The 234,337-nt window shown below is 45.4% G+C and overlaps 3 protein-coding genes and 2 long non-coding RNA genes across 22 annotated transcripts; 2 read left to right on the plus strand and 3 right to left on the minus strand.

Moving 5' to 3' along the window:
* Positions 1-16,691: 16,691 nt before the first annotated feature.
* Positions 16,692-36,394, plus strand: MKRN1 (makorin ring finger protein 1). 2 transcript variants are annotated; one of them, XM_058724087.1, is made up of 8 exons: positions 16,692-17,049; positions 24,785-24,913; positions 30,619-30,848; positions 31,541-31,767; positions 33,776-33,990; positions 34,788-34,898; positions 35,458-35,596; positions 35,963-36,394. In XM_058724087.1, the coding sequence occupies exons 1-8, from the start codon at positions 16,871-16,873 to the stop codon at positions 36,173-36,175; spliced, it is 1,443 nt and encodes a 480-aa protein (XP_058580070.1). In that variant the 5' UTR covers positions 16,692-16,870; the 3' UTR covers positions 36,176-36,394. The 2 variants fall into 2 exon arrangements, with proteins under 2 accessions (XP_058580070.1, XP_058580071.1); XM_058724088.1 differs by lacking the exon at positions 16,692-17,049 and adding an exon at positions 18,182-18,205.
* LOC131508895 (uncharacterized) lies at positions 26,121-30,644 on the minus strand. Its single transcript, XR_009260202.1, has 2 exons — positions 30,564-30,644; positions 26,121-26,380 (listed from the first exon to the last, which is right to left on the minus strand). It is a non-coding gene; the product is annotated as an uncharacterized LOC131508895 (long non-coding RNA).
* A 15,194-nt stretch (positions 36,395-51,588) lies between the features above and the next one.
* Positions 51,589-63,189, minus strand: RAB19 (RAB19, member RAS oncogene family). Of its 8 annotated transcripts, none has more exons than XM_058724094.1 (7): positions 62,941-63,189; positions 62,626-62,838; positions 62,202-62,273; positions 61,642-61,700; positions 60,802-61,025; positions 57,257-57,440; positions 51,589-52,657 (listed from the first exon to the last, which is right to left on the minus strand). In XM_058724094.1, the coding sequence occupies exons 5-7, from the start codon at positions 61,000-61,002 to the stop codon at positions 52,392-52,394; spliced, it is 651 nt and encodes a 216-aa protein (XP_058580077.1). In that variant the 5' UTR covers positions 61,003-61,025; positions 61,642-61,700; positions 62,202-62,273; positions 62,626-62,838; positions 62,941-63,189; the 3' UTR covers positions 51,589-52,391. The 8 variants fall into 8 exon arrangements, with proteins under 8 accessions (XP_058580077.1, XP_058580076.1, XP_058580078.1 ...); XM_058724093.1 differs by having other exon boundaries at positions 62,202-62,417; XM_058724095.1 differs by lacking the exon at positions 61,642-61,700.
* Positions 63,190-67,497: 4,308 nt separating this feature from the next.
* On the plus strand, positions 67,498-220,052 carry SLC37A3 (solute carrier family 37 member 3). Of its 8 annotated transcripts, none has more exons than XM_058724098.1 (16): positions 67,505-67,600; positions 70,180-70,329; positions 76,214-76,375; positions 77,787-77,895; positions 84,528-84,620; positions 87,549-87,632; positions 89,706-89,851; positions 93,191-93,287; positions 95,902-95,986; positions 96,726-96,904; positions 99,380-99,521; positions 101,374-101,475; positions 102,079-102,126; positions 103,866-104,017; positions 109,053-109,118; positions 109,835-110,493. In XM_058724098.1, the coding sequence occupies exons 3-16, from the start codon at positions 76,287-76,289 to the stop codon at positions 109,946-109,948; spliced, it is 1,506 nt and encodes a 501-aa protein (XP_058580081.1). In that variant the 5' UTR covers positions 67,505-67,600; positions 70,180-70,329; positions 76,214-76,286; the 3' UTR covers positions 109,949-110,493. The 8 variants fall into 8 exon arrangements, 7 of the variants coding, with proteins under 7 accessions (XP_058580085.1, XP_058580080.1, XP_058580086.1 ...); XM_058724099.1 differs by lacking the exon at positions 67,505-67,600 and adding an exon at positions 67,748-67,767; XR_009260203.1 differs by lacking the exons at positions 70,180-70,329; positions 109,053-109,118; positions 109,835-110,493 and adding exons at positions 120,829-120,943; positions 219,400-220,052 and having other exon boundaries at positions 67,498-67,600.
* Positions 177,323-185,791, minus strand: LOC131508900 (uncharacterized). Of its 3 annotated transcripts, none has more exons than XR_009260206.1 (4): positions 183,904-185,791; positions 182,281-182,393; positions 182,008-182,094; positions 177,323-181,600 (listed from the first exon to the last, which is right to left on the minus strand). It is a non-coding gene; the product is annotated as an uncharacterized LOC131508900 (long non-coding RNA). The 3 variants fall into 3 exon arrangements; XR_009260205.1 differs by having other exon boundaries at positions 177,324-181,650; XR_009260204.1 differs by having other exon boundaries at positions 177,326-182,094.
* Positions 220,053-234,337: the final 14,285 nt, after the last annotated feature.

Below are 234,337 nucleotides of genomic sequence, written 5' to 3' on the forward strand. Positions count from 1 at the left end.
GAAGGAAGGAAGGGGAAGGGAAGGGAAGGGAAGGGAAGGGAAGGGAAGGGAAGGGAAGGGAAGGGAAGGGAAGGGAAGGGAAGGGAAGGGGGAAGGGAAAGGAAGGGGAAGGCCACTGAGGATGAGGGTGTGGAAAGAGGTCAGCAGGGTCCCCATGGATTTTAAAGACAGCCAGTATTGGGGCACCTGTGTGGCTCAGTCAGTTGAGCATCTGGCTCTTGGTTTTGGCTCAGGTCATGATCTCGAGGTTCGTGGGTTCAAGCCTCACCTCAGGCTCTGCACTTTCAGCACAGAGCCTGCTTGGGATTCTCTCTCTCTCTCTCTCTCTCTCTCTCTCTCTCTCTCTCTCTCTCTCTCCCCCAAATAAATACATAAACTTAAAAAAAATATATATGGAAACAAAATCAAGACACCCAGTAGTATGGCCTGGCTCAGGGTGGTGAGTCTACAGGGCAGGTGCCAAAGTCCCAGGTGAATGGTCAGAAGCTGTTTACTTGACTCAGTTAACAAGGTTGATATGTTTTTCAGAACAACCTGTGTGTAGAAACCTTGCTTTCACTTGGACACATCCCGGTGAGGAGGGTTGATAACAATGGCAAGGCTGGCAGGACTCAGGACCCAGAGCTATCTTCCTTCCACTGCTAGAACGTGATCTGACCAAGCATGCCAGGCACCTGCCCCAAACCTTCCAGGGCTCCCCCTTACAGGCAGGACCAAGTCCAAGTCCTCCCGCCACCCCCACCCCCACTGCCCGCGCGTTGCAAGCTGCTCTTTCCTACCCAGGACTCGAGGCTCCAACAATGAACACAGAGCTGCTCCCGGCTTCCCTGTGGCACCGTCCTGTCCCCTCAGCTCGGTGCCCCGGCTTCCACAGTCTGCAGCGAGGCCACATGCGCTGGCTCAACTCACTCAAAACCCATTTCCTGTTGCACCTTCCCTGCTACTACTCTCTCTCCTAATCAGCCCAACTTAAAGGCTGCTTCTCTGAGTTCTGCCAGCTCCTTACAGACGGCTCTACATCTGTACATTCCCCAGCAAAGTGCTCTGCTTTGGGGCCTGCTTCGCCTCTTCCGTTCCAAGCTCCTCTAAGACAGGTGCTTTTTCTTTTCATCTTTGCCCCCCCCCCCCCCATCCATCCATTCGTTTACTCATTAGACGTGTATTTATGGAACTGCAGTGATGTGCCAAACACTACTCTAGTTTGGAATGAATGCATGCCTTTGACATTGGGCCTGCTTGACGTTAGTTCATTCATTCATTCATTCATTCATTCATTCATTCATTCTACACGTGTGGAGTGTGATAGACATTGGAGCCGCAACAGTAAACAAATATAGATAAGGTTCCTGATCTCCAGAGCTTATGGAGGGGGTAAGAAAGACAATCAATCGCGTACAAGCAAACATGAGAGGCGTTATGGAGGACGGGGGACTGGAGTGTGAGAGTAGATCACAGGGGTTGGACTTGGCTAGGAGTCCAGAGAACGCGTCCCCAAGAAAGTGGCACTCGTCTGAGATCTGAAGGTTGAGGAGAACAGGAAACAGCGTTTCAGAAAGAGGGAATGGCACGTGCAAAGCCTTGAATCATATATTGGTTAGAAGTGCTTCTGGCTCCAAGAAACACAAAATCGGACAGCTGGTGGCTTGAACCAATGGAGTTTATTTTTTCACACAAGAAGTATGGGGGTGGTGGCTGTGGGCAGTGGTCCAGTTACTCCACACCATCTGTATGCATGTATGTATGTATGCTTTACTTATTTTTGAGAGAGAGAGCACAAGCGGGAGAAAGGGGTAGAGAGACGGAGGGGGATGGAGTATCTGAAGCGGGCTCTGTGATGACAGCAGTGAGCCCTCTGCCGGGCTCGAACTCACAAAACGTGAGATCATGACCTGAGCCAAAGTCGACGCTCAGCTGACTGAGCCACCCAGGAACCCCACTCCACACTGTCTTTGAGGAGCCAGGCTCTTTCTGTCCTCCGTTTTGCTTCTTCATGCATTTAGGTCTTGTTTTCAGGCTTGCCCTTTTATCAGCCCAGCTCCCGAGGTCAAGATGGTTTTCAAAGGCAGGAAGCAGGAGGCCCGGGTGGGAACGAAATCCAGGAGACCTTTCCCAGAAGCCTCCGGCAGCCTGCTCTCACAGCGCATTGGTCAGAGGTGACCACACAGCTGTCCTTTGCTCCAAGCGATGCTGAGAAAGCCAGTATGTATTTGGCTTCTGTAGTAGGAATGGGCGAAGGAGAGAAGGTTGGAAATGGCTTGGAAAAGCCGCCTGGTGGGAGGGAGCAAAGCAAGTTCTAGAAACTGAGGAAAGGGAGATTTGTGGAGACCTGGATCTGGAGGGGTAAGTAGCAGCTGTGTGAGTTTGCTAGCACTGCCACTAGGTAACTTCGTAGAAACTTCTTGTCTCACAGCTCCGGAAGCAGAAGTCCCAGGGTTGGTTTCTTCCGAGGCCTCTCTCCTTGGCTCGGCTTGAAGATGGCTGTCTTCTCTCTGGATCTTTGCAAAGTCTTTCCCCTGTGCATGTCTGTGTCCTAAGCTCCTCTTCTGGTAAGGAGACCAGTCACACTGGATTAGGGGTCACCCCAATGACCTTGTTTAACCTTAATTACCTCTTTAAAGGCCTTTTCTCCAAATACAGTCACAGTCCTGAGGGTGAGGGCTTCAATATATGAATTGGGGAGGGGCTACAATTCAGTCCAAACAGGGCTCTGTAGATCATATTAATAAAAATTTTTATTCTAAAATTTTTAAATTTTATTTTTGAGAGAAAGAGAGAGAGAGACAGAGTGTGAGCGGGGGATGGGCAGAGACAGAAGGAGACAAAGGCTCTGAGCTGTCAGCAGAGCCCAATGCGGGGCTCGAACCCATGAACCACGAGATCACAACCTGAGCCAAAGCCGGATGCTCAACGGACTGAGCCACCCAGGTGCCCCCCAAATTTTTATTCTAAAAGTAATTTGAAACTATAAAGAGTTTTAAGCAAGAGAACGACATAAGCATCTTTATTTTCTTTTTCGAGATTTTAGTTTTGAACAATCTCTACACCCAACGTGGGCTCAAACTCACAACCTGGAGAAAGAGAGCTGGACGCTCCGACTGAGCCAGGCAGGCGCCGCGGACCTAAGCCTCTTTAGGTGTAGAAGATCACTGGCTTCAGGGGAGGGCACGGGATGGAAAGGGTGAGACTGGATGCCCACAGACCAATTCTGAGGCCGCTGAAATAGGCCAGCGAGAAGTAGCAGTGCCTCGGCTTAGGGTAGCGGCGGTGGCGGTGAAGGAAGTGGGCCAACGGGAGGTGGATTTTAGCAGTGAAAAGACCAGGACTTGGGCCCAGGGATGTTGTGCGGAGAGAGGGGGGGCGGGGAAGGCACGGGCAGCTTCTGGGCCTTGCTGGTGGAGACAGGGGGGCGGCTCCGATCCCGGCCCCATTAGGACATGTGAATGCAAGCATTCTCTGCCCAGCTTTCTTATCCGAGAGCTTGGGGTCATCCATCGATTACGTATGCATTTTTTAGTTTTGGGACCACAGGCACAAGATGCTATGAGATGCATGTTGATGATGTGGGGACCCACTCAGAACCTCAGAGTTGATAAGAAGATTATTTTAAGATTGAAGACATTTGAGATTCAACACATGAAGAAAAAAAGCCTTTCAGTGTCTCTTTTACTGACTAAAAGCAACAAAGTCTGGGAAATGAGGCTACCACAAATCCCCTTTATGGCCCGACAGAAAAACTATGCATAACTGTATAGACAAACATTATCACAAACTTTCTTATCTCTCATCTGTTCCTAAAACCCATTTGTCTTTCCTAAAGAAGCCTATTGGTTTTTCCCAAAGAAGCCTTCTCTCCCCCTTGCCTTTTCCCTACGAAGTTAAATATATAAGCCTTTAACTTTAACCATTTAAAGAGCCAGCTACTTCTTTTGTTGGTTCCCCTTATGCCTGTGAAATAAATCCTTTTCTCCTATTAAGGTTTTCTGTCAACTTAATTCACAAGCCCCAGCTACTGAATCTAACAGTGTCGAGGAAAAGTTTTTTTTCTTCCTTCATAATAGCTACCGAAACCAGAACGCATGGCTGCAATCCTTCAGATTAAAACTCCCTGATAAGTAGGAAGCCAGGAGCAGAAGCAGACAGGAAGCTGAATAGACACTCTGCATCTGTGATTATCCAACAGTGAAAAAGGGTCTGTGTTGCCCTGTAGAGAGCAAGATGGAGTTACTCATGTCAAGGGGTGACTCATGCCAAGCAGTGACCTAATGAATCTGGAAGGCAGCCAAGGGTGATGAGCTGAGAATAGATATCGTTAGAACCAGAACATACTGGCGGCATCCAGAACTGATAACCAGCAAAACCAAGAGAGCCTGGAAGAACTGAGAACTGATAACCACTGGAACCAGAAGGGGTCCGGAAGCCTAAAGACTCAGCAAACTCCTTTAAGAAGGGAGGATTTCTGCCGCAAACTCTCAGGCTCCCCAGACACCGACCCTTTCACGTCTTGCGAAGGTAGCTGCCACCTCGGGCTCTGTCCCATTGACCTCTAAGCAGAGTAGTGATCCTGATTCTCCACTGCTTGAACCCAATATGCAGTGAGCGCCAAGAGTTCACCTGAACCAGACAGAGCCCTCACCTCAGGGGCACACTCAAGGACTGACTTTGAGTTCGGTTCATTAACTTACCCATTGTTGTATCTTGTTCGTTGTGTGACTTTTTTTTTTTTTAAGTTTATTTATCCATTTTCAGAGAGAGCAGGGGAAGGACAGAGAGAGAGAGGGAGACAGAGAATCCCAAGCAGAGAATCCCGACCCACAAACCGTGAGATCATGATCTGAGCCGAAATCTAGAACCAACTGAGACACCCAGGTGCCCCTCAACCACCTCCGTTTTGACCTGTCTATACTTTCTTACTGATTAAGTTCTTTCCAGTTTATCTCTTAACTCAGGCAAAGGACCCTGCGGGCAAAGCATCCCCTGCTGAGAACCCAAACCACTCCCTCAAGCGGTAAGAACTGCCCTGAGCCAGCAACACCCCACCCACGATCGACCTCCCCCAAGACAGGGACAGACCGCACCTGTATGGCCCACCTTCAGGTACCCACCAGACTTTGTCCCGTTTTTTTTTTTTCCTTACACAAACCTGGAAGTATTTTCAGCGCTTTGGAGACATCTTTGAGACACTGCTGTCTTCCTGGTGTCGGCCTCCCTGAAATAAAATCCTTTCTTGTGTCATCATCACTGGTCTCCCTGCCTTTGGATTTTGTCAGCGGCCAGGGCCAAGTCTGGTCTGTTTGGGAACCCCCCGGAGCCAGGAGCTGGTGCACCTCTGCGCCCTGGCCACAGAAGTGTGTGACTTCTCTGTGACCTGAGGTGTTGGGAGGAACGTTGCTCCCAGGGCACTAAATGCCCACTATTTGCCCCCATTGCTTTCTAGGCAGCCTGCCCTGTCTCTTCACATGGTTTTGGGGTGGTGTGGGTCCAGGGCTAATGGCTCTGGAATTCTTGAGACATCTGTGGTGCAAAAAGGTGATTTTACTAAAGCAAGGGGACAGGACCTGTGGGCAGAAAGAGCAACACTCAGGTTCTGAGGAGCGGCTGGCTACATACTATGGAATTGGGGGAGGTAAAGGCAGAAGAAAGGCCTCCGGAAAGACTTTCATATGCTAAAGAGGACTCCTGAGATACTGGAGGCCAAGCTATTGTTAAGCTAAGGCCATTTTTTCTCTAGCAAAGCATTAACAGGAAGACAGTAGGGAGTTCCTGGAAGAATGTTTTACTGTGCCTGCCCCAAGCAATTGTCAATGGGCTGTAGGTGATAAGGAAATTTAATTTTACCTGCCACGTCCTTCTGCCTTTGTCTCCCACATCACTATGGAGGGGAGGGTAGTGTTGGAGCTCCAGGAAACGGAGTCTATAGGTTTTTGGAGATTAGGCTATTGATAAGATTGCCTTTTTCTTGTCTTTTACTAAGACCTTTGTAAACTGTAGGAGGCTCGGGTCCTGCCCGACTGTGATCGCTATCAGTTAACTATTTGTTTTCCTCTTTCCTTTGTTCTTGGGCAGCCAGGAGTGCCTGAGGAATGTCACACATATCCCATCCCAACGGGGGGTGCGGGGGCGGGGGTGGGGTGGTGTTTGCGGGGTATCAGCTTGCCTTATGCTCTCTCATCATCTCTGACCACACAGCATGGTTCACTGGGCTCCAGCCGCCGCCCTCAGCAGTTCCCGGATCACATCAGCCAAGGTCCCCCAACAAAGCTTCTGCACCCGGTGATCCCTGTGACCTATAGATTTTTACATAGCTTACCCTTTCTCATCCTTTAGGTCTCCGTTCAAATATCATCTTAGACCTCCCTGATGAGCCCATCTAAGTGAATGAATAAATGAATGCATTCACTGATGCCAACATCTCCTAAGACTGTGGTGCCTTTAGGCTGTGTCTGGAAGAGGCTTTTTCTTAAAAAGACAGAAGACAAAATCCGGCATTTTAGCCAAATAGGACTGGGGAACTCCTCAGCAACTACTGCTCAGTGGGGACTCAAGAAGTCTGAAATGGGTAATTTCCATGGCAATCAGGCAGCCCTCTGGGGTCTCACGCCTTAGGCATTGTTTCATTTGCAACTTCTAACCGCTTCCCCACCCCCACACCTCGCACACACAAAATCAAAAAAGCAAAGAAAGCAGACAAGATTTTTCTCACTATAATGTCTTGGTATTTTAAATAGTTACTAGGAGCCCTTTTCTAGAATCAAGCTTATCTTTTTACTACTCGCAGGGGCACCTGGCCGGTTCTGTTTTTTTTGGAGATTTATCCATTGTTTTCAGCTCGAACCAGTAGCAAAAGCAAGAAAGGAAGTTGGAAGCCTATTAGCACTTTTTGTCCCTCCCTAAGAGAATGCCCTCCGGCAACGAACTCTGGTTGGTCAGGCTTTTAGGAGTGAGAGGGCTGATGGCCCTTTAAAGAGGTGCTGAGTTACCTGTAGGTTTCCTTCTTTTCCTAAAACTTCGGTTTCTGTCCCGTCAAAGCTGGAAGGAAAACTTGGAGCCAAGGTAATGTCCTACAAATCTAAATTTGCCCCATGCCCACATCCTTCATTGGTTTATCTATCCATTTGTTTTCTTGGACAAATATTTTGAGCCCCTAATCTGAGCCAGGCATTGACCTAAATGCTGAGGAGAAAGACCTCCAAGCATTGGGTGCAGATGGAGGTCGGAGGGTCCCTCCAAAATGTTTGGTGCTGAAAATAAAAATACGGGGGTTTTAAAAATTGGACAACAGGGGGTTCAGGCTGGCTCAGTCAGTAGAGCATGTGACTCTTGATCTTGGGATTGTGAGTTTGACGCTCACGTTGGGTGTAGAAATGACTTAAAATGTTAAAAAAAAAGCGCGCTACATTGAAGTGTTAGTTTTCCCTATCAGACTGGCAAATTGCCAAAAATTGGGTGGCTTGTGGGATTGGTGAGGGTGTTTGCAAATAGTTCAGTATATGTTGGTGGTGGGACTGATGTGGTTTGAAGTGTTGGTTTGGGGCCGACAGCCAAGAAAGAATTCTTGACACAATTTTGGTGCAAAATGGTGTTTTTTTTTTTTTTAACTTTATTTCTTTGTTACAAAATGGTGGTTTTATTGAAGCATGGGGACAGGATGTGCGCGCAGAAAGAGCTCCACTGGGGGTGTGATGGGGGACTGATTAAATACATTCAGGCTGGTATTAAGTCTCTGAGGAATTTTGGAAACAAGGTTTCCAGGACCTTGAGGGGCTAGCTGTTAGGAAAAGGTCATTTATTACTGTTTAGTAAAAACCTCAGTCATGAGACCCTTCAGATGTATATCAGGGAGCCATAAGTTTGGAGTACGATTGCCAAACATCTATCATGGGCTAGAGGTAAAGGAAGTTTCCGAAGGAATTTTGATATGTTCAAGTAGACTTACGGGATCCTGGGGAGTCGGGCTCAGATTGTCTTTTCTCTCCAGAGGAAGATCACTCTGCTTTAAGGACTTGTCAAGGGGCTGTAGGCAGTAAGGAAATAACAACTTCTCACTTGCCTCAGTTCCCCCCATCTGGACTGTATATGGGAACAACCTGTATGGGGGACGTTTTCATAAAATCTGGCTAATGCCCATACTCTATGACGTGGCAATGCCAGCAGTTTATCCAACAGACCTAATCTCCCATTTACAAAATCTACATAAAACGTGATGAATTCAAGCACTGTTTATTATGCTAAGAGACTGAGAACACCAGTTATTCCTAATAAGGGAATGGGTCATAGAAACGGTGGGATACATTCACATAGCAGAGCTATGCAAGTATAAAAAAGAATGGTTTCCTTTAGGTTCTAATATGGAAAGAACTCCGAATATACTGCTGTTTAGGTGGGGGGAGGAGGGGAGGTGTATAGCCTGTCACTAGCTTTATTTACAAGAGGAGGAAAAACCTAGACATTTATTTGAATATGCGTAAGATAGCCCTGGAAGGATATACAAATTAATGAAAAGCAGTAGTTGGCTTGGGGGGGGGGGGGGAAGGAGCTGCAAGGCCCGGAGAATGGAATGGGAGTCCCATGAGTTCAGCTCACTCCTTGGTGACTCAGAAACGACACTGGGTTGAGTTATTGCGCAAAGAAAACTTGTATTGCAGCAAAGAAGGAGATCATGGGGAATGGCTTCCAAAGTTGGGGCTCCTGGAGAGGTGAATAGGTTCCTTTGGCTTGGGGTTAGGATGAATATTTAGATAGGAAGGCGTGTCCTACTAAGGAGGGGCAGCGACTAGGGTCGCGCATCGGACTTAAGGAAACACGCCTACACCTACGTTGTTATGCAAATGACCCCAGGCTCCTCCCTGGGTTCTGATTTTAGTATTAATAACGAGGTAGAGGTGATTGTAGGTCTTTCCAGAGGTCACTCCAAGGTCCGTCTGCGCAGGCGCGAGTCAGGTTTGGCTCAAACGGTCTGGGTGGGAGATTTTTGTCCGGGTCCTTGCCACCTCCTGCCGGGGGAGGTGGCGTTCGGGTTTCGTTTGCCTGTGTTAAGGGATAAGTCGGCATGAAGAGCTTAGGGAAAAACGTAACACGAAGGTTTGTGAGTACAAGCAGGTGGGCGGTAAAGGCCGGGTCTTGGGGTCTAGCTGGTGACATTTTTATACCCGTTGAAGAAAAAAATAACATTCCGTTAAGGAAGAACGGTGCAATGGCACTTGTGAAAGAAAAAGCATGGCAAGGTTGACTTCTGTGTACAGGGGAGCCATCCTGGTGGGCATAGGGACTGCCACGGTGGGGGCGAGATTGGGTTCCACTTCGAGTACGGCTGGAGCAGCTGGCAATTTGCCGCAAAGGAGCAAAATGCGAGCAGGTGGGGGGTAGGTGGGTGGAAACCACATCAGGTATAAGGGGCGCTTTGGCTAAACCGACCTACCCGGACTCTTGCTGAAGGCAAGCCGAGGTGACCGCCTTTGAGGCAGCACACGGTGCAGCTGGCTCTCAGGGCCCCAGACCGACCAGGTTCGCCCACCTCCCAGTGACAGAACCCAAAGGCAGAGAACGGTTTCCTACAGGGAAAAACCACCTTAGGTTGACAGCCAGGCCCCCGGGATCCTGTGAGTCTGATTCAGCATATGAAAATCCTTTTGGAAGTTTCCTTTGTCTTTACCTCCCCCAACTCCAAAGTATATAATTCATTGCTCCTCACTATCCCAGTGAGGCTTTTTCTACCCACCCCCTCCTGCCCGGGTCCTGTTCTCACCCCTCCCGGGTCCCGTCCCTCTGCTTTAACAGAAACACCTTTCTGCACTGAACACGTCTCAAGAATTTCTTGGCCAATGGGTCTGAGCCCTACTTTAAACCCTATCAGTGGTGAAACCAAGAAATTGGGGCACCTGGGTGGTTCAGTCGGTTAAGTGTCCGACTTCAGGTCAGGTTATGGTCTCGTGGTTCAGGAGTTTGAGCCCCACATCAGGTTCCCTGCTGTCAGCACAAAGCCCATTTCGGATCCTCTGTTGCCTTCTGCCCCTACCCGACTCACCTGCGCGCTCTCAATGAATAAACATTGAAGAAAAATAAGGGGGAGGGACACCTGGGTGGCTCAGTTGGCTAAGTGGCCAACTCTTGATTTCAGCTCAGGTCATGATCTCTAGGTTCATGAGTTCAAGCCCCGTGTCAGGCTCTGCACTCATTGCATGGAGCCTGCTTCAGATCTCCCTGTCTCCCTCTTTCTGGCCCTCTCCCGCTCTCACTTTCTGTCTCAAAAATAAACGTGAAAAATAAAATAAGGAATGTATTTCTGTAAGGCCAACACCACAAGACTGGACATCTCAAGTCTCCAAAGAAGTGCTGAAAATACTTCCAGGTTGTTCGTAGGCACTATGCCCAAGTGTGGGTGTTGAACCCACAAACCTGAGGTCAAGAGTTGCATGCTCTCTACCCACTGATCCAGCCAGGTGCCCTACTTCCAGGTTTATATAAGGGAAGTGGGACATAGGTCGGTGGGGTACTGGTCCGGTCCCTCCCTGTCTCAGGGGAGGTCAATCGTGGGTGGGGTCTTGCTGGCTCCTGGTAGTTCTCAATTGCTTGAGGAGGTAGTTTTAGTTCCCAGCAGGGGATGCTTTGCCCCGCAGGGTCCTTTGCTTCAGTTAAGAAATCAGCTGGAAAGGAGGATTTAGTCTGTAAGAAATTAGTAGGAAATTAGTCTTGAGGTCAAGATGGAGGTGGTTGAAGTCCTGAGCCTGATCAGAAAGGGAGGGTGGAGGGTTCTGGCTAAACCAATTTGGCAGGATTCTTGCTAAAATTAGGCCATCAAGGGGCTCCTGGGTGGCTCAGTCGATTAAGCGTCTGACTCCAGCTCAGGTCACGATCTCACGGTCCGAGAGTTCGAGCCCCGCGTCGGGCTCTGGGCTGATGGCTCAGATGCTTCCGATTCTGTGTCTCCTCTTTCTGCCCCTGCATGAACGGGGGTTCATGCTCAGTCTCTCTGTCTCAAAAATAAATAAATGTTAAAAAAAATTTTAAATTAGGCCATCAATGCAGAAATGAATGTGAGAGTCCAAAACTGAGACCTAGTTGAGAAGTTCAGGGGAGGCTGAGTAGAATTTGTAGAATTTGGCCAGGGGCGCCTGGGTGGCGCAGTCGGTTAAGCGTCCGACTTCAGCCAGGTCACGATCTCGCCGTCCGTGAGTTCGAGCCCCGCGTCAGGCTCTGGGCTGATGGCTCGGAGCCTGGAGCCTGTTTCCGATTCTGTGTCTCCCTCTCTCTCTGCCCCTCCCCCGTTCATGCTCTGTCTCTCTCTGTCCCAAAATAAATAAAAAAACGTTGAAAAAAAAAATTAAAAAAAAAAAAAAGAATTTGGCCAAAGATTCTCTTTGTCCTGTCTTTTTCTACTTTTACAAATATTTGAGTCATGTGGCTTCGTTGTTTACAATTTTTATGCAAACCAAAAATTGACACAGCATTAATTACAAAATAGTTTACAAATTGTGGGAGAGGGTATTTAAAAAGGCAGGAAACCGCTGACCTCTGAGAATATAAACTGTACAGTGACTAAATTATTACTGAAATCGTTACTTGAATTTTTTCGTTACTTAGTTTTATTTATTAAAAAATTTTTTTAATGTTTATTTTTGGGACAGAGACCATGTGAGCAAGGGAGGGGCAGAGGGAGACCCAGAATCCGCCTGAGCCACACAGGCACCCTTGTTAACTGTGATTACTGCCAGGTTAACATTTTCAAAGTTTGTGTCAGAGTACAACTAAACTTGTTCACAGCTCCCAGGCCAAGATGTCATGGCAGGATGACAGGCTTATCTTAACTCTTATTTTGTGGCCCTCAACACAGGGGGACAAGCACGATTGTGTCTGGACTGCAGGTCTGGTCTCCCTTTTGAATGAAAAGCTCCCTTAAGGCAGGACCTGACTTCCAGCACCTGCAGGGGAGGGAGCAAGAGACTACAAGCTCAAATTCCTAAACTCTGCTCACTGTAGCTCCAAGGGCTGTGTAATCCTGCATGGTGTCAACGCCTGTCTCTACCTTGTCAGATTCAACGGGACAAAGTAATCTGTGCTTGCCCCGTTGCAAAAGCCTGCTGTGAGGCTGGAAGTAGGTATGGTAGGTGAAAAAGGCCTTGAGACAGGGAAACTAAAGAGAACCCACGGGGAAAAAAACCCACGTGTTTTTCTTTTTTCCCCCCTTTGCTGCTTTTCCAGCTTCTATTCTTGCTAGGGCTTGTTCCCCCACCCCACTCTACAATACCCTGTACTGCAAATGGGAGATGCCCTCCTTGTAAGAGACAAAGAGATCATGAAATCTTTGGATAACATCGGAGGAGGCTGGGGACCTCAAACGTTCTCCAAGACCACCGACCCCACACATCTTGACCCCAAGACCCCTGGCTCCAGGGATTCAGTGACTAATAAAGGACCCTGTCCTTGTTCTGACCAGTTCCCGGTTAAGAGGACACGTGCATCAGACCACAATTGCCAGTAAAAACCCTGGACCCCAAGTAAAGCCGAGACTCCTGCTCCTTTCCTTTCCTAGTCTCCCGGGCATTCTGTCTGTATGTCTCTACATATCTTGTGTACAATAAACTTGTCTACAGTAAATCTTGTCCACAGTAAACTCTGCTTTCACTTCCTGCTAGCTCACATTTGATTTCCATCCTGTGAAGCCAAGGACACTCCTGGCTACTCCCATGCCCCCCCCCCCCCCCCCGGGTCCTCAGACCCCAACTGCCCACATCACTTTGAAAACCGTGTCAGGTAAAGTATAGGAGGACTAGTTACACTAGAAGTTTAGACAGTGAAACGTTTTTTTAATGTTTATTTGTGAGAGAGAGAGAGAGAGAGAGAGAGTGCAAGTGGGGGAGGGGCAGAGCAAGAGGGAGACCCAGAATCTGAAGCAGGCTCCAGCCTCTGAGCTGTCGGCACAGAGCCCAACGCGGGGCATGAGCCGAGCTGAAGTCCGCTGCTTAAGCGACTGAGCCACCCAGGTGCCCCGACAGTGAATCATTTAAGTATAAGCATATACCATGCAATATTTGGGATATACTTACATGAGAAACCAATTTATTTATCTGAAATTCAGATTTACCGGAGCACGACTGGCTCAGTCAGCAGGGCATGCAACTCTTGGTCTGGGTGTTGTGAGTTGAAGCTCCATTTGGGCATAGATCTTACTTAAGAATTTTTTAAGCTTTTTTTTTTTTTTTTTAATTTTTTAAATGTTTTTATTTATTTTTGAGGCAGAGACAGAGCATGAGCAGGAGAGGGACACACAGAATGTGAAGCAGGCTCCAGGCTCTGAGCTGTCAGCCCAGAGCCCGATGCGGGGCTCAAACTCACAGACTGCAAGATCATGACCCGAGCTGAAGTCTGACACTCAACTGACTGAGCCACCCAGGCACCCCAGCTCATTTTTTTTTTTAAAGTTCACTTGATTTTGAGAGAGTGTGCATAGGAGGGGCAGAGAGAATCCCAAGCAGAACTCTGCCTGCTAGTGCAGAGCCCAATGCAGGGCTCGAGCCCACGAACCTTGAGATCATGACCTGAACTGAAGTTAAGTGTCAGACACCCAGCTAACATAGCCACTGAGGCGCTCACCCCCGAGTTTTTAAAAATGAAATTCAGATATAACTGGGCATACTCTTTTAAATATGCTAAATTTGAAAAACCTATTTTAATATCCTAAAAACATCAATGGAAACGGTAGCAAATATTTAGCACTTATGAAGGCCAGCAAGTGTCCTGTGAACATATATTAACAGATTGGATACTTACAAGGAAAAGTATTTCAAACAGTGAGGAAACTGAGGCAGTAACTTGCCCGATGTCACACAACTACTATGTTCTCTCATGATTCCTTTGTCACCTGGGTTTTCTGCTCCGGCCTGACTTTAATCTTCCTGTTCTCCTGACCAGTTAACTGTGTACCCTCCTTGTCAAGCTGGGTAACATTTTTGTTTTAATAAATATGATCACTATACTCAAGAAATGACAATAGCTTTGTGCAAAATTGTAACAGAGATGCCCACCATGTCCTTTCTTGGGACTCTTACCTTCTCTCCTTCCCTGTGCCTGCCAAGTGTTTTCTTTCTTTCTTTCTTTCTTTCTTTCTTTCTTTCTTTCTTTCTTTCTTTCTTTCTTTCTTTCTTTCTTTCTTCTTTCTCTCTCTCCCTCCCTCCCTCCCTCCCTCCCTTCCATGTTTATTTTTGAGAGAGACAGAGACAGCAGGAGCAAAGAAGAGGCAGGGTTGGGAGGGGGGGGAGACAGAATCCAAAGCAGGCTCCAGGCGGTCAGCACAGGCTGATGCAGGACACGAACTCACAGTGAGATCATGATCTGAGCCCAAGTCACTTAACTGATTGGGCTACCCATGTATTCCTGCCAAGTGTTCTTAAACTGGCCTGATGCCCAGTCAGTGGAGGTGGGTAATAACGTGTATGCTCCCGTGAGCATCCTCCCCAGCCTGGGGTCATCACCCTCTGGACCTTGGTATCTGAGAAGGTTCTTGGTGCTCTCCCATCACACCACACTGGAGGCCCTTTCTCCTACAATAAGCTGGCTATTTGGTACGGGAGAGCCACTCACTAATCAGTATTTCTTGAGTGAAGAAATGCAAGGGTTGCTTGCCCTTGTGCTGAACTTTTCTCCCAGTAATCTAAAACAGAGAGGACTCTAGTTCATTTCCCCATAACACAAAACATCATTATTCCTATTGGTATGGATGGTGAGCCAAGGCATAGTAATTTTTATAACATGAGAGAATTCTTTCATTCATTGCCAAGGACTTACCCTGATTGAAACCCTACTTGGAGGACTTTGAGCAGAAACTGATGCTATCTATCATTCTGGCTGCAGGGTTGAGCAGGAAGATCAGAAATTCAGAACTCAGCTTGGATGGCACATGTGATCTTGGGGGCAGCCCTGGGTCCTATCCTCCCCCCATTTTAGGACTGAGTCTGGATTATTTCTGAAGTTATTGCCCATGGCCTTTCCAGGTATGGCATTGAGGCTCATATCTTTTATGATCGCCTAGGATTCCACTAAGGGCTCTGAGCTGGGTGCCAATGCTTTCCAGGTGATGGCAGCAATATGGAGACAAAGAATCCTTAAAACACAAGAGGATTTCCCTAAAATAGAATAAAGCTTTCACATTAACTTAAACCTTTTTATGCTAAGGGAGGTCACAGTCACAGTAACTTAAAGTGCTCATTTCTGCCCCTCCCCCCCTTTAAAGTAATCTTTACATCCTGATACTGGTCTCAAACATAGAACTTCTAGATCAGACACATGCTCTACTGAGCCAGCCTGGTGCCCCTCCCCCACTTCCCTTTTTAAAACACAATGATAAAACTCAAAAAGACTATCAGGAATACGCCTATAGTCCAACAAACTCAAATTTATGATCCTGGCCACAGCAGGGGAGACCATGCAGCCAAGAAATGGGCATCTTGGAAGGGTGGTAGGGAGGAGCCTCTTACTGGGTTGAAGCTGGATTGGGGAGAGACTAGCAAAAGAGGAACCAGTTCCGGATTGGGTACTGTCATAGGTGGGGCAGTTTAGGAACTGGGTGTCTCCAAGATCTTTGAAGAGTTTGGAGGGGAGGGAGCAATGAAGTGGGTGGGATGCAAAGACATTTGTTAAAAAAGCTGTTACAAAAAAAAAAAAAAAGGGATTGTCTTTGTAGCCATGCTGAGGCCTTGGGAGAAACATTGTTTTCTGTTGGCTCTGTCACTGTTCTTATTTGTGTCTGTTAGGTGCACTGTGGTCTGGTTGCCAGTGGGGTGCATTTTCACTTTCTTAAGGTAGACTGAAGAAAAGCAAATCGAGGGCTTGGAAACTCAGGATTTAATATGCAGCATCTGAGAGGAGAGTGGACATTGATGGGGAAATAGGATTATATGCATTTTAATTGTCATAGTTTCACAAATGGCTGTGAGAAGCTGGGAAATTCCAGACACCTTTTGTTATTTGTCATCTGTTAACTATAGTGTGAAAGAATAGTGCTAAGGATTTTCCATGGACTCTCATTTAATTTTTGCAACCACCTGTGTTAGGTGCCATTTTTATTCTTTGAAAGTCATTGTCTTATTTCATTAATTACAGATCGAGAAAGCAGGAACACTGAGGTAAATTAACTTGCTCAAAGGCACATATAGCTAGGAATGGGGAAGACCAGGAGATCAGGGAGACAAGCTGAGTCCACAATCTTTGCTTGTCTACTATGCTAGTATCTTGGGCTCAGATCACACCGATTGGAGGCATAGAGAAGATTAAGTGTTCACTATGTACAAGGCACTAAACTCAGTGCCTAATCCTCACAGCAACCCTGTGAGGGAGGGCCTACTAGCATCCCCATTTGAGAGATGAGGAAACTGAGGCTTAAGAGAGCATGGGTATCTAGCCCCAAGTTCGTTCAGCCAACAATTGGTAGAGCCAGCAAATGGGAAATTCTGGATTCCAATCCAAATCCCAATTCCCTCCCAACACAGCATCAGCTTCTACTAGGGAAGTACTCCTAGGTGTGCATGCTTGAAACCTGCACTTCAGTTCCCTAGATGTGGAGTCTCGAGGGTGGCGGGGTTGGGGGACAGTGAGGGCGGGCCCACCTGGTGGAGCCCGGCCCTCGCCCCACCCCCGCGGGCGGAGCTCTCCCGTCCGCCAATCAGAGGATGCTGGGGGCGGGCCGCGGGCGCTGCGGCTCCGGCCCGCAGTTCGAGCGGCTGGAGCGCTCAGGAGACGCGACGAGGGGCCGAGGGGAGCGTGCGGGCGCCCCAGTCTCCTTCCCTTCCCCTCCCCTTGCCTCGCTGCCTTCTCCGGCCGCCGGACCGGAACTATGTGATCCCGGAAGTTCCGGTGCCACTGCTGTGTGGGATAAACAGTAATGGCGGAGGCTGCAGCTCCCGGAACAACAGCCACAACATCAGGAGCAGGAGCGGCAGCGGCGGCGGTGGCAGCGGCCTCCCCCACCCCTATCCCCACAGTCACCTCCCCGTCCCCGGGGGCGGGGGGAGGCGGCAGCGACGGCTGCAGCGGCGGCTGGACTAAACAGGTCACCTGCAGGTGAGACGCTGCGCAGCCCGGCGCCGGGTGCCGGGAGGGGGGCCGAGGCGGCGGAGAGGGCACGGAGGAAGGGGCGGGCGGTCGGCCGGGGGCGGGCGGAGGAAGGAAAAGAGCGGCGTTTGGCCGCCGCGGCCTCCCCGCCCGCGCTGCGTCAACCCCCGCCGGCCGCCGCGGCCCGAGCGCGCGCAGCGCCGCCGCGGGGCCGCCGCACCGCCCGCCGCTCTCCCCGCCCCTCCCTGCGCCACCCGAGCGGCGCGCCGCGCCGCGCTGAGGGCAAGGTGGGCTGACTCCTCCCTCCTTCGCATTGTCGCGGGATGCCGCATCCCCTGCCTGCACCTCCGCAGGTTCGGGAAGGGGTGGGTGTTCTTGCCTGGAGCCCGCCTCCCCGCGGCTCTGTGGGGCCGGGGAGCGCAGCCGCGTTCCCCGGCGAGGTGGCCTGGCTGTCCGCTGGCTGCCGGGCCCCCGGCGCCTTGTCATCCGTTGGTAACGTCCGCTCGCGTCTCCGCCCCCGCCCTCCGCCGCACCCGAGAAGTAGCTTTTGTTATTTCCTTGTATGTTTATTGAGGTTGGCGGTTCTGAGCTTTGTGTTAGTACCGAGTGCCTGGCTCGGATCCTCTCCTCCGCCTGAAATTGTACGTGCTGCCATTCCCCTCCCGCGGCGAAATGTTTTCTCTTGAAATCCACCCTTCTTACTTTTGAAGGGGAATCAAAGAGCTTGTCGCTCCCGGAGCAGAGCAGTTTTGTTTTGGTTTGGTATATCAGATGCAAGGATGTGGAAAAAAAAAAAAAGAATTAGTGGATGGCGGTTACAGATATGTTGAGTGTACGCATGTAAATGATCGCGCTGTACATACGAGTGCATTTAAATGGGTGTTATGCTTGGGTTTTTTTAGAAGTGATCACTAGCGCCCAGAAGCTTTTCCTTTCTCTAAATCAACCTGGAACGCCAATTTGAACCCGCGTGGGATAATTTCCATACGATACTTAAGAATAGTCTTAACACAGAATTCACTGTCCTGGTGTTAACAGCGATATTGAAGCGTTCTTCAGTAATACACATGTAAGGCATGAAGAATAAGCTTAATAAATAAAGTTTGTTTTCCGCAACGGAATGGAAAAACAAAAGCTATTTTAGGAAGCTTCTCGTTTGTATATGGTAAGAAAGGAGTCAAGTGCAGTATCTTAAAGAATGAGAATTTTAAAGTTCCTATTCATGGAACCGGTTGTTTGTGTTTACCATTTTTTTTTTCTCCACAATGCTGCACTTGATTTAAACGTGGTAGTTGGAGCTTTTAAAAATAGCTAGTGTAACTTTTATATTCCTGAACTTTTAGCCCTTCCCTCTGCAGTCCCAGTCTACCTCTATATGCTGAAAACGTTTTGAATATGTGGGTTCTTTTAAGAAATTCTATACAGTGCTTTGATATTACTTATCTCCAGTCTCAATATAGTCTAGCTTTGAATACCCATCACCAACCAGAAATTACCATACTTCCCCTCATTTTTATCTTGCAGCTGTAACTTGAACCCACCTTTACAGCAGTGCACAGAATTCATGGTCACTTTTTCACTTCACTTTCCCTGCTGTTAGACATTTTCCCTGTTCTTTCTGGTTCCTCACTGGTATATAATCAATTCAGAATAGCTTACCAGACTAATCATTCCTCTTTGCTGTCTGCCTTTAGGATCTTTGAGTGAATGCAGTGTTCTAGATTGTCCCTGGACTGGTGGGAATTTTTTGCCCAGGAACCAGTATATGTTATTTAAAAAATTTGCATAGCTCAGTAATCTAGTATTTTGAAAAGGCATTGTGTGAAAGATACAAGCCTAGATGTACTCGTTTTTTTCTCTGTAAACCTGTATGTAACTTGGAGAAAGTGATCTAAAAGTATAGGCTAGTTGGTGCGTCTTAATTTTAATATTTGACATTGTTTTCAGTTGTTCCATGTACCAATATGATATCCTGTTTTTAAAAAAAACCTATTTCCTTGGGATAGGACTATGTCAAATATGTCATTTATTGTAGACTTGCAACTTTCTTAGAATAGGGACCCTGTTTCATTTGTCATTATCTGTACTTGGTAACAGCTTGTTGATGTTGGTAAATCCACACGTAAAATTACCCACTTCACGTGCTTGAGGATTCCTTTGCTTTCATTTAAAAAAAGAATGAACTTGGGGCGCCTGGGTGGCGCAGTCGGTTAAGCGTCCGACTTCAGCCAGGTCACGATCTCGCGGTCCGTGAGTTCGAGCCCCGCGTCAGGCTCTGGGCTGATGGCTCGGAGCCTGGAGCCTGTTTCCGATTCTGTGTCTCCCTCTCTCTCTGCCCCTCCCCCGTTCATGCTCTGTCTCTCTCTGTCCCAAAAATAAATAAAAAACGTTAAAAAAAAAAAAAAAGAATGAACTTGTAAGTTTGCAAAGACATTGTTTTGGGAGACTACTTTGTCAGTTATTCATTAAATAAGCATTAGTGCTTACAGTGAGGTAACGCTAGATGTTCAAGGGAATGTAGAGATGCACTGTATTATAAATACCTTTATTCTGTTTGAAAGCTAAGTCTCCCTTGAATTCAAGATAGTGCCGTATTTTTAGTGTTTTTGCTTATTTCCTTGTGTCTAGCAATTTGACTAAGACTATTTTCTTAGGGCATAATCCTCTTAACAGTTTGTTTCTCCCTTTCCAGTTGACAGACACTTGTTTTTAATTGTTCCAACTCATTTGTATATTCTTGTTGGTTACTATGTTCTTAATATATTTCTCAGAATCCTATCTCACTGTTTTATATCTGCAGCTTAAGAAAAACCGAACTACATATACCTTTTCTGAGGAACTGTATTATGCTGCCCCCACCTGGCCATTTTTCATATTTTTTATTGGAGGAATATTATGAAGTAGGCTATTGGTTTTAGCTTCTTTGAGTGTGGGATTAAAATAATACTTAAAAGAATAGATGGTAATTTGGCAAGCTGTAATTTTGAATTTGAGACACTGCTTGATTAGAGTGCTTCTGCAGTGGTAGATATAACTGTTTGTCAGTTGAAATAATGTAACAAAAAATACAAGTGTTTCTTCATTTCTATTTTTTAAAAGGTTTTTTGTTTTTTTGAGTGTAGGTATAGCTTAAATAAAGGAACTTACTCCAGAAAGTCTATGCAAGTGCTGCGATATCCATAGTGAAATTTATTACTTGCAACCTGTGTGGTTTTGCTTTGAAGGGGTGACATTGAAAAAGTCACACAGCTCATTAAGAAATTAATTTGTTACTGGCATTACGATTTGCATGACACCTAGGTGTCTTCTACAGTTTTTATTAAATATGTAAGTAAAAGAGAAATCCATGGTCCTCAACCACCAAGAATTTACAGTCCAGTTTGAGAAACAGCATACATGCACTCATCAAAAACTAAATATCCCAGTAAGGAATGTCAGCCAGTTAAGTGGTAAATGCCAAGTTCTCATTCAGTAATTTCTGTAAATCCACAGGTAGGTTGTTACAGTGCTAGACATGCTTTGAGGGTATTGTTTCTCTTGTACCCTCACAAGCTAATATTGTGGTTTTTGTAACAAATTTTGGCAAACGTGCTTAGATTTCCAAAAGATACACAGTGGGTAGAATCTAGTCGATTATGTTTGTTTTTATTCCTGGACAATGTCTGCCTGGAGTCCCAGAATCTTCAAGGTGGAAGGAACCTTAGAAACCAGGTGGCCCAGCCTTTTACCAAAGGAGGCTTAGTCTGGGCAATGACATCAAGGTGACTTTGGATGGTGGCTTTTTGGTGGTGGCACTTAAAAATAAAAAGCATTTATTTTGGTTTTGTTTTGGGGAGAAATTCTTGGGAGAGGCTTGCCCTTCTCCACTTTTCTGTTGTAACTTCTATTATGTCATGATCTCTTAGAAATTAGTTGGCAAGGAGGGATTTCACTGTGAGGGTGATATATAACTCTGGGTGTACCAATACCGTTCACACCACTGAGGGACAAAAGGCAAGAAAAAAAACCCCAAAAACCCAGACAGTATGTAGTAAACACCATGTAAATTAACGCTTAGTATTTGGCAGTAACTAATTAGGACTTGTGTTCTAGTGTTTCTGTTGATTCTGCAGTTTCCGGTGATTTTGTGTCTGCTTGAATTCCTTCGGTGTTGCTAGTTCTGGACCACAGGAACTTCTTGCTGGGTAGTTCTTTTTCTCAGTCCTCCTGTTGAACCACATATGGTATAGCTTTCTGCAGGAATAGTTCCTGAAAAGGTTGTTCCTTTGTTTTCTGGCTAGATTACTCCAGTTAACTTCAGATCTTCTTGTGGCATGACATCTAGCTGTCTTGCCTTCTCTCTGAACTGATCTGTTCACGTACACCTCCTATCAGGCATGGGAAGAAACCAGTACAGTCCCCAAATGTGGTATGAGTGTGGGCAGAGTGAAGCTGTGGAAGGCTCAGGTGTAAGGGAGCCAGAGTAGCAACAAAGGCCTAATGCAGTGACTTCACTCACACACATACTGCCCTTTTTTTCAAGTTCTAAAATATAAAAATTGGTGAGACTAAGATGACATCACTAGCAAGTGACAAAGCTGGAAGTGAGTCTCCCACTTCTGATGGGGAGTGCCTGGCTGGCTCCATCCTTTATGAGTTGAGTTTTCACAATCCTTGGGGATTTTCAAGAGTTTCTACCCTTCATGGATGTCAGCAAGTAAATGGTGTATGTTTTACAAAGGTGCTAATGAAGTGTCCTACTGAATGTTAAGTTGCAGGTTTTAGAAAGTTGATCTTGTTTTTTTTTAATTTTTTTTTAATGTTTTTATTTATTTCTGAGAGAGACACACACAGAGTATAAGCCTCAGAGAGGGAGGGAGACATAGAATCCGAATCAGGCTCCAGGCTCTGAGCTGCCAGCACAGAGCCCGATGCGGGGCTTGAACCCACGAACAGTGAGATCAGACCTGAGCCGAAGTCGACACTTAACCGACAGAGCCACCCAGGCGCCCCGGAAGTTGATCTCCTTAAATGAAGCAACTGGTTTAAGAACCCAAGTTATGGTCAGGCAGGGAGTGGTGGAAGATGAAATCTGACATAGTGAAGAGGGTCATAAACCCAAGTACAGCAGTTGAATGAAAACTTGGCAAATGGGATTTAAAAACAAACCTAAAATTTCAAGTATTGGGCCTGAGATTTAGATGCTTCCTTCCCAGCTGGAAATCTCTAGAGGGTTTATCAAGCCTTAAAACTGAATCAATAAATGGTCTGTGTATCTCTGACTTAAGATTGATCCCGAAGAAATATCAAAGGTATAGACACCTTTGCTTTAAAAAGCAAAAGTTCCCACCAGGGATGAGACAGTAAACAACTGTATTCAGACACCTTTGTCTTGTGTTTAAAAAGCAAAAGTTCCTACCAGGGATGAGACAGTAAACAACTGTATTCAGGCATGGACACTGTTTCAAATGGATAACCTATTAGCAACTGGATACTTGATATATAATACTTTGAGGCATAATTATACTGTAGTGGTGATTACAATGTAATTATCATTGGCTTGTTTAGGTGTTGGGTGTGTGTGTAATGTTGATGTCTTCATTTATGCAGTCAGAAATTATCTATTGATAGAGCTAGTTTAGTTGCCCTGTAGTTGGAGCATAAGTTCAGACCTGAGTTAGATTATGGCAAACCTAGTAACAGTTGAAGTTAGGTTATAGTTATAATTTGACTTCCAATTCTATTTTTTTTTTTTTTTAAATTACAACTTTTTCAACGTTTTATTTATTTTTGGGACAGAGAGAGACAGAGCATGAACGGGGGAAGGGCAGAGAGAGAGGGAGACACAGAATCGGAAACAGGCTCCAGGCTCCGAGCCATCAGCCCAGAGCCCGACGCGGGGCTCGAACTCACGGACCGCGAGATCGTGACCTGGCTGAAGTCGGACGCTTAACCGACTGCGCCACCCAGGCGCCCCTTTCCAATTCTATTTTTATGTTTTTTTAATGGACTGCAGTCATAGCACTTCAGGATCTTGATCTTTTTAACTGTTTGTTTCCACTAACATGTTACATTCTTGCCATCTTACCTGCTGTCACCTAGAAGGTTCACTTGCAGGTAATCCCTGAATAGAACTATTCACATTCGAATTTGGGGACAGTTCAATTGAAGGAACTTCTTCAGAGTTCCTTAGGTAAATCTGAATATTTTTTTACATACCATTCAGAGGGCAAGGAGCTTGTACTTTCTGTTACTGTACCTACCAGCTGTAGATAACTGTGACACTCTTGGATATAGTGATGTCATCTGCAAGACCAGCCATATTTACACCCAGGAAATAGGCACTTTTTTCTTATTCTGCCAGCTGTACATAGATGCATATTTGGGGGAGTTGTGGCCTGCCAAAATTAAATCTTCATTACTCTGCTCAAGAGAAAGAGACCACTAAAGGAAGGACCAAAGAATTTACATTTTTAAAGAATGTTTATTCATTTTTGAGAGATAGCGCAGGTGGGGGAGGAGCAGAGAGAGGGAGGGAGGGAGACACAGAATCCCAAGTAAGCTCTAGGCTCCAAGCTGTCAGCACAGAGCCTGATGCAGCGCTTGAACCCACAAACTGAGATAAGGACCCAAACCTAAGTACACTTAATCCACTGAGCCACCCCGGTGCCCCGGACCAAAGAATTAAAAACAAAAAACAAAAACCCTGACAGAAGTCAGTGGTGGGAAGATGGATGGTGGTGGTGGTGGTTCTACTCACTTGACATGATTAGGGTTATCTATAAAAATAAGACCCATATCACTTACCTAATCCACATAAGTTACACTTAGAGAAATACGGACACCCTCAGTTTCTGATTTAGTAGATAGGCAGTGAGGTCTCAATGTTTGCATTGCTAGCAAATTCCCAGGTGGTGCTGGTGCTGCCTAGTCCGGATTCCCTTAGGAAATAAGTCCTACTAATTCCGACTGTGATACTTGGTGTTTGGAAGCTGCTGGTTAGATACACATGTAACCCTTTAAGGCACAGGAACAACATACTAACCATAGGACATCATGATTGCCCTTTAACTCTGTGGCAAAATTGGTTTTTATTTTCACATGTGGATTTGAAAGAATTAAAATGGTTTCTTGAAGTACAGTAGACTGACCCGTTGTGGTCTGCATTGCTTCTTGATTATCTTTGACTTTTTTACAGATAGAGCTGCTATTATTGGCTAAAGTTAGTGGAAAACAAGAAGCTACCTCCTCAGGACTGTAAAATGAGAACAGGGGTCAGACTTAATCCTGCAAAGATAAGATTAATACCAACCTCAAAGTTTAAATCTGAATTGGTGCACATATGCATAGGCAGCCTTCCTGTGGTACCATAATGGATAATCTTGTCATACAGTCTAATTCTACGTGTTCTGTGTTCATTTCACATGTAATAGAATGTATTGCTGCCATGCAGTACTAGTATATTACTGATACATTGGCTAAGAATTCTTTTAGTGCTGGCTCTAGACTTTTCACTTATTTATTTTTAACGTTTATGTATTTTTGAGACTGGGCACCAGCAGGAGAGGGGCAGAGAGAGAGAGGGAGGGAGACACACACAATCCAAAGCAGGCTTCAGGTTCAGCGCAGAGCCGGACGCAGGCTCTAACCAATGAGCTGTGAGATCATGACCTGAGTTGAGGTCGGACACTTAACCAGCTGAGCCACCCAGGTGCCCCTGGCTTTAGACTTTTTAAATCCAATTTTGTGGTTCTTCTTCTCACAGGTATTTCATGCATGGGGTTTGTAAGGAAGGAGATAACTGTCGCTACTCGCATGACCTCTCTGACAGTCCGTATGGTATAGTGTGCAAGTATTTTCAGCGAGGATACTGTATTTACGGAGACCGCTGCAGGTAAGAATTCTACAGATCAGTTTTGTTCAGGGGTGGATTGGGAGAGATTGGGAGAAAAGATAAGAGTAAGACACATAATTCCAATAATCTGTCTTTGAATTGGTACCATAATCTGAAATTGCAATTGAGCAGAAAACACGTGTTTTAGGTACCTGTTTGTTACAAATTACTGGGAGATTCAGCAATTTAGAAATAATAGACATTGTCTCATAGTTTCTGGGGGTCAGAATCTGGGCATGGCTTAGCTGAGTGGTTCTAGCTCTGAGTCTCCCAAGATTGCAATCAAGATTTCTGGCAGAACTGGCATTATCTGAAGTCTTGGGGTTGGAGGATCGCTTCTAGGGTGGTTCGCTCACTCAACCATCGGTGATACCTCAGTTTGCACCACATGGACCTCTCCCTGGGGCTGCTCAGCGTCCACATACTTGGTAGCTATCTTTTCCCCAGAGCCAGTGATTCAAGAGAGCCAGCAAGGACAAAGCCACAATGCCTTTTATGACCTGGTCTCAGAAGTCCCACACTCCCTTCCACTATATTCTGTTTATTATAAACAAGTCAGCAAGTCCCAGCACACGTTCAAGGGAAGAGTGATTGGGCTCCACCTTTTGAAAGGAGTAGTGGCAAAGAATTCTGGACATATTTTATTTTATTTTATTTTATTTTTTATTTATTTTTGGGACAGAGAGAGAGACAGAGCATGAACGGGGGAGGGGCAGAGAGAGAGGGAGACACAAAATCAGAAGCAGTCTCCAGGCTCCGAGCCATCAGCCCAGAGCCCGACGCGGGGCTCGAACTCACGGACCGCGAGATCGTGACCTGGCTGAAGTCGGACGCTTAACCGACTGCGCCACCCAGGCGCCCCAAATTCTGGACATATTTTAAACCATCACAGTAGGTGAGACATTTTGGGAATGTCAGCCAATGTTAGCATTCTTTCAGAAAAGGATTATGTCAACGCTTGTGTTCAAATGCTAAAGAGTTCAAAAGACTGAATTACTGACGGGTAGGATATTAATGTTAGGTCATCCCACATGCATTTTACTAGGAAGTTACTAAGGACAAAGTTTTTTTTTCATATGACTAGAAGCTGAGAAGTGGAACCTCTGGTATCTGAGTTTAAGTCAATCATTTTACTTTTTGCTGATTTTTTTTTTTTTTTTCCTTTCAGTATTACTGGAGACGGGGACAAATGACAGTGACACTCTACTCCAAAAAATACCCCTCCCCCCCAGGTTTATTTATCCTTTTTAGTCACAGTATGAAAGGGGGGGGTGGGTCTAGAGCCCTATCATACTAAATATAAAAGCATTTCTTCATGGGCTGGTCTCTGCAGGTGTTCTAGGCCGATTAATTGTAGGGGAGCTGGGTTCTTTGCCTGGCCAGTCTGTTGAGGATCCTTGTAAACTCTGTCCAGGGAGAGAGGAAATGTCAAGAGGAGATGAGTCCAGAGATGTCCTGGAGAGTGTGCTGTGTGACAGGAGGAGGGGAAGTATGGCTAGTTAACTTACTCCTCTTATCCAGTAGAGGCACTCACCTGATTGGGTCATATAGGTGGAATGAATGAAAAAAAGGTTGAACTGAAGAAATCTAAGCTAAGGCCTGGGCTCTGTGTTAATCATCAGCTTATTTTTCAGGTAGCTTTGCCAGCCCCAGTGGCATTTCGTGTTCTCCTTTGGGACTAAGTAGAAAGAGTGTAGAAGTCCATCTTCAGCATATTCCTGTAATCCGTGAGTTTCCTTGTGGTAGACGGAGGTTGAAGGCCAGGGAGTGAGCCCTTGTTTTGGTGAGGCTCTGACATTTAGGCAGATGTGAGTCACCTAATAAGTTTGCTTTATAGGAAAGGCGCAGCTCCCTCTCTGGGGAATAGTCCTGATTTGAGCTCGATTTAGAGCCCTTTGGATAAAGTGAAAGGAGTTAGGGAAACCTGTGTATTAATAGCCTGCCTGAAAGGAAGCTTCGGTGGTAATTGTTTGGGACAGATAGACTGGTCTAGGCGATTTTTTTTTTTTTTTTTTGTTCGTTTAGAGAGTCCTGTCGGGGAGGGTTAGAGAGAGAGAGAGGGAAAGAGAGAATCCCAAACAGACTCCAGTGACAGGGCAGAGCCTGCCTCGAGGCTTAGCCTCACAAACCACAAACTGTGACCTGAGCCCGAATCAAGAGTCGCTTAACCAACTGAGCCACCCAGGCACCCCTAATAGGTGATCATTAAAAGACTGATTCTAGACTAGCTAACGAAGGAATTTTACAGAGGTGCTTGTTCCATGACTGCTTATTTTCTTGTTAAAATTATACTTGGATGATTTAAACTTTCACTCTTATGGTATAGGGATTTTTTAAATATAACTTGGCCAATACCCAGAGATTTCAATTAATTGAACTCCTCACAGAGGGAGTAGTTTATAATGAAAGATAAAAGTCCTAGTTCCAACAGTTCAGAAAATACTGCATCAGTGTTTGCTAGTGGTGACACTTATGAAGTGAGGCCATTCTTGCCCAGAGCTGGTGGTACACATGGCAGGAAGTCTAGTATCCTTTGCCCCCACCTGCTGAATGCTATTAGAACTCCCTCGTTTCCTTTGTCTTTTTTTTTTTAAGTTTTATTTAAGTTACCTCTGCCCAACGAGGGGCTCAAACTCACAACCCTGATGTGAGGAGTTGCATGTTCTTCCAACTGAGCCAGCCAGGCGACCTTCCCTCCTTGTTTCTGGACACGAGTGGAGAACCTTGGTTGATGGGTGACAACCTTTGCTATGGTAGGCTATTACCCTATAGACCCACTGAGTCCCATAAATTAAAATATTTAAAGATGGGTGCCTGGGTGGCTTAGTCGGTTAAGTGCTGGACATTGGCTCAGGTTATGATCTCAAGGCTCTGTTGATGAGTTTGAGCCCCACATCAGGCTCTGTGCTGATAGCTCAGAGCCTGGAGCCTGATTCAAATTCTGTCTCTCTCCGCCCCTTCCCCACTTGTACTCTGTCTCTGTCTCTCAAAAATAAACATTAAAAAATTTTTTAAATATTTATTAAAAAAAAATTTTTTTTTGTTTGTTTATTTTTGAGAGAGAGAGAGAGAGAGAGACCGAGCTTGAGAGGGGAAGGGCCATATAGAGAGAGGGAGACAAAGAATCTGAAGCAGGCTCCAGGCTCCGAGCTGTCAGCACACAGCCCGATGCGGGGCTCTCACAAACCACGAGATCGTGAGCCAAAGCCTGACGCTCAACCAACTGAGCCACCCGGGCGCCCCTAATTTTTAAAATATTTAAACACAGATACCAGACTTTGGAATGATTGGAGGTGGGAAGTAGCCAACTGGAGGGAAAAATGTTTATCTTCTCTTAGAGCTGGAAGGAAAATTGATTAAACTTCCTTAGATAGAAATTGATCCTATATCAAAGTATTCTTTGCAAGATGTGAAAGAAAAGCTCAATATTAGTTTCAGTGTTGTCTCAGCATTATTTCTTCACTTAACACTTTGACTGTAAGGTCACCGATTCTGTGATAACCCATTAAAGAATTAACTTAATTATAATGAAGACATTGTCCTGGGCTCTGAATCCAGTAGATCCGAGAGTCCTTTTAAGCAGGACTTGGCAGATTTTTTCTGTACGGGACCAGAAAATAAATTTTTGGCTACGCAGGCCACATGGTTTCTTGTCATACAAAAGCAGCCATAGATAATACATAAGCTGCTGGATGTGATTGTGTTCCCATGAAACTTTATTTGGGATGCTAAAATTTTAGTTCCGTATAATTTTCATGTGTCCTAAAGTGATCTTTTTTTCCAACCAATTTAAAATGGTGAAACCAGGAACACAAGTCAGGTTGCTGCCTGAATCTGTGTCTCCTGGATTGCAGTTCTAGTTGCTTCCCCAAAAAGAATGAAAAATAATAATCAGCAAATGTCAATGGGCGCCTGGCTGGTTCGGTTGGTGGAGCGCGTGATTCTTGATCTCAAGTTGTGAGTTGAGGTCCCACGTTGGGCATAGAGCTCACTTTTAAAAATAAATAGATAATTTAAATGTTGTAAATGTGTTTTAGAATCAAAGGAATATATACCATTTAAACATAAAATGTCAAAACTACTTTTAGCTCTGGTTGAATTTGGTCTGAGGGTCTGAGGGTCTGAGACCGATCCCTGTTCCTAAAGTCCATGCTTCACTGACCCATATTTTTTGCCTTTCAAAATGAGAGTCTTGCTGTTTATTTGTACTTGATCTCTCCTAGTGCTTACTCACAAATCTTTGCTTCAGAGTCACATTTTATATAGATCTATTCTGCACTAAGGGAATAGCTTTGCCTAAATAGGCAGATTTGATTTAAAAAGTTACTTTTCGAGGGGGTGCCTGGGTGGCTCAGTTGGTTGACTTTCCAACTCTTGATTTCAGCTCATTATGATCTCATTCATGCTTCTTGGAATCAAGCCCCATGTTGGGTCTCTGCTAACAGTGTGGAGCCTGCTAGGGATCCTGTCTGTGCCCCTCCCCTGCTTACATGCTCTCAAAATAAATAAGCTTAAAAAATGTATGAAAGAAAATACTGTCTCTCCGTTTAATAGTGTGAACATCTTAATGTGTGTGTTGGTAAAATGTTCCATGTTTCTGCTTGTTGAATTTGTCACCCTTGCATTTTTTCTTTAATAATTTTATTTATTGAGAGAGAGAGAGAGGGGGGTGTGTGTATAAAAATGGGAGGGGCAGAAGGAGAGAGAGGATCTCAAGCAGGCTCCATGCTCAGTGACAAGAGTGGAGCCCCATGTTGATCCTGTGACCCTGGGATCCTAACCTGAGCTAAAAGAGTGGGAGGCTCAACCCCTCCCTAAGTCACCCAGGCCACCCTAGAGTTGCTTTGGTCAGTTTTGGCTGCCTGGTGTCTTTAGCATAGTTGCCATGGAAACTGCAGGATTTCCCCCCCCCCCCCCCCCGCCCCCATTGGAGTAGAATCTAAGGGGTAGTGGGTGGTCTGTGACAGGGTGGGTAAACTCTGGTGTGTAGGCCAAACGTGGCCAAAAGCTCTTTCGATAAATGAAGTTTATGAAGTGTTACTGGAATACACATGTATAGTATGTACCCATGTACAGTCACTTAAGTAACACCTATGGTGGCCTTTGAAGTAAAATCAGAGTTTAATAGTAATAGTTATGGCAGTGACAGTATGACCTGCAAAGCATAAAGTATGTGTTTGACCCTTTATTTTTTTTTATTTAAAAACAATTTTTTTGTAATGTTTTTAGTTTTGAGACAGAGACACAGAGCATGAGCAGGGAAGGGGCAGAGAGAGAGAGAGGGAGACACAGAATGTGAAACAGGCTCCAGGCTCTGAGCTGTCAGCACAGAGCCCGACGCAGGGCTCGAACTCACGGACTGTGAGATCATGACCTGAGCCGAAGTCGGACGCTTAACCGACTGAGCCACCCAGGCACCCCGTGTTTGACCCTTTAGTGTTTGCTTGACCCCTGGTCTATGACCTTGCTCCTCACAGTGTAGTCCTTGGGCTAGCAGTATTCTCATCCTGTGGGGCCTTGGTAGACCTGGAGAATCCTCGGCTCTGCTCCAGACTAAGAAATTAGGTATCTGCCTTTTAACAATTTCCCAGCTGATTCATTGGTACCGTAGTTTGAAAAGAACCCAAAGATAGGATCAGGAAATACATACCCCATTTGGGGCTGCTGGTGAGACAGTGACTGCTGACTTTAAGTTTTTCTTTTAGATATGAACATAGCAAGCCACTGAAACAGGAAGAAGTGACTGTGGCAGATCTAACTGCAAAATCATCCCTTGCTGCTTCCTCAAGTCTCTCATCGGTAGTTGGACCAGTTGTTGAAATGAATACGGGCGAAGCCGACTCACGAAATTCAAACTTTGCAAGTGTAGGAGCAGGTTCAGAAGACTGGGTGAATGCCATTGAGTTTGTTCCTGGCCAGCCCTACTGTGGCCGTAGTGAGTATTTGGAAGACTAAAAACAACTTAGGGCACTAGACAGTAGTCCATCCTTTAGGTGGGTTTCACAGCCTTCTACTTCCGCTCTTCATGTTTAACCTAATCTGTAAAAAAAAAAATTTTAACGTTTATTTATTATTGAGAGACAGAGCATGAGCAGGGGAGGGGCAGAGAGAGGAGGAGACACAGAATCCGAAGCAGGCTCCAGGCTCCAAGCTATCAGCACAGAGCCCGACATGGGGCCCAAACCCACAAACTGTGAGGTCATGAGCCGAAGCCAGATGCTTAACGGATGCTTAACCAACTGAGACACCCAGGCGCCCCTTAACCTAATCTTAATACACTAAATTGGATTACCTAAGATTTACCTATGGAGTGAAAGAAACTTTGATCCCAATAATAGTGAATTTAGAATGTTTTGAAAAACTGAAGCTTCTTTTGCCTCTTTTCTTTAATCAGTGCCATTGTAGAAGAGTCGCCTAAAAAGTTTTGTTTTCTTTTAAATAAGCCCATTCATGGAAATATCAGCATTAGAAAGATTTGTTTCAGGAGTAAAGGGATTAAATAGACTGTTTGGCCTTTAATTGAAGTTCTCATTTTTTCTTTTCAGTTAGGTTCTCAGTTACTACCTTATAGTTCATATTTCCCCCTTACCCATTTTGGACCTTTACTGCCCTCTTAAACATTTTCAGCTGCCCCTTCCTGCCCTGAAGCACCCCCGCAGGGCTCAGTGACCAAGGAAGAATGTGAGAAGGAACAAACCGTGGCTGAAACAAAGAAGCAGCTTTGCCCGTATGCCGCCGTGGGAGAGTGCCGGTACGGGGAGAACTGCGTGTATCTCCACGGAGACTCCTGTGACATGTGTGGGCTGCAGGTTCTCCATCCCATGGACGCTGCCCAGAGATCACAACATATAAAAGTAAGTCAGCGGGGTCATGTGCTAATAGGTTTGAGATGGGATTTCCCCTTTCACAAGCTTTGTTAATTTCAGAGAAACGCTTGGTGAATTCAGTGGTTTTATCTCTTGGGCTCTGAATACCTTATCACGAAATCATCCTTTCAGAATTCAGACCATGGGCTCTTTCTTCTCTTTAAATGTTTTCATTTTCTTTAAAAGCGTTTATTTAAGTGCTGTCTGTACTCAATGTGGGGCTTGAACTCATGACCCTGAGATCAAGAGACACATGCTCTTCAACCAGCCAGGCACCCTCCTTTTTTTTTTTTTTTTTTTTTTTTAAATACCAACAGTTTTTCCAAGATTCACATTCCGTAGAATTTACTCTTCTAAGATTGTCTCATTGTTTTTAAGTCTATCAACATAGTTGTGCAACCATTACCATGATTGTGATTTTAGGACATTTTCATCATCCCCAAAAGACACTTCGTGCCCCTTAGCTCCATTACTCCATCCTGCCCTTCGTCCAGCTCCTGACAATAAATAACTGATCTACTTTCTGTCTCTCTGGATTTCTTCTGAATGAAATCCTGTATGTCTATCAGTACTTCATTCCTTCTGGCTGAATAACAATTCACTGCATAGCTGTACCACATTTTATCTTTCCAGTCATCATTTGAACGGACACTTGGATTGTTTCCCCCTTGGCAGTCTCTTGGAGACTAGCATTGCTGGGTCATAGGAAACCACTGCCAGGCATTCTCCACGGTGATGGCACCGCTTTACCTTTCAAACCCAAAGGGTGCAGACTGCAGGCTACGGTTTTAAGCCCATTACAGCATAAAGTTTTTGTTGAGAAAACATTGCATTATGAATCTTATTTATTGGAGCAGATTTTGCCTCCAATCGTTATCATTTCTGTTGAATAAAAATTAATTTGGTTGTTGGGTAAAGCATGATGTAGGATAGACATAGTTTGAATCCTACCTTCCCAGCATGTCAGTTGTGTGAATTAGGCAAGTTAAATAAATCGTTCAGGTATGTTTTGGGGATAGTTAAATGTTTTTTTTGTCTTGTCTCTTTTTGTAATGTCTGTTTCTGAAGATTGCTTAAAAAGAGGTTTCAGAAAGATAAAATATACTAAAATGTGGTTATGTGGACTTATGGGTGACTTTTTGGTTGCTTTTTTGTATTTCCTACAATTAACATGTTTCTTATAAAATGAAAAAGTATGTGTAGTGTAATACATGTTAGTTACACCTCCCTTAAAACAAAGGTTGGGACATCTACACAAATCTGTACATGAATGTTCAGAGTAGTGTAAATTTTTTTTTTTTTAAGTTTATTTAGGTAATCTCTACACGCAGATAGCCTTCCACAGTGTAGATAACTGACCAAGCCAGTCCCTAAAGGACACATTTATATGATATGCCCCGGGATAAGCATAGCCAAAGATTACTAGTTGCCTAGGACTGGGAGGCTGGTTTCAGGGGAGTTCAGTGACTGCTGTGGGAGTGGGGTTTTTCTTGGGGTAACGGACACATTCTCCTATTGATTGTGGGGATGGTTACATAACTAAACTGCACCCTTTGAAAGAATGAATTAAAATGGTATGTGAAGTATACCTCAATAAAGCTGGTTTTTCTTTTAATGTGAAAATTAGGTGCCTGGCACATAGTTGTCCCCTAGTAAATATTAGTTTCCTTCATCCTTAATGAGATCAATAAACAGTATGAAAAACAGTCTCCAACATGTATCATAACGCAGAGGGTGAAGAAAACTGGGTGACACCTCTCCTCCCCCCCCCCCCCCCCCCCCCCGTTCTTCAAGTTGCATTCTTCTAGTTTTACTTTCTAATGATGTAAAGATCCAAAAGGTTACTGTATTTGCTTGTGAACAAAGCTGCTTTCGATGTCCAATTGGGAACCTCTCTTTTGGGTGACTTGATTTCTCTGAACACCAGTCTTGAGCTATCAGTGGAAGTCTTCGTTGTTCAGTGACTTGATCACACTTCTCTCTCTACTGTCTCTAGTCCTGCATCGAGGCCCATGAGAAGGACATGGAGCTCTCGTTCGCTGTCCAGCGCAGCAAGGACATGGTCTGCGGGGTCTGCATGGAGGTGGTCTATGAGAAAGCCAGCCCCAGCGAGCGCCGCTTTGGGATTCTCTCCAACTGCAGCCACACTTACTGTCTCAAGTGTATTCGCAAGTGGAGGAGTGCTAAGCAATTTGAGAGCAAGATCATAAAGTGAGACTCCTCCCCAATCTCCGTTTGTGCTTTCTATTTTGGGGAAGAATTTAGTATCTTGTGCCAACTTTCAACAGATGGACCGCACTTAAATGCATGCATTTTATCTTGAAACTGGGGTATTCTAATTGGGACTTCTCCTTTGTATTTTCCGCTAGCTTCTAGGTTAGTTGGTATAGGTCTACTTTTCATTTGAACAAGGAAACCCTGTGTATCAGTTAGTAGATTCTTCGTGCTTTTTCTGAGGAGATTGTGTTTAATGGATTAGCCAGTTTAGGCTCAGCGAACAAACTTATCTAGCTCTGAATGTATGTTTCCTGACGTTTTACATTTTCCACTTTCCTATTCCATCCATTAAGCTAGCCAATAATCCACCATCCTTTAAAGATTGTTCTCATAACTGAACAAAGACTACATAATCTAAACAGAGCAAAGTTACAAGAAATAAATCTATTTAAACGAAAGAAAAAGGAGTCCGTGTGAAATGTCTTCTTTGGTTGTTTTTTTTGTTTTGTTTTGTTTTTTTATTTTTTTGTTTTTATTTTTTAACCGAAGTTGTTGTTGTTATTATTATTTTTTTGAGTGAATTGGCTAGCCATTGAATTGAATTTATGAAGGAGTTTGTCTTGCCTCAGAGGAAATGGTCAGTTGTGTGACAGTGTGTGGAACCCTTTCAGGAAATGCCCACTTGCCTTTCAGTTAAGTCTTTAAGTATGGAGGTGACACATCAGGGTGTGTCCTTGAAGAGTGGGCCTGTAAAGGGGGATATGCATTGCAGCCTGTTCATTGTTTCCCAGGTCCTGCCCAGAATGCCGGATCACATCTAACTTTGTCATTCCAAGTGAGTACTGGGTGGAGGAGAAAGAAGAGAAGCAGAAACTCATTCAGAAATACAAAGAGGCAATGAGGTATGAGCACTGCAGCCTTTTCTCAGGCTAAGATCCCAACATGGCTTGGGTTCACTTTGAAAAGAACAGTGCTGCATTATATACTCCTACCTCCTTCCTACCCTTTCTTTGACTTCCCAGTACAGTTTCTTGTGTCGCCCCTGATTACACTTCCCCGTTGTGTACCTGGCTATAACACAGTCCTTGGGGTGCACGCCAAGGGACTGTGTTATAACGAAGTCTATACTGCTGATTGCTGAAACCCCATGAGTGGGGTTCTGCCTTCTTCTGCGTCCATGTTCTAGTTGTCCTATGTGCTTGTGTGTGGGCTTCTAGAAGATTTTCTCTCTGCTGGATCTGCGGTACTGGAGCTGTTGCAAACAGCATAGACTTGAACAGAGTGTCTGTTTCTAGTTAGTGTTTCATGCCTTCGTGCACACATGTTTAAGAACACACCTTGGGGAGGGCTGTGAACGAACATGCTGGTTCTATCCCTACCTGTTTAACGAAATACCGGATGATAGTCAAATACAGACCTGAAATCCACTGTGAATAAGGGTTGCGATATTTTCCTTTCCAGCAACAAGGCGTGCAGGTATTTTGATGAAGGACGTGGGAGCTGCCCATTTGGAGGGAACTGTTTTTACAAGCATGCGTACCCTGATGGCCGTAGAGAGGAGCCACAGAGACAGAAAGTGGGAACATCAAGCAGATACCGGGTAACTCTCGCTGTTTTTTTCAAGGAGGGGAAATTCCACGCTATCCGTTGAGTCCTGCACAGATTGGGGTAGGGGAAGGAGATTACCGCACAGGTCTGGGAGTGAGACTGGAGGATGAGAGGTGGAGAGAGCCACCTCAGGAAATGGGGAGGGATAGGAGAGGAAAATGTGATACAGAGTGCCCAGAGCTCTAGCCTAAACGGTTTGCATCAAGTAACCAGAGGGTAGGAATTGGTAAAGTCGAAACCCTAAATGAGAAGTCTGTTCGTCATGCCCTCTGGTGTGCTGGACGGTTTGCCTTAGAAACACCAGGATAGAAGATGCTACTCGACAGTGCCCTCCCTATCATGGCCTTGTTTTTTACAGGCCCAACGAAGGAACCACTTCTGGGAGCTCATTGAGGAAAGAGAGAACAGCAACCCATTTGACAACGACGAAGAGGAGGTTGTCACCTTTGAGCTGGGCGAGATGTTGCTTATGCTTTTGGCCGCAGGTGGGGACGACGACCTGACAGACTCTGAAGACGAGTGGGACTTGTTTCATGATGAGCTGGAAGATTTTTATGACTTGGATCTATAGCAGCTTTGCGTGGCGCACTGGTCTGCCGAGCCTCAGCCAGGAGCCGTCCCCGTGGTGGTGTGGCAGTGCCCGTGTTTCTGTCCTAGGCAGGCCTATCCAATCCAGGTGCTGTCGTGGTCCTTTTTACCCAGGGCCTGTCTTCTCGTCCCCTCACCTTCCCCCAAGGAGTGTGTTGTCTCCTCTGTTTCCAGAAGTTACAAAAATAAATCTTAAAGCTAGTTTTTTTTCGTAACATGGATTTAACTGTCAGAGTAGGTTAGTTGCGCCATCTGTTTCCCGCCAGATTCACACGGTTCTAGGGTAGCGTTTACGGACTTTTCCACACTCTACTTTGAGGACCCCGGGTTCAAACGTTAACAGCGCGGGCCCCGCTTTCGGGTCCAAGAACAGGGGTGACAGGTGAAGGGTCTGGACTGTGGCAAGTAGCCTGCTGCAGACTCACAAGGTGGATGCTTGAGGCTTCTGGTGAAATCTGCACATCTGTGTTTTTACATCTATCTGTTCCCTACCCTGTACTCCCCACCTGTGCCCTTGTTCTGTGGTTTTGGTCTCTTGTTTAATTGCACACAAGTAATAATTACGGGGTAACCAGAACCAGGTGCGAATGTGTTGAGATTTTTACCGTGTAGCATGATAGGCAGATTGTGAGAGAACACATATAAAAAGATACAGCGGCATAAAAGAAATGCAGAGCCGGAAGTGGACTCCCAGGGGCTGCTGGACTTGGTGTGCACGAGTGTGAGCGTGCGATAAGCTTCTCCCTGCATAGACGCAGTGTTCTTAGCCTTAGTGGAAAGACTTGGTTTAGTGGTTTCAGCCTAGTGTGGCCAATAGATGGTAAAGGACAAAGCATGTCTGGGTAGCTGTAAACAGAGCAGTGCGCCTGGTTGTCCCACACATTCAACCCCGGACTCGGATACACAGTTGTATTTAATGTTTTACGGTCTCCTCGCCTTTCCAGGCCAGGCACTTTTTTTTGGACAAACCTTTGTCCTTGTTTCAGGTTTCATTGTTGGGTTTTTGTGTTTGTTTTTGGAAGTATTTGCCTCCTTCCATCCCTGAGCTTTGCAGGCAGACAGATGTGATTCAAAACTTAATATTCTGACACGTTTCTTGTAGTGGAGTAATTGGTTCGCAGGAGTAAGTCACGCTTTCCCACTAAATGGGGGCAGGGCTGGTAATCCACGAGACAGGCTAAAGTTCAGTTCTTACAAGAATTTCTTGATTGGAAATTTTAGCTTTGAGTTGTGTTGCTCTAGTTTCGGAGATAACTTGGAGATGCTCCTCATTGGTCCATCCACTGCTGTGATTCCTTGGGTCCCGCCCATTCTCTCACTTTAAGAGAAAACAAGTAACTGTTGCAGAGGTGTCTGTATTTTGCAGCTGCCCTTTTGTAAGAAGCACTTTTCCCAAATAAAACAATAAAAAAAAAAAAAACCAGTTGGCTTTCTGTTTCATGTACTGAGCAGTTTTGGTGCAGATGTCAAAGCATAACATTTGTTTCCTTCGTGGACTCTGATCCAGTTCTTCAATTAGTCACCTCTCTGGAGGAAAGTGACCACTTTCCCTAAAATCTAGCCTGCTGTGAATGCTTTGAGAGATACAGAGAGGACCTTACCAGCTGGGATCCTCCAATGATTCTGTATTTTAGAATTTGCAAGGCTAAGACTCAGGCCCTCTTTGGCGGCCACAGGCCCTGCCAGTTTTCTGCTGCTGCGCCCCTATAGCTGAACCTGCTTCGTGTACCCTCAAATAACAGGTAGGTCACAACATGCCATCTATTTTGAAAGGGTATTTTTGTCGATGATGCTATCCTACTTTTTATTAATAAAAACCATTCTGCAGTGACCTTTTTGCATTGCTTATTTGTACAAATACTGTTGCTTGGTTTAAATATCTATGTCAGGAATTTGTGCCACTGAGAATGTTTCCACCTGTAGGAATGGTGGATACTGTGACTTACTGTAGTCATAGTAACAGCTATAGGTCCGTGAGTAGTCTGTTTCTGTAAGCTCTCTGATCCATTGCTTCCTTCCAGAAGTGTTGACATTGTGCCTCCAGCTGCTGGGGATCACACTCACCTCCAGAGTGATGCTGGAGAGCCTCAGAGGCAAGGTAGAACCGTTGGGGGGGGGGGTCTCAGTGGGGAAGAGAGACTTTTTTTGAAAGCCTCTGCTTTCTGGTGTCTGGAAAGGAGGAAGAGGTTCATTGGTGGTTGTCCTGTTGGCATATCTGTGTCTGCACTGGGGAGATGGTCTTTGCAGGCAGTGACTGTGGCTTCTCGAGTTGAGGTACATTTATGTTTGGAGCAGCTCCCTTCAGGTCTTGGGAAAGGCAGTGGAAGCTTGTGTATCAGCCAATCCATAACATGTTCTTGTCCTGTTCTGTGCACTGAGCACGAGCTCTTTCAGTGTGCCCGCCTCTTGCAAAAAGAGTTGGGGAACCATAGAAACCCCTCAACTTTCTCATTTGCACAGAACTACTGTTTCAACCTCTTGTCATGCCATCACAACACAATGAGTGATGTTTACATCTCTGACGGACCCTTGGGGACATCCACAGATTCTTATTTAAAAAAAAGGGTTGGGAGAATAAGTGAAGTAAATACAACCCAAGAGTTGAGGGAGAGAGGGGAGGTGTAGGATATTGATGGTGTTTCTAAGTCTATGCCTTCTGGATGCTTAGGGCAGCTGCAAAGCCCGACTTTTCTTAGGCTGATGAAAAGTGAGCAAAGGGCCAGTCCACCATTGACCTCATTCTTCCCTTTTCTCTGGCAATCGATTGTGGCTGTTCATCAGCCTGGGTCACACAGAGCAGGACACTCAGCTGATCTCTGAGGGGCCTATAATGTGACCGCAAAATAAACCTTCAGGGTGAAAAGCCACTGAGATTTTGAATCTTTTTGTTATCCCAACGTAACAGCCTGTTTGAAACCATCTGTTTAAGGAACTGTCATACAGAAAACTGAGGGACTTTTTGATGTTTAAAATATTCAATTATTTTAGCAACTTTTTGGGGCACTTTTATTCAAGGCAATCCAAAAGTAAGATAAGGGGTTACTGGGTGGCTCTGTCGGTTAAGCTTTTGACTTTGATTTCATGAGTTTGGGCTTTGCACTGACCGTGGAGCCTGCTTGAGATTCTCTCTGCCCCTCCCCTGCTTATGCCCTTTCTTTCTTAAAAATAAACCAAAATGCCTAAAATACAGGAGCAAGTAATAAAGTGTATCAGTGAACCAACACAAACTTTATGATTTAAAATTGGTACTTGGTATACAAGTATTAGGAGAGAAAGCAAACTACTTTTTTGCCTACCCTTTGATAATACATGTTAATAATGAAAATAATGTACTTTTTTAAAGAAGGAGACTGGTAATCTATGTCAGAAGACTTTAAATCGTGGGGTGCCTTGGTGGCTCAGTTTGTATATTTTGTGACTCTTGATCTCGGGTCATATGTGTTTGAACCCCCACATTGGGTATAGAGCTCACTAAAAAAAAAATTTAACTAATTGCTATAAATAGGATAGCAGAAGGTGAGTTTTTAAATATCTTTCAAACACTAGAACCCGTTTCTGAGGGTTTCAGTGGGCTTGAGCAAAGGAAAAGAAATTTTTGCTGTATCTGAAGTGATTGACACAGTATCAGGTCTCCTCCAGTGGTCATGTTTTAAGATTTTTCAGTGTCTAGGACTTTGACAAACTCAACAGGCTTCCATTTTAGGTGGAAGAAGTGCTCTGTAGTCAATCACTTTAGCGAGGCAGCACTTCATTAAATGACAGAAGATCTGTGGCTGACAAGAAATAACAAAGATCCTCACCAAGACTAACCAGGTTTTATTTAACATCTCCCTTACCAGTGCATGGAAGAAATAAACCATGTAGTACCTAAACACAAGTATTTTTAGGTTCAAGTGATATGTTCAGTGTCATTTGAACCAAATGTTTATGCTTCTCAATAAATTCAATGAATTTGTAAAAAGTTTTTGCTTGAACGTACATTGATATTTAGGACATTTGGCAGGTAGTGGCTGTGGTTTCTTGGGTGTTTTTTGCCAGTGTAGCTGGCATGAAGTATCCTATTGTAATCCTTTTCTTCATGAAGTCATAGATATCTGTGATTTTATTTTAGCTTTAAAAATTTTTTTTTTTTTTAATTTATTTTTGGGACAGAGAGAGACAGAGCATGAACGGGGAGGGGCAGAGAGAGAGGGAGACACAGAATCGGAAACAGGCTCCAGGCTCCGAGCCATCAGCCTAGAGCCCGACGCGGGGCTCGAACTCACGGACCGCGAGATCGTGACCTGGCTGAAGTCGGACGCTTAACCGACTGCGCCACCCAGGCGCCCCTAGGTTTAAAAATTTTTTGAGTATAGTTGATAACTAGTTTTAGGTGTACTTCAGTGGTTCAACAGTGATTATTTTTGGTAATGACAAATTATTATACTATGAAGGTGTAGATTAAAAGAGCTTTTAACAGGCCAGGGAAACCTTTTTTTGTTGTTTTTTTTGGGGGGGGTGATGCTTATTTACTTTTTGAGAGAGAGAGTGCAAGCGGGGGAGGGGCAGAGAGAGAGAGGGAGACACAGAATCCAAAGCAGGTTCCAGGCGCTGCACAATCAGCACAGAGCCTGATGAGGGGCTCGAACCCAGGAACCGAGAGATCATGACCTCAGCTGAAGTCACTTAACAAACTGAGTCAGGTGCCCTGGGAAAGCTCCTTTGAGCTGAGAGCTAAAGGGGAGAAAGGACACCCTTCAGAAAGACCTGTGCCAAAGCCCTGAGGCAGGCAAGAAGAGAACAGCTTTTATTGGACACTCCCATTAATGGCATTTGATGGCCTCTAGGATATGCCCAGTTTAATGATCAACAATAACAAACTTTTCCCTTTAGAAAAGTATGTCACTGCAAGTGTCAGTAACAGGGATAAAGCTGGATTGCCTTCATACATAAGACATTCTTTGTAAGTTTGAGTATTTTAGTAAATTGTGACCTATCCTGACCTGCCCTGGAAACCACAGTGCTTCTCAAACTTCAGTGTGCTAATCAAGGGAAGGGGTGGGTTAGGGATCTGGATGAACTGCAGCCAGTTTTGGAGTGCGTGATGCCAGGCCAGCCTGTCCAGGTACCACCTGTGGGTGCATTAGAGCTTGACTGAAGTGTAAGTCAAATACAACAGGCAGGAGGTGGCTCTTGGCCCCGCCTACCACTGGGAAAGCAGCCTACCAGGCTTATTCTGTCTTCACTACTGGACTCTTTTGTGAATTTACTTTTTATACTGCCTCAGGCAAATCTGTAAGCAAACTTCTCACTGGCCAAAAAATGTAGTGGGATGTAACCTTTGGAATAATTTCCAGCTGACTACAAGCTTACGGAACTGTAGACCCTGCAGACTAAGGGAGTATATCAAGGAGACTATTTAAGGAGCCACAAAGAAAGCATTTTTACCGTATTCTAGTATTCAATAACCAGTAGCCAAGCAAGTTAGCGATTAGTAAACCAAGCCTGCAACTTGAAAGATCTGGTCTTCTCTCTCCTTAGTCGAATTTATATCTTTGAGTATTCTAATGGTAAAGCAGCTATTCTGGTACTGGACCCTGTAAGTGTTCAGTCAACACATTTCTGTTGCGTTAGGGGAATAGTTGCATTTGAGAGGACACGTGCAATTAGAACAGCTCTTAAAACGTGTGATCTGGCCAGATGCTCTTTGTTTTTGTAGGTCGAAAGCGTTTCATAATGTTATATGGCTCAATCTAATTGTGTGTGTGTGCAATTCTCACCTATTAGTTCCCTAGCCCCTTTTTTGTTCAGAAATTTCAAACTGCAAGGATAGTGTGTTGAACATTAAGAATAACCATTTGTTAATGTTTGCCACATGTGGTTTTTCACTCTCTATGTCTCTTGTGACCCTGCCAATCCATTTGAGAATAGTTATGGACATGACCCTAAGTAAGAACATTTTCTCCTAGGGTCACCTGCTTGGCTCAGTTAAGCCTCCAACCCTTGATCTCAGCTCAGGTCTTCTTGATCTCAGGATCAAGAGTGAGTTTAAGCCCCACTCTGAGCTCCACACAAGGCATGGGGCCTACTTAATTATTAGGGGTGCCTGGGTGGTTCAGCTAGCTAAATGTCTGACTGGCTCATGTGATCTCAGTTAGTTCAAGCCCTGCATCGGGCTCTGTGCCTACAGCTCAGAGCCTGGAGGCTACTTCAGATTCTGTGTCTCCCTCTCTCTCTCTCTGCCCCTCCTCTACTTGTGTGATCTCTCTGTCAAAAATATTAAAACTGAAAAAAAATTTCTCCTGTATAAACACAGTACAATTATTGGGGTATTTTATTTGTTATTACTGTTTTTTTAATGTTTTATTTATTTTTGAGACAGAGACAGCATGAGCCTGGGAGGGGCAGAGAGAGAAGGAAACAGAATCTGAAGCAGGCTCCAGGCTCTGAGCTGTCAGCACAGAGCCCGACACGGGGCTCGAACTCAAACCGCAAGATCATGACCTGAGCCGAAGTCGGACGCTTAACCGACTGAGCCACCCAGGCCAGGCGCCCCTGTTATTATTTTTAATGTTTATTCATTTTTGAGAGAGACAGTGGGAGACAGGGAGGGGCAGAGAGAGGGAGACAGAGAATCCCGAACAGGCTCCAGGCTACAGGCTCCAAGCTGTCAGCACAGAGCCTGATGCAGGGCTCGAACCCACCTGTGAGATCAAGACCTGAGCCCAAGTCAGTCGCTCAACCGACTTGAGCCACCCAGGCGCCCCTATCTGGGTATTTTACAGTGATGATTGAATAAATTTCTCCCACTGTTCCAATAATGTTAAATATATTGTACTTACAACCCCTAACCTTGATTCATCAAATTTTGAGTCCTAACTTTTCTTTAGGTACTTGGGATATGAGAAGGAACAAATTGGAGAGCCTTCCCTCCTGGCATTTACATTCTAAAGGGTCCTTAATGGACCTGTTTTTTCTCTGGTTCATCCTACTCCGTGAGTTACAGCATCTTGTACACTCACCAGGCAGACTCACTGCCTCCTTTTGCTCCCAATGCCAGCCCTTTATCATCTTCGCTACCAGTACATGCTGCTTGGGGCCATGCATATGCCACCGGCCCATTCCATTTCTCTCCCCCTCCCTGTCAGTGCTGACTGTTGATGGCCCCCTCCTATCACACCTGGAGGCCACCTATGAGAAAATCCTTAATCTTGACCCATTTCTTTTTTTGGTTTTTTTTTCTTTAGTGTTTATTTTTGGGAGAGAGACCGACAATGCAAGTGGGGAAGGGGCAGAGAGAGAGGGGGAGACAATAGAATCCAAAGCAGGCTCCAGGCTCTGAGCGGTCAGCACAGAACGCGACATAGGGCTCAAACCCCTGAACTGTGAGATCATGACCTGAACTGAAGTCTGATGTTTTACCTACTGAACCACCCAGGTGATCCAATAAATTGTTTGTTATAGAGTATATTCGTTTAAACCCTGCTGATTATAGGAGCGCCTGGGTGGCTCAGTCGAGTGTTCAAACACCCTGCGTTGCACTCCACACTGGATGTGAAGCCTACTTAACAATATCTAGATAAGATAGGGCTTGTAATAGGTTGATGGCTCATTTGATTAAGCATCCAACGCAGGTCATGATCTCACAGTTCAGGGGTTTGAGCCCTATGTAGGTAGGGCTTTTTGCTGACAGCACAGAGCCCACTTGGGATTCTGTCTCTCTCTCTCTCTGCCCCTCCCCTGCTTGCACTTTCTCTCTCAAAATAAATAAACTTTAAATAGGGACGCCCGGGTGTCTCAGTCGGTTAAGAATCCTACCTAGGTCACGATTCCATGGCTTTGTGGGTTTGAGCCTTACATCAGTTTCCTGCACTGGCATCACATAGCCTGTTTGGCATTCTCTCTCACCTTCTCTGTCCCTCCCCGACTTGTGCTGTCTCTGTCTCTCTCAATACAAGTCAACTTTAAAATTCATACATTTACCGGGTGCCTGGGTGGCTCAGACTCTTGATCTCGACTCAGGTCTTGGTCTCAGGGTCACGAATTTCCAGCCCCACGCTTGGTGTAGTTTACTTAAAAAGTAAAGTAAAATGAAGAAAAGTTGTGTAGAATTTATTTAACAACCCCCTTTGAAGAGTATTTTTTAGGTTTTCATTATTACTAACAGTACCGTCTCACCCAATCCCTGACACTCTGGAGTCTAAATACTTACAAGTAGTGTTGCTGGTATAGAGGAAGCCTTTTTTGCTTGTTTCTAAACACCAATTATTTTTCTCCTTTTCCACAAAGAAAGTTCTTGTACAAGTGATCTCTACTTACGTGGTTTTTTAAAAAAATATGCTTTTAGTGATGAACACAGTGTGTCAGGACCTGTACTTAGCCCTTCAATTAGGCATCATTATTTTTTTTTTATTTTTTTTTTATTTTTTTAATGTTTATTTATTTTTGAGACAGAGAGAGACAGAGCATGAATGGGGGAGGGTCAGAGAGAGGGAGACACAGAATCCGAAACAGGCTCCGGGCTCTGAGCTGTCAGCACAGGGGCCCGATGCGGGGCTCGAACTCACGGACCGCGAGATCGTGACCTGAGCCGAAGTCGGCGCTCAACCGACTGAGCCACCCAGGCGCCCCTAGGCATCATTATTAATCCTTGTAGCAATCAGAGGTAAGTGGGTCGCTGGTTTATGAGCGAGGAAAGGAAAAGTCATTTGCCTGTGGTTTCGCAGTGGATGAGCTGAGAAGTAGGCTTCAAACTTAGTCCTTTTTTTTTTTTTTTTAATCATTTTTGAGACCGAGTGCAAGTGGGGGAGGGGCAGAGAGAGAGGGAGACACAGAATCGGAAGCAGGCTCCAGGCTTTGAGCTGGGGCTCAAACTCATGAACTGTGAGATCATGACCTGGGCCGAAGTCAGATGCTTAATCAACTGAGCCACCCAAGCGCCCCCAAACTTAGTCCTTCTGATTTGAGGCCAGACTCAGACTGTCTCTCCTGCGCTGGACGTCGTCGTAGTCATCATCGCGTAGCGGGATTCTCGCACAGAGTCGCGACACTGAGGCTTTTCTTTCCAGGAAGCAACTTTATCCTGCCGGCACATGCTCAGTTGGGTTTGTACCCAGGGAACTGAGCCCTGAATACCACGTGGCTTGTTGTTTTATGTATTTTTTACTTCTTTGTCCCATACGTGGTAACACAAACATGTAGTCTGATTAAGTGGTTTCATGTCATAAGGTCGTGAGGGATGTTGTCTCTTACTCCTGTAAGCAGGAGTTGCCTTGAGGTTGTTTTCTTAGGGATGGGACTGTACCACAGTCACCCCCCCCAAAAGTGCATTGCCAAAGGTCACTGATGGTGGTTCTGCCAAATTCAGGAATCGCGGGAAACTTTTCTCCATTTCTTTGGCTTCTTCCCCAATCTTACCTTTTATTTTTAAGTAATCTCTATGCCCAACCTGGGGCTTGAACTCAAAACCCTAAAATCAAGAGTCACAGGCTCTATCAACTGAGCTAGGCAGGTGCCCTTATTTTCCCCAATCTTTAAGTTACATCAATGCTTCTCAAAGTATTACTGGTAAAGGACTAGTTGTCTTTTTATTTTTCCATGTTTCCGGTCCATTGTGGGCTAATACCTTTGTGATATAATAATAAAAATGAGATGTTACAAAATGAAATGAAAAACGCCCTTCAAAGTACAATCCCAAAGTTGTCATTGAACTCAACAAACATAAAGTTGGATGTTGTGGCAATCCCAGAATGATAGGAAAGTTTCTAAATGGTCAATTTCTACACTCACTTGGCCACGGACCAGGAAGACCATGCAGACAGCTCCTTGAGCAGCCATAGTTCATCATCCTGGTTCTGACTTTTATGTCCCGGCTCCTCCTCTTTCCTCCTCCGAGTCATGGGCATTCCTTAAGGCCCACTCCTGGCCTTTCTCCATCCTCCTTCACCCCTACTCAGAATTCAGCCTGCTAACAAACATGGGAAGCAACTTTCATAGGTTAGTCCAGTGCTAGGGAGACAAAAGTTAACCACGACAGTATTTGGCACTAAAGGAAGTTGGGCTACTGAAGCTCAGGGGTGAGAAGGCCAATAGCTGTGGGCACTGGTGTCATCACCAAAGCAGTAGTAATGATCCGGTCTTCAGACTTCATCTTTTTCGCTCTGTCCTGCCTTTCATCAGGTACTAGCTCGTATCTAGCTGTTTGCCTGAACCTTCTCTGGGATGCCCCTCTCCCCTTTATTTACCTCGGTTCCTAAAACACCACCAGCCTTTCCACAAATTTGACTCGACCCCTTATTACCCTGGATTTATCAACACAATCATAAAATTCCCCTTTTCAAAATCCTTAGGAACTTTTTGCTGTCTCTGGAGGCAGGATCAACTCCATCAACTTTTTCATTCTGGGCTCTTAAAAATGCCTCACATGTGCCCATGACATTCCAACAAACTCTGTTCTGCACCCCTAAACACTGGGCCTGCTCCTGCCTTCTGCCTCCTCACTCTAGGCCCCCTTGTGTCCCTCTGCTATCTTTTCTGTGACAGGGCCTGTTGAGGTCCTGAAGCCTCCAGGACCTTTCCCCACATCACTTCAGCCAGCCTGGTATTGTTTCCCCCTATCCTGAGCTGATATGTTCCTCTCCATCAGTTTTTCAAGCCACTAACCATGCAACATTCTCTAACCTTGAATAAGTAAGCTTTGTTCCAAGCTAAATATTGAATTCTTTTAGATTTGGAAATTCTTTTTGAACTTTATAAACTCCCACGTTCCCTAGAATAAAGTATATCAACTAACCCTTAAATTGAGCTCATGGTAAACATCCCCTGAGTAGTAGTAAAGCTTCAAGAGGACAGTGGGTTTGGCACTTGGGTATCTGCTTTAAATCTTGTCACTGACCACTAAGGCTTTGGGTGCTTGGGGAGCTGTAGGAACAACCAATTGTTTCTAGACTTTGATGCCCGGTTTATGAATGGGCTTGTGAGAATCCTCTAGTGCCTTGAGAGTTTTAGAAAGTACAAAGTACAGGCTAGTCCAGGTCTACTGAAATACAGTTCAGGAGGGGCCTGGTAATCTGCATGTTTAGCAGGTAATGTGGCCCATCTGAAGCACAGCCAGGATGCAGACACATTCTGTGGCCCAGCCTCTTCTTCCAGTTGACAATATTAACCGCCCCCCCCCCCCAAGTGGAAGCGAGTGCCAGGTTAATATTTGTAAATGGCCAGGCCAGAATACACTCCTTGAGGGGTTACTTGAGTAACAGCTACATCCTGTGCATGTTGAAATGTTACAGAGTAAACGTATAGAAAAGAAAATATGTACAAGATCGTGTTGAGAAAGTCATTCTGCATGGGATCCCAGGTACTTTTGATATTCTTAAGATTTTCTGTAATTTAAAATTTTCTTCAATATGCAGCCTACAGAAAAAACATTAAAAATGCTACATTGGAGGGACACTTGAGTGGCTCAGTCCGTTAGGCGTCTGATGTCGTGATTTCATGTTTTATGGGTTGGAGCCGTGCGTCGGGCTCTGCTGACAGCTCAGAGCCTGCAGCATGCTTTAAATTCTGTCTCCCTCTCTCTTCCCCTCCTCTCTCTGTCTCTGTCTCTCTCTCTCTCTCTCTCTCTCTCTCTCTCTCTCTCACACACACACACACACACACACACACACACACACACACATTAAAAGATAAAAATACTGCATTAGAGCGGTCCCTGGGTGGTTCAGTTGGTTAAGCATCCAACTTTGGCTCAGGTCATGATCTTAACGGTTCATGAGTTTGAGTCCCGTGTCAAGCCCTCTGCCGTCAACAGAGCCTACTTCAGATCCTCTCCTCTCTGCCCCTCACCCCCTCTCAAAATACATAATTTTTAAAATATGAAAAATTGAAGCAAGCACTAATCTTGTCTTTGATGATATGAGTCCCCAGAGCCTCTTCTCCATCAGACAACAGGCAGGGAGCATTGATGTGTGCTTGCTTCTTCATGCCCGCAATCTAACCCTTGTGCTGAGGTAGGACTCAGCCTAGTTGGCCTTGGGTCGCCCAAATGACCTTGCATATAAGCAAAGTGGAGTTTCCACATCATCCCTGTTCAAGAGGAGGTGGACTCAGGCTGGAGCTGGCATAACTCAGGCCCTGCTCCTACATAATTCCCCTGTGGTTAGATAGGCCGAGCCTAACCCACCCAACCAGCCACCTTTCTCCACCCCTGCTCCCTCCCCCACTGCCTCCTTCCAGCCTCCAGCTTCTTGTACAGAGAAAGCTACATGACTTGACTTGGAAGGATATTGAAGTGTACCTTAAAAAAAGTTGTTCTTAATGTTTATTTTTGAGAGAGCATGAGTGGAGGAGGGACAGAGAGACAGGGAGACACAAACTGAAGCAGCTCCAGGCTCTGAGCTGTCAGCACAGAGCTTGACACGGGGCTCAAACCCACAAACTGCAAGATCATGACCTGAGCCATCCAGGTGCCCCTGAAATATACATTTGAGAGTATATCTTGGGATGAGCGTATTTGTGTGTGTGTGTGTGTGTGTGTGTGTGTGTGTGTGTGTGTGTGTGATTAAAATGTGACAGGTTAATATGACAGAGCCAAATCTGATACTGGTCATTATCTGGGAGGGAGTAGAGCCTAATGCTAAGAGTGGGCTCTGGAACCAGATTGTGTTTGAGTCATGGCTCTGGCACTTATTTTTTTTTTTTTTAATTTTTTTTTTTTCAACGTTTTTTATTTATTTTTGGGACAGAGAGAGACAGAGCATGAACGGGGGAGGGGCAGAGAGAGAGGGAGGCACAGAAGTGGAAACAGGCTCCAGGCTCCGAGCCATCAGCCCAGAGCCTGACGCGGGGCTCGAACTCACGGACCGCGAGATCGTGACCTGGCTGAAGTCGGACGCTTTAACCGACTGCGCCACCCAGGCGCCCCTTGGCTCTGGCACTTATAAGCTGTGTGAACTTAATCTCTCTCTGTTTCATACCCTCATTTTATTTTTTTTTTTTAATTTTTTTTCAATGTTTTTTATTTATTTTTGGGACAGAGAGAGACAGAGCATGAACGGGGGAGGGGCAGAGAGAGAGGGAGGCACAGAATCGGAAACAGGCTCCAGGCTCCGAGCCATCAGCCCAGAGCCTGACGCGGGGCTCGAACTCACAGACCGCGAGATCGTGACCTGGCTGAAGTCGGACGCTTAACCGACTGCGCCACCCAGGCGCCCCCATACCCTCATTTTAAAATAAGAATTAGGGGCGCCTATTGGCTCAGTCAGGCGACCAACTTCGGCTCAGGTTGTGATCTCTTGTGAGTTTGGGCTCTGCGTCAGGCTTTCTACTGACAGCTCAGAGCCTGGAGCCTGCTTCCAATTCTGTGTCTCCCTCTCTCTGTGCTCCTCCCTTGCTTGGGCTGTGTCTCAAAAATAAAAACTTGAAAAAAAAAAAGAATAAATAATAGCACCCACTTCAAAAGAGAGTAGACAGGATTCACTGAGTCAGTACGGTACAGCGCTGCGCACATAGTAATTGCTATATGTGTTTGCTATTATTAATGCTATTATAGTAATATTCCTCTTATAACTAATGGACCTTTTCAGTAACAGAATGGGGAAGAGAGTCAGGAGCCATCTATGAACAATGAAATATTAACTGAAAGATTTCTTCACATATGGAAATGTACTTAACATTGGCAGACAACATATGGAGACATTTGTAATCTTTTCATTCTTCCGAAATGTCCCTTTTAGAACCTGATTTCATATAACTCACTTATTACCAACTGTACGGTTAGGGAGACGTGAGAAAAATACCAGGATTCAGTGCCACACAGCCCTCTGTGACCACGGCTGTGCAGGGGAACCTGCCTGCACTGGCCTCACCGTGCCAGTTAGGACGCTGGGCTGTGCTCCAGAAAAGCCTGTGCGTCTCTTCAGAGCGGACCTTCGCACACCCACGTTCAGTGACGCTGCTCCACTCCCGTCACCCTTCCAAGTCCCTTTCAAGTGGACTGGGGGGTTTCTGTTTGAAGCACTATAATTTCGATCGAAGCCTGGGCTGGCTAATTACAGGTCGCTGGTGTTCAGGTGGCTTTGTTCTCACATGTGCACCCTGTCGGTAGGAATATTTTCATTCCCTATAATCCCCAGAGCGCATAGCCCGAGAAGCAGATGAGGTCGTGAGAGTAGTGAGATTGACAGGCAATGAAATGGGAAATTTGTGTGAGACTTCATGCTCAGCCTCTTTCGTCTTTGCTCACTCCCTCCCCTGATCTACTCAGTTTTCTTCACCTTTCTTAACAACCGTTTCTTGCCTCCTCGCAAAACCATGCAGTGGCTTGGTACAGATCTAGTCCTGAGATTCTGCTGTGCCTACCCCTTCACTTAGAACAATAAAACACAGATGAAACAGGTTAATCTGCGTGGATGCATTTATTCTCTCTGGCATTTAACTAGGTTTCCTTCATGTTTCCTAAAGGTGGGTGGTTTTTTTCAGCAACAAATATATATTGAAATGAATTAAAATGTGATTAATTCTCTATGATCTTCCTCCTAACCCTCCCCCCCCCCCCCCCCACCAACCTCTGTAAAGTAGCAGTTCAAAAGTTTCAGCATGGGAATCAGCCAGCAAGCTTGGGTGAATGTGGATTCCTGAACAGATTCTGATTCCACAAGTCAGTCATGTGCCTCAGGAATCTGTAACAGGCATCCCCTGGCTCCTCTCCTATGTCTGGTTGGTGAACTACACTTTGAGAAGCATTGCTTTATTGTACCGTCCAATCGATGTATGGTGTGAGCCACTTACGTAATTTAAATTTTTCTAGTAGCCACATTTATTTTTTTCTTAATGTTTGTTTATTTTTGAGAGAGAGAGAAAGAGAGAATGTGAGCAGGGGAGGGGTAGAGAGAGGGGTGGGCAGAGGATCTGAAGCGGGCTCTGCGCTGACAGCATAGGGCTCTACGCGGGGCTCAAACTCATGAACTGCAAGATCATGACCTGAGCTGAAGTCGGACACTTAACTGACTGAGCCACCCAGGCGCTCCTCTAGTAGCCATATTTAAAAAGTAAAAAAAAAAAAAAAAAGTGAAACATTAATAATATACTTATTTAACCTAGTATATCTAAAATACCATTTCAAGATATAATCATATAAAATTGTTATAAGATACTTTATACTCTCTTAGTACTAAGTCTTCAAAATCTGGTGTGTATTTCATACGTAGAGATCATCTCAAATTCAGATTAGCCACATCTCCAGTACCCAGTACCCGGATAGTGGCTATCTGTTCTTTGTTGGTCTCGGCCTGTGATTAGTGCCAAGGTGAGCCACCACAGACCTTTCCTTGTTCAGAGCCACGTGGTAGCTGGACCAGCCCTGTGGTTCTTAGGATTACAAGACCATTATGATTGCCTCAGCAACAACCATCAGGGGACTTCGAAAAAAGGATGTTTATTTCTCACAGGTGTTGGAGGGTCCGGGGCATGCACAGGGGCCACACAGTGAGGTGACTTTTGTCTTGAAATTCATCTATGAACCCATTTAATTGCAATTCAGAAGTGAGTTTTTATCCAGTATTTTAGAAAGGAAACTGTAGGCATCTCCCGCATTCTAGGAGGGTGGTCAAAGCAATCTAACTAGGATAAAGTGAGATCCAATTCTGTCTCCGTCACATGGCACTTGACCATTCGGCAAAACAGTGTTTGTTGATGGTCTTTATGTCAAAGGCTTTGCCCCCCAAGCTAAAGACCTGAGATGTGAATGTCAGCAGCATTCTGGTTTATCACTGCAGGGTTTTTTCCATCCTCCCTTGCCAGAGCTGCTGTAAACTGCCCTGGAATGTTCTAAACATCCTCTCCCTCTCTTGATATGCCTCCTTTCTTCTTTCCTTCACTACCCTCTTCTTTGAGTGAGAAGCAGAATTCAGTAGAAAGCCGTTGAAGGGTTGGGGAGACAGAAAATGGAAGGCTGCAAAAGAGCAGACTGTGTCCTCCTACCCCTGTGCCTTAAGCCCTAGGCGGAATCCAAAGAAACAGTGGTGTCCTCTTCCTCAGAGTCCGCAGTTCTGGCCTCAGGTGTGAATCAAGGCAACGGTGCTCCCCATCCAGGGGGCGGGGTTAGGGCCAGAGGCAAGTCTGTGCTTTGGTCTGAGATGCTCTGGGCCGACAACAGGATATCCGGCCAACTTTGGTTTCTGACATCAGGCGACCGGTGGGTGCAGCTGGCCTCGAGGGCATATTCAGCACATGCAGGTCTTCTCCTTTGGCCCCTGGGCCATAAGAACCGGCCTGGAACCCATGGCCAGGTTGTTCAGGGGGCTCTCACCAAGCAAGTGCAGGCTGTTGCGGGCAATCAGCTCCCTGGCCATCAGCACGAAGACCTCGTCTATGTTCTTAGACTCCTTAGCAGATGTTTCCAGAACAGCAAGGAGGCCGTGTTTCTCAGCCAGCGTGCAGGCATCTTCAAACAGGACATGCCGTTTTTCCCACATGTCACACTTGTTCCCTGGGGATGAGAGAGATAAACAAATATTCCACTGAGGAACTGAATCTGTTTGTGTGTGTGCGGGCGCGCGCGCGTCTTAATGAACCTTAAGAGAAACATTTAGGGGCGCCTGGGTGGCGCAGTCGGTTAAGCGTCCGACTTCAGCCAGGTCACGATCTCGCGGTCCGTGAGTTCGAGCCCCGCGTCGGGCTCTGGGCTGATGGCTCGGAGCCTGGAGCCTGTTTCCAATTCTGTGTCTCCCTCTCTCTCTGCCCCTCCCCCGTTCATGCTCTGTCTCTCTCTGTCCCAAAAATAAATAAAAAACGTTGAAAAAAAAAATTTAAAAAAAAAAAAAGAGAAACATTTAGTTCGGCAATATGCACGCGTGCATACATTCATAGACAGCAATTGTGGGCAGATTTACTGAAAATGAAACCATCAATGTATGGAAAGAGCCACTGTCTTCATTCGCTGTCAAGATCTTCAGGAGCTGTGAGAAAGGGGCTGGAGGGTTGTGTTTATTGGCAGGGACAGATGAAGGCTGTGTGCTCTAGGGAGGGACTGTCTTTCCTTCAAAGTCTAAACAAGGTAAAGACTGTGCCAGAGGGAGTCCTCAGCCTTCTCTCTTCTTCCTCCAAATCTTTTTTCCTTTTTTTTTTTTTTAATATTTATTTATTTTTGAGACAAGGAGAGACAGCATGAACAGGGGAGGGTCAGAGAGACAGGGAGACACAGAATCTGAAACAGGCTTCAGGCTCTGAGCTGTCAACACAGAGCCTGACGCGGGGCTCAAACTCACGGACCACGAGATCGTGACCTGAGCCGAAGTCGGATGCTTAACTGAGCCACCCAGGCGCCCTCCTTTTTTTTTTTTTTTTTTTTTTTAATGTTTATTTATTTTTGAGAGAGAGAGAGAGTTGGGGGGGGGGGGCGGAAGGGGGAACAGAGGACCTGAAGCTCACTCTGCACTGACAGCAGCAATCCCAATGCAGGGCTCAAACTCACAAACCATAAGATCGTGAGCCGAGCCGAAGTCAGACACTTAACCCACTGAGTCACCCAGGTGCCCCAAATCTTGGTTCTCTTTCCGCTCTCTTTTCCAGACCACAAAGTGTCGGGTGCTGTTGGATGGCCCTGGTTTAGCTGAGGAGACTGTGAATTAGGATTTGCTGGATTGAAGGTGTGGAATGAACAATGCGGGATTTAGCTATAACTTACATACAACAAGATGCGGACTTGAACTGTGCAGTTCATGAGTTTTGACAAACGTATATGCTCTGTAAGCACCCTTCCTCTCAGGATGTGGAACATTCCCTATTACCCCAGAGAGTTCAGCAAGGGGTTTTGCAAGCATGGCCCGGGACTGCTCATAGAAGGAAGAGTGACCCATCTCTTTGGCTTCTCTACTTCAGCCCCTATATCCATCCAGTCATTGGACTTTGATTTCTCTGAGGCAGGAATCACAAGGTAAAATTGTCTTCCTAAAGGATTTGTTCTAACAGACACAAGGATTTCTTACAAAGCTGCCGTAATTAAGACAGGCTAGATTAATGTTTTTCAACCTGTTTTTTTCCCATAAAGGAGCCCTTTTAGACCCTTTCTTCTCGTAATTACCCCTCCCCACCATGAAAGCCTTTACACCTTTAATTGTTTTTTTTAATGTTTATTCATTTTTGAGAGAGAGAGACAGAGAGAGAGAGAGAGACTGAGAGCACAAGCGGGGAAGGGCAGAGAGAGAGGGAGACACAGAATCCGAAGCAGGCACCAGGCTCTGAGCTGTCAGCACAGAGCCGGACGCGGGACTGGAACTCACGAACCATGAGATCATGACCTGGGCCAAAGTCAGGCACTTAAGCTACCCGGGAGCCCCTAAAACTTTTAATTTTGAAACAATTATAGGCTCACAGATTGGTTTGTTTTTAATTTTTTTAATGTTTATTTATTTTTGAGAGAGAGCCAGGATGTGAGCAAGGGAGGGTCAGAGAAAGAGGGAGACACAGTATCTGAAGCAGGCTCCAGGCTCTGAGCTGTCAGCACAGAGAGTGATGGGGGGCCTGAACTCATGAACTGCTAGATCATGACCTGAGCCAAAGTCTGAGGCTTAAGTGACTGAGCCACTCAGGTGCCCCTGGTTTGTTTGTTTCTTTCTTTCTTTCTTTCTTTTTTAATGTTTACTTATTTTGAGAGAGAGAATGCAGGGGAGGGGCAGAGAGAGAGGGAGACAGAGAATCCCAAGCAGGCTCCATGCTGTGAGCCCGGGGCCCAAGTTGGGGCTCAGTCTCACAAACGGTGAGATCGCAATGTAAGTGTAGAGCTCCAGAGTCTGATGTTAACTGACTGAGCCACCCACGTGCACTTAGACTTGCAGGCTGTTGAAGGAGGTCCTTCAGGGAGGTCCAGCGTACCTCTCACCCAGTTTCCCCATGGGTAACCTCTTGCGTAACTGTAGCACAACCTCAAAATCAGGAAGTTAACATTGGTGCAACCCACAGAGCTTACTCAGATTTCACCAGTTATATGGTACCCTCCTTTGTGCACGTGCATGTATAATTACAGGCAATTTCACCACATATATCCACCACCGCAGCCAAGATAACAGAGTGGTTCCATCACACAAAGTGCTCCTTCATGCCACCACTTTATAACCTCCCATCACAGCTAACCCCCAACCCCTGGTAACCACTGATCTGTTTTTCATCTCCACAATTTTGTTATTTCAGGACTATTATATAGACGACATCATACAGGATATCACCTTTATTTTTAAAACAAAATATTTTTTTGATGTTTTTATTTATTTTTGAGACAGAGAGAAGCATGAGCAGGGGAGGGGCAGAGAGAGAGGGAGACACAGAATCTGAAACAGGCTCCAGGCTCTGAGTTGTTGGCACAGAGCCTGATGCGGGGCTCGAACTCACGAGCTGTGAGATCATGACCTGAGCTGAAGTCGGACGCCCAACCGACTGAGCCACCCAGGTGCCCCAGGATATCACCTTTAGAGATTGCCTTTTTTTCACTCAGCATAATTCCCTTGAGTTCCATCCCAGGATGTATTGGTAATTTATCCCTTTTACTGCAGAGTGACAGTTCACGGTATAAATGGACCAGAGTTTAACCATCCACCCATTTGAAGAAATGGAGTAGATTCTAGTTTTTGGTTAATTATGAATAGAGCTGTTACGAACATTTGTATATAGATCCCATGAAAATTTAGTACCACAGATACATGGTACATCTAGCCCTTTGGAGGGCCACAAGCCACTGTAATGTCTAAGGCACTTTGCCCCACAAGAGCATGCATGAAATAGATCAATAGAGTGGAATAAAAAGCTCAAAAACAAGGGTGCACTGATATATGCACCCTTTACAGAAAGATGGTATCAGAGCAGTGGGAAAGGCTGCCTTTTTTAGTAAATAGCACTGGGGCAATTGGATCTGTACATGAAAAATTACAAATTTGTGGTCCATACCAACAAATAGATCAACATCAGTTCTGATGTTGGTTAGATCTAATGATGTTACATTAGATCTAAATGTAAAAGCCACAATAAGTTGAAAGAGAAAGAGAAGAAGGAAGAAAGGAAGGAAGGCAGACAGACAACTTATTTCAAAAGACAGAATATCTTGATGACTTTGATTACGGGATTTCCTAAATAGGATAAAAGGAAACAATCATTAAGGAAAAGATTGATGGATTGAAATATATTGAAATTAAGAATGTCTAGGGGCACCTGGGTGGCCTAGTCAGTTAAGGGTCTGACTCTTGATCTCAGCTCACCTCTTTTTTTTTTTTTTTTTTAACATTTACTCATTTTTGAGAGAGAGAGAGACAGACATAGAACATGATTGGAGGAGGGGCAGAGAGAGAGGGAGATAGAGAATCCGAAGCAGGCTTCAGGTTCTGAGCTTTCGGCACAGCAGGGCTTGAACCCATGAACCGTAAGATCATGACCCGAGCCGAAGTTGGACACTTAACCAACTGAGCCACCCAAGCACCTGCTAGTGAGGTTTAAGGTCAGGGCACAGCTCTGCTTCTAGAAGAAAGATACGAGAGCCCCTTGGTGGCTCTCACCAAGGGATGTTGTAGGAGTGGCCATTCCTAAGCTGGGAGTCTGGTCTGCCCCTTGTATCCCTGTTAATTCTGATGGAGGTTTGTTGCTAGGATTTGTTAGGATCTTAGCAGCTGTTAGGAGTTATTCCTGGGTGCAGTCAGTCACGTGCATCTGAGTGGCTTCCTTGGGGATCTGGAGCCATCTGCTATTATGAACCTCAGACTATAGAGTATTTTCTGTGTGGTCTACACACGTTCGCATCAAATCGGTATGAAGGGTATGGCTTCTCTAGAAGCCGGGGCCCCATCCCAGGTCTCCAGAATGAGACACTCTAGGGTGGGGGCCTTGGAATCTGTATTATTAGCAAATTCACATCCCATCCCGCCAACCTCATTCACCCCATTCTCGGGTGAATCTGATGGGAATTTCCAGGCCAAACACTCTGAGGTCCTTCCACCGCCGGCAGTCTTATGATTTCATGTGCCATTCCCATCAGAAACACCCAAAAAGCTGAGCATCAGGAGAGGGGGCCAGGAACGAAAAGCTAAATGCTTTGAAAACAGCATACCAATCAGCATAATGACCAAGTTCGCCGCGCCATATTTTTCTATCTCGTGGATCCAGTGAGGAACAGACTCAAAGGTGGAGCGTCGGGTGAGGTCGTAGGCGATGATGGCCGCGTGGGCGCTGCGGTAGTAGCTTTGCGTGATGGTCCGGAAGCGCTCCTGGCCTGCTGTGTCCCACACTTGCATCTGGAGGAGGGCAGAGAAGGGGGTCCACGTCAGGAGTTCTCATGCTTTATGGGAACTTGTTCACCTGAGCTGTCTGAACAAGGGAGTTTTCTGGGTCTCACTTCGAGATATTCAAATTCGGTAGGTCTGGGGCCTAGGAATCCGTGTTTCCGTTCACTCCCAGAGCATTTTGGATGGGCTTTCGGGTTTGGGAGTCACCATCTACGGGACGCTCAGTCGGAGAGGTGGATCCAATATTTTGGGTTTCGTGTCCTTGACCTTTTTACCTCCGTTCTCCCTTCCTCTAGATTTTGGAGTTTATCTTTTGAAACTGCTCGGTGATATCATTCAAGGTGATGGCACTGGCTGAACTGGTCTGATTTTATTTATTTTTTAAAAAGTTTATTTTAAGAGAGAGTGAGCAGGGGAGAGGCAGAGAGAGAAGAAGAGAGAGAATCCCAAGGAGGCTCTGTGCTCTCAAACTCATGAACCTGAGCCGAAATCAAGAGCTGGACACTTAACTGAGCCATCCAGGCACACCAGACTGTTCTGATTTTAAAGGACCACTCAGCTGTTGACATTTAAGACTATCCTTATAATAATACCTTTGCAATTATCATCCCAAGCAGGGGCACCCATTGGGTACACCCTCCCAGTGTCTGGGTGTACCTGTTTGTTCACTCACACTATTTAGAAAATATATTATTTAATTAATTTTTTTTTTCATTAAGTAAGCTCTACACCCAATGTGGGGCTTGAACTCATGACCCTGAGATCAAGCGTCACGTGCTTTACTGACTGAGCCAGCCAGGCACCCCTATAAAATGTTTTTTTTTTGTTTTTTTTTTTAACGTTTATTTATCCTTGAGACAGAGAGAGACAGAGCATGAACAGGGGAGGGGCAGAGAGAGAGGGAGACACAGAATCGGAAACAGGCTCCAGGCTCTGAGCAGTCAGCACAGAGCCTGACGCGGGGCTCGAACTCACGGACCACGAGATGGTGACCTGAGCCGAAGTCGGAAGCTTAACCGACCGAGCCACCCAGGCGCCCCTAAAATGTTTTTTTTTAAAGAAAGTTTGCAAACATACCCCAAACTAGAGAGAATAAAACAAAGAACCTTCATATAGCCATCATCCACACTCAGTAATTAGCAAGATCTCACCATTCTTGCTCCATCTAGCTCCTTCTGTTGATTTCTTTGTGGTATTCTTTTAATGTGAATCCCAGACTTCATGTCATTTCATTTGTGTCAAAAGTGGACATTTTCGGGGTGCCTGGGTGGTTCAGTTGGTTAAGCGTCTGACTCTTGATTTCAGCTCAGGTCATGATGTCACGTTTCATGAGCTTGGGCCCTGCGTAGGGCTCTGTGCTAACAGCATGGAACCTGCTTGGGATTCTCTGTCTCCCTCTCCCTCCACCCCTCCCTCCCCCCTCATTTGCTCTCCCTTTCTTTCTCTCTCTCTCTCTCTCTGTCACACACTCACACTCACACACACACACACACACACACACACACACACACACACAAATAATTAAACATTTTAAAAAGTGGACATTTTCTTATGCGAGCATAATGCCACAATCGCTGCAGGTCAACTTTTCAATAACCCTTTGGTATTATCTGATACCTGACCACATTACAATTTTCCCGATTGTCTCCAAAATGTCTTTTTACTGTTTTTGTTTAATCAAGATCCCAAACAAGATCATGCTTTACATTGTCACCAACACTCTCTGATCTTTTCTAATCAAATGGGCAAAAGGTAGTATCTCACTGTTATTCTAATTTTCACTTTTTAAATTATGAGTAAGGAATTTCCAAGCTGGTTATTATTATTTTTATTTTATTTTATTTTTTTTAATTTATTATTCTTTTTTTTAACGTTTATTTATTTTTGAGACAGAGAGAGACACAGCATGAACGGGGGAGGGGCAGAGAGAGAGGGAGACACAGAATCGGAAGCAAGCTCCAGGCTCCGAGCCATCAGCCCAGGGCCCGACGCGGGGCTCGAACTCGCGGACTGCGAGATCGTGACCTGAGCCGAAGTTGGATGCTTAACCGACTGAGCCACCCAGGCGCCCCCAAGCTAGTTATTATTGAATTTATGAAATGGCATTTGTGTCCAGTCTGTGGATTGCCTACTTTTTATATTTAGTTGTCGGTCTTTTTCTTAGATATTTATTGGGACTCTGTTTTCACATGAAGGAAATTAGCCCTTTGTCAGTCCCATATTTGTAAATATTTCTTTCCAGTTTGTTATGCATCTCTTGTTTACGGTATTTTTGTGGATGTAGAAATTTGGCCTTTATTTTTACTATTTAAAAAAAAATGTTTTAGGGGCGCCTGGGTGGCTCAGTCGGTTAAGCGGCCGACTTCGGCTCTGGTCATGATCTCGCCCTCCGGGAGTTCGAGCCCCACGTCGGGCTCTGTGCTGACAGCTCAGAGCCTGGAGCCTGTTTCAGATTCTGTGTCTCCCTCTCTCTGACCCTCCCCCGTTCATGCTTTGTCTCTCTCTGTCTCAAAAATAAATAAACGTTAAAAAAAAAATTAAAAAAAAAAAAGAGTCTGTTTCTAAAAAAAAAAAAATGTTTTATTTTAGAGAGAGAGTGTGGGGAGGGGCAAAAGGAGAGAGAGAGAGAATCTTTTTTTTTTTTAATTAAAAAAAATTTTTTTTTTTTAACGTTTATTTATTTTTGAGACAGAGAGAGACAGAGCATGAATGGGGAGGGTCAGAGAGAGGGAGACACAGAATTGAAACAGGCTCCGGGCTCTGAGCTGTCAGCACAGGGGCCCGATGCAGGGCTCAAACTCACGGACCGCAAGATCGTGACCTGAGACGAAGTCGGCGCTCAACCGACTGAGCCACCCAGGCGCCCCGAGAGAGAGAATCTTAAACTGACTCCACACTCAGCAATTTGACCTTTATATCATTACATAGAGATGTATAAATTTGTCCTTTGGATATTTCTGATTAAGCAGTCTTTTCCTTCATGAGTTCTGGGTTCTTGTCTTAAAGGGTTGATTTCCAGGGCGCTTGGGTGGCTCAGTCGTTTGAGGGTCAGAGTCTTGGTTTCGGCTCACGTCATGATCCCAGGGGCATGGGATCGAGCCCTGCATTGGGCTCTATGCTCAGTGTGGAGCCTGCTTATGATGATCTCTCTTTCCTTCTGCCCCTCTCCCCTGCTCATACGTGCTCTCTCTCTCTAAGGAAAAAAAAGGTTGATTTCCCCATTCCACAATAATAAATATTCCGATGTGGTTTTTTTCTGGTACTCTTACGATTTCATGTTTTATATTTAAGTCTTTCATTCCTCAGGCATGTGTTTCAGTGTTAGGAACTCTAGCCAAAAGAGGTGGCGGCAACCCCATGCCCTTCTGACCTTCACTTTCTTGCCATCGATCTCAAGGGAGCGCACAGTGAAATCCACCCCAATCGTGTTCTGCTGCGTCTCCGTGTAGACCCCAGATTTGAAATGCTGCACCACGCACGTCTTCCCCACATTGGAATCCCCAATGAGGATAATCTTGAACAAATAGTCAAAATTCTCATCTGCTGCCCTGGACGAGCTGGAGAATTGCATGGCTGTTGCCACCTAGAACGGACCTAGGAAGAAAAGTAGGGATTCAGTCTCTCTTTAGTGAGCTAGGCACTGTTCTGTCAGGAGCCGGGGACTGGGGATGCAGGATGGCACAAGAGAAAGGGAGGTTCTTGCTTTCGTGGCACTAGCATTCTTGTGGGAGAAGGACATTAGTTGCTGGTCAGGTACAAGGGAGCTATCCCCACAAGCCCACACCTGCCCTCGGTGGGTTGACATTACTTTAGAATGTAGAGATTTGACTGCCATTGTCTGTTGGGCCCAGCACATAAGCAACACTCTCAGCTGACAGGATTGACTGAAACCTTAGTCACTGAGGCGAAGTGCCTCACACTCCGTCAAGTGCCCAGGGCAGGACGATGGCAGAGGAGCTGCCTACGGGAGTGCTCTACCTGCCACTCGTCAGCTGGAGGACATGCCTGGACGTCATCCTATCTCCACTTTGCATGGGGAGCAAAACTCCCAGCTATGGGAGACTCAACGTCCAGGCAACCAGCAACAAGGGCAGACAAGATCTGACAGGAAGTCAGTTTGGGGAAGAGTGACATGGCCTTTTCTTCTGGTTTCCTTGACCAGGAAATTAAGACTTTGGGACTGTCTCAAAATGAGAAGTATGCAGGGCACCTGGCTGGCGCAGTTGGTAGAGCCTGCAACTCTTGATCTCAGGGTCGTGAGTTCAAGCCCTGTGTTGGAGTAAGAGATTATTTAATAAATAAACTTAAAAAAAAAAACAAAACCCAAATGAAAACTATGGTTTTCAAGTGTTTAGAGCAGATTTTACCATAGACTGGAAAAAATAAAGTTTCTAATGACAGTGGCTCCCTAAGTAATTGATTATGGCAGAACTATCTGGAGGAGATAATTAAAAATATATATTCCTGGAGCCCATCCCAGATCTGCTAAATATAGTTGAACACCTGCACACATGTGTGCGCACACGCGCGCGCACACACGCACACACACACACACACACACACACACACACACACACAGGCAAACACTCCCCAGGTGATTCTGATGACCGTCTGGTTTGGGAAGTGCTGATCAACACAATCCCTCCCCTGAAACTTGATTCCCACTTCAGCATTTCTGCTTCAGTATCCACCTCTGCTTTCATATCTTTGATCCCCAGGAACGCACTGCTTCCTGAAAAAGCCCATTTGGCATGCCCAGCTCTAACTTACATGGGGTTGAATTCTATCTCTCTGGAGTTTCCATCTGTTGACCCTCGTGCCGTGCCCGGACTTGGCAGATTCCTATTCCACATGACAGCCCGTCAGATATTTGAAGCAGCAAGCACATCCCCTCAAGGCAAATATCCCTGGGCCTTTCAACTGTGCTTCACATGGTGCTGTGTTGGGTCTCCTCCTCCTCCAACGTGTCGTAAAAATACACGAAACCTGATATCATTTGGCGATTAGATTTGACTGGCTTCAGACTGTTCCTGCCTTATAGCACCCTTCTCCATTTCTTCCCGTTTTAGTTTCGGGTTTTCTCTAAAGTCCGAAAAGGACAAGTCTGTATCATCACAGAAACTGAAAAGCACACAGATTCATCACCTGCCTGTGAAAACCCTGAGCTTTAAATGGATGAAGAAGGATCCCATACCTCTCTTGGACACCTCTGAAGTCGCCTATGGCTAAATGATCCAGCAGACAAAAGCCACGATGAAACCACTTTCTTTGTTCCTTCTGGCTTTTCAAATGAGGCCGTTCTACTTCCGGTGTCCTATCCCTGTCACTTGAGCTGGAATCTTGCTTCCACGGCCCCCTTGCCCAAGTGAGTCCTCAGGGTTTCCACAGAAGCCCTCTTCACCTAAGCCTGCGGCGCGGCAAGGAGGAATGAGCGGCGCCCCCCGCCCCCGCGGGTGCCCTTCATCCCGCATCCTGTAACCCTCGCCTTCCTGGTCCACCTGTTGCTTACCTGGCTCGCTCTCTCACCTCTGCTAGCGGGTAACGTTCACTTCTTCTCCGAGCTTTCCTTTTCGGTCCTCCTGCCTCGCTGGCCTGGTGGGAGCTGTGGTTCCGTCCCCAGGTGTCCGCTTTGGCGACCGGAGAAAGTGAAAGGAGAGCGCAGACCCTCCCACCGCACCTGAGCGCGGCCGCTCGCGCGCGCCGTTGGGTACAAAGCGCAAAGGCAAAGGCGAGGCGCCGGCCAGCACACCCCGCGCCAAGTCAGCCTTCCCGGCCAACCCCCGTCACCCAGTCACCTAGCCAAGCCAAACGGGAAGGACGAGCCGGTTCACTCAGCCACTACCTGTTCAGCCGCCCGTCCCTTCTTTCCACTCCCCTTCTCTTTTGCAGCCCTCGTCCCCCACTTTCCCTTGGGTCCCTTGTTTTGCCGGGGGCGGGGGGGGCGGGGGGGGCGGGGGGCGGCCGGGGGAGAGAACGGCAATGTCAAGGAGAATACAGACCTGGATCTTGAGTCATCTGATTGTTTTGTGGACTTGAATAACTTTCTGAGGAGCAATGGAGAGAAAGAAGGTGGTCCATGGGGCGCCTGGGTGGCGCAGTCGGTTAAGCGTCCGACTTCAGCCAGGTCACAATCTCGCGGTCCGTGAGTTCGAGCCCCGCGTCAGGCTCTGGGCTGATGGCTCGGAGCCTGGAGCCTGTTTCCGATTCTGTGTCTCCCTCTCTCTCTGCCCCTCCCCCGTTCATGCTCTGTCTCTCTCTGTCCCAAAAATAAATAAAAAACGTTGAAAAAAAATTAAAAAAAAAAAAAAAGAAAGAAGGTGGTCCAAAAAGATTCAAAAACCGAAACAACTTTGAATTTGCACGGGAAGAAAGGGCTGAAACAAACAAACATTTGTTTCCTCTCTCTCAAAAAATCCACCACAGAACAAAGGTTAATTTCTAGGTCTGAGAAAAGCTAGAGTTTATCAGTCTCCTGCTGGCAGTAGAAGCAGAAAGCTGAGGTGAGCTTTCCTCACTTTTTCCCCCTCACAGTGTCTGGAAACGTCACTGTCTCTCAGATCTTAGGCGCTAGATTTTCTCCACGATGCAGAATGCAAGGCGTCGGCAGTGAAGCTACACTGTGCAAAACGGAAACATCCAGATTGATAAAATATTTAAACTGGTGTAGTGTTTTCAAACTGGGGGCTGAGACCTATCAATGAGTCATGAAATCAATTTTTGTGGATTGCACCCAGCATTTTCACAGAGGAACCTAGGACAAAATTTCAGAATATATCTCGTGCAGTCATGCAGTCAGGCTAAGTACTGTTTTGTGCAATGTATGGACCAGTTGAATACATGCATGTGTGTGCTGGGCTGACGTAAAATGTATTTCTTTTTTTTTAAACATATTTTCTTTTTTTAAAAAAATTTTTAAATGCTTTTATTTATTTTTGAGAGGGAGAGAGAGAGGGAGAGAGAGAGAGAGAGAGAGAGAGAGAGAGATAGGGGCAGAGGGAGAAAGAGAGAGAATGACACAGAATCTGAAACCGGCTCCAGGCTCTGAGCTGTCAGCATGGAGCCTGACATGGCGCTTAAACCCACAAACTGTGAGATCATGACCTGAGCCGAAGTCAGACGCTTAACCGACTAAGCCACCCAGGCACCCCCATAAAATGTATTTCTTACTGTGGGTTGAGGCCTAAAAAGATTGAGAAGCACTGGAATAGAGGACAATTTATTCACTCTCCAAGAACATTTCTTTCTATGATTCCTTCAGGAAACCTTTAAATTATAATTTATCTTACCCCGTATTCCATTTACACATCACTTTTCAGGAACCTCTCTTTTTGAGTAAGATACACCCAATGCTGGCAGACAGAGCAAGAAAACAAAGGATACTGCCAGCTGCTGCGGCACATTGTCACTTTGAGAGCCACTGTCATATGTCTGTGAATTGAAAATGAAATATCCGTCAAGATTCACCACCGTGTACAGGCAGAAGGCAGGAAATAAAACCTGTTTGATGTTCATGTCAATGAGGTTAGATGTCAAAATGGTTTCTTCTTATTCAAATTGTGCAACCCTGACTACTATCCATCTCCAGAACTTTTGCATCATCCCCAGCTGAAACTGCCCCTTAAACATTAACTCCCATTTCTCTTCCCCCTTGGTCTCTGGTAACCACTATTCTGCTTTCTCTCCCTATCATGTTGATTACTCTAGGCACTTCATGTAAACAGAATCATACACTGTCCTTTTGTGACTGGCTTATTTCAATGTGTCTCTATCCCACGGACACAATCTATGTTGTAGCGTGTGTCAGAATTTCATTCCTTTTAAAGGCTGAATAATGTTCCCCTGTGTGTGTGTGTGTGTGTGTGTGTGTTTCTTTTTTTAAAGATTAACAACAATTTTTTATTTATCTCTACACCCAACACGGGGCTCAAACTCATGCCCCCAAGATCAAGAGTCACATGCTCTTCCAACTGAGCCAGCCAGGTGCCCCTTAAGATTTTATTTTATTTAAACTTTTTTCAATGTTTATTTATTTTTGAGAGGGAGAGACCGACAGGCAGAGGTGAGTGGGGGAGGGACAGAGAGAGAGAGGGAGGCACAGAATGTGAAACAGGCTCCAAGCTCTGAGCTGTCAGCACAGAATGTGATGCGGGGCTCGAACCCACAAACTGTGAGATCATGACCTGAGCCAAAGTCAGTTACTTAACCGACTGAGTCACCCAGGCACTCCAAGATTTTATTTTATTTTTTTCAACATTTTTTAAAATTTATTTTTGGGACAGAGAGAGACAGAGCATGAACGGGGGAGGGGCAGAGAGAGAGGGAGACACAGAATCGGAAACAGGCTCCAGGTTCCGAGCCATCAGCCCAGAGCCTGACGCGGGGCTCGAACCCACGGACCGCGAGATCGTGACCTGGCTGAAGTCGGACGCTTAATCGACTGCGCCACCCAGGCGCCCCCAAGATTTTATTTTTAAGTGATCTCTACACCCAACGTAGGGCTCAAACTCACAACCCCGGGATCAAGAGTTGAACACTCCACCAACTGAGCCAGCCAGGAGCCCCTCCACAAAATATTTTTAAAAATAAAAGTGAAATGTTGGGGCAATTTGTTTTTGCTCACCCTGATATCACATTTTCCCAGCCACACTCTCAGATGACTGGGAACAGAACTACAACTGCCTTGTTGTAAAGGCAAATACAAGTTAAAAATAAGAGGTTTAAGTCTCCCTTGGAAATAAGAACTCCCACCTCCACCCTGCCCTTTGTCCTTTTCAAATAGATGTATAGCCGTTCATAATGGCTAAATAACCTCTTGCCAGCCTCATATCAGGAAACTTTCCAGGACCCGGGAGCCATCTTGAAATACAAACATCCAGGGCGATAGTCCTCCAGTTTCCTAGTTTCTGGGAGGCTAAAAGCCTAACTTCTGTGGGTGTCTTCCTCCAATTTGCAACACTATCTCTTGTCCTAGAGGTATGAGAAGTCTGTTTCTCCTTTGGATAAGCCAATTCAGGCAGTCTCCCCAGTTGCCATGATAAAGTTTGGACCAACTGTACGTGACAAAAGCTCCTGTCCCGGTCTTCTCAGTTGAGGGCTAGTGATTGCTTATTTGAGAACATGCATGTAAGGGGTTGTATCTGCTTGGCTGTATATGCGGGAGATTCCTTTCTGTCTTTGCAATCTGTTAGATCATGATGAGCCTCACATTCTGGTTTAATGTTTATCCAATAGTAAAACTTTTCTTTCTCTATCTTTGTAGAGAAATTTTCTTGGTTGGGAGATTAAAAAAAAAAAATTATATTTCCCCAACAGGTGAAAGAGCCCAGGAGACTAGAAGGTTCCACTTCCAAGTCCTGCCTCCTTTTAAGGCCTTTAATTTTGGCTTGAGGCTGTCAGGATCTTAACACTCATTTACTTGTTTGGGTGGGTGGGGTGGAGTGCAGAAGGTGAATGGCAGAGGCAGATTAATGGCCCTGCCTGCATGGGTCACTGCGTTTAATTAATTTAAATAAAAGTCTAAAGGGGCGCCTGGGTGGCTCAGTCAGTTGAGCATCCGACTTCGGCTCAGGTCATGATCTCACAGTTTGTGGGTTCAAGCCCCGCGTCAGGCTCTGTGCCGACTGCTTGCTCAGAGCCTGGAGCCTGCTTCAGATTCTGTCTCCTTCTCTCTCTGCCCCTCCCCCGCTCACGCGTTGTCTCACTCTGTTTCTCAAAAATAAATAAAATGTAAAAAAAAAAAAAAAATTAAAAAAAAAAAAAAGTCTAAAGCTTACGCCCTGATGCCTGGTCAGTAGCAAACTTAGCAGCATGTTACTTTCTATAAAAACAAAGAACAGAATAAAGCTTTTCTGGAAAAAAAAGATGCCCTATATAGCAATTCTGCCCAGATCATTATATATTATCTCTCACTGTCTTTTTCCAGCTGACACTCCTGGCCGTCATCCGTCCCCCAGCCCAACAGCCAGGTTCACCGAGGCCCCAGCCTTCCCTCTCCCTGCCGCTGTCACCTAGGAGTCCGGCAGGTGAAGCGGCGCGCGGTCGGACTACAACTCCCAGCATGCCCCCCGGGAGGGGCGGGTCACGTGAGCGTCCGGAAACCCTGGCTGCCGGGGCGCGGATGAGGTGGCGGCGGGGACGACGGGCTGCGGGCAGCGGAGCGGAGCGAGCGGGTCAGTGGGCCGCAGCGCGGCGACTACGGCGCGGTCTCGGATGCGCGAGCCGCGGCGCGTGGGGCGCGACCGAGGAGGGGCCGGCGCCCGGCTCCGGGCGAGGTGTGCGGGCGCCGCCCGCGAGGGTGGTCCGAGGGGCTTCCAGGGGACGGGAGCGCGATGCGGAGGTGCGGGTGCGGGTGCGGGTGCGGGTGGGGGCGGCCGGTGGGTGTGGCGCCGAGGGCCGGGCGGGCCGCCGCTCCCCTCCGGCCCGGGCCCGGCTCCTCGGTCTCGGGAGTGCGGGGCCGGGCGGGGCCGGCGAGGACCCCAGCGGCAGGAGAGCGGGAGGATCCGGGAGGGCCCCCGCGGGGAGTAGGGCCCGGCCGCGCGCCACGAGGGCTCTTGTCCCGGAAAAGGGCTGCAGTTTAGACCGGGTGAAGGGATGCTTTTCAGGTGGGGTGCGAAGGAAGGCAGGCTTTTGGAAAAGATGCGCCGAGGCCAAAGAGGGAGGGTCTTAGTGGAATAGCTGGGTTTTGTATTCTGCTAACTGCTGTGGCCTCAGTCGAGGAATTTGGTCACATTACGTATTCGTCATTCTCTCAGGATTCTTATTTGCAGAATGTGGTCTGTTTATTCTCACTTTTGACAGGGGATAATGGGAACGTGGCTACAGGGCTTTTGGCGTTTCCTGAAGTATGAGATTGTAGATGATCTCATGGTAACTTGTGACTGAATGCTTGTAGGGAGAAGAGTATTTTCCTGGGGTGAGGGAAATCTGAATCCCAGTTGCTGCCTTTCTTCAGTGTCTTGGTGCTGAATTATTTCTTTGCCATTTGTTGGATGTTCCTATATTAGGAGCTCTCTAAAATTGTCTCATTTAATTCTTTTCTTTTTTTAAGTTTATTTTGAGAGAGAGAGAGAGAGAGAGAGAGAGAGAGAACACAAGTGGAGGAGGGGCAGAGAGAGAGGAGAGAGAGAATCCCAAGCAGGCTCCACACTGTCCACTCAGAGCCGGATGCGGGGCTTGAACTCATGAATCATGAGGTCATGATCTGAGCTGAAACCAAAAGCCGGTTGCTTAACTCACTGAGCCACCCAGGCGCCCCCTAATTTAATTCTTAAATGAGGAAAATCGAGGCTCAGAGAAGTTAATTAAGTGGAGGGTCTATGGTTCCAGCTCCAACTTTAATGCCTTTTTGTGGGTCACATGTGGTTTCAAAGAACATAATTCTTCTGTTGACCTTTCGTTTCCTTTTTTTTTTTTTTTTTTAATGTTTTTGTTTTTGAGAGAGAGAGAGCGCAGAGGAGGGTCAGAGAGAGCAAGATGGAGGATCCGAAGCTTGCTCCTTGCAGACAGTGGAGAGCCCGACGCGGGGCTCAAACTCACGAACCGTGAGATCATGACCTGAGCTGAAGTCGGACACTTAGTGGACTGAGCCACCCAGGCACCTCGGCCTTTCATTTTCATTAGAAAATGACCCTGAAACAGTAGTTTTATAAAATTGAAGTCAGTGCAACGTGTTGTTTCTTTCTAGATGTCAGAATCAAGTGTATTATCGAAGGTTCCGTTTTGCCCACTGATAAAATGAAATGTCGCAGCAGTAACCGTTAACTGGCATATGAGTCTTTTGTTTAGGAGAAGGAAAGTTGTTTTTGTTGTTGGTTTTTTTTTTTTTTTGTTTTTGTTTTTGTTTTGTTTTAAGTACAATCTACCCCTCAATGTGGAACTCGACCCCAGACCCCAAGATCAAGAGTCACATGCCAGCCAGGCACACCGAGAGGGAAAGGTTTTTATCTTGAAAACTAGTTGTCTTTGGAATATGTTTACAATGGGTAGGAAGAATGTAGTTTTAGGAACCCTGGAATAAGACAAGAGAATTTTACAGGGAAGTGCTAGGTACTTTACATCTGTGGCAATGAAACAATTTAAGAAGAGACAAAAATTACAGAAGGCTTGAGTTTTGAGTGAAAGGATTTGTGTGGTACAGATAAGTGGCTTCAAATGGGATGATGTGGGATGAAAAAGTTACTTGTGTCAAACATTGAGGTGCTAAATTACAACACACACAATACTGTCAAAATAATTGAACTCAGCTATGCATTCATTACTCTTCCACCTACCTTTTTCTGTTTTAGTACACACCATCTTTTTACTTTGCAAATGTAAAAACTGAAGTCTGAAGAGTGAAGTAATTGCCCATCTCATTGTCCTTCTCATTTGAGAATAGTAATAGTGTAACCACTATTACTAATAGGTGGGGTTTTTTTTTCCCCATTCAGGACTTCTGCTTCCAAGCTTAAGGTGAGATATTTCTAATCGTTGTGTTTTACCCAACTTCAGATATTTTAGCCTTTTTTTCTTACATAGTATAGCATAGAGACTAGGGTCAGGTCTGGGTTTGAATGCTCGCTTCCTCTGTTAAGAGATACTACTTTATAAAATCTGTTTTCTTATTTATAAGATGTGAGAACTAAATACAGTAACGCAAGGCAAGTACCTAGCACGGTGCCTGGTGCTTCGAGAGTATTCGGTGTTGGTTATGGTCAAAGAATTCATTCGTGCACAAAATCTTTATGGATCATTCTAAATGCTCTACTAGGTGCCAGAGATATAGCCGTGGACTGAAGACAGATGAGGCCGTTCTTTTGTGGAGCTTACAGCTGAACAACACACACGAAAACCGTTAAACCAGATAATTTGATTGGAAACAATGCTATGAAAGGAAGAAGCAGAGACAGAGGGGAGACAGGTAACTGAGTAACGGCCGCGGCCATTGTAGACGGGGCGATCAGGGCACACCACTGACGGAGATGATTTGAGGATGAGCCAAGAAAAGGAAAGGGCAAACCATTCGCAAAGAACCAGCAGAAAAGCATTTCAGGCAGCGGAACAGCAAATGCAAAGACCCCAAGCAAGGAAGGGCTCAGGGACAAGAAAAGAATTCGGTGTGGGGACGTTGTAGCGAGTGTGGAGGTGTGGTACTGGCGAGGGTGGGGAGGAGGGAAATGGGCTAGCTCCTTGCTGTGTCGAAGTGTGGCTAGCTTCGTGGTGGCAAAGGATGGCGAACCACCCAGATGTCCGGTGGGAGATTGGAATGTGGTGACCCTGTAGGTGCAGATAGGGGCAGATCTCCCACCTCTGACAAGTGAAGAAAAGAAAACGGTGCAGAATAGTGTGTCGTATGCTCCTTTGTGTACGTGTGAGTGAGGAGCTATGCCTGGAGTGGATGCACAGGCATGGATTCTGCAGGGATGCAAAGAAACCTGTAAGGGCACGGGGTGATGAGATCAGAGAGGGAGACGTCACTCTCTGGTACCCCTTCGATGTCTTTTGAATTTTCTGCCTTATGCATGCATGACCTATTGACAATCAGTAAAACAATTAAAAAAGAAACACCCACTCTCTCAAAAGGCATTGCTCAGGCAGTCACCTCCTTTATCCTTAGCCTCCTTTTGCAAACCACAGCTGTCCAGTTCACTGCTCTCCTCCCCTTAACCTTCCAATTTTACTGCAGAGGACTGGGGTAGTCAGGCTTTGAAGGGCGTGGCAAATTGTTTTGTATTTTCATCTGAGTCTTGGGAAGCTATCAGTGTGTTTTAAGCAGAGGGTGGGAGCTGGTTTATGTCTTAAGATATATTTCTGGCCGATGTGTGTAGAATGAGTTGGGGGCAGGGTAGACCGAAGTGGTGAAACCCTGCAGAAGGCTTTAGGGGTAGGCTTGGTGGGGGATGGGTGGCTAATCTTGGTGGTGGCAGTGGGGATGGAGAGAGGAGGAATACTTTGGGATGTATTTTGGAGGTAATTAGTGATGGGTTGGTTGTGGAAGCTGAGAGAGAGAAAAGGAAAGATGAAGGATAAGTCCTGGTTGCCTTGGGCAACTTGGGGGAATGGTAGTATCATTTATGAGGTGGGGGGTACTGGGGGGAGGAATCAGTTTTGAGGGAGGAAGTGAAGCATCTTGCTTCAGGTGCACGAGGCATATCAATTGGACAGTTGGCTGGACTGTCGGGAACTCTGGAGGGTCCGAGTTAGAGCCATTGTTCTGGGCGTCGACAGAAAGCCGTCGCGCTGGTTGAGAGAGAGGGGTGCTGGAGCTTTAACGAGAGCAGTGTGGAATTGTCTTAGAGGTTGAGAGAGCAGAATCATTAGGGAAGTGTAGTCATGCTGGGCAGTGTTGCATGCCCTTTGAGGTTTGTGGTTTTGAATCTAAAAAGTGAAATCAGCCTGCCTGTGTGATTTTTCTCCGGCAAACTGCAGCCGCTTGGGTACAGGGTGGGTGGACAGAGGCAAGAAAAAAAGGCCCATAAGGGAGTTGGATAGATTCTAAGTTAGTGAAGAAGGAACTGAGGACAAGAGGAGGGTAACGGATGATGGGAAAATGGTGAGGTGACTGAATTGGGAGCTTTGCTGAGGTAAAATGGTGAGTGGGAAGTAGGAGAGCAAGGAGTTTTCTGGAAGGGAAGAAAGTTGGGTGTTTGAAATCTGCCTGGGGGAGGTGATGTAGTTACTGGATGGGGTTTTTATTGTGGAAAACCTCTATAAAATTGTGGGTTATTATAGACGAAAAGATGGGTGGTGAAGAGGACCGGGGAGTGATAGATGAGCCACCAGGATATTGCACGGAGACCGAAGCAGTGGCAGAAGACAAGCGGGGCAAGCGCTGTCTGTAGTGACAGCGGAGTGCCGGGAGGTCAGTAGGTGACAGGGCTGAGGGGCAGCGGGCAGTAGAGCCCCCGGCATGAGCTCAGAGAAGCTGATTGGGGCAGGGTGAGGACTGGGTCAGAGGACGTGGCCGTGGGGGCCGAGATGCTTTCCGCGGGCCATCTGTCCTACCAGCCTTCCCCCTTCCGCTTTGTAGTCTGTGTCTCCCACAGCATTCCTGGTACAGGACAGCCTGAACTCTTACTGCTGTGGGGTGGAAATGGGCTCTGAACATCTATAGAAAGTAACCGTTTTGGAACGCTTTATATTCCAAGGCATTGTTTTATAAGGGGGAGATTACCTTCCATCTGGACACGTTGCATGTCTTTTATTCAGCGTTGATCGCACAATGCAGAGTGTCTCATTCTGGAAAATACCTTGTATGCGTGATCTTCTAGGGCTCAAAAAAGCTTCATCACAAATCAGATGAGTTCATGATTATGAACTGGTTTTGAAAAGGAGTGAGCACGGCTCAGTGATTCTGGACCCTTTTTGATGGCAGGGATCTTATTTTTAGTAAGTTTTGTTTTTAAAAGCTAATTCTTGTTCTCATATGATAGTTGTATATTCAGTATCCATTGAGAAAATGCTAAGTGAATTTAGCTAAATGCTACTTTGAATTTAGAAGTACTTAAATGAATTTTGGTTTTATTAATTATGACAGCATTTACCTACACTTGGAAAATGTTAGACTAGAGGAGTAAAGAAAATGGTCTTCAGAAAGTAGAATGTGCTTGATGGAATCAGACTTGGCAAAAACTCTCAGCACTTTCCCAGGGTCACAGAGCTCACAGATGATTAGAAATCGCTTCTGTGGGGCGCCTGGGTGGCGCAGTCGGTTAAGCGTCCGACTTCAGCCAGGTCACGATCTCGCGGTCTGTGAGTTCGAGCCCCGCGTCAGGCTCTGGGCTGATGGCTCGGAGCCTGGAGCCTGTTTCCGATTCTGTGTCTCCCTCTCTCTCTGCCCCTCCCCTGTTCATGCTCTGTCTCTCTCTGTCCCAAAAATAAATAAAAAATGTTGAAAAAAAAAAAATTAAAAAAAAAGAAATCGCTTCTGTGATGTAGAGAATATAAGTGCAAGGTATTATTATTATTAATTATTGTAATTACTTAGGACCAGATGTTATAATAGTATTCATTTTAAATGGCATCCTGCCAGCAGCAGGTGATTACCTAAAACTATTTTCCTGGTGTACTTATTAAGCTTTTTTTCTCATGTCACGGAACTAAGGAAAAGGTGGTTGATTAGAAATGAAATCCAGATGGTCTCAAACAGCTCGGTAGTCATTTAAAGTTATTAATGTAACTGCAGAGCCTTGAAATACACAACCATTATTGCCAAAGCAATGTAATCCCAATCTGTTGGAGCATACATTTTTGGAATTATTTTACCTGATAAATTACTGAATTTCATAACTCTTATCAGCATACTGTTTTGAGGTGTGAATGTATGTGTTCAGTTCAAGGAGCTACAATTTACACAAAGCTTTGAGTTCCACTGGGTTTCATGTTTAATTCAGGGGATGGAGGTAAATTTAGCAGTAACACTAATAGCTCTCGGGTTCGTAACTTTCTGGAATTACAGACAGAAAGTTTATTACGTTTTGTAAGTGGAATTTTAAAATCCTACTCGGCTCATTATTTTGTGAACATTTTTCAGGGAGAAAGATTAAATGAAATTAGCTACATTCTGCTGTGGGCTTGATTAATCCTGGGCAGATCAGTGGCTAAAATAATTATCTTAATAATACCTTACTTACATTCATTGTTTATTTTAGTCTCATGACTCTCAAAAGAGACAGGACATTTTATAGACTACCACATGCAATTCATAGAGATTGGCGTGTCCAGAGGCTTATAGCCAGTAAGTCAAACAGCTATAATGTCTAACCACCTCACCTTTGTACCTTTTATCCAAAAGTTTCAGGAATGGCCAACTGGTGGGTCTGTCAGCATTTACGGTTTGGCTACCTCTCCTAAACTGTGGCTGGTGAAAACATGAGTCTAATAGAAGTTACAAGGCACACAGCCTTGAAAGCAAAGCCCTGTGACTTGCTAATTTCAGTATTGGGAGCTCTTGAGTTTGTCTCCTACCTCAACTATTGCAGTACATGTAGCATACAGGTCATTTTGTTAATTTAACTTTATTTTTTCTTAATAAGCAAGTGAATTACAAGACTTTACCAATGCTGTGGATGTTTTTCCCTTCTGATTATAAAAGTAATATATACTTTTATTGTAGATTTTTTAGGAAAGCATTTAGAAAATTAAAATTACCCATAATCCCACTACGCAGAGAGAGCTAGTGTATTCCCTATTTATTTGTAAATATTATGTAAACATAGAGTTGAGTTGATGATATTTATAAGTCATATCTTACTTTTTTTTTTTTTTTTGTAAGTCATCTACGCCTAACGTGGGACTTGAACTCACCACCCCAAGATCAAGAGTCATACGCTTTACTGACTGAGCCAGCCAGGCACCCCATTTCTTCCTTTTTTCACTTGCCATTTTCTCATGTCACTAAAAAGCCTTAATTCTTCATGTCAAATGATTATAAAATATTCAGCTATATGGATATACCATAGTTTATTTAATCATTCCTCTTTTAATTGCATATTCAGTTTGTCTCTGCAGACTTATAAGTGGAGACATTAAATTTTAGATGCTTACTCTGTGCTTAATTCTTGGGTATTAGAGCATGGATGCGGCTTTCAGAGAGAACCAAGGAGAAGTGAGAGAAAGCAGTGGAGACAGAGGGCATGGGAGTGGCCCTGCCTCTTTACCCATTTCCTTACGACTGACACAAAGTTCGTTTCTTTAACATAAAAAAGCTTCTTTGAAATACTGTGAAAGCTACCTTTGTTTATAGAGCTGAATGCATCTTGTATTTCTTTAGGGATAGGTCCCTGGAAATAGAATTTTTTTTTTAATCTTTATTTTTGAGAGAGAGACAGCATGTGAGCAGGGGAGGAGCAGAGAGAGAGGGAGACACAGAATGCAAAGCAGGCTCCAGGCTCCGAGCTGTCAGCACAGAGCCTGACGCGGGGCTCTAACTTACGAACTGTGGGATCATGACCCGAGCCGAAGTTGGCTGCTCAACCGACTGAGCCACCCAGGTGCCCCGGAAATAGAATTTTTGTGTCAAAGCTCTTAATGACTATGGCCAGATTGTCTTCTGTAATACTACATTTTACCTCCATCAGCAGTATATGAGAGTTTAGGAGTCATTAGACCTTGAACTACGTTGAGCACAATCTTTTTTAACTATATAAGCGTTTTCTTGCCTTAATTAATATTTCTTGTATTGCTGACCAATTGGAGCTTTTATATGATAAATTAATTAGACATTTCATTTCTTCTGAGTTGTCTATTCATTTCCTTTCCTCATTTTTCTGTCAGAATTAGTGATTTTCTTTTCTTTAAGATTTTGTTTTATTTTAAAGTTTATTTTTTTAAGAGAGAGAGAGAGGGGGAGAGAATATCCCAAGTAAGCACCAGGCTCCATGCTGAGCCTGACTTGGGGCTTGATCTCATGACTGTGAGGTCAAGACCTGAGCCAGAATCGAGTCGGACACTTAACCTTCTGAGCCACCCAGGCAGCCCTGCGATTTTATTTAAGTACTCACAACCCTGAGATCAGGAGTCACACCTTCTTCCAACTGAGCCAGCCAGCTGGCCTTGAATTAGTGATTTTCTTACCAGTTTGTATGAGAGTTCTTTCTGTTAGTATGCAGTCTTTTGTCAAGGATTTTTCTTTTTAAGGACTTGTTATAAAACATAGTTATCAATCTAGTTTTCTGGTGTCAGCTAGCCCATGTGATTTTTTTCAAGGCCTGATAATATGCTGACTGGTTATAAGTCTAAATAATTCAGTTTTTAGATTAACTGCCTATTTTAAGTAATGTTGATAATGCGTTTTGTCTTTCCAGAAAGAAGAAGTGATGTAAATAATTCACTGTCCAAACTTTGAGGTCAGAGGTGAGAAGGAAGGTCAGGAAGACTATGGCCTGGCCAAATATTTTTCAAAGAGGAACCCTGTTCTCCCGATTCAGCCATCATCACGTTGTTGTGTTCTTGCTCACCTTCTTCAGGTATGTGGATGGATTGCTAAAACTGTTCTCTTGTGTGTTTTGGTTTGTTTGTTTGTTTGTTTGGGAGAGGTACTTACTGCGTGGCAAGTGTTGAATGCACGAGTTGGCATGGGCTTATGAACTGGCTAGTTATTCTTTCTGTTGTACTTTTTGGTAGCCCCGTGGGCAATGTTTGCCCATATTTGGCCAAAATGTTTGGCAGCTTTGGTTGTCCCACTGGGGGAAGGGGTGCCACTTGGAGTGGATAGAGACCAGCGATGCTGCTACGGACCCTACGGTGCACAGGCTGGCCTCCCACAACGGAGAATTTTCAGGGCCCAAAATGTCAGTAGTGCCACGGTTGAGAAACTGTGGTTTAACATGAAATTCTTTCTTTACTAAAACCAGGAGCTTCAGAACACAGGATGCACGTGTTCAGGATATGCCCTGTGCATCCTTGAGAAGTAAAGTAAAAATTGTATGAGACAATTGTAAGGAGCGTGACCAAGGAATCATCAGTATTTGTGATTCTGTGGCCCTCAGTGGCTCTCTTTAGTGGTCCATAGATGACATAAACCAGGCTGTTTGGTTTTAGGAGCCATGTTACTTATAACCCTGTGGCTCAGCTGTTTTGATGATTTCTTCTGGGTAGATTTTCTTTTGTTGATCTTTATTGAAGGCACCACAAATGATGTGATAGGTTTGTTTGGTTGTTTTAAGGCAGAACTAGGAAATGGTTCTCTAATTGTGTAACAGTTGATAGGTAGTTTTGGATGCTTTCTTTAGGGATAGCTGTTTGTTGGGGATGAGAGGAGGCATCAATATGAGGAAAAGACAGGACTCAAGAGAAAGCTACTGAATGGCTAGTACAACAACAAGGGGCCAATGGTTGCTAAAGACTTAAAATTCTTTACAGAACTGCCTCCATGATTTAAAGTCGGTCGGGATCAATCACGTATCTGTCTTCTAGGTGGAGGGATAAGTTAGGAGTGAACACAGGGGCTTATATAAGAAGACTAGTTAAGTTTTTCTTTTTTTAAAAAAAAAAAATTTTTTTTTAACATTTATTCATTTTTTGAGAAACAGAGTGTGAGTGGGGGAGGGGCAGAGAGAGAGAGGCAGACAGAGAGTCCGAAGCAGGCTCCAGGCTCTGGACGGAGAGCACAGAGCCCAATGCAGGACTCAAACTCACTGTGAGAACTGTGAGATCATGACCTGAGCTGAAGTCAGATGCTCAACCGACTGAGCCACCCAGGGACCCCCGGTTAAGTTTTTCTTTTGCTTGGCAGACTGTTTCAGTTGATAAAGCAAAACTTTTTTTTTTTTTTTTTTTTTAAGAGAAGAATTCTAAAATTGAATGAAACAAATGGGATTTTATTGAATGCCGTTTTCTTTGCTATTCATTCAGCTGTATTTCTTTTCTCTTTTGCAGTTATTCGTTGCTCCACGCATCAAGAAAAACTTTTAGCAATGTCAAAGTCAGTATCTCTAAGCAGTGGACCCCAAGTGCTTTTAACAAGTCCATTAGATTGCCTGTAGAGGTAAGTGGAACAAAGTGCTAGGACGGGTTCAGGAAGCGAGCCATGCCCACCCCGAAATTCCTCTGAAATTCTTCTAGTTTGTTTCATTCATCTGCTTAGGACTCTGAAAAATGGCTGTTTCCTCTGGCATAAAATCCAAACTATTCTGCCTGATTTCTTAGCTTGCCCTGACTCAGACCTGTTTTACTTACCGTTCTATCCAGCTGCTTTCTCACCGTTTTGAAGTGACACAGTTCTGGTGAGACTGTTTTTTAATTGAGTTTCACAAGCACCTGTACTCATTTCTGCCTTTGAGATTTTGCTCATGTTCTTTTTTAGGCTCTTTCTCTTTTTTCCTTCCCATCTAAATCTGGCTTTTCCCTCTGTGGCAAGATAAAATGCCACTTTTTCTTCTTTTTTAGGTAATCTCTGCACCCAACCGGACTTGAACTTGCAACCCAGAGTCCAAAAGTCGAATGCTCCACCAACTGAGCCAGCCAGGCGCCCCTAAAATGCCACTTTTTCTATCAAATTTTTTCCTAGCTTCCACTAATTCCTCCCCCCCTCCCATCTGAACTGTGTACGGTGTGTTACATAGTTTAATGTCTCAGTATTTAGGTACCTTGTGATTGTTTCATTTGTTTGTATCTTGCTTAAGAGTCTAGAAGTCAGGGAGTATGTATCCACTTCTTTGAATTCATTATGGATCAAGTGAATCCTTTGATGACCAGTTGGAATGGAGATGCTATTCTTTACGATACCCTATTTCAATATACAAATCCACTCCATGCATTATTTTAATGTTTTCATGTTTATTTTTCAGAGGGAGAGAGAGGAGAGAGAGAGACAGAGACACAGAGAGACAGAGAGACAGAGCATGAACGGGGGAGGGGCAGAGAGAGAGGGAGACACGGAATCTGAAACAGGCTCCAGGCTCTGAGCTGTCGGCACAGAGCCTGATGCGGGGCTCAAACTCATGCACCACAAGATCATGACCTGAGCTGAAACCAAGAGACAGACACTCAACTGACTGAGCCACCCAGGTGCCCCACTCCATGCATTCTTTACCACATTCCTTGAGTTCTACTTATGTGGAATTGTAGATACATATTAATATTCTTGGCATGTCTTCTTTTTTTTTTTAATTTTTTAAAATGTTTTTATTTATTTTTGAGACAGAGAGAGACAGAGCATGAGCAGGGGAGGGGCAGAGAGAGAGGGAGACACAGAATCTGAAGCAGGCTGCAGGCTCTGAGCTGTCAGCACAGATTGGATGTGGAGCTTGAACTCATGAGCTGTGAGATCATGACCTGAGCTGAAGTGGGACGCTCAACCGACTGACCACCCAGGTGCCCCATAACAGGAACTTTTGAAAGGAAAGATGTTAGGAATAGAGGGTTAGATTTCACATCGAGTCTTGACAGTGCTGTGTGCTCCCTGAGTACATCTAAATGATCAAATGACTTATCACAAACCTTGGAGTGCCCTTGAAGGGGTCATGTGCTCTAACCTCTCAACCAGTATAGATGCTTTCTTTGTCATTTTGAAAGATGATCACTCACCTTCTGCTTTAATACTTCTAGAAAGTTCTTTCCTATGTTAGGGAAAAGTATTCCGCTGTTTAATTTTGATCGTGGGTTTTCTTCTGAGCCATTCGTAGTAGTCGATTCCTGCTGCGTGACAGCCTGTTGAATATTCAGAGAAGACCTTTCTTCCTAAGTTTCTCTCATTTAGGCCAACGTGCGTGGTTCCTTGAACTGTGGCGTAGTGGTGCTGTGTGCTGAATGTGATTTTGCAGGTGCAGTCTGATTAATATACAGAGCGACAGGATTTTTTTTTTTTTAATTTTTTTTTTCAACGTTTTTTATTTATTTTGGGGACAGAGAGAGACAGAGCATGAACGGGGGAGGGGCAGAGAGAGAGGGAGACACAGAATCGGAAACAGGCTCCAGGCTCCGAGCCGTCAGCCCAGAGCCCGACGCGGGGCTCGAACTCACGGACCGCGAGATCGTGACCTGGCTGAAGTCGGACGCTTAACCGACTGCGCCACCCAGGCGCCCCAGAGCAACAGGATTTGATTTTGGCACTAAGTTTCTGGTTATGCTGCCTAAGGCTGCCTTTGTTTTTTAGGTAACTGAGTTTGGCCGCCCCCAAGACCACCCCCAGGTTTGATGATTCACCAAGAGGACTCACAGGACTCAGCTTATAGTCATATTCATAGCTGTGGATTATTACACTGAAAGGATACAGAGCAAAATCAGCAAAGGGAAAAGCATAGGCTGAGTTCTGGAGGAAGCCAGGTGCGAGCTTCCAAGAGGACTTTTTCAGTGGGGTCGTACAGGATGTATGTGATTCTTCCAGCAACAGGTTGTGACAACTTGTCTACCAGGGAAGGTTATTAGAGACTCAGTGCCCAGGGTTTTTAAATTTTTTTTTTTTTTTTTTTTCCCAACGGTTTTTATTTATTTTTGGGACAGAGAGAGACAGACAGAACATGAACGGGGGAGGGGCAGAGAGAGGGAGACACAGAATCGGAAAGAGGCTCCAGGCTCCGAGCCGTCAGCCCAGAGCCCGACGCGGGGCTCAAACTCACGGACCGCGAGATCGTGACCTGGCTGAAGTCGGACGCTTAACCGACTGCGCCACCCAGGCGCCCCACAGTGCCCAGGGTTTTTATTGGGACTGGTCACATAGGCACCTTGTGCCTGACATGGACAAAAATTCCAGATGCCTAGGAGGAAAGGTTCAGCGTAAACCACATTGTTTGTACAAACAGTTTAGGTACAGTGAACCACTCTTAGTAGGAAAGGATGGGAACACTCCCAAAATCCAAGTTCTCAGGTGCCAGCCAGGGGCCAAACTCACAAGTAGGTGTTTTTGAGGAGAACAGTCTCAGGCCTACTCTGTTAACTCTTTATTGCCAGTAACCATGTTAACATTATTAGCTCTTGTGGGACTTGTATTAACTTTTCTGCTTAGGTGTTTATTTATTTACTTACTCTAATTGCTGCTAAAATAGATTTCACCATTCTGGTTTTTCAGAACTGTGGGTTAAGTACTTTGGATGGGTTGGTTATATAGAAGTCACGTTCAGACTTATCCTGGAGATCTTTGTATTTCCATCTCTGCTGTCGTGGAGAGCAGTGCTGACCTTCCATTCCTTTCTTTACACTTTAAGGTCTGGGTTTTTTTCTTTCCTTTTCTTTCCTAAGCCTACTGCTGGGAGTGGAATAGCTGGGGTGATATGTACTTTTCACTCTTCCTGTGCTGCTGTGTCTGTAACTGTCAGCGCTAGCCTGCATTTGAGACTTGCTTTCTTGTCTGAAGTGGGAAGAGTTCTTAGAGCCAGAAGTTGATGGGGCGCCGGAGTGGCTTAGTGGGTTAAGTGTCTGACTCTTGATTTTAGCTCAGGTCATGATCTCATGGTTCATAAGATCGTGTCCCACGTCGGGCTTTGCACTGACAGCATGGAGCCTGCTTGGGATTCTCTCTCTCTCTCTCTCTCTCTCTCTCTCTGCACCTCCTCTGCTCATTCATGCTGTCTCTCTCTCTCTCTCAAAATAAATAAACTAAAAAAAAAAAAAAAAAAGAACCAGGGGTTTATATAAAATTATTCTGAAAAATAGTTTGCTAACATAGCGTTAAACATTTAAGTGTCCTGAACAGCATCATCAAAAATTACTTATTATAGTTTTCATTTTAATGCATAGCTATCTTAGATGCTTTACAAAAAGAATTAAGCACACACAGTCTCTTCACCTGAGAATTTATCATGGATCCCACTGATATGGATGAACACTGAAAATAGGGAACAGAACATAAAATCTATGTTTAGAGATAGCAAGGAGGTAATGGTTAAATTTAATATTTGAGGACAACTTGACTGAAAATTGTAAGCAAGATTTTGTTCTATTAAATTAAAAAACCTTACCTCCCCAGACAGTACAGTCCTTCCATGAGAGCAGTGTGATTGAGTCTAAGCTGTCCAGGAGAGGGTAGCGGGACTCAGGGTGTCCTCAACACTCTGTCTCAAGCTCATCCACAGCTGCTCTTCCCCAGCAGAATCTCACGGAAAGCGATACCACTCACTGTGGTCAGAGAGCACACCCCAGAACGGAAGTCAGCTTTAACTCATTCTCTGTGCACCACTTCAGGAAGCTCTTGTCAGTAGTTCCCCACCCCATGCCTCACCCTCACTCTGTGCTAAACATTCTTACTTAGGAAACCCCCACGCACACAATTTCATGCTTCCAGGAAGTGCCTCGGTGCTTAGTACAGCCCCTCCCCCCCACAACACGCGAAAACCCGACATGCATACAGGCCGGGGGAGGGGGGCAGGGGTTCCCATGTTAACTGTATGTGCATGCAGGCCAGCTCAGCTACACCACTGCAGTGCATGGGATTTCACCGTGTGCAAGTCATTTCATTAAACACTGGGTGATTTGCTCTGTGTGCATGGACCATTTCTCACTAGTATGCATCCTTCTGACAAGTCTGTCTGACTTCTGTTGTTGAAGGGAACTTTCTTTACTAGGCTTGTTCTCTTACCCTATTTTCTGTATCTTTCTGTTAGTCCTATTTTGTTTTTTGTTTTTGTTTTTGTTTTCTTTTTGTTTTCCACTTGTTAAGTAGACCATCAAAAGTATATTTCAGCTGAATTCTGGTAGTAAAGCAAAAGAAAGCTATTTGAAATCTGTCCGTTCTTGTGAAAGCCACACCTGCAGGGAGTTTTGGTGACCTCTTGAGAGAGTAAAGAAGGACTCCTGAAACTTGGGGCAGCTGTTTGAGGCCACTGTCTCTAGCTCACATTGATGTGTGCCCAACAGGGCTTGGTCCTGGGTCCTAATGAGCATCAGGGCGGAAGATTGTGGCCTGAGGCAAAATGACTCGAATTGGGGAACTTTAGGGCCCCACTTAAGTGCATGGAAATACCGATCGATCATTGTGTGGGCTGCTCTTTTCTCTACGGTGACAGCGTGTGAGGTGTTGTTAAAGGAGCAAGAGTGACGCCTGAAGCCACACAGAAATAAGTCCCAATCCTTTAGAATCACACTTTACGCATTCTTTTATAATTTGGGGATTTTACTTTCTGTTAAACATTTTTTTTCTTTATCGCTGATTGTGATTTTTCTCTTTAATATTCTAAAGTCAGAATTTCTTTCCTGTAACATCCCATCTCAGAAATCATTTATTCTAGGAGTTCTCTCAGTTTTTGGGTTGAAGACCCCAAAGAGTTTTTGGTTTTGTGGGTGTACATTTATAGATATTTTAGAAATTAAAACTGTTTTAGAAATTAAAACTGAGAAATTGAGGGGCGCCTGGGTGGCTCAGTCAGTTAAGTACCCCACTGCAGCTCAGGTCATGACCTCGCAGTCTGTGAGTTCGAGCCCCGTGTCGGGCTCTGTGCTGACAGCTCGGAGCCTGGAGCCTGCTTCAGATTCTGTGTCTCCCTCTCTTTCTTTCTCTATCTCACAAAAATAAATAAACATTGAAAAAATTTTTTTAAAAACCTGAGAAATTGGAAAAAACCCACCTCATCTCTTTTTTAGTTATTTTTTAAATGAATTAAGTAAACCCATAATGTGTTAACATAAATGACATTTTCTAAAAAATGAGTTTTCAAGACAAAAAAAAATCACTTCATGAGGAGAATGACATTGATTTACATTTTTGCAAATCTCACATGTGGCTTAATAGAAGATAGTAGATTTTCAGTCTGCTTCTGAATTCAGTCTCTTGCCATCTGATCCTTTGAACTGTTCGAAGAGAATTTGGCCTTTCACAGATACACAGTGGAAAGGGGAGAAGTACTTTAAGAGCTTTTTCAGCTGATTGTGGGCATGTATCTTTGATAGTACACCAGAATTTGACAAGTGGCAATTTCTTAAAGGTTAGTTGCCGTGTGGAATCTGAAACTGTATCGATTAACTTTTTGTACACTTATATTAAGATCCATTTGTGTGTCTTGTACTTTGAATGGATTTTGAAGTGACAGGATCATTTCGTTCTTTTTTGAGGACATATCTGCCAAATACCCAAATCTGAATAACTGTGGCTCCTCTGTCAGTCATTCTTCCAAGTAAAAAACCATATTGTGGCTCGTACTTCACACACTGCACGTGTGCTCTTCCTCGGGACAGCCATGGTGCCTGGATGCCTAGCACTGGCACACAGAATATTAGAGATAAGCGGACTTGAGGGCCAGATTTAATAAATTTAATACTTTTTGCTTCTCGCCAAATATTTGAGCATCTAGCACGTACCAAGGACATTCTTAAGTGAAATTGGCCTGTTTTTGTTTTTGTTTTTCTTTTAACTGTGAGCATGGCCATAAAGAATATAGCGATTAATAGTAGGGTCTGGCGTAACGGCCTTGACTCACGCTGAGCCATGAGGAGTTTTACCCACCGCTGCATACGCGCCGTCAGTGCAAAAGAAGAAAAAAAGCAGCTCACATTTTCGTATTGTGCAAATAGCTTTGACCTTGCAAACCCTCTCATGTGTGTTTCCTTATCTACAGAGTGCTGATTTCCTCTGTGCAACCTCCCCAGGGCTCTGTGAGGGCGGGCAGAGGCTGTAGGTGCAGGTGCTTTGAGAGAGAGAAGGACTGACAGGTACCAGTGGGGACTGACCTGGCTCTTGTGTTGTTGTAGATCTGGAGCAGCAACCATTTGTTCCCCAGCGCAGAGGAGGCCACTCTTTTCCTTGGAACGCTGGACACCATTTTCCTCTTCTCTTATGCTGTGGTAAGTTTTAGAATTTGAGGGTTTTAGGTTGAGGAAAGATGTATATGGAAATGACTGCACACTTATGAAGTGTTTAAGGGATTCTAGAATTTCCTGACCCAGGAGAGTTCAGTTTTGCTCAAGTTTATATTTTGTGTCCTTCCCATCCATCTACCCAGCCATTCATTTATTTTTCATCCATCTGACAAATATTTACTGAGAGCCTATCATGTGCCAGATACTTTTCTAGTCTGTGGGAGTTCATCAGTGAGCAACACAGGAAAAATCCCTAGCTTTATAAAGCTTACATTCTTGGGTGGGAGCTGAGGAGGACCAACAGTAACACGGCGCTGTACATAAGCAAATAAAGAGGATGGGTGGAGGTGATAGGTGCTGTGGAGGAGAATAAAGCAGGGAAAGGGGAATACATAGCCCCGGGTGGGAGTTGTAATTTAGGTAGGATGGCTGGGGAAGACCTCGGGTAGGAGGCTGTATTTGAGCCAAGACCTGATGTGAATGAGGTCTGGGTGATTAGAACAGAGAGACAGGAAGTGAGGCCAGAGAAGGTAATGGGGCTCAGACCTTTAGGGCTTTGGTCCCTTTGTTGGGGCTTTGACTTTAACGTTGAGTGAGATGGGAGCCATGGAAGGTTTTGTGCAGACGAGTGCTGGGATCTGCCCCATGTTTGTACAGGTGCACTTGCTGCCCTGGGTGACTGAACCAAGGCTCTTCCAGTTTTGAGGTGAAGGATGATGATGTCTCGGATCCAGGGTGGGGTAACAGAGGTGGGAAGAGGTAGATTTTACCTGTGTTCTGAAGGTAGAACCAATAATTCTTTTTCCTGTTGCGTGTGGAATATAAGAGAAAGAGAGGTGTCGAGAACAACTCTAGGGTAGAAGTATCATAGCAGAGTGGAGGACGGTGGGAGGGGTAGGCCTTGGGGGCAGTCTCTTTCAGACAGGTTACATGTGACATACCTATTACTGCCCAAAGGATGAAGAGCAGACATTTGATTATGTGAGTCTCGAGTTCAAGGTAGAGGCTCAGCCTAGCGGTACAGATTTCAGAGTCTTTGGCATCTAGATAATTTTCAGTTAGGAGACGATGGAATCATCCAAGGAGCAGGTGAGGATAAAGAAGAGGTGCGACAGCTGAGCCATGGGCTTCTGTTATCTCGAGGCGGGGGACGTGAAGAATGGGCACATGGGCAGAGGTGCAGCAGTAAAGGGGGAGAACCGAGAGATGGTGGTGTCCTGGGAGCCATACCAGCATGGCAGGCGCTGATTCTCTGTCCAAGGTAGTCGTCTTGGATCGGGCAGCTGGGATCTCTGGTTGCGGGAGCTGTGTGGTGGCGGCTGAGCTCAGGCCGCGGGGAGCATACTGTGAGCCGTCCGCGCTTTTCTCCCAGGGTCTGATTTCCTCTCTTGCAAATGTGTCCAGTTATAAAAAAGCCTTTGATTACGAATATCCAGGTGATGTCAAACACCAAGTGAAAGTCCCAGAGTAATCTCTGAGTGTTTATTTGGGCAATTATTGGAATATCTTTTCTTCAAAGAGGAAGCCTGTAGTAGTAGAAACAGTTGGAGCAGATCGTGGATCAATTAGCCTAACTCTTCACCCTGGGCATCTTGAGTAGGAAATCCCAATAACGTGGTCATTCAGCTTTAGGTGGAGCACCCCCTGTGGGTGGAGCACCCCTGTGGGTGGAGCACTCCCTGGAGTGCTTGTCACTGAGCCTTTATGGTGTTTGTTAAGAAGCAGCATCGTCCAGTGCAAAGACCACCTCTACCACAGTCAACTGGCTGTGTCATATTTGGTTTCCAAATGGAATTTAACCCTTTTTTTGATCTTTAGTTTCCTCTTATCTAGAGTTGCGATCATACCTATCACTAGGATTCAGTAGGTTTAGGAGATAAAGGGGCCACGAGCAGTCAGTGATCATGCTTCTTTATATCGAGCCGCATGTCCTTCTGGCACTTCAGGCATCATGTAGGCATTTGGAATAACACAGAATAAATTGGTTCCCTCATCTGAAACATTGAGAGATTTTCTTCACCCCCTTTACTGTCTGTAGCATAAGACGTGTGAGTGGCAGCTATAGAACATAGAATCTGAAGCTTACGGGTGTTTCTTTTGAAGTAGTGACAGGTCGATGATGAGACATACCGTCTGTTTTCTCTAGTATAGATATAGTCGGTGTGTCAGAAACACCTATACCTGGATTTAGGTTTTCAGTCAAGACATTTATTCCTTTTACATATTCATGGAAGAAACCCAGTGTATTGCCCTTGGCTCCTTAGTCTGCCTTGCAGCCGTGACCACCGGATTTTGATTCTTGCCGCTCAGTGGGAGGAGAGCAGGAGGCAGAACGTTTGTACTTATCGTCAACTAATTATTGGCTCTGTGCCCCTACACTCCCTGCCTCGTGAAGTCATGAAGCCCAAGGGTCAGATTAAACAGGCAGTGCTTGTGCCCCAGAAGCTTCTGTTGTGCAGGACGCGTTGTGACACATCTTGATTTCAGAATGCAAATGGCTAAGTGTAACCCCTGTGGGAATGCACATCGCTGATCCTTAGGAGTTAATCTGTTCTAGAAAATGAAATATATTTGTATGCTTGTTTCATTAGTATTTTTGCTTTGTTTTGTTTTTGGTTTTCCAGTCTCCTTTTTAGGCAGTGATGGGGATCCACTTTTGGTAGAACCAGAGTTTACACTGGATTGTAGTATTTGGGTATGTGAGTTTGTTTACAGTGTAATGTGCAGAAACCCACTGTTATTTGACGAAACGTGTGTGAAACTGATGGAGACAGCTAGGCTGGGCTTATGAACGAAGTTTAATTTTGAGTCATGTCGGTGTTTTGTTTCCCTCACCTGCATCGCATTGTATCTTCCTGTTTTTCATGTTGTGTCATTACTCAGAGCTGTAAAATAAACATGCTTTATTTTTAGGGCCTTTTCATCAGTGGAATTGTTGGAGATCGGCTTAATTTACGATGGGTTCTGTCATTTGGCATGTGTTCTTCTGCACTAGTGGTAAGTTGAAAAGGTATTAGTGTTATTATCGTCGTCATCATCAATATTATCATCTTGGTCAGGTATTTTGGAATCCAAGTACTCTCTATTTCTATATGTAGAACAGGAGAATAGAATTAATCTTCCATTTTTTTAGTAACTTGTGTGCCTTTTCAACTTGAGGGAATCTTTTTATTTTTTATTTTTATTTTTTTTTAACATTTATTTATTGTTGAGAGACAGACAGAGCATGAGGATGGGAGGGGCAGAGAGAGGGCGAGACACAGAATCCAAAGCAGGCTCCAGGCTCCGAGCTGTCAGCACAGAGCCCGATGTGGGGCTCGAACTCACGGACCGCGAGATCATGACCTGAGCCGAAGTCAGACGCTTAACCGACTGAGCCACCCAGGCGCCCCATCACTTAGGGGAATCTTTTTAAAGTGAGATTTGGATCATGCCCCTTCCCTGATTCGTTCACCACCAAAGCCAAGCATAAATAGCACGGCATTCAGTGCTCTCAAGAACCTGGTCCTGAGCCGCCTTGGTAGTTGTGTTGACCACTACACTTCACCACTTGGATCTGGCCATACTTTTTCCCGTGGTCCTAACACAGCCTGTGTCTTTCTGCCTCACTCTCTTTGCTCTCGCACTTCTTCCTGCCTCCAGTGGCTCCCTGTTCAGTTAGCTCTCCGTAGTCTAACTCAGGGTCTCCTGCAAGTGACTGGCTAAATGGCAGTTCTTTCATAATGCCTTACTCTCCTGACCTTCGTTCCTGAAAGGGATCGCTTCCTCTTCCGGGCTCCCCCGCCGCAGCACTTACGTTGTCTGCTGCTTAGGCTGCTGATTTCTGTATCAGTCTTGCTTTCCCTGGGGGTCTGCAGCATGATGGTTGAGGTCACAGATTTCCCGAGACCTGGACCACCTGGCGGTCACTTCCTCTTCCGCCATCTCCCAACTGCCAGTGCTCTTGCTTCAGCCTCATTGAAGACCTTCCTACAGGGCTGGTAGGGAGGCTCTTGCGAGTTTCTATGTGCGAGGCCTGGGGGACAACGCCTAGCTAATTTAGTGCTCTAGAGGTCAAGATCCACATTTGATGCATCTTTTTTGTTTGCTTGTTTCCTAGCTCCTAGTGAGGAATTTTTATTGGTTGAATGAAAGCATCGATTTCAATTAGACCCTATTTTATGATTATTTTCCAATATCTGCCACTTGAGAGATTGAAACACTTCATTCATTCATAGCCTGCTCGCCTACCCACGTATGCATCTTATTTTAAAACCTGTGTACATTTTGTTTTGTTTTTTTACATTATTTGAAAAATTGAAGTATGTGCATGGACTTACCCTTCTTGGTGTGTGGTTCCAAGTTTCAACAAACGAGTCCAGTTGTGTCACTACCATTCTTCCCTCCTCCCCCAGCCTCTGGTCAGCAACCACTGACCGTTTCTCTCTCCTTATACTTTTGCTTATTCCCCAATGGAAACATAATATGGTGCATTCCATTTTTTAACCCATGCAGAATACTCCCCAGAGAAATTTCAACTGCAGGTAAAATGTTCACTTGAGCAAAATGCCCACAAAAAGCAGTTGCTTGGTGAACGCTGCTGAATTACCGAGCCGATCACAGCTTCCACCGGTTCTCTCGACAGCTGCAGTAATAATGATAGCTTGTGTGTCCTGGGCCCCACGGTGTGCGTGGCCCTGCGCTGACTGACCTTATATCCACAAACTCGGTCCTTACGGTTGTCCTCCACACACATGGGCCCGAGGACGAGAAAACGAGAGCTGTATGATGGGGTCGAACAATGAGGATTGAACTTTTTAGAGCAGAAGATCCACGTTGAGCCGGGGGCTGGTCGTCAGGGAGCTTTGTGTTGTTTGACGTCTTTCGTCAGTGGGGGCAGTTTAATGTGTTTGTCTTACTCGCTCGGTGCTGCTCTGAGCAGGAGCCTCTGGAGAGTCAGCCTCGTGTCTCTTAGGCCCGGGACCCTTGAATGTGTCTCTTCACGCAGAAACATAAGCATGGTAGGCAGTTAGGTGTCCTCTAGGTGTCTGCGTGGATGTCACGTGTCCCTTTTTCTTCCCTTCCTCGTAGGTGTTCGTCTTTGGCCCTGTCACAGAATGGCTGCATTTCTACAACAAGGGCCTCTACTGCTGTCTGTGGATTGGGAATGGCCTGCTGCAGTCTACCGGTTGGCCCTGTGTGGTTGCGGTTATGGGCAACTGGTTTGGGAAAGCGGGGTATGCCACTCCCTTTGTCTTTAATTTCTCTTTTTAAGTGGTTTTAATATCAGATTATCCACACCTGTCATCAGTCAGCTTGATCTTTTTGATCCTTCCCGTGCCTTCCCTCTATTTTAGAAAGAATAGTTGAGAGGTTTCACATTGGAGCGTGTTGGAAATGGTGTGGACTTGAGGGGTGGCTTAGCCCGTGAGACACGTTCTGTTTTATTCTTAAATAAATAATGTTTATTTATTTTTGAGAGAGTGGAGGTGGGGAGATTTCTACGTGGGGCTCAATCCCACGACCCTGGGATCATGACCTGAGCTGAAATTGAGAGTCAGATGCTCAACCAACTGAGCCATCAGTCTCCCCCCCCATCCCCCAGCACATTTTTTTTTTTTTAATATTTATTTATTTTTGAGAGAGACCGACAGAGTGCAAGCAGGGGAGGGGCAGAGAGAGAGAGGGAGACACAGAATCCAAAGCAGGCTCCAGGCTCTGAGCTGTCAGCACAGAGCCTGACGCGGGGCTCGAACCCACGAACCGTGAGATCGTGACCTGAGCTGAAGTCGGATGCTCAACCGACTGAGCCACTCAGGTGCCCCAAGATAATCTTTTTTTTTTTAGTTTTTTTATTTTGAAAGAGAGAGGAGGGTAGAGGGGCTGATAGAGGGAGAGAATCCTAAGCAGGCTCTGTGCTGCCAGCAGCTGATGTGGAGACTCGATCTCACGAATTACGAGATCAAGACCCGAGCCAAAATCAAGAGTCAGATGCTTAACTGAGCCACCCGGGTGCCCCAAAGATAATCACTTTGACACATATCATTTTGAGATCCTTCTTACTTGAGCTTTTATTTTTTTTAATTTTTATTCATTTTTTTAAAAAATGTTTTGTTTTGTTTTTTTTTAAATTTATTTATTTTGAGAGAGACAGACAAGTGGGAGAGGGGCAGAGACAAAGGGAGAGAGAGAATCCCAAGCAGGCTCTGCTTTGCCTGCACAGAGCCTGATGTGGGGCTTGAACCCATGAAGCCATGAAATCATGACATGAGCTGAAACCAAGAGTCAGACGCTTAACTGACTGAGCCATCCAGGCGCCCTCCAAAATGTTTATTTATTTATTTTGAGAGAGAGAGAGAGAGAGAGAGAGAGAGAGAGAGAGAGAGAGAGAAAGTGTGTGGGAGGGGCAGAGAGAGAATCCCAAGTAGGCTCTATGCTCTTAGCACAGAGCCTGATGTGGACTTCATCTCATGAACCTTGAGATCATGACCTGAGCCAAAATCAAGAGTCTGAACACTTAACTGACTGAGCTACCCAGGCACTCCTTACCTGAGCTTTTATAAATTGGATGACCCTGGGTGTTTGAAAGCAGTGCCTGGACAGGTTGACCATTCCATTATTTCTATGGATCAATCACAAAGAAAAAAACTTGAGCCATTATTGTTCATTTTTGAGCATTGGACAATTTGTTTTTAAACAAGTAATACTAGTAAGTGAAATTGATGATGTGCTACTTAAGGCCCAGTGAGGTTTCCTCTAAAACACAGCAATAGGGGCGCCTGGGTGGCTCAGTTGGTTGAGCGGCCGACTTCGGCTCAGGTCACGATCTCGCGGTCCGTGAGTTCGAGCCCCGCGTCAGGCTCTGTGCCGACTGCTCAGAGCCTGGAGCCTGTTTCAGATTCTGTGTCTCCCTCTCTCTCTGACCCTCCCCCGTTCATGCTCTGTCTCTCTCTGTCTCAAAAATAAATAAACGTTAAAAAAATTTTTTTAAAATAAAAAAATAAAACACAGCAATAAACCACAAAGTACCATTAAAACTATGACAATTTAAAGCAGTTCTTTTTCAACTGGTTTCTTCTAAAATCATGTCTTTGGTTAGCCAGTGTTGTTCAGACTGAACAACTCCTGACTCTCCTCCAGGACCCTCTTGCTAGATTTTGTATGTTTTATGATTTTCATAAACTTCCACTTTCATAAACCTTCCACTAGATTCTTGGTTTACCTTTTTTTTTTTTTTTAATGGCTTTATTAAGGTATATAATAAGCTGCACAGATTTAAGATGTACCATTTGATGAGTGTTGGCATGCATACGTCCTTAAAACCACCACCACAGTTAAGAACATGGACATATCCATCACCCCCAAGAGTTTCCTCTTGCCGTTTTGTTAAGTCCTCTCCTCCACCACTCCTGCTACCTTCTCCCTCCCTCCCATTGCTGTCTCCAGGCAACTGTTGGTCTGCTTTCTGTCACCTTAGATTACTTCGCATTTTCTAAAATTTTATATAAATAGAATCATACAGTATATAGTTTCTTGTTTGCTTTCATTCAATGTAATTATTCTGAGGTTCATTCATATCGTGTGTATCGATAGTTCATTCCTTTTTTTAGCCAAGTAGTAACCTATTGTATCACCATTTGTTTATCTTTTCGGCTGTTGTTGAACGTTTGGGTTGTTTTCAGTTTTTGGTTATTACAGACAAAGCCCCTGTGAATATTTGTGTATAAATCCTTATAAGAACATACGCTTTCATTTTCCTTGGATAAATACCTCAAAGTAGAATGTCTGTGTCATGTGGTAGGTGTGTGTTTATCTTTTTAAGAAACTGGCAGTCTCTTCCAAAGTGGTTTTGCCATTTTACATTGCTGCCAGCAGAGTGGAAGGGTTCTAGTTGCTGTGTGTTCTTGCCAGCACTTGGTATATGTGGTCTTTTTTGTCTTCAGCTATTCTAGCAGGTATGCAGTGCTACATCACTGTGGTTTTCATTTGCATTTCCCTAATACCTGATGGTGTCCAATATCTTTTTAGGTGCTTACTTGCATCATATTTTTGTGTGCATGAAGCTTCTTTTTTAAAACTTTTTATTTGAGATAATTGTAGATTCATACTCTTTAATGTTGTATTAGATTTTTTTCCCCTTAGGATTTAAAATTTTTTTTAAAGTAATTTCTACACCCAACTCAACTTACAACCTTGAGATCAAGAGTTGCATGCTCCACTGACTGAGCCAGCCCGACGCCCCTGGATTGTTTTGTATTATCGAGTTTTGAGAGTTCTTTGTATTTCAAATGCAAGTCTTTTATTAAATCAGTGATAGGCAAATATTTCCTCCCAATCTGTGGCGTACTTTCAAAAATCTCTTCACAGTATCTTGGGATGCACCCCGAAATGAGCTTTAGTTTAATAATATCCTTAAGGAACATGATGTTTTGTCATTTGGGTGTACTTTAAAAACATCTTAAGATAGAATGTTGATCTTTGTAATGTGGACTTCCACCGTTTTGGCCATTTTGTATGGGAACTGCATCAGAATTCCTTCCGATTGTATTGTTTTCTGTTTTCTACTGTTCTCGTAGACGAGGAGTTGTTTTTGGTCTCTGGAGTGCCTGTGCATCAGTGGGCAATATTTTGGGAGCATGCCTAGCTTCTTCTGTTCTGCAATATGGTTATGAGGTAGGTATTTCTTTCTAGCTTTTTCTTGAGTATATAAATATATTTTGTTTTTTAGGAAATAGTACCATGGCTATTTAAAACTATGTAGAGCTATGTTTGGGTGGGGCAAGGCTTGTATTAAAAGTAGACAAACTTTTGATAAATCCAAACATAGAGATTATTCATGGGAAAAATGCCCAAGTCTAAAGACAGTATAATCAATTGGGAGAAAAGTCTTTGCAACTCATGTTACAGATAAAGAACTAATCTCCCCCCTATGTAAAGAGTATCTGCAAATTGATAATAAAAAGATCAACAACAAATAGAAAGGAGGGTAAAGGATTTGAATGTGTAGTTCATGAAAAAGAAATAGAAATGGTTTTGAAATATATGACAAAATATGCCACTTTATTTGCAACTTATTCATTCAATAAATATGTATTGCAGTCTAAGTGCTCCTAGGCAGTAGGGAGTAGAGCACTGGCCAGAAAAGAGAAAAATCTCTGCCTTTATGGAGCGTAGGTGTTAGTTGGTAGAGAAATGCAAATTAAAACTACACTAAAAAAGAAAGGAACTATGCTGTTTACTTGTTATATTGGTAAGAATCCATAAGTTTGATAGCATCTTGTGTTTATGAGAATGTAAACAAGCATTGACCCCCGCCCCCCCCCCCCCCCCCCCCCCCGGAGTCACTATGAGACTGTCCATCAAAATTACAGCTGCTCTAACTGAGCTGTTCCACCTCCAGTAAGTAATCCCAGGGGTGAATATACTTCCACATATACAAGGTAATATTTCTATATGGTTATTTCAACATTGTTTGTAATAACAAAAATTGATAACAAATGTGAACCAGTAGGGAAATAAACTGTGACATCCTCTTCAACGGAAGGCTGAAGGCCATAAATTAGAATTTGGAAGCTTTCTCCATCCTGATAGGGAAAGTTCTCAATGGTATGTTAAGTGAAGAAAGCGAGGGTGCAGAACAGCGTGTATTGAGTGAAGCCATTTTTGTAGAATGGCGGAAAAGTTAGAGTATATATTTATATTCGCTTGTGTTTCTAAAACAGCCTCTGGGAAGTAGAAATCAAATAACAATGGTCATATGTTGGGAAAATGAGGATTAAGTGGATGGGAGAAGAGGTGGGAAGGAGAGTTTTTACTATACAATCTACTTTTTGTTGCTTGGATCATGTGAAAGTATATGTATTTTAAAGCCTAAATAACGTAAGTAAGTTAATCTTTTAAAAAGTAGATAAATCTCGCGGGGCGCCTGGGTGGCGCAGTCGGTTAAGCGTCCGACTTCAGCCAGGTCACGATCTCGCAGTCCGTGAGTTCGAGCCCCGCGTCGGGCTCTGGGCTGATGGCTCGGAGCCTGGAGCCTGTTTCCGATTCTGTGTCTCCCTCTCTCTGCACCTCCCCCGTTCATGCTCTGTCTGTCTCTCTCTGTCCCAAAAATAAATAAAAAACGTTGGAAAAAGTAGATAAATCTTTAAGTTTTAAAAAATGTTTATTTATTTTGGAGAGAGACAGAGTGTGAGCGGGGGAGGGGCAGAGAGAGAGGGAGACACAGAATCTGAAGCAGGCTCCAGGCTCTGAGCTGTCAGCACAGAGCCCGACACGGGGCTCGAACTCACAGACCGCGAGATCATGACCTGAGCTGAAGTCGGATGCTTAACCGACTGAGCCACTCAGGTGCCCCTGAAAAATAAATAAATCTTTAAATAGTTCACCAAAGGTTTGGTCTCAGAAGAATTTTTGTCTAGTTAGGGTCAATGGGAGGTCCTTTGTGCACTCCCAGTCACCTTTATTCTAGGCTTCTTAGATTTGCATCTGGATTATACTCATTGCTTCAGATGGGAATTTTGGTTCACCCTGTGTGCTGCTCCCAGGTTTGACTTCTGGAAACGCTAACGTGTCACCGTCTTTTCCAGAAATTTAGGCTGTCTCTCCACATCAGGTTCCATTCTCTATTAAACAGAATTCAGCTCTGCAGCCTGGCTTTTGAGCTTCTTTCATCTTGATCTTACCTTTTCCTGTCAGTTTTATTCCCTACTGTCCCTCAGCACAAGCCATCTGCTTTGACCATGTAGGAGACTTTCTATCCAGTTCCCAGCCCTCTTTGCTTCAGTCGTGCTGGGAAAGACCGTCCGCTGCCTGTTTTAGCTCTTCCTTAAGACATTGTCTTGCTATATCGGCATCATTAGCTGTTTCCTTCTCTTTGTGTTTCTTATTAGGACTGGGCCTTCTCATCTATTCGGCTGCTTGATGCCTTGTGTTATTGTTTGGTGTATTGTTTAATCCCCTCAACTGGATAGAATGTTTGTGGGGGCAGATACTGTCTCCTGTGGGAGGCTGTGTGGTGCGAAGAATGAGGATTTGGGAGCCAGTCCTGATTTCACAATCGTAGTACCACTCAGTGTCCCTGGGACTTTAATTGTGCTCTTTGAGCCTCGTGGGGAAGATGCCTGGGAAAACACGCGAAACAGCTCTGTGCCTGGCACGGGCCATTTCCTTGCCAGTCTCCCTGTTCTTCCTGCCCAGCTCCCCACCTGCCCCATGGGTGCTTCTAATGAATGTGCTTGAACGAATCCCCCAGATGGGTAAGGAAGCACCTCTCTCCTCTCTTCTCCAGTATGCCTTTCTGGTGACCGCGGCGGTGCAGTTTGCTGGTGGGATCATCATCTTCTTTGGACTCCTGGTGTCACCAGAAGAAATTGGTGAGGAGAAGCGGCCTTTCTGTTCAGAACATCTTACGGTTATGGGTGAGGCCTGCACGGCCAGGTTCTTGTTCCCTAGGAGAACTGTGACCCCCTTTCAGTGACTTAGAGGAGTGGCGTTGCTCTGTGTGTCCAGTAGACCCCGTGGGTGGCTCTCCCAGCACAGCTGCGGACGTTGGGGGGGAGCGAGGCTCACCTTCCTGGATTCAGGGAAAACTCTTCATTGGCAAATGAGCTTTGTAATCGAGGATACTGACTGGAAACTAGCATGGAATGTTTCTCATTTCACTTCTTCAGACATTTCTTGTCCTTCGTAAAAGTGATTTAGTGTGATACTCATCTGTGGTTACATACAGAATATGTACGAGCAAAACCACAGAAGCAAATAAATGTACAAGTCCGTCTTTTGAGTGTTCTTGAAGAGACATGTCAGTTTACTCGTGTGTAGTGAACACTTTATTTTATTTTTTTTTTAATGTAAGAGACAGAGTGTGAAGTAGTTGAAAAAGCATTGCTCTGAAGCCAGGTAAAGTAGAATCAGAGTCCTGGCTTTGTGGCTTATTAGCTGTGTGATCTTAGCCGACCTCAGCTGACCTTGGCCTCTGAACCTTAGTTGCTTCTTCTGTAATGTGGAAATGAAAATAACACCAACCGCACGAGCAACGATACATGCAGAGCCCTCGGCCCAGTGCCGGGCGTCTAGAAGGCATTCTGTAAATGGTGGCTGTCACTGTTGCAGGTATCCCAGGTATTGAGGCAGAAGAAAATTTTGAAGAAGACTCACACAGGCCATTAATTAATGGTGCCGAAAACGAAGATGAATACGAACCTAATTATTCCATTCAAGAAGGCAGCACTACTACCCAAGTCAAGGCAATCAGCTTTTATCAGGCCTGTTGTCTTCCTGGAGTTATACCGGTAAGGGCCCCTCAGATCTCCTTACCACCAGTGAGATATTGTGGCCTGAATGTGAACCCTCCCTAGGATAAAGCATCTTTAAGTGTTTAGCTTCTTTTTGATACTTTATTGTAGGAGTATATGTTCAGAGGAATATTGGATAGTGACCCTCAGCTTGTTTCTAGACTTGAAATTTTATCCGCAGTCTAATGCAGGGGTTAGTGTACATTTTCTGTAAAGAGCCAGATAGTAAATGTTTTTAACTTTGGAGGGGGGATTGTACAGGCTGTACCACAACTACTCACGTCCAGGAAGCAAGAAACCCTGGATGGTATGGAACAAATGGGTGTGGACAGGTTTGGCCCGTGAGCTCCAGTGTGCTGACCCTGACCTAGCATTCAAGTAAGAAGGCAGAATTAATGTTTTTTTTGGTTTTTGTTTATTAATGTTTATTTGTTTTGAATGAGAGCAGGAGAGAGGGGGAGCACATGCACGCATACACAGGGGAGGAGCAGAGAGAGAGAGGGAGAGAGAGAAACCCAAGCAGGCAGAGCCTGACATGGGGCTCAGTCTCACAAACGGTGAGGTCATGACCTAAGCCGAAGTCAAGAGTCGGAAGCTTCACCGACTGAGCCACTCAGGTGCCCAAAATTGGTGTTTTTAAATACATTCTTTTTGATTTGTTGAAGTATTATAGAATTATATGTAGACCAAGAGGGGGTTTTGAATGGTCCATTTCAGTCTGCCTTCTTTGCCTATATTCTTATCATTCCGGGAACAAAATTGTTTGCCCTTTTATTAAAAGGTCCAGAGCACATTACTCCACAGTATTTCTTGGTAATGCATTCCAGTGTTTCCAAAACCTTTACAGTCAGGAGAACCGTCTAACGTCTAAACTAAATCCCTTCTGCTGCAGTTTTTCTGTCTTGACGTTTCGGGCCCTCTAGCACGGGAGTGGAAGTTAAGAGGCCTAGGTTATGTGTCTGGCTTACCCACTAACTCTGTGTGAGGCCTGGGATAAGTCCCTCAGCCCATCCTGTGTCTCTGTTCCCCTTCCCTCTGGAGTGGAAAGTAAACCAGCCTTCCCCGGGGCCTAGAACATTGGGTTATTGTATTGTGAACAAGCACCCGGTTTTGTTTATCTTATTGTCTAATGGTGCTTTACAATGTAACCCCTCAGCTAGATTCAGAGCCCGCAGGTTGTCCTTTCTCATACATACTTGTTCCCTCTGACCTCTGCCTCCAAGCCGAGAGGACCGATATTAGCAAACAGATAGTGAACTATAAGTTAAAATGTAAGTGTGAGTTTCCACAATTCTGTCACCAAAAGATGATATATTATACCAGAGAAATGCAAGTTCCTTTAGGCCTGTTCTCATGCTAGTGATTAGTAATTTTTAACTAGTTATTAAAATACTTTGCTGGTAATAGTTTAATTTCTGGGACAGGACTTAAAAATCTGTTGTTGCAAGTGTTTTTTTTTTTTTTTCTATTCCTTTGTATTTCACAAGCGATTGTTCCCTGACACAGGCAGGGATGCAGAGGAAATCTAGTTAACTTAATTCCTTTGTCTCTGCAGCAGGCTGTCTGGACAAAACGCCCTCATGATTGGGATTTAGCTCTCTAGGGGGTGGCTGTTGCCCTGCCAGGGAAGCTGTTTTAAAACAAGTGATACCTAGGGAATAACTGGCAGCTCCAGGGAAAAGAATATACTAGCCAGACACCCTTTGAAGTCCGGTCTCTCTGCTCCTCCCCCTTTTTCCTTTGATGCTAAATGTCAGGATTTCCTGGTAATAATGTGTTGAATATAGGAGTCTTAGCCCCGCTGCCATCTTTTATTCCTCCAAGTAGAGTCCCGAGGCCCATGGCCATCGTGTTCCTTCACTGCTGACTCACCAAAGATACTTTTTCTTTTCCACTGGAATATAAAGCCTTTGGACACCATAATATGAAAATAGTTTTAACGTTGATGCTTTTTTTGGACCTTGAAACTGGAGTGTAGTCCTATTGCCCTCCACTGTTCATAATGTTAACTTTGCAGGAAGTAGACGAACCAGAAAGGTTTGGCTGCTTGGAAGAAAACCCGAGATGCTTACTGGATTTCTTTGCTTTTGGTTAATGATATGGATTTGGATTTCTTTTGCTTTTATCTTTGTCTAAATAAAGAAACACGAGTAAATGCCCTGCCTTTTAGGTTCAAAACACTGGTTTGCTTCTACCAGAGAACTGGAAGGAGAAGAAATTGGGGACAGTCAAGAAATAGTCCTATGTGTTCTTATTCTAAAGGCCTGCTGCATGTGCTTTTCTGGAAGCTAATGGGGATAAAGAGAAGAGGGAGACTAGGCAAAGTCAGGGAATCTATAGAAATGTTTAATTCTAGAATCAGGTGGGTTCATCCCAAACTCCTGTGTCTGGTTTTGCTTTTTTAATTATGTTAAAAATTGTGGTCCTGCTGTGCTATTTGTTCTCCCTGATAGTCGAATGTTTTTCTTGTAGTATTCACTGGCCTATGCCTGCTTGAAGTTGGTAAATTACTCCTTCTTCTTCTGGTTGCCCTTTTATCTGAGTAACAACTTTGGATGGAAGGAGGCTGAAGCTGACAAGCTGTCCATTTGGTACGATGTTGGAGGAATTATAGGTAAGGCCAGATGCATCTTTTTCTGTAAGGGGAGTTAGTCACTAGTAATATTTTACTGGGTTATGAAATCTGACATCCTTTAAAGTTTTATTACTTAGTCCACAGCCATTTTTCCTAAAGTGTCCAATCAGTAAACACACAAACTCTTAAAAAAAAAAAAAAAAAAGAATCCATAGAAAAGAAGAGCCAGCCCCCGGCAGCCCTGTGATTTATAGGGCTCTTGTTTCTCCGTTCTTTGTTTATGGATCAGTTCTTTTGTGTTGGGAAGCACAGCGATGTTTCCCTCCGTGATCTCTTGAAATGTAACCCTTTCGTACACTTGCAAGTGATATCTGAGCTCTAAAGCTAATCACACGCCAGGGATCCGAGTTAGAATGTGAATGTGTTCATTTGATCTATTTCCCACCACCTTTCCCACCACCCACACCAAAGAAGGGGAGATACTAGCTTAGTGTGTAGATTTTGTCAGACCGTAGAGGTAGGAATAATAGCGGGATTAATTCCTAGGCGCATTTTGCAGCTGTTTCATTGTACACAGCAGATTTTAATGGTAACTTTTTGCTATAGCTGGAAGTATAAACAGGTACGGGAGAAACTTGAAAACAAGACAGCAGTACAGACTGCGGTAGTGGGTGTTACTGCTGTTGCTGTGGCAGAACCTTAGCATCTTTTCTGTGCTGTTTGGATTTAGAATTGTGGTAAGGCTAAACTGTCCTGAGCACGTGAGAGCAGTGCATCCTCAGGCAATACCCTGTTATTGTACTTGAACTTGTCTGCCCTTAGCCTTAGATACAGAGCCAAAGGTGAGGCTGTCACCTTTAGACCTGCTCATACCTCTGGATCCTGCTGTCTGATGAGGATGTACCAGATGTCCCATAGTCCCTAGAACTCGAAATACGGCTGTATCTAAAGGTGACCTTGTTGTTTGAAGGATTCACATCACCTCTTTTTAAAGATCCTGGCCTGTGCATTATCACCAGACCATAATCACTGCATTTAATTTTAGTGAACATTTATTGGCTGCTACTAATAGCCTGTGAGGCATGGTCTTCAATGAATCATCTTTTTTGTTTGTTTGTTTGTTTAATGCTTATTTATTTTGGGAGAGAGAGAGAGAGAGAGAGAGCACGCACACGTGCGTGAGTCAGGGGGAGGGGCAGAGGGCGGGCCTATGCACAAAAGAAAGAGGGAGAGACAGAGAGAGAGAATCCCGAGCAGGTTCTGTCTGAGCCATCCAGGAGCCCCTAATGAATCATCTTGAAACAATTTTTTTTAATGTTTATTTATTCTTGAGAGAGAGAGAGAGAGAGACAGAACGCAAGTGGGGGAGGGGCAGACACACACACACACACACACACACACACACACACACACACACACAGAATCCGAAGCAGGCTCCAGGCTCCCAGGTGTTAGCACAGAGCCCGACGTGGGGCTCAAAGTTACAAACTGAGAGATCATGACCTGAGCCGAAGTCGGACACTTAACTGACTGAGCCACCCAGGCACCCCCGTATCTTTTAAAATAAAAAGCAGAAAAATTAGGAAAAGCCTTCACATCTGGTTTGAAAAGGGAGAACAGCAAGAGACAGTGGGTGGTTTTGATGATTTTTCCTTATTTTGCTGTCTGATTCATGGTGTCCTGTCCCTGTCATCCATCATGGCAATTAACAGTCAGGCATTCTTCCTAAAAGGAAGCTCTGGTGGAAGCTTTTTAGGAGAGTCAGCCCTCTTTTTGGGTGGACCAGTCTCAGGATCCTATAGCAGGTAGGGGGTACATGGTGAATGAGTTTCAGGTGACTGAGCTAAATGATAAACGACTTTGACTGTGATGGGCTCCTTGTGCTTTACAGGTGGAACTTTGCAAGGTTTCGTCTCTGACGTATTACAGAAGAGAGCCCCGGTTTTAGCTCTGAGTCTGCTTCTGGCAGTTGGGTCCCTCGTTGGATATAGCCGTGAGTATTCCCTTGCAATTCAGTTATTTTTCTGATCTCTTAGGACTAAGGCCTTTGCCATGAGTCAGCGATCAACGCCAGGGAGATCCTTGAGACCGGCTACAAAGGCTGATCCGAGACCTTTGTATGGTCCTGTAAATGCCTGGTAAAAGTATCATCACGTAGTTTTATTTGTGTCGGGGAGGAAACTGGCATCTCTTCTGCTTTGTTGGTTTGTTTAAAAGCTTGCTGGGGAGTGTATATGCTTTGTTTGAGGGTAGGCTCCAGAGGGCCAGCATTAGAGGCAATAAAACAATAAAAGGGAAAGGGTTTCAAAAGAGGAGAGATGGTAATTAGTAGGTTTGGTATATGTCCCTTAAGATGCTGCTGAGAAGGGCGTAGAGTTTTTCCTTAGCTTTTCGAAGTCTCATTAGCTCGAGCACCAGCAAGTGGCAGACATTACAAATAAAAGTTGGGGCAGGCGGTGAAAAACTTGTAGCCCTTTGTTGTCTCTGGGAGTGATCTGTGAGGTCACCGAGATCCAGATCCTTGTGTGCTGTTCGGTGCGGGCCCGTGTAATCCGTTCTTGAAGTCAGCACGCTGTTTCTGTGTCCCTCCTCATAGGTTCTCCAAACGATAAGTCCATTAACGCACTTCTGATGGCGGTTACGGGTATGTTGTGTGGCTCCGCTTCGTTGTACTATTACTACTCCTCTGTAAATAAAAAGAAGAGAGGGAAACTGTGCGCTCTTTCAGTTTGAGTAATACTAACCCTTCGTTACGGAGGACTCACATGGTAAAAGGAAAACTGTCTACTTCAGATTCCGTTTCTCTGCTCTTATGTGACCTCTTCAGTCCTGTTGTTAGAGAAGCAGTCCCTTTTGACAGAGGTTTTCTGGTACTTTTTTTTACTTTATTTTTTTTTAAGATTTATTTATTTATTTATTTATTTTATTATTATTTTTTAATTTTAATGTTTATTTTGATTTTTGAGACAGAAAGAGACAGAGCCTGAGTAGGGGTAGGGAAGAGAGAGAGAGGGAGACACAGAATCCGAAGCAGGCTCCAGGCTCCGAGCTGTCCGCACAGAGCCCGACGTGGGGCTTGAACCCGCAGACCGTGAGATCATGACCTGAGCCAAAGCCGGACGCCCGACCGACTGAGCCACCCAGGCGCCCCTAAGTTCATTTATTTTTGACAGAGAGAGAGATTGAGAGAGAGAGAGAGAGAGAGAGACAGAGCACGAGTGGGGGAGGGGCAGAGAGAGGGAGACAGAATCCGAAGCAGGCTCCAGGCTCTGAGCTGTCAGCACAGAGCCCGACGCGGGGCTCGAACTTGAGGACCGCGAGATCATGATCTGAGCCCAAGTTGGACGCTGGACCGACGGAGCCACCCAGGCGCCCCTCTGGTATTTTTTGATTGGCCTCAGCTTCCCCTGTTACTTCTAGAAGCGACTTGGGAAGATGGCACGCTAGAAACCAGTTCACCAGCTTTCAGTGTTGGAATGGGCCAGTGTTTCTCCACTGGAGCAGCAGATGAACAGTTGAGTGTAATCAGGGCCGTGGCACAGAAAAGTGACTCCTAAACTGTAGATCATACTCAGGAGAGTGAGAGCTGCTCATGAAACGTGAGGCACGTGGAGCTCATTCCAGCCGTGCGGACAGATTCACACGGGCCAGCCTCTGCTCAGTCCTCAGACGGCCTTGCCGGGGGGCGGTGGCTGAGAACAACCATCTGCGCCGCTCGTGGAGCTGCTTCTCTTCACTCTTATTTTCAGTACGTGTGGTTGAATTTGGATAGTCAGATGCTCAGTTGACACAACTCTACCGTAGTAGAAGTCGACAAGCGAGTGTAATCGGTTACTAATGAACGCAGCCTTTGCAGCATTAGAAAGGCCGTATGTTTACTCTATTTTCTGTATCTTTGGCTTTTATAAAAATACACTGCCGTATCACGTAATTCAAGTAGGACTTTCAGAAAAGCAGATGCCAGCTAGTTTGAAGATGTCACTATCTCAGAGAGTGTTCATTTTTACTGGTTTCTTCATCCCCCCCTTCACTGTTTCTCTTCAGCATATTGATTAAAATGTTGAGGAGTGCCTGGGTGGCTCAGTGGGTTAAGCATCCGACTTTGGCTCATAATCTCCATATGACCGTGAGGTCATAATCTCACGGCTCGTGAGTTCGAGCCCCACGTCAGGCTCTGTGCTCACAGCTCAGAGCCTGGAGCCTGCTTCTGTGTCTCCCTCTCTTTCTGCCCCTTCCCTGCTTACACTCTGTCTCTCTCTCTCTCTCTCAAAAATAAATAAACATTAAAAAAAATGTTTGGATAAGAGCTTATCTTGTCCAGTAGATTTCTAGTGGTGTTAAGAATAGTGTGTTAATGAGAACCTGTTTTGTTTATGACTTCAGGATTTTTTATTGGTGGACCTTCTAATATGATTAGCTCTGCTATTTCTGCGGACCTGGGTCACCAAGAGCTGATCCAAGGGAGCAGTGAGGCTTTGGCGACCGTCACAGGAATTGTTGATGGAACCGGAAGCATTGGAGCAGCGGTAGGCCAGGTGAGAGAACAGGAGAGGGGGTGAAACTGAGTGGTGAGTAGTCTGTCAATGGTCCAAGAATTTACATCTGCCCACCGGGCCACAGTAGGTGGCACTCTAGTGCTATACAGGACACTTTCCCGTAAAGCCTTACGTTGCTAATCTCCTCTGAGGTCAGCTAATGTGACCTGATATGGAAGGTCTTTCTACGTTTTTTAGTTTCTTCTTCCCACTTTAATATCCAGATTCTTCCTGTCTGGAAATTAGCTGACACCTCATAAGACAGCTCTCAGTCCCAGTTTGCTACTCCTTTCTTCCTAGCCTGAACTTGGCAGTCTGCGGGGCCCTGAGACACATGCTTCTCGTTATCCCCCACCTGGCATGCACACCCTACCTCCTCTCTCCTACCAGACACACACGTTCTTCACGTGGATCCCTACCAGAAATCGCCACGGACTCTGGCAGCTGCTCTGAGTCTTTTTCTCTGCTTCCAATGGCTGTGTCTCAAAGGGCGGTTCATTAAAGTCTTGCGTCAGGATCATCTAGGTGATTTATTAAAGTACAGAACGCTAAGCTTACCACAGGCTTGCTGATTTAGAACATAGAGATCTGCGTTTCAAAAAGCCTTCCTGGTGATTGTGATGCACTCTAAACTTGAGATCGCCTAGGCTAAGATTGGCCTACAATAAGTAGTCAGAACAACTCAAATCGATCTTGTTTTGCTTAAATTCAACCTTTTCTTTGGGACAGTTGTGAGTCATGCCTCTCTTAGGTTATACCTTTCCAGCACATTGAGTGCTGCTTTTGCAAAAATAAGGATCAGAGAATCATCTGCATAGATAAAATAGTTGAAACTTTGGAAGTGAATGAGATGTTTAATGGGGAAGGAAAATATAGACAAAATCTCAGAGGCTGCCCAGTGGTCGAAGAAACAGGAAGTCAGCAGGGTGACGTGTAGGAAAGGGGAGGTGTTAGTCAGTCAGGTCATAGGTATAGAGAGGCCAGAGAAGGAGAATGGAATCGAAAACGCTCTTAGTTTTGACAGGTCATCATCGGACCTGAATATTGCTGTTTGGCTTGCTCTATGGGGCTAGATCACCAATGCCGGATTGCTGGTGGTTAATGAGAGAGCAAGAAATGAGGAAGATAAGCCATCTTGATGCATATCACTACTCAGCCGTATCTTGTATATTTATTTGTGAATGTCTGACTCCCCCACCATGTTGTAAGCATCACGAGGGCAGCATTTTGCATTGTGTTCTGCTGTAGCCCCAGTACACAGAACAGTGCCTGGCACACAGTAGACCTTCCAGCATCTGTTGAGTTGTAGTAGAACGACTGATCGATGTGATTGATGTGCTTATTAGCATATTTGATGATGAGACTGAAGAGGAAGAAAAATCCAACAAAAAGTAGGAGAAATTTGCTTACTTGAGTGTGCTCTGGAATAGAAACCAAAGAATGCTGTTGGCTACCAGTTCAGAGGTCTTCGTGTTCATGTAAGCGATCAGGGGTGGTTGTATTGGACATCCTTTTCTGACACTACTGTATTTCAGGTTCTCGTTTCTCACTGATGTTTCCTGCATTAACCAAGTAGGCATGTTACAATGAGCATTTCAAGGAGCTTGTTTTTGTGTAGGGTGCTTCACCTGCCAGTATTTGGATCCCTAACTGTGTATGTGGGTTAGCGCTGGGTTTACTTTGGTGGTCAGGGAAGTGGGTCAGGAGTGAATCATTGTTAGCTTTATTCATTCCTCTTCCATGTTGATTTTTGAGTAATTTCCCATTGCTCGGGGCATGAAATCCCAAACTCTGTGACTTAATATCAGAAACTTGATGAGCTTTGTCCCAGCTCTCTTAACTCACCCTGAACGGCTTTCTTTCCCCACCTTTCCTTGACTTCACAAGAAAATTGCCCTCTCAGTTTCCATAGCACTTGGTGAGCACCAAGTGGGCTCCCGCTTGTCATGGGGCATCCCGCTTCCTGGTTTATCTGTCTGTGCCAGACTGCATTCCTTGCAAACAGGAACTGTTTCTTTCCTCCAATGCTTAGTGTGTTTATGACACACAGTCGGGGATCAGTAAGGTTAAATCGTGGTGTCTACCCAAGAAAAATGAGCACACGTGTCCATATGAACCCGTGTGCACGTATGTTCATAGCTGGATTTTTCATAACAGCTAAAAATTAGAAAAAACTCAAATGTCCACCGACTGAAGAATGGATGAACAAAATGTGGTGTATTCATTATGATGGAGTAGTATTTTTAAGAGGGTATCTGGCACTTAAAAGAGGATAGATGTTACATAGGTGGACCTAAAAAATATTATGCTAAGTGAAAGAAGCCAGTTACAAAAGACCTCATACTGTAAATGATTTCATTCATGTGAGATATCCAAAATGGGCGAATCTATCCAAAATGGGCGAAAGAGAGTAGTGGTTGCCTGGGAGCAGGTGGGCCTGAGGAGTGACTACTGATAGGTACGAGGTCTCTTTGTGGGGGGGAGGGCGGGGTGGTGGTGGTGATAGAAATGGCTTATAATTAGATTGTGGTAATGGTTGCACAATTCTGTAAGTATACTCAAAACCATTGAGCTGCATGGGTGAACTTTATGTTATATAAATTATACGTCAATAAAACTACTTAAAAGAAAGATAAAGTAACAGAAAGACACGGGAGCACTGCTCTGAGCTCTTTAATGAGCGACCAGATCTCATAGTTTCATAATCTAGGGTAAATCACTCACTTGTTTTGCTTTTTAATGTTTGTTTATTTTTGAGAGTGAGAGAGAGAGACACACACAGAGTGCAAGTCAGGGAGGGGCAGGGAGAGAGGGAGACATAGAATCTGAAGCACGCTTCAGGCTCTGAGCTGTCAGCACAGAGGCCGATGCAGGGCTTGAACTCACAGGCAGTGAGATCGTGACCTGAGCTGAAGTCGGATGCTTAACTGAGCCACCCAGGCGCCCCTCACTTGTTTGGCTTTTAAATTTGTTTGCTTACGAATTTCACTGGTAGTGTGTGATGGAGGAACATGTGTGAAACTCACACCTGTGGTCGGTTGATTTTTGACAAGGGCACCAAGACCATTCAATGGGGAAAGAATGGTTTCTTCACCAAATGGTGCTGGGAAAACTGGATATTCACACACACACAGAAGGATGAAGTTAGACCCTTGCCTTATAGCATAGACAAAAAATTAATGCAAAATGGATTAAATACCTAACTTTAAGAGCTAAAACCATGAAAACTCTTAGAAGAGGGGTGCCTGGGTGACTCAGTTGATTGAGGTCTGACTCTTGATTTCAGCTCAGGTTATGATCTCATGGTTTTTGAGATCAAGCCCTGCTGTGGGTTCTGCGCTGACAGCACGGAGCCTGTTTGGTATTCTCTCTCTCTCCCTCTCCCTCTCTCTGCCCCTCCCTTGCTCACGTGTGCATGTGCGTGCACGAGCTCTCTCTCCCAAACATTAAAATAAATAAAAAACTCTTCAAGAAGAAACCATAGGGCGCCTGGGTGGCTCAGTCGGTTGAGCGTCCGACTTCGGCTCAGGTCATGATCTCACGGTCTGTGAGTTCGAGCCCCGCGTCAGACTCTGTGCCGATAGCTCAGAGCCTGGAGCCTGCTTCGGATTCTGTGTCTCCCTCTCTCTGACCCTCCCCCATTCATGCTCTCTCTCTCTCTGTCTCAAAAAAAATAAAGGTTAAAAAAATTAAAAAAAGAAATCATAGTGACAAATCTTTATGACAAATGTGTACAAATGGCCAATAAACACTTGTGAAGATTCTCAAGATCCTTCATTATTAGGGAAATGCAAATAAAAAACACAGTGAGATGCCACTTCACACCTTTTAGGATGGCTGTAATTTAAAACAAGGACAACAACAACAGAAAATAACAAGTACTTATGAGGATGTGGAGAAGCTGGGACTCTTTGACATCGCTGGTGGGAATGTAGAATGGTGCAGCCACTCTGGAAGATGCTTTAGTGGTTCCTCAAATAGTGAAACATGGAATTACCGTGTGACCCAGCAGTTCCGCTCCTAGGAATATACTTTAAAGAACTGAAAACAGGACTCACATGTCTGTATACCAGTGTTCATTGGAGCATTATTCATAATAGCCAAAAGGTGGAAACAATCCAAATGTTGGTCAGCTGATGACTAGATAAATAAAATGTGGTGTGTCCACACCAGAGAATATTATTCAGCCATAAAAGGGGATGGTGTTCTGACACATGCTGCAACCTTGAAGACAGTATGCTCAGTGGAATAAGCCAGACACAAAAGGGCAAATAGTGTGTGATTCCACCTACCATGAAATATCTAGGACAGGCAAATTCTTAGAGATAGAAAGTAGATTAGAGGTTACCAGGGACTCGGGAGAGGGGGTGGTGGGGAGTTACTGCTTAATGGGTGCAGACTTTCTGTTTTGGGCGATGAAAATTTTTGGGAATAGATAGTGGTGATGGTTGTCCAACATTGTGAATGTACTCAATGCCTTTGAATCATACACTTAATGATGAATAAAATGGCTAACTTTATGTTACATATATTTTATTAGAATTGAAAAAGAAAGTGGGTTAAACGCTAATGGATCCTTTTCAGCAATTGAAACAAAGTCAAAGAACATGCTGTAGAATGTTAAAACTGTACAGAAATCCTCTGCTTAAATAACACAATCGAAAATGAACAGTGCTCTTGGAAGACCAACTGTTTTTGAAAGCTTCAGTTACAGTACCTCTCACTGGAAGAAAGAATGATTAAACGGAAATGGCTTGAGGATGTTAATTTTCCTCTCTTAGTAGCAAAGTGAATAAAAATAAACCTGAAGTCCTGTCATCTGCTCTGCAGTTTTTGTATTTGGACTCTGCCAGCTTACAAGATGAAGGCCAGGTATCTTTAAGTAGGAACACACACGTGAAAGCTTTGGACACTGAAAACCATTCTACAAATCCTAACTCACTTTCTGGAAGAGCTGTGTTTAATCCACCTTTCAGCTACTTCGTGTGATTAATTTATAAAGGATTATGTCGTAATTTCTTTTTCTCCCTTGTAGTATTTAGTGTCTTTGATCCAGGACAACCTGGGATGGATGTGGGTGTTCTACTTTTTCATTCTCATGGTAAGTGAGCGTGTGCCTTTTTTTTTTTTTTTTAAACTTGTAGTTTTTCTTACTAATTTAGTTCAAAGCATTTACTTAAATCTCTTCTTAAACTGGCAAAATTGCTGATGGGTTTTAATGACCCTGTGGTGAAAAGTAACATTTTATGAGTCTATGAGATACATTCTTTCAAGGTGGGAATGGGTCTTTAGTTTGCCCTTGATCTAAGCCTCATGAGTATTGTCATGTATAATTCTAAAAAAAAAAAAAAAAAAATGGTGAGAGACTTACTGAAAGTATCCCCAACTGTTAACCGGTGTATTCTTCCCGGGTACTCTCTATCTGCTAAATATAATTTGGAATTCTGAAGGAAATTACAGTGTACCCCAAGCAACATCAGGCTCAAAAAGAAGCATTGCTATAATTAATACCGTGGTGTGTCGGTTCTAAAACGATGAGAATCTCTTGAGAAAATATTTGTCGTGCCTTGAACATTCTTGGCTGGAATTGTGTACTTTCTGGGAAATAGCCAATTCAGAATAAGGCCTTACCGTTTTAAAATGTTGCTGTCTGTTGAATAAGCATGTGACCTGACCTCTTACATTATTGGTGAGATGGTGCTCGAGACAGGTCTCCCTGAGAGAGTCCGGTGACAGCTTCATCCAGGAGGGGATGCATTTAATATCCCACTCCTAAATCTAGTGCATCCTAATTGGAGACAACCTCAATCGCCCCAGGTCCAGACACGCCCCTCCAGCCTCGTCCAAGGAGCCTGGAGTTCTCTGGAGCTGCCTCAAGGCTGCGTACTCTGCTGTCACAAAGGACGCTTCTCCTGCCTAACTGCCTTCTAGCTTCTGAAGACTGGACTGTGTGTCCCTGTGTTCCACTTCTGACATCTGTGCTAAATAGAGGGAAATAGCTCCTTATGAACCTGTCGTGTGATCACACAAGAAATTGTACTAGAAAGAAAACTGGATCCATTATAAGAAACACGTTTTAAAGTGAGCTCCAGGGGCGCCTGGCTGGCTCTGTCAGTAGATCATGCGACTCTTGATCTTGGGGTCATGAGTTCAAGCCCCACATTGGGTTCAGAGATTACTTACTTACTTAAAAAAAATTAAAAAAATAAAAAGAAAGTGAGCTCTAGTATCAATTTTTTGCTCTGCCTATGGCAAATCATTTAATTTGTGTACACTAGTTCTTTTTCTGGAGACTGTGTAACATTAAATTAAAAAAAAATATATTAACTGTGATTTTTCGAATCGTTTTTTTAATTCATTAAAGATCAAGTCATCTTTGCACGAAGTCATAATGAATGTAATTGTCCAAATTCATTATTCCGTTCAAAACATGGTGCTCTAACAGAATTCGTTAAATTGTCACTGCATATTTAATGCTTTTTTCTCTTCACAGACAAGTTGTACGATTCTATTTATCTCACCATTAATAGTGAGGGAAATACGCCATCTTATGCAAAGACGACAGGCTCACTCACTGAGTGAGTGAGTGGTGCCTGCAGGAGAAAAGAACACTGGGAGACGCATCAGGACTCTTATCTCTTTTAATTCACCCTATTTGGGCGTTGTCTTAAGAGCTCCAACGAAACCTCAGATCGGCAAGCCTCTTTCACCTTGTGACGCTGACGATTGGTGAAGGCTGGGCTGTTTTTCTGCACTACACAAATTATCGTGGATGATTTTATTGCTGTCGTTCCATAAACGGACTGAGTGGCCTATGAATCTGCCAGTGTCTGTACTTGGCCTGTTGAGATTTATCCTTTTCACCTCAAGTACTGTATTGGACCTGGACTGGATTCTCCAGCCTGGAAAGTTGAGTGACCATGAGACAGTTGCACATGGTTCGTATCAGTGACGGCCTCCATGAATAGGAAAGGATCATTGGATTTTGCTTTGATAATGAGTTTGCAGAGAGCGGCTCATCTTTGAAGCATCAAATCCTGGTCGAGGGCTCAAGCTGGATCAAGCGTAAGCCTGCCTTGGACAAAGAATCCCTTTGTTAAACTGTGGTGGGAAAATCACACTACATGGTGACTGGCTCAGTCACTCGGTATCTGATCTAAAGTTATTCAGCTCTGGATGCAGAAATATCTTCAAATTATTGTCAGCTCATTCTCTTCTGTCTTCATTCAAAATTTACTTCGATTCCTGGAAGTATTCAGTCTTCCTTTCAAGGACCATAAGGTACATCATCAGTTGTTGTGAACATTCCAAGGTGTAGCTCACAACTGAAGTACTCAACCCCAGATTTGCTGTCTGGGAACGTTAGGATCCACTAGGAAGCTAATCTCCTTAGCCCTGTTTTCAGAGAATTGATCTCTCTCACGACCGGGTTCCTTGAGTTACCTCAGCAGAAGACTAGAATTAGAGGAAAAACCTTTTGTCCTAGTAAGTGTTAGGTATGTGACCTTGAATCATATTAATGGGTTACTAGGGCCTGAAGACTAGGCATCTATTCTTTAGAAGTTTGTAGTGTGTATGTCTTCAAGGCTGTGAATTCTATACTAATTACCGATATGTTAAAGTCATTCTGTATATATATATATATATTTTAAATTATGGACACAAACTAGGGGGAAAATGTGCAATTTTGAGGGCTGCCTAATTCACATTGGGATAGGGAATATTTTTCAGCTTCTTACTTTATACTGTAAAGTGTGATGTGTTTATGGACTTGTTAATGTTATTTAATCAAGCAGATTTCCAATCAGTTAATGGCTCATTACTGACAAAAAAGGGAAAATATGAAACACAGGAAGGGAAAATAAACTGACTTTTGTAGTAAATATCTGTCCATCTGGTTATTTAAATATGTACTCTGAGTTTCTTGTTCTAGAAGGTGATTCATGCCTTATGATTTCCTGCTGTTGACCATTTACTGACCCTACGGTGTTGCCAGAGTGTTCAGCTAGCCCCAGAAATGGCCTCATTTCTGTTACGTTCTGTGGACACTTTCCCTTCCCCTTTGTGTGAGATTATACTAAGTTTGGATCAGTTGCCTGATTGTAATTTAAGAGTTGTCTGTAGACGGATGCCATTTTTATGATTTAACCTCCTTCTGACATTCGGCTGTGAGTTTCCTCTCTGTCCGCATTATCAGTATGGTAGCATCTTTGTATCCTGACACCAACATTATTTTCTTACCCTGTTGAAACTCAGCTGGGTGAGTGTTCCCCTGACCTCTCTGTAGCTGTAGCCCCCAAGCTGTACGTATAATGAAATTATAAATAGATAAATGCTCAGCTCTGAACGAAAGGATATATTGCATGATAGATTTCCGTATTCTAGTTCTGGCCACCTACAAAGGAATCAGCTTTAAAGAACTGCTAACTTCACTTTCTTATTAATTTCCTTTCCCTTGACCATAGGGAAAGCTCCTTTGGAAATGACAGCTTCTCTGGCAGCTACGTCTCGGATGCTCACGAGGTTGAGGAAGGTTATTCTGGCCTGCCCTTCCTAGTCATGCTGTGTTTTCTTCTCTCCTGTGTAGTTTCAAAGGAAGAAAGTCTCCTCCCCGCTCCTGCTCATTCTGTTCCTTCCTGCTTCCTGGAAGACCAGAGTTGCTCAATAAATGTTCATGCAGGAAATGCCTGAGCGCCCTCAGTGTGCATCATGAACTCTGGGATGGAGGCTGCACAGTGTGCTCTCATCTGCTTCCTCCTTCCTTTCTCCTTAAAAACCTCCAGAAGCCCCAGGGATGCCTGTGGCTCAGTCAGTTGAACATCCGGCTCTTGGTTTTGGCTCAGGTCATGATCCCAGGGTTGTGGGATAGAGCCGCACGTGGGGCTCCCCGCTGAACATGGAGCCTGTTGAAGATTCTGTCTCCCGCTACCCCTGTCCCCTGCTCCCTCTCTGTCTCTCACTGTAAAGAAAACAAAACAAAAACCTCCAGAAGTCCTCTCTGCCTCCTAGATAAATAACTGATAAAGCCTTTTCTTATCCCAACTAGTTCTACTGATTACTATCCTATTTTTCTTTTCACAGTCAAACCCTTTGAGTTAATGGATGGTTATCTGCTGCCTTTCTGGCTGTTGTTGTTATTGTTCTGATTCTTGTTGTTCTGATATAATTATCAACAGTACCTCCCTTCTCTACAAGTGCCCCAGTTTAATTTTTTTTTTTTAACATTTATTTATTTTTGACAGAGACAGACAGAGCAAGCGGGGAAGGGACAGAGAGAGGGAGACACAGAATCCCAAGCAGGCTCCAGGCTCTGAGCTGTTGGCACAGAGCCCGATGAGGGGCTCAAGCTCATGAACCGTGAGATCATGACCTGAGCCAAAGTTGGACGCTTAACCGACTGAGCCACCCAGCTGTCCCCAAATGCCCCAGTTTAGACACCATATCCTTACCCTCCAGCCTCTTATTTCATCACCTACAGACACCGTACATCTGAAGATCATTAAATATGGAGATCTCTTTTCTTTCCTCATTTCTTATCTTTCTTATTTCCTCTCTTGTACTTGACATTGGTAATCACTTCATCTTCCCCTGGCCATTTTTTCTCTGGCTTCTGGAGCATTTTAATGTATTGAATCATCTGACCTCCTATCCCCTTTACTGGGTTCTCTTCTCTGTTTAGTCTCTGTTAGTTTCTTTTCTATAAGCGTCAGCAACTTTCCCTGATGAGCTGTTCTTACCTACCAATAGCTCTGTTAAGCACTTAGTGAATAAGAAACCACTAAAGACGGGTGTGGCATCGGTTTGTTACATACTATCTGGCGTATAGTTAAGAGCAAGTCTCCAGGGAGATGCACTCAACTTCTGTAACTTCAACTCCCTGTCCCGTCCCAACCACACCGCTCTGCCAATTGCCTGTGTGAGTGGTTTTCAAGGTTTCCTTTTTTTTCTTTTTTCTTTTTAAAGGTTTCTTTATTTACTGTGAGAGAGAGAGAACTTAAGCAGGGGAGGGCAGGGAGAGTGGGAGAGAGAATCCCAAGCTGCTTCCGTGCTGTCAGTGCAGAGCCCAACGCGGGGCTTGAACTCACAAACTCTGAGATCCTGACCTGAGCCGAAATCGAGTCGGATGCTTAACTGATGGACTCACCCAGGCACCCCAAGGTTTCTAAGTCATAAACCCTTTTGAGAATCTGAAAGCCATTACCCTCTGTCTAGATCAAAACGCACATATGAATGAACATTGAAGATTTGTTACAGGGTGTTCATGGGCCAAAACTTGAAGCCCATCCTTGGACCACAAAGTTAGAAACCTTGGTGTAGAGAATCAAGTGCCATCTGGCATGAAGTTTTCCACAGTCCAGTTTCTAGCTGTTTCTTTACCGAATCTCCCTTTGCCACTCTATGTGAATCTTCTACAGAGTCAGATGGTTGGCTTTATCCCTTGCTACAAATGGCAGTGCATTTTCATACCTTATTGTCTTTTTTTTTTTTAGGAATCACCTGTTTTTAATTTTTTTAAGTTTTTAAAAAACTGTGATTAAAATATGCATAACCTGGGGCGCCTGGGTGGCTCAGTCGGTTGAGCGTCTGATTTCGGCTCAGGTCATGATCTCACAGTTTGTGGGTTCGAGCCCTGCATCAGGCTCTGTGCTGACCGCTTGCTCAGAGCCTGGAGCCTGCTTCAGATTCTGTTGTCTCCTACTCTCTCTGCCCCTCCCCCGTTCACGCTTTGTCTCACTCTGTTTCTCAAAAATAAATTAAAAAAAACCCAAATACACATAACCTAACATTTACTATCTTAACCATTTTAAGCGTATAGTTCAGCCATGTTATGAGTGTTTCTGTTGTTCATACCCTCTTGTCTGCAATACCCCTTTTTAACTCCCCGCCTTGTGAACCTGAACTTTCCTTCAAGGCTTGGCCAGCAGCAGCTAGTCCCAGCAGCCTTTCTCAGCCAGCCTCCCTAGCATCCACCGTCGCCCTTTCCCTGTCTAGGAATAGCAGAAGTACTTACCTGGTGCTTAGCTGTTTCTGTCTTAGCTATTTTGACATCTAACTCCCCAATGAGATTGTTGCTCTTTTTCTCCAACGCCTAACGGTTGGTGCTAAGTAAAAGGTGATCATGTTGGAAAAGGTGGAAGGAAGATGAGAGAGTGGAGGGTGGGCAGAGCAGAGTGTGGTCCCTGACCCTGCAAGTGGCCCTTCCCTTTGCCTTAGAAACAGTCCACCTCTTGCAGGAGGCGGCCAGGTGCTGAGGCCGGCTGGCGTACGGCACATTATCCTCTCCTCAGGCTCTTTGGGAGATCTGTCAGGGCCGAGGCAACAGGAACAGTGAACTTCTTGCTGCAGCGCAGATCTCATGCTGTTCGAGCTGCTGTCTCTGTTCCTGCTGTGTGCTTTGGCCTGGACTGTCCCGCTCCTTACACTGCTGTTCCGGTGCTGTTCCTCCCGCTCAGCCCCTGGTGCCCTGCCTCCGAGGAGCCTTTCCTGACAACCCCACTCCGAGTGCTCTTTTTCTTCTTCAAACTCCCAGAGCTGCTATTCGTAGGCCACACAGTCTGCCCCAGGCTGATTGATTTTACTGCTCAATTTTGTTCTCTGGTTGTTTCTGGTTGTCATTTCCTCAATTAAATCGTGAGCATCAAAGAGTCAGTTCCACGTCCAAGGATGCAGCAGCCATTTAATCAAGGAAGCCCGTTTACCTTCCCATGTGGCCTCTTGCACTTTTAGATTCCGGGTCACCTTCCTTTTGCTTTTCCTTAAGTGCCCTGATCATTTCTGGTGACCAAGTCTGTTTCAGCATGTATCTGAATAAATCAGACTATGAGATAATGATGTTTACATACGTGAACATAGGTGCGTGGTTATATATGTGTGTGTCTTAGGTTATTATAGGGAACAACATGTATGTTATATATAAGTATACATGTTGCATATAACCATACACACATGTACATATGTACATATATCTTTTTTTTAATGTTTATTTTTTTTGAGAGAGAGAGAGAGACAGAGCATGGGTGGGGGCAGGGCAGAGAGAGAGGGAGACACAGAATCTGAAGCAGGCTCCAGGCTCCGAGCTGTCAGCACAGAGCCCGATGTGGAGCTTGAACCCACAAAGTGCGAGATCATGACCTGAGCTGAGGTCTGATGCTTAACCAAAGCCACCCAGGCACCCCTATATATCTTAAGTCTAATAATTAAAAAATTCCGTACCTGAGCATCCAGGGGTGTGGCCTTTCCATCATCCTGACATAATAGTTCCTATGCCTGTACATCTTTAAAAAGTGCCTGCCCATTATTCACTACGCCCTTTTATGCCCACTGCATTGTTGTGAGGCAGGCAGGACGTGTGGTTCTGTTCCTTAGATCGAGAGCTGAGGCTCGGAGACATTCAGGGGTTTGCCCAGGGTCACGTAGTCAGTAAATGACAGAAACAGAACTAAATAAAAACCCAGGCCTTTTGACTTAACTCTGGGGCCTTTCCCATTATGCCATGCAGCCCCCTCCCAGTGAATCTTATCCTAGGCTACAAGGTGTTTACATCGTGTAACTGCTCCCATCCCTTCCGAGGGCCGGGGTCCTGGGGCGTGAGCAACCCTTGGCATCACGGCTGCCTCCGGCCCTACACCTGCTGCGTGGCACTGCGCCCAGACCCCTCCGGCTGCCATCCATGCTCCAGCCCACGGCTTCCCTCTGCAGGTGCCTTCTGCCCCACATTTCCCTTCCTAAAGAACACCTCTTCCCTCTTTTCCTCAGCCCTTTTCTCTGAGGCTCAGGGGGATTCTGCACCCTGACAGACTCTTGCATCGTAATTTCTTCCCTCTTCCCGGGCCGCTGGGTGCACGGGTTGCACACACTCAACCTTAGCCAGCTCTGCCTCTTGCCTCTTGACCAAGATCCCTGCTTCTTACCTTTCTTTCTAATGAATGCTTAATTAACCTAGAACAAGGTGCTGGCCCCTAACATGCCAGTAGTCCGCTTTCTAGTGCCTGCTATTGCCCTCCTATTAAAGAAGTAACTTTTTTTCTTTTGTCTTTTTTGCCCCTCCAGAAATTCAAGAGGTAGCAAAATCATTTGAAACTGTTTTGAATCCCCTCTATCACAGTGAGGTGCTGACAAACAGGCTGCCCCGTTTGACCAGAATGTTGTGGCTTTTAATGGGATAATCGTATTTACGTGAAACCTTTCATCTAAGGACTTCAAAGGCCTTCACCTTGTTTAATAGTTATCATCACGCTCTAAAGAGGGACATCAGGCGACCGTAGTCCGAGTTTCTGTGTGTGTGTGTGTGTGTGTGTGTGTGTGTGTGTGTGTAGGTGCAGTCTCTTATTTATTTAGTGTTTCGTTCATTGTCCTAGCCTCACCATAGAAAAGTTTCAGAAACCCAACAGTAATGCAGTTGGTTTCCATTAAAATTACCACCTAATGAATAGCATACATGAGTTGCCTTTGTTTCAGGGGACCAATATGTTAATGGGGTTATAAAATAACAGGGGCCAGGAGGGTGGGGCTGGGGTGGGCGTGAAACAGCCGTCACTAAAGAAGAGTCTGGAGAGACCCTGCCCCAGAGGCCCCTGTAGTCATGAAATAGGTTTCATCATTGCACCACCAGTTGTGTTCATGAAAAAGATGATTTTTTTTTTTTTTTGGAGAGAGAGAGAGGAAGGGCATCTCCAGCAGGCTCCGCGCTGTCAGTGTAGAGCCCGGTGCGGGGCTCAAACCCACGACCCTGAGATCATGACCTGAGCTGAAATCAAGGGTCGGGCTGAGCCACCCAGGCGCCCCCATGTAAAAGGTGATTCTATAAACAAGTTCTTGGAGGGAACGTAAGTGTGGCATTGTCACCCAGATTTGTCGTTTAGCAGAACTTTTGAGAAATAAGCCCGTGTCAAGACGGAAAGAAAGGTTCCTAATTAAGTTAAAACAAGGCCCAAGCTACCCCACCCCACCCTTACACCTCTCACCCCTGCAATCATTAGGCTACTGAAACAGCCTCTGGATAAAGGGACAGGTTAGTTAAGAATCTTTAAAAAAAATTTTTTTTAATGTTTATTTTTTTAACGTTTATTTTATTTTATTCTATTTAAAAAAATTTTTTTTAACGTTTATTTATTTTGAGACAGAGAGAGACAGAGCATGAACGGGGGAGGGGCAGAGAGAGAGGGAGACACAGAACCGGAAGCAGGCTCCAGGCTCTGAGCCATCAGCCCAGAGCCCGACGCGGGACTCGAACTCACGGAATGTGAGATCGTGACCTGAGCTGAAGTCGGACGCTTAACCGACTGAGCCACCCAGGCGCCCCAATGTTGTTTATTTTTGAGAGAGAGCGAGAGCGAGCATGAGCAGGGGAGGGGCAGATAGAGGAGGAGACACAGAATCTGAAGCAGGCTCCAGGCAGCTGTCAGCACAGAGCCCAACACAGGGCTCGAACTCACAGACCACAAGATCATGAGCTGAGCTGAAGTCACACGCTCAACCGGCTGAGACACCCAGGCGCCCCAAGAATCTTGTAGAGAAAAGACTCACGAGGGTGGCACGTAGGAATGACCCAGAGCGGTCCCCCTTCCCACATCCGTCTCCCATTTGGCTCTCGCACAGCCATGTCACGTCTTACCAGCTCATTTAGTGCTACGGGACTGTGGTGGTTCTGATCTACAAGGAGATTTTCATATCAACATTTATGTTTTCCTCCCTCTGCCCACACCAAAAGAAGCCAGCCTTTCACGGTCACGTTCTTTTCCCCATCTCAGGCCGCTCGTTCCTCTTGACTCAGCAGGGGGAGACAAAGTCCCAGAGACCCTGCCGACTAGAATTTTCAGCCCCAGAAGGTGCCATATGATTTTTATTTCATTATTACTTTTTATGTGTTTCGAAACCCTCCCGGCTAGTTATTTTGAGTTCCCGTTCTACGACCTACCCCTGCCCACAGCCTCCTACCCCCGCTGATGGCCACCCAGCCTGTTTGACAGAAAGATGGAGATTCTCTGGAGTTTCTCTCCTTGGACTGTTCTGTCTCCCAGAGGAAGTGATGCCTTAGCTTCACTGTAAATCCCTGTGCCTTTGAATAGCTTCCCTCCACCTCTTGTTTCCAGTCTTTAAACTCTGCAGGCCTGTCAGGTGAGATTCTCAACCATGCACTCCACACCCTGCCACAACCATCCCTTCTATCATGAGTAGTGAGTCCAAATCCAAATCCAAATGGACGGACTCCCCATGCAAACTTCTCTCTCCCTCTTCTTCCCAACAACTGTTCCCTCTCTGACCTGGGCAGCTTTGAATTATTGAGGTAAGACCTAAAGCACATTCTGTCTCCTCCCCAGTGTGACAGCTTCGAGTTGTTATCTCCAAACAGCTGTTAGGGACCTGCACTCGGGAATGTTCTCTTCCAGCAGCAGAGTGCGCCCTCCCTGGTGAGGCCGTTCCATTGTTGGATAGCTGGAATTGTTAGGAAACTCGTCCTCCTTTCTTGATTATTTCTTCCCCCCAAAGCAACATTTCTTCCTTCCGAAGTCTTTTATTCTCTTGGTATATTTGAGGACAACTTCCATCTGTCTCTTTTAGCTTTTTGGGCTTCCAATCTTAAATTTGTATCGGAACTATTCCCCCAGCTATTGGTTTCTGATTGAATCTGGCAGTGCGGTCCTTTCCTTTTGAAGCCATTGGCTGTCTCCTTTTCTTTGAGCTCTGCGTCTCTCTCCGATTGGATTTCACCTCTTTCTCCTAATCCCCGGTCTCAAGGAAGCTCTCTGGACAAAACTGTTTCATCTTCTGTGGTCCGGAGGCTCTCGTTCATATTCTGTTTTTCAGCCTTGTCTTTATCAGTCTACAGAACTCTGGAAAGTCAGAATTACCTTCTAATCATTTAGAAAAATCCCCTAATGCAGTGCCTGGCGAGTGGAAGGTAGAACCTAGCAAATGTTCCATTTTCACTTCCTCTAGGAAGCCTACTTCTTCATATTTCTCTAAAACCTACAGTTGACTACCAAGTATTTATGTCTAGCCCCATTTTGTTACTCAGTTTTTAATCTTAAATTGCCCGGAGCTCCCTGGGATGTCCTGTGCACAGCCCAATTTAATACAGCTTGTTTTCCCCACCCAGTCGGTAAAAACCTACTACCATATAGCCTTCCCCAAGGTCTTTGTATGATAGGCTGCTTGGAACATTTTTGAGCAACCATGATTCTTCATCATTAAGTAGCCCTTTTCCTAAACCATGAGTCCCTGACTGTGCCATAATCTTCACACATTGTCAGTGCCAACAGCACCCTGCAAGCCCCCCAGCCAGGATCACAGCCTTAAGGATTTTTTTTTTTTAGGAGAGAGAGAGAGAGAGAGAGAGAGAGAGAGAGAGAGAGAGAGAGACTGACTCTCAAGCAGGCTCCACACACAGCGTCAAGTTCAATATGGGGCTCAATCCTACAAACCGTGGGATCATGACCTGACCCCAAATCAAGAATTGGACACTTAACCAACTGAGCCACCCAAGCACCCTTTATTTTCTGTCTTCTTGATGCTCTGATGTTTGTGGTCTCTATGACTGGGCAGAGACTGCCTCTCCCAGAGAGAGCAAAGGGCTCACCCGGGAGCACACTTTTCATATGCAAATGAACCAGTCCAGAACCCACAGCCTGAACCAACCATCTACTTTATCAACCACTTACACACCAAGCCATTATTTCCTTTGCCCTAAATCACCCCGGAGCCAGGTACCAGATAGCTAGGGACAGCCCCTATTTCCCAAAGCCTAGCAGAATTATTCAGACAAGCCAGTCCTAAATGATTTACCCTGTCCTGCTTTGCCTTTCCTGCAGAAAACGCAATAAAAGCTCTGGCTCCTGTTTTCTCCTACTCCTCCTGTCCCCAGACCCAAACTGGAGCTTCCCTATGTGGTCTTGCGTGATATGGGGCGCCCTCCGCTCAAGAATGGTAAGTAATAAACATCTTCTTTCAATGGCATTAACGTTTCTGTGCCATCACTCTGTAACCTCCATAAATTAAAATCCTGCAGGTAAAATTGAGACAAAGACTCATTTTTGTTGTTTCACGTGTCAGTTCTTCACTGCATTTTTTAAACTGGATTGTGCGCATCCACTGCATTTTGTTTATTCTTCAGCTGATGGACATTGGGCTCTACCCGTGTTGGCTCTTGTGAAAAATGAGGCTATGAGATTTGCATACAAGTTTTGTGTGGATGTATGTTTTCAGGTCTCTCAGGTGTATTCCTAGGTGTGGAATTGTCGGGTCACATAGTGACTATATTTAACATTTAGAACTGCCGAACTATTTTCCGAAGTGGCTATGCCGTTTTATAATCCCACCGGCAGTCTGTGAAAGTTCCGGTTTCTCTACGTCTTCCCTGACACTTGTTATTGTCTGACTTTGGATTTTTAAAATTTTTATGTACTTATTTTTATAAATTGCAACTTTATTTTTTTTAATTTTTATTATTTAAAAAAGCGTATTATTTTGAGATAGGGAGAGAGAGCACAAGTAGGGGAGGTGCAGAGAGAGGGAGAGAGAGAATCCCAAGCAGTCTCCATCTATCAGTGTGGAGTCTGACATGGGGCTGGAACTCATGAACCGTGAGACCATGACCTGAGCCGAGATCAAGAGTCTGATGGTTAACCAACTGAACCACCCAGGCGCCTCTGTCAAACTTTTTAAACTTTTAGTAATCTTCATAGATTTGAAGTAGTGTCGTCTTGTGGTTTTGATGGGCAGTTCTCTAATAACTAACACTGTTGAGTAAGTTTTCATGTGTTTATTGGCCATTTGTATATCTTCCTGGAAAAATGTTTCCTTTGCCCATTTAAAAATTAGGTTATTTGTCTTTTTATTGTTGAGTTGTAGGAATTCTTTATATATTCTGCATACGAGTCCCTTACCAGATATATGATCTGAAAATCTTTTTCTTGTAATCTGTGAATTATCTTTTCACTTGCTGGTGTCCTTTGAAACACAAATTGTTTTTATTTTGATGAAGTCACCTTAGTTTTTCTTTTGTTGCTTTTGATTTTGGTGTCATATGTATGATATCTTTGCCTAAGCCAAGGTCATGAAGATTTAGTCCTAAGTTTTCTTTTCAGAGTTTTATTGTTTTAGCTCTTACTTTTAGGTGTATAATCCATTTGAAGTCAATTTTTGTATATGGTATGAGCTAGGAGTCCAAGTTACTTCTTTTGCATGTGGACATCCAGTTGTCCCAGCTTCGTTTACTGAAAAGACTATTCTTTCCCCATTGAATTGTCTTGACACCCTTGTCAAAGACCCACTGATGATGGGGCGCCTGGGTGGCTCAGTCGGTTAAGTGGCCGACTTCGGCTCAGGTCATGATCTCGCGGTCCGTGAGGTCGAGCCCCGCGTCAGGCTCTGTGCTGACAGCTCAGAGCGTGGAGCCTGTTTCAGATTCTGTGTCTCCCTCTCTCTCTGCCCCTCCCCTGTTCATGCTCTGTCTCTCTCTGTCTCAAAAATAAATAAACGTTAAAAAAAAAAATTAAAAAAAAAAAAAGACCCACTGATGATTAATGTCAGGTTTTTTCCTGGACTCTCAATTCTGTTCCATTGACCTAAAACATCTGAATGATCTGTATGTCTGTCCTTATGTCAATACCAAACAGTCTTGATTATTGAAGCTTTGTAATAAGTTTTGGAAACAGGGAATGTGGGTCTTCTGACTTTGTTCTCCTTTGTCAAAATTGGTTTGGTGATTCTGGGTCCCTTGTATTTCCACATGAATTTTATAGTTTGTCAATTTCTGCAAAAAAAAAAAAAAAAACCACACAAAACAAACAAAACACAAAAAAACAAAAAACCCAAAACCACAAAACAAAACAGGCAGCTGGATTTGGAAGGGGATTATGTTGACGCTGTATATCAATTTGGGGGATATTGCCATCTTAACAGTATTAAATCTTCTAGTCTTTGATATGGCTATCTTTCCAATTTTTAGGCCTTCTTTAATTTCATTCAATGATGTTCCATAGATTTCAGCGTACAAGTCTTGTACTTCTTTTGTTACATTTATTCCTAAGTGTTGTTTCTTGTTGATGCTATTGCAAATGGGATTATTTGCTTAATTGTACTTCATATTGTTCATTGCTAGTATATAGAGATATAGCTGGTTTTTATATATTGGTCTTGTGTCCTATAACCTAGCTGAACTTGTTTTATGTTCTAATAATTATTTTCTGAATTCCTTAGGATATTTTTTGTATGTAAGATCACGTCATCTGGGAATAGACATAGTTTTATTTCTTCCTTTCCAATATGGATGACTGGTATTTCTTTTCCTTACCTAATTTCCCTGGTTAGAGCATGGAGCCCCACACAGGGCTCAATCTCACAAACTGAGATCATGACTTGAGCTGAAATCAAGAGTTGGATACTTAACCAACTGAGACCCAAGAACCCCTGTGGGTTTTTCATAGATGACCTCTTGCCTTTTTGTGATCCTACACTATCTTTTTTTTTTTTTTTTTTTTTTTTAATTTTAGTGGTTATTTATTTTTGAGAGAGAGAGAGACAGAGACAGAGCATGAGTTGGGGAGAGGCAGAGAGAGAGGGAGACACAGAATGTGAAGCAGGCTCCAGGCTCTGAGCTGTCAGCACAGAGCCAGATGTGGGGCTCAAACTCATAAGCCATGAGATCATGACCTGAGCCAAAGTTGGATGCTTAACCGACTGAGCCACCCAGGTGCCTCATTTCATCCAACGCTATCTTATTTCTCTGTCTCCTCTCTGAAATTGTGGTCTGGTGAAAGGAATGTGGACCTCAAAATCAGATTTGGGTTTGAATTGATTGTCTTATTAATTCTACCAAGAAATGTTGAGTGTTAGACACCAGTGTATAGAAGAAAATCTCTGCTCTCAAACTGCTGTTAATATATTAATAAAACAGTGAGACAGATAGATAAAATATTGTTGTATGATAAGTGCTATGATGGGGGTATGGCCAGGGCAATGAGAAGTACAGAAAACAGGCCCTTGGAAAGATCAACTTGAGGATATGTTGCCTAAATTACTCTTGAACAATTGGAGATAGTCTTGGGAGAGAGGGAATGTGTGCAGATATGGAATGGTAGCTGGATTCTGTGAGCCACAGGTAGGTCTGTGAGGCTTGAGTGTGGGGTGCTTGCAAAGGGGCTCTAGGTGATCCTAGAGAGGGATGAGCGGGGCCATCTTTCCAAGGGCCTTGTAAGCTTCTGAAGGCTTGGTGAGAAGTGGATGGTGGTAGGAGAGGAGATGGATCGGTGGTGAGTGAGATCATGAGTGGGAAGATCTGGAGATAGGAGGTTACTGCCTAAGCAGGGAAGAATTGAAGGCCCAAAGTAAAATTTGAAGAAGGGAATAGAGTCAAGGAAGATTCAAAGGTGGAATTAACAAGATATGTTGCACTAGACTGTGAGAGGTGAAGGAAATGGACTTGAAGGGAATGACTCTCATGTTTTTGATCTGGGCATCTGGGTTGTTTGGTGGATTAACCTGAGACTCTGTTTTCTCATCCATAAAATGGGAAAAATACTTCACAGATAACAGTATGTGCATCTCAGCACAAGCATCTGGTTAGGACTCAGTAAATACTTACTCTTTTTACTTTCCCCCATTGTTTCTGTTTCTTCTGTTCTTTTTTTAAGAATTTTTTAAAGTTGATTTTGAGAGAGACAGAGACAGCATCCGAGAGAGGGGCAGAGAGAGGGAGAGGGAGAATCCCAAGCAGGCTCTGCACTGTCAGCACAGAGCCTGATGTGGGGCTCAAACTCACGAAATCATGAGATCATGACCTGAGCCAAAACCGAGTCAGATACTTAACCGACTGAGCTACCCACGTGCCCCTGTTTCTTCTGTTCTTTAAATGTAGGTCTTCATTAGGTTAGTTCTCCCTACAGAATGCTTTGCTGTGTCCCACAGTCCCCACTGGTACCCCTGTGGGGGTGACTCCCGTATCTCTCTCTCCATCCTTATCTCTCTCCTAAGTATTTTTGACTGTGTTCTGGGCATCTCCATGACCTGTTCACCTTCACAAAGGAGAAGCATCCCCCAGCTCTCTTCTTCCTCCTCGTGTCCATACGCCTATGAATGCCCCTGTCATCTTCTGTCATTCCACCTTAAAATCATTTTTGCTAGTTGAAAAACACATTTCTGTCTTTCGGTTTCTAGTTTTCCAAAGTCATTTTGATGTCCTTCTCTCCGCCCATCTCCTCCCATTCAGGGAAATTTGGGCTCTGTTTGATCCCCTCCATAAGCCTGTACACACCTGTTTCCTTTTCTGTCCCCATAGTGCTGCCTTCCATCAGGCCTTCATTACTCCCATTGGAACTAAAGCTCTAGTTCTCTACCCCTGGTTTCTGTCCCTTTTGGTCCCCCCCATCAGGCAACTGCCAGGCTGAGTGTCTAGAGACTAACTTGATCAGGACTCTCACCCTGGTGAGGGTCTTCAGGGAGTTTTCCACACCCAGTGGATAGTTGCTCAAGGCACCGCGTGTCCGAACCTGCGTGCTTTCCGTTTCTATCTCCCCACATCCTTGTAGACAAATGAGATTGTTTTCTGCACCGTGAGTATCATCTCTGCATCTTCCCTTGTGGGAAGTGTGCTTGTTCTCCAAGTCACAGCTCATGGATCCTGCCTGACTTTGATCAAACCAGATAACTCTCCTTCCTCATATCCTGTAGCACTTCGTGCTTATTTAAAATGATTTGTGTACATATCTTATCTCTCCTACTGGATTTAATCTCCTCAAGGGTGCTGCCTTTATCTCTATAACCCCCAAAATGCCTGTCTCATATTCAATAAATATGTGTTAATGGAAGGTACTACATTCTCATCTTCCTGAAGCATGAGCTTTGCTCTTCCAAACGCCTGTCCCTGAGGGTCTATGACGCAGACAGTAAGAGGATGAAGGGCAGCTGACTTTCCCCTGTGGATCCTCTTGTAATTTCATACAGAGTAGTATGAGGATATTACAAAGACACGTTCTTATTTAAATTCTCGGTAACTAAGTCCAGCAGCATTTGGTGGGTTTTATATAGTCCATATAGCTTTTAACTCTTTATGTGGCTTGCATGGGCATAAGTCATCATACACTGTAGGGGAGCTTGAGAGACTGGGCAATTAACCCAAGTGCTAGGCAGTTATGCAGAACTATAGGTACCGGTCTGGCTTTTCCTGGTAGAATCTAGAACTTAAGTTTATATACTTCTTAGGTACTTTTAGCCAGGTGATTCGTTTGGGAAATTGCATGCGGTACGCCTTGCCCTCCCTTACCCTTCCCTGCAGTAGCTTCTCACAAGGCTGCCTCAGCTGGGTTTTCAAGGAGGTGGCTCTCAGTCCCGGTTTCCAATTAGTGATTTCCAGGAACTGAGAAGGGAAACAGGAATAGAAAGAGTTAGAGAGTTTCTGTCTTAGGCTAAAAAAACTCAAACGCTCAGTTCCTATAGCACTTGTCTCCTGGCAGCGAGACAAGGAAGGAAAGAAACTGTGAAGGGTGCCAGGGTGCCAGTAGAGCATCCGTGTCCTTGGCAGAGCTCTGAATCGCATTCACAGCTCTCGGTGATTCATCGTGTGCAGGCCTGCCCACCCATGATCCGAGTGGCCGAGGACAGGGTGAGTCAGGCCTCCCGCAGCTTCCTTTCCTGACTTCAGTTCCGTGCCCTTCCCGGGCTCGCCGGGCTGCGGGGCCGAGGGGAGGCCAGTGATGCAGGGTGGTGCCGGCTAGGAGACGCAGGGCACTGGTCCATTCCTTTTTGAAGGGCTTCCTGCTCCCGTCTGCTCTAAGCCCTAGGGAAATATGGAGAAGAAAGGGAATCCTGATATTTGGAAGGAAGGCAGCGGTCATTTTAAAGACCTATCTAAATTTGGGGCCTACTTAGCCCCATTAGCTGGATATGCTTCTGGGTCAGTCTCTACAGTATCTCTCATTGTTATATGATGCCCCTCTTAAATGTGGTCTGCAGCCTGTTTGCTGTGTCCCATTCTTTTCTCTTAATTCTTTTCTCTCTCTCCCCTTGCTCGGCAGGAGTTCTATTTATTTATGAAATCACAGCTGTTGGACTTTTCCTTTCCAGGATAGTTTTCCAACCCAGGTATGTCCCATCTCTTGGTTGGCCCTCCCCTATCACTGGCCCTAACTCAGAAGATATTACCAACAGCAAATTATGTCAATGCCGAATCCTAGGGTTCTCAGCACCAAACCCCCTAGTGTGGGTCCAGGCCCAGAGTTCACCACATTTGTCCCCATTTGACCTGCAGCAGAATCCGTGGTTTAAAAATCCTCCTAATGCTGGGGCACCTGAGTGGCTCGGTCAGTTAAACATCTGACTCTTGATTTCGGCTCAGGTCATGATCTCACGGTTCGTGGGATCGAGCCCTGCATCGGGTTCTGTGCTGATGGCACGGAGCCTGCTTGGGATTCTCCCTCTCTCTCTCTGCCCCTCCCCTGCTCACGCTGTCTCTGTCTTTCACCCTCATGGTAAATTTAAAAACTTAAAACAAAAATCCTCCTAATGCCATATTATGCTTAAAAATGGAGCATTCTTCATCTGGCCAACCCGAGACAGGCCGCAGATCTCCTGGTCTTCGCTTCCTGTTGTCTTGCCACTGCACAGCTCTTGCCGTGTGTCCTATTTTATGTTTGTAGCAAGGCATTTTTTCTCTTTCGCCCCTTCCCCAGCACTGATATTCTTGGATCCACTCAAGTTCAAATGATGATGTGTCCGTGTTCCTCCCTCACAGCGGGGGAGTGCCTTCTAGCTCTGCATGTGTCTATCACCAGAATTGTTCCAGGACGCTTTAGAGAAATCCAGGCACAGCTAGGTTGGGTGACTTGGCTAGAGTGGCATAGCACTGTCTGAGCGAGAGTGATAATTTACTGTTTTAGAGGTTTTCTGTTCTCCCTTCCTTGTGGCTGCACAGCACACATGCTCTGAGGAGAATGCAGCTTTATTAACAAAACCTCCAAGTGCATTTGCTTCCCAAAAGAACTAGACAAGACGAGGCACTGGGGCTGTGTCAACTATCCCGCGAGCGAGGGTAGAAAGCAGAGGAGGTTGGTTGTGAATAATACCTCACTTCTGTACGGGGTCAACACTTGTCGTAAATATGACCAGGTCTCTGGATCGAAGCTAATTCTAAGCCCTACCGGATGACCCATTTATTTCAAACACATTGCACGGTATTTTGAAGCGTGAGGGATGGTTACCTAAAATTCACTGCAATGGGATAACTTGGAGGCACTTCAGTGTGAATTGTTTTGAAGTCACTTTCATTTTTATTGTCAGAACAAATCCACGAAATAGGTAGGACAGAGATTTAGGCCCATTGTAAAGTGAGGACCCTGAGGCACAGTGAATGAATGAATGAATGAGTGAGTGAGTGAGTGAGTGAGTGAATGGGGCCAACCGCATTTATTCCAGAAAGCACAGACTTGGTTCGCACAGTTGAGATTAGACCCCTGATCCGTGTTTGATTTCTGTCACATTGCTCTTTTCTCAGGAAACTTCCTTCACTTAAGAGATGAGACTGGGCCATCCCCAGGAGGACCTGTGCTCTGAGTGGTTTTATTAAAGCCATAAGGAGTTTCTCTGAGCTATCCACACACTCTTGCCTACAGTGGTGTGTATGTCATCTGGAACTTATAGTGAGCCCTGGGAGCAGCCCCCTTCTGCAGTCCGTCAGGACTCAACTCCTCTGACTCTGTCCACACTCTCCCAGACACGTTCCCGCTGGCATCCACCTGACTTTGTCCTGACCGTGCCACTTCCACCTCATCGACTCCTGACCTTGTCAGCTCCCGGACTCGTGGGGCAGGAGAAGGGAATGCTGCCTCCCTGCCCCCCCAGAGATGCTTCCCTTCGTTCCATAAGTAATTCTTGAGCACCTGCCATTTGTTGGGTTCTCTAATTATATTGCTTGTCATCATTGTGTCCACCTACTGCCTTCAAGGTCATTGTGCCCACCTACTGACTTCAAGGTCATTGTGTCCACCTACTGACTTCAAGGAAGCCCTCCCTCTTTCTGTAATGAGTTTAGTGCTGGACCGATAGCGTCCCAACACTTTTAATTGCCATCGCTACCAAGGAATTGAACATCTATGTTACTGACCGTCCAAACATCCCACCCTTCTAGTTCTCTAGACCTTAAATGCAGTATCTCCATTTACAGGACACTGCAGGCACCCACGAGGATGGTTAAGCTTTTGGACTTGCTAATCAGGTGCGAATGTTCCTCCTCTAACCTTCTCGGCTCAAAATCTCTCTGACCACATTTCTTGGGATCATGACCCTTCCCTCCTTTCCCTTGCCCTTGACAGACATCACTAATCAATGGCCAGGGCACTTAGTCAAACTGAGTCTGGACACGGATTTGAAAGTCCTCAACATGAAACACGAACACCGCTGCATCTTATCACATTTGGCCTGAAGAGTTACAGCTATTTTCAAAACCTTTTGAGACCACCACCTTTTTCTCTCCTTCCCACCTGAAGTGGGAGCCCTAGACTCCTCGTTCTGCCCGTCGCCCCAGGCTACCTTCTCTTCTTTCTTTGCACAGCTCAGAAAACCCCACGGTTGACCATTTCAAAGATGTGCCTTCAAGTGTCCAAGATGCCTCACTCTTGGATTTGTATTACATTCATCTTAAGCATGGTTAGAAGCCACCCCCGCCATAAGCTTTTTCCATACCCCCCACCTTAGCGCGCCAAGCACTGATGGCTGGGCCATAGTGAGGGTTGCTGTATGTGTGTGCTCTCCAGCCTCACCTGGGCCCCAGTGACACTCACCAGTCATCTGATTCTTCCTCTGTTGGCTGCCTGAGTCACCTTCTGCAGCAGATGCACCATTGGGGAGCCATCAGAGTCTCATTTCCTATCTCGTTGAGGAGTGAGAAGCCACCTTCCTTCCTCTCCACTAAAGTGTTCTCTTGACTTTCTCCTTCCCTTCCAGCTACATTATCCTAGCCCTTTGTCAGGTCTCTTCACTCTGCTCCCCTTACATCTTCTGCTCCATCAGTTCCCTCCCTTCTCTCTTTCTCTCTAGTTTCTAGTCTCTTCCATGCTACTACTTCAGTCTCTCCTAACCCAGAAAACAGATAAAATGAATCCAAGCGATGCCCAAAAGCCTCTCCCCATCTTCATTGTTAAATGAATTGAAAATCATCTGTCCCTAAATGATATAGCTACCACCCTCTGCCCCATTTCGACACTCCCTCTCCACCCTGTGGCCGTCAGCTTCTGCGGCTCCTCCAAAGAGCCCCCTCCTGGTCCCCACCTTCCCTTCCATTCCCATCCCATGGCCTTGTTCAGGGCCAGACCTTCCCTCCCTTTCACCTAGCTGTGCAGAAGCCTCTGCACCTCTTTCAATCTATCTTATACATTGATTCCCAGCTAATCAATCTCAGAGACAACTTTGAGAACTTCATCCTGCTCAGAATTAAGTGGAAAATCCCCAGTCTGGCAATCATGGCACCCTGGTCCTGATCTCTTTGCAGCCACCTCTCCACTTGGATTCTTCTTTATCCAAACTGAACCCCATACTGAGGTATACCCTCTGTTGTTCTTCCTATAGACCTTGACTCATGCTTCTTCTGGAACAGACTTGCCTTCTTCTCTGTCCTTAGATGCTCAGCTCAAGTTCTCTCACCTCCACAAGTGTTTTGGTGATCCCCACAAGTGGGTGTATTCTCTTCTCTGGATCTCTTGAGGCACATTTTTGGAACATCTTGAAAGCACTGTCATATTACTATGATTCGGTCTATTTCTGGCCATTGATCTCCTTGAGGATAAGGAATATGTATCTTTAACATTGTCTACCTTCCCAGCCCAGTGTCCAGTGTAGAGCTTCGCGTTATTGCTAAGTCCTTGCTCAGCGCACATGAGGTATCCAGTGTTAATCATTCTGAGCCCGAGGCCCAAACTGGTGGCCCACGCAGCTCACATGGTAATCCCTGACATGTTTTGTCTAGCTCCTCTAGAGTTGGCTTGATTTTGTTTTTTTGGTGGTGATGAATTATGTTAAATATAAAAGTCGCCATTTTAACCATTTAGAAAATTGTTTAAGTTTATCTATTTATTTTTGAGAGAGAGAGAAAGAGAGACAGAGACAGAGAGAAAGCACAAGCGGGGGAGGGGGCAGAGAGAGAGAGAGAGAGAGAGAGAGAGAGAGAGGGAGACACAGAATCTGAAGCAGGCTCCAGGCTTTGAGCTATCAGCACAGAGCCCAACACAGGGCTTGAACTCATGAACTGTGAGATCCCGACTTCAGCTGAAGTCCGTCGCTTAACCGACCGAGCCAGCGAGGCGCCCCCATTTTAGCCATTTTTAAGTGTGCAATTCAGTGGCGTGAATTACATTCACAATGTTGTGTAATCATCACCACCATCTATTTCTACAGTGGTTTTTTTCATCACCTCAAACAGAAACTCTATAACCATTAAGCAATAACTCCCCAGCCTCTGGTAACCTCTTATCTACTCTCTATGAATTTGCCTCTTCTAGATATTTCGTAGAGTGGAATCATACAATATTTGCACTTTTGTGTCTTGTTTATTTCACTTAGCATAATGTTTTTGAGGTTCACCCGTTTTGTGGCAGGTGGCAATACTTCATTCCTTTTTATGGCTGAATGTGTTCTGTCTGTGGTGTGCATAGACCACATTTTGTTTATCCATTCATCTGTTGATGGACACTTGGATTGCTTCCACCTTTTGGCTCTTGTGAATAATGCCACAACAAACACTATCATAATCTGTTTGAGTCCCATATTTTAATTCTTTTGGGTATCTATCTGGGAGTGAAATTGCTAGGTCATATGGTAAGTGTATGTTAAACTTTTTGAGGAACCTGCTGTAGAGTTGTTAAAATTCAAAGCACTTAACAACTTTAAAAAATGAGAGATTACTCATAAAGATTAGACTTTTTTCAACTTCTCTTGAAAAAAAAAAAAAAGAAAAAAGAAGAAGTCATCTGGCACTCATGGGTCTACCAGGCCCATTTCTGTAGGCATATAATCTGCTGGGGATGAGTGGGAACCACTCCCTGTAGATGAGGTATCTCGTCTCCAGCTCAACAAGGTCCTCACTGGGTGACATCGGATCTGGACATTCTCTGCCTAGGCCCAGTGTAAGCCTTTGTTCTAGTTCCTTTCCTTCACTGTACCTTTCTAGCCTTCCCACACAACCACTCTTTCCTTCCTGTGTTCATACTCACCCCGCATTATTATTTGAGTGCATACTGTTCCTTTCCCTTTCTAGCCTGTAATTATCTGAGGGCAGAGAGCCTTTTTATCTCAGATTTATCAGGACCGGTGGACATGTTGTTGGTACACAAAGTCTTAGTTATATTAGTTTTTTTTTTGAGCTTATTTATTTGGAGAGAGACAGAGACAGTGCAAGTAGAGGAGGGGCAGAGAGAGAGAGAGAGAGAGAGAGAGAGAGAGAGAATCCCAAGTGGGCTGTGCACCAGCACAGATGTGGGGCTTGATCTCATGAACTGTGAGATCATGACCTGAGCCGAAACCAAGAGTTGGACACTTAACCAACTGAGCTACCCAGGTGCCCCTATACTACATTTTTAAATTGAATATCTGGCTTTTAGGGCAGACCTTATTTGTACGATTATGACTAACAGAGTCAACCAACTGCTACACTGCATTGTGGAATGTTATAAGAAAAGGGCAAAAAGTCTAAAATCGGGGAAATGAATTACAGATGACAGGCAATGAGGGAAGGGCTAACTACTTCCTCATTTAACATATTTCTTTGTAAGGTTTTCTTTTCTTTTCTTTTTTTTTTGGTCACTGTAGGCTGTAGTCTGATGAAAATCATCTAAAAGAGGATTTATGGAAAACTCAAGTACAGTGTCATAGAATTAGAATTAGAGTAGATGTCATGAAATAGAATTATAGAATTAAGATGTCACGCCTATATACACATGCAAGAGAAATTGAATCACTACCTCACATCACATACAAAAAAATAACTCAGATTGGGTCACCACTTAAATGCAGGAGCCCAAACTATAAAACTGTTAAAAAGAAACAGAGGAGTAAATCTTGGTGATGCTGATTCAGGCAGTGGTTTCTTAGAGATGCACCAAAAGCACAAGCAACAAAAGATAATTTGGATTTCATGAAATTGACAACTTTTGTGTTTCAAAGGACACCATCCAGAAAGTAGAAAATCACAGAATGGGAAAAATATTTGCAAATCATATGTCTTATGAGGAAATCGTAGCCAGAATATATAAGGGGCTCTTACCAGTCAACAAAAAAAGATAAGGAACCCAATTTAAAAATAGGCAAAGAATCTGAAGAGCTTTTCCTCCAAAGAACTTATCTCAATAGCCAGTAAGTACGTGAAAAAGCTCAACGTCCTTAGTCACTAGGGAAACACAAATCAAAATCACAATGAGATACCGCTTCATATCCATTAGGATGTGTTTTTTTTTCAACGTTTTTGTTTTTTTTTTTTTTTTTTTTTTTTTTTTGGGACAGAGAGAGACAGAGCATGAACGGGGGAGGGGCAGAGAGAGAGGGAGACACAGAATCGGAAACAGGCTCCAGGCTCCGAGCCATCAGCCCGGAGCCTGACGCGGGGCTCGAACTCACGGACCGCGAGATCGTGACCTGGCTGAAGTCGGACGCTTAACCGACTGCACCACCCAGGCGCCCCTCCATTAGGATGTTTATAATAAAAACATTACAGTAAAAAGTGGTAGAAAATTTATGGAGAAGTTGGAATCCTCATACATTGTCAGTAGGATTATAGGTGGCATAACCATTTTGGAAAGTGGTTTGGTGTTTCCTCAAAATATTAAACGTAGAGTTACCATATGATCCAGCAAGTCCACTCTTAGGTGTAGACACAAGAGGAGAAAAACATATGTTCACACAAGTGTCTCTCACAGCATTATTCAGAATAGCCAAAAGATTGGGGGTGACTGAGTGGCTCAGTTAGTTAAGTGCCCAACTCTTGATTTGGGCTCAGGTCACGAATCCACAGTTCTTGGAATCAAGCCCTGCTTTGGGCTCTGTGCTGCCAGTGCAGAACCTGCTTAGGATTTTGTTTGCCCCCCACCCCTTCTCTCTTTCTCTCTCTCTCTTTCTCAAAATAAATAAACTTAAAAAAAAAAAAAAAAGAATAGCTAAAAGATTGGAAGCAACACAAATTTCCATCAACTAATAAATGGATGAACAGAAATGATGTATGCATGCAGTGGAATATTATTCAGCCATAAAAAGGAATGATGTATTGCTACACCCCCTAATGTAGACGCATCTTGTAGACATTATGTACACATCATGCCAGGTGAAAGAAGTCAGACACAAGAGGCTATAGAATGTAGGATTCCATTTATATGAAATGTTCACAGTGGGCAAATCTATAGACATAGAAAGTAGATGAGGGTTGTCTGGGGCTGGAAAGGGCAGGGAATGGGAAGTAACTGCTGATGGGTACAGGGTTTCTTTTTAGAGGTGATGAAAATGTTCTAAAATTAGATTGAGTGATAGTTGCACAACTCTGAATATATTAAAAACCACTGAGCTGTTAAAAAAAAAAGTGGGGGGGGGGGGAAGAAACAGAAGACTCTGACATAAAATGTTCTTCATTCCTCTTACATAACTACTAAAATACACAGTGCTCAAAGATGACAAAAGAAAATATGTCTGAGGTAGTTGAGACTAAAGCACTTACAGATGACCTGGAATGTGTATTGAGTTTGCTTTAAAACTCAAGGCTTGGGGCACCTGGGTGGCTGAGTAGGCTGAGCATCTGACTTCGGCTCAAGTCCTGATCTCACAGTCCATAAGTTCGAGCCCCATATCGGGCTGTGTGCTGACAGTTCAGAGCCTGGAGCCTGCTTTGGATTCTGTGTCTCCCTTTCTTTCTGCCCCCTCCCCCACTCATGTTCTGTCTGTCTGTCTCTCCCAAAAAATGGGTAAACATTAAAAAACAAAACAAAACTCAAGGCTTGCTCCAGGCACCCCTCCACGCAGCGTCAACTTGGGTGGAGGACAGATGAAGTAAAATGAGCAGAAGATTGACAATTGTTGAAGCTGCAGGGTGGGCACCCGGGAGTTCATTACACAGCTCTATTTTTGTGAATGTTAAAAAAAATTTGTCCATAATAAATGTTAAAAAAAAAAAAAAAGACAGCTTGAGCATCTACCATTCAGTAGATACCCCCAAGATATGTCTATGTTTTGGGGGAGCTCTGTGTAGAAGGCCATCACCATGGACTCCGTGTGGTTATTCTTACACATGTGCATCTGTGTGAACAAGGAGGAATGGGGTTACCTGAAGGAGAGGCCAAAGCACTTTGGGAGATGTTTTTCATTTTGTAGGGCTGTTGTACAAAAGACTACAAACTGGGTGGAGGGAGGGGGTAAAACAACAGAAATTTATTCTCTCACAGTTTGGGAGGCTTGGGTGTCTGTTGGGCCAGACTCTCTCTGAGGCCTTAGGGGATGAGCCTTCCTTACCTTACCTTACCGAGCCTTACCTTACCGAGCCTTACCAAGCCTTACCGAGCCTTACCGAGCCTTCCTTACCTCTGAGGTGGTGGCAGTCTTTGGAGTGCCTGGCTTATAGAGGCACCTCTCCAGTCTGCCCCTGTTGTCACCTGGGGTTCTGCTTGTCTCTCCACATTGTCTCCTCTCTGCGTGAGTCTATCTCTGACTTTTTCTTCTTGACTAAAAAGGACACCACTCACATGGTGTGAGGACCCATCCTAACTGAGTATGACCTCATCTTAACTTGATCACATCTGCCAAGACCCTGTTTCCAGATAAGGTCACGTTCACAGGTAGTGAGGGTGAGGACTTCAACATATCTTTGGGGAGAGGGACGCAGTTCACCTCACGAAAGGACAGGTGGAGTAAGCAGCAGGTTAGACAGGTTCTCAGCAGTGCACATTTCTACTGTGAATCTTCAGCTCTCCAGGCAGGCTATGGTGGACACAGCGTTCGCCATGACTAGGACTACCCCGAATGTGTCACTCCCTGGCCAACTTTATCTTTTCCAAATGGAGACAAGCCTTTTCTGGTACTCATCTCCCGTTTGGCAGCCTTGACTGATGAGTGATCCACCTAGACTCTTCCAGTCTGTCACCTCCTTTCCCTATAATGTTCTTGGGGATAATTCTAACCAGTATTCGCTTAAGATATGTTTCAGGAAAGGTCAGTTTCTTACTCTTTGACACAGACACGTATATCACTTTTAGAGTTTATCTTTTGAGCTGGCTGCTGAAGTTATTTTAGACTTTCCAGTTAAATTGACCCAGAAATCATTCCTCTTTTGAAACTTCCTCTGAAACGTTACTCACTCTGACTCTTTAACTCAGGATTACACTGTGCTGTTTCTTGCCCTGTAATCTTACTCTGGCCTTTGACCAAAAGCAATAGAATCGGACCTCAATGCTAAATGGTACTTATATATAATTTTATTCTAGTAAATGTAATATTTGATAATTGCCATGTACTCTCAGTCCTCTGAAGAGTCTCACGGAGGAAGCGCAAGCTTCTCCGTACTTTGTGAAGCGTGTGGGCCACGGACTTTTGGTCACTTTCTGGAAGATGTTGCAGGAGGAGGGGCTTCCGCCCTCCCTCCACAGCTACCTTCAACCTATTTTTCGGCTCCAGTCAGTGGGAGTGATGATCAACCCATTAGTTTTCATCTCATCACTTTTAGGAAGAGCGGGAAGGGCCTGAGCAGGAAGGAGCTGCTGCTGTTTTATGGAGGAGGGAGGAGGCTGGCCCGGCACAGTGCAGGGAGACGAGGGCTGGAACGAACCTGGGTACTGCTCTCGGGAGCTTGGAATTGGACGACCGTGGATCCCAGGGCAGAGATAAAGAGACTGGTGGGCCCAAGATGCAATATCAATCCTTGGTCATCCCCCCACCCCCACCGGGCCCCGTGTACAAGTGGAGGGTAAGCAAATAGCAGTATCCAAACAGCGCTGATAGTGATATTTTAAGAGCTTCCTTCCGCGTATTGCCTGCGTCCTGAGGGCGAGGCACTGTGCTAACAGCTTTATGTGCGTTGGGTACCTGCCAGCTCCCCTCAATCTCTGTCCTGTGTTTGAGAGTAACTCATTCCTTACCTTGGGTGGGTTCTTCCATGGTGCTTTTCAAAATCCAGATTGACAAAAGGCTCTCAGTTTTACAGTAAAGCTCGTTTCTCCCTCCTCCTATGGTGCAATTAATATACTGTGTACAATTTGTAGAAAGTCTGTCTACAAAGGGCTCTGTTAGAAGATCCCTTTTCTTGACAGGACAGAAACATGAATAACAGAAAGGCTTGGAGTGCATTGATGGTTCACTCATCAGAAGCAATATTTAATGCAATAGAATTAATTGTACTACTAGAAAGGACTGGGGCTGAGGTCCTAGGAGCTTTTTATAACTGGATTGAAAGGATCCATAGACTCACCCCTGACATCCAGTCAGAACCGTACCTGACCCACAATAGAGCCAGGGTGAATTTTTTTTTTTTAAGCTATCCATTAAAAAAGATCTTCTGAGGCGAGCCTATTATTTCCTTTGTTAGTTTGGATCAGAGTCTAAAAGCCCTGACAAGTCAGAGTTCCTTTGTGCTCTTGCTACGATTTGAGCCTGTTCCTTTTATGTCATGTTCTCTGTGGAGACGGAAAAGACACTGTCCCCTTCCAATGTATATACACCTGTTAAATTCCTGAGAACTGCCGCTAACTGGCACATTTACATAATTGCTGCCTTCTCTTCCTGAGGCTGTGTTTCTGACCTCCCGTTCATTTTCTGTTTCCTATTAGATTTCCTCTTTGGTTTCTTTGAAAAAGTAGCACCTCGGTGTGTTCACATTCTAATGTCTTTTCCTTGCTTTGCGTCTCCCTTTTCTCAAAAGACACAGGGAAGTGGGGGTTCTGTAAACTGTTGAAGACTCTGTGGAGCCGGCGAGGGGAAGTCGCAGTGTTAACTCGCCAGGGATCAGAAAGCCCCAGCCTTCGTCAGGCCGAGTGGCCTCCAGAGGAGGGCTTCTGGCTTATTTCGGGTTCGTGCCCTGAGCCCGCCTTGCGCGGGGTTAGTAAATGTAACATGCCTGAGTTACCTGGAATGCTCAGTGAACACTTGCTTGTTAGTTACTCTGCGCAGTTACTTACTCATCGCAGGTTCTGGGAGTACCCTTAAAAATTTAGCGGATTCTAGGGGTGCCTGTGTGGCTCAGTCGGTTGAGCGTCTGACTTCGGCTCAGGTCATGATCTCACCTCTCCTGGGTTCGAGCCCAGTGTCGGGCTCTGTGCTGACAGCTCGGAGCCTGGACCCTGCTTTGGATTCTGTGTCTCCCTCTCTCCCTGCCCCTCCCCTGCTCATGCTCTGTCTTTCATTCTCTCAAAAATAAATAAACATTAAAAAAAATTGTTTTTCAAAACAAATTAAGTGGATTCTAGATGAGTGACCCTGCAAGAGTATGACCCATAGTCATCTGCTGCTGTAGCCTGAATAACACCTGTTAGAGCACACCTTGCATCCTGCCAGGCAGTTTAGACACATGAGAAAATAGAACGAGCCTTGTGCATTTTATGCCAGCCATAAGGGACCTGCTGCACTACCACTTGGACGATCATTCCTCCTGGGGCAGGTGTCCCAGGTGTGGCCCGAACCACCTGGGTGCGGTTATGAACAACAGTTAACAAAGTGTTAACAGCAGCCATGATTCTATTTTAACATGTTTTTTTAAAAAAAGATAGCAAGCACGAATGACTCAAGGTAAATATGGGAGGCAGCACACGGCGTGGAGGGAACCGTGAACGTGGGAGCCCCTGCTGGAGAGGGTGTGGAGACCCTGGGCCCTCACTCTGCTGGCCATCCCTGTCTCCTCACCCCTCAGCCTCCCCTCCCCGCTCTGCTGGTCCTCTTTCTCCTTCATTACTCCCTCTCTCCTGTCTCCAAGGTTCCCCTCTTCTGGGCTTGTTCCTCCTCCTCTCCCTTCCTCAAGGCCTCTCTGGTGGTCCTCTGGGTTTTAGGAGGGAGAAGGAAGGAAGCTCACATTTACCGATCATGAATTATTTGCTGGACGGTCGCAGGCTTAAGTGAGGCATTGGCTGCTGGTGAGGCTTTGGGGCAATTCCTTGGGGGTGCTTCTCAAATTTTAATGTGCCTGTGATGAGCCATCACCTGGAGATCTGGTTAAAGTGCAGATCTGGTCAGTAGGGCTGCGGTGGGACGGAGAGTTTTGCCTTTCTAACCAGCTTCCAGATGCTGCTGCTGCTGGTCTGTGGCCCACACTCAGAGTAGCAAGGGTTGAAGGTGTGGCTGTACTTCTTTAGATAACTAAGAACAGAAAAGGATATTTACAGGAAGAGGAGGGGTTCTGAAACCGCTGCTTTCATCTGCAGTGAAACCAATCTAATTATTAAGAACCCTGTTTACAAGCCCAGCATGTCTTGCTCTGTGTAAGGAATACAAGAGAGTTCCTTCTACCCACCGAGGCGGTTTGTAATGAAAACTTTTGGCTCATATTGTTGCTAGGGCACTGCCAGGGGAGCCAGCCACACACAGGGAACACGTAACCTAATATTATTGTGTGTGGCGTAATGAGCCTCCACCTAAGAGAGGTAGGAGGGGTCCTGTTTCACTCCTTTGCTCAGGTGACAGGACAGGACGCTGGTCTGGGGAGGCAAACCTAGGTACAGTTCTGCCTCGGAGCCCTTTCTCCGGGGAGAGAAAATCCGATTGACTTATTCAGATATATTGGTATGTTCACGTCTGTTTGGCTATGAGGCCCAGAACTGCCAGCTTGTCCTGAAGGTTACACTGGATACGGCTTTAGAAAACAACCCAGCCAAATAAAATAGGACCCGGATTGAGATCATATAAAACTAAGGGACTTGCCCCAGGGCCATGCTATTTTGAATGGAATTATCTGACTTGCAGAGATCAGAGAGATGCTCTCATGCCACACTGCAGTTTTGTGGTATCCTTTCTGTTAGGGCAGGAATATCTACAGAAGGAAAAAGGCAAGGCCACCTTTTCGTTTAGAGGTGCAACTGCAGCCAGACTCTAAGCAAAAATCAAGCCTCCCATTGACTCGAAAGGAGCCAGGGGATTGCCGAATACTAAGTGCTAGAAAGGTTCTTGGGGGTCACCTAACACGATCGTGTTTAATTTTGGGGGGATCGCTGCACTCTGAACTCTCTTTCACCAAAGGACACCCATTCACAATCTTCCATGTAATTTCCAGGGATTAATGGATTCCTTAAGGAATCCGCGGACTCCAGGTTAAAAACCTTGACGTAGGGGCGCCTGGGTGGCGCAGTCGGTTAAGCGTCCGACTTCAACCAGGTCACGATCTCGCGGTCCGTGAGTTCGAGCCCCGCGTCAGGCTCTGGGCTGATGGCTCAGAGCCTGGAGCCTGTTTCCGATTCTGTGTCTCCCTCTCTCTCTGCCCCTCCCCCGTTCATGCTCTGTCTCTCTCTGTCCCAAAAATAAATAAAAAAACGTTGAAAAAAAAATTTAAAAAAAAAAAATAAAAAAATAAAAACCTTGACGTAGTCCACGTCTATCATTTTATAGATGAGAAAATCGAGGTCCAGAAAGAAGCTGACTGACCACTGGTTTCACAGCGATGAGGATTTAAGTACTACAGACGTCCGCGGAGAGGCCAGTGGTGAGGATCCAGGCATGATTTATTTCTCAAGGCCCTGAGAAGCACAAGTGTGGAGGGCTTTTGGAGAGAGTTAGAACTTTTAGCTGGGACAATCTCAAGATCCAAACAAATCACATTTGAAGAAAAGCTAGAAATAATTGAGTCAGAAGCTTCTTGGGCTTGGATTTTATGATGTGTTCAAAAGATATAAGTGAGCAGCCCCTGCTGCTACTGGGTAGCTGTGATCTAAACTGCAGTTTGGATGTTTTTTAGGGCAGGTAATAAATTCCTTTCCAAGTTTGACTTCACATGCCGACGTGACTCTCCCACATCACTGAAAACTGCTTGGGCAAGATGCCCCATTGAGAGGGAAGTCTCAGTTTGGCAAAACACTTTGGGGTTCAGCCCCTGATGCAATCCGTGGCGGTTTAGATGCTCATTAAATGGCTCTTTATTTGAGTACCTGTGCTTTATTGAACATGATAGTCATTTTCTGGAGAAGGGAGATCCAGGAGACTGGAGGAAGGCCAGTATACAATGTGTAGGTAAACGGTGGGCAGTTGGGGTTCCTAGTGAGAAATGTTGTCTTGCAAACATGTGACCCAAAGAAGCTGGACACAGAAGAATACATACAGTATGGTTCCACTCATATTCTACAAATATGGACCAAATTAGCCTATGCTGTTAGAAGCTGGAGTTTTGGTTACCTTCAGTGAGCAGGGGGTTTAGTAATGGAGGGTATGTGGGAGAGGGGGCTCCTAGGGTGCCAGCAGGGTTCTGGTTTGTTTTTGTTTTTTTAACGATTCAACGCTTTTTTATTTATTTGTTTGATTTTAAAGAGTGAGAGAGCACGTGTGCAAGCTGGGGGAAAGGGCAGAGGGAGAGAGAGAATCTTAAGAAGGTTCCATGCTCAGCATAGAGCGTGACGCGGGGCTTGATCCCACAACGACAAGATCATGACGTGAGCCAAAATAAGGAGTCAGTTATTTGACTGACTGAGCCCCCCAATGTTCTATTTCTTAATCTGGGTACCAAGTACACCTGTAGATTCACTTTGTGATAATTCATCAAATGATGCTCTTAGGATTTAGTGCTTTTCTTAATGCGTGTTACACTATATTCATTTAAAAAGCACACACACAGGGGTACCTGGGTGGCTCGGTAAGTTAAGCATCTGATTCTTGATTTAGGCTCAGGTAGTGATCTCATGGTTTGTGGGGTTGAACCCCCTATTGGGCTCCATGCTGACAGCAAGGAGCCTGCTTGGGGTTCTCCCTCTTCCTCTCTCTCTGCCCCTCCCCTGCTTATGCAAAAAATATATGCAAAAAATATATATAATTTATATTTATATTATATAAATTAGCAAGCACACACACAAATGAAGGCTCTAGGCCAGTGTTCCTCAAACTTGAATGTGCATACAAGTCACCTGGGAATCTTATTAAAGTGCAAAATTTGGATTTGTTTGGTCTTAGTAGGGCATGAGATTCTGTGTTACCAGAGACTGGTATTACCACAGTCTTTTTCAAGAGAGCTCCAGGATCCAGTGAGAGTTTCCTGAGCTTTCTCTTACATGTGGTGAAGGAGACAATATGCAGGAATGAGAACCCAGTAGGTGATTTTTTTTTTTTTAAGATTTTATTTTTAAGTAGTCTCCACGCCCAACATGGGGCTCAGACTCACAACCCTGAGATCAAGAGTTGCTCCCTCTACTGACTGAGCCAGCCAGGCGCCCTGAACCTCCTAGGTTACTGACCAACAACGCGGAGTTCCGAATTCCAGTCCATACTTCCAGTGGGTCTGGGAAATCTGCCTGCTCACAGCACCTTCACAAATAGGTGGGTGGTAGTTAGAGCTGAGGGTGGTGTCACTCCAGTGAAGTGACCAGCCAGTGACCAGCCCCTACAGCCCACACTGGGGCATCTGGCATGTCTCCCCCGTAGAAACCATGGGAGGCTCAGAGGCTGTTAATACAAAAAGCATGATCCGGGCATCCTGAGCCTCCCCCCCACCTTCCATCCGCATGCATGGGTTAAACTGGATTTTAAGCCGTGACTGCTGTATAAACGAAGTAGACATCCCAGTTTCTCTTTGCAATGAAACCCAGTAGGATATAGATTCTTACACACCAAACTTGTATCAAGAAACACCATTATTTTGACTGACAAAAGGGAAGTCACATGTAATATGGTTCCTTTCACGGAAGTAGTAAAACCAGGCAAAACTAATCAATGCCTTGTTCAGAGGCAGAGACGCAGGTAGTGAAATGTAAAGATAAGACAGGAAACAGATACTACCTATTAAAGGAGATGGTCTCTGGGAGCGGGAGAAGGAGGTGGAGGAGGGGCACAGGGAAGGTATCAGGAATGCTCTGTGTTTTATGCCAGGTGTTGGGTGGTCACAGGGCTGTGTATTTTGTTATTCTTAAACTGTATACATACACATTGTATGTGCTCTTACTTTTACGTAGTACTCACAATCTAAAAATGAAATTGCAATATAGTATGTTAAGGTAACATTCTGTGTTGGGATTTTTTTTGTGCTTGATTTTTAAAAGTATATTTTGCTATTTAAAAAAATTTTTAACATAGCAGAGTAAGCTGGCAACTATGGTTTTTTAGAAGGACACGTTATTTTGAGATTCTGCCCGCTCTTACTTTTTTGGTGCTAAACTGCCCTTTCCTTTGATGGCATTTTAATGAAATGTTGGTGAGAGTAACATTATATTTGGGATTTAAAAACAAAAAGATCCTTTACAGGTTAAGTAACAAATCCCCACCCCCGTCTTTTTTTTTTTTCTTCTTTAATTTATTTCTTAAAAGTTTATTTATTTATTTTGGGAGAGACAGAGAGAGCGCAAGAGTGAGCAGGGAAGGGGCCGAGAGAGAGAATCCCAAGCAGGCTCCGCGCCATCAGGGCAGAGCCCGTTGTGGGGCTTGAACTCACCAACTGTGAGATCGTGACCTGAGCGGAAATCTAGAGACGCTTACCTGACTGAGCCACCCAGTATGTCACGCCCCCCTCCCCCCCGCCTCCCACTTTTTTTTAAGTTAACCAGTCTGTGACACACAAAACACTAGGAACTCGCAGATGTAGATAACTTTTCTGTGGGAAATGAAGACCTTGCCTTAGTATCCAGCTCTACAGAGTTTGCAAGAAAAAAAAAAGACACAAGAAAAAGGGGGTGCTGTGTGGCAAAGTAATGCCTAGCAATGATGAAAAGGATGGGTAGAATCTGCTAAAGTTTTTTTTTTTTTTTTTTTTTTTTCCCAAGAACTTTTCACATTCTCAGATACATTGTGTGTTAGTTTGGTAATCTTTCTTGTGGTCTTAAAAGAAGGAAATGGGGTGGAGAGGGGTTAGTCATTCCGAATTACATTTAGTAGAATACCAGCAAATGCAACTATGTTGCAACTACATTTTCCCCAAAACTGAAGCTGTAAGTACTCTGCCACCAAGTAGCGGTGTTCACAGAATCTGAGAAGTAGAAGAGGATTTAGAGATAACATAACAGTTATTATAAGAGCCTGCAATTATCGACCTTTTAGCTTTGTGCCCTGTGTGGGTGCTTCACTGACACTAGTATGTGCTCAGGGAAGGGGGCTCTGCTTTGGTGAAGGTCTGACTTACTCTAGAAAGGAGTTTTGCAACAGTGCATTTTTTGCCCCAGATGTTCTTGGAATGTGCCCCTTATTGTATAAGCCACTTGTAGTTGGATATTTTGTTCCTTACAGGCAAACACACCTGGCTGATAATCCTACCCACATATCGTGGATAGCTGCAGTACTGTCCTTCCTCTGTGGGGAGAACATCAAGGCCAGTAGGTGGAGGAAAATCCTCCCAGTCGGCAGAACTTAGGCAGATTATCTGGCTGTGTGTTTTGCGTGGAAGGAGAGGCAGCTAGAGGTGTGGGTTTACGTCAGTTTGTGGGTTGTGGCTAATGGTTTGGCCGCATGGTGAGGGACGTGGAGGGACCACGATTGGAAAACTGATGACAAGGAGGTCTGGAAAACAGGTGGATGGGTAGATTTCTCTGAATGGAAGTGAAAGGGTGATCTCAGCAGAGGAGGATTTTAATAAGCAAGTGGATAGAATGATAGAATAGGTGTCAGCCAGCCTCCTTCCCTAGCCATTGCCCAATGTCATGGGTAAAGGTTGTGCATGGGCTCAGAAACACAGACCTCCACTCACCAAGGCCAATCTGGCTGTAGCCACTGCTGAGTGTCCACTGTGCCAGCACCAGGGGCCAACCCCGGGGCCCTGATGTAGCATTGTTTTCCAGAGTGATCAGCCAGCCACCTGGTGACAGACTGATTACACTGAGAACTTCCGCCAAGTGACAATATTTTATTCTTACCAGGACAGACACTCGCTCTGGTTGTGGATTTGCCTTCTCTGCCCACAGAGCTTCTGCCAAAACTGCTATCTGTAGACCTACTGGGTGCTTTGTCTACCATCAAGATGTTCCACAAAGGGGCGTCTGGGTAGCCCAGTCGGTTAAGTGGCTGACTCTTGATTTCGGCTCAGGTCATGATCCCAGGGTCGTGATCCAGCCCCTCATCAGGCTCTGTGCTCCTCGCTCTGAGCCAGCTTTGGATCCTGTCTCCAGCTCTCCGCCCCTCCCCCCCTCACTCAAGTTCTCCCTGTCTCTCTCTCAAAAAGAAATAAAATGTTAAAAAAAAAAAAAGATATTCCACAAAGCATCACTTCTGACTAGAAACTCGTTTCACTGTAGATGAATTGAGACAATTGGTTTGTGCTCATGGAATTGTTGGTCTTAGCATATCCTCCATTATCCAGAGGAGCTGGTTAGATAGAGGCCTTTCAGTGACTGACTTTCAAAAGCTAGGGGGCAACCCGTCTTTGGTTTGAGGCAGTGTCCTCCAGGATGCACTATATGCTCTAAGTCAGCATCTAATATGTAGTGTTGTTTCCCCCATAGCCAGGATTTTCCACTCCGGGCGTGAAGGTGTGGGAGAGGGAGCAGTCCCTTTCACCATCCCTCCCAGTGATGGACTAGGCTGTGCTAGGTTAGAGGTGTCCCTTCCCAAGGAAGAAAGGCTTCCACCCGGGACACAACAGTGATTCCATTGAGCTGAAAATGGATCCAATCATCTGGCTACCTCCTGCCGGTGTATCAACAGGCACAGAAGGGAGTTAGGTAACTGAGGTAATCAGTCCTGACGATCAGAGGAAATTGGGTTGCAAGGACACCATGTGGGTAAGAAGTGTGTATGACGGTCCTTCGAGAACTGAGTACTCCATGTCCTATGATTACAGTCAACGGAAAACTGCAACATCCCAATTCAGGCAAGACTGCTAATGTCCCAGACCCTTCAAGTCTGGCCTCACTCTGCCAGACAAAGAATCACAACCTGCTGAGGTGCTTGCTGGGGGGAGAGGGGATATGGACCAAGTAGTGGAAGGTAATTAGAGATGTCAGCTGCGAGCACATGACCAATGGTCATGAGCACTGGAATAGTTACAGCTACATCTAAATTAACCAAATATTTTTGTTTTCTTCCCCTCTCCTATCCTCTTAACATGTAACATAAGACATGTTAAAAGTAATTAACATTATTTTTAAAAATGTTTTATTTATTTATTTTAAGGGAGAGAGAGAGAGAGAACACGCACGAGCTGGGTAGGGGCAGAGAGAGAGAGAGAGGGAGAGAGAGAATCCCAAACAGGCTCCCAATGCGGGGCTTGATCTCACAGACCATGAAATCGTGACCTGAGCTGAAATCAAGGGTCAAACACTTAACCAACTGAGCCACCCAGGCACCACAATAGTAATTAAGGTTTAATTACCTTAAGTAATTACATGATCGCAAAGGGGGAGTGTGAATCAGTTACAAGAGGGAACACCACCAAAAGACATAAAAAGGGGACAGTATCTCTTCTGGGGAAGGGCTCCATGTTTTTTGGTGCTATGTGGGATAGTAGATGGAGTCTTTATCTTATTATTGTCCTTATCTGGGGGTGAAGTATGGTTTAAAGAGGTGCCAACTTAAGAAGAGGGGTATGGTGACTTTATAATGTGTCAGTCTGGTGGGCTGAACTGTATTTCCCAGAATCCCTTCCCTGCGTGTTTCCAGCTAGGGTGGGCCACGAGAGGGAGCCAGAAGGTAGGAGTGACTAGCCCTTTCTTGGCTTACCTGGTTTCACTTACCTGCTGGCTCTGCTCATTAGCCTGGGGCAGCAGCCAGGCCTGCAAGTACCCCCCCCACCCCCACCCCCCCCACCTCCAACTCCTGGGCCCCCTGTGCAATTAACTCCAGGACAAAGGACACTGGGTTCTTCTGCAGGACACCGAGACCCTCAAGGTTGGGGCACTGAGAACTGACACAGGTTTCAGTCAGTTCTAGTGGGTTTCAGCTTGTACTTGTAGGTTACAGCTTGTGCTTCCTCTCTTGTTTTACATTTATTTCCTTCCTAATTGCCTGCCCCTCAGACATCAAGCTGTAGCATCTGATCTCATGTATATGAAGACAATACAAACACATGATTGTTAACCAGCTCCCATGACTACTGAGGTCAAATCTCTGCAAATGTACACACACACACACACACACACACACACACACACACACACATCTGAATGGATCTGCATCAATAATTAAACCTCTACCATCTAAATACCATCTAAATTAGATGTGCTAATAAGTTAACTTTATATTTCAGTATTTAAGTGATAGAATATCAAAGAGGGAAGGAGTTAGAAGAAGGATGAACAGTACCCAAAGATGGGTAAAGAAACCATGTGGCTTTGTATTCTTTTTTGGAAAGAGGGTTAGTGTGTTTTGGTTGTATAAAGAATAATTGTATCATGTTAGGTGAATGCATGATTTTGCTGTTTTTGTGCACGTAAATTAAATGTGTGTAAGTTAAGTGTGATTCAGAGAAGTATGTATGATGTATGGCTGATAAGGGGTGGACTGTGGTGGTTTGTATTGTGTCAGATAGGCTAAGCTGGAACTACACTCCCCAGAATCCTCTTCTCTGCAGAGCTCATGCAAAGAGGAATTCATATGAGATTTGAAAGGCAGAACATAACAGTGGCCAACCCAACACGGGGAGGTGGGGGGGAGTATTCTGTCACTAGTGAGATTTCTGGAGTTCCAAGATGCAGGGCATAGGTGTGGGGAAAGTTGAAGAACTAGGGAAATGAATGTTCTCTCCCACATGAGCTAATTTAAATCTAAAGCCTATTTAATTTTATTTGAATTTAACAGAAGAAATTACTGAACTTAAGAAAAACGTTTCTTCACATAAGAGATGTTAGCTCCCAAAATACTCCAAGTCTAAAATAAAAGGATTATGATTTATGAAAAGCACAGGAGACTGAATCCATTACAGGTTTTGAAAGCACACTCCAGTTGCAGATGGAACTGATTTGCTCCCAACTGCAGGAGGCACAGTGGCTGAAGCTGCCGAGTGGCCTTCCTCCACCCCTGTCCCCACTCCCAAGGCTACTTCTGTGATTTCCCCTGGAGCCCTGGCTCTCTCTTCACCTGGATTCAAAGCCTACCATCTATTCCTCTGTGCAGCGCCTCCCTTCTAGAGTTCTTTATTTTGATTTGTCACTTGGCTGGATTTTCATCGTCAATTTTTTTTTTTTTTTTTTTTTGAAAGGAAGGGCCCATGGCAACTCCAGTTTCTGGATTATTTCATATGTGAGAGTGTCTGCCTGTTACTTCCATGTTGGTTTGACTGGATGTGACATTCTCAGGTCAGAGGTTTTCCCCTCAGACCTTTCTCAAAGAACTCTGGGCCTTCTGGCACTGAATGTTGCTGATTTTTATTTTTTCCTCTATGTGTGAACAATTCTTTTTTTTTTTTTCTTTTAAACCTTTGAAGCTCAGACTCTTACACAGGAGTGTAACCTGTGTATAACATAATGTTGGTTATAGTAAAGCAATTTTCTTGGCATATGCACTATCTTTTCAGTCTCTGGATTGAATTTTTCCTTCAAGCCAGAGAAATTTTCCTATATTATATCTCTGAGTAATTTTAAGTTCCTTTTGTTGAGCTCTGTACACAAGGGACATCAATTATCCTCAATTGATAGAACGTCTTTGACTTTTTTTTTCTTTTTAAAATAAGTGGGATTTTCTTTGGTCTTTTTTTTTTCTTTTCTTTCTTTCTTTTTTTTTTAAGTTTGAGAGAGAGAGAGCGAGAGAGCGTGCACACACAAATGGGGGAAAGGGACAGAGGGAAGAGAGAGAGAGAGAGAGAGAGAGAGAGAGAGAGAGAGAGAATCTTAAGCAGGCCCCACACTCAGCATGGAGCCCAACTCGGGGCTTGACTCCATGATCCTGGGATCAGGACCTGAGCCAAAATCAAGAATTGGATGCTCACCTGACAGAGCCACCCTGGTGCCTAGAACATCTTGGACCTATCACATTCTAACTGCTTCGATCTCTGTCTTTTCCCTGTACACCCGTCATGATCTTGTCTCTCCTCCATGCTGATGTTAATTTGATTATTTTTTTATTTTCTAACTTATTGATTATATCTGAAATCATGGAATCTTGGTCTTCAATTTATTCCTTAGCTCTGCAGCCCTCCTTTTCATCAATTCTGTTGCTTTATTTTCTCACTTTTGAGTTTTTGTTTTATTAAATCAAATCTATATCACATTGTTCTAAAATGCAGAACACTTGCAAAGAGTCTGCCTCTCTTATTTGGGATCCAGCCTCCAGACCCATGAGACAACAGCGTAGTCTGAGCTGCCTGCTCTGTGGTACTTTGTTATGGCAGCCGGAGCAAGCCCCTACCGCCAGACACCTTATTTTACATTCCAGCCAGCCCCCGGCACTCTCTCCCTCTTCTTTGCTTTGTTTTCTTCTTTGCAACTTATCCCCCTCTAATATGTCGTATAATTTTAAATGTTTATTTATTTATTTTTGAGAGAGAGAAAGAGAAAGAGAGTGTGTGTGCATGCGGGAGCAGGAAAGGGGCAGAGAGAGGAGACAGAGAATCCCAAGTAGATTCTGCGTTGTCAGCCCCATGCGGGGCTTGATCTCATGAACCATGAGCTCATGATGTGAGCAGAAATCAAGAGGGACACTTAACCGACTGAGCCACCCAGGCGCCCCTGTATCCTATAATTTTAAAATGTATATTGTGTATTGCCTGTCTCTCCCCACCAAAACGAGGGCAGGGATTTTCGCGTTTGTTCCGTGATTTATCTCCAGGGCCTAGCACATAGCAGGAACTCCGTGAAATAGTTGTGGAATAAATAAATGCAACCAAACCTGATCCCTCCCATATGCTCAGGAATAGCCAGTGTTAGGCATGTTGAGAACTAATGAAATCCCATGATTATTATTTCTGATTATTTGGGAAAACATTTCTGGGTTCATTCATCCTTTCCGAGAGTATCTATTGAGAGCCTACCACACGCCAGGTACTGCTCTCGGTGGTAAGCGTATATGGCAGTAAACAAAACCAAGACGGAGAAAGAGACAATAAATGGCTCATGGTATAACGTCAGGTTATAGGCAGTGTGGAAATTAGTTAAGCAGAATGAGTGTTCCAGGTACCTTGCTGTGAAGCGAACCACCCTGACACTTTAGTGGCCTACACCAACAATTTCGTGTCATTGCACATGGTTCTTTGATGGACTGGGCCCGTCGGGGCGGTTCTTGTTGGGGTCTCTCGTGCGGTACAGCCCATCTGAAGGATCTGCTGGGTTGGACACTGAGGTGGCTCACTCACTCGGCCGCCATTGATGTTGACTGCCAGCTGGGGGCTCAGCTGGGCTGAGGACCAGTGTGCCTCCTTGTAGCCTCCCCAAGTGGCCTGGGCTTCTCAGCCTAGCGGCTTGGTTCTGGAAGGAGCTCTCCAAAAGCAAGTATTCCACGCAGTAGGAAGCAGAGGCTGGGGGCGCGGGGGGCAGTTAAGTTCAGTGTCACTTCTACCGTATTCTGTTGGTTAAGTCAGCCCCAGGTGCCCTGCCCCATTTTCAAGGGGCTGGAGAAAGAACGTGTGGGACAGGACAGATTGCTGCACACCTTTGGAAAACACAGCCCGTGCAGTAAGGGACTGTGGTCGACAAGCAGGAGACAGGAGAGACGGGTGTTCTTTGTGGGGAAGTTCTCTCAGCTAAGGTGAGCTTTGAGCACAGGCCTGAGGGGAGTGGGTATGTGAGGAAGAGTGTTCCAGGCCCCGGATGGTAAGTACGGAGGCCCTGAGGCAGGAGCATGGTTGGCACGGGGAGGAGCGGCTGAGGCGAGGTGGGAAAGGAGCCGTGGAATCCGCACTTGTAAGACCCTGTGGCGTATGTAAGTGCGCTGTCTTGTCCTCGGGACGGAACTGTGCACAGATGCATGAAGGCTTTTCCGTGGGCAGGGAGCCCTTGATGATGACTCTACCCAACCTGCCCCACGTCGCTTGCCTTTTTCTTCTCCACCCAGAAACCACTGGTGCTTTCACCCTCTGCTTCTTGGTCTCCACCAGCCCATGAGGCCTTGTCATTAAGTCACTCTCCTTACCCAGAGGCCTGGTGCCAGTCAGGTCGTCTCTCATGTTGCTGTGTTTGCTGCTGTGTGACTTAGGATCGGGTGTCCCAGAGCAAGCCCTGGCTCCTTGTGTCATAGCCCTGGTGTCACAGCACTGCTTTTAGATCAGCACATCAGGGAAATAAGGCAGTGGTTCAGAGTCAGTGGAGTCTAGGTGCCCCTTCGCTGGGACTACAGTGATCCCCGACCTTTGCCCAGCTCTGGACAGGCCCCTTCTGTGCGTCTGAACTCTTAGCCAACCACCCAACCCACTGGCTGGCCAAGCCCTGCCTCACACCATTAATTATCTGGAACCATGACAACCCCAGCCTGCCTCTAGACTCTTCTGGCTTTCCTACTGTGAGGCCATCTGTTTGGTTTTCCACCTAAAGACCGGGAGCAGGGAGAGTGGTCACATGGTGAGGGGTGCCAGTTCAGGAACCAACTGCCTGGCTGTGCATCTGGCTCTGCCAGACACTCATGGTTTTACCTTGGACAAGTAGTTTAATTTCCGTGTTCATTTTTTTCTTTAATAGAGGGCTCTTACAGCATCTTTAAAGTATTACAAATAGGTCTTAAGGATGAGCTGTCATTTTGTTATTTCCATAGCCGGACAACCTCAGCCTGCTAAACCGTTCCTTTTTCAGAGACTTGGATACCATCCGAAAGTGTCTTGGTATCTTTGTTTATAACTTTTGTGGCTCGTAGAATTGATGTAGCAACCTGAATTTGATACAAGTTCAGTGTGTTTTCTTTTAAGAATTAACTCATCTTCCTGGGCTTGAAACTGTGAACAAGCGATGTCTGACCTCATTCAAACACTGCTGATGTACTTCTCACCCAAGAAATTTCAGATTTCAACAAGAGGCCCATCTTCCTAAATGACAGTAGTCACGAAGAAGTGAGCGTACAGACCTCGTCTTACGACAGAAGCCAGGATAACACCCTCCATCGTGTTCTCTGTATGACAGCAGACGGTGCAAACTGTAGTCAGTTCCTTACTCCTTCCCCACCATTTGTCCACCCAGAGCCTCTTCTTTTTCTTTCCGAGGAGACAGTTCCAATTGAGGTGAGCGAAGTCCTTCTGGGGGCCTTCACAGCACCTGTGCGTCCCCTCCCAGTGATGTCTACATTTTCTGGAATGTCAACAGTCTGTTTGCTGAGCGTGGTCTTCATTCTCACCATAGATGTGGCAAAGAGAGACCCCCCTCCTTGTGCTTTTCTTTCTGCATCTCTGAAGTGGGGTGCATGGCATACTGCTATCACAGGGTTGCTGTGAGTGTTCCCTGAGTTCCTGCATGTGACGGGCTTAGAAAGATGCCTGCCCCGCAAAGGTACTAAACACTGGCTCTAGGTGTTTTACTGTGTTAGCGTCTGTGATTCCTTGGATGAAGCTCCAGACCGTTCCATGCTGCTCTCCAGAGCCGGGCCCTGTAGCTGGACCTCAGCTCAAGGTCCCACATCCACTGGGCCTTTCAGGTTATGTTTTCCTCCCAGTTGGCCCCCCTATCCTGATAACCCATCATGCGCCTACCTGGGCCAGTTACTCAGCCTAGAAGGGTGTAAAATTCATTCTGTGATAAAATTTTGCAGGAGTCCATCGGAACTTCCAGACCCTGGACCACAGGATCCAAAGTAGGCATTGGCACCGGCGACAAAGCAGAAGTCTTAGCAATTGGCAGGGTTCAGCAGTGGCGTGCCAGCGGGAGCACTGGCTGACTAGCTGGGGAGGGCGGCAGAATTTCTTTCTTTTTTTTATAATTATTTTTTTAAGTTTACTTATTTTGAGAAAGAGACTGTGTGAGTGGGGGAGGGGCAGAGAGAGAGAGAGAGAGAGAGAGAGAGAGAGAGAGAGAGAGGGAGACAGAGAATCCCAAGCAGGATCTCTGCTGCCAGCGTGGAGCCTGATGCGGGACTTGAACTCACAAAACCATGAGCTCGTAATCTGAGCTGAAGCCAAGAGTCGGATGCTTAACCGACTGAGCCACCCAGGCGCCCTGGCAGAATTTCTTTATTAGAGGTTCTGAGCAGGAAGGGAGGCATTGTGGTTGCAGGTTGCTAAGAGACCTGGCTTGGGCTTTTACTTAGATTCCTGTCTGCCAGCATGAGGTATTTGGGGGTGCTTAAGTACTGGGGGAGGCAAAGTCTCTGTTCCTCCAGGGGTGATGAACAGACATTATAGCTTTATCCCTATTTGGGGAATGCTGGTCCGCTGAGTCATGCTAATCACAAAAGGGTAAAGAATCGAGGAACATTTGAACGTTAGAAACAGACTCTGGTTTCTGTGTTACTTTTTTTTTTTTTTCATTATTTTTTATTGTGGGGGAAAATGCATAACATGAAATTTGCCATCTTACCTCTTTCTAAGCATTCAGTAGTGTTAAGTATATTCCCATTGTTGTGCAACACATCTCTAGAACTTTTTCATCTTGCAAAACTGAAACTCTGTAGTCATTAAACAGCTCCTGTTTTTCCCCCTTTCAGCCCCTGGTAGACACCGTTCTACTTTCTGTTTCTGTGAATCTGACCACTCTAACTCCTCATATAAATGGGATCATAGAGGATTGGTTTTCATGCTGTTTTTGAAAGCCTGGACCCCTTGAAACCTTCCTGATGGCCACCAGGGCATCACCACCCTTCTCCCTCTGTGGCTGCTTCTCAGTCTCCCTCTTGGGGGGCTGCTGCCTGTGCTCAGCCCATCGGTACTGCCTTCCTCCCTACCCGGCGTGTCCCCCATACACTTTTCCTGGGTGGGTTCCCTCAGCCATGGCTCCAACCACAGCTGATGGCTTCTAACATCCCCTTCAGGATTTGTCCCCCCCTGAGCCTCTGCCTTGAAGCCTCTGCTCCGTGTACTCTCTTCCCCTGGTTCACTCCTACACACACTGTGATTTCTGACGTCGAGCCCCTAGAACCAGAAGAGAATAACTTTCTGTTGTCTGAAGTCACCCTGTTTGTGATAATTTGTTACAGCAGATTCAGGAAATCAGTACAAGCCCCGAAGCTTTACTAATGTTGTATTACCTGACCTGGGTTATAAGTACACGGGGGTTACTTTCTTATTGTTGTTTTCTTAAGCTTATTTTTACTTACTTAGAGAAGGAGAGAGAGAGAGAGAGGGAGAGAGAGAATGAGTGGGGTAGGGGCAGAGAGAGAGGGAGAGAGAGAGAGAGTCCGAAGCAGGCTCTCGCAAACTGTGAGATCATGACCTGAGCTGAAATCAAGAGTCAGATGCTTAACTGAGCCACCTAGGTGCCCCACTTTATTACTGTTTTTAAACTGTACATACATGTTATATATACATATATGATTTCGGTGACAAAATAAAAACCAGCAAAAAGAACAGCTAACGAGTATCTGGGCTTTGAACAGCTAACGAGTATCAATATGTGTTCAGGTTGGGCACATTTGGCCGTGTGTTTGCTGGGTGTGCCATGATAGAGGCAGGCCTGTGGGGCATGTGTGACAGGGGACGTTCTTAGTTGAACTTGAACATCACAGATGATGGGATGCAGCAAACAGCTGAGAGGCCGTGAAAGCTTCCTGTATCATAAGCAGGAACTTCGTGTGATCATGGACCAGACGCCATCCCAGCAGGTGCTTTGTCAACAGGAGGATGAGATGCCCTCCTTCCCGGGTGCAGCAAGCTGTGTCCCCTCACAGGGTAGGTCCTAGACTGAGGAGTTTAAGTGGAAAGGCCGTCTGTGGGGCTGGGTGTGCATGCGTCCCTCACACAGCTCTGTCGGGACAGCTGACCTGCAGCACCCGTGTGGTGTGCGGCCAGAGGGTTTCCTTCTTTGATCTGATGGGGGATGTTTTGGGAATAGCTAAGCACGAGCCCTGTCTGCCTCGAAGTGGCCAAAGTCTGAGTAGCCCAGTCGTCTCCAAGATGCTCGTTACGGCACTGGGCACACCTGGCTCTCTGTTGCCGCCCCTGTGAAGCTTCCAGGAGGAGGGCCTCACCAAGGGCCAGAAGGAGCTCCCCCTGATATCGAGCACAGCCGCCACCCACATGGTGTCATGGGACTTCCTCTCCACCTGCCTCCTTCAAAACCCCATTGGCTTCGTGAACCTGACCTCCAGGACAGCCCTCCTCTTCCATTTTCTTGACCAGGGCTATGAGGACGGTGTGGTTTTTCTCGCTGCTTGGTGCCCCACCTTGCAGTTAGAGGAGATAATAGCCATCCCAGGAAGTCTCTATAAATGTATATTTTAGCAGAATTTTTTTTTTTTTAAAGGATTGGAAAGTGAATATCGAACACTTTATGTGACTATCCTAAACAAATGGACACGGGCTCTGAGTGTAAGACAAAAGTGCACTCTGAAAAGTGGGTAGAGATGGGAGAAAATCACTTTATACCCCTCTTAAACCTCTGTTAAGTTCTGTTTAATGGATATTCTGGGAAAAGCTGGGCTGCCCCGCAGCTGCAGCCAAGTTGTAAAACTGTTTGGGATGTAGAAAGGTTAGTAAAGAGACCGACTGCGCGGTCATTTCTAACGATCTGATGGGAAGGGTATTTGGAATGGTTTAAATGCTGGCTGCCGAGGAAGCCAATGATCGGAAAAATAACATCATGGGGCTTTTTATAAGGCCCGCTGGTATCATGATGCAATGTGATTATTTTTCTGACTTTCTGTTTTTGCCACAGGAAGACGGGAGGGAATCCGAGGGGTGCTCAGATGCTTAATTACCAGTGCTTCTCTCAGATAAATTATAAACAGGCAGTTAAAGAATTCTCTTGCTACAGCGGAGAAACAAAGCAGCCTTTAAACACTTTGGATGTCAACATGCCCTCATTTCAAAAGCACTAGAGCTATGTATAACCCTGAAGATAATCTTTTTCTCCAAGGAATTATTAAGCAGAGTTAAAAAAAAAAAAAAAAAAGTAACCCCAACTGTTCCCTCCTGAGCCCATAGCAGACATCATTAATCAATCAAGGCAGATTTCCATCCCCCCTGCCCTACATGGACCTGAGATGCTGCCCCAGAATTCTTCTCAACAATATGTGCCTGATAGCTACTATAAATAGATCAGAATTGGCACATGAGCTGAGCCAACTACAGAGACACCTAGTCCGGTGGTTAAAAGTGTTGTCTTTGGAGCCAAACCTCAGTTCACCCACTTAAGCTTTCAGATAAGTTTCCTGACCTGCGAAGTGCAGATAAGAATAGTCCCTATCTCGTTGGATTGTTGTAAGGATGAAATTAATTGCCACACCTAAAGAGCTTAGGCCAGGACAAAGGGTAAGTAGTCAGTAAATACTATTTTTATTTTTCCAGAGTAAAAAGCTAAAGACGATCGTCTATTTAACCCTGGAGAAAGAACTAGATTAAGATTTAGTAGTAATCTGTAAGTTAAAGATTTATTCAACAGACGTATGTTTAGCAACTATTATATGCCAGAACACGTATAGAATGTTGGGGATTCTGTGGCTAGGGAGACCAGCAAGGCACCCTTTTTACCGAGGTGATATAAATAAATCTTGCTCTGTCTGAGTTGGCATCCTTTGAAATGTAATGAAATATCGACAAGTTACTGGTTTACGTTCAGTTGTTTTACATCAAAATTCTGTTCAATAGAACAAGAATAATTGAGAAGCTGAGTGGCCAATTAAATATGGAAAGCTGCTTAACCTCATTAATAAACAGGGGAATAAATTAATACAACAGTGAGAATGGAGGTGGGGAACATGAGAGAAACAGAAGATTAAATCTTGGCATTTGACAGCCAAATATAAGGGATTCCAGCAAGAGAGAGGAGAGGCAATTAAGAGGAGCAAATCACCAAGGAAATAATATAAAAATATGTCCAGGCCTGAGGGACGGGTGTCTCTTGATGCAAAGGTCCGCTGAAGTGCATGGCAAAATGAATGAAAGAGACCCTCACTGCCAGGATATTTCTGAATCTCATAGATTGAAACAAACAAACAAAAAGGGTTGGGAGAGTGTTGGAAACTAGTTGTATGCAAAGAAACAGGAGTCAAAATGGCGTTGGATTTTAACCTACGGTTTTATACCCAATCAACCAAGTATGAAGGTGAAACAAAGGTGTTTGTAGACTTCAGTGACTTGAAAAAATAACTTCTGTTACAGGGTAATTTTTTTAAAGGTAAGATCATGACTCACAAATATAAAGTGAGCATGTGTTAAATATCATACTTAACTCATTATTAGTGAGGGAACCAGGAAGATGTTACAACCAGTTTAAAAGAAGCCAAAGCAGCGCTAATTTATATGGAATAAAGGAATTTTGTAGTGAATTCACAAACAGGTACGAAACTGCCTCTTTATATGGAGTGGAGAGAGGGACCCGGTTTATTTATTTGCATATCTAAGGATAAGAATTATTTTTGCATTGCTATCAGTTATCTACAATTTCCAGAGTTGTAAAATAGCTCAAAGGCAATGAAAGGCACAGAGCCCCCCCAGAATCAAAATCACATGACTCCAAAGGAGGTGCTCTAAACAATGCATGGTTTTTCACTGAAGCACGTTTTTCAAGTGCACTCCCAAGAGATTTTTATTAGGCTGCTACTAGAGAATATGAGTCGTCAAAAGGAGGGAGAAATTTAGAAAGACGGGGGTGGAGGGGTGCCTGGCTGACTCAGTTGGTAGAGCACCATGACTCTTGATCTTAGGGTTGTGAGTTCGAGCCCCATGTTGGTGTAAAGACCACTTAAAAATTTAAATTAAAAAAAAAAGAGGGGCGCAGAGAGAGAGAAGGAAATGGGATCCTCAAAACAAGGACTAGGTATCCAACACTGGAAGGTGTGAAGAGAAGTCCCCAGATAGAGCCGAGCATGAGGTCAGAGCCCAGCCAGCCACAAAGGCGGGAGGAAGGACTCCTGAGGGCTCCAGGAAGAAGAAATGGAACTGATGTCCTTGAGCATATGGAGAATATCACGGAAAGGCCCTTGGCAGAGATGTGAACGCTTTTAGAGAACACTAATGATAAGTAATAGAAGGTGGAGTGAATAAAAAGAATCCATCGCTGACTCGGGATCCTGGAGGGTCGCACAGGACTGGACCTAATAATGCTTACTTGGCTCAGCATAGTTGTAACATAAATACTGACTATTTAAAAAAAATTTTTTTTCCCATTTATTTATTTTTTGAGAGACATAGAGAGACAGAGCACAAGTTGGGGAGGGACAGAGAGAGAAGGAGACACAGAATCCGAAGCAGGCTCCAGGCTCTGAGCTGTCAGCACAGAACCCGATGCGGGGCTCGAACTCACCAACTGTGAGATCGTGACCTGAGCCGAAGTCAGACGCTTAACTGACTGGGCCACCCAGGCACCCCAATACTGACTATTCATCCAAAAAGTGGCCTAGAGCTGTGTTGGGGTGATGCGGGAGGGAAGTGATGGGTGTCCCTGTGGGACAGTTAGGTACTCATGCACCAAAGTCGGTGAATAATGTCTAAAAATGATACATTAAGGGCGTCTGGGTGGCTCAGTCAGTTAAGCATCTGACTTCAGCTCGAAGACATGATCTCAGGGTTTGTGAATTCGAGCCCTGCATCGAGCTCTGTGCTGACAGCTCGGAGGCTGGAGCCTGCTTCGGATTCTGTGTCTCCCTTTCTGCCACTCCCCTGCTCGTGCTCTGTCTCTCTCTCTCTCAAAATAAATAAACATTAAAAAAAATTAAAAATGATAAATTAAGAAATAACATTAAAGGGCGCCTGTGTGGCTCTTGGTTTCTGCTCAGAGCGTAATCTCAGGGTTGGTTAGATGGAACTCTGTGTCAGGCTCTGCTCTGGCAGTGTGGAGCCTGCTTGGGATCCTCTCTCTCCCTCCCTCTCTCTCCCTTCCTCTCTCTCTGCTCCTCCCCTGCTCTCTCTCTCTCTCTCTCTCTCAAAATAAATAAACTTTTTAAAAAGTTACATACATTAAGAAAAATAGCAATAGGAGCATACTGTTCGTAAATACGAAGATGAAATACCAGAGACACTAGCTAGAAGTGTTGCCCATGGCTGCCTCTGGGAAGTGGTTCCTGGTGGTAAAAAATCTTAGGGCAGGGAACTGCTGCTTTTCATTAAAAACTTACATACACGCATATACACACACACGCATATATATGTATAACTATACATACATTTATTAAAAATAAATTGAGGGGCGCCTGGGTGGCGCAGTCGGTTAAGTGTCCGACCTCAGCCAGGTCACGATCTCGCGGTCCGCGAGTTCGAGCCCCGCGTCGGGCTCTGGGCTGACGGCTCAGAGCCTGGAGCCCGTTTCCGGTTCTGTGTCTCCCTCTCTCTCTGCCCCTCCCCCGTTCATGCTCTGTCTCTCTCTGTCCCAAAAATAAATTTAAAAAAATAAAAAAATAAAAAAAAAATAAAGTTAAAAATGACGATGCTATAAACGTCCAGCAAAGGGAGAATAGCAGTACCACAAAAGAAAACACAAGTCTGACTTTATACTCTGCTGCTGACACGCACTATATGTACCATGTGCTAATTAGGCAATATCTCTCTGACACTTAGCTGAGCGAAAAACACAGGGTCCAGAATAACAACGTTAATGGTAAAATTGCAGTCCCCCCCACACAGAACGAAGCCCCGCCCTCCCCCCCCCCCCCATGCAGGTCTGTATGAGTTTTTCTTATTTTGATACCAGCTAGTTAAGGCACAGCGTTATATAAACTTCAGGTGTACAACAGCATGTTTCAACACTTCCACGCATCACCTGGTGCTCATCGTGACAAGTGCCCTCCTCAGTCCCCATCACCTATTTTACCCATGAAGCAGTATATTTTTTTTTTTTTTATATGTTCACATAAGCATGTCCATGCGTAGGAAAAGTTCTGGAAGCATACATACCCAGCTAGTAACGGAATCAAGTGGGTACTGCCTCTGTACTGTCTTTCGAAGGGGAGGGACAACATTTTTAATTTTTAAAAAATGTTCTTTTGAAAGAGAGAGCGTGAGCAGGGGAGGGGCAGAGAGAGAGGGAGACACAGACCCCGAAGCAGGCTCCAGGCTCCGAGCTGCCAGCACAGAGCCTGACGCGGGGCTCGGACTTATGGACCGTGAGATCGTGGCCTGAGCCGAAGTCAGATGCTTAACCAATTGAGCCAGCCAGGCACCCCAATCTATTTTTAAATTAAAACATTTTGTTAAATCATGGTGAAATACAGGTAACGTGAATTTGCTATCTTGATCATTTTGTTTAAGTGTACATACAGTTCAATACATCCACTTTGTTGTACGACCATCTCTAGAACTCTTTTCATCTTAAAATCCGAAACTCTGATACCCTTTAAACGGCAACTCCCCATCCCCTCCCTGCAGCCCCTGGCAACCACCACTGTATTTTGTCTCTGTGAATCTGACCACTCCAAGCACCTCATATAGGTACATTGTCCAGTATATGTCTTTTCGTGACTGGCTTATTTCATTTTGCTTAATGTCCTCCAGGTTCATCCATGTTGTAGCACATGTCAGATTTCTTCCTCTTTTAAGGCTGGTTTGTGCTGACTTTTTTTTGGTGAGAATGTATACCTGTATTTCAGTGAAACTAAAAAGAAACACAGTTTTCAAAAGGGAAAGCAAATACACACTTAGAAAAATAAACTGGCAGGAAAGACATAAAAATGTTACCATACATTTCTGGGTCAAGCGATTACAGTCATTCATGTTTTCTTTCATATTCTTTTTTGTCTGGATCACGTGTTACTTAAGCGCTGGAAGAAGTATTAAAACTAGAATGCAAGAAAGTGTGCTCTTCTCATGTCGTGGGGTCGCCCCCGGGGCAGCCCTGCCATTTGGAAAGAAGCGTCTGAGTTGGTGCCTTGAGTGAGCTGCAGCTCTGTTGACCTGGGAGGTAGGGGAGGGCTGATTGCACCCAAGGCCTGGCCCGAGGGCATGGCTTACTCCCAGACTGGGGTCACGGATCCCAAACAAGTAAAAAAGATGTTCAGTTTAATTCATAACACGCGAATGACAAGTTGGAGTACAATGGAGTTCTACTTTTTTTTTGCCTATCAGTTTGGCAGAATTTGATACTATTTTGTTGGTGTGTGGGTGAAGCTATAGCAAAACAGAGCAGATTGGTTCAATCCCTATGGAGAGCAGTGTCCATCAGAATTACAAATGCACCTGCCCTTTGCCTCAGAAATCCCACTTCTCATAATCCGTCTGACAGATAAACATGTGGACGAAATTATACATACACGATGATATTTGTTGCAGTGTTGTTTTCAATAGCAAAAGTTCAGAAATAGCCAGTGGGGGACCAGTTAAATACATTTCTGTCATTAAGCCACCCAGTCTGTGCGTGGAGCTATGGTGTCAGTGGCTGTGGTGAGTGGGGGAGGAACCACGCGGAAGGAGGATTTGCATGTATGTCACCGTATGGCCTTCTGTCGTATGTTCTTTTTCAGGACAAAAGGCCACGTGGTGAAATAAATGAGCTCTGTGCCTCAGTTTCCTGGTCTCTAAAAAAGGAAATGATGATTCTCACCTCCTAGGGTTACTGTGAGGATGACAGGAGCCAATTCATGTCAAATGCTTCTTTCAAAGCCTGGCACAGAGTGAGCACCATATAAGCTTATTACCCAGGCTGCCGCATGGAACAGGAGGTGGGCTTGTACCAGCCCCCCACGGACGGGCTCCTCAGCCGTGGGAGGGGGAGCCCTAGCAGTCAAAGTTCAGGCTGCTCGGAGACAGACACCAGGTCATGTCAGAAAAGTCAAGTGAGATAGGAATACATCAGGGGCACCTGGGTGGCTCAGTCTGTTGCCTGGCTGACTCTTGATTTTGGCTTGGGTCGTGATCCCTGGGTCATAGGATCCAGCCCTAGGTTGGGGGCTCCACGCTGAGTGTGGAGCCTGCTTGGAATTCTCTCTCTCTCTCCCTCTGCCCCTCTCCCCTGCTCAAGCACGGTGTCTCTCTTTGTCTCAAATTTAAAAAAAAAAAAAAAGGGAATGCATCAGAGATTGTTCTGTAGCTGACACGACCCAGGATCGTGGGCCTGGGCCACACGTGCTGGGCTTCACACCCTGGTGTGGATCTGGGCTAGGCCTGTGACTTGATTCCTTCGGGAGCCAGTGGGAGTAGAGGCGGGAACTCCCCCTTGAGAAGACCTATCCTGCCTGTTCCGAGGGCAGCGAGCCCCCAACTTCAGCTGAAGTACAGCTGATGGCTATAGGAGAGCAACAGGAGGGGACAGGGAGGCCCGTTCCCAGGGCCTCTTCTACTTACGCTCACAGTTCGCCCCCCAAACCTAGTCACAGTGCGCAACTAGCTGCCCAGTGGAGAAATGGTCTTCCAACTGGTAGACTGCCACCCTGAATAAATTAAGCCCCCTGGGTGATGGAAAGTGTCTGGAACTAGGGAGGGGTGATGGTCGTGCAACCTTGCCAGTGACTAAATACAGAATTGCACACTTCAGAAGGGTGACGTTTGTTATGTGAGTTTTATCACAATTTTTTACAATTGGACTTGTGTCAGTAAGGAGTAAGCTGCAAATGAGTGCTGGGCAGGCCACCAGCAGGCTTTCGGTACCCACTTTTTAATGGTGGCCACTTAGTTGCATTAGGTCTCTCGTGGCTTCTGGGCACCAGAGGCGGGGGGTGGGGCACCACGATTGACAGCCTGGGTCAGGTGCACACTCTATAGCTGGGGCTCAGGGTCTGGATCTAGCAGAAGCTGGGTAGGAGTGTGAGGTAGACACACAGTTGTCCTGACTTCTGCGGGTAGGATTTAGCGAGGAAGCTTCCTTAAAGTGAGGCATGCCTGCGTTGGCACCAGAGGCGCACGGGATTCCTTCCCATTATCTGAAGGAGCTGGTCACCAGTGGGCTTTGGGACAAACAAGTATCCACAGGTGGCGGGGATACAATCCTGACGTAATGAAGAGAAGAATGAGCTCATAACACCCTCATCAGTTTTCCAGGGGCAGTCTTAGAGCTCTATTATCTACCTTCCCCATTTTGTGACCATGTTTTCTCCATGGTTTTCTCAACAGTCCAGGCCAAGCCAGGTGTTTGCTTTTGAACTGGATCCGTTGGCTCTTTGTAAGCCATACCCCACACTGAGGCTTGCTCTCTCTGAGATCACCAGGAACGTTTTGTCTAGGTGGGCCTGCATTTCACGAAATACAGCCCCGACTTTCACGAACTATTACCTGGGAAAGAAAGGAGCGAGCATACCGCAGTGACCACAGGGAGTGTGGCTAGAAAGTGGCTTTCTTAGCTGCCTCGCCTGCCTTGGGGGTCCCCAGAGGCCTGAGTCCTGCCCAGGTGCCTGAAGCTCAGAATAAGCAGGGCAGGGAATGGGAGAGGAGGAGGGGAAAGAAAGGGTTAAGTCCGTCCAGGTTTTTCAATGTGATGAAACCAGGGTGGAGGGTCTGCCAAGAACAGGTCAGGTTCAAAACAGGAAACCCCAGGGTAGTGATAAATGGACACTTCTCTGTAGATTTTACATGGATCCCTAGGGAAAGTGCTGGAACTGATCTCATTCAACAGTTTTTTTTTTTTTTTTTTTTTTTTAAACAAATCACATTGAGGAGGAAGTGGACAATGAGCTCTCCAGGTTTGCCAATGACACTAATCTCTTCCAGGTGCTGAAATGCTAAGGTAGCGGAGGATCCCTGCAGGAAGCTCCCGCAGCATTTACTGGGAGGGGCAGGAAAATGGCCCTAATGACGGGCAGGAGTAAAGCAGCATTCTGGGAGAGCCTGGGTTCTCTCAAGCCCCACACGAGCACTTCCTGGGGTGCCTGCAGCAACCACTGTTGGTGGAGGCAGTGGGGGAGGTGGGACAGGAGTGCTAGCACCCCTGGCCCACCTGGAGGCCCCTGTCACCACCTACCCCCCCCCCCCCCCCCCCCCCCCCAGGCCTGTACACAGAAGCCATGCTCGTCTGGCTCCCTAGCCTCCATAGGATTCCTCCAGGAACTGCTGTTTTCCCCTCCGGCTGCAGTGCCTGGCTCTGTGGGCACCTGCACTGGTTCTCTCCCATTCCTGCCAGTGCCTCCTGCCTGCCTCGTGAATTGTTGATCTTCCCTGGCTTCGGACGGTAACCCTCCCCTGCCCGGATGAAGTGTGGGGTGAGCTCAACCTGTCCCCAACCTGGGTGCTGCGTCCTCTGCCGTCATTTGGTCTTCCCACCCCTTTCAACAGACTTGGCCCACCATACGTGTCCTTCTCCCTGCCCCGCCGGACCCCACTCTCCTCTGACCAGCATTTGCTAGAACAGAGAAGTCCCGCCTCAGAATATGTTTCCCTAGAATCACAGCTGATACTCACCACTCCGCTGGGGCTCTGATGGGGCTTCTCTGAGTCCCTCATTTCTGCTGGAATCGTCACCTCAGCATCAGGTACTATCTTCAGCTTATCTTGCTCTTGATTCAGACACGCCGGCTTTGTTTTATTTCACCTTAGTGCTTCCCCTCCCTTCCACCTACCCCCACAAATGGCTCTGATTCTTGCTTTCAGGCACTATAACCAAGATACAAAATGTTCTCTTAGTGTTTACTTTCCAGGCCCCAGAGGTTCAACCAGCCAAGCCTGGTCTGCACAGACTAGGCAGTTATCAGAGGATCCACAGCAAAGAGAAAGCCCCCTAAGGGTGAGAGACTTGGCCCCATCCTACTACATACGTTAATCACAGATGAATCTGTAACATTTTGAGAAGCAAACTTTCTTAAGTTTGAGTTGTTGCAAGGGTGCCTGGGTGGCTCAGCTGGCTGAGCATCCAACTTTGGCTCAGGTCAGGATCTCATAGTTTATGAGTTCGAGCCCCACATTGTGCTCTCTGCTGTCAGTGTGGAGCCTACTTCAGATCCTCTGTCCCCTCTCTTTCTCTGTCCCTCCCCTGCTTGTGTTCTCTCCCAGTCTCTCTGTCAGAAATAAATGAACATTAAAAATTTTTTTAATTGTTGGAAGGGGAACAAATGAAATAATTGATTCAGACAGGGATCCTCAATGAGTAGTACTAAAATCATTTGGTAAAAACGAATTGAGAAACAGGATAATTACCTCGTGCCTAACCCCACAGAGTGACTTGCTAATCACAAGGGGAAAAAATAACTTCATAAAATAAAACTCTGTGGTCAACTGACCAAATTTAGCATCATTAATAGAAGGGCATATTATGGAGTTTCTGATATCATGTGATGTGAAATATTCTTGCCCCCAGTGGTTAATCTTAGTCTATTCACCTTAATTTTGCAACCAGAGTTCTGGGAAAGAGGTAAGTCCTAATGACCTAAGGCATCTATGTTAGAGTTCTTCAGAGAAACAGAACCAATAGGGTGTGTGTGTGTGTGTGTGTGTGTGTATCAGATTTGTTACAAAGAACTGACTCCTGCAATTATGGAGGCTGAGAAGTCCCAAGAGTTGCAGTTGGTAAGCTTGAGACCCAAGAAGAGCCAATGTCTCCTTTCAAGTCTGAAGGCAGGAAAATAATCATGTCCCACCTGCAAGGCAGTCAGGTAGGACCTACTCACTCGAGGCCTTTGTTCTCTTCAGGCCTTCAACTGATGGGGCTCACCTACATTAGGGAGGGCAATCTGCTGTACTCTACGAATTCACATGTTAATCTCATCCAGAAAACACCGTCACAGCCACACCTAGAATAACGTTTGACCAAAATTCTGGGCACCCTGTGGTCCAGCCAAGTTGACATATACAGTTAATCATCACAGCTTCCTTTGTATGTAATGAATTAATTTCTCCCTAGAATCACTTTAGTACAGATGAACCCCAGTTGAAAAAGCCCAGTTTGGAGGTGCCTGGCTGGCTGAGTAGGTAGAGTGTGCAACTCTAGTCTCAGGGTCATGAGTTCAAGCCCTATGCTGGGCATGGAGCCTACTTTAAAAAAAAAAAAAAGAAAGAAAGAAAAGAAAAAAGGTCCAGTTTAGAGGAAATAAGGGGATAGAGGGACAAGTTAAATGGCATACAGGAAACAATCAGAAAGATCTGGAATGTGGGTTATTCTACAAAACAACTAAACCTGGTTTCTTTAAAAAGTCAATGTCGGGGCGCCTGGGTGGCACAGTCGGTTAAGCGTCCGACTTCAGCCAGGTCACGATCTCGCGGTCCGTGAGTTCGAGCCCCGCGTCAGGCTCTGGGCTGATGGCTCGGAGCCTGGAGCCTGCTTCCGATTCTGTGTCTCCCTCTCTCTCTGACCCTCCCCCGTTCATGCTCTGTCTCTGTCCCAAAAGTAAAATAAACGTTAAAAAAAAAATTAAAAACAAAAAGAAATTACAGTAGGGGCACCTGGGTGTCTCACTTGGTTAAGTGTCTGACTCTTGATTTCGGCTCAGGTCATGATCTCACAGCTCAAGAGTTCATGCCCCACGTCAAACTCTGCACTGATAGTGCAGAGCCTGCTTGGGATTCTGACTCACCCACTCTGCCCCCCTCTCTCCTGCTCGCTCTCTGTCTCTGTCTCTCTCTCTCTCAAAAAGAAAAAAAATTACTGTAAACTTCCTTAGGTGTGAAAATGGCACTGTGGTTATTTTTAGGAGGTGCATACTGAAGCATTTAGGGGTGAAATAGTTCTAAAACTTATTTTCAAGCATTTTAGCAACCCCCCCCCACATGTTTATAGATAAAAGCAAAAGTGGCAAAATGTCACCAGTGATGAAATCTAGGTGGTGGGCTTATGGTGAGTCTCGTGGTATTCTTTCAACTTCTCTGGATGTATGAACATTCTTATAATACTATGCTGCTGGGAGTGAATCTGAATATATCACAGACATGGGAGGGGTCAGTAATGCTTGGAAAAATCTCTTCATTCTGTGAGGCTCAGAGTAGTATTTTGGGCTGAATTGTGCCCCCCCCCCCCCCAATTCATATGTCAAAATCCTAACTCCCACTATCTCAGCATGTGACTATCTTTAGAGATAGGGCCTTTACAGAGGTAATTAAGGTCAAATGAGGTCAAGGGGGGGTGGGTGGGTAGTGTCCATAAAAGGAGAAGAAATTTGCACACAGACTGGAAGAGAGAAAAGACAATGTGCTAGGAACTAAATGTTTGTGTCCCCCGCCCCCGACCCAATTCTATGTTGAAGCCCTAACCCCCTCCGTGTGATGGAGGCCTTGGGAGACCATGAGGTTTAGATGAGGCCGTGAGGGTGGGGTCCTGTTCTGGTCAGGATGTTTGTGTCGACCAAAATCGGACCCCTCCACGTGACGGTATTGGGAGGCGGGGCTTTTGCGAGGTAATTAGCATCAGATGAGGTTGTGAGGGGAGAGCCTGCACGAGTGGGAATAGTGTTCTGGTAAGAGTCTTGAGACAGCTTGCTTCCTCTGCCCCCACTTTCTGCCCCACGAGGGGGTAACGTATTAGCGGCACTCTGCACCCTGGAAGAAAGCCCTCATCAGAACGTGACCAATGCGGGCACCTTGGACTTCCAGCGTCCACAACTGTCGTTTGTGGACAACAGTTTGGGGTGTTTTGTTACAGTAGCCTGAGCTAAGACAGGCCCTCGTGCTGGGATTAGTGCTCTGATAAGAGGAGGAGACACCGAAGCTCTGTCTACCACTGGAGCCCACGGGGAGAAGCCGCCTCTGAGCCAGGAAGGGGGCTGTCACCAGAAGCTGACCAGGCTGGCACCCTGAGCTTGCACTTCAGTCTCCGGGGCTGTGGGAAAACACGCTTCTTTCTTTCTCTTTTTCTTGAAAAAAATCTTTTTTGAGCGGCGGGCAAAAGTTCATTAGAGTATAAGGCCAGAAAAGAAGAATAGTATGAAAGCTCTCTTTACAGAGAGGGAGCATTCGAAAGTGAATGCCCCTTTATTTAAAAAAAAATTTTTTTTTAACGTTTTATTTATTTTTGAGACAGAGACAGAGCATGAATGGGGGAGGGGCAGAGAGAGAGGGAGACACAGAATCGGAAGCAGGCACCAGGCTCCGAGCCATCAGCCCAGAGCCCGACGCGGGGCTCGAACTCATGGACCGCGAGATCGTGACCCAAGCTGAAGTCGGACGTTTAACCGACTGAGCCACCCAGGCGCCCCAGTGAATGCCCCTTTAAACAATTTTTTTTTTTATTAATTTTTTTTTTAAGTTTATTTATTTTTAAAAAAAAATTTTTTTTTCAACGTTTTTTATTTATTTTTGGGACAGAGAGAGACAGAGCATGAACGGGGGAGGGGCAGAGAGAGAGAGAGGGAGACACAGAATCGGAAACAGGCTCCAGGCTCCGAGCCATCAGCCCAGAGCCTGACGCGGGGCTCGAACTCACGGACCGCGAGATCGTGACCTGGCTGAAGTCGGACGCGTAACCGACTGCGCCACCCAGGCGCCCCTAAGTTTATTTATTTTTGAGACAGAGAGAGACAGAGCATGAATGGGGGAGGGTCAGAGAGAGGGAGACACAGAATCGGAAGCAGGCTCCAGGCTCTGAGCCATCAGCCCAGAGCCTGATGCGGGGCTCGAACTCACGGACTGCGAGATCGTGACCTGAGCCGAAGTCGGACGCTCAACCGACTGAGCCACCCAGGCGCCCCTAAACAATTTTTTTTTAATGTTTATTTATTTTTGAGAGAAAGCGCGAGTGGGGGAGGGGCAGAGAGAGGGAGACCCCGAGTCTCAAGAGGGCTCCAGGCTCTGAGCCGTCAGCCCAGAGCCTGAAGCAGGACTCGAACTGTCAAACCACGAGATCATGACCAGAGCCGAAGTCGGACGCTCAGCCCCAGGCGCCCAGAGAAAACCAATTTCCGCCGTTTAAGCCACCCAGCCTGTGGTATTTTGTTAACAGCAGCCCAAGCAGACCGGTGCATGATATAAAGACACGAGGAGAAGACAACTGTGAACAAGCCAAGGACAGAGGCCTCAGAAGACACTCGCCCTGCCAACACCTTCACCTCGAACATGTAGTCTCCAGGATTGTGAGACATTTCTGTCATTCGAGCCCGCCTCATCAGGTCGGCCCTAGCAAACTCATACAAGTATCATTCACCATTGTTTACACTTCCTTTAGATGAGACACGGCCCTCACACAGGAAACGGAGTTCAAATGAGGCAAAGTTCACACTCTTCTGTGCTTTCCTGTGGTTAGGACAAGACAAGTTGGCAGCGAGAGGCCACCCACCTGAGGGAGGGCAGAGAGCGGGGTGGGGACACGCCCGTGGGACTGCCGACTTGGTTCTACCGTAGCCTTCAACTTTGGAATCTTGACCGTGGGCATAGCCTTCGCTTTTTAATACTCATTTCCTCTTATTCTGCCATGGTCTTAATAGACTTGCATTCTGTAACCGGGCTTCAAGGTGCAAAAGGTATATGCAGCATTTGAAAGGAAGTTTCTCCCGTGGGAGTAGAGCCAGGAATAGTCCACATTTGAGAGACGAGATCAGAGGTCTGTAGAAGCTGTTCACTCCGAGGGCCCACACGCAGGTCTTCTAAAATAGCATTGTGGAAAGAGCCCTGGCTTTCGGTTGGACAGACATGAACACAAGTCCTCCCTCTTCCAATTAAGAGCGCGAGTGAGACTCTTAATCAGCGCAATTTGTACACCTCGCTGGGGCCACGCTTCCCTCACGCTGTCAAATGCACCAGGCTGGCCGGGATGCTGGAAGATTAGGGCCGTTGGACGCGGAGCCTGGGAACGATGCCTGGACACAAATGGAAGCCTTTACCACTGCTGCTGTTTATTGGGAGCACCCAATAAAGGCGGCGGAAATGCAGTGTGAGGGAAGGACAAGTAAATCTAAAAGAAAGCTGCCTTGACACTAAGAGTAGTTCAACTTATAGAAACAGAAAGTACAATGGCCACCAGAGGCAGAGGGAGGGAGAAATGGGGACATATCGTTGAATAGGTGTCGAGTTTCAGTTTTGCAAAATGGGAAGAGTTCTGGAGATGGATGGTGGTGACAGTGGCACCGCGGTGCGAACGTACTTAAGGCCACTGAACTGTACGCTTAACAAATGGGTAAGATAGGAAATTTTGTTATGTGTGTTCTTCTACAGTAAGAAAAAAAATGAAATAAAGCTACGTTATTAGATAGTATGGCCCATTAGATAAAAATGAGAAATTAAAAAAAAATTTTTTTAAATGTTTTTATTGAGAGAGAGAGAGCGTGAGCGGGGGAGCGGCAGAGAGAGAGGGAGACAGAATCTAAAGCAGGCTCCAGGCCCTGAGAGGTCAGCACAGAGCCCGACGCGGGAGCCCAGCGCAGGACTCGAACTCACGAACCGTGAGATCACGACCTGAGCTGAAGGTGGATGCTTAACCGACTGAGCCACCTGGGTGACCCCCGCAAAGGGATTAAAAGCCAACTCTAAGCCTTAAAAAAAAAAAAGGATAGATTTGAAAATGTAAAAAAAATGGAAATTCTGCAGGGCAACTGTTACTATAAACGAAGTAAAAAGACAAAAGACAAACTGGGAGAAATGTATTCAATTTATATCTAACAGAGCTCATTTCTCTGTTGAAGAAAAAGAAGTCCACGTGTTAGGAGAGGGGCTTGCAAGAAGGCTAGAGAAGGGGAGCCCCGGAGAACATGAATTCTGCAGATTCCCCTGGGCCTTCCGGAGGTGCCCATGGAGGGGGCAGGTTGGTGGGCCACACAGTCCTTCAGGACTCATAATGTCCCAGCTCAGGTATCTCTCTGCATTCTCTGGATTTTATTCTGAGATCTGTTCAGACTCATATTAGGGCCCAATAAATATTTATTGAGTGATTTCATGTATTAGAGGGTATTGGTTTGCTAGGGCTGCGGTAATAAAGTGCCACAAACTGGGTGGCTTAAAACTGGAAATTTCACAGCTCTAGAGGCCAGATGTTTGAAATCAAGGTGTCAGCAAGGCCACATTCCCTTTACGTGCTCTCGGGAGAGGATCCTTCCTCGCCTTCCTCCTCACTGCTGGTAGCTCCAGGCGCTCCTTGGCCTTTGGCAACATAAATGCCTCCAACCTCCGCCTCTCCTCATCTTTAAGAAGACCAGTCGTTAGATTTGGGGCACACTGTGGGTGGCTCAGTTGGTTAAGCGTTCGACTCTTGGTTTCGGCTCAGGTCATGATCTCACGGTTTTTGTGGAATCGAGCCCCACATCGGGCTCTGTGCTGACAGTGTGGAACCTGCCTGGGATTCTCTCTCTCTCTCTCTCTCTCTCTCTCTCTCTCCCCCCCCTCCCCACTTGTGCTGTCTCTGTCTCTCTCCAAATAAGTAATTAAACTTAAAAAAATATTTGGGCACACTGTATATTAAAGATGATGTCTTTGGGGGCGCCTGGGTGGCGCAGTCGGTTAAGCGGCCGACTTCAGCCAGGTCACGATCTCGCGTCTGTGAGTTCGAGCCCCGCGTCGGGCTCTGTGCTGACAGCTCGGAGCCTGGAGCCTGTTTCCAATTCTGTGTCTCCCTCTCTCTCTGCCCCTCCCCCGTTCATGCTCTGTGTCTCTCTGTCCCAAAAATAAATAAAAAACATTGAAAAAAAAAAATTAAAAAAAAAAAAAAAAAAAAAAGATGATGTCTTTGTAACATCTTTAACTGGTTACGTCTTCTAAGACCCTGTTTTCAAATAAGATCACATCCCGAAGTTCTGGGTGGATGTGAACTTTTGGTGGACACTATTCAACCTATGACACAGAACTGTTTCAGTTGCCAATTACAGAGAATGCCATCTGAGTAGGTTAAACAAATAAAAATGATAATTGGGACAATTAACAGGAAAGTGTAGGAATATATGGAACTTCAAGAATGGCTTGACCAAGGAGCTCGGTTTCCCTCATTCAGGTCTGTCTTCTGCTATGTTGGCCTCATTCTTAGATTTCATCTTGTGGCTTCTGGCAACTCTATTCTCATATCATCCTTCTTGGTAGCAACCCTGGTAAAAAGTATCTAGTACCTCTTCCTGAATACTAAGTTCAGCAAACATTTCATGTATATCTTCAACCAATCACTATGGCCAGGCCTGACTTTGTATCTCAGCTCTAGAGCCAGGGGCAGATCTAGTTCCAATGAAAGGACACAGAGAATGAAGGAGGGGTTTTCCCCAGAGTGAACTTGGGGTACTATTTCCGGAAGTGTGAGTAGGTGCTAGGTAGTAAAAAGTGTAGTCATCCACTAGAATGTTGGTGAACTTTCCCCGTTGTCAAAGAGCTCCTGAAAGGCAACTCTGGTTTTCACGTCTGTGTTCCTGAGCCCTGGATAGCAGCAGGCCCTCAAGTAAGCGTTTGCTGAGTTGTTTTGAATTTTTAACATATCTGAGGGCTTTATCCACTGTAAACCTGAGACCCAGTTCCTGAACCAGGTGACTCCACCCCATTGAACTACTTACTGCCTTTTGTAAAACCCTATCCAGGTGTACCAGTTGGCCGTCTGTTATGAAATTCTTCTTGAAACTTAAAATTCTTCTTCCATGAAAGGGAACAGAAAAAAAAAAAAAACAAGGCTCATTTTGGGTCATCATGGCAGCAAAAAAACACAAGTAGTAGATGAAAATAAGGAACAAAGAAATACGTCTCCACCTTCCCCTTTTGTCCCAATATGCACACACAAAATCTCAGTGTCTACAGACGTGGAGTGCTGTTACTCACATACCCTGGAGCCCTGGCGGAGAAAACAAGATTCTGTGTTTAGGCACATGCCATCCAGTGGTTTAGGCTTGAAGTGTTGTACCTTAAACACCCGCCGAGGGTGTCCCAAGTGCCAGAGGAGCCATTGCCCAGAGAGTGAAGTCAGACAGCCCTTGAGCTAGATGAAGCTGGACTGTGTAACCACACCGTGGAGTTTAATTTGCTGACCTAGATGTAGTTTGCAGCCCACAAAACCTCATACCACAGCAAAGCTTTTCTTGTGCTGAGACAGCTGGCTGAGCACGATGTTGCAATGACTCAGTTCTTAGTAAAGGGTCTGAAGAAATTAGGGGCAGGGCTATGGCCCTGAGACCACAGCTCCAAGAGACCTTCCTGTTTATTCCAGGGCGAGAGAAGGGGAACCTTCTGTTTGTGGGCACTGGTGTTCATCAGAAGGGACGAGGCTGGGGCTTTGGGTTCAAGCTGTGTATACACGGTCCACACATGATGGTCAGACGATTATACTTAGACTGATCATTCAGACTTAACCACGCAGGCCAAAAGCATTTTTGGAAAGTGGTCTTCAAACTACGTGAATCAAGTCATATTTCTCCTTGACTTCCATTTCAAAATTGGGACTAGTTTACATGAGGAAGCCTATTTCAATAAAATTAGGGTGGAAAACGTTGGGTTCTGAGGACTTCCCGTTAAACACAGCAGATTGAACATGTGCATCAGCCTCAAGCCTCCTCCCCAAGCTCTGCTAAGATGTGGGTAAAGAGACTTAAAAAAAAAAAGCATATAACCCATAAGAGAGATAAGAGCAGAGAGAGGGGTGAAAAAATCCTAGCTGAAGCCTATTCAAGGGAAATAAACTTACTTTGGATATAACTCCCTATTGTGAAATATATATCTAATAATAAGTTGTTAGACATTGTTACATTGGACAGTGTGCTCTGAAATACTCACCATCTTTGTATGAGTGTGTGTATGTGTATGTTGTTTCGGTGGACACAATTTTACATAAATTTACGCTCTAAAAAGAATACATCTTAGAGTGTGTTAGTAGAAAGAAGGGGAAGGAGATTTAAATACATCCATGTGAGTTTATAATATTTTTAGTATTTATGGTATTTATAGCATTTAGTACTATAAATATAAGGATAGTATTATTTAGAGTATTTAGTATTTATATTTACTAAATATATTTAGTGTTTTAGTGTAGATATATATATTTAGCATTTAGTAGTAGTAGTATTTTTTAAATTACTATTTGAGAGGGAGGGAGGGAGAGAGAGAGAGAGAGAGAGAGAGACAGAGTGAGAGAGAAAGCGCACAAGCGGGATAGAGGCAGAGAGATAGAGGGAGACACAGAATCCGAAGCAGGGTCCAGGATTTGAGCTGTCAGCACAGAGCCCCATGTGGGGCTTGAACTCATGAACCGTGAGATCATGACCTGTGCCAAAGTCAGACCGTTAACTGACTGAGCCACCCAATAGTGTTTTTAATAGTATGGTATAGTATTAGCATTTATAGTATTTTTTCAACCCTAGTGGTGCATTGGAATCATCTTTAAGTGCTTATTAAAAATGAAAATGCTTGTTAAAAAATATATATACATATATTTACATATATGTATTTACATATATACATATATATACACACACACATACACACACACACACACACACACATATATGAATGAATGAAACACTAGGATTGTGGATGGCAGAATTGTCAGGAGTCTGGTTTTCCTTCAATTATTCATTTATTTGTTTATTTTTAAATTTTCTTCAATTTTTTGTTTTGAAAATTTTCAAACATATAGAAAAGTTGAAAGAATACAATACTCACCCCTAAAGCTTCCACCTAGCTTTCACGATGATCCCATTCAGTACATTAGTTTTTTTTCCTTTCTCACACTTTCCTTGGTTAAAAATTTTTTTTCTGAAATTATTAAATTTCAGACGTCCTGACATTTCACCCTTGTTGTGGGTTGACTTATGTTCCCCCAAAAGACAGCCTGAAGTCCTCAACCCTCGTACCAGTGAACGTGACCTACCTATAAGTAGCACCTTTGCAGATGTAATCAAGTGAAGGTGAGAGCGTACTGGAGTAGGGTGAGCCCTAAATCCAGTAACTGGTATCCTTATAAAGAGAGAGAGATTTGAAGTCACAGAGAGGCACAGGGGGGAGGACACGTGACTTGAAGGCAGCGATTAGAGTGAATGTGGTCCTGAGCCAAGGAACAACAAGGATTGCCAGAGCCCCAGGAGCTGGGGGGAGCAAGGAAGGATCTTCCCCCAGAGGCTTCGGACAAAGCCTGGCCCCCGCTGACACCTTGACTTCAGACCTCTAGCTTCCAGAACTGTGAGAGGGCAAGGTTCTGTTGCTGAAAACCACCTGCTTGTGGTTATTTTGTTACCACCATTCTAGGAAACTAAGACAACTTCTACATACAGGTGTTACCAAAATGTGGGTATTTCACAGGAGTAAAGACATCTTCCTCATAACCAGTACCATCATCACACCTGCAGAAACTAACAATACTTTTATAATATCCAGTCCATAATCAAAAGGATCTAATTGTCCTCCAAATATCTTTCGTAGATTTTTTTTTTTTTTTTTCGTTTTTGGTCAGAATCCAATCATGGTACCTTTTATATACATTTGATTGTTAAGTCTTTCTAACCTCTTTGATTCTAAAGTAATCCACTTTTTTTTTTAAATGACATTAACTTTTTGAAGTGTTAATGAAAAAATTATTGTCAAATGATAATGAAGATTATTGTAATAAGGGAGACAGATTGTGCTCAGCTCTGAAACAAGGACAGGTGGGGATTTATAGCCAAAGAGCAGGATGAGGGCATCGGTGGATGGACAAGTACTAAGAGCAGACATCAAGGGTAAGTGGGATTCTTGCTACACTGGCCTGAAATGACTCGCTGAGGGCAGGTCAGGGACTTAGACATCAAAGCTGGGCGGAAGACCTTGATCCGAAGTCAAGGGTGATCAGATGTCAAGGGTGGGGGATGATTTAGCAAGATTCTTTGCTAAGACTAGCTGGGCAGGCTCAAGACAGAGTGGGGACCAAGTGCAAGTCCTAATCAAAAGACATTCAAAGGAGCCTGACTAAAGTCTGGTCAAGGAGTGAGCCTTTGTCACCGGTCAGTTGTCTTATGGTCTGTTCCACATTGTGAGTTTATCTTCTTGATTTCTCTTGTTCCTCTATCTCCATCTTTCTCATGTGCTGGAATGTAGTCATGAGGCTTGGTTAGATTCATGGTAGTTACTTTGGCAGGAATAATTCACAGGTGGTATTGTGTATTTCAGATTATATTACATCAGAGGCACCTGGGTGGCTTAGTTGGTTGAGTGTCTGACTCTTGATTTCAGCTCAGGTCATGATCGAGCCCCACACTGGGATCCGCACTGACAGTGCAGAACCTGCTTGAGATTCTCTCTCCCTCCCTCTCTCTCTCTCTCTCTCTCTCTCTCTCTCTGTCTCTCTCGCTGCCCCTCCCACGCTCTCTCTCAAAATAAATAAACTTAAAAAAAGATTATATTACATCAGAAGGTGCATAATTGTTGTACTATTGGTGATGCTCTGTTTGATTACTCAGTTAAGATACTGACTCCCAGATCTCTCTATTGTAAAGAGAAATTTTCCCCTTGATAATACTTGGGTCCTCTGTGGCAAAGTGAATATCTTACTGTCTAGTAAACTTTTATCCAGTGGCTCCATTGATAAACTTTGTATAAATCACTTATTTTACTGGGGGCTGCAAAATAGTGATGTCCAATTCTATTATTCCTTCCATTTTTATTAGGTATTTCCCTTCCTTCCCCTCTTGTTTTGAATATCACTATGGACACATAGAGTTTGTTCTATTCCTCATGTTACCAGTTGTAGTCATTATTCATTTTGGTGCTCTAATTGTCCCAAATTTGGCCAGTAAGAATCCCGTCTATATCTCCTATGTTTTTGAACACTTCCTAGTCTTTTGGCACAAGTTGATGCCTCAGTTTCACTTTCTCTGCCCCAGACAGTGAATCAGCCATTTCTCTAAGGGACAGAAAACTTCTCGGTTACCCAGAAGTAAGGTGTCACTTTCCCTACCCATTTAAAAGAAGCTTAAGAATAGCTAATGGATATTAGGTGCTGTGTGCCCGGCACTTTGTTTTCCATGCATCACCTCATTTAATTCATGTGCCAATTCTTTATGGTAAGTACTCTTATCCCCATTTTATAGATGAGAAAACTAGGGCGTGGAGAAGTTAAGTAAATTGTACAGGGCCACTCAGCTAGCAATTAGGGGAGTAAAAAATTAGAATTTAGATCATTCTGATTCCAAAATCAGGCTTGGAACCATCATGCTATATTGCCAATTTTGCCACCAAAAAAAAAGAGAACTACTTAAAAAGAACGGAACTTCATAATATCTACACTTAAAAACAGAAGCAAAAACCATGCTTGGTGATGACAGGTATTAAGCAAAATTTAAAGAAGGAAATCCTTGATGGGGCACCCAGGTGGCTCAGTCAGTTGAGTGTCTGACTCTTGATTTTGGCTCAGGTCATGATCCCAGGGTTGTGGGATCAAACCCCTTGTAGGGCTCCTTGCTGAGCATGGAGCCTGCTTGGGTCTCTCTCTCTCTCTCTCTCTCTTTCTCTCTCTCTTTCTCTCTCTCTCTCTCCCTTCCTCTACCCCTCCACCCCCCACTCTCTCTCTCTCTCTGAAATAAAAAATTACATTAAAAATTAAAATAAAAAAAAAAGGAAATCCTTGAGAAATCTGGTACCTTTCTCATGATTTCTAAATTGCCAATAATCACAACTTAGCATAACCCGGGTCAGGCCTGGAACATGATTAGAAAGCTTTCTTACAACTCAACTCAAAGCCTTATCATGGAATGAAATAGAGCAGGGACTTTGGACCAGTTTAGTGTTCAAAGCCTTTCGAGCTTCCCTCACAGCTACCGGTGGTTTTCTCTGCTCCTGGGGTGGTCTATTCAGAGCTCAGGCTGTCCAGGTTATTGAAAGGGAGAGCAAAGGGAGGGAGGAAGGGAGAGCTGCTAGGATTATGTAACTGTCCCTTTTCTCCTGTCCCAGGGTGCTGGGAAGTGAGAGGGCAGCCGCCTGGAGGAAGGGGCCCCTTTCTCTAATCTGCACAAAGGTGCCTTATTGGCTAGCAGGGGCCCTCTGTGACTGAAGTTCTTCCTGTACGAAACTGACTGTTCTGGGTTCAAGGGCGAGTAACTCTCTATTATCTCTTAACGAGAGAAAACTTCCTCCTCCCCACAGGAATTTCCAGTTGTAGTTATTAGCCTAGGTGTAACCTGAAATTTCAATGTAATTACATTTCTCTTAGAGCTAAGGTTGCCCCTGGCAACCTACCAGTTTCCTGCTTTCCTTCTCGGGAGGAGAGTCTTTGGCCTTTTACTCCTTTTGTCCTTTTCCACTTTGACCATAGAGTCCAGTTGAACTTGTGTGTGGGGGGGTGGTGTTTAGTGAGGACGCTTAACCCAGGACACCAAGTCTCCAGCTTGTCCTCCCCCCCCCCCCCCCCCGAGTCTTTGCCTGGGGCAGCAAGAGAGTGTCCCAGCGGTGGTGAGGTGGGTGGCAAGGAGTAACAGGGAGTGATGGGTGGGGGCCCATTAAGATAAGGAGGAAGAATAAACAGAAGCAGATGTGCCTTCAGCCCAGGTCTCCAGCCCACTGGAAAACAAACAGATGGCAGCTTGTCTCCAGGGCGGGGCCGGCCTCCTTGGAGCCAGGAGCTGGGCTGGGCTCCCTGGTCCTCACCTCTCCACTGGATCTTGTCTTCCTTCCCTGGGGACAGGCCAGAGGAGCTGTCCCTCCACACAATACAATATTCACATTCCATCTATTACCGATGCCAAAGACTCCTCTCCATTGGAAAAGATGTGCACACACCGCCTGTCTGTGAACCACAGAGAGAGACACCGTACATATGCACACACTCTTCTGGACTGACATTCACAGCCCCGAGGTGACTTTAATGCCCTGGAGTGACGGACTCCTAAAGTTAGGGGCCCCTCCATAGGATGGACCCTCTGGCTGTAAAGTCCCCTGGCTCTCCAGGCTGTTTTGGGCTACCCACCCCCAATCCAGGAGGGATCAAAGATCCAGGAGGGATAGAAAGTCTGGACATTCAGGCTGTGCAGGGCCGGGGCTGAGGCTGATGATGCTCTGGTTCCACAGCAATGTTTCCCTTTCAGAAGGGACCTGAAACTGACTTAACATTCTCAGTTTTTAATATTACCTAAATAGGTGCAGAGTTAACCCTGGGTATTCACTCTCTGTGCTTATAAGTAGTCTATAGTCATAAAACTGAAGGAGGGAGAAGGGAGGAGCCAGGGTCTTATGCTCCCAAACCTCAAGGATGTCTCCAGTAGGGGGTTTCTGTTTCTCCCAGACAGACCTGCTGTGACCTACTGTGCTCCCAGCTTCTGCTGGATGACCCCTGGGCTCGGGTAACACTGTCCCATCTTCTGTCCTAGTCTAGGGGGTGATGGTGGCTTCCTGCTGTTGCTCATTGCTGGTTTGCCTCACCCTCCCTAGCGGAATTCTGGATTCTTCTATCCTGGCAAGCTTGAGGTGGGAGGCAGTGTTTCATAAAGGTGGGGAACGCAGGGGTCTTAGGTGGGATGTCCCCAAAGCCAATGCTAAGAAGGAGATTTGCAAGCAGAGAGTTTATTGGGGAGCATGCCCCTCAGCAGCAGCTCTTAGAAGTGAGGGAAGCAGAGGGATATGTTGACATGCAACAGTTGCAACAAAAACTCTGAAGCCAGGATGGCCCTTCGGAATTGTCCCAAATTGAGGCAAGGGATTTGATTTTTGTACCCCACCCCCACCCCAGCACGGCTGAGTTGGATGGGGGCCGCCCCAGGAAGGGGCCAGTGTTGGACATGGGGTGGCTCCCTTCAGGCAGGGCTATTCCTGAGGGACTGGCTGTGAGCTGTCATCAGCCCTGAAGGGGAACCTGGACAGAGGCCACAGCGTCCACTTCAAGTTCAAAGTCCACTTCTGCAACTTACTAGTTATGTGACCTTGACCCAATTCCTTATCTTTCTTTAGCTCTGGTTCAGTTTCCTTACCCGTGAACAGGGACATTGTGAGGATTAGCTGAGATTGGTTCCGTGTTCTGTAGGGGAGAGAAAGTCTCCACCCCTCTGCTGGCTTCCCCCCAGGTCGCTGCTGTAATCTGTTTGGTCAGGATCCAGGACGCTGTTTCAGACACTTTTATGAGGGGGGTGGGGCTCTTGTGCAATAAAGGGTCTTGTGCCCAGGTGTGGCCTTTTCTCTCACTTCCTGCTCCCAGGGGCTGGGTGAGCGTCTCCTCACTGGGGACGGAATGAGGAAGCTGAACCCTGGTCCTGCTGCAGGCTGGCCTCGTTGCCCTCCCTCTTCTTCCTCCCTGGAGCACTGGCTGGTACAGGGAGCTGGGGAGCCAGAGCTCTAAATCCTGGACTGAAGCTCAGCTTCAGTCCTGTCATTGAGCTCGGAGCCCTGTCCTGAGGTGGCGGTGCATCAGGCTCTGTGCTATAGAGCAGCACCCCAAATTTCTTCAGGGTCCCCCAGGTACATATGGAGACTTGGTACGAATTAGAAAAGGTCCTTCCTCTGGGCAGACACAGCCTCAGGAGTGCTCAGTTTAACAAATAGATAGTGCCTTTGTGTAAACTAGAAAAAGGCCCCCAGTCCTCTTTGTTCAACTTGAGGTGCAGTGCGCAACCTGCCCAACCCTATGGGGTGACCCTGAATGAAGGCTCCACTAGATGCCACAGGTTCTTGCCCTGCCTCTGCTTTGCCAGTTTTCTCAGAACCCACCAGATCTAAGGTGTAGCCCTGGATTCTAAACATTTTGTGTGGTTTATGCGCTTATTCTGGACAATCAAGTTCTATGCCAGAGAGCCTATCTCCCCACACATCCAACCTCTCTGCCTCAGAGCCTTTGATGCTACTTTCAGTGATGGCATTCATAGTTTCCAGTGGGTCCTGGAACTGCAAGGGAGCAGAGAGATTACTGGACATTGCTGAGTGGCAGGGACACAAAATCTGTTCCAGTGGGGACAGACCCCCCCAGTCACAGAAGCACCCCAGCCCCGTGAGTCTGTCCCACCGATCAGAGCACATGCCTAGGAACTTGGGTCAAGCGTCTTGTCTGTGAGACATGTTGCTGGAGAGGTGGTGCGGGCAGAGCAGAAGTCAGGAGCCAGATGACTTCAGGCTAGATTTAGCTGGATTTGTTCGATCCAGAACCAAGTGTTGACTCGTATGACTTTCCTTGAAAAAAATCTATATGGGCACGATGGGCCTGCATTCCTTCATGGAAACACTTGACTGGAGCTGAGCAGGGTCTTCCTTAGTAGGATTGTAGGGGTGGCCTTAACCCCGGTTTCATGGGGGAAATGATATACTCCACAGTTAGCCCGAGTTTGAATCCTGGATCACTTATGAGCTGTGGGACCTTGAAAAAGTTATTTCTCTGTGAATCAGTTTTCCCACCTGTCAAATAGGATGATGATATGATAGTACCCATATTACAGGGTTGTTATAAGGATTAAATCAGTACTTACAGCAGCACATGGCACATAATATACATTAGCTATTACAATGACAACAGGTGAGTTTCCACTGAGTAGGCATTTATGTAATGTTTCCACGAACATCATTTTATCATCTTAATGACTTCCAGATTCCCAGTGACAGATTGTAGCTGGCCTAGAGGAACCCAAGTTGGGAAAGTCACTCTTTGATCGATGAGGCCCCCTTCCCCTGAGCAAGGGAATCTTCCAGACCTCCCAAGACATGGGTGGCCTATGGCCATGACTCGTGATCTTTCCTGCTCGGAACTCTGTCCCTTCCGGGGATATGCAGGGAAGCAATGTGAAGTTACGCTTCCTGTCAGCCACTTCTAAGAGCACATCCTGATATCCCAAGGCATCCTCATTCCTCTTGTAAGTCATTAAAATCTGTCAACAGCAGTCTTGGTTACTGGGCATTTTTATCTCCCGCCTGATGCCTGCTTGGGGTAATGAGTTCCATGAGCTTACCACCCATGGAGTGAAGTCAGATTTTCTTTTATTCTTCCTAAACAGAATTCTCTCAAGCTTTTAAGCAGGGCACCCTGGTCTAGTTCAGGATTTGGTGAATGCGTTCGTGACCAGCCTCACCTAACATTCATGATCAAACAGATGTGATTCCTTCTTGGCTTCTATCTTTCCAGATGGAAGAACCCTCAACATATTACTCTGTATTTTTATGATAGCTTCCCTATTTCCTTGACGACTTTGGCTGGCCCTTTTTCTAGGTTCCCACTGTCTTTCTTGAGCTTTAGTAAGCGCACAGGACAGAAATCCCTCCCCCACCGCATACTGACCCGATGCCACATTCTGTTATGCTTGGATGCCCTTCCAGGTACCAAATGAGAATTTCACTTCAGTACATGCAAATTGCAGTCATTTTGCTGAAAACCAGAACAAGAGGGTATTGGGAGTTGGTGAAAGAGAAGAGAGTCAAAGCAGCAAGCAGAGCACAGCCAGAGGATTTGCCGTAGAGGTGTGGGAACAATAAAAGAAGGTGAGATCTTAGAACCCTGACTCAGAACTCCACCCCGAGGCCGCTGTACACAATCCAGTCCTTGCCCCCTCACCATGGCCTTGGGTGCCAGGCTGCATCAGTCAGAGGGATTTCTTTTTCTCAGTTTGCATAAAGCCATCTCATGGACCAGCGGCTGTCCTGCCCAGGATGGGACAGCTGTGTCCTCTAGAGGGGAGGGCAGAAAAAGCCAGGTCAGAGCAAGGCACTGAGTCCTCCTACTCTGACATAAAGTTCTTCTCATCGTTCATCCAGTATTTATTGAGCATCTCTGCACAGCACTGTTTTAGGTGTTGAGAGGACAGTGGTGAATAAGACAGACATGGTTGCTGCTCTCATGGAGCTTACATTATAGTCAGGGGAAATAAATAAACAAGGTAAATTTAGACATCACAAGCATCACGATGGTCTAGATCAGGGTTGGCAAATCCAGCCCTTGGGTCAACTCCGGCCCTTGGCCTAGTTAGTAAGGCCCATGGGCTAAGAATCATTTATATATTTTTAAGGATTCTAAAACAATACAAACTTCTAGGAGGCATGCAAACCCTCATTATCTACTCTTTTTCATGGCAGGAAAAGTTTGCCAAGTACTGGTTTAGACAGTGACTCAAGGTGGTAGGGTGGTCTAGTGACACATCCGCTGCTTCCCCAGCACCCATCCAAATGTCTCAAACGCATCGTAGCCTTGAGATTTGGGTGGTGGCATGGGGCTTTCACCGCCTAAGCCTACTAATTAGGGTCCTTTGAGCACTGACTGGTTCAGGGTTACCCCAGTTAGTGTGTGGGATTCTCCTGGGCTAAGGGACTGGTTAGGTGAAGTCCGGACTTTCCTTTGAGTGTTGGAGGACAAGAATCTCTCTTTCTGGATGAGGTTGGATATGGATGTGAGGCCAGGGATTGCTGCAGCCATATTGCTGCATGAGACATATTGAGCATGAGGATAAAGGTGACCTGTTGAGGGGAGCACCCAGAGAATTACAGAAAAATCCTGATTATACCCTGGCTGGAGCCTGATTTTCTTCTGGACTTAGTTCTACAGCCAATAAACTCCCTTCAATGTTTAAGTCGATTTAGGTTTCTTGTTCCTTTTGACCAAAACATCTTAACCGATATAGATGGTCAAGGAAGAAGGAGGTGATGTTTGAGCTGAGATATGAATGGGAGCAAAGAAGATCTGGACGAAAAACCTTCCAAGCAGAGGAAAATGCAAATGCAAATATCCCAAGATGGGTATGAGCTAGGCACACTGGAGAAGTGGGAAGGTCAGTGAGCCATGGGGAGAATGGTATCCGGCGAGGGAGAGGAGCAGGCCAGGTCTGGTGGCCCAGGAGAGGAGCTTCGCTTTTGCTCTAAATGCAACAGGAACCCACTGTTAGTTTCTTTTTAAAATTTTTAAACGGATTTTTATTAACATATAGCAGTACAGTACACAAGGTTTAAGGGCACAGTTGGATGAAATGAACACCTACGCACATATACATAAATCTCTGTCACCCAGATCAAGAACGTTCTCAGCCCCCACAAACCATGTATGTAATTTAAAATTTTCTAGGAGCCACATGAAAACAAGTAAAAAACAGATGAAATTAATTTCAATAATGTATTTGATTTTAATTCAGTGGATCCCCAATATTCTCTTAAGGCATCATCAGTGTTAAAGGTGTCAGTAAGCTGTTACTTTTCCCAAGTCTTTCAAATCTTTCAAATCTTACATGGACAGCACATTTCGATTTGGACTAGCCACATTTCAGGGCTCAGCATGCACACACGGCTAGTGGCCACTGTAGGAACAGGGCACGTCTAGAGAGTAAGGAAATGAAGCAAACATGGTCCATTGATCAGAATAGAAGTCATGTAAATGTAAGCCACTGACCTTATCTCGGTTTAGAGTACTGACTCTTTCATTTTATTTTAGTGAAAAAAAGTTCCCACCCATTCTCAGTTCCCTACCCTATATTCCTCCAAGGTCTTACACACGACACAGCATTTTCCTACCATCAGTGGTTTTCGTTCCCTTTTGGGCTCTGGTGAATGGAGCTGTCCTTCTGCTCATTCTCAGGCACTATTAAGTGTGGATAAGGAAGGGAGCCACAGCTGGTGACCCGTGTTCATCCCCCCGTTCTGTTCTTACCTCCAGGACTGGCTTTCCTGGCAGCGAGTCAATGGAACCCCTTCTTCACACACAGGTGTATAATACTGGCGCTCACCTGTGTTGCAAGGGGACGATCTGAAAGAGCAATGACTAAGAAATTAACCTAGTCCTTCTGGATTTCATTCTAATTGTTGGGTGTGTCCTGGGCGCCAGAATCATAAAACAGGCCTGCTTTCCTTCCTTTGATGTATTTAAAGAGCCCTGGATTTGCAGCCACAACACTGAGTACTAGTCCCACAGCCATCACTAACGGCAGTATCACTTTGGGTGTAGGGTTTAGCTAATCTGAGCATCACTTCCTCTGCCGGTTAAACATGAGTAATAATACCTGTCTTATAGGTTACAGTGATTACCAGATAAATCATACAGTTTGAAACTGTGAAGCATTACACAAATACAAGACGCTAACCTTTACAGCAGGGAACATGCTGCAGGACATACAACAGGTGGAAAGACCCCTCTAAGATGCTCAGGGCAGGAAGCACGTTTCTTCCCCTCTGCCCTCTTGCCTTTGCTCTTTGCCCCCTCACAGTTTGTAATGGCGTGTGTGTGGCTTTACAAGCAGCAGGCGCTCTGATCCAAAAGAATGACTAATTGAACACGCTCCTGGTATTTTGGTCCTTCATACACACCTGTCCTGGGCTCCTGGAAAGGCAACCCCCAAGGGAAGCCTCTTGGCCAGGTGTCCTAAAACGTTTCCTCCGCAGGCAGGCGGGTGGCAATTCGTCCGCCGGCGGGTAGGTTTCCATTGGCTCCGGGGGCGAGGGAGGGGGGGGAGGGAAGGGGTACCCTGCGTCTATCTTTTATTGGCTGTCTGTAGCTGGGACCAGGAGCCACAGGCCCTGCGCAGTTCACAGCCCCGGGAATCTGTGAGGGCTGCTGGCGCCTTTGCTGCCTCCTGTCCCCAGGTGGCCGGTGGGAGCGCCCTCCACGCCCCCTGGGCCCTTCCCGGACTGCTCTTCCAGCCCCAGGCCGGGCACCTACAGCCTCCTCTCAAATCGCCTCCTTGGGGGAACCGTCCCAGGCTAAACCCAGCCATTACCAGTCCCTTAATGGACACATTTCTGGTCCCCGGCTCAGAGGCGGGGCATCGTCCCCGAGCCACGCACACGAGCTCTGCCTTTGTCACTTTCTCAAGCTCCGCCAGCTGCGTTAGAATGCTCAGGCTTCTTAACTCTTCTCCCCGCGAAACACAGGTCGGAGGATGCAGTAAACCTCCTGGCTCCTCCCCGAAGAACTCTGGGACTTCAATGCACTGGGCCCCAGCCAACAACCGAATAAAGTGGGAAATTTTTTCATCACTTACAGAAAGTATTTTCACTCGGCAAAACAGCAGCTCCGGCCCCTCTGAGCAAGCCCGTTTTAGCCGCGCCGGGCAAGAGAGCACCCGTGCAGTTGGCGGCGCTTTCCGGAGGCTGCTCCAACCCCCCTCCCACTTCCCATCCCGCTGTCATTGTTCCCCCGCCGCTCCGGGCCGCGCAGCCCGCACTCCGCACCCCGCAGCCCGGCCCCGCGCGCCCGGGCGGCCCCCCGCGCTCCGGACCGGCTGCAGCCGCCGCGGCTCGGGGCGCCCCTTCACCAGCCCGGGCCTCCGCAGCTCGGCGGGGGCGCGGGGGCGCAGGCGGGGCCCGAGCTGCCAATCCCCGCGCGGCGCACGTGCGGCACGTCTCCGCATCCGGCCCCCGCCCCGCGCGGGCTCCGCCGGGTTTTCGGGGGCGGGGGGGTGGGTCCCGAGACAACCCGGGCTGCGCCGGCGAGGGGGGTGCGCAGGGGGTTGGAGGTGGGACCGCGCGGGGGTCGGGAGTGTGCTCGGATGGGGGGGGGGGCTGGGCGGTGCGAGCGGCCCGGGGGGGGGGGGCGGTCAGTGGGGTGTTGAGAGGCTGTGAACGCGCAGGGGGTAAGGGGGATGCCTAAGGGTCGATGGGGTGGGGATCGCAGGGGGCGGGGGAGTACTGCGCGCCGAGGGAGTACCCCAGGGCCCACCGGAGGGTCCGCCCGCAGCTCGACCACCTCCCTAACCTGTTAGGGGAGCGCCGGGAAATTCCCCAAGCCCTCTCAGCCCGTTTCTGTCCCTCTCTGTCACTAGAAAGTGAGCTACGGACGGGTGCAGAAGGGCCTGTTGTCCACCGCCAGCTTAGCCGAGGGCCCTAGGCAGGAGGGCGGGGGGCCGGCGAGAGGGGGCCTTCAAATGCTGGGCCCAGAGCACCTGTTCAGGAGACAGCAGATCATTTTAGGCCCCTTCTTCACTACCACCCTCCCCACCCCCCGCCCCGCTCCCTCACTTCCCTGCATCCCCGCCGTCTCCGCCCCGAGAATAGGGAGCGTTTTATTTCTGGTTGTGACTTTGAAACGCAGCCATCCAATGTGTTAGCCTCGCGGCGGAAGCCCAGGGATCAGAGCTGTGGACTTGACAGAGCGCAGAGCGGGGCACCGCCTGCAGGGGACTGGCCGTCGCTGATGGTCCACTCCGAGATGGAGCTTGCCGATTGCCCCTCAGTGTGCTGGGAAGGAGGAAGGCGGAGGGGCCGACGGTCTGTATACACAGCGACATCTTCATTCCCCCGCTGTGCTGCTTGGACCCCGGAAAGTTCCGCGTCCCAGCGTGGAAGCCAGCTGGATGTCGCTGTACCTCGCTGAGAGTGCCCCCCCCCCCCCCCCCCCCAGCTGCACCGCTGTTTTACCCTCCTTGAAAGGCTGTAACAACTTCCGGAAGAGGGACTCCCTTTGAAGTGTGGGCAGCATTTCGGTTCCTCTGACTTCTCCTTGTCTCCTTTGATGTGGAATGACGCCAGGCTTAGCAGAGACTGGCTCCTGGGGACCCATAGATCAAACGCCACCCCCAAGTTCACCTCCAGCAGGACGGACATATTGAAGGGCAGACTGAAATACTCTAGAATCTTAAAATTTTCCATTTCCTGCTTTTTTTTTTATTAAATTAATACTGTTCATATTTTTCAAATGTATCATTCAATTCTTGATGCCTGTGAAATTACAGTGGAAAACCTTGGGCCCAAGTGCTTTATCTACATTATTTCATTTACTCCTCACAACTACTCTCTCCCATGCAGGTATTATCCCCCACTTTATAGATGAGGAATTGAAAGCCTAGCTGTCTGACACCCTTTCTTCTTAAAAAAAATTTTTTTTTAATGTTTATATATTGTAGAAAGAGACAGCATGAGCAGGGAAGGGGCAGAGAGAGAGGGAGACACAGAATGTGAAGCAGGCTCCAGGCTCTGAGCTGTCAGCACAGAGCCGGTCGCGGGTCTCCAACCCAGGAACCCCGAGATAATGATGTGAGCTGAAGCTGGACACTTAACCAACTGAGACACTCAGGCCCCACTCTTTTTTTTTTTTAATGTGCTATTTATTTTTGAGAGAGAGCATGAGTGGGGGAGGGGCAGAGGGAGAGGAAGGGACAGAGGACCTGAAGCGCGGTCTGCTCTGAGAGTAGTGAGCCCCATGTAGGGCTCGAACTCATGAAACTGCGAGATCATGACCTGAGCCCAAGTAGGGCGCTCAACCAACTGAGCCACTCAGGTGCCTCTAGAGCTTTCCTTCTTGAGCACCCCCTCCGCTAAAAGCTAATTGGGTGGATCAAACAAATCGAAACCCACAAAGCGCAACAGTGCCTGGCACACAGTAACTGCACAGTGAAAAGTTATTGATTTTTTGGATGACTGTCGCCATTACGAAGAATAAGCATGAAAGTTCTATCGCGATAGCAAGTTCTATAGCAGTCGTAGGCAGTAGACCTTGATGCGTTCTTTCAGAAGCATTCAGGGTTTTGTTTTTCCCTGGTGAGAGCTGTGTCTAAATGGTTATTGGGAATTGGATTCCAGAACAAGTTGCTCCAAGACAAGCTATACTGAAGTTTTCCCACAGAGATTTGCTCCGGACCTGATCTGTCCTTCCTTCCCAACTGGAGGAGACGTTAGAAAAAACACGTTAGCAAAAACATGCCGTTCAGACCTCAGCTGGGTGCTTTGATGCCCTGGAGTTAAAATGGAATGCGTGTGTGTGTGTGTGTGTGTGTGTGTGTGTGTGTGTGTGTGTGTGTTAATGACATGGAAGTGGTAACTTGACTTTGACATTATTTACCAAATCATTTACTTTTTTTTTTTTTTTTTAATGTTTATTTATTTTTGAGACAGAGAGAGACAGAGCATGAACGGGGGAGGGTCAGAGAGAGAGGGAGACACAGAATCTGAAACAGGCTCCAGGCTCTGAGCCATCAGCACAGAGCCTGACGCGGGGCTCGAACTCATGGACCGTGAGATCATGACCTGAGCCAAAGTCGGACGCTTAACCGACTGAGCCACCCAGGCACCCCAATCATTTACTTTTTTTAAAAAGTGGGGTTTTTTTTTATTTTACAAAGTAATGTTCTTTTTTTTTTATTTAAAAAAAATTTTTTTTAACGTTTTATTTATTTTTGAGACAGGGAGAGACAGAGCATGAACGGGGGAGGGGCAGAGAGAGGGAGACACAGAATGTGAAACAGGCTCCAGGCTCTGAGCTGTCAGCCCAGAGCCCGACGCGGGGCTCGAACTCACGGACCACGAGATCATGACCTGAGCCGAAGTTGGCCGCTTAACTGACTGAGCCACCCAGGCGGCCCTCAAATAAACTTTAAAAAGAAACTGAAATGGAATAAATATTTATCGTCATGAAAAGGAACAACCACCCTTTGTCCTCTGGGCTCTCTCCTCGGAGGAAATGACTCTCAACTGGACAGCCTTTTTCCTGGCATTTACCTCTATTTTCCTAAATAATATGTGTATATTACTATTTCTTGATTTTTCAGTTTGGGACATTACCTGTTGACTTCCAACCATGGTAGCTGAGGAGATAGCCCCCTATCATGTCCCTCTATTACAACATTTGATGAAGTGGTCAGTGTACCCATCGTTAGGACTAGACAAATGTTGTCAGCCTCTGACCACACCCCTTTCTCCTACAACCCTTTTCTTATTATGGAGTTATTATCAGCTTTTTTTTTTCTTTTCATCTGCCTGATTCTCTTTGACCATCTATGTTGCCCATATGCTCTGCCGTCTCTGCCGTATCACTGTCACCAGGTCCTGTGCCCTTCATTTATCCCGGGCAGGGCAGTCCAGGTGCCAGGAAGGAGGAGGGGTTGTCTTTTAAAAGTGGCTAGCAGCTTTCTGGGTTTTTTTTTTGAGGTGGATGTTTCAATTCAACAAATACACTGTTCATCTCACCTGAGTGTAGAGGTTCATCGTTCTGGTTTCAGCACGTTAATCATCTGTTACGAGAAGCCAGGTCTGAATCCGGGGGAGCAAATGACTGGAGAGCCAGTGATTCCTAAACTCACTCTTACAGAAACTGGTGTTTTTGTTGTCGTTGTTGTTTTCCCCTTGGGGGGGAAGGAGGTGGGTGGAGAAGGGGTGGAGATTTGCTGCAGGCTGCTTGCAGGAGATGGGGCGAGTGCAAGGGTGCAAGGTGCATTTTCTCCATCTCTGCACAGAACCAGCGCTGGTGGGTCACGTGGGGCGTGGGGGCCGTAGGGCATGGAGGCGGCCCCTCTGACCTGGAGACTTACAGCCTCACCATGGGCACTGTGCCATTAGCAGTGGTGGCCCTGGGGCTCTTAGTGGTGGTTTGGGGGCCATGGATCTCAGCCAGAGAAGTCAGGGCAGAAGGACACAGTCGTGACTGGGACTAATTGGGGAACCCTTTTGAGGACTCCCTGAAAGACCCAGGGGAAACTTTCAGGGATGGGACTGAGCGCTGACATTCATCCAGCATCTCAGAATCACTGTGATTTGAAGTAGCAATCTAACAGGGATCAGATTTCACCCCAGGCTGCTGAAAACTCGGTGCACGTGCTTGGTTTCTTCAGAATGATTCAGGAAGACGGACAGGGTATTTTTACCCTTATTTTATGGATGGGGAATCAAAGTCTCAAAGAAGTGTGTCTTTAATTTTTTTTTAATGTTTATTTATTTTTGAGAGAGAGAGATTATTTATTTTTGAGCAGGGGAGGGGCAGAGAGAGAGGGAGACACAGAATCGGAAGCAGGCTGCAGGCTCTGAGCTGTCAGCACAGAGCCCGGTGCGGGACTTGAACCCATGAACCATGAGATCAGGATCTGAGCTGAAGTCTGACGCTCCGCTGACTGAGCCACCCAGACGCTCCTTGAAGAGGCTTGGCTTTAAGCAAGAAATGGACTTGGGCCCCCGGCCCAGTGCTTTTCTATTTTCGTTGAACACAAAATTCAAGTTGCGGGAAGGTACAAGGGGACATAACAGGCCCATCGTACAATTCACTGGTCCTAGGTGCCAGGTATTTATTACATTCAGTATGGGCATCACATTTTAAAAGGCACAAGAGTAAACTCAAGAACTCTCCAGGACTTAAATAAGCTTCACGAAAGCAGATCAAGCCTGACCTTTTCAATGTTACCTCCCATTGCCCAACAAGACCTGGCACGTAGGTGCACAATAATTATTTACTGGACAAATGAATGAATCCTGGGGATGACGAAAGACCTAGAAACCAAGTCATTTGGGAGGTTGCTGGAGGTGCTGAAAGCACCGAGGGGAGGAGGAGAGCACAGGAGAACTGTCTTCAAGTATGAAAAGCCACCGCACGAAAGAGGGATCAGACTGATACGTGTAAGTCCAGATCAGAGACAGCCGGGGGGCAGGACAAGAGCCAGTGGGCAAAACTAGAGTGACACCAGTGTTGGCTTAGAGTGACAGGACAACTTGCAACACTTAAAACTGTCCAAAGGGAAAATGGAATGTTAGGAGCGACCGTCACCGGCTCTGCTTTGGGAGGTTTCGCTGTGCCACTTGGGGTGCAGGCCGCTGGTGCTGGAGGGTCCCAGGGGCCCATCTCCCCACTCGCTCCTGTGAGACCAGGCTGCGGTGGTCTTCACTGGAACCTTCTGTCTGCCCCCAGGAAGAGCCAAAGATCTGTGGGCCCCGAGAGCCCATGAGCCCTCCGAACAGAGTGGTGCCCCACCCCGGGGCCCAGGGTGGATTCCTGGAGAAAGGTGCTGGAGGTCGCATCACTGGCGTCACCGGTGGAGACCAGCTGTGTCAGGAATTGCGTTAAAAAGTGAGCCCAGAGCCAGGCTGCTGGGAAAGGAGTGAAGACATGAAGAATGTCACTAAAGGAACTACAGGACTTGCTGGCTGATTTAATGCTGGGGGAAAGGAATCCTGAACTTTCCAGCCTGGTAGTTGGACCTTCACAGCAGAAACTGGGAAGGAGAGACGTTTCTCAGATACTGACCGAGACAGGTACCTTGGAACCAGTCCGGGGTCTGGGCGAGAAATGGGATGGTGAACTGATGCAGTGTTTGCAACCCGTCAGTGTAGACTGGACGCATGAAACCGTGTGGGCAGAGGAGCTCTGGGATGAGGCGTTGGACAGGGTATGGAGCCGAAGAACACACACAAAAGTCACGGTGTCCCAGGGCCCAGAGTCCCGGCTTCAGGCCTTTGGACACATCCCCGGCCACTGGAGTTATTAGTTTCCCGTTGGGTACTTTCTTAAATACCACAGGTGCTCCGCTGGGACCCCACAAGGCTGGTGTCTTCCCACAGTTGGGCATCGGTCTGTCTCCTGTCTTTCTAGCCTGATTGCCCCTGAAAGCGGAGCCTGAGAAGATGGACTTGCATGCGGGTCACCTCCCCTGGGAAATGATCCCGAGGAACTAGAGAGAGGACCGGGCAAGAGAAACAGGAAAGGGAAACGTCACCCCAATTGGCTTTGGGTAACCAGGGCTCAGTCCTGCCGGGGGTCTTCCAAGAAGCCGTGAAGACCACGCCTGTGACTTGTTTGCCCAAGCAAAGGGGGTGGAGACTCCCCACCGGTTCTGGTTTCCTGGTAGTGAGAGCTGCCCCACGGTGAGTGGGTTGCTGCAGGTTACCGATTCCACAGGTGACAGTAGAGAAAAGCCAGGGCAGAAGGCAGGAGATCCGGGGCACAGCTGAGGCAAGGTGCCGTAGGTGACACCCTGTGTGGCTGGTTGCTGTAGCAACAGCTGGAGCGGAAAGAGGATGTGAGGCACGATGTCCCATCCCCGTATTCGGCATCACAGGGGGACCTCCCCCATCCATGCCTACACTACCCGGAAGCAGAGTTCTCTCTAGATTTTCTCCATGACGATCTCCATATGCGCCACAACATGCTCAGTGCCAGGGGCCTGGGCACCCGTCACCTGCCTCTGGACCACCTCCCATGTGGCTAATCTCCTCCACGGGCCGCAGCCTTAACAACTGAGATGGTTGCAAATGATTACTGATTAGCTCAGCCTTGTCAGGGAGTAAACTTGCTTTTGGTTGAGTTTCCTAAATTCCGGGACCCATACACTCTCCCTACAGCCCGTCGGTCTCCCTGGCAGCTAGGAAAATGCACTAAGAAGCTGCTGGGTGTCTTCCCGCTGACAGGTGCAATCTCCCCACACCTCGTTCACTCCCAGCACTGGGGCTGGACCAGGAAGGAGGGGCAGACAGGTGCTGGAGGGACTGAAGAGCTGCTGACCTGTGACGGGCTGAGTCTCCCAAGATGCTTCTCCTCGGTGGGAAATGGATGGGAATTTCCTATATTCTGATCTCTTCAGGCAAGACTGAACTTCTTGCTGTAATGGGAAACTCTTTTAGTGAAGGCTTGAGCATCCCATCCCAGCGATTTCTATCACTATTGGATTCTAAGCTCTTTACATTTACAGATTTGCTCCGACTCACTCACGCTACTAAGTGTACTTTTACTGAATTTCTATGAACAGGCTAAGTAGTTTTATTTCCTGACTTCTTGTGATTTTTCAATGACCCCCGTTTGGAGCTCATGATCATACAACCGCAGGGGTTTTCTGAGGTTAAGAGAAAACAGCAGCTTGAAGGCTCAGGAGGTGGATGGGCTTTGGGAGTTCTGGAAATAGAGCCCAGACGTAGGTTTACAGATCCTTGATGAGCCTGGATTGGCAGCTTGGATGACCTGATCCTCCAAGGATGAGTAATGCTGCTAGATTGGTCTCCTGCCTCTGGAAACACAGCACACAGAAGCTTCGAGAGGATTGGTCTCCTGCCTCTGCAAACACAGCACACAGAGGCTTCAAGAGTGAGTGGAAAGTTGCTGGTCATACCTTCTCAGGTCCAGATATGCATTCCGGGCCATATAGTTAGGAATCATCCTTATGGTTTAGAGAAAACAGTTGAAATTTCCTGATTTATATCAATTAGTTTAGATTCGGCCACAACAATAGCAGCTTCAAACAGACATATTAAATTGCTTCTCATGTACACAATCTAGTTCTAATATGTCAGCTTCAGCATTATCAGGGGTACAGGCTCTTTCCAGCCCTCTGTCTGCCCTTTCTAGACTGTGTGTCTCATCCTTCATGGTCCAAAACGATTGCTGGGGTTCCAGCCATCACACCTGACTTCTAAGCAGTAGGAGAGAAGAAAGAAAGAAGGCCCTATACCTTCTTTTAAAGACACTTTCCTGGAAGAACCGTACTGTTTGCTGATACTTCACTGGCTAGAACTTAATGTCCAGACCCAGCTGAAAATTAGTCCATTAGCAGGGGGTAATTCTACTTGGAACAAATTTGGGGTTCTGTTACCAAGCGGGAGAAACAGCATTGCTGTTAGGTTGGGCAGACATCTAGCAATCTCTATCAGAGAAAGCTGTATTTAGTAGCTGTGAAATAAACAGGTTTTTGGGATTTGTAATTCACTTAACTCTGTGCGGCACCAACCCTAGGCAGATCACTTTACTTCTTTGAGCTTCGGCATCTTCACTGAAAAAAGAAAAAAGTTAGACTTCCTGACCAATAGCCGTGGCTGTTAAACTGTGTTCCATGAAGTCCTGGGGTTTCTCGGAGGCGCCTCAGAGGCTAACGGAAGCACCTTGAGCTGAGACAGGCGAGGAGCCCAAGCCAGGACCTGCTCTTTTATTTGCTTTGTTGTGTTACCAGGGATCTCAGCAGTTGTAAAGTTCCATGGCCCCAGGGAGAAACTTCAGGAGCAATGGTGGAAAGTTTCTGGGTTTCAAGAGAAGCAAATTGAACAGGTTATGTGGGCTTAGGTCTCTGTGGTTCTAGACATAGAGGCACACATTTCTGTAATTCAGGAAACCCAGGCTCAGCTAAAAAGCTTGGTAATACTTTTATGATTTTGTAGGTAATGAGACATAATTTTCTTTTTTTTTAATGTCTATTTTTGAGAGAGGGAAAGAGGGGGAGGGGCAGAGAGAAAGGGAGACAGAGAGTCCCAAGTAGGCTCTGTGCCGACAGCGCAGAGCCCGACGCAGGAGCTGATCTCACAAACTGTGAGATCATGATCTGAGCCAAAACCTAGAGTCAGACGCTTCACCGACTAAGCCACCCAGGCGCCCCCAGACATAATTTTCTTAACTCGGGGACATTAGAATATATTTCCGAAGGGCTGGAGTGAAGAGACAATGAACTTTGGAATAAGATCCAGGCTTGTTCCTCTTCTGTTTTTTGCTGCTTGATACTCAGCCTCTCTGAGCCACAGTGTGCTCATCTATAAAATGGGGATAATAATGCCCACTTGGAGGGCTGCTGGGAGAATTCAATGTAATTGAGTATAGGAAGCTTAGGCCGTGAGGAAGTGTTAGTCTTCTTCAGTGTCACCCGTTGAGCAGAGGGTCCCATACTGCCTGGGGTAGCGGGGAGGGAGAGCAGAAGTGATTCAGCCAATTGGTTCCTAAGGCTCAAGATAAAAATGACGACACCCGTGGTACCTGGGTGGCTCAGTCAGTTAAGCATCTGACTTCAACTCAGGTCATGAACTCACAGTTCGTGAGTTCAAACCCCGCGTTGGGCTCTGTGCTGACAGCTTGGAGCCTGGAGCCTGCTTCAGATTCCGTGTTTCTGTCTCTCTCTGCCCCTTCCCTGTTTGCACTCTGTCTCTCTCAAAAATAAGTCAACATCTTTTTAAAAAATGGTGACACTGGACCCGGGAGCATCACCCTGATGGTGTCTAGACTGAGCCCCTATCCCGTGGGCATTTGATGTTCCAGTGCCCTAAAACCAACCAAGTCGCCCTGCTGTTGTTACTCTCTTCCCTAAATCATTAGTCTTTCCCTCTTTACTGGCTTTTTCCCCTCACCATCCATTACATACTTGAGGTCTTTCTCATCTTGAGACAAAATTCCTTCTATTTCTAGGCAGATGACTGTCAATACCTGTGTCCTTCCTCCTTTCGCAGCCATGGCGTTGTCTGCGTGAGCCGGCTTCCCTTTCTCTCCACCTCTGCTCTGCGAGCTCTTGGGGAGGGGGTTTGTGCCTGACCTCTATATTGAATCTGTTCCTGCCAAGGTCATGAACATCCCCAGTAACTGGCTTCAGTTCTGCAGCCTGAATGTCCCTAGTTCCTGTGACTTCCTGAGGTCACTCTTTAACAAGGGAAGGTTCAGCATGCAGTTGTAAGTAGAATGTATAAGTGGGGTGTGAGCCCCAATGTTTCCGAGGGAATGTGGTGTGTGTATGTCTTTAAATTCTTGCAATTTTCTCTCTTAAGTGTTCCCGTCCCAATTCCTGTGGCTGGTCTCAGCCTCACTCTCTGATGCGCGTTATCCCAGATACGAACTCACCTCTTGTCTTCATACCCAAGGACAATGCTCACCCAGTGGCGCTGGGTGGAAGGGACTGTTATTAAAGTCTATAGATGCTTCCCGGGAATTATGGCACGGAGAGCGTGAACACTGAGTATCTGAACCCACATTCCTGATGTCCGCTGTCCAGTGAGTCTGTGGAAACTCTTTCCAGCAGCCTCTCTCCTTGACCAGTCTCCTGCCCTGTTGACAGAGCCTTCTTGCTCCCCACATAGAATTTCCTCCCACATTCATTAGCTTCCCTTCGTGTCAAGGTCCATCCCAGAGTCCTGTCTCTGAGGCCACCAGGGTACCAAGGGCCCGTGAAAATAACCCTTACCTTTCACACTGGGTAATTCCAGTTCCCTTTTGACTCAACTTTCCTTTTGAGGTGAGGGTGGTGATGGTGGGTGCTGGGGGGTGAGCCTCCCCTGCTTTTACACTGTGGGCCCACGAGGCATCTTCCACAACAAAATGCAATCTCCCCTTGGGTCTCCACCTTCAGCCACGCAGAACACTGGCAGAAATTCTGAAGCCATCTTTTCTTTCATGGAGTCAGTGGTTTCCAAGAATATTCCAGGCTTCTCTCCCCACCAGTAGCGCCTGTGGATGGAGAGTGGAGAGCTTTTCTAGGGCAAACTTGTGGGATTGAGGTTTGTTTGTCTTGTCTCCCCCTTGCATTTATGTGGCCTTTCTGCAGCCTTGACCCCTCAGACCACAAACTTCTGTTTGACTGATGCTCTCCTCCCTGGGCTGTTACCCCCTCATGGTCTGCTGTTTTTCCTCTACCTTCATGCCTGTTCTTTCTGTCTCCTCCTCTGGTGCCTCTCCTGCCTCTTTTCTTTTCTTTTCTTTTCTTTTCTTTTCTTTTCTTTTCTTTTCTTTTCTTTTCTTTTCTTTTCTTTTCTTTTCCTTTCCTTTCCTTTCCTTTCTTTTTTCTTTTCTTTTCTTTTCTTTTCTTTTCTTTTCTTTTCTTTTCTTTTCTTTCTTTCTTCCCTCCCCCTTCCCTCCCTCCCTTGCTTTCTTGCTTTTTTTCTCTTTTCTTTTAAAATAATTTCAGACTGAGGCACCTGGTTGGCTCAGTCAGTAGAGCCTGCGACTCTTGATCTCAGGGTTGTAAGTTCGAGCCCCACGTTAGGTAGAGAGATTACTTAAAAGTAAAATCTTAAAAAAAAAATTCAGACAGAGAGAGTATATTTGCACAACCGTGCAAATCTACTTAACGCTGCTGAGTTGTACCCTTAAAAATGGTTAAGATGGGGGGCGCCTGGGTAGTTTAGTTGCTTAAGCGTCCGATGCCTGATTTCAGCTCAGGTCACAATCTCATAGTTTGTGGAATCAAGCCCTGCGTCAGGCTCTGTGCTGACAGTGCAGGGCCTGCTTGGGATTCTCTCTTTCCATCTCTCTCTGTCTCTCTCCAGCTTGTATATGTATGATCTCTCTCTCAAAATAAATAAATAAATATTTAAAAAAATGGTTAGATGGCAAGTTTAAAGTTATACGTTTTTTTAACCACAGCTTTAAAACAGAATGCTGTTTGAGGGACGCCTGGGTGGCTCAGTTGGTTGAGTGTCTGACTTCGGCTCAGGTCATGATCTCACAGCTCATGAGTTCAAGCCCCACATCAGGCTCACTGCTGTCAGTGTCGAGCCCACTTCAGACCCTCTGCCCCCTTTCGCTTCCCCTCCCCCACTCATGCTTCTCAAAAATAACTAAACATTAAAAAAAAGAAAAGAATGCTGTTTGAAGGCATAGTTACATTGCAAAGGGGAAGGAAGGGGTAGAGATGGAGGTTGAAGTTCTTAGAGAAACAACTAACAAGTCAGTTTTCAACTCCATTTAATAAATATTTAGCACGTAATACAACCTCAAAATAATCTCAGATTTACAGAAAAATGTAAAAGAATGCCGCAAAAAATTCCAGTACACTCGTACCCTACTTTCCCAAGTGTTAACTTGTTTTATCATTATCCATCCATCCATATTACTTTTTTCCTGAACTGTAGAGAGTGAATTGCAGACACAATTCTCCTTTGCCCCTAGATACTTCTATTGGTTTTTACTTTCAAGGGCATTCACTTACAAAGTACAGTGCTCAAACTCAGAAAAACACTGATATTGTGCTGTTGTCTAATCTGTAAACATTATTCCAAATTTTTCTAATTGTCCCAAAGTCACATTAATGGTAAACTTTTTTTTTTTTCACTTTTTTTTTTCCTGGTCCAGGATTTAATCCAGGATTATACGCTGAATTCTTTAGTTATTGTGGTTTTTCCTTGGTATCCTTTATTTAAAAAAAAAAAATTTAATGTTAATTTCTTTTTGAGAGAGAGGGAGAGAGACGGAGTATGAGTTGGGGAAGGGGCAGAGAGAGGGAGACACAGAATCTGAAGCAGGATCCAGGCTCTGAGCTGTTAGTGCAGAGCCCAACACAGGGCTCAAACTCACAAGCCGCACGATCACGACCTGAGCCGAAGTTGGATGCTTAACCGACTGAGCCACCCAGGTGCCCCTTCCTTGGTATCCTTTAATCCAAAACAATTTCTCAGCCTTTCTTTCCTTTTTTTTTTTTTTTTTTTAGCATTCTCTATACCCAACATGGGGCTCAAACTCATGACCCCAAGATCAAGAGTCATATATTCCACCAACTGAGCCAGCCAGGCACTCCTCTTTCTTTGTCTTTCATACTCTTGGAATCTTTGAAGGGCCTGCTTGGGATTCGAGCATGGGCTAGTTATTTTGTAGAATGTCCTTCAGTGAGGGTTTGTCTGATGTTCCCTCTTAATCAGACTCAGATCATGCATTGGGGCAGGAATATTACGGAAGTAATGTGTCCTTCTTAGTACATCATATCAAGAGGCACATGATGGCTATTTGTCCCATTACTGGCAATAGTTATGCTGATCACTTCTTTTTAAAGTTTATTTATTTATTTTGAGAGAGAGAGAGAGAGAGAGAGAGAGAGAGAGGCAGAGAGAGAGAGAGAGAGAGAGAGAGAGAGAGAGAGGAAGAGAGAGAGAATCCCAAACAGGTCCACATTTTCAGTGTAGCACCTGACAAAGGGGCTCGACCTCATGAACTATGAGATCATGATCTGAACCAAAATTCAGAGTTGGACGCTTAACCGACTGAGCAACCCAGGAGCCCCTGGATGACTTGGTTAAAGTGGTGTCTTCCAGGTTTCTCCATCATAAAGTTACTTTTTTCCATCACAATTAATCAGCGTCAGGTGTGGGAGATACTTTGGACTACGTGGAATTTCTGTCTGTCTCTAAATGCTGATCTTTCCTGGGCTCCATCCTTAGCCTCTGCTTTTCCCATTGGATCGTGTTCCTGGCTCCCATTCCTCCTCTCACACTGCTGAGTCTCAGACCTCTGTCTCCGGCCCACATGGCTCCTGGAGACACAGCTCCCTCACCGGATGCCCCTCAGGACCTCTCTCCCTGGCTGTCCTTCCCTGAGCCCTTCCTCCTCTATGCACTGATGTCAGCCCGGGCTGGGACTCCCCTCCTGGACTTCTCCCTTTCCCTCAGCTTTGTGCACAATCTTAAGTCCTGTGGATTTTATGTTCCTCATACATTTTACTGCTTCCTTGGTTCAGGCCATTATCATCACAGCCTCAGAATCCTGCCACTGTAGCCTCTTCCTGCCAAGAACATTGCCTTCCCTCTGATTCATTCTCCATCTCCATCATGGGAAGCAGGGAGAGCTTCCCAAAGTGTGGATCTGAGCATGAAATTCAGAGCAGGTGAGATGGGTATTACTTAGAATCCCTCAGTGCCTTCACATCACCCTCAGGATACCAACCTACTCCTTCTTTTTTTTTTTTCCCCCCTAAAGTCATCTCCATGCCCAATGTGGGGTTTGAACTCACAACCCTAAGATCAAGAGTCACATGCTCTGCTGACTAAGCCAGCCTGGCACCCCCAACCAACTCCTTCTTGGTGGTCAGGCCTGACTACCTCTCCACCTGCCCTGGTCACGTTGATGATTTTCATTTCCCTTTTGAGTTGCTCTCTCTCCTTGACCTTTCACACATGAGATCTGGAGTGCCCCCTCCCACTTGGACTCATTCACTGGCTCTCACTGTCATTCAGGATTCAGTGTAGACTCACTGTGGAAGACATTCCCTGTGCCCCTGGGCAGGAGATATGCTCTTGCCAGGTGCTGCTCCCATTACCTTGAACTTGCCCCAACCCTACTGTGACGTTGTCTACACTGTTGAGATGAATTAGCTCTACTTTGATGCTTTCTACTGGGCTATGAGCTCCTCTCATCCAGAAACCACGTCTTGCCTATTCCTTGCTGGGAAACCTGAGCTAACATATTATCTAAGATACATGCTTTATAAACATTTGTGAATAGATAAGTTGGGTGAATGAGTGTGGGGGAGGGTGAATGAAGGCAGGACTCTGACATGACTGCAGGGTTTTATTGATCTAGCAAAAGTAACCAAGGCTCAGGGTGCCTGGGTGGCTCAGTTGGTTAAGCATCTGACTTCAGCTCAGGTCATGATCTCCCAGTTTTTGGGTTCAAGTCCCACATTGGGCTCTGTGCTGACAGCTCGGAGCCTGGAGCCTGCTTCGGATTCTGTGTCTCCCTCTCTCTGCCCCTCCCTTGCTTGTGCACTCTCTCTCTCAAAAATAAATAAAACATCAACAAAAAATTAAAAAAAAAAAGTAACCAAGGCTCTGGTGACTCAGATACTTGGGTTCTGGAGACAGGGTGGCCGGTTCTCAGAGCCCAGGTCTCCCAGGCCTAGGACACCAGGAACAAGATGAAATATTTCAGAGTACAAAAGACTTAATTAACGCAGGACATTCATCAGATATCCAAGGTGCCCGTGACCCAGGAGGACTGGGTTTCCAAGTTGCAAATGACTCCAAAGGAATAGGTTTCCAAGGCCCAGGTGACTCAGATAGGGTTGGGCTTTGGAGCTCAAAAGGGGAAATGATAGGTAAGAAAGCAATCAGCAAGGTTTCTGCCCAGGTGGCCAACCACATGGCTGAAACCCTCCATTGACTTGGCAGCCAGTTCAGCCTACAGTTTCCTAGGGAACCAAGGGCCAATCTGTAGTGCAGCTCGGCACGGAGCCAGGGACACTTTATGAGGGCCAGATGGCTGGAGTCCGGGCACTGTCAGTGCTGCGGGGTGGGTGGCTGAGGGTCCTGGGGGTAGGACTCAGCCCTGGAGCTGGGAGAGTCTGAAGAGGGCTGGAAACACATCAACCACACAGGCAAAGGGCATGGGAACAGATGAGACCAGAAATATGGGTTGGTGTTGAGAGCATGGAGCCCAAGCCTGGTGAGCAGGCTGGAGCCAGGGGCCATTGCTTCCAAAAGTCAAGAAAGTGAGTTAAATAGGGACTCAGAGTGAGTGACCGACCACATGGTTGGAATCTGGGTCAAAAATATTATTTTGCCCCCTGAGAGCAGGAATCTTGTCAGGACCTGGAACAAAAGAGTCACACGGGTCAGACTGAGAGACAGAATCAGGGGGGCTGCTTGAAGGTCAAGGTAATCGTGACTCATTGAGCCCTGGAGGAGAGTTCTGGTGAGAGCACTGTCCATACGGTTTTTAGTTTATTTACTAGGATTAATGGCTACATGAAGCCCTGATGGTTAAAAAAAAAATCATAAGGAATGAACAAGTGAACAGTGATGATACTAGGCATCTTTGCTGGATCCCTAGTACCCTGGACACCTAACCCGGCTGGAGAAGGTGGGGCAGCTTGTCTGGGATGGCCCCTTGCTAAGCGGACCTGGGGCAGCGAGGGGCTTCATGGGAAGCTGAGGAGCCAGGAGCGAACTTCTACCTGACTTGTCTGTCCTGAGAAGGCAGGAAATGACTAAAACTGAACCTAATCACCAGATATTTTCTGTCTTGATTTTACTCAGTAGATATGCCGATGAAAGGCATTCCGAGCATGCATGCTGGCGGTCTGGTAAGTTAGGCTGAGTTATATAACAGGGAGGAGGACCCGTTTGTGATATGTGGTTGGAGATGGGTGCAAAATGCTCCGTCTGTTGCATTTTTTTTCCTGATGGCAGCAAGAACTGGGATGTAGGCACATCTGGGCAGCGATCTGAGGAGCTAACGGACAGGTGGAAAGGCCAGGACCGCTTACAGTCAGGAACGTGAGCTGGAAGTGCAGGCAGGGAACCCCCGCCTCCAGCAACGAGGGGCTCTGGACTCTGAGGTGAGCGTGGGCCAGGATGCCTCTGATACGCGCGGGACGGGCTGGTTCAGTGCGTAAGGGTAGGGGCAGGGAGACAAGTCAGAGAACTGAGCAGACCGGGGACCGGGTAGGAGGCAGGCACGAGAGGGCAGAAGACACGTCAGCTTCTGCTTCCATCCCAGCCCTTGCCCGTGGTGCCTCATTTTCTGTAGCGTCGTAAATGACTGCTCTTTATGAGTTTCAAGGCTCCTCAGCACCACCACCATCATCATCATCACGGTACCATTGACTGAGCACTTCCCATTTGTTTAGTTGCCTCGCTTAGTTCTCATAAAACACTACTGGGGAGGAGTTGGAAATAGGTAAACTGGAGGCTCAGAGAGATTAAATGACTTGCTGAGGGTCCCTGTTATTCCGTCATCACCTTGTAAGTGGCAGAGCCAGATTTTGAATTAAGGTTTGACGGGTTCCAGACTCTATATCGTAGCCTAGAGGTTAGGAACCCCAGCTGTGGACACAGAGTCGCTAGTTGTGTGACCACGGCAACTTAGTTTTCTCATCTGTAAAATGGGGATGATGGTGACAATAGAACTACCTCATGGAGTAAGTGGGGACCTTAAAATATAACTACTTGAGGAACAGGGTTGCCCAATGTAGCAGATAAAAATACAGGATGCTCAGGGTGCCTGGGTGGCTCAGCCGGTTAAGTGGCTGACTTCGGCTCAGGTCATGATCTCGCAGTTTGTGAGTTCAAGGCCTGCGTCGGGCTCTGTGCTGACAGCTCAAGGAGCCTGGGGCCCGCTTCCGATTCTGTGTCTCCCTCTCTGTCTGCCCCTCCCCCATCCATGCTCTGTTCATCTCTCAAGAATAAATACACATTAAAAAAATTTTTTAAAAAACGATGAATAATATTTTAGAACAGAAAGTCTTGCAATAATTGGGACACACTTATACTAACAATTATTCTTTGTTTATCTGAAGTTCAAATTGAACTAGGCATCCTGTGTTTTATCTGGCAACCCTGTCGGGGAGGCTCCCTCGGCTGGCCTTGACCCATCGCCTGGTGTGTTTTGCAGGACCCTCTGCTCCAGGGGGACTTGTTTCCTCCCTGGCCTCCTCGCCTCCCTGCTTCTGGTCCTGCTCTTACTGGCCCCCACGCCTTCTCCTCCTTTTCTCCTGGCCTCCTGAGCCTGTCTTTCCCTCCAGTTTCCTCCTGGGGGTCTTCTGAGTCTTCACAGCACGCTCCCCGCCGATAGATCCCACTGAGATCCCCACCATGCCATTTAGCTCCTAGGTATATGGGCCAGGTTCATTTGTCACTCTTCCAGGTGACTGAACCTGCTCTCTCTAACGAGGCTCCATGCACCTATCACAAAGGGCTCTGTCTTCCAAGACCAGAGCGTGGACAGGTGCCAGTAAGTCCTGACTACCGCAGCCGTTGCCCAAACGGACCAGAGGGAGGGAGGGAGGGAGCCGCTTCTGTTTTCCTAGCACGGCTGGGGTTGTACCGTCAGATCAAACCAGAAAGTTTCGGCATCTCCAGAAACCCCATTCGGCCCTCCTTCCTCCCCAGCCCGCAGCCCGTTTCACTTCTCCTTCCCATAGAGGGTAGAGGCTTGGACAGAAGCTTGTTTTTTCTCAGCCAAGGAGGTGGCACCCGGTGTGCCTCCCCTTCAACTGCGATAAGGAAGCCACAACCAGCCCGGGACCCTTTGAACGCGGCGAGAAGCAGGATGCCAACAAAGATACTCTTACACCTTTGCCACAGTGCATCTCAGGTGGCATCAGGTGTGTGCTGAGTGTCGGGGCCTGCCTGGCTTCTTCCCCTGGCCCTTAGGCCAGAGTGGACACACCGTGCTCTTGGATGGACACGCTGACCCTTGATACTCTGTCATTCCCGCTTTTTGTCTTTTTCTTCTTCCCTGGCCAGGTGCGGGCTCTTGCAAAGGCATGATTCATAGGCTCCCTTGATTCATAGGATCCCTTGCCTCCCACACTTACCGTGCTGTGTTACTAACTCCATGCTTCTCAAACTAGTGAGCCTGAGTCACGGGGAGGGCTTGTGAGAACACATATCACAGGACCCTGCCCCTGGAGTTTCTGATTCAGTAAGTCTGGGCTGGGGCCCGAGAATTTGCATTTCTATGGAGTTCCTAGGTGATGCTGAGGCTGCTGGTCCCAGACCACACCGAGACCCACGGTCTGCAGATCTCTAGGTCAGCGGGAGTGGAGATTCTGAGAGAGAGATTCTGAGTGGAGATTCTGAGAGAATCAAGGAGATTCTCTTGACCCTCAGCTCCTGATTTTCAGCATTTGGGGAAGATGAGGCATCCCAAGCCAGCATGACGGTCCCCCGAAGGCCCCTTTATCATGGCTGGCATCCCTGTAGTATAAAGGACTTTGGTATTTGCAGGCCCAGTTGATAATCCCACCCCGGGAGGCCTTCAAGAGACAGGGTCTTGTGAGGGATGCTTCTAGCTGAAAGGGCAAGTCTTTCCCACAACATGCTCATCATCCAATGTGGAAACAAATGAGAAGTACAAAATGAACAAATGATTGTTCATTATGTGACCGTCCCTCTCAGGAGTGGCTTCTGTGAATGCTCTTTCCACCGCCTGCTGGGAGGAGGTGGCTGATGGCTCTGAGTTGAGTCTCTTTCCAGAAATTGCCGTCCTTGCTCAAGGTCACCCGCCTTCTCCCAGGACTTCCCACATCTACTGACTGGTGAGTGCTGGGGTGTGGCTCCCTTGCCCCAGTGCTAGACACTGATGGGCCATCCCAGCTCCAGAGCTCCTTTCGGGGGAGCTGAGGCCTTTGTTGTGACCACATCACAGCCCAAAGCCTCCCTAGCCCCATCCTGTTTCCCTCTGGCCCCACCGGCGATGAACCTCCGGGCATTCCCAATAACCTTCTTGTCTGTCTCAGAGTCCGATTGCCTGGGAACCTGAGACCTAAACCCGTTTGTCCCTAAATTTGGGGAAGCTAGAATAGATAAGAAAAGCTTCTAGAAGTTAGAGGAGGGTGTTGTCGTCAGCACCTGGTGTTCACCTGCAGGAGGGACTAGACGGCTGTGGCGGAGTCTGACTGCCTTTCCCCACCTGCTCTTGTAACCTTGGCAGCCTGCTCTGAGGTCCCAGGCTTGCTCTCTCCAGGCCTTTGACCCAACTTGTCTGCTCACCCCCTTCCACTTGGACTCCTGTTCCCTTCACACCCTTCCTCAACCGTGACCTTTGGTCATTCCCATAAAAGCCACTCAGGTAGACGCCATCTTCAAGAAGAAATGAAAAGAGGGGCACCTGAGTGACTCAGTCAGTTAAGCATCCGACTTCAGCTCAGGTTATGATCTCATAGGTTCATGAGTTCGAGCCCTGCGTTGGGCACTCTGCTGCTAGCATGGAACCCACTTTGGATCCTCTGTTCGCCCCCTCCTCTGCCCCTCCCCTGCTTGCTCTCTGTCTCTCTCAAAAATAAATAAGCATTAAAAAATTGTTTTTAATACAAAAATAAAAAAATATTTTAAAGAAAGAAATGAAAAGAATGTCTGGCAAAAAAAGATACTGAAACTCTGTGGTGAATCTTGGTAAGGGTCCCCTATAAAGTGCTGTGAGTGTTTGTGAAAACCAGGAGCGCCTTCAAGTTAAGGGTGAGGTACCCAAAGGACTTCTAGATGTAAGGATCCTTGTCCTTGAGAAGAAGGACTTCTGGGCTCACCTTGGGGAAGTCCCCGAAGGAAATTAGGATAATAGTCACAGGGGCCTGCGGCAGGCAATCAACAAACACTGGGGGAGGAAATGGCTGCACTGAGCATCTCTCTCAGTCATTTCTTAACGAATAACACTGATGCTCTCAGCACGTATTGGGACTGTAAAAATATTCCCGCATTTGTACAAGGCCTTTGCAAGCCATGACCCTTGATGACTTTAGAGGCCCCCAAGTCCTACAGAAAAGGAAAGAAGGAGGCCAATTTGGAAAGCATATCTGAAAAGGAGTCATCAAATACATCCCCTGAAAACATTCATAACCCTCCCATGACGGGCAGACGTAGGCTCCTCTCCCTTTGGGTGGGCACGTCCCTGAGTGCCCCCCTCTAAACGCCAGGCCCTGCTACTCCTATAGCTCTCCAGTGTGCATAATTCCTCACCTGTCTCCCGCACAGCCTGTGAGCTCCTTGGGGTCAGGGGCTGTGTGTGTCCTTATGCCCCCCCACCCAGTGCCTGCCACACCGGAGGGACTTAATCAATATTTAGTGAGTGAGCAAACAAATGACATGTATTTGTTCTAGAAATAATCTAGCATGGGAAAGATAGGGCAATCAATTTTAGTTTGGACAAAACCTCATTCTGCCGAAATCCTTGAAGGTGATGAAAAAGAAACAAAAAAGGCAGAAATTTATGTTAGTGGCAGCACCAAAACAAGACTAATTAGAGCTGTGGGAGAAAAAAAGAAAAAAAAAAAAAAAGATGTTCTCTGTGAATCTGGGTTCATTTTATTCTCAGCTCCTTTTCTGGAAATCAGGGCTTTCTGTATCTTTTTTGAAACAGTGGAGGACACCGAGTGCAGAGAACATAATGACTTTCTTTGTTTTACTGGAAGGCTACTTTCTCCCCCAGTTCTTAGAGTTTGTCTGATTCTTGCAAATAGGCACAACTTAGATTCCTAACGTCTTGTAGTCCCATCCGCAACAAGAATTCAAGAACATACGATTATCGAGTCAACTGATAGTTTTACAGTTAAATCTCAGATAAGCTCTCCTTTTATAGTTATTATATAAAGCATTCTAAGAGCAGCAACCTATACAGAGTCCATTTTCATGTTTCCAAACATCAAAAGGATTTTAATTTTTTGAAGGCCATTTTTGTATCTTTCCCATTTAATATAGTTCTCTTTCCTCCAAGTTTCCCCGTCCCCTTCCCCCCATCAGCAATGTTTTGTTTTGTCACATCTTCAATCTTTCATAGCAATCTACAACTCTACCCTCAAAATTTCTTTAAATGAAACCAGGTACTCCAAAGAACATTCGAGAAAGGTCTGAAAAATAAAATAATAGCAGTTCAGATTTACTGAGATGTACTGAGCGCAGGGACATTCCAAATGCCTTACTTACTTGGATCTTCACAGCAACTCATGAGGTAGGTGTTGCCAAACTCTGCCCCCCCTTACACGTGAGGGTCTTGCCCAGGGTCACAACGGTGTTAGGTGGTGGGGCCAGCCTGCAAACTCTGGTGTGTAACTTTCTGAGCCCGTGCCCTCAGCCAATGTAACGTCCTGCCCAGCAGATTCTCTGACTGAGATGAGAAAGAGGGAAAAATGGGGGGCTCTTTCTCAGGCCCCGTCAACGAGAACGGAGATATTATTACTGCGTAAGGTGCTCTCCTGTGGTCGGCTGAGCTCATCAGATCTGAGGCTGCTTGGCTGTCTCCAGCCTCAGGAGCACCAGTGTTCGATGCAGAAAAAAGGGATCTGGTTCTTTCTCTCTCTCTCTTTCACCTCCATTGTATTCTGTTGCTATCTATCTTAAGGCTTCTTGGTGGATTCTTACCAAAAGAGGATTTCTTCTACTTCCGCTTCATAGACAGTTGAACTTCCTTCTACCCCTTATCCTCCCCCACTGCTCCCAGAAGCGATTGAGAGGTCAGAGGTCAATGACAGGAGTCAAAGGTCATCAGACTGGCCCCTTAAATGGTTGAAGGTCAGACAATTGAAGACTTAAAGTATGATAAAAATGTGTGCATCTGTGAACCAATTAATTATCGGGCCTCTGTCCCTGTGGTGTGAGTGTAAGAGTGTGAGTGTAAGACACCCCAGATCTGGTGTTGGCAAAACTACCAAAACACCGGCTAAAGGTGAAACCATCAGGGAGAAACAGAGCTTTCCAGAAAAAAATTTGGCTTCTCAGAGACCTTCTGTCTTCTCCTTCTCCTTCTCCTTCTCCTTCTTCTCCTTCTCCTTCTTTTTTTTTTAGAGAGAAAGGAAGATAGAATCCCAAGCAGGCTATGCACCTCCAGCATGGAGCCCAACACAGGGCTTGAACCCATGAACCATGAGATCTTGACCTGGGCCGAAATCAAGAGTTGGGTGCTGAACCCACTGAGCCACCCTGGCACTCCCCTTGGTTCTATCTTCCATTCACCAATTATAACCAATATTTGTGTTGGACCTTTGATGAGCAAGGCACAAGGAGAAGGGCGTGAAGCACGTTCTATCCATGATAGCAGGACACTCGGGGTGTCTCTTTCCTCCTGGGGTGTAGCGGGGCATCGCCTCGGCAGGACCAAGCACCTCTGAGCTCTCAGATCAATTCTCCCCTCCTTCCGTTAGTCATTTCAGACCAGACTCCCTTAGCATGCAACCAGACGCTCTGTTTTCCTTTTCTGGATCAAAAGTAGTCTTTGTCCTGGAAAGAGAGGCTTTGGGGCCTGCCAACTGAGAGAAACTCACACCTCAAAAGCAGATCAGGTTTGGGCTCTGTGTTCTGACTCCGGTTGTCCACACTCCCTAAGTAACCTCCCCGCTGCAGGAACTTCCGTGTCCAGCATCTGCATAGCGGCAGGGTACTTCCCTCTTAGGATCCAAGAGGATTCGTGCGTGCGTGGTCCCAGAACGATTTTAGAGCCAATTCACAGGTCTTCATCCAAAAGTGTTTACTGAGATGGTTAATAATAATGATAATAATAAAAGAGTCATAAATGGATTTATGGAGAGAGTAATATATTCACAAAAAGAGGAAGATTACACAGCCAAAGGTGTGGCCTCTTTTTGCTTTTCCTGTGATATAAACAGATTCATTTTAAAATTAGACAATAGAGGGGTGCCTGGGTGGCTCAGTCGGTAAGCGTCCATCTTCAGTTCAGGTCAGGATCTCGCAGTTTGTGAGTTCGAGCCCTGCATCGGGCTCTGTGCTGACAGCTCAGAGCCTGGAGCCTGCTTCAGATTCTGTGTCTCGCTCTCTCTCTGTCCCTCCCCTGCTCATGCTCTGTCTCTCTCTGTCTCAAAAATAAATAAAGCATTTAAAAAATGTTAAATTAGAAAATAGAAATGCTATTTGATGAACATGAGCTTAGATGAACAAAGCACTCCTCATAGCATGATGTAGAAATAAACTTCTGCCTTGAGCTATAATGGAGCCACAGGGACTGGATTTACCCTCCCACCTAAAACAATTGACAAACCAGACAAGATGTATAAGAGAACAGTTTTCAGACTTTGTACAACAGGCAATGCAAAACAGTGATCACTGAAAGAATTGGAACCAATAAGGGGCACCATTAAATTCCCCCAGATTACTACCTGGAGAGAGTGTCTGCCTGCCGTGTAAGGAAGAGGATTCTGAACAGAGCCTAGTGGTGTCTTGAGTTGAGAGAGCCAGTGTTGGAGTTTGGAGAGGCCGTGATGGTTAATTTCATGTGTCCACTTGGATAAGCCACAGTACCTAGAGAGTTGGTGAAACACCATTCTAGATATTTCTGGGAAGGTATTTGGTATGGACTGAAAATTTGTGTTCTCCTAAAAATTCATAAGTTGAAGCCTTAATCCCAGTGTGGTGGTATTTGGAAGTAGGGCCTTCAGAAGAATGGAGCTCTCATGATAAGATTAGCACATGAGCATGCGAGACAATTTCTCTCTCTCTGCCGTGTGAGGACACAACAACAAGGCATCCATCTGCAAACCGGAGAGCAGGCCCTCACCAGGGACCGAATTGGCGGGACACTTGGTCTTGGACTTCCCAGCCTCCAGAACTGTGAGAAGCAAGTGTTTGTTGTTGAAGCCACCCAGGGATGGTGTTTGTCAGAGCAGCACAGGTTGACCAACCCAGCATTTTTTGGAATGGGATTAACATTTGAACCCGTGGACATCACCTCCATAACGTGGGTGGGCCCGGTCCAATCAGTTGAAGGCCTTGAGAGAAAAACTAACTGCTCCAGAGGAAGAGGGAATTCTGCAAACAGGCTGCCTTCGAACCTGAGTGGCAACATCAACTCTTCCCTGGGTCTCCAGCCTGCCAAGATTTTTTATTTGTCAGCCTCCGTAATCAACAACCAATCACACGAGCCAATTCCTTAGACTGGGAGCCTGCTGCAGTCTAACAGCAGGGCAGTGTGGATCAGCGAGGTGCTTTAGGAAGATGCCTCAAGCCGAACTGGAGGAAAGAGGGGCTAAAACTCAAGGCATCCAGGTGTGTGGTAAGAAGGAAGGAAAAGTGTGGGAGGGAGGCAGGGAAGAAAACAATTTTAATTTCTTTTTATTAATTTTTTTATTTTAGAGAGATTAATTAATTATTTTTATTTATTAGTTAATATTAATAGTATATTATTATAACATATTACAATATAATATGTATCGTTATTAATATCTTATTACTTATTAATTTTGTATGTTAGGGATGGGGGGGGCAGAGAGGGAGACACAGGATCCAAAGCAGGCTCCAGGCTCTGAGCTGTCAGCACACATACAACTCATAACCTGTAAGATCATGACCTGAGCTGAAGTCAGATGTTTAACCACCTGAGCCACCCAGGTGCCCTGAGAGAGAGACAGAGAGAGAGAGAGACAGAGAGAGAGAGACAGAGAGAGAGACAGAGAGAGAGAGAGAGAATCTTAAGCAGACCTCATGCTCAGTGCAGAGGCCACGTGGGACCAGCCCTGAGCTGATACCACAGCCCTGGGATCATACCTGAGCTGATATCAAGAGTCGGATGCTCAACCAACTGAGCCACCCAGGCTCCCTGAGAAAACAATTTTAAAGAAAGTTGGGGCTCCTGGATGGCTCAGTTGGTTAAGCATTCGACTTCGGCTCAGGTCATGATCTCGCAGTCTGTGAGTTCAAGCACAAGCCCGCGTCGGGCTCTGTGCTGACCGCTGGGAGCCTGGAGCCCGCTTCGGATTCTGTGTCTCCCTCTCTCTGCTCCTCCCCCACTCGTGCTCTGTCTCTGTCTCTGGCTCTCTCTCCCTCTCAAAAGTAAATAAACATTTAAAAAAATTAAAGAAAGAACTCGTAGGGCCTGGTAAAGACTATTTCTCATTCACGTGACTGGGATGAGGGCGTTAAAGGCGGGGTGGCAAAGCTCGATGGAAATCCAAGAAGATAAGGGTTCAAGGTGCACGACTGGAAGACGGGTGATGAGCAGGAATGAGGAAGAGAAGCGGCCGTGTCTGAACAGGGATGGAGACTGAGGTCGGCTCGAAGCCTCGGGAGGGGCGCTCTCTGAAGGGAGGGGAGGTCTGAGGTGTGCAGAGAGTGGAAAGCAAGAGGAGTCGGCAAAGACTGGGCCCCAGAGCAGGTGCCGTCGAGAGAGGGCCGTGCAGGCCGTGGTTGGTTGAATTACGAAGAGAGCAGGGGCTGCCGCAGCCCAGAGGATACTTCTTTTAGAGAGTGAGTCATCATCGCTGCCCGGTGTTGCAGAGACTGAGTGGAATGAGGACGGGCAGAGGGCCCTCGTTTGGCATCCTTGGGCCTTGGTGCCCTTCCTGGAGCCCTTTCAGTAATTTCCTAGTGGTGCCAAGCACAGCACCAGGGACCGGAGAGGAAACAGAGGCTCCGAAGTTCCTCGTGGGGGGAGGGCACTTGGGTCAGTTCCTTCAGGAGTGACAAGCCCAGAAGCAGCTTATTTAGGATTCCTTCTGTTGTCGTTGTCGTCGTCCCGTGTCGAACCTTTCTTGAGCAGTTACTGCCGTCAGACACTCCGCTAGGCGGTGACAGGGAAACTTGGGCTTTGCAGAAAGAGAGAGAGAAAAGGGCTAATGGTGAGCAGGGAGGGAAGGAGGCACATGGGGGGAAGGGGACGAAGGCACAGAACAGTTGGCCAGAAGAGGGAGAGCAAGGGGGGGTGAATCTCGGGTGGAGGGCACGGAGGGCCAGCCTGCTGCTGCTGAATGTAGAGACGCACAGGTGGTCTGGGAGGGGACGGGAATCCAGGGGGTGGGTGAAGTGTGGCCTCCATCTGCCCTGGGGGTCTCTGCGAAGCGGTTCCCACCTTTGTCCCAGGCGACTGTTGACCGAGTCCTAATCACTGCTCACTGAACGCGTGGCTGTCCTCTGCCTGTTCAACAGGTGCTGTTTGTTGATCTGGCAAAGGGGACTTCTGATTTCTGGCCTGAAGATATCCCAGGATGTGAGAAAAAGGTATGTTTGGGGCTGGAGAGAACTCCTCATTACAAAACTTCCCTTGGGACATGGAATTTCAATGTTTTCTCACTGAGGGGACTTTGCTCCTCGTTTTCCTGAATGACTCAAATGTTTGCTTCAGACAATGGCAGAGTATCTTGCTTGAATCATTGGATTTCTGTTATTTTTGTAAGATGTGGGTGGGCAATATGACTCAGTATTTTTCCAAGAGATGTGAAAATTATATTGCCTATTTTGGATCATTTCATGCTGAGATCTGGAACATTTTTCTTGACTTTCAAATCTTGAAGCTTGGGGAATTTTTGTTTTTATGTTGCCTTTCCATCATTTCAGATCTTTCCCAGACAGAAATTTAAGGGAGAACTACTTAGCAATAGCTCTCAGTGATGAAATAGACTTTGAATTATAATAGTCGGCATTTCTTAAATAAAAGATTAGCTAAATCCAGTGATGTGGTTGTCATGTTGATTGTGAAAAAAATTGGAGAATGTGGGGGTAGTGGAGTCTTGAAGGTTGTTTAATTTTTTTTTAATGTTTATTTCTTTTTGAAGGCGAGAGAGATAGAGCATGAGCCTGTAAGGGGCAGAGAGAGAGGGAGACACCGAATCGGAAGCAGGCTGACAGCTCAGAGCCTGACACAGGGCTTGAACCCACGGATTGCAATGTCATGACCTGAGTAGAGTCGGGCGCTTAGCTGACTGAGCCACCCGGGTGCCCCGAAGATTGTTTGACTTAAAACCTTGTCTAGTGCTTGAATAGCCTCAGACTAGTTTTCCAGCTTCTGCTTGGGCACCTGTCTCTGACAATTGCGTTCTGTGAAGGCTTCAAGTGACGCAGAACTCTTCGGGTACCAGGCAGTCCCACTTTTGCACGGCACTTTTCACACTGTCATCACCTGCCTCCTTGTAGCTCCCAGACGTGAAGTCCTCCTTATGATCCCATTCTCTGTGAATCTCCTGAATAATTCTGCAACAGAATGATAGTTTTTGAAATACTGCTATATTTTCCTTTTTGATAAATGAGGTCTTTTTTCCATCAGTCTTATTACTATCAGTGTTAGGACAAGAGGCTGAGCTTAGTGTCTCCCGAGAAGGTTAGCGTTAAGGGGTAAATTGTGTCCCCCCCCCCCCCCCCCCCCCCACCAAATTCACATGTTGAAATCCCAACCCTAGTACCTCAGAATGTGACTGTATTTGGAGATAAGGTCTTTAAAGATGATTAAGTTAAAACGAGGTCTTTAGAATGGGTCCTAATCCAATCTGACTGGTGTCCTTCTAAGAAGAGGATATTTGGACACAGAGAGACACTAGGGCATGACAACACAGAGGGACAACCATGGGAAGGTCCAGCAAGAGGACGGCCATCTTCAAGCCAACAAAGAGGCCTGAGAAGAAAACAAACCTACCAACATCTTGCTCTTAGACTTCTAGCCTCCATAAGTGTAAGAAAATTCATTTTTATAGTTTAAGGCTTCCAGTCTGTGGTATTTTGTTGTGGCAGCCCAGGCAAGCTAATGGCTTTTTGGCAATGAAGAATGAGAAAGACATGCCCCTAGGGCAGTCTCTTTCAGAGAGAAATATTAGACGGGGAGGGGCACAGTCCTTCCAGCATGTGTGTGTTGAGAGCCCTCCCCCCACCACTGAGTGAGCATTAGCACAGAGCGTGCAGAAACATGTCAGATGCTAGAGCTCTCAATGTCCCTCACCCCATGTTCCCAAGCCTCGAGTCAACTCTGGTGGGAGCCACTGAGGGGTGATGGAAGCATCCAGAAAGTTCTGGAACAGAGGTGGATTTACCCTGAGGTCCATGAAGCTTTAGCTTCAGGGGCCTCCTACTTGCTGGAGCTTCTCCCAATGTCTTAGGAGGGCTCTAGCAAGGTATTCACATATCGTGTTTTGGGTTTTTTTTGTTTATTTATTTTTGAGAGAGAGAGAAAGCTCATGCAAGCTGGGGAGGGGCAGAGAGAGAGAGAGAGAGAATCCCAAGCAGGCTCCGCACTGTCAGCTGGGAGCCCGAAGCGGGGCTCAAACCCATAAACCACGAGATCATGACCTGAGATGAAATCAAGAGTTGGACACTTAACCAACTGAGCCACCCAGGTGCCCCTTCACATTATCTTGTTTTTAACAAATTTGCAAAAAAAATTTTTTTTTTGGTATTTTAATTTATTTTTTTATTTTACATCCAAGTTAGTTAGCATATAGTGCAACAATAATTTCGGGAGTAGATTCCTTAGTGCCCCTGACCCATTTAGCCCATCCCCCCTCCCACAACCCCTCCAGTAACCCTCTGTTCTCTATATTTATGAGTCTCTTATGCTTTGTCCCCCTCCCTGTTTTTATATTATTTTTGCTTCCCTTCCCTTGTGTTCATCTGTTTTCTCTCTTAAAGTCCTCATATGAGTGAAGTCATATGATTTTTGTCTTTCTCTGACTAATTTCACTTAGCATAATGCCCTCCCGTTCCATCCATGTAGTTGCAAATGGCAAGATTTCATTCTTTTTGATTGCCGAATAATACCCCATTGTATATATACCACATCTTCTTTATCCATTCATCCGTCAATCGACATTTGGGCTCTTTCCATACTTTGGCTATTGTTGATAGTGCTGTTATAAACATGGGGGTGCATGTGTCCCTTTGAAACAGCACACCTGTATCCCGTGGATAAATGCCTAGTAGTGCAATTGCTGGGTCGTAGGGTAGTTCTATTTTTAGTTTTTTGAGGAAGCTCCATACTGTTTTCCAGAGTGGCTGCACCAGTTTGCATTCCCACCAGTGGTGCAAAAGAGATCCTTTCTCTCTGCATCCTCACCAACATCTGTCGTTGCCTGAGTTGTTAATGTTAGCCATTCTGACAGGTGTGAGTGGTAACTCATTGTGGTTTTGATTTGTATTTCCCTGATGATGAGTGATATTGAACATTTTTTTTTCATGTGTCAGTTGGCCATCTGGATGTCTTCTTTGGAGAAGTGTCTATTCACATCTTTTGTCCATTTCTTTGCTGGATTATTTGTTTTCTGGGTGTTGAGTTTGATAAGTTCTTTGTAGATTTTGTATACTAACCCTTTATCTGATATGTCATTTGCAAATATCTTCTCCCATTCTGTTGGTTGCCTTTTAGTTTTGCTGATTGTTTCCTTCGCTGTGCAGAAACTTTTTATTTTGATGAGGTCCCAATAGTTCATTTTTGCTTTTACTTCCCTTGCCTCCGGAGACGTGTTGAGTAAGAAGTTGCTGCAGCCAAGATCAAAGAGGTTTTTGCCTGCTTTCTCCTTTAGGATTTTGATGGTTTCCTGTCTTACATTGAGGTCTTTCATCCATTTTGAGTTTATTTTTGTGTGTGGTATAAGAAAGTGGTCCAGGTTCATTCTTCTGCATGTCGCTGTCCAGTTTCCCCAGCACCACTTGCTGAAGAGACTGTCTTTATTCCATTGGATATTCTTTCCTGCTTTGTCAAAGATTAGTTGACCATATGTTTGTGGGTCCATTTCTGGGTTCTCTATTCTGTTCCATTGATCTGAGTATCTGTTCTTGTGCCAGTACCATACTGTCTTGATGATTACGGTTTTGTGATACAGCTTGAAGTCTGGGATTGTGATGCCTCCTGCTTTGGTTTTCTTTTTCAAGATTGCTTTGGCTATTTGTGGTCTTTCCTGGTTCCATACAAATTTTAGGATGATTTGTTCTAGCTCTGTGAAGAATGCTGGTGTTATTTTTATAGATGTGGCATTGAATATGTAGATTGCTTTGGGTAGTATCGACATTTTAACAATATTTGTTCTTCCTATCCAGGAGCATGGAACATTTTTCCATTTTTTTGTGTCTTCTTCAATTTCTTTCATGAGCTTTCTATAGTTTTCAGTGTATAAAATTTTCACCTCTTTGGTTAGATTTATTCCTAGGTATTTTCTGGGTTTTGGTGCAATTGTAAATGGGATTGACTCCCTGATTTCTGTTTCTGTTGCTTCATTATCGGTGTATAGAAATGCAACTGATTTCTGTGCATTGATTTTATGTCCTGCAACTTTGCTGAATTCATGGATCAGTTCTAGCGGTTTTTTGGTGGAATCTTTTGGGTTTTCCATATAGAGTATCATGTCATCTGCAAAGAGTGACAATTTGACCTTCTCCTGGCCGATTTGGATGCCTTTTAGCAAAAAGATATTTTGACGGCAGTTGGTTAAAACTGACGTCTCTTTCCACTCCAGTTTCCTCTCCGTCACATGTACCCTCCTGGTGGGTTGTGGAGGAGTGGTGCCCCGATAAGGAAATTTGAATTGGGGTTTCCTTTTGTTTGGGTTTGTGGGACAGATTTCGATAGGTCGCAGTCAGTTCTGTGCGTGGTTATGCGACGGCAGAGCGAACCTGGAGAAGGAGCGGCTACCAGGCAGTGCTAGGAAATGCTTAGAACCAGGTTGGTACCGAACGCTGATTTCTGTGGTATAAATGCTCCCACCTACTCCAAGCTTTTGGTGTCATCACTGTATGCGGGGCGGGAAGAGTATATACCATCGTCTAGTATAGGCACCGCATGAATACAGTAGATGTAAATAACTCCAAGAGCATAGTGATAGTAAAATGTCATGAAATAATTAGGAAAGGATGTGTTTTGAGTATTTGTTATCTTTGTTTTTAGCATTATTTCATTATACGTTTATGTTACTTAATTTTTAAGAATGGCTATGATCAACAACGACCTCCCAAAATTCCTGAAAAGCTAAGAGTCGGCGCTGGTGAGCCAGAATGAGCCAGCCCCATCACAGCGCTGAATACCAGGAGCACTCCTACCGCCACTATGTTGATTCACCCCGTTTTATGACACGAAGGTTCAGGGCAAGAGCTGGTAATTTGATACGAAATATGTGAATAAGGGAGAAGAAACCGGTTTTTTTAAATGTATGGAGCCAGAGGCCAGTCAGTGGAAAATTCTTTCAGTCATCGGGTATGTAACCTTTACACAAATGATTTGGTTTTCATCAACGCCTAGTTAAAAGTTCCTGCCTAGGAACTTGCCTATCAAGAATGTTCTTTTTTTTTTTTTTTTTTTTTTAAATTTTTTTTCAACGTTTTTTATTTATTTTTGGGACAGAGAGAGACAGAGCATGAACGGGGGAGGGGCAGAGAGAGAGGGAGACACAGAATCGGAAACAGGCTCCAGGCTCCGAGCCATCGGCCCAGAGCCCGACGCGGGGCTCGAACTCACGGACCGCGAGATCGTGACCTGGCTGAAGTCGGACGCTTAACCGACTGCGCCACCCAGGCGCCCCAAGAATGTTCTTGATAATGCGGGCTATAGCATCATAAATGCCCCATAGATTTTTTTTTTAATTTTCTTTTAACGTTTATTTTTGAGACAGAGAGAGACAGAGCATGAACGGGGGAGGGTCAGAGAGAGAGGGAGACACAGAATCCGAAGCAGCTCCAGGCTCTGAGCCGTCAGCCCAGAGCCCGACTCGGGGCTCGAACTCAAGGACCGCGAGATCGTGACCTGAGTTGAAGTCGGACGCTTAACTGACTGAGCCACCCAGGCGCCCCAATGCCCCATAGATTTAAAGGAGAATTTTGATGGTGTATGAGTTATCTATTGCTGTGTAACAAATTACTCTGAAATTTAGTGGTTCAAAACACAAACATCTATTATTTCACAGTGTCTGTGGGTCCAGAATCTGGGGGTGGCTTAGCTGTATCTTCTGGCTCAGGGTCTGTCACAGACTGCAGTCGAGGTATTTGATAGGGCTGTAGTTGGTTTGATAGGGGGGTTGGTTCTGTGTCTTTTCTTTTTCTTTTTAATTTTTTAAAGTTTATTTATTTATTTTGAGAGAGACAGAGACAGCGTGAGTGGGGGAGGGTCAGAGAGAGAGAGAGGGAGAGAGAGAATTCCAAGCAGGCTTTGCACTGTCAGCACAGAGCCTGATGCAGGGCTCGAACCCATGAAATCATGACCTGAGCGGAAACCGAGTCAGACGACTGACCGACTGAGCCACCCCCGTGCCCCTGATTCTGTTTCAAGCTCACTTAAGTGGTAGTTGGCAGGATGTAGTTCAACATAGTTTGTTGGACTGAGGACCTCAGGTCCTCACTGGCTTTTGATCGGAGTCCTCCGAATGAAAGAGCCTGCTCATTCTTTAGGTACTATTTACCTGAAGCAAATAACTCCATCCAGCCATGTGAATAAAGTCTGTAGTGCTCAGAGATTTTATTTTGCTTTATTTTATTTTTAAGTTTATTTATTTATTTTTAGAGAGAGAGAGAGAGAGACAGCACAAGTGAGGAAGGGGCAGAGAGAGAGGGAGGGAGACAGAATCCCAGGCAGGCTCCATGCTGTCAGCATAGAGCTTGATGTGGGGCTGGAACCTAAGAACCATGAGATCATGACATGAGCCGAAGTCAGCCACTTAACCAACTGAGCCACCCAGGCGCCCCCAGAGATTTTTAAAGTAGCATGTCCCCCTCTGTTGAAAGCTGTCTAATGAGGCTAACTTCTGCTTGGGTCAGCTACTCTTACTACTCACAGTGTGGTTCTCAGACCAGCAGCGTCGTATAACCAGGGAACTTGTAAGAACTGGAGAACCTCAATGCCTACCTCAAGCCTGCTGACTCAGAATCTGTGTTCTCACGTGGCCCTCAGGTCATGTGAGTGTTTGCTAAAGTTTGAGAAGTTCCGTGCTCCACCATATCACAGGGCTCTTTCTTGCCATTTTGTTCACTAGAAAAACTGAAGTCTTTCAAAGAGCAGATAAGGCCTGTGTCATCTGCCCCTACTCTCTTACCTCTCTTATATCCTCTCTTACAAGACTCCCTTTTGCTCTCTCCACTCCAGCCACTGGGTACCTGGAGCTTACTCAGTGTATTCCTGCCCCAGGGCCTTTGCACTGGCTATTCTACCTGGAATACTTTCCCTCAGGTATCCCCATGAGCACTCCCTTATCACTTTCATGTCTTTGGTTATTTAGTCACTTTCTCAGCGAGGCCTTCCCTGGTGACCCAATCCAAAACTGCCATACGCCCAGGCATCCCTTGACCTTTCCCTAATTGAAGTTGCTTTAGACCTTACCACCTAGGATGTGAATTTCCTGTACTTGCATGTAAGTTCAGTTTTTTGTTTCTTTTTCTTTTTAAGGTTCACTACTGCATCCCCGGCTCCTAGAAGAGGGTCTGGGACATGGTTGTAATGAGTTATCTTGATCTACCAGGCTAGTAACCAGGAAGAAAATCAAGTTCATCGAGCCATACTGGCTCCTGCTGATCCCTATCACTCTCATTCCCTTTTGTGATGAACTGATTTTTAATTATAGAAATAATGCACACACATAGCAAAATTAGAATGATACAGAAAAGTAGAAAATGAAAATATAAAACGAAAAATAGACATTATATTTCCTTGCCAAACTACTCCCTCAGTCTCACTCTTCAGAATTGTCAAGAATTCCTGTTTAAAAATGTTATGGTGGTTATCACAGAACCTGAAATAATTTGCTTATACCTTTGTTTTTTGGTTAATCAGAAAGCATCTACTAATGCCTTGCTATGAAAATGAAGAATCTAATACATCTTACAATGCCACCTACTTTCCCTACCAGTTTTTATTTGATATATTATTTTAGTTCTTTAGTTTTCCTACGGGGTATTTTACAATTTCAGATAAAATACTAAAACCTTTATTTCTGGATTTATCAAATTCTGGCAGATCCAATGGGTTCTCTGCTTTTCTTATCTGTCTCTTATTTCCTTATGTGACTTTCTTTTTTTCTTACATTACCAAGGTTTACATTCTGTTCTGTAATCATAATGATGGTGTGTGTGTGTGCGTGTGTGTGTGTGTGTGTGTGTTTTGACTATAGATTGATTCTACAAATAAAAATCATTAAAAAAACCATTATAATATTATAATTATTTAAATATTATTTACCACTGAACCACCAATGATTGGCTCTATAGAAAAGGAATGGAATCCAATGTCACTAAATCTTAGAAGTTTCAAGAAAAATTGCTTAAGCATCAATACCTAATGTGTCCCATTTTCTTTTCATCTTCCTTTACTTCTAGGTCATTCCCAGCTACCACTGTGTCTGGTATTTCAAGCCACTTTATTTCTTGGAGTCCTGATTTATTTTTCTGGAAGCTCTAAGTTGTTTTGAAAGCTACTCAAATACCATTTTCATGTAGGATAGGTGTCAAATAAATTTTCTAAATTCTTACAAGTCTCAAAACATCTCTATTTGCCCTTCTACTTAGTCAACAGTTTGGCTGAGTATAGAATGTTAGGTTCAAAATCTTTGCTTCTCAGAACTTGGAAACAGGACTGCCTTTATTGGCATGAGACCTGTGCTCTCCAAGAAAGAAAATAGCATGAAGTATTATAAGCCTTGGTAGCTGGGAAGGACCAGGAAATAAGGGAAGCACAAAATAAGAGGCCCCCGTACTTAGAAGGACCCTGTGCTTGGAAGTGCCCACCCTCCCCTGTTTGGTATAAGACTCTCCTGTCACCATCTTGAAATTCTTAATACTTTTTTTATCATGGAGTCCCACATTTTCATTGCCACTGAACCCTTAAGTTATGAAGTTGACCTTGCTTAGAAGACATTCAAGCATCTAGCAATCTTGGTAAGTCTGAAGTCAGACTGATTCTTATTCCTTGGTAAGTAACATGCTTCTCTTTCTGGAAACTTTCCATGTACATACACATAGATATTTTAATCTGAATTTTATTAGGGATTTTCACCAAGATGCACCTAGTTCTGGGTCTTGTTACACCGCGCTGGCCTGGCATTCTGTGGGCCCCTTCATTCTGAAATCATTCATTCTTAAGCTTAGGGATATACATATATACGTATATATATACATATATATATGTATATATATATATATATATACGTATATATATACATATATATGAGTATATATGTATATACATATATATTATATATATGTATATATATACGTATATATATACATATATATGTGTATATATGTATATACATATATATTACATATATGTAATATATATGTATATACATATATATATTACATATATGTATATATGTAATATATATATATGTATATATATATATATATATATACAAATATATATATATTGCCTTGTTTCTGATTTTTCTCCCCTTCTCCATTTGCCTTCCTTGAAGAACTTCCATTTGATGAACATAGGACTTCCTTTCTCTTGTGTTCATTTTCCTTCACATATCATGTATTTTCTTGTCTTTTGTATCATGTCCTGGGACATATCCTTGGGTTTATCGTCCAGATCACGAATTTGGCCATTAATTTGTTCATTCATTATTCTGCTCATTCACTTTTTTTTTCTTTTTTTTTAGTTTTGATAGTCATGTATTTTACGTTCCTCAAACTCTGTGAGAAGCTGGACTCCTTTTTCATAGCAGTTTGCTCTCATTGCTTGACATTTTCTCTCAAGTTTCTCTGAGGCTACTCACCAGAATTAGGACAAAAATACATTTCTCTTCCTGAATTATACTTCTTTTAGGGAGAGCTGTTTTTGTGTGTGTGTGTTTCACGTTAGTCCTCCTCTTTTATACCGTGGATTTTCTTCACATGCCTTTTCATCCCTTCACGTTTATAATACACGTTCCTGTGGGGCGCCTGGGTGGCTCAGTTGGTTGAGCATCCGACTTGCGCTCAGGTCATGATCTCGCGGTGGGAGAGTCTCCCGTTTTGTGAGTTCAAGCCCGGCATTGGGGCTCACGGCTGTCAGTGCCCAAGCTGTCAAGGCAGAGCCAGATTTGGATCCTCTGCACCCCCCTCCCTTCAAAAATAAATAAACATTAAAAAATATACAATACACGTTTATATATATAAAAATAGAGACGTTAGTGTGAGGCTGCTTTGGGGTTTTCCTGCAGTTGATTGACGTGGTTCTTCCCTGTATGGGAGCCCTGAGTGTGGGTTTTAGGTCAGTGGGTGAGGAATATTTGCAGGCATTCTGCTGGTCAGGATGTGGGCAGCGGGCAAGCAGGTTGGGGACCTCCTCAATTGTCAAAGTAAGAAGAGCTTTATTCTGGGAAAATAGCAAGTTAGCGTGTTTCTATCCTTGGCTTTTACTCCTGCTTCTTCTCTTCCTTCTTTTTCCTGGCATCTGTTGTGGAGGCCTGGAGTTAGTTTTAGCTGTGCTGCGTGTCTCCCGGCCCTCAGTCCCCTTATTAAGAGCCCTCCCGAGGCACGTTCCCTGCCGGTTTTCGTGTACTTTTTTTTTCTTTTCTTTTCAAGTTTGTATTTAAATTCTAGTTAATTACTTTACAGTGCAATATCGGTTTCAGCAGTAGAATTGAGTGACTCATCACTTCCATATAACACCCTGTGCTCATCATGACAAGTGCCCTCCTTAGTCCCCATCCCCCCACCTAGCCCACCTCCCTCCAGCAACTTTCGGTTTGTTCTCTGTCGTTAAGTGTTATGGTTTTGCCTGTTTAGAGAGCAGTTCTAGCTTCATCTCGGATTCGAGGTTCTCACTGTGGTCCCAGATTCCCTGTAGCCGCAGCAGCAGCTTTATCAGGAAACTGCTAGAAATGCAAATTCTTTGCCCCACCCTAGCCCTACTGAAACTTTGGGGGTGGGGCTCAGCGATCTAGGTTTTAACAAGCCCCAAAACAAGCCCAGTAGTGTGACACCTATTGGCCTAGGGCGAAGCCACCGCTGCCAGCAACTCTGTTTCTGAGAAGGAGAGGGGAGGGTACACCTGCTCCAGCTGGTTCTCACGTTCTTTAGTGAGTTGCTTTGCTGACTGTCCCATGGCTCACTCCTCTTTAAATGTATTGACTGGTGACCCATTATTACTTTTTGTGGTGTGGTTTCTTGTTTCTTTTTCAATCAAACCCCATCTGCTTTTAAAAAATTAGCAATTTAGGGGCGCCTGGGTGGCTCAGCCGGTTAAGCGTCAGACTCTTGGTTTCTGCTCAGGTCACGATCTCAGGCTTCGTGGGTTCAAGGCTCACATCCGGCTCTGCGCTGGCAGCGCGGAGCCTGCTTGGGATTCGCTATGTGTCTCTGTCTCTCTCTCTCTCTCTTTCTCCCCCTCTCTCTGCCCCTCCCCGACTCGTGCTGTCTCTCTCAAAATAAATAAATAAGCTTAAAAAAATTAGCCATTTAGGGGCACGTGGCTGGCTCAGTCGGTTAAGTGTCCCACTGCGACTCAGGTAATGATCTTACCATTTGTGAGTTCGAGCCCCATATCGGGCTCTGTGCTGACGAACCCAGCACTGGACACTGACAGCGCAGAACCCTGCGGGTGCCCGCTCTCTCTCAAAAATAAACATTTAAAATAAATAAAAAATGAGGAATTTTGTCATAATGATATAAGTAACAGATCAAATAGTACAAAAGTGACTTGCAATGAAAAAAGCAGTCTTCTGCTAACATCACTACACCTTGCTGCCCTCACCCATGCCACCCAGACTCATTCTCTACTGGCAACTGTTTTGAACTCTTTCAGCCTCTTTTTCTGTTATTTAACTCTGTATTTCTAAAATTTTTAAAAATGTTTCTTTATTTTTGAGAGAGCGAGAGCATGTGCGAGGCGGAGGAGGGGCAGAGAGAGGGAGATGGAAGATCCAAAGCGGGCTGTGCACTGACAACAGAGAGCCTGATGTGGGGCTCGAACTCACAAACCACAAGATCATGACCTGAGCTGAAGTCAGACGTTTAACCGACTGAGCCACTCTATAACTCTATATTTCTAAATAACATACTTATAGGGCTATTTCTCAATTTATCAACTTTAAATATTACCATTATCATGACCTGAGCTTAGATCAATAGTCTGATGCTTAACTGACTGAGCCACCCAGGTGCCCCTATATGTATTAGGTTTTTTTTCTTTTTAAATCAATAACCAGACTTTAAATAGGATTCACTACAGAACCTTATAGTGTACTGTTTTTCGTTTACAATTTGAGTTTGTCCTAATGTTAAAATCAACCAATTTTTGAATTTGCTTCTTTTTCTTTTTTTTCCTTTCTAAAAGTTTATTTATTTTGAGAGAGAGAGAGAGAGGAGAGAGGGAGAGTGAGAGGTAGAGAGAGAGAATCCCAAGCAGACTTCCCACCATCAGCACGGAGCGCAATGTAGGACTTGAACCCATGAATCGTGAGATCATGACCTGAGCCAAAACCAAGAGTTGGATACTTAACTGGCTGAGCCACCCAGGAGCCCCTGAATTTGCTTATTTTTTTTAGTGTTTATTTATTAATTTTTTCCCCCAAATGCTCCAATATACTTGTCACACTCATCAGTTGTATTTTGTTTGTTTAAAATACCATTTCAAGCCATTTGTCAGTTTCATTGTTTTTGTTTTTGTTTTAATCCCTGGAGACCTTCCTCTCCTAGCTGGCTGCCTTTCCCATCTGACAGGTTGCTTTGCAGGCTTCTGCTCAGCTACACTCCTGGGGTTTCCCTTAACCATTTTCCCATGTTGCGTGAATCTTAGCAGGAAGTATTTAAGCAGGTCAGCGCCAAGTCATTCTTCCTTGAATTGTATGTCAAATTCCTGGCCTTCTGGCCTAGTCCCTGTGATTAGGTCATTCTTTTGATGTGTTTCAGACAACATAGGCCTAGTACCTAACTTTGCTCTAGTCAGTTTCCTTGCCTAGGGAAGGTCACCCTAACCCTAGACTCCAGTCCCAAGAAGTGGGGGGCAGGGGGCTGTTATAGGTGTTCACAGACTTACTTGATGCCAATGGGCACCTCTGATTCTTGAGTTTATTATTCCTTAGATTCCACATTATTGGGCCATCTTCAACATATAGAGGAAGATACTGTGAAGTCATACAGACCTGGGTGAAGAGCTCACTGGCTCCTCTCACTTGCTGCCTAACCTTAACCTGCACATTAAGCCTTATTTTCCACATTAGAGAAGTCTGAGGATCATCCTACTCCCATTAAGATTGTTGAAGACATTAAATGAGAGAATGTATACTAAGCATCCAGGATAGTTCCTGCATAGAAATACTAGCTCTATTCTCCATGCCCTATTACCTTGTCTCTGATCCCACAGTAAACTGCTGTCTTTGCATTGCCAACTGGTTTTACTCTTTCCTTTGGGCAAACTGACCCTCATACATATGAACCTACGTCTGTCTCTGGCATCACCTACCCCTGCCTCTCTCATACTTTGATACTTCCCTTTGGCCCACTCAAAAACTAAGTCTAGTTTTAAACAGAGAACCTTTCTAGTCTTCCCAATCCTGCTACAAATAAGTCGGGTCAAATCAGTACTTAGTTCCACATGCCATCTTTTTTTTTTTTTTTTTTTGGCAGAGAGTATTTTCTAGCTCAAAGATGTCTTCTGGTAAGAGTGATGAAAATGAAATAGATAATTGGGCAAGTTTGCTTTGTCATCTGTCAATATTACACCATCAGCCCCAAGCATCCTGCCTATGCCTTCCTTGTTCTTTTCTCACTCTTTTTCTGAGTCCCTTTAATTGTCTAACTTTTTTTGGCAAGGCCCATCCCATCCCATGCTTTAATCTTCCTCATATCTTTTATACAAGTCTGTGCTGCAGTTCTGTATTTATTCTTGATTGAATGTCCCTTTGTCCAACTTCTCTGAAAATCTCGGCTTTCCAGGGCTCCTTGTGTACCACACGATTAGCCCTTTGCTCACTATTTTTACTCCTGTAAATTATAAGTTACTTAAAAGCAGGAGCCATTTGTATATTTCTTTCATTTTTCTCCATGACATCTAGCATACTGCCTTACATGAAACAGACCTCAGCAAAATCTTATTAACCCCCTTTATTTTTGTTATTATATGCTCCGGTAATTCTTAGTGCATTTGTTAAAAGCATCTTTAAGGCTATTCTTTCTCAAACATGTGGAAATGCAAACTTCTTTCCCATAAATGGCCCTAAATATTAAGGCTTGCTGTACATTAATTACCATTTTTAAGTACTTAAACAAAAGAGACCTGGGAATTCTAAACTCTGTCTCCTATACTATGAAGAAAGATGTTCAGTGGCATTTTACAGTTTTTGAGCAATTAGAAAAAACTAAGGGGCGCCTGGGTGGCTTAGTTGGTTGAGCATCCAACTCTTGATTTCTGCTCAGGTCATGATCCCAGGGTCGTGGGACTGAGCTCCACTTCGGGCTCTGCTCTGAGTGTGGAGCCTGCTTGAGATTCATTCTCTCTCTCTCTCTCTCTCCACCCTGCTTCCCTGCTTACCCACTCGTACTCTCTCTCTCTCTCTCTCTTTCTCTCTCTAAGAAAGAGAGAAAGAGAGAAAGAGAGAAAGAGAGAAAGAAAGAAAGAAAGAAAGAAAGAAAGAAAGAAAGAAAACAAAACATAACTGTAACTTCAATTTTGGTTTTATTGTTAATTTTTCAATTAGGGTTTAGAGAGGAATAAATCTGTGGGACAATAAACTCAAGAGGCAGGACTCACAATTGAACTAAATTTATAGACTTACTAGGCTGTAAATATAGTTATGCATAGGCCATAGGTGATATATGAGGGATTTAAAGACAATGAACAGTATCTGTACTTATTACATATATATTTAATGCTGCAGTTTTCAGGTCACAAAAGAATTGCCTGTCATTTGGGGTCAGTTTGAAAGAGATTCTTTGCATTTTAGAAATATATATGTATAGGTCTTTAGGAGTGACTACTGATTGTTATCAATCAGAAATGAGGATGAATTACCCCTGAACTAGGAATGGAAACAAAATTTAGTAAGAACTTGTCCATAATTTTCTATTATGGTATTTATCCAGTTTTTCTTTATATCTGCAGTTTTGTTAAACATACTGCCTTGGGTGCTTAAAAAGCACCCAAGGTTGTTGTGGTTGTTGGTACACTAGTGTTGGTATACTGTCTCTTATTCAATCCCTTTTAAAGATATACAACCTGACTTGTTTACTAGTAAGCACTATCTTGATTATTTCATTTGCTTCCTATAGCCTGAAAACTCTAAAACCAATATCTATGTCTATATCTGTATCTATATCTATACTTATAAATATATATATCTACTTGAGATATATATATAATATATATGAACACAGTAAATGTATATATATATATATATATATATATATATAAGTATATGTTTACTTGATATATATGTATAGTATATATGTACTTGATATATATGTGTCTATATATGTGTAGACACACACACATATATATATATATATACACACACACATATATACATACATAACATACATACATACATGTGTATATATTACTTGATAGATACATCTACTTGCAGTGAGAGTAAAACTTCCTTATGTTGCTTGGAAAGTAAATTTTTAATATTTCAGAAATAGGGATGGTGAAGGACATAGAGCTTCTTTCAATGTTTGTCTGCCCTTTAGAACTAAACATGTCCTGATCTATCCCAGTCTGGATTAGCTGACCCTCCTACGTGCTGCTACAACTCTTTGTGTTTTTCTCCACCATACCACTTACCATAATGTGTTATGGGTTTTTTTTTTAAGTTTATTTATTTTATAAAAGAGAAAGAGACAGAGAGAGAGAAAATCCCAAGGAGGCTGCATACTGTCAGTGTAGAACCTGACACGGGCTCGACCTCACGAATCATGAGATCATGACCTGAACTGAAATCAAGAGTTGGACACTTAACTAACTGAGCCGCCCAGGTGTCCCCTGCTGTAGTTTTATATTTACTTGTTTATTTATTTATTTTTTTACAGTGAGAGCCCACTGGGGATAGAGGATGTGTGTTTCATCCCTGGTTTTCTTAGCAACTATCAGATGTATGTAGTAGCAGTCACTCAATAATGATGAACGAATGGATGGATAAATAAGTTACTTTACTTTTAAATTTAGCCAATCCCTCAGGCTAATAATGTTACACATATAGACACAGACCTGCATACTTTTCCAGACTTAATCATTAGTAATATGTTGCTCACCCCACCAGGCATACCTTCTTAAACTGCATCAAAGTGTCACAGAAATCAGAATGGGAAAGCATGATCTAGTGCCCTGCGTAGCTATATTTTAGCAACTGGGTTCGTATCTGAAACATGGAGACCTTGTAGGTAATGTACACAACAGTGTTTTGGAATAAACTCTATTTTTTAGAACAGTTTTAAGTAGTACAGAGTTTCCATATGCAAATACCAAGTTTTTCTTATTATTAACATCCTACATCTGTCTGATACGTTTGTTGTAATTAATGAACTGATATTGATACATTATCTTTAATTAAAGCCCATGATTTATACAGATTTCTTTGGATTTAATCTAATGTGTTTTTTTTTCCCCCTGAGGATCCCATCAAGGGTACCACATTAAATTGTCACATCTCCTTAGGATGCTCTTGGCTGTGACAGTTTCTTGGGTTTTGCTTGTTTTCATGATCTTGGCCATTTTGGGTATGGTCAGGAATTTGTTTGATGTTTTTCTCATGGTTAGACTGGGGCACAAGTGGAGTTTTTTTTTTTTTATAAGGATCTAACATGGTGGTTATCAACTTTTTTCTGCTTCCATGTTGTACACATGTGTGGCACACACCCATGAGTAACATCTCCCACTAGATGACAGATGGAGGGGTGGAGGCACAGTGTTAGGAGCACTTCGAAAACTTTCTGGATGTGCATGTAGTCTAAAAATGTGCCACTCCCTGTTCCTGTTTAGAAGAGCCATATTTGGGTTTTAGAGTTTAATGAAATAATGGTCCTATAGTACTTTGCTCTTTGGAAGACAGGTGAAACTCCAGAAGGCATTATAACAAGAAAAGAAACTGTAGAGATATTCAGAATAGGAAATCATTGACTACATAAGTATCATTTAACTTCTGAGCAGACTCAGGAAAGAGGCTGTATTATTAAACTTATGAAAAATTACAAAAATACAGAAAAGTTGAAAGACTAGTCCATTGAACATTCATGTACACATCATTACCCAGATTCAACAATGGCTAACGTTATTGTACTGTCTTCATTCATCTCCATCTTCTCCTTTTTTTCTAAATCTTTCAAAGCAAGTGCTGATGTCATAATGCTTCACTTTTAAAATATTTATTTTTTAGGGGCGCCTGGGTGGCGCAGTCGGTTGAGCGTCCGACTTCAGCCAGGTCACGATCTCGCGGTCCGTGAGTTCGAGCCCCGCGTCAGGCTCTGGGCTGATGGCTCGGAGCCTGGAGCCTGTTTCCGATTCTGTGTCTCCCTCTCTCTCTGCCCCTCCCCCGTTCATGCTCTGTCTCTCTCTCTGTCCCAAAAATAAATAAAAAACGTTGAAAAAAAAATTAAAATATTTATTTTTTATTTATTTTTAAAAATAATGCTTCACTTTTATTTTTTTTTAATTTTTTTTTACATTTTATTTATTTTTAATAATGCTTCACTTTTGAAACCTCAGCATGTCTTCTAAAAATGAGGACATTCTTTTTTTTTTTAATGTTTATTTATTTTTGAGACAGAGAGAGACAGAGCATGAACGGGGGAGGGTCAGAGAGAGGGAGACACAGAATCTGAAACGGACTCCAGGCTCTGAGCTGTTAGCACAGAGCCCAACACGGGGCTCGAACTCACGGACCACGAGATCATGACCTGAGCCGAAGTCGGCTGCTTAACCGACTGAGCCACCCAGGCGCCCCGAGGACATTCTTCTATAAAACTACAATACCGCATCACACCAAAGAATATGAATGTTTTCTTAGCATCATCTAATGCCCAGGTTATATTAAAATGTCCCCAATTATCCCCCAAACTGTCTTTTATAGCTATTTTTTTTGGAATCAGGATCAAGTTTCATGAATTGCGCTTGGTTCTTTTCGTTCTTTAATTTTTTTTTTATTTTTTTATTTGAGAGATAAAGCAAGAGAGAGAGCGCATGAGCAGGGGAAGGGTAGAGGGAGAGAGACAGAATCTTAAGCAGGCTCCATATTCAGCACGGAGCCCTATGTGTAGGGCTGTATCTTACAAACTTACTTGGCTGTGGGAACCCTGCAGTCCCCAGAATATTTCTTAGTGTTACTGCTCCACAGAATCACCATCAATGGGATACCTCTCACACTTGATACATCTGTCTTTGTTCAGGAGCCTTGAGGATAGGAGACCCTACCTACCCCTACCTTTGAGGGATGGGACTTTTATGTACCTTGGCAGGTTGATGAAGAAAACAAGTTGGGATAGGTAATTTCTTTCAGGACCCCAAATAAATTGCATAGGACAAATGGTCTATAGCCTTCATCACCATAGAAGCATCCAGAGCTACTGCTAAATATTTTACTAATATCCCTTCTTTTGTTAAAAAAATTTTTTTCTCATTATTCAATTTTTTCCTGTAAGTATATAAAGTTTTGGGAAGCAGGCTCTTTCAGTTCCTGAATTTGTAAGAAGGAAATTATCCCCTAGAAAAAAAAGTATGGGTACTGGCTGAATATCTGGGTAACACACAAGTAGTATGCAAATTAAATTTTATGTATATAAAGGTACACAGTACCATCAGGATTGGGGGGTGGGTTTTGAACAGCATTTTGAAGAAAAAGGGAGAGAACAGCAGACACGATCATGGAGCTAGACAAATATTGGTAGTAGTAGGAAGCAGAGTTGTTAGGTTGGAGAATATATTTCTTTTCACAGAAATGAGGGTTTAAGGACAAGTGCAGTGTTAAAAACAACCAACAGAGCAGCTTAGGTTTGATATGAAAAGTAAAGGTCTACTTCAGGTACTAGGGTATCTGCAAAGGAGAAAAAGGCGGAGGGAGCCCCACAGTCATTGCCGATCAATGCTAGCAGGGAGCTGGGTGTCTTTCTTCAAGATATTTTCTTTCGGAATTTCTCTCCCCCTTGACTTGGGATAATACTCTCGTAGGCTTCCCTTCTAACTCTCTAGATGCTCTTCAGTCCTATTATTGTCAATAAACAAGTAAAATAGTTATTCATAGTTATAGCTAACAGCTATATGGGTTATTAGGCACTAAGAATTGTGGCCAGCATTTTGTTATCTCCTTTAATGAACCCAACCCTGTGAAGCAGTTATTCTTATCATCCCCATTAAAATGAGAAAACTAAAACCCAACAGTACGTTGTCACAGAGATAATAGACTGTAGAATCTATGCTCTTAATTACCATGCATGGCGCTTGTCACTAAAATTTTGGCATTATTCAGACGTGTGGCCTTCATCCCTTTCTTCTCAAGGTCAAATACTTGTGTTTACAATTTCTTTAACCTTTACTTACAGATCGTATGCCTTATAGTGTTTTTATTCTTGCTGATTTCTTGCTGTACCTTTTAAAACGTTGCATTTCCAAACTAGAGACTCCTCTAAGTAGGCCAGGAAGAAATACACAGAAATGATGTTAGTATACTTCTCATTGGATCCTATCAGCTGGGGCACAGTTTTGATTTGTCCCATTACCAATGGCCTTTAATCACTTAAGATGGTGTCTGCCAGACTCTCTCCACTGTAAAATCACTCTATTTCCCTTTATAATGAACAAGTATTTTGTGGGGACATAATCTGAAAGTATGTAAATATTCCAATCTTTTTCAAATTATCAATTTATGTTACTTACATCTGTATGGTTTCCTGTGCTATTCAATAGGCTATAATACATTATTATCATTTTTTATTTTGAAGCTGGATTTGTCAAAGATTTGGCCAGTGGGACCCAAGTTGGCCTGTGTCCATTTGACATGCCCCATTATTCTTTGAGCATGTCCTTATTTTCTGGCACAGCCTGAGGCTCCAGGCTCATCCTGTACTTCTCTTCTCCAGTCCTGAAATCAGCCAATTTGCCAAAAAAGAAAAATAAGGAGAATGGTAGAGAAGCCAAGATCTGGGGGCACCCGGGTGGCCCAGTCTGTTAAGCATCCGACTTCGACTCAGGGCATGATCTCACAGTTCTTGGGTTGGAGCCCCGTGTTGGGCTCTGTGCTGACAGCTCAGAGCCTGGAGCCTGCTTGGGATTCTGTGTCTCCTTCTCTCTCTGCCCCTTCCCCACTTGTGCTCTGTCTTTCTCTCTCTCTCTCTCTCAAAATTAAATAAACATTAAAAAAAAAAAGCCAAGATCTGGACTAGATGTGCTCATTGTTTTGTTTTGTCACTACTCCCAGACTCTCTCAGTGGACAGAGTATATACTACTTAAACACCTATATAAATGATTGACACCTCCATTGTCAGTCCACTACCAAAGGCTCATTCTAGTTTTCTTTCCATATATTTGTAACTCTCTTCTTTAATAGTGAGACATATGATTCCCATTTCCCTTATTTACTTATTGGATCAATACTCATATATAACCAATCTCCCACCACCAATACTGCCCCCTCTTCTGCTTGGCTGCTCTCTTCAACCTACCCAGGCTGATTTCCCAAGGTCAGATAGCCCCTCAGCAGGGAGAGGAGAGCACCCTGCACCGGACCAGTTCCCTGTGTGGATGCCCTTCTCACCCCAAATCCAACATGACAGCTTTGGCTGCCTCTCCTTCCCTTACACTCGGCTGTGCTATCCCCTAACAACACACATCCTCTACAATGTACTTCTAAAAATACATTATCTGGCAGACCCTGGGTGGCTCAGTTAGTTAAGCATCCAACCTTGGCTCAGGTGGTGATCTCCCAGTTCGTGGGGGCTCTGTGCTGATCGCTCAGAGCCTGGAACCTGCTTCGGATTCTATGTCTCCCTCTCACTGCCCCTCCCCCGCTCGTGCTCTGTGTCTGCCTTTCAAAAATAAGTGAACATTAAAACAAATTTAAAAATACATGATCTCTTTTGCTTGTTATGAAAACTCTGTGAGGTAGTATTACTATCCATAATTTTTCTTTGAACATATCTCCAAGGGATCTAGTTGAAGAGAAATGGAGTGACTCGCCCAACGTTGCACAGCTTATATATACGTAGGGTCTCAGTGTGGGGCTTCCACTCCATGATGCCTCTAAACATATGCCAAAATTACAGTAACTTTTTTCCTTTTTCTCCGGCATAAATGTTTCGAACGCATTCACTTTGTGGTCTACTCTGATTTCCAGGTGTTTCTTTGCCTGCAAAATACGTGCCAGGTAGTGGTGTGGAAGAAAAAGGATTGGCGCATAATCAAGAAACTGAAAGTTTAGCTCTAGCTCCGATCGGTGAGACTTCAGGCAAATTACTCACTTTCCTCGGTTATAAAAAGTAGGTTAGATCAGCGATTCTCTGTCGGGCTGGCTGAGATGGGAGCCATAGGGCTTTCCCCATGATAGAAATTACTACGAAATTCAGCTACAAATATCTGATTCAATAATCCTTAACGTGCCTTCCAATTCGCGTAGTTATGATTCCAAAGCATTCTTTCTCTATTCAGTACTTGTTAGCTGTTTTTATCAATCTCACCTCTCATTCAAAAATATTTATTAATGGCCTGTTACGCGCCAGGTACCGTATTGTCTGTTTTTTTTTTTTTTTTTTTTTTTTTTTTTTTTTTTTTGCAGTATTCCTTTCCCGAGGTGTCACTGTCATTTAGAATTTTATCCTTGTCTTCCGAACTTGGGACTCGAAAGCATTCGCATCTACGTCGTGTTATTTATAACACGCCAGAGTCCTTTCCAGTCCTTTCTCCACCCAGCACACTTCACGCTGGTCCCTCTCGGCTCGCTGACATTAATGAATTCCTCTTGAGAACCACCTCCTTCACCTATCAGCGGCTCCATCAACACTAATTCCCTAGCTGGTCGGTGGGAATTGGAGTGGGACGTTTTCGGGTCTGAGGAACTCCCCAGCACACTCGGGCACCTCGGCAGGGCTCGGCGTGCTGTTAAACCCTCGGCTCCGGCCCGCAAAGGTCGCAGGGAGGCTGCTAATGGCCTAAGGATTCTCCCCTCGTCGGGAGGTGGCCCTGGCGGGGCTCTAACTTCCTCGGTTTCCCTTCCCGGCGCACAGACGCAGCGTGTGCCGCTCTCCACTGCGCAGGAACTTCCCCGGCCTCAGCTCGCACTCAGAAACGCCGAAGCCGGCTTTTCGCACGCTCCCGCCGTCCTCCTCCAGTGGCCGCGCTCCCTGCGCCGCCGCGCGTGTCCTCAGGGAGCCTCTGCCTCCCTCCGCCTCCCCCGCCCCGAGTGCCCTTCAGCGGGTCCTC

Source organism: Neofelis nebulosa, chromosome 4 (genome assembly GCF_028018385.1).
Source record: "Neofelis nebulosa isolate mNeoNeb1 chromosome 4, mNeoNeb1.pri, whole genome shotgun sequence".
In the NCBI taxonomy this organism is placed as follows: Eukaryota; Metazoa; Chordata; class Mammalia; order Carnivora; family Felidae; genus Neofelis; species Neofelis nebulosa.

What these genes read in the sequence shown, in the direction of transcription:
- SLC37A3 (XM_058724103.1), top strand. Translation starts at nt 76,287, where the DNA reads ATGGCCTGGCCAAATATTTTTCAAAGAGGAACCCTGTTCTCCCGATTC. An exon ending in GGTGTCACCAGAAGAAATTG is followed by an intron (nt 95,987 to 96,725) that starts GTGAGGAGAAGC and finishes TCACTGTTGCAG; the next exon opens with GTATCCCAGGTATTGAGGCA. An exon ending in CGATGTTGGAGGAATTATAG is followed by an intron (nt 99,522 to 101,373) that starts GTAAGGCCAGAT and finishes TGTGCTTTACAG; the next exon opens with GTGGAACTTTGCAAGGTTTC.
- MKRN1 (XM_058724087.1), top strand. Translation starts at nt 16,871, where the DNA reads ATGGCGGAGGCTGCAGCTCCCGGAACAACAGCCACAACATCAGGAGCA. An exon ending in ATTTACGGAGACCGCTGCAG is followed by an intron (nt 24,914 to 30,618) that starts GTAAGAATTCTA and finishes TTTTTCTTTTAG; the next exon opens with ATATGAACATAGCAAGCCAC. An exon ending in GAACATCAAGCAGATACCGG is followed by an intron (nt 35,597 to 35,962) that starts GTAACTCTCGCT and finishes TGTTTTTTACAG; the next exon opens with GCCCAACGAAGGAACCACTT.
- RAB19 (XM_058724090.1), bottom strand. Translation starts at nt 61,002, where the DNA reads ATGCAATTCTCCAGCTCGTCCAGGGCAGCAGATGAGAATTTTGACTAT. An exon ending in TCGATGGCAAGAAAGTGAAG is followed by an intron (nt 57,441 to 60,801) that starts GTCAGAAGGGCA and finishes GCCCTCCTCCAG; the next exon opens with ATGCAAGTGTGGGACACAGC. An exon ending in CTTGGTCATTATGCTGATTG is followed by an intron (nt 52,658 to 57,256) that starts GTATGCTGTTTT and finishes TCTCATCCCCAG; the next exon opens with GGAACAAGTGTGACATGTGG.